The sequence below is a fragment of the Doryrhamphus excisus genome, linkage group LG17 (genome assembly GCF_037039965.1).
Source record: "Doryrhamphus excisus strain RoL-2023G ecotype Guam linkage group LG17, RoL_Dexc_Guam_v1.1, whole genome shotgun sequence".
Lineage (NCBI taxonomy): Eukaryota > Metazoa > Chordata > Actinopteri > Syngnathiformes > Syngnathidae > Doryrhamphus > Doryrhamphus excisus.
The window spans coordinates 1,417,131-1,621,699 of record NC_136373.1 but is presented as its reverse complement, the minus strand read 5'-3'; the positions used below and the strand labels follow the sequence as shown (position 1 = coordinate 1,621,699).

The 204,569-nt window shown below is 40.1% G+C and overlaps 13 protein-coding genes and 1 long non-coding RNA gene across 28 annotated transcripts; 7 read left to right on the top strand and 7 right to left on the bottom strand.

The window, feature by feature from the left end:
• The first annotated feature begins 16,735 nt into the window (after window positions 1–16,735).
• Window positions 16,736–22,282, top strand: LOC131136639 (potassium voltage-gated channel subfamily A member 3). 2 transcript variants are annotated; one of them, XM_058083737.2, is made up of 3 exons: window positions 16,736–19,405; window positions 21,394–21,466; window positions 21,550–22,282. In XM_058083737.2, exon 1 carries the CDS (start codon window positions 16,995–16,997, stop codon window positions 18,576–18,578), a length of 1,584 nt encoding a protein of 527 aa, XP_057939720.2. In that variant the 5' UTR covers window positions 16,736–16,994; the 3' UTR covers window positions 18,579–19,405; window positions 21,394–21,466; window positions 21,550–22,282. The 2 variants fall into 2 exon arrangements, with proteins under 2 accessions (XP_057939720.2, XP_057939721.2); XM_058083738.2 differs by having other exon boundaries at window positions 21,394–21,470.
• A 12,072-nt stretch (window positions 22,283–34,354) lies between these two features.
• On the top strand, window positions 34,355–36,158 carry kcna2b (potassium voltage-gated channel, shaker-related subfamily, member 2b). Its single transcript, XM_078797977.1, has one exon. It carries the CDS (start codon window positions 34,429–34,431, stop codon window positions 35,929–35,931), a length of 1,503 nt encoding a protein of 500 aa, XP_078654103.1. The 5' UTR covers window positions 34,355–34,428; the 3' UTR covers window positions 35,932–36,158.
• Window positions 36,159–46,050: 9,892 nt separating this feature from the next.
• On the top strand, window positions 46,051–58,933 carry kcna10a (potassium voltage-gated channel, shaker-related subfamily, member 10a). The gene is made up of 3 exons (XM_058083734.2): window positions 46,051–46,287; window positions 51,070–51,130; window positions 54,479–58,933. Exon 3 carries the CDS (start codon window positions 54,595–54,597, stop codon window positions 56,320–56,322), a length of 1,728 nt encoding a protein of 575 aa, XP_057939717.1. The 5' UTR covers window positions 46,051–46,287; window positions 51,070–51,130; window positions 54,479–54,594; the 3' UTR covers window positions 56,323–58,933.
• A 4,889-nt stretch (window positions 58,934–63,822) lies between these two features.
• On the bottom strand, window positions 63,823–67,996 carry pnpla1 (patatin-like phospholipase domain containing 1). Its single transcript, XM_058083746.2, has 9 exons — window positions 67,332–67,996; window positions 67,018–67,250; window positions 66,871–66,936; window positions 66,569–66,778; window positions 66,389–66,449; window positions 66,128–66,301; window positions 64,810–64,927; window positions 64,589–64,711; window positions 63,823–64,510 (listed from the first exon to the last, which is right to left on the bottom strand). Exons 1-9 carry the CDS (start codon window positions 67,537–67,539, stop codon window positions 64,342–64,344), a joined length of 1,362 nt encoding a protein of 453 aa, XP_057939729.2. The 5' UTR covers window positions 67,540–67,996; the 3' UTR covers window positions 63,823–64,341.
• Window positions 67,997–68,289: 293 nt separating this feature from the next.
• Window positions 68,290–74,058, bottom strand: etv7 (ETS variant transcription factor 7). Its single transcript, XM_078798267.1, has 8 exons — window positions 73,776–74,058; window positions 73,572–73,699; window positions 73,300–73,464; window positions 73,060–73,218; window positions 71,420–71,527; window positions 69,880–70,022; window positions 69,394–69,494; window positions 68,290–69,322 (listed from the first exon to the last, which is right to left on the bottom strand). Exons 2-8 carry the CDS (start codon window positions 73,675–73,677, stop codon window positions 69,160–69,162), a joined length of 945 nt encoding a protein of 314 aa, XP_078654393.1. The 5' UTR covers window positions 73,678–73,699; window positions 73,776–74,058; the 3' UTR covers window positions 68,290–69,159.
• A 419-nt stretch (window positions 74,059–74,477) lies between these two features.
• On the top strand, window positions 74,478–136,597 carry ube2t (ubiquitin-conjugating enzyme E2T (putative)). 2 transcript variants are annotated; one of them, XM_078798271.1, is made up of 8 exons: window positions 74,478–74,628; window positions 74,845–74,954; window positions 75,503–75,572; window positions 75,652–75,757; window positions 75,857–75,955; window positions 76,671–76,754; window positions 132,917–133,010; window positions 136,451–136,597. In XM_078798271.1, exons 2-8 carry the CDS (start codon window positions 74,846–74,848, stop codon window positions 136,510–136,512), a joined length of 624 nt encoding a protein of 207 aa, XP_078654397.1. In that variant the 5' UTR covers window positions 74,478–74,628; window position 74,845; the 3' UTR covers window positions 136,513–136,597. The 2 variants fall into 2 exon arrangements, with proteins under 2 accessions (XP_078654397.1, XP_078654398.1); XM_078798272.1 differs by lacking the exons at window positions 132,917–133,010; window positions 136,451–136,597 and adding an exon at window positions 77,616–78,763.
• lgr6 (leucine-rich repeat containing G protein-coupled receptor 6) lies at window positions 77,373–121,849 on the bottom strand. The gene is made up of 19 exons (XM_058083716.2): window positions 121,642–121,849; window positions 121,282–121,565; window positions 102,501–102,572; window positions 95,888–95,959; window positions 94,997–95,068; window positions 90,196–90,411; window positions 89,984–90,055; window positions 87,167–87,235; window positions 86,228–86,299; window positions 86,072–86,143; window positions 85,712–85,780; window positions 84,331–84,402; window positions 84,195–84,260; window positions 84,035–84,106; window positions 83,760–83,831; window positions 82,338–82,463; window positions 81,933–82,087; window positions 80,687–80,767; window positions 77,373–80,592 (listed from the first exon to the last, which is right to left on the bottom strand). The coding sequence occupies exons 2-19, from the start codon at window positions 121,521–121,523 to the stop codon at window positions 79,373–79,375; spliced, it is 2,892 nt and encodes a 963-aa protein (XP_057939699.2). The 5' UTR covers window positions 121,524–121,565; window positions 121,642–121,849; the 3' UTR covers window positions 77,373–79,372.
• Window positions 136,468–139,573, top strand: LOC131136654 (uncharacterized). Of its 2 annotated transcripts, none has more exons than XM_078798270.1 (5): window positions 136,468–136,605; window positions 136,752–136,789; window positions 138,310–138,618; window positions 138,728–138,854; window positions 138,921–139,573. In XM_078798270.1, the coding sequence occupies exons 2-5, from the start codon at window positions 136,769–136,771 to the stop codon at window positions 139,226–139,228; spliced, it is 765 nt and encodes a 254-aa protein (XP_078654396.1). In that variant the 5' UTR covers window positions 136,468–136,605; window positions 136,752–136,768; the 3' UTR covers window positions 139,229–139,573. The 2 variants fall into 2 exon arrangements, with proteins under 2 accessions (XP_078654396.1, XP_078654395.1); XM_078798269.1 differs by having other exon boundaries at window positions 136,546–136,681; window positions 136,755–136,789.
• A 347-nt stretch (window positions 139,574–139,920) lies between these two features.
• On the top strand, window positions 139,921–164,374 carry tead3a (TEA domain family member 3 a). 8 transcript variants are annotated; one of them, XM_078797955.1, is made up of 15 exons: window positions 139,921–140,017; window positions 140,242–140,368; window positions 153,604–153,858; window positions 155,515–155,579; window positions 155,728–155,790; window positions 155,908–155,970; window positions 158,000–158,011; window positions 159,895–160,005; window positions 160,076–160,119; window positions 160,207–160,268; window positions 161,545–161,678; window positions 161,762–161,932; window positions 162,013–162,153; window positions 162,235–162,387; window positions 162,480–164,374. In XM_078797955.1, exons 3-15 carry the CDS (start codon window positions 153,852–153,854, stop codon window positions 162,591–162,593), a joined length of 1,140 nt encoding a protein of 379 aa, XP_078654081.1. In that variant the 5' UTR covers window positions 139,921–140,017; window positions 140,242–140,368; window positions 153,604–153,851; the 3' UTR covers window positions 162,594–164,374. The 8 variants fall into 8 exon arrangements, 7 of the variants coding, with proteins under 7 accessions (XP_078654081.1, XP_078654080.1, XP_078654084.1 ...); XR_013630151.1 differs by lacking the exons at window positions 139,921–140,017; window positions 140,242–140,368 and adding an exon at window positions 149,788–149,971 and having other exon boundaries at window positions 162,480–162,656; window positions 162,967–164,374; XM_078797954.1 differs by lacking the exons at window positions 139,921–140,017; window positions 140,242–140,368 and adding an exon at window positions 149,789–149,971.
• LOC131136668 (uncharacterized) lies at window positions 140,344–145,232 on the bottom strand. Its single transcript, XR_009131775.2, has 3 exons — window positions 145,093–145,232; window positions 140,770–140,830; window positions 140,344–140,694 (listed from the first exon to the last, which is right to left on the bottom strand). It is a non-coding gene; the product is annotated as an uncharacterized LOC131136668 (long non-coding RNA).
• A 5,793-nt stretch (window positions 164,375–170,167) lies between the features above and the next one.
• On the top strand, window positions 170,168–184,601 carry pkp1a (plakophilin 1a). Its single transcript, XM_078798084.1, has 15 exons — window positions 170,168–170,441; window positions 172,002–172,123; window positions 175,282–175,449; window positions 175,531–175,685; window positions 175,757–175,898; window positions 176,362–176,569; window positions 176,644–176,812; window positions 177,836–177,953; window positions 178,447–178,611; window positions 178,685–178,861; window positions 179,830–179,983; window positions 180,075–180,261; window positions 180,404–180,488; window positions 183,665–183,778; window positions 183,875–184,601. The coding sequence occupies exons 1-14, from the start codon at window positions 170,270–170,272 to the stop codon at window positions 183,737–183,739; spliced, it is 2,097 nt and encodes a 698-aa protein (XP_078654210.1). The 5' UTR covers window positions 170,168–170,269; the 3' UTR covers window positions 183,740–183,778; window positions 183,875–184,601.
• A 466-nt stretch (window positions 184,602–185,067) lies between these two features.
• tnnt2a (troponin T type 2a (cardiac)) lies at window positions 185,068–191,035 on the bottom strand. 5 transcript variants are annotated; one of them, XM_078797904.1, is made up of 12 exons: window positions 190,977–191,017; window positions 190,681–190,755; window positions 189,166–189,195; window positions 188,960–188,981; window positions 188,588–188,654; window positions 188,095–188,211; window positions 187,947–188,024; window positions 187,764–187,874; window positions 187,588–187,697; window positions 187,411–187,501; window positions 185,562–185,602; window positions 185,068–185,214 (listed from the first exon to the last, which is right to left on the bottom strand). In XM_078797904.1, exons 5-12 carry the CDS (start codon window positions 188,639–188,641, stop codon window positions 185,181–185,183), a joined length of 636 nt encoding a protein of 211 aa, XP_078654030.1. In that variant the 5' UTR covers window positions 188,642–188,654; window positions 188,960–188,981; window positions 189,166–189,195; window positions 190,681–190,755; window positions 190,977–191,017; the 3' UTR covers window positions 185,068–185,180. The 5 variants fall into 5 exon arrangements, with proteins under 5 accessions (XP_078654030.1, XP_057939759.2, XP_057939764.2 ...); XM_058083776.2 differs by lacking the exon at window positions 190,977–191,017 and having other exon boundaries at window positions 188,588–188,651; window positions 190,681–190,752; XM_058083781.2 differs by lacking the exons at window positions 188,588–188,654; window positions 188,960–188,981 and having other exon boundaries at window positions 190,977–191,035.
• Window positions 191,036–191,977: 942 nt separating this feature from the next.
• On the bottom strand, window positions 191,978–197,759 carry lad1 (ladinin). Its single transcript, XM_078797992.1, has 14 exons — window positions 197,689–197,759; window positions 197,187–197,372; window positions 196,878–197,072; window positions 195,413–195,431; window positions 195,275–195,348; window positions 195,043–195,178; window positions 194,834–194,923; window positions 194,695–194,738; window positions 194,575–194,617; window positions 193,469–193,509; window positions 193,317–193,383; window positions 193,109–193,237; window positions 192,940–193,032; window positions 191,978–192,395 (listed from the first exon to the last, which is right to left on the bottom strand). The coding sequence occupies exons 1-14, from the start codon at window positions 197,724–197,726 to the stop codon at window positions 192,300–192,302; spliced, it is 1,251 nt and encodes a 416-aa protein (XP_078654118.1). The 5' UTR covers window positions 197,727–197,759; the 3' UTR covers window positions 191,978–192,299.
• Window positions 197,760–199,982: 2,223 nt separating this feature from the next.
• On the bottom strand, window positions 199,983–201,388 carry tnni1a (troponin I type 1a (skeletal, slow)). Its single transcript, XM_078797735.1, has 6 exons — window positions 201,293–201,388; window positions 201,166–201,207; window positions 200,935–201,066; window positions 200,625–200,714; window positions 200,362–200,538; window positions 199,983–200,267 (listed from the first exon to the last, which is right to left on the bottom strand). Exons 1-6 carry the CDS (start codon window positions 201,371–201,373, stop codon window positions 200,163–200,165), a joined length of 627 nt encoding a protein of 208 aa, XP_078653861.1. The 5' UTR covers window positions 201,374–201,388; the 3' UTR covers window positions 199,983–200,162.
• Between the last annotated feature and the right edge of the window lie 3,181 nt (window positions 201,389–204,569).

Below are 204,569 nucleotides of genomic sequence, written 5' to 3'. Positions count from 1 at the left end.
TGTCACAATTTTTTTTTTATTTTTAAAACAGTTTTTTGTGTGTTTAGTCACACACACACACACACACACACACATATATATTCAATTCAATTCACAATTCAATTTGTCCAGTAACTTTTCTGCAATATTGTTTTATGCTTCCCTCTAGTGGACAATAGCAACACTACATTCAATGATTGATTAAACCATTGTTTTGGACATTCTATGATATGGCCGATTAAACCCAAATATGTGTAATGTCATACTCATTGCACCCCCCCCCCCCCCCCATTTTGGTGACTGAAGATTGCCCAAGTGGTTTTCCTTCTATGTCCCTGCTGTCCCCTGGTTCTCCCGCACTTGGACTGGTCCACATTGGAAACCCAAACCCTCATTACCTCCATCATTACTAAATGCCACACAATGGGGACCTGTTTCCTGGCACTCACTGTGTCCCCAGATAAAACCCCCAGACACACATGTATCGTGCACTTAATGCCCCCGTGGTACTCTCCGGGCCGAGGCCCTGCTGATCAGGTGTCTGGGGCGCTTTGTATTGGCTTTTGTACTGTAACACAAAGACAAGCTCTTTTACTTTGGCCCTTTTATTTTATTTTTACATTATCCGCTCATCTTACCGAGCCCCTCTCCCTTTTAAACTCTACCTTTACTATTTTCTTCCCTTGTCCTCATATGAAGTATGCAGCACTCAGCTCTTTATAGAATTCTGCTCGGGTCCCTTTAAGGACCATCGGGGAGCACCGGGGGCTGCCTGGCTGGCAAACCTGAATGGAAAATGGACGCTGCAATAAAATTAGACAACAGCGTCTGACTTAGCCTTTGTGAGTGTCTGCTTCTAAATGATTCATAATTACGATTTCCAGACTGACTGGGTTATGTTTTATTTTGAAATGATCTATAGAATGTAAAATGACATTTGGTTTTACTTGTTACATCAGGAAATAAATAAAAAAAACAATAGAATTGTGACAGTAAAAATGGGTAAATGTCATATTATATAATGATATGGGTAGGATTTAATAAGCTTTGCTTCTTCCTACTCCTTTTGGATATGTGGAACTGGGAACTGATTATGGGATGCACTCAATTGGAATCTGATCCATACCAAAAAAAAAAATAAAAAAAAATTAAATTATATTAGGAAAGCAGGAGGTGAACAAATGTAACAGTTACTGATTGTAAAAGTATCAGATGGAGGGGTAGGATTTAATAAGCTTTGCTTCTTCCTACTCCTTTCGGACACGTGGAACTGGGAACTGATTATGGGATGCACTCAATTGGAATCTGATGCATGTTCAAATGAAATAAAACCATTACCATTATTACCATAATGCATGAAAAAGATGCATTAAAAATGTATGAAAAATTTTGGGCACCCCCGATACTTCTCAAGACTTTCCTTTATAAATGACTGGTTGTTGGGATCGGCCATTCCGGTTCAATATATCCCAACACAGGGATGAATGACAAGCGAAATTAAGTTTATCCGATTTACAAAAAGTGTACAATAATTATTTAAACAATAATTTTGCCAAAATTTGGGCACCCTTGTTTTTTTTGGGGGGGGGGGTAAGCTCACTGACCCTTGACCTGCATACACAAATCAAGCCAATCATGAGAAAAAGTATTTAAGGTGGCCATTTGCAATTTACATCTTCTCTGAAAACCCTCAAAACAACCGTCAACAAAGATTGTTCAACATCATGGTTTAGGGGTAGGATACAAAAGTTAGCTCAGCGATTTCAGCTGCCAGTTTCCGCTCTGAGGAACATAGTTAGGAAATGGAAGACCACAGGCATAGTTCTGGTTAAGGCCCGGATTTTAAAAAAAAATTCCCAAATTAAGATAAGCAGATGCCAAGGATGGTGAGAAGAGTCAAAGTCGACCCACAGACCAGTTCCAAAGACCTTCAACATGATCTTGGTGCAGATGGAGGTATACTAAAGCCAGACCTAGAACACTGGGAATGCCGAGGTGTTGCCTAGAAGCTGGAGAGGAGTTGGCCGTTGACTGGGAAGTCTGCGACCCAGACCTGGATAAGTGGAAGAAAATGGATGGATAAACAATATCCCTGTAAAGATGACTTTAATTGTTTTGCTCTCAGGGATTCTCCATCTGGTTTTCCGAGATGTTATTTCACAATGTGTAATCATGGAGTCTTACCGTCTAACACACACACACACACACACACACACGATGATCCACACGTGGAAATAGGATGTGTGATCCAGCGCTCCATCACAGAGACTTTGCCTCAATCCTGGAAGTAAAAAAAAAACAAACTAAAATGAGTCATGTCGGAAAAATTCCAAAGTTGGTTTGTGGGATGCTCCCATGCTTCGATGCTACAATGCACACACTGATGGAATATTTATATACAGAAAGATTTTTACATTTCAGACAATATTGGCTTGTTTTAAACTGCAAGAAACGATTCATTCCTCGCTGATGAATGGAAAAACATTCCTGACTCTTGCAGTGGAAAACCGGCATATGTGCACCCGATCTGCGTATCGTGTATTTACAAGTGTGGATCGTTATGTGGCTTCTAATTAGCTGCTTTTTTTTTTCCATCCCTGCAGTGCATTTGCAGGCATGAAGCAAGCATATAAAGGCAAAATTTACACACAAGTTCTGTTTTGAAGTTGTTTACCGGATCTTAATGACCCAAGTGCTGGGAAGCGTTTTCTGTGTTCATGGAAAAGGCAGGAAGTGACGGCATTGGGTTTTACTGAGGAGATGAGTGGATACGTTAACCCTATCATAAGCCAGTTGGGAACGACCCAAATATCCTCATATTCCGGTTTTTAAAAACCTGGATATCACTCCTGGGTTAGTCCTTTTCTAGCCTGAATATCGGGTCATGTATACGCCGATGGGATCGCGTCATGACGTAATATCGCGATTTATTACATTCATTCATTTTCTACTGCTTTTCCTCATGAGGGTCGCGGGCGGTGCTGGAGCCTATCCCAGCTCTTTTCGGGCAAGAGGCTGGGTACACCCTGGAATGGTGCCCAGCCAATCACAGGGCACATATAGACATATAGAACATGCAAATTCCACACAGAAATGGCCGAGAGTGGAATCGAACTTGGGTCTCCTAGCTGTGTAGCCTGCGTGTTAACCACTCGGGTTAACCATATAAATATATATATTTTTATATATTAAGGCTGTCAATCGATTAAAATATTTGATTGTGATTAATCACACTTTGTCCAAGTTAACTCACAATTAATCACATTTAATCATGGATAGATTTTTTTTAAATCCATAATAAAAAAGAGAAAAAGATCTTTGGTATAATACGATAATTACATTAAATTTTATGTAAAAGAATATCGATTTTGGAAAAATGGGCACATATAGAACATGCAAACTCCACACAGAAATGGCCGAGGGTGGAATCGAACATGGGTCTCCTAGCTGTGAGGTCTGCATGCTAACTACTTGGGTTAACCATATAAAATATATATGTATATATATTTATATATTAAGGCTGTCAATCGATTAAAATATTTGATCATGATTAATCACACTTTGTCCAAGTTAACTCACAATTAATCACATGTAATCGTGGATAGAATTTTTTTTATACATAATAAATCTGGGAAAATTACATCAAATTTTATGTGAAAGAATATCGATTTTGGAAAAACAGGCTCATATAGAACATGCAAACTCCACACAGAAATGGCCGAGGGTGGAATCGAACTTGGGTCTCCTAGCTGTGAGGTCTGCATGCTAACTACTTGGGTTAACCATATATTTATATATGTATATATATTTATATATTAAGGCTGTCAATCCATTAAAATATTTGATCATGATTAATCACACTTTGTCCAAGTTAACTCACAATTAATCACATGTAATCGTGGATAGATTTTTTTTTATACATAATAAATCTGGGAAAATGACATCAAATTTTATGTGAAAGAATATCGATTTTGGAAAAACGGGCTCATATAGAACATGCAAACTCCACACAGAAATGGCCGAGGGTGGAATCGAACTTGGGTCTCCTAGCTGTGAGGTCTGCATGCTAACTACTTGGGTTAACCATATATTTATATATGTATATATATTTATATATTAAGGCTGTCAATCCATTAAAATATTTGATCATGATTAATCACACTTTGTCCAAGTTAACTCACAATTAATCACATGTAATCGTGGATAGATTTTTTTTTATACATAATAAATCTGGGAAAATTACATCAAATTTTATGTGAAAGAATATCGATTTTGGAAAAACGGGCTCATATAGAACATGCAAACTCCACACAGAAATGGTTGAGGGTGGAATCGAACCCTGGTCTCCTAGCTGTGAGGTCTGCGCGCTAACCTTGATGACATGTATACAGGAATAATCCTGTTTGCTCAGGCATTTAAACGGGTTATTCCCAATGTTTCAGAACCCGGAATATTAACCTTAACTGAACTATTGCAGTGAAATACTGACCTCCTTTCACTTTCATTTTGTCGTGAGCGTTTGGCAACCCACAGCTCCCTCCTTTCATACTTGGGAGTTACATAACAAGCTAATACCTTTCTTTCCTCCTGTCATTTTTTTCTATCTGCCCCCCCCCTCGACCTCCTTTGTCACGCTCCTTCAACGACTTTGTCCTTTTTTTCCTCCCCCCTTTTTACCTTCCTTGTTCTAATCAGTGCCTTTGGTGAATAATTCAGTCGGCGCCTCGGTGACCGAGCACTTTGATTGACAGCTTTATTGTCTTGTCTGTTTCATTATTAATGCGCGCCTATCAGGCCTTATTTCTACACTGAAAGCAATTTTAGGCAAGCGGACAGTGGACTGTGAAACAGACCAATCCCGACTACCTCTAATCACATTTTGTCCTCTGGTTGGTTTCCGGTCTGTTCACTTGAGTCCGTGCGTGGTGCGTTTAGGTGTCCTGAAGGTCAGAGTGGGGGAGATGATTCAGTCAGGTGGGCTTTTTATATGTTGGATTTTTTTGTAGTTTTATTTGGGCAAATATATGAAACATTACAGTGCCACAGTCTTGTTTTCCCCTTGTTTTCCCCTGTTATTATTATCATTGTAATATTATTTTTGTTATTATCATTATTGTTATAATCTTTATCATTATTACATTATTATTTTATTATTATCACCAATATCATAACCATCATTAATATTACCATTTTTGTCATTATAGCTGTAACTATTTTTTTAATTTTTAATTTTTAATTTTTAATTTTTAATTTTTAATTTTTAATTTTTAATTTTTAATTTTTAATTTTTAATTTTTAATTTTTAAATAATTTAAATAACTTAAACAATTTAAATAACTTAGACAATTTAAATAATTTTAATAATTGTAATAATTTTCATAACTGTAATAATTTTCATAACTAATAATTTTCATAATTTTCATAATTTTCATAACTTTCATAACTTTCATAACTTTCATAGCTTTCATAACTTTCATAACTTTCATAACTTTCATAACTTTCATAACTTTCATAATTTTTGTTTTAATTTTTAATAATTTTAATGATTTAATTTTACTGGCTTCATTGCTTCTTGTAGAGTGCTGTATCATTCCATCTGTTGTTTTCTGAAATCCGCAGTATTTGTGCTTTTATTGTCAATTTATTGACTGGGATAGGCTCCAGCAACCCTTGCGACCCTCGTGAGGAGAAGCGGTAGAAAATAAATGAATGAATAATCAAATTAATAAACGTAATAAACACGGCATAGTGAGCTAATGCTTAGTTTGTCTGCCTCTGAGTAAAGAGATCGAGAGTTCGGATACCCCGAGCATCTATGGGTGGAGTTTGCATGAACCACCCACATCCCTAATTGGGTTAATTAATGTTATTTTAATTATAAATTATCCATAGTGTGAATGATGTGTCTATATGTGATATAAACGACTGGCAACCAGTCCATGATGGAAGGACTATTTCTATTTTATAACTAGTGCACCTTAGAAGATAATTTACCGATTTATCAATTTTTCCTCTGCAATCATTCAAGAAAAAAATTATTATTATATTATTATGTAATATAATAATTATTATAAAATATTATAATATTATATAATATATAATTATTATTATATTATTATTATATTTACTGTGCTGTTTCCATTAACTTCTATTTTTGTTAGTCCTCTGCATGGCTAGCAAGGACAAAAATAAATAAGTCAAATTGGCTGCAGAACATAATGCAGCATTTGGCAGCTAACGTGCTAAATATTTTCCTCAGCAGCTGTTTGAGGCGTGTTATGGAAGATGTGTTATTTCTGCTACTGTGATTTTTTTTTTAAAAATGTCATAAATCTTTCTCCCCGTAAAAAAAAAAAAATGATGGAACAAATAATGGAATGATAACCGTGTTATTGAATTACGATGTCTATCGTTTCCACAGAAGCTGTCAGGCGTCATATTTCGCCAAGTGTATTTATACCTCACCAATGCTATGTGCTAACATACTAGCCTTCTGGTTGCTGTGCGAGGGAAAGATATGACACCATGATTAATTTCAATAAATTAGTAATTTAATAATTCATTTAATGTGGCTGCATGGCGGACGAGTGGTTAGCGCGCAGACCTCACAGCTAGGAATTCAATTCCAACTCATGGATTGGAGCTTGAGGACAAGATATGACAAACTATGTAACTATGATATTAATTCACTTTAGCATTTATCTGTATTTTTTTTATGGTAATAGTTTTATTTCATTTAAACATGCATCAGATTACAATTGAATGCATCCCATAATCAGTTCCCAGTTCCACATGTCCAAAAGGAGTAGGAAGAAGCAAAGCTTATTAAATCCTACCCCTCCATCTGGTACTTTTACAATCACTAACTGTTACATTTGTTCACTTCCTGCTTTCCTAATATAATTTTTAAATTTTTTAAAAACTTTTTACATTTTATTTTATTAATTTAATTTTTTAAATATTTTTATTTTATTTTATTTTATTTTATTTTATTTTATTTTATTTTATTTTATTTTATTTTATTTTATTTTATTTTATTTTATTTTATTTTATTTTATTTTATGTCAGCATTTATCTGTATTAATACACTTCTACTGCTATGAAACACTATTATATCACATCCTAATTATGTAGAAATATTCTCTTTGAATCTCACACTAATATTATTATAATGTTATGCTCTATAACTCTATTGATGAGTCCATTGATGTCCCTCTGCTGTCTGGTTTGGTTTTCCAGTTTCTCCTTCCTGATTGGCTGTGACACAAGCATGGGGGCGGGCCCATGTGAGTGCAGGCCAGGTGCATGTCATCACCCTGATTGGCGTTTCTCCCAAGTTTCGCCAGGAGTGGGGGGGGTTAACTGTAGTGTTTTCTTTGTAAAGTAGTTAAATATAATATAAAGGTTAACATATACGGACATTAAAACCTAAATGAAGTAACGTTGAAATGCTTTTGTCACATAAAGGAAGGGTTTTGAAAATGTAAATATGGTACCTTTTATAGAAACCGCCTCACCCTCTCATTGAGGAATTATGGTTGGGCCCTTACTACTAAAGAGGTCTGGGTGGATTGTTGGGGGGGTGTGGGGGCTTTGTTGTGTGTGCTGGGGGAAATGCTGTTGGACTGTCTTGTAGAATAAATATGAAGCGCTCTCAGCTCCAGCGTCTGGTGGATATTTCAGATGCTGTGGCTATCCGGGATTACTAAAAGGCCATTTTTAACTAAAATTAAAAATATATATATAAATATTTATATATGTATTCATTCATTCATTTTCTACCGCTTGTTGCCAGCCAATCACAGGGACATATAGACATATAGAGCATGCAAATTCCACACAGAGATGGCCGAGAGTGGAATCAAACTCGGGTCTCCTAGCTGTGTGGCCTGCGTGTTAACCACTCGTGCTAACCATATATATATATATATATATATATATATATATATATATATATTAGGGCTGTCAATCGATTAAAATGTTTGACTGTGATTAATCTCACTTTGTGCAAGTTAACTCACAATTAATCACATTTAATCATGGAATTTTGGAAATACGGGCACATATAGAACATAGAAATTCCACACAGAGATGGCCGAGGGTGGAATCAAACTGGTGTCTCCTAGCTGTGTGGCCTGCGTGTTAACCACTCTTGCTAACCATATATATATATATATATATATATATATATTATGGCTGTCAATCGATTAAAATGTTTGACTGTGATTAATCTCACTTTGTGCAAGTTAACTCACAATTAATCACATTTAATCATGGAATTTTGGAAATACGGGCACATATAGAACATAGAAATTCCACACAGAGATGGCCGAGGGTGGAATCAAACTTGGGTCTCCTAGCTGTGTGGCCTGTGTGCTAACCCTTTGTGCTAACATATATATATATATGTATACAAATATAATATATTAGGGCTGTCGAATCGATTCAAATCTTTGATTGAGATTAATCTCACTTTGTCCAAGTTAACTCACAATTAATCATGTTTAATCGTACATAGATGTGCTTTTATCCATAATAAATAAGGGAAAAATATCTGTGGTATAATTCGATAATTACATCAAATTTTATATAAAATGATATCAGTTTTGGAAATACAGGCCATTATTTCAAACAATACAGTCAGCAAGCATATTTTTGTATTACTTTTTTTCTTTATTATTAGCATAATAGCTCAGCAACGTTCAGCAAATAGAAAATCGATCGAGTGAGACCTCTCACACTGTTTTTTATTTCAATGTCAGCTCAAAATAAGATTTGTTTATTTACGATACTCGTCTTAAATTCTAAATGTTTGTGAGTAAAACAAGCTAATGTGCATCATTGTGGTAGTTCCATGCTAAATGGCTAATGCTAGCACAACACTGGACTTCAGTCACAGTCGCTTCAATGCAAAAACCAACAACTCATGCCATGGTAGCATTGTATATGACAATAAAAATAATTATTAATACGGGGTGAAAAGCTTTGTAATTTTTGATTTTTAGAATTCCCGACTCATGCTCTTAGATAGTTTGCAAAGTTGAATTATTATAGAAGTGTCCACCTCTCTAATGATTCCAGCTATCAAACCTATTAAAGAAGCCAGATAAATCCTTACATTGTGTGTGTGTGTGTGTGTGTGTGTGTGTGTGTTGATGGCACTTTGCTAATTGTCTTCTAATACAGGGATCATAAAGTTAATTAAGAAGCGGAAAATCACAGCTGATCCAAAAGAAGACGGTATGTAGTCTGATTAAGTTTTCATTTTTTGGAATCATCAGGGAACGCCATGTGTCTTAAAGGTATGATGCAACATGTTAGCATGTAGCATTTGCACACATTTTAACATCATTTTATCAAGAGCTTATCATGAGCGAACAAAACCGACATCATGGACAAAATGACCATCAACGTGTGACGGATTTGTGCCCACATTTAGCGATATCCCGTGAGAACACGGCGCTGCTTCTTACGAGCGACGTGTTGTCGTACGTGACAAAGGTTTGCTAGAGCACGCCTGAGCTCGTGTTGTTGTATCGGGTTTCCATGGATGAAGGTTGGAGATATAATACTGTACGAGGAATCCCGACCCACAGGTGTTTAGTTTAGGCTTTGCACCCGTCGTGGTTCAATCCGGTCACAACGTCTGTTACCTCCGCCGAAGATTGACGTTCTATTTTCGTCCATGTTTGTTGGTCATCAGCATAACCGTACAACCACCCTGTTGAGTGTGTGTGAGGTTTCCCCTGTTTTTTTTTCACCAGAAAAGTGCATTAGAAGCAAGTTGAAAAAAACTGGAAAAAAACAAAAAAAAACCTTACGTTTTTTGTCAAAAATTTACGCCCTAAAAATTTTTGCATTTTATGCTATTTTTGGGTGCTCCTGGGGCCCCTGTTGAGTGTGTGTGAGGTTTCCCTTGTTTTTTTTCACCAGAAAAGTGCATTAGAAGCAAGTTGAAAAAAAAGAAAAAAAAACGACATACCTTACGTTTTTTGTCAAAAATTGACGCCCTAAAATTTTGGCATTTTATGCCATTTTTGGGTGCTCCTGGGGCCCCTGTTGAGTGTGTGTGAGGTTTCCCCTGTTTTTTTCACCAGAAAAGTGCATTAGCAGCAAGTTCAAAAAAATGAAAAAAACGACATACTAACCCCTTACGTTTTTTTCAAAAATTGACGCCCTAAAATTTTGGCATTTTATGCCATTTTTGGGTGCTCCTGGGGCCCCTGTTGAGTGTGTGTGAGGTTTCCCCTGTTTTTTTTTTTACCAGAAAAGTGCATTAGAAGCAAGTTGAAAAAAAATGAAAAAAAAAACGACATACCTTACGTTTTTTTGTCAAAAATTGACGCCCTGAAATTTTGGCAATTTATGCAATTTTTGGGTGCTCCTGGGGCCCCTGTTGAGTGTGTGTGAGGTTTCCCCTGTTTTTTTTTTTTTGTTTTTTTTTTTACCAGAAAAGTGCATTAGAAGCAAGTTGAAAAAAACTGAAAAAAAAAACGACATACCTTACGTTTTTTGTCAAAAATTGACATCCTAAAATTTTGGCATCTTATGCCATTTTTGGGTGCTCCTGGGGCCCCTGTTGAGTGTGTGTGAGGTTTCCAATGTTTTTTTTTAGCAGAAAAGTGCATTAGAATCAAGTTGAAAAAAACAACAAAAAAACCCCGACATACTAACCCCTTACGTTTTTTGTCAAAAATTGACATCCTAAAATGTTGGCATCTTATGCCATTTTTGGGTGCTCCTGGGGCCCCTGTTGAGTGTGTGTGAGGTTTCCAATGTTTTTTTTCACCAGAAAAGTGCATTAGAAGCAAGTTGAAAAAAACAACATACTAACCCTTTACGTTTTTGTCAAAAATTGACACCCTAGAATAAAAAAAAAAAAACAGGGGACACCTCACACACACTCAACAGGGGCCACAGGAGCACCCAAAAATGGCATAAAATGCCAAAATTTTAGGGCATCTATTATAAAAAAAAAACGTAAGGGGTTAGTATGTGTGGTTTTTTTCAGGTTTTTTTCATTTTTTTAACTTGCTTTTAATTCACTTTTCTGGTGACAAAAACTGGGGAAACCTCACACACATTCAACAGGGGCCCCAGGAGCACCAAAAATGGCATAAAATGCCAAAATTTTAGGGCATCTATTATAAAAAAAAAAACGTAAGGGGTTAGTATGTGTTTTTTTCAGTTTTTTTCAACTTGCTTCTAATGCACTTTTCTGCTAAAAAAAAACAAACAGGGGAAACCTCACACACACTCAACAGGGGCCCCAGGAGCACCCAAAAATGGCATAAAATGCCAAAATTTTAGGGCCTCAATTTTTGACAAAAAACGTAAGGGGTTAGTATGTCGTTTTTTTCATTTTTTGACTTGCTTTTAATGCTCTTTTCTGGTGAAAAAAAAGCAGAATCCGATTCAGGTTCAGCGCATGCTAACAGGCTGCTAACAGGGACGTTTTGTGATTAAAAAAACGTATGGAAATTAAGGAGAATTTTCAACATAAACCTGAAAATATGTTCGAGTCTGAGACTGCGAACCTGCTCCAGACATATAGTAGTGTGGTATTTGTGGGTGAACATGTGTTTGTGTGGGTGTGTGTGTGTGTGTGTGAGTGTGAGTGTATGTTCTATTAATGACTTACTGCCCCTGCCTCTCTGAAGTCCAGGCAGGCTTTGAAAAGGCACAGACCTCCCATGAACACAACACACACACAGACCTTCCTTTTCCTTTTTTTTTTTTATCCACCCGTAAAACACACAGCAGGACAACACCACAGAAGAAAGAAACGGAAATTGTGCTGATGGGTGGCCGGGGACAGCAATCCTTCTCCGCCCTCCCCCATCATATATTTATAATGCAGCATGAATGTCAACATTATTGCATCATGTGACCCTTTAAAGCAGGGGTCTCAAACTCAATTTTTTCTGCACAAAATAAGATGAAAAATAAATAAACAAATAAAGAAAATCAATCAATCAGTAATAAATAAATAAATATAATAATAAAAACTTAAGAAAGCACATATAGTTGGTGTGTAGACAAATGATTTTTTTCAGATTAAAATGAACAAAGCATTATTAGAGCCCTGTAGACATGACAAAACACGACTATAGTCACATTTATACTCTTTTTATTTACAACATATTGCGCAACTGCAGGGTCTTGAGACACATGCTAACTCGCAAACTAGAGAGCTAGCGACCTAAACGGTAGCCTTCAAGTTATTTCCTTTCAACTTAAATAGCCAAAAACTTACCACTTCCACACGGATAGGGAGGATAACTATTAACAGTTATTTAACCTTTAACATGAACATGAATCAAACGTAATAATTGTTTTCTGGGTACATGATACCATACAGCATCCATATCAATCCATATCATTGTCTTGAACCATTTGATTTTTTTATTCCTGCTCTCATTTAAGTGTATAAATAGAAACGGCAGTGTGAAATAGAAATCGGGACATCCCTATCTCTCTCTCATCCTGCTTGGACTGATATGCCCCGGTGGGATTTCATCTATTATGCATTCACATCAACTGCCACCACATCTTCCTATTTATGACACTGACAGAGTCAGAGTGGAACACACAGACCACTTTGCACGCGATAATGCACAATCTTTGTTTACGTCTTTGACAGCAGAGCTCGAACAATAACAATAACCATAACATCCCAGTCCAAACCGTCTTCGGCCATGTTTTTCTCCCTCCTCACTGACATCTACATCCCTCTTTCCGTTGCCGGGGTTACAGCAGCTCCTGTCCGGTTAGACTTTGTTCCACGGATGCCCCCCCCCCCGTCTGTGTCTGTGTCATGTACAGCTGTACACCAGTCCAGTCTATGATCATGCTAATATTAGCAGCTTATTAATTAGTTGACAAACACAGGTGTTATTTACTGAGACTGCTGCTCCTAAGTGAAAAAAAATGGATGAATGTTTGTCCGAGTCAGTTCCAAGCTCTCATCTTAAAGAGGACCTATATGCTTTTTCCACTTTTATGACCTATAAATGTAGTAAGAATGTTGTATTCTTGTGTTAAACTATGCCAAAGTTTCAGATAATTTGGTTTTGAAAGAATTTTGTGATGGCTCAAAACGCTCGGTTTCAGAAGGTGTGGTTAAACTGCCACGTTGTGATGTCACAGAGGAGCTTACTTCCTTATATGGTCGTGACTGTAGGCTCTCTGCTTCCCCCGATCTTCCCAAATCTTTTTTTCTCTGTTTATATTTCTGGCAAAGGCTCGTACGGGAAAGTCACATTTGTTTACAATTCCTAAAAACGCCAAGTGGTTGGAGTTCCGGATTTCGTACCAAAAAAAAACAACATTTTATTCTGTCAACGGCATTTCACACAGGACTGTTTTGTAAACATGGACCACTATGCGGCTGGACTAGCCGGCAAACTTGCTTGCCTTTAGTTGTGCCAGTTCACAGTATCAGTGTCCTAACTGTGTTTATTTTGTGTAAGTCAAAAACGCTTTTCTGTGTAGCAGTATAGAGTGTGCATACAGGAAGTGAGGTTGCTAATAGCCTTTTCCCACCAAAAATTAGTGGTTCTATCCAAGTTTTTTAAACCAGAAAAACACATTAGACATGACCAATGCTGTAAAAATGCTAAAGCTACTTACTTACCTTACTCTTGAAGTAACCTCTTTTCTTGAGAAACTTCCAGATCGGATTCGGAATCCAACACATACGGCTGTATGTTAAAAGCGGACATTTTAAAAAGATAATAAAGATATTATCAACTCCTGTAAAGCTAGCAACACAAACCAGAAGCCCTTCTAAGCACTTAGCAATGTGACCAACCACAGCAGAGTGGGCGTGCCTGGAGGCGGGGCATCGGTGGACTACGTTAAAACAGACCATTTTCTCGGGAAACACAAAATCCAAAAAAATACAGCTGAATAGGTGCAGATTCTGGAAGAACCAGAAAGCTTTCTGTGCTGGTTATTGTGTGTAGCTTGCTCTATAGGAGTCCACGACTCAATACAAAGGTCCAAAAAAATTAGCATAATAGGTTCAAGGTTCAAGACAAAAAGTGGAGAGGATTTGAGCTTCAGACTTTTCTACTAAATATCAAAAGATTGTCTTGACAATAAACTTTATTTATAACTGTAAAGGACGATACCGAGACAGGTTGTTATCCAAATTATTAGCATGCTGTAAAAAAAAAAAAAAATCCTGGAACTCATCGAGTGAACTTAGCTATCGCTTGCAGAAGCTCCAAACAAGCCCATTTTCTCAAGTGCTACCAGATGTCCAGGACTTCAGCTGTCTGGGTTGTCCTTCCTGCGAAATGACCTACTTCCACCCGCCTCCCTCGACATGTTTCCGAGCTACTTTCAATGCCTCTGTGGCGTTCAAGTGCAAGCAAGGGTATAGCACAGTTTTGTAGGTTAATTTGGGAGTTTGGGTCGTTCTATAATTAGTTTGAAGTGTAGAAGCCTGTTAAGAGGCCCTTTAGTTCTGTCCCCGTAAAGCGACTGACCCTTTTTTTGAACTTGAATGTGGCCTCAATACGCAAGCAGGCTAAGTGAACGTTTTGGTTAGAGGTAACATGATTGTAAATGCCTTCGTTTGATATTTATTGATAAAGGTAATATTGATAAATAAATGGGTATTTTAAGGGTCGTTCACAAAAATGAACTAGTTCTTTTGACCCGTTCGTTCATGACTGACACACCAGTAGAGCTAACCATCGTTTTATTTATTTACCTTTGTGACTACAGCGGCTTTTTGCTGCTTTTGTTGCTTTGAATTCATCAGTTTTGCTTTGTTTTTTAAGAATGTAGCAAACATTTTTATTTTCATACATTTGAATTTTGTTGCCCTCGTTCACTTTCATTGTTTTTCTTGTTTTATTTAATCATAAAAATGATTATTCCTAAACTAACTATATACAGTATGTGTGCATGTATTTATTATGACCAGTTTCAGTTCCACTTATTTGCATTCTACTGTTGGAATAGTTGAATAAAATGTTTAGTTTCAAATATGTAATGTTCATATTTTTGTATTACACTACATCTTGATATATTTGATGATGTCATGTGACTTCCCCTGTTAATCTAGAAAACCGTCAAAGACATACAACATGGTGTGTTCATGAAGGTTTTATGACAGATATTAAAATCAGTTATATTGGTAATAATGGTGTTGGTTACCAACTAGGTAATATGAAAAAAATATGAAATTAATAATTCTACTCGGTTAGTCGGTCTTTTTCATTGTTGGGCGATTAACGAGTCAAGTTTTAGTCATTTTTATTTTATTTTCATCGCACAAATCCACAACCGTTCACCTTCTTACACCCACACAGGGGTGCACACTCAAGTTCTCGGCATACTTGTACCGATACTTCATGTACTAGAACTTGTATTAGTATAATGAGATACTGTATTATTGAGTACAGTGGTAACATGGCAGACTTTTTAAAGACGGTCCCTCAGCATTCATTCATTCATTCATTCATTTTCTACCTCTTTTCCCAGCTGTCTTCGGGCGAGAGGCGGGGTACACCCAATCACAGGGCACATATAGACAAACAACCATTCACACTCACATTCATACCTATGGACAATTTGGAGTCGCTAATTAACCTAGCATGTTTTTTTGGAAATGTGGGAGGAAACCGGAGTACCCGGGGAAAACCCACGCATGCACGGGGAGAACATGCAAACTCCACACAGAGATGGCCGAGGGTGGGGAATGACAAAATAAGAAGCTAAAAAGTTACCACTTCCACACAAAATAGGAGGAGAAGTCATTCATTCATTTTCTACCGCTTATCCTCACGAGGGATGGCAGAAGGTGCTGGAGCCTATCTCAGCAGTCTTCGGACAAGAGGCGGGGTACACCCTGGACTGGTGGCCAGCCAGCCAATCACAGGGCACATATATAGACAAACAACCATTCACACTCACATTCATACCTATGGACAATTTGGAGTCGCTAATTAACCTAGCATGTTTTTTTGAGAATGTGGGAGGAAACCGGAGTACCCGGAGAAAACCCACGCATGCACGGGGAGAACATGCAAACTCCAACACAGAGATGGCCGAGGGTGGAATTGAACCCTGGTCTCCTAACTACTCGACCGCCGTGCAGCCGTCATCAAAGTCAGCAGATACAAGCAATTAGATTTTTAGCTGCCGTGAACTGAGAATGAATAAAAATGACCAAATTGAGTAATAATGTTTATTATTTAGTTGCAGTCACTTTTGTGTTTGTTTTTTTGTTTCAGCACCTTGGACAGCAGTACCCAAAGGTTCAGGAAACCTCTGCAGTTTTGATTGGAAATGTGCAGATGTGAAAGATGTGAATTAAAAGTACTGTTTTCTATATGTTTATTCATCATATATGATCAGATATTGGTGATATTGTGTCGCAGGGGGAGATAGTTATAGATTCAACATGGAGGGACAAAGGAGGGGGGGTTGCATAGCTGTTTTTTTTTCTTTAATTGTGCCTTCAATGCAGAGTTGTTGTAAAAAAAAAAAATAGTTTTTTGTCCAAGTAAACCGTGAATGCATCACTCATACACGGGTTTGTGTTCACGAAAATCAAGCCCAAATCCACGGCGTCACGCGTGATCGTGTAATAAGTCAGAGATGAGTGACGTCCCGTGTGTAATATCTATAAGCAGCGACCTTGTTTTAAAGGAGAGGCGGGAGACGAGCGCGCGCAACAGACGAGGGCGCGACGGGGCGGCGGACACGCCCCAAATATCACGGAGGAAGTTGAATTCACGGGAGACTGTTGCTTTCCGTTCGGCTATTGGCCGAGAACCGGGGACACGCACCCGGCAGCGGTTTGTTTATAACCGTCACGTCTCCCGTGGTGGGCGGGAACAACAACAAGAGGGAGTGAGAAAGGAGAGGAGGAGAGGAGGAGGAGGAAAAAGGAGACACCAGGCTGTGGCGGCGGCGGCGGCGGCTACGGCGGCTGCGGAGCGGGGGTCCACGTCGGGGGCGAGGCGGCCGCCCTGTGTACGCGTCGTGAGCCGCGCATGGACGACCACCTGAGCCTCCTGCAATCCCCGCCGCCGAGCGCGACCAAAACACGGGGCGACAACCTCGTCAACCACGGATACACGGACGCGGACTCGGACTCGGACGTCATGACCGTCGTGGCGTGCGACAACATGCTGGAGGAGTCGGCAGCCCTCCCGGGCCACCATTCCCTGGACCGCTACGAACCCGACCACGAGTGCTGCGAAAGGGTCGTCATTAACATTTCCGGGTTGCGATTCGAGACCCAGCTCAAGACTCTGTCCCAGTTCCCGGAGACCCTTCTCGGGGACCCTAAGAAACGAATGAGGTATTTCGACCCTCTCAGGAACGAGTACTTCTTTGACCGGAACCGACCCAGCTTTGACGCCATTCTGTACTACTACCAGTCAGGGGGGCGAATCCGGAGACCCGTGAACGTCCCCATTGATATCTTCTCCGAGGAAATCCGCTTTTACGAACTCGGCGAGGAGGCCATGGAGAAGTTCCGTGAGGACGAGGGCTTCATCAAGGAAGAGGAGCGTCCGTTGCCGGAGAACGAGTTCCAGAGACAAGTATGGCTGCTTTTCGAGTACCCGGAGAGCTCGGGACCGGCTCGCGGCATCGCGATCGTATCCGTCCTGGTCATTCTCATTTCGATTGTAATCTTCTGCTTGGAGACGCTACCTGAATTCAGGGACGAGAACCGGGATCCGATCGCTATGGCGCCGGTGATTAACGGCACAATCCCGTATTTTGTGAGCCCCTTCTCGGACCCCTTCTTTGTGGTGGAGACTTTGTGTATTATTTGGTTCTCGTTTGAGCTCCTGGTGCGGTTCTTCGCCTGCCCTAGCAAAGCAACGTTCTCCAAGAACATCATGAACATTATCGATATCGTCGCTATCATTCCGTACTTCATCACCTTGGGTACGGAGCTAGCGGAGAGGCAAGGTAACGGACAGCAGGCCATGTCCTTGGCAATCCTGCGCGTTATCCGCCTGGTTCGAGTGTTCCGCATCTTCAAACTCTCACGTCACTCCAAAGGGTTGCAGATCCTGGGTCAGACCCTCAAAGCCAGCATGCGAGAACTGGGTCTGCTTATCTTCTTCCTGTTTATCGGCGTCATTCTCTTCTCCAGCGCCGTCTACTTCGCAGAGGCCGACGACCCCGACTCGGGATTCAACAGCATCCCGGACGCGTTCTGGTGGGCGGTGGTCACCATGACGACGGTGGGCTACGGCGACATGCACCCGGTCACCATCGGGGGCAAGATCGTTGGCTCTTTGTGCGCCATCGCCGGCGTTCTCACCATCGCTTTGCCGGTTCCTGTCATCGTGTCCAATTTCAACTACTTCTACCACCGAGAAACCGAAGGCGAGGAGCAGGCTCAGTATCTCCACGTCGGGAGTTGCCAACCTCTGGCCGAGTCCGAGGAGCTCAGGAAGACGCGTTCGTCTTCGTCGCTCAGCAAGAGCGAGTACATGGTCATCGAGGAGCACGGCGTCAACTGCGCTTTTAAGTCGCAGCCGAACCACTCGCCCGCCGCGCAGAACAGCTCTCAGAACTGCGTCAACATCAACAAGAAGATCTTCACCGATGTATAAACGACATTGTGATGGGACGTTACAAAAAAAGGAGACAAGGTCCGGTTTGTTGGGCTTCAGAGAATTAGAATCCACGTGCGCTCTTAGCGGGCGTATTTATCGCAACAGGTAGAAACGGACGCTAATGACTGCTAATGTACGACCTTCACGTTGTAGTAACAAGCGTTGTGATTCGTCCGTCGTAGCCAATGTACAATATTCACAATCGGTGTGCTCAATGTGTCTTTAAACACACGTAACGTCTGTAAAAAAAAAAAAAAAATCAATTAGACCGTTCTGTACTATGCCTTTATCGTGCGTTAAAGTCTAGTCAAAAGTGTCATCGAAATCAAACCCCGCCCCCTTTCCCCCCACCTCCGTCGCCGCCATATTTAATCTACAAAGCGCTCATCATTCACTCAAGACGGGTGAGGGGAAAAAGATAGAGCCCCCTTCTCTTTGGATGTCTCAAATATAGCCCGCTGTGATGCAATCTCCATGGCGACGCCGGTTTCCGAGGTAACCCCAACCACCGTTGCCATGGCGCTCCTGTTTCCACAGAAACCTCCCAGATGGCATTGGAAGCTATAGCCGAGATTATCGCCAAAATAGCGAAATAGTCTTCAAGGACGCTAACAAGCTCATCGAAATTGAATGTGACGATCAAATCCCTGCCGGCCTTAACCCAGAGAGTACGCCCCCCCCCCACCCCCCCGCTATTCCGATCCGAGGGATGGCAATGAAAAAAAATTCAAGGATTATGAATGGGAAACGTGTTGTGTCTGGCTGCTGGTCTGCACTACCGATGGCGACCAGCAGAGGCTGCTCTTCTCCCACCAATGGCACCGGTGAGTTCCATTGACTTGTTGTTATCCTTTCACAACCACAAATATATACACACTGACTTTATAGAGCTGTCAAACATGTTTTTTATTATTAATATAGAAAAGCTAGGTTAGTTTTTGTTTTTGTGAGGCTCATTTGATGTCTTTCACCTTGAGCTGACTTTGTGTACGAACAACACAGCCCACCTTGCACGTCTCATCGCTGCCCCCTGGTGGTCATTTTTAGTCTGCCAGCAAGAACAGGTGGCTCATGTCTCCTCTGTGACCTCAACATGAAATGTCCTTGACATGTTTAGATGCAAAGAGATAGCTTTGTGTTTCTACATAATAATCTTTCTTAAAACAACAACGTCTAATTTGCATCCTTAGTTGGAGCTCATAACATAATAAGTATGCGTACTGAAAAGGAAGTATTAGTGAGAAGGAACAACATGTAAAATATAATATAAATAATAATAATATTATATAAAATTTGTAAAATATGGTCAGACAATATTGTGTTCAAACTTGCAAAACTAACCTTAGTCATGTTTATATTATTATGAATTATTTTTTTTATTTCCTGCCTTGGAACAGTAAACAGAGGCTGTGTCTCACATTGAATACCGCCGTTAGGAAACCTATTTAATTCTTATAATAATAATCATTTTTATAAATTACTATAATTTATTATAAATTACTAATATTTATTATTAATTATTGGCAATTATTATCAACTGTTATTAATTGTTAATGATAATAATGATTATATTATTAATTATTATCAATCATTATAAGTTATTATAAATTACTATAATTTATTATAAATTAATATTTATAATAAATTATTGTTAATTATGATCAACTACATCTATATTATTAATTATTATTAATTATTGTTAATTATTATTATTATTAATTGTTATTAATTATTATTAGTTGTTATTAATTGTTATTAATTATTATTAATTGTTATTAATTATTATTAATTATTATTAATTATTATTAATTATTAATTATTATTAATTATTATTAATTATTATTAATTATTATTAATTATTATTAATTATTATTATAAACATGATTAATATTTCGACACGCCACATGCATCAAGCAATCAGCGCCAAGTGTCCACCAAGTGGAACCAAATGTCGCAAACAATCCGCCTATTGGAATCCACTGGAAAGTAATGGCGCGAGCCAAGTGATGCCAATGATGCTAGGAGTGATGCCAGTTGGTGCCAGTTCGCGCCAAAGATTATGTGATAGCCACGTAGTAACTGGCTGTGGTGCCGAATTAACGGCAACTTGGCAACATGCCGAGCGAACATTAATTTGGCACGCCGAAGCATGAATAATGTTTATTAATAATAATTAATAATAATTAATAATAATTAATAATAATTTATAATAATTTATAATAATTTATAATAATTTATAATAATTTATAATAATTTATAATAATTTATAATAATTTATAATAATTTATAATAATGATTATTATTATAAATAAATGAAATAGGTTTACTGCTAGTGGTATTCAATGTGAGACACAGCCTCTGTTTACTGTTTCAAGGCAGGAAATAAAAAAAATATATAATTATAATAATTTCTCAGGTGACATAAAATCCCCACGAGAGTCGACTGTACCTGTCGTCCGTCCACTGTGATCGGTCATTAGTAAACGACAACAGGCTGGGATGGTCTGACGAGGATACAAAGTAGCGACTTTGTAGCGACTGCGTGGCTCAAAGGCAGCGTGGCAGGACGCACTTCCTGTCGTCTCGTCTCTTGACACATTTTGACGAGACAGTTTGGCGTCTGTGTGTTTTTTTTTGTCTTAGTTTTTTTGTCAGACTGGCACCACTCAAGTGGGTCTCGCTGTTACGTGCTGGGCTTGTTAATATACTAGATATACTAGAAATACTACACTATTCAGATAATAAAACTATGGACTGTATAATAATAATAATAATAATAATAAGAAAGTATGTCAACTTCCCAACTTCCCAGCCACTCTTCCAGGTGGGAGCTGCTATCCAGGTGGTCTGGAACTCTTGACTCTCCCTAGTAGACTGTCTCTTTTGTAGGTAACATCACTCTGAGTCATACACCGAAAATATATCAAAATTAATATTTTCTAATATTCTTTGTGTTGTGTCTCTGCAGGGGTACAGTAACAGTATTCCTTTGGACCTTAAGAACTGACATAATTCCTCCAGAGATCAACATATCCGATTCCCTCAGCAGCTCCAACCCTGCCAGTCCATCGTCTTGTAGACCAAAAATAAAAATGCCGGATGAAACATATACAAATATTGTATATCTATATCATATCTAGCATCATATCTCTGTTTTAGAACTGCGTTCTGTTTTGCTCCGGTTGAGCATCGACGATTATGCAGTAAAAAAATCCATATCCCTTTATGCTTTATGAATCCCACCAATGAATCTCACATGCATATCTATATACGATATTCATATTTGTGGGAACCGAGCAATGACTGATCAAATAAATCTACTGATAAAAACTGTGATACAAAAATACAAAAAGACTGTTAGCCATATGCCTTTGTTAGCTGAGTGTGCTCCGTATTGCTAACGTACAAAAACACAGACATGTATGTTACATGTTACATGTATGTGACGGTCGCTGCTGTTCCCCTGATCTACACTGGAAGCTGGATGGTAAAAACATGCTAAAAGTGGTGCAAAAGTCAGGGGAAGGTAGTATTTGTATTTGTCAGTATTTGTTCTGTCTTACTGTGTACTGTCTTAAACATGACCAATATGACAACATATATAGTAGCAATGTCTTTCTTTGCCACAAGCTGTGCCTGCTGTCAATCATTTATTAAGAATTTGAACTGGACTTTTTTTTTGCTTTGCCAGATTGCTGCGGCGAAAGGTCTTTGTTTTTGGTTTTTATTCAAAAGGATTTGATTAAAGGACTATTATTATTACTCATTATTTGGTTTTCCTATGAATTACCCTTTGTATGGAATCATGCACAGCTAGACCCGAGACCCGAGTTCAATTCCACCCTCGACCATGTGGAATGTGCATGTTCTCCCTGTGTATGCATGGGTTTTCTCCGGGTACTCCGGTTTCCTCCCACATTCCAAAAACATGCTAGGTTAATTAGCGACTCCAAATTGTCCATAGGTATGAATGTGAGTGTGAATGGTTGTTTGTCTATATGTGCCCTGTGATTGGCTGGCCACCAGTCCAGGGTGTACCCCGTCTCTCGGCCGAAGACAGCTAAGATAGGCTCTGCAACCCCCCAAGACAGCTGGGATAGGCTCTGCAACCCCCCAAGACAGCTGGGATAGGCTTCAGCAACCCCAAAGACAGCTGGGATAGGCTCCAGCAACCCCCAAAGACAACTGAGACAGGCTTCAGCAACACCAAAGACAGCTGGGATAGGCTCCAGCAACCCCCAGACAGCTGGGATAGGCTCCAGCAACCCCCGAAGACAGCTGAGATAGGCTCCAGCAACACCAAAGACAGCTGGGATAGGCTCCTACAACCCGCCAAGACAGCTGGGATAGGTTCCAGCAACTCCAGAAGACAGCTGGGATAGGCTGCAGCAACCCCCCAAGACAGCTGGGATAGGCTCCAGCAACCCTTGAAGACAGCTGGGATAAGCTCCAGCAACCCAAAGACAGCTGGGATAGGCTCCAGCAACCCTTGAAGACAGCTGGGATAAGCTCCAGCAACCCAAAGACAGCTGGGATAGGCTCCAGCAACCCTTGAAGACAGCTGGGATAAGCTCCAGCAACCCAAAGACAGCTGGGATAGGCTCCAGCAACCCCCGAAGACAGCTGGGATAGGCTCCAGCAACCCCCGAAGACAGCTGGGATACTCTCCAGCAACCCAAAGACAGCTGGGTTAGGCTCCAGCAACCCCCGAAGACAGCTGGGATAGGCTTCAGCAACCCTAAAGACAGCTGGGATCGGCTCCTGCAACCCGCCAAGACAGCTGGGATAGGCTCCAGCAACCCCAGACAGCTAAGATAGGCTCCAACAACCCCCAAAGACAACTGGGATAGGCTCCAGCAACCCAAAGACAGCTGGGTTAGGCTCCAGCAACCCCCGAAGACAGCTGGGATAGGCTTCAGCAACCCTAAAGACAGCTGGGATCGGCTCCTGCAACCCGCCAAGACAGCTGGGATAGGCTCCAGCAACCCCAGACAGCTAAGATAGGCTCCAACAACCCCCAAAGACAACTGGGATAGGCTCCAGCAACCCAAAGACAGCTGGGTTAGGCTCCAGCAACCCCCGAAGACAGCTGGGATAGGCTCCAGCAACCCAAAGACAGCTGGGTTAAGCTCCAGCAACCCCCGAAGACAGCTGGGATAGGCTCCAGCAACCCCAGAAGACAGCTGAGATAGGCTTCAGCAACACCAAAGACAGCTGGGATAGGCTCCAGCAACCCCCAAAGACAGCTGGGTTAAATTAAAATCCCAAATGTCCATGTATGTTCTTATTCAATCATTCAACTATATCCAAATATGCTAACATATCTTCAGGTGTGTGAGACATCTGACCAGACGTAGATTGTTCCCTATTTGCAACAACGGAGCGATGCTGGTGTCAGAGCAGAGATTTATGGTTGCGAGGTTCTGATGATGCTGTTGCTAGTGCCTCCACATAAACGAGCCTGCTGATTGGCTGGTCTCCCGTAGTATTCAGCCACAGGCAAAGGAGACCTGGCAGAACTCCCACTTCAGACATACGCCTGCAAATGCAGAGCGGAACGTCTTGCATCTTCATGTTCAAGGGCAGAGCTTACTAAAGTACGTACATTATATTATACACAGTATACACGGTATTTGGGTTCTACCAGCAGTCATCTCAGTTTCTTATGTCAAAACCAAACAGACACACGACAAGGAGGGTGAGAATGTGAAATGAACTGAGACGGTGCTACACGCCCTTCGGGATGACACATGACTTTGCGTGACCTTTAAGTCTATACCGCTATCATTCCATTTCAAAGGTTTCATCTTTTTTTATTCACCGCTAAATCAACGTATTTCAAGCTTTGGTTTGTTTCACAATAGATGAAAATATGAGCTGGAAACCTCATATTACAAATATATTACAAAACATAAGGTGGCCGGAAATATTTCAGTATTGAACAAAGCAAAAATTTGTTCTCAATCAGAAATCACTCCACACTCTTTATTGCTCTCTGCTTCTACCATATCTTACTTATTGTGTGGAAATATGGGCTAATAACTATAAAAACAATCTTCACTCGCTAAATGTACTGCAAAAAAGGTCAGTAAGGATAATTCATAATGCCGCCTACAGAGAACATACTAACTCCTTGAGCTTGAACTCCAGCAAAGGGTTTTGCACAGCACACCCTGCATTACCAGGCAGCATTAATATTGCATTTTAAGTTTCTTCTCTGACCTCTAAAGCGGTTGATGCATTGACTGTCTGAGTCCAGGACTAACAAACTGAAAGTGAAACCACAGCCGTAATCAATAGTCTGCTTCGGTGCTAAGGACACATCTCACCATGACTTGCTGGCTATTCTCAACAGGTTAGTAGAACAGCGACTTCCGAGGACAATATCTATATCGATTACCGTGAAAGGACGACATATTTGAATAATACACAGAAATGTACAGTATTGCTACTAGTGAAAGGAAAGTAATACAACTAATGTGTGCACTGATGCTGAGAGTGTGATGCTCGTCCGTGAGTTCTCACCTGCTGTAGCAGCAGTAGAGGTCATGGAGGACGTGGCTCCTCCCCTGCGGTGCGCAGGAGTTGGATCTGCGCCCTCGTCTTTGTGTGTCTCCTACATGTACCCCTCCTCCAACTGCCCTCATTGTATAGATAATGATGAACGTTTCATGGGTTTCATGCACAATGATAATCAGAAATATACAGCATGTAAATGTGCACACATATATATATAGAAATTATCATATAAATTGGCTGTAGTCAACAGTATATACATCACATTATATCTCATTTGTCCTCTTGATAACGTACTATGGTTCCGTCTGGTCTCGGTGACAGAACACAAAACCGAATCAGTGGATCCCATGATGATGTTTGGCATAATCTGAAGGTGAAAATATGCTGGAAACAGAAAAAATACTCTACTTTCCCTCAAAATGTGTTTTTGTATTATTCCATGCTACCTATAGTATAAGAATTGTGTTCAATTTCAGTTAGCAGTACACAGACAGTGGTAACGGTAACCTGCAATGACTGGCAAAGACATTAGGTAGACTTGCACAGGAGCACAAGAGCGGCATCAAGCAATCCTGCATGTATGGCGGACATGAGTCGTACATAAAATATTACTCCCCTTTTGTTATGTTGCAGTATGCACCTCGCAATTTTAAACTTGTTTCATTTTTTTTGGTTCAAGACAGCGGGCACCATTGTGCATCAGTCACTGTTTTGGGTGGTTTGGCTGGTGAAATAAAGTCAGTTGGAAAACGGCTTGTAGTACTTTTTGAGAAAAATTGATAGAATGTGGCCATCCATGTGCTTGTAGCAATATTTTGTCATTAGTACATCTTTGGAAATAGTTTTTTAAAAATACTGTAAAATGGGGTAATAAGGCACAATTTTAGGGAAAAAATTTTTTTTAACGATTTGTTCAAGAAAAAACAATTTTTTGGAATTTGGCCCATCATTTCCAGTCTTTATATGAAACATGAACACATGTTTCTTTCCCTTTTCTGTGCATTTTGCCGCTGACAACGAGTTAATATGAGCTAGCTAGCAACGGATGTCATAGAAAATATTTTGATGCTAAAAACCGTACATAAAATATTACTTCCCTTTCGTTATGTTGCAGTATGCACCTTGCAATTTTAAACTTGTTTCATAACAACAAAGTATTTTTTTTTCCAAGACAGCGGGCACCATTGTGCATCAGTCACTGTTTTGGGTGGTTTGGCTGGTGAAATAAAGTGAGTTGGAAAACTGCTTGTAGTACTTGTTGAGAAAAATTGATAGAATGTGGTTGTAGCAATATTTTGTCATTAGTACGTCTTAGGAAATAGTTTTTTTTTAAATACTGTAAAACGGGTCTTTGGGGTACTAAGGGACAATTTTCGGGAAAATTTTTTTTGAACGATTTGTTCAAGAATATATGCTTCTTTGAAAAAAAAACACTTTTTTGGAATTTGGCCCATCATTCCCAGTCGTTATATGAAACATGAACACATATTTCTTTCCCTTTTCTGTGCATTCTGGCGCTGACAACGAGTTAATATGAGCTAGCTAGCAACGGATGTCATAGAAAATATTTTGATGCTAAAGCCCTCACAAAAAAACCTTTCTCAGCATCATTCACAGATGGAAGAGTGGATACCTAGCTAACTATTTTGCTACAAAGACTCAAAAAGATGCTAGTTTGCCGTCAGGACTGGGGCACACGTCTTGTGCTGGAAGACACAGCCATCCCAATAAGAACGGAGATCGTAGTTGCTGTTGCCAGAACTAGCAATGTGTATCAATGTGCCGAGAAAAGATGTTTGGATAGTTTTTTTGGATGAACATTCAGATTATTTATGGCACAAAAACAACACAGTGGTCCTGTGATCCATATTGCAATCAAACCCCGTAATGATGAATTATAATTGCCAAAAATGATATACACGACTGGAACCAATCAGAATGACTGTTGCTACCAGAGGTAAATCATAGCTTGTGGCTTCGGATGGACGTTCCACTCGGTATGAATTCCTTCCAAATGTCCATTCTCTAAATGCCCTTCACCCCAGCACTCGCGGAGCGTACCATATACTGTAGATCATCCGTAGGATGATGAAATCGAGCGCAGGTTCCCACCGGTCGGCCATTTAAAAATTAGCCTTTCTTCATTGATATTCAAGGAGCACGTCGGTTTAAGAGTTTCCGGCCATCAATCTTCCCGATTATGTAAAGAGTCACTTGCTCTCAACAGACACCTTCAGTCCGAGTGTAAAATCATTATTAGCGGCTCTTTTCTCGGTGAGCTAATGTTGCATTCCCCGTGGTCCTATGTCATCATCTTCATCAGTATGGTGACACTTTGATTGGAGTAGGATTGGGTATCATGGAGAACCTGTCCTTGGATTGTACAGAACAACGGCACAAGGAGGATCTATATGGGGGTTTGGAAATGAGGTATACATCTCTGCGGGATCTTTATCGTTCATGTTTGATTCCCCTTTACTTGGAGACGTATCTGGGTTTCCACCTGTCCTATTTCCAAGCAGCGGAGGGAAGATTTAATCGCTGTAAACTCTTGTATAAATTCCATCAACTGTACTTCGTGATTGCATTACCGTCCTATGAGCGCATGCCCTCATGTTCCTAATAGGTCTGGGCGGTAATTAGTGGGCTGTGATACAGTAAACAGGTCTGTAAATAATCACAGCATTGTCAGCAGCTCTGCTAATTCGATTTTGTACTGTAGGCTACAGCCTCCGGATTGTACACAAAGAGGCCTTTTTAAGGTACAATTTGATTTTTTTCACTTCAAAAAATGTCAAAAAAGAGTCAATTTCTGCGTCTAAATGTCAAAATTACGAAAATGAACCAACCCCAATACCCTAATACTCGGGATGTTCCGATCCCTGCTGATATCGATCCCCATAATCCATGAGTGAAATCATCCGATACCGATCACATACATGCAGTAAAAAGTTGAAATGTACTACAGGCTATATTAGACGTCACCAAGGTTTTTTCTTGTGAGAGATAAAGAGATAGAGTTAGTTTTAGCCACCTCTGCTGGGTCCCTCCAGTTGCATCCGCTGCCTTCTGAACGGCAGTTGAAGCCGACTCCGTCTTCTGTGGCCGGAGAGGAGATACAATATCAACGTGATATCAAGCGCAGCGTTCCTCCTCTAGTCTTCTCACATTATTAACTGAAAACCGGAATAAAAAGCAGTTTTAGCCACCTCTGCTGGGTCCCTCCAGTTGCATCCGCTGCCTTCTGAACGGCAGTTGAAGCCGACTCCGTCTTCTGTGGCCGGAGAGGAGATACAATATCAACGTGATATCAAGCGCAGCGTTCCTCCTCTAGTCTTCTCACATTATTAACTGAAAACCGGAATGAAAAGCAGTTTTAGCCACCTCTGCTGGGTCCCTCCAGTTGCATCCGCTGCCTTCTGAACGGCAGTTGAAGCCGACTCTGTTTTCCTTGGCCGGAGAGGAGATACAATATCAGCGTGATATCAAGCGCAGTACAAAAGTTCACTCGTCACACAACCAAAGTTCCTCCTGCACGAAAAATGCTACATAGTATCTGCATGCTAATCCATGACTGAAATCGCCCGATACCGATCACATACATACATGCAGTAAAAAGTTGAAATGTACTACTGGATATGTTAGACGTCACCAAGGTTTTTTCTTGTCAGAGATACTTTACAAAATTAAAATGGCCGTTTATTTTCCTCGCTTATTTCAAGCCAACCAAAACCAAAATATTTGTTTTACCAGAACTGCTGGTATCCACAACTCACCTTCGGTATTCCACAAAGCATCCATGTCTAGTCTTCTCATGTTATTAACTGAAAACCGGAATAAAAAGCAGTTTTAGCCACCTCTGCTGGGTCCCTCTACCCGCATCCGCTGCCTTCTGAACGGCAGTTGAAGTCGACTCTGTTTTCCTTGGCCGGAGAGGAGATATCAGCGTGATATCAAACGCAGTGCAAACGCTCACTCGTCACACAACCAAAGTTCCTCCTGCACGAAAAGTGCTAGCGGTACTCAATCCAAAAAATTTTGTCCACTCTTGCAAGTACAGCAGGTTGGGATCGGGGATTTATAGCCACTGATTGGTAAGTATCGGCCGATACCATACTTTTGCACCGATATCGCCCGATCAATCGTAGCTGATGTTCGGACTTACTACTTTCGCAATAAATGAGTTTTTTCTTTTTACTCTAATTATTTTTGAGTCCCTGAAGAACACATCCTGAAGCTAATTATTAATTAATTTGGATAAATACTAATTTGGAAAATAAATACTACCTCGCATCCTTTTCACATCAATTGCAGTACATGTACTCACTTCCTGTATTCCGTAAGGTAATACAACAGTTAAGCTAGTTTATAAGTTCATCTTGAAGCCGTTTGTTTTGCTGGGTCTGCTCACACAAACACGGTGCATAAGTACAAGTACATTAGTAAAATAATTATCCCCGGGTAATAAATTACAAAGGGATTACGTTTTGACTGCGCATTAGGTGATGATTCCCCTTTAACGCACTGGAGCGTCGGGAAAGAAAGGAGGGAGAGCAGCAGTGCGGGGCGAGGCGCGCCATGCAGAAGCTTAGTATGCGCCGCGATGCCCAACCGCACACCCACGCATCTCCACAACGGTGGATGGAAGTGACAGATGAGAGACGGGGGGGTGGGAATAGCAGGCTGCTGCTCCACATGGAGTCAAGTAAAAGGCAAAGAAGGATAAATACGAAGGCTCGCCACCGCCGATGCGATGGACCGCTTTAAGAGGAACCAAACCGGATAACATTTCATGCATCAAGAGGGTGAATTCCTGCATGTCGTTAGCTCCAATAATAACACATAACGCTGTAATGTGGATTGGTTAGTGCATGAAGATACTGTAACTGACGGCTAAGCATGTTTAGCACCCGTCACTTCCAACTAACTCACCGGCGTCTGCCAGTCAACATCAACAAATGACACAGTGCATGAGCTTTAGCTGATGTGCCCGCAATGCCTGACTCGGGTTGGTGGGTAATTGGTTATGAACACTTCCATGATGTGCATTATTATCTGTGTGGTCATGGATATTCCCTACGGGGGGAAAGTACTTCATGTATACCAGGGGTCTCAAACTCAATTTACTTGGGGGCCACTGGAGCTAGGGTCTGGGCAAGACTGGGCCGCATCAGGTTTTCCAAAAATGTATTTATTAAAAACAGAAAAATATGCAAACTTTTTCAGTGCTTTGGTTCCGATTTTCTACAATAAAAGCTCTGATAAAACATTCCACTGTTCTCAAATATCTTCATTTTTATTTTTCTGCACAAAATAAGATGAAAATAAATAAACAAATCCAGAAAAAAGAAAATCAATCAATCAGTAATAAATAAATATAATAATAATAATAATAATAATAAAACACGAAATAATAAAAACTTAATAAACCACATATAGTTGGTGGGTAGACACATGCTAACTCGCAAACTAGAGAGCTAGCCACCTAAACGGTAGCCTTCAAGTTATTTCCTTTCAACTTAAATAGCCAAAAAACTTACCACTTCCACACGGATAGGGAGGACAACTATTAACAGTTATTTAACCTTTAACATGAACATGAATCAAACGTAAAAACAGAAAAATATACAAACTTTTTCAAGCTCTGATAAAACATTCCACTGTTCTCAAATATTTTCATTTTTATATTTCTGCACAAAATAAGATGAAAAATAAATAAATCAAGAATAAAGAAAATCAATAATAATAATAAAAATAATAATAATAACAAAACGGCAAATAATAAAAACTTAAGAAAGCACATATAGTTGGTGGGTAGACAAATGATTTTTTTCAGATTAAAATGAACAAAGCATTATTAGAGCCCTGTAGACATGACAAAACACGACTATAGTCACATTTATACTCTTTTTATTTACAACATATTGCGCAACTGCAGGGTCTTGAGACACATGCTAACTCGCAAACTAGACAGCTAGCCACCTAAACGGTAGCCTCCAAGTTTATTTCCTTTCAACTTAAATAGCCAAAAAACTTACCACTTCCACACGGATAGGGAGGATAACTATTAACAGTTATTTAACCTTTAACATGAACATGAATCAAACGTAACAATTTTTTCTGGGCGGGCCGCACTAACATTAAACTTTCATATCAAGGCGGGGGCCTCAAACTAGTGTCCTGCGTGCCACATTTGGCCCGCGGGCTGCATGTTTTTTTTGTTGTTTTTTTTTTTGTTTGTTTGTTTTTTGAGACCCCTGATGTATACGAATGTCTATCATTCTGTGAATGATGTGAATCTGCTTTTCGTCCTTGATTGGAATCTAAAGTATACACCATGACATCAGCATCCCACCGACAGCCTTCCTTATTCCAGTCTGCTGACATAAGACTAGAAGATATGTGGTGCTCCATCTGCGCTCGCTGTTGCTAAATAAAAACATTTCAAAAAGTTGCTCATGCTTGTAGTTTCATTCAACCCATGCAACAGCACGACTCCAACCTGGAGCTTTTTTTTTACGGCTGCATCAGAAGGACGTAACTCCTGCATCCTCATCCCTTGTGCTCTCTCCCGCTCCCCCCCCCCTATGCTGCCTTGCTGCAGAGACAGAGTTTTCGGTGATGTATGGCTGGAAGTAAAGGGAAGAAACCGCTTGGACGGGAAGGGATGACTTTGATACGTGTGCCGGGCGTGTTGTGCATCACTACTGTGCAGATCAACCAAGCCAAATAACACAGGTAGGTCGTTGTAGTATTAATTACTGCAAAATGCATATTTGTCACAATTAGAAATCATTTTACAACCTTACTTCTTATCACTCCTTATACTTCAACTTGCTGATATAGTTCATCTTCAAACAGCTAAAATAATGCATAAGGCTAAAAGTAAAGAAACGACACTGAAAGGACTTTGCAACTTAGCAAAAAATTATACTCTTTGATATAGTTGAACCATATGAATTGCTTGTGAGAAAATAAATGTCACAAACAGCAATTCTATAACATAACAGTGAAAGATGACCTATTAAAGGAAATATCATTATCCACCTGGTACTTTTACAATCAGTAACTGTTACATTTGTTCACTTCCTGCTTTCCATAATACAGTTTAAGGTTTTATTTGTTTTTTTGTTTTTTTATTAAAACATGGCTAAATGTACTGCAAAAAAAGGCCAGTAAGGATAATTCATAATGCCGCCTACACTGAACATACTAACTCCTTATTTCTAAAATCACAAATACTTCAACTTGCTGATATAGTTCATCTTCAAACAGCTAAAATAATACATAAGGCTAAAAATAAGCGATTAGCTAAAAATGTTATCCAATACTTCTCTACAAGAGAGGAGAAATATGATCTCAGGGAAGAAGTACATTTGAAACACTTATATGCTAGGACTACATTAAAAAGCCATAGGATTTCAGTACTTCTCGTACTTTGGTACGTGACAAAAATTTAAAAAAATTTTTTATATAAATTTTTGTGATTTTTTAGAAATTTTTAGAAGTTTTAGTACAATTTTAGTGATATTAGATAGAAAATAAAAATAAAAAATATATATTATGAAAGCAGGAAGTGAACAAATGTAACAGTTACTGATTGTAAAAGTACCAGATGGAGGGGTAGGATTTAATAAGCTTTGCTTCTTCCTACTCCTTTTGGACATGTGGAACTGGGAACTGATTATGGGATGCACTCAATTGTAATCTGATGCATGTTCAAATGAAATAAAACCATTACCATGTATATTAAACAACGTCACTAATCAGTAGTTTATTGGGCGTAAAGTCTGTGGTATCGCCTCATATGGTACAGTGATAGGAAAGTCATCTCAGTCGTTGTACGGAGCACTCAGCATATAATCAGATATGCTGGTTGTAATTGCAGCCCGCGAGAGCTTATACGGTATTACTGGATGGCGTATTGATCCGACAGCATGCTCCAATGAGAGGGAACTCATAACCTAATACTCAGACAAAGTGGAGCCAAAGTGTTCAAATGGTTCGGCCCCTCCTTGCTTCTGTTTTTCAAGTGTCCAGGCCTTGATTGTCTGCAGGAGCGTTTTAGGGGACACTATTAGTCTCAGAATTTTTGTCTTATTCTATGAAGTCATCATAAAACAAGCGTGCTACCAATACAATGTTCAATTTCAGTTAGCAATATACACAGACAGTGGTAACGGTAACCTGCAAGGACTGGCTACAATATTAGGTACACTTGCACAGGAGCACAAGAGCGGCATCAAACAATACCTGCATGTATGGCGGACATGAAATATTACTCCCGTTTTGTTATGTTGCTGTGCGCACCTTGCAATTTTAAAGCAAAGTTTTTTGTTTTTTTTTTTCAAGACAGCAGGCACCATTGTGCATCAGTCACTGTTTTGGGTGGTTTGGCTGGTGAAATGAAGTCAGTTGGAAAACTGCTTGTAGTACTTTTTGACAAAAATTGATAGAATGTGGCCATCCATGTGCTTGTCGCAATATTTTGTCATTAGTACGTCTTAGAAAATAGTTAAAACGGGGTTATAAGGGCCTTCGGGGTAACAAGGGACAATTTTCGATTTGTTCAAAAATATATGCTTCTTTGAAAATAACACTTTTTTGTAATTTGGCCCATCATTCCTAGTCCTTATATGAAACATGAACACATGTTTCTTTCCCTTTTCTGTGCATTTTGCTGCTGACAACGAGTTAATATGAGCTAGCTAGCAACGGATGTCATAGAAAATATTTTGATGCTAAAGCCCTCACAAAAACAAACTGTCTCGGCATCATTCACAGATGTCATCATAAAACAAGCGTGCTACCAACACTATCGGAATTGTGTTCAATTTCAGTTAGCAGGACACAAACAGTGGTAACGGTAACCTGCAATGACTGGCCACAACATTAGGTACACTTGCACAGGAGCACAAGAGCGGCATCAAGCAATCCTAAAAATATGACTCCCGTTTCGTTATGTTGCTGTGCGCACCTTGCAATTTTAAACTTGTTTCATAATGGCAAAGTATATATTTTTTTTCAAGACAGCGGGCACCATTGTGCATCAGTCACTGTTTCAGGTGGTTTGGCTGGTGAAATAAAGTCAGTTGGAAAACTGCTTGTAGTACTTTTTGACAAAAATTGATAGAATGCTTGTAGCAATATTTTGTCATTAGTACGTCTTAGGAAATAGTTTTTAAAAAAATACTGTAAAACGACAAAATATGATATTTATATTCAAATGAGCCTTTGTTGTACCCTTTAGGTCTCCTTAAGCGTATCTTCCGTGGCCAAACTCGGCCCCGACCTCACCTGAAAGCTGCAGGCCCCGTCACCTTCCGCCATGACGGTTGCTACCAACGACCCGACAGACGAAGCGGCAGCGCATCCGGGTCAGCCTCATGACCACTACGACCCAGAACCGGATCACGAGTGCTGCGAGAGGGTCGTCATCAACATCTCAGGCTTACGCTTTGAGACGCAGCTCAAGACTTTGTCCCAGTTTCCGGAGACGCTTCTCGGTGACCCCAAAAAACGAATGAGATACTTTGATCCTCTTCGGAATGAATATTTTTTCGACCGTAATCGACCGAGTTTTGACGCGATTCTTTATTACTACCAATCAGGAGGGCGGCTGCGGCGGCCTGTTAATGTCACGCTAGATATTTTTTCCGAAGAGATACGTTTCTATGAGCTGGGCGAGGAAGCTATGGAAATCTTCCGGGAGGATGAAGGATTCATCAAGGAAGAGGAGCGGCCATTGCCGGAAAATGAGTTCCAAAGACAAGTCTGGCTGCTTTTTGAGTACCCAGAAAGCTCAGGTCCAGCTCGCATCATTGCTATCATCTCCGTCATGGTGATCCTTATCTCCATCGTTAGCTTCTGTCTGGAGACACTGCCGATTTTCCGAAACGAAGACGAGGAAATGTACAATTATCCCTTCCAAAGCATTTCCAATGTCACCGCGACTTACGACACGTCGTCATACTTCACCGACCCTTTCTTCATCGTGGAGACGCTTTGTATCATCTGGTTCTCCTTTGAGTTCCTCGTCAGGTTTTTCGCATGTCCGAGTAAAGCTGGATTTTTTGGTAACATCATGAACATCATCGATATCGTGGCAATCATTCCTTACTTCATCACACTCGGAACAGAGTTAGCAGAGCGTCCGGAGGACAGAGAGGCGGGACAGCAGGCGATGTCCTTAGCGATTCTCCGCGTCATTCGTCTCGTTAGAGTGTTCCGCATTTTCAAACTCTCCCGTCACTCCAAAGGACTTCAGATCTTGGGTCAGACTCTGAAGGCCAGCATGCGAGAACTCGGACTCCTTATTTTTTTTCTTTTTATCGGCGTCATTCTCTTTTCCAGCGCTGTTTACTTTGCTGAGGCGGATGAGCCCGAATCCCAGTTCAGCAGCATCCCGGAGGCATTTTGGTGGGCGGTGGTTTCTATGACAACCGTCGGATACGGCGACATGGTACCGACGACCATCGGAGGGAAGATCGTGGGGTCTCTTTGCGCCATCGCCGGCGTGTTGACCATAGCGCTACCGGTTCCGGTCATCGTGTCCAATTTCAACTACTTCTACCACAGAGAGACGGAGGGCGAAGAACAGGCGCAGTATTTAAATATCCCCAGCGTGCCTAAGGCCAGCTCTGCTGACGACCTGAAGAAGAGCGGCCGCAGTGGCAGCGGCTCCACTCTCAGTAAGTCGGATTACGTGGAGATTCAGGAGGCTGCCAACCACAGCACTGAGGACTTCAGACCGGAGGGCATGAAAACAGGAAACTGTACTCTAGCCAACACCAACTACGTAAACATCACTAAGATGCGTACGGACGTATAACGTGAGATCCGATGATTCCGGCGTCTGCAGAGACTGGAACGGGAAAATCAAAGCTTGGCCTGTGATGGCCGATATTTTGGGTCCGGTGTGGGAGTCCAGAGTCGGGGAAAGTCTGAGAGAACTGGACATCATACAACTGCAACCTGTCATATTTGGGACATTAGTAGCTTCTGCATGGAGTTAGTCTTATATGACGGTAGTGGTCCAGCCAAATAGTAGCCTAAGAAGTAATACTCGTTAATGGGACCACTTGTTGCTACCTTATAGTACCGACTGCGACCCAAAGACCACGCACAATACAACAATATTTTGACGGTAAAATGTGTTGCTCTAACTGCCAAGGCCCAGGCCGTCCTGTCCACAGCAAAAGACACTAGCCACGTATACACGGACCCAAATAGTCCAATTGGAATCGGTTTATTTGCTCAAACGGAAAGAATTTAACTTTTATATACACCTCATTCCAGGCGGTACGGCGGTCGAGTGGTTAGCGTGCAGACCACACAGCTAGGAGACCAGGGTTCGATTCCACCCTCGGCCATATCTCTGTGTGGAGTTTGCATGTTCTCCCCTGAGACAGGATTTCATGATCGGTCAAACCTGAAACACAAACACACCATCTTTGACTGCTGATGATTATATTGGTTAAAAAATTAATTCCAAATAGCGAGATCCTAAATCGGGGTATCAAACTCGTGCCATGGAGGGCCGAGACACTAAAGCAGATCGATGATCAACTCCAATTGATATAAGAAGCTCATGAATTAAATCATTGGTTGGAGAGAAAACTCAATTTTCTATACCGCTTACCCTTACTAGGTTTGTGGGTGTGCTGGAGCCTATCCCACATTCATCCCTATGGACAATTTAGAGTCATCAATGGACCTAACATGTGCATGTTTTTGGAATGTCGGAGGAAAGCGGAGAAAACCCACGCACAGAACATGCAAAGAATCGAACCTAGATCTCCAAACTGTTTAGCCTACATGCTAACCACTCTTCACTACACCGTGCGGCCCAATGATATGTGTCTTGATTATTAAGATCGAGATTATTGAGCATGGGCTGCACGGCTCACAACTAGGACACCCGAGTTCGATTCCACCCTCGGCCATCTCTGTTTGTGGGTTTTCTCCGGTTACTCCGGTTTCCTACCACATTCCAAAAACATGCTAGGTTAATTAGCGACTCCAAATTATCCATAGGTATGAATGTGAGTGTGAATGGTTGTTTGTCTATACTATGTGCCCTGTGATTGGCTGGCCACCAGTCCAGGGTGTTACCCCGCCTCTCGCCCAAAGACAGCTGGGATAGGCTCCAGCCCCCCCACCCCCCGCGACCCTTGTGAGGAAAAAGCGGTAGAAAATGAATGAATGAATGAATGCACCTCATTCCCAAAGAAAAGTGCCAATCCGAAGTTTGTTTTTGATCCAAATTAAATTTCAAGACTCGACAAACAATAAAAGTCGCAATACGGATTTATTCCAACAAGTCATAGAAAAACTCCGGGAAGTCGGTATCACGTGATGTTGATGTTTACGTTTTACTGCGTATGTCCCATTGACTATTCCGTTTGATTATATCACCGCAAGTAGACAAGCGATTGGAATATTCCTTTCCATGTATACCGTGTTTTCGGAAAGGTCATTCGGAAAGATTCCATTCGGAAACAGGAAACGTGTAAACGTGGTTAGTGATGCTAATACCCATCTGCTAAGATGGTCATTTAATGCTCCCTCTGTAAAAACAATAGGTCCCTTAGGAACCTAAGTGCACTAGCATCTTCGTTGGTATCCGTAGAGAACATCACACGAACCACGATAAAGTGCTTTATCGTATGCGGACCACAAAAAATGCACTACTTTGTAATCCATCTAATACCGAACTTTTATTTCCTCGAGAAGCATTTGTGGATATACACGAGGTACACGCCGTCAAGTGTTTTCAGAGAGCGAATGTCTCATTTTCTAGTGTCAATCGCAGCTTCATTTAGTCGTCGGCGAATAAAGAAGATACTAAGTAATCAAGGTCGTGTTCTACGTTAGTGCCTACAGCATTTGTTTGTAATTTTATTTAGCGCTGCCTTCAAGTGTCTCTTTAACTGCCAGCCGGCCTAACTGGAAGTGGAGTACTATTTAGTTCGACGCCACTGCCCGACATAAACAATACTGTCCTCAACTTCATAGCATTCCATCTTTGTAGCCAGGGACGACACGTGACGTGTGATATTCCATCATTTGTATGTAACACGTATGACAGCAAGTGTGACTTATTTACTTAAAATGTACAGCTAATTAAGGCTTTTAGTGTATTAACCCTACCGACCCAAGAAAGCATGAGAAATATATAAATCATAGCTTTGTCGTGGTGCGCTTTGGCATTAAATCTTTGCTGTTATTCATAAAAACATGATCGCAAAAAAACCAAAGAAAAACACTTAATTAGCATTTTGGGTCGTTAAAAAATAATTAAAAAAACAGGCATGCTTAGCCTTTATAAGTAAATTTATGAACTTCGAACAATCATTCCAATTGTACCCAAAAGGTACTGCGGACCTTTTGGGTTATATTCTTCATCAGCATTTATCAAACTATGCTATCCTGCTCTTGTCGTCCTGCATGTATTTGGAAGTAATCATTGTAGCATGCAGTAGTATGAATAATACTAGCAAAACTGACTCAAATACTGTATACTCCATGGTATTTATATTTGCACTGCAGGTATTATAACAATATGCAGGAAACGGAAAAACATTGGGTGTGATGCTTTGTATTCGGTTGCTACGTCAAGATGGTTTCTTACTTTGTCAATGACGCTTTGTCTTCAGCCAAGTGTATGTCAATCAACTCCGAGAGCTCAAATTCAACGGATTAGAAGCACACGGGTTGTTGTTGAATCTCCAGTTTCTGTGCTTTCCGTGTTTCCAATACACTGTTTACTTATCTCGAGTGTGTATTCACATCTTAGCGTGTATACGAGCGCAATAAAATGAAGGGGATTCTAACATGAGGTCAGATGTGTTGTACATGCATATTCTGAAAGCTAAGCCGCATCACCAGTCGAGGCCAGGAATTAAACCAATGAAAAGTTCCATAAACACTGCCGATATACTTCCTGATGTGTATTTTCTATGTGTACTTGTGTGTACTGAAATTATTACATATATAGTCGCTGTGTTTGAATTCGGGATCTGTATCCTAAAAGTCCTTATCGACAAGGCTGGTGTTCTGTCAGCACGTCAGGGTAAACATAAGACCATGTGACACAACCAGGAAGTGTGAGGAAAACTAGACTAGATCGGAATTCACCAGGCTGATTCCTACAAACGTCCGGCCTTCGTAGACCGTGTAGGCTACTGGCCTCGTAGGATGCAGAACCCGAATTCAAACAGAGCCAGTATGAACCCAGATCAGGTTCATCAGGACATCAGTCAAGACCATCAGCGAACATAAAGTAGCCAAGTACACATTGTATCTTCCTAGCATCTCCGTTTTACATGCAAGGGGTACCTATTATGCTAATTTTTTTTTACCCTTTGTATTGAGTTGTGGACTCCTATAGAGTAGCTACACACAATAACCCGCACAGAAAAATTTGTAGATCTTCCAGAATATGCACCTATTCCAGCTTTATTTCCTTGGATTGGTGCTTCACGCTAAAATGGCCCGCCTCCGAGCACGCCCACTCCGCTGTGATTGGTCGCACGCCCTAACTATGAACAAGTAATAAATGAATAAAGTCTTTGGGGAGCTAATTGAAATTTTTTTAGGATAAAATGGCAGCTCTGTGGCAACCTTGTCTGCCCGAGGAAGAGCACTCATTGTCGGACACACTTTGTCAGTGGCGTAATCGGTGTGGTGGATGCGAGGGCGTCGCATCGATGCACAGGATGTCCGAAATTTATGCACCTTTCCCGGTAGGAGCGCGCTGCTTCTGGCTCCAGCAACAATTTGGCGGATATTTTCCGTTCGTGTTCAGAAAAACAGTTCGGTGTGAAATGCCCTTGACAGATGAAAATATGTTTCTCTTGCCGGGAATCACCAAATACAATAACATCTAACTGAATTTGTTTCGGAAACAGAGGAGAGAGAGCTTATCTGGCTTACAGCCACGCCCGTATAAGGAAATCGGCTCCTCTGTGATGTCACAAAGGGGCAGTTTTACCACGCCTTCTGAAAACGAGCTTTTTGATCCATCCCAATCTTCACTTTTAAATGCACAAACCTCATTATCTGAAACTTTGTCATCGTTTAACACGAAAATACAACATTTTAACAACATTTATTAGTCATAAAAGTGGAAAAAAGCACAATAGGTCCCCTTTAAATGGCAGATGCTTGTGTGGTACGGAATCTAACGACTTGCCCCACCGCTCATTGACGTATATTTGATTCCGCTTTGTTTTGTATGTAAGTGTCAGCTTTTTTTGCGTGGTTGTGTGTTTGCGTACCGGCTGTCCATTGTCATGACCTTCACAAGGACTTTCAATGAGTACATTTTTTAAAAAAGTTAATGTGCATCGAGAATATTTAGTCAATCTAAATAAATTGTACATTTAAACCGAAGGTGAATTATACGGATCATGAGGATAAAACAATAAAATTCATATGAGTTGCCGTGTCTTTTTTTTCAATGTGCTGCTTCCTAATTGATGTGTTTGACTTTAATTAGGGACTTGATTTTGTGTAAAGAAACCATACATCTCATATGAATAAGAAGAACACATTTAAACAGCAAAGCATCAACATGGAACTTAAGTTCCGTATTACAGTACAGTATTGATAAAAGCACCACAAGGGGCCCGTGCACATTACAGGAAGAGCATTTGAGTGGACTGTAGACCTGCGCCTTTGTGATCCTCTTCTCCTAAGTGAATCTTGATGCTGCTTGTCTGGGCTACACAGTGAAAGCAAAGTGCTCTATTTATATATGACCAAGGTTTGGTTTAGTCGAATATCGAACAAGTGCAAATACAGTAAAGTCTCGTTATATCGATATCGGTTAAAACGAATTACTACTTATTACGATACTATTTTCATTTCCCGGCAAATTTTTAGTCTTTTATGATATAATTAGCTCCGTTAGTACGATACACGGTTATTATGATAATCCGGTTACTATGATGCCCTTTTCATCTCCCGCCAGCCAATTTGGTCTGCTTATATCGATACAAAAGCAGCTTAAATCAATCTTTGCTTAAGGATTTCAATACCAAAAAAGAACACGGCGAACGGCTGCTTCCAGTCAACTTTATTTTTCACACTTCCACCACCAGAGTGCAGCACACACAGCGGAAAACACCCGTCCCTCGCGCCTACCCCTCCGGGTGGCAACACCTTCCCTATCGATAGTTCCGGGGTGAATTATGTCCCGGTAACCGGTAATCACTACAGCGTAAGTTTATTTTTATTTATATATTTATATTTTTATTTATATATTTTATTTATTTTATTTTATTTATATTATTATTATTTAAAATTATTTATTTATGTATATCAAGAAATACAACTCGAATAGGTGCAGATTCTGGAAGATCTACAAAGTGCTGGTTATTGTGTGTAGCTGCTCTATAGGAGTCCACAACTCAATACAGAAAAAAACAGAACAATAGGTTTCTTCTATTGACTTGGATTCCTTCAAAATTCTCTTCATTTACAATTTCATAAAAATTAATTATTAAATTATTAAAACTATAAAACTTATTAAAACTAATTTTAAATTTCCTAGCCAACGTAAACCGATGCCAAAATTAAACATCTCTCTCATAACTGTAGAATCATGTTCCCTCCGGTGTCCAGTCATTTTAATAGACACAAACATTCTCATGTTCGCATGTTGTACCATGCAATTCCCCTTTGGGTTCCATGAACGCCTCACGTGCCTCCATTAGCTCAGTGCAGTAAACGCTGATTTATAACCGAACACATTAGCCTTCTTTTTTTAGCAGACTTAATTCCATACAAGAAACCCCGCACCAATCGTTTGTAAGTGTTTTACAAGGAGGTGGGGGGCGTGTTTGTCATCATTCCTGTCGCAACAGTGGAAGCCCCCCCCCCCCCGCCTTTGCAGTTGTCTTCTCTACTAGCACATCCTGCTAATTCCCTCTTGTTGACAGGGGATGCCTCCTCCGTGTTTAAAATAGCTACAGGACTCTGTGGAATCGTTACTTTGCGGTGTCTCTCAGCACAGGAGACAGAAATAGACGCCACGGTTTATTCAACTAGTGTGCACAGCAATAGAATAGAATTGAAATAATAAGATGGAAAAAATAGATAAAGGATCGAAAAGAAGCATACGAGAAAAGAAGGCTACAAGGCGGCGTCAACCTGACAGTTTGTTTAATGAGCACAATGGATTTGTGGCTTTGACCTACATTCTCACGACTGCTTCCCATCATTCAGGTTTACTTACAGCTGAACGCAGGATTTGGCCTGGCTAGCATATGAATGATTTTATTATTATTATGATTGTGTATTTAGTATATTTATTTATTATCAATGCATGAATTCTTCTTCTTCTGAGATATAACAGGCTAGCAAATTGTATGTGGATCAATCATGTACTGTATATAATTGATGGAGCTTGCTGCTGTGGTGCCCTTGAGCAAGGTACTGATACTCTTATGTTGCTAAGTGAATTATGCAAATACACAGTTCACACAAAGCTTAGCCGTATAAATAATTCATGAGCTCTAAAACTGTGGAGCACGAGCCCCCCCCCCTCAGGTCTCCGGTGCTCTTTGTCCAAGGGGGTGTTGGTGTGTTTACATTGTGTTCAGATGCGCTCTTTCCCTTTTAATATCTCCGAGTGTATTTATCAGAAGTGGATCTCATAATGGAGAGATGATTGCAGAGTCGATAGTTTATCTTTAGTAATTATATGTCATACTCAAGAGTACATTGACTCTCAGTCCATTAGCCTCCTACAATCACCTAAGCGGCATTCAAAATAAAAACCAGGATCATGTGACTGGACTTCAACTCGAAAAAATGATATAATGATGTCTTGGGTATATTGTTTATATTTGATTCTGTTTTAGGTTTTTTTTCTTACATGTTATTGGAGCTCTTAAAAGTGTACTGTACACCAGGGGTCTCAAACACGCGGCCCGCGGGCCAAATGTGGCCCGCAGGACACTAGTTTGAGGCCCCCGCCTTGATATGAAAGTTTAATGTTTGATATGGATGCTGTATGGTATCATGTACCCAGAAAAAAATTATTACGTTTGATTCATGTTCATGTTAAAGGTTAAATAACTGTTAATAGTTATCCTCCCTATCCGTGTGGAAGTGGTAATTTTTTTGGCTATTTAAGTTGAAAGGAAATAATTCGAAGGCTACCGTTTTGGTGGCTAGCTCTCTAGTTTGCGAGTTAGCATGTGTCTCAAGACCCTGCAGTTGCGTAATATGTTGTAAATAAAAAGAGTATAAATGTGACTATAGTCGTGTTTTGTCATGTCTACAGGGCTCTAATAATGCTTTGTTCATTTTAATCTGAAAAAAATCATTTGTCTACCCACCAACTATATGTGCTTTCTTAAGTTTTTATTATTATTATTATATTTATTTATTACTGATTGATTGATTTTCTTTATTCTTGATTTGTTTATTTATTTTTCATCTTATTTTGTGTAGAAAAATAAAAAATAAGATATTTGAGAACAGTGGAATGTTTTATCAGAAGTTTTATTATAGAAAATTGGAACCAAAGTAAAGTTTATTCATTTTTCTGTTTTTAATAAATGCGTTTTTTGGGGTTTTTTTTTGGGGGGGGGAACCTGATTCGGCCCAGTCTCGCCCAGACCCAAGCTCCAGTGGCCCCCAAGTAAATTGAGTTTGAGACCCCTGCTGTACACACTGGGTAATGGGTTTGCTTGTTGACTAAAATCCATTTTAATGGGTGCAGAGCTAAAGAAGGCCAATAGAGGGCAGCCTCTCCCTATTCTACTGTTAAGGTCTGTCACCGTCTGCTTTCCCTCCCCAGGCTGATCAAGGCTCATCTGTGCTGCTGGACTCATCCATTGAAACAATGGGATGCGATGATATGATCAGGTCTTAAAGGGGAACTGCACTTTTTTTTATATGTTGCCCATCATTCACAATCCTTAAGGAATCGGCTCCAAAGTCCAGAAAACTAACCACTACGACCTCACAGACCAACTCATGCATTCATCCCTCAGACCTTTTCCGGATGCCTTCCTGACGAATACCAATGATGCTTAAAAGTGGAGATTCAAACCTAAGGAATCCATTCCAAAGTCCAGAACACTAACCACTACGACCTCACAGACCAACTTATGACTTTGTCTTTTTTCCTGATTATGGAATCTTTTTAATCCGCATAGTAATTTTTGAGCTTGAGCTCTTTATATTCCGGATGCCTTCCTGACGAATACCAATGATGCTTAAAAGCGGAGATTCGAACCTAAGGAATCGGCTCCAAAGTCCAGAACACTAACCACTACGACCTCACAGACCATCTTATGCGTTTGTCTTTTTTCCTGATTACAGAATTTTATGATCCGCATAGTAATTTTTTCGGCTTGAGCTCTTTATATTCCGGATGACTTCTTGATGAATACCAATAATGCTTAAAAGCGGAGATTAAAACCTAAGGAATCGGCTCCAAAGTCCGGAACACTAACCACTACGACCTCACAGACCAACTTATGACTTTGTCTTTTTTCCTGATTACGGAATCTTTTTGATCCGCATAGTAATTTTTGGGCTTGAGCTCTTTATATTCCGGAATACCTTCCTGACGAATACCAATGATGCTTAAAAGCGGAGATTAAAACCTAAGGAATCGGCTCCAAAGTCCGGAACACTAACCACTACGACCTTACAGACCAACTTATGACTTTGTCTTTTTTCCTGATTATGGAATCTTTTTGATCCGCATAGTAATTTTTGGGCTTGAGCTCTTTATATTCCGGAATGCCTTCCTCACGAATAGCAATGATGCTTAAAAGCGGAGATTCAAACCTAAGGAATCGGCTCCAAAGTCCAGAACACTAACCACTACGACCTCACAGACCAACTTATGCGTTCGTCTTTTTTCCTGATTACGGAATCTTTTTGCTCTGCATAGTCATTTTTGGGCTTGAGCTCTTGATATTCCGGAATGCCTTCCTCACGAATACCAATGATGCTTAAAAGCGGAGATTCGAACCTAAGGAATCAGCTCCAAAGTCCAGAACACTAACCACTACGACCTTACAGACCAACTTATGTGTTCGTCTTTTTTCCTGATTCCGGAATCTTTTTGCTCCGCATAGTCATTTTTGGGCTTGAGCTCTTGATATTCCGGAATGCCTTCCTCACGAATAGCAATGATGCTTAAAAGCGGAGATTCGAACCTAAGGAATCGTCTCCAAAGTCCAGAACACTAACCACTACGACCTTACAGACCAACTTATGACTTTGTCTTTTTTCCTGATTATGGAATCTTTTTGATCCGCATAGTAATTTTTGAGCTTGAGCTCTTTATATTCCGGATGCCTTCCTGACGAATACCAATGATGCTTAAAAGCGGAGATTCGAACCTAAGGAATCGTCTCCAAAGTCCAGAACACTAATCATTACGACCTTACAGACCAACTTATGTGTTCGTCTTTTTTCCTGATTACGGAATCTTTTTGCTCCGCATAGTCATTTTTGGGCTTGAGCTCTTGATATTCCGGAATGCCTTCCTCACGAATACCAATGATGCTTAAAAGCGGAGATTCGAACCTAAGGAATCGTCTCCAAAGTCCAGAACACTAACCACTAAGACCTTACAGACCAACTTACTGGTGCATTCAATGTAAACATCCAACGGAATCCAACTTTATTTTCCTCGTATTTCTCCCCAATATCTGGTGTCCTCATTTAAGAATAGAAATAAATAGGATTTATTCCGGCATTAATCAGAGATGAGAAAGTGATGATGATGGAGTGCAGCCAAGAGAGCATGAGGCAGCCTACACCAGAGGTTAGAAACACAACCTTTTTTTAAATCTCCTTAGTCTCTCTCTCCCTTTCTAGAACCCCATTCCATCCCACCCCCACCCACTCTCTCTCTCTCTCTCTCTCTCTCTCTCTCTCTCTCTCTCTCGATGTGCAGACCAATGTTATCCAGGGCGAAGTCAAGCAGGGAATTGGCCAAATAAAACGTAATCATGTTCATGTTATATCACTACCACATCTGGCCCCGGGGTGACCTCCACTTGTCCCCAGGGAGGGGTGTATGGGGAAAAAGGTGGAGGGGCGGCAGTCAACGGATGTGGCGTCTCGATCCGGTGTGCACCCGTGAATACAGGAAGCTTTGCTAGGATAGTCGGGAAGTTTGGAAGGTCTCGGAAGCAAATGAGTTGAGGTAAGTGACTTCCATCCTTGCGTGTTGCAACAAGTGCAGTAGCTAGCGTTAGCGTGGGATTTTGTGTACTTGTTGAGGGTGGCATCATTTGAATATATATATATATATATATTATTTGAATATTATAAGAAAAACTCACAATAAAGCAAACAATCATCACAATCTTCTAATATTTGGACTACTTGTTGTATGTTCTTAAATTGGTATTATAAGTTACAAAAAGCCTTACATTGTTGTACTTTATGACTGTTATTAATTCATATACCAACTTACAGTTACAGAAAGTAACAACATCATATTATATAGAACATTTGATTACATTTTGTTCCTTTTTTTACCGATTCGTTCAGAGAAATCGCGCTGACTATTTTGTAGCATGCTGTTTTTTTAATTTCATTTTTAAATACAAAATTTGTTTAGGTTACTTTGAATAAGTTCTTCTCGAATTCTCATGAGCAAATACAACACTATTAAATTAAATATAATTTTTTATAATAATTTAATGAATATTTAAAATTAATTAATTATTTTTTAAATTAAAATATTCAACTGTAAATGCCACAGTCGGGCACACTGCAAACCCTTGACAAAACGTGACAGACAATGCTCATATTGTGGTGTGTTTGAACCTTATTGTATTGACGGCACCTCTATTTCTGACTATGTAATATCTTTCAGAATATGTTTTAATTAAAATTTAGCCAAAAGATACAATCTTTACTAACGTACCTGATGAGGCCAATCCATGGAAAACAAAGGTAACTTTTTCCAGGGTCAAAAATGCAACAGGATATTTCGGAATTATAAAGGTCAAGTGTGAAGCTATAGTTTTCAAATGACCTACCGGTGTCAAGTTGCACTTTGAAAAGGATTGTTGTGGATAGCTTGTTGTATAGCATTAGCGTTGCATTATTATTATTGTTATTATTATGATTAAAAGTTAGACAGTAGTTATAGAAAAAAACAAATTGCAAAAGTGTGACAATGTTGTTGCGTCCAAATGACACCCCTCTCAATATGTTGTAGTACGCACATTGTAAATCTTAAACTTGTTTCATAAAATACACAGCGTTTTTTTAAACAGTGAACATTGGGCACGATCGTGCATCAGTCACTGACAAAGTTGTTATGTTCATTGCGATAATAAATAATTATAGGATATACAAATAATTAAAAAATAAAACAAATTTCATCATAATTGCCAAGTATGAGGTTGATTTGAGTGTTTCGATAAGAAACTTCCACCCATGCATTTTCTATGCCGCTTATCCTCATTAGGGTCGCGTATCGAGTATCGTGTTGTGTCCTCTTATGATTGTTGTGTTTGTGTGTGCGAGTGCTTTATATGTTTCATAAACTTGTTTCATAAAATACACAGCGTTTTTTTTTTAACAGTTAACAGTGGGCACGATCGTGCATCAGTCACTGACAAAAATTTTTTTTGTCTGCTTGATATAAAGTCAGTTGGAAAACTGCTTGTATTACTGAACGCGGTGCTTTTTGAGAAAATTTACAAGTGTCAGTCAGACGGACACGTTATTGTTATGTTCATTGCTATAATGAATAATTATAGGATATACAAATAATTAAAGAATCAAATTTTTTTCATCATAATTGCCAAGTATGAGGTTGATTTGAGTCTTTCGATAAGAAACTTCCACCCATCCATTTTCTATGCCGCTTATCCTCATTAGGGTCGCGTATCGAGTATCGTGTTGTGTCCTCTTATGATTGTTGTGTTTGTGTGTGCGAGTGCTTTATATGTTTCATAAACTTGTTTCATAAAATACACAGCGTTTTTTTTTAACAGTTAACAGTGGGCACGATCGTGCATCAGTCACTGACAAAAAATTTTTTTGTCTGCTTGATATAAAGTCAGTTGGAAAACTGCTTGTAGTACTGAACGCGGTGCTTTTTGAGAAAATTTACAAGTGTCAGTCAGACGGACACGTTATTGTTATGTTCATTGCTATAATAAATAATTATAGGATATACAAATAATTAAAGAATCAAATTTTTTTCATCATAATTGCCAATTATGAGGTTGATTTGAGTCTTTCGATAAGAAACTTCCACCCATCCATTTTCTATGCCGCTTATCCTCATTAGGGTCGCGTATCGAGTATCGTGTTGTGTCCTCTTATGATTGTTGTGTTTGTGTGTGCGAGTGCTTTATATGTTTCATAAACTTGTTTCATAAAATACACAGCGTTTTTTTTTTAACAGTTAACAGTGGGCACGATCGTGCATCAGTCACTGACAAAAATTTTTTTTGTCTGCTTGATATAAAGTCAGTTGGAAAACTGCTCGTAGTACTGAACGCGGTGCTTTTTGAGAAAATTTACAAGTGTCAGTCAGACGGACACGTTATTGTTATGTTCATTGCTATAATAAATAATTATAGGATATACAAATAATTAAAGAATTAAATTTTTTTCATCATAATTGCCAAGTATGAGGTTGATTTGAGTCTTTCGATAAGAAACTTCCACCCATGCATTTTCTATGCCGCTTATCCTCATTAGGGTCGCGTATCGAGTATCGTGTTGTGTCCTCTTATGATTGTTGTGTTTGTGTGTGCGAGTGCTTTATATGTTTCATAAACTTGTTTCATAAAATACACAGCGTTTTTTTTTAACAGTTAACAGTGGGCACGATCGTGCATCAGTCACTGACAAAAAAATTTTTTGTCTGCTTGATATAAAGTCAGCTGGAAAACTGCTTGTAGTACTGACGCAGTGTCAGTCAGACGGACACGTTATTGTTATGTTCATTGCTATAATAAATAATTATAGGATATACAAATAATTAAAGAATTAAATTTTTTTCATCATAATTGCCAATTATGAGGTTGATTTGAGTCTTTCGATAAGAAACTTCCATCCATCTATTTTCTATGCTTATCCTCATTAGGGTCACGTATCGTGTTGTGTCCTCTTATGATTGTTGTGTTTGTGTGTGCGTGTGCGAGTGCTTTATATGTTTGTGTGGCACCTGAGCTTAGCGTTATACTCGGTCCAGATGGCCGTACTTTCACTGTCTGACACACAAAAAAAAGGGCTTCTGGAAATTAATGTAACATTTGTGTAAATGAGACATGCTTAATCTCCTCCGAAGGGGGGAGGGGGGGAGGGGGCACGGTCGGGAAAAGGGATTGTGTGTTTCACAGTCAGTCGGTGAAGTGGGTTAAAAGAAGATGTTTGTCCTTTTAGCTTGCGAGCAAATGTTCCCTCTCTAAAAATTATTGTCTGCGGGAATTATAAAAGTAAATCCAAGTACATCCATTAGAAAAACATCACTTTCATTTTTTTTTTTTTGGGTTATTTTGATTGCATAAAATTGTGTGTTTTTTTTAGTGGGTGTTTATTTTTACTGCTTCATAGCTATGGCTGACAAAGGAGTCATTTGGGCACGAGTAAATCTGCCACACTGTGTGGGTTTAAACTTACTTATTGGAACGATACAGCTGGGTACGTCTAATCTGTTGATTAGATCATATCATTGAATGAATAACTCTTTCTAAGCCGATATAACAGTTTGCCAGCATCATAAAACTGGATTTTTATATTGGCATTTAGATATTTATACAGGAAGTTTTTAATTTATTAGGAAAGGATTTAGTTGTGTTCTGTTCATTTTTGCAGTGTGTATGTCTGTGTGTGTGTGTGTGTGTGTGTTTGTACGCGACTGTATGTTTGTGTTGTTGTCAAAAGGCCAAAGACGGATTTTGGTCCCAGCTGTTGTGCGCGGGAACTTGGCCCGAAGCCTGCTGAAACACCCCCCCCCCCTCTGTCAGCTCGCATCTTGTAAATGCCTTGTGGAGACGGCACATAAACGTCACATCTGCTCCAGACATGTGGATGAAGAAGGGATGGGAGATGAAGCATCAGGATGTCTCACGGGTTTTCTTTCATTCGATCTGATCGCAACGTTTTGCACATTTTTTTTTCGATATCCTCAAAAATCTACACGTATTAAACTTAATCATAGGAGGACACAACATGATTACTTGATAAGCGGCATAGAAAATAGATGAATGGAAGTTTCTTATTTAAAGACTCAGACTCAACACATCTCAAAGCAGTAATAAATCAACCTCATACTTGGCAAATATGATGAAAAAAATTGTATATCCTAGAATTATTTCATACTTTGATTTATGTAAACATGGCAATGAACATAAAAAAATAATGTGTCCGCCTGACTGACTGACTGACTGACTAATTTTCTCAAAAAGCACCGCGCTCAGTACTACAAGCAGTTTTCCAACTGACTTTATATCAAACAGACAAAAAAAAACTTTGTCAGTGACTGATGCACGATCGTGCCCACTGTTCTGTTAAAAAAAAAACGTTGTGTATTTTATGAAACAAGTTTAAGATTGCAATGTGATGATTTTTTTTCATATTTTTTCCACAATTTTATTTATTTTTTTTGAGAGAGAGAGAGAAAAAAAATATGAAAAAATCTAATAATAATAATAATAATAATAATAATAATAATAATAATAATAATAATAATAATAATAATAATAATAATAATATAAATATAAATAATAATAATAAATAAAGTGGTAGGTGCTGTTCAGAATAAGTGTAATTATATGTACATCAAAAACAATAACCTATACAGTAACAAAATGTAGAATTGTTCTATTTTTGCAGAGAAATAATACAAGATTTACTTGTTAAATCAGATCTGTTTGCTGAATGTGCGTGCAGATAACAAGAATCTTAATAAATATAACATTTCATACTTATCAAAACATGCTTTGCATTTCAGAACACCCATCGGTTGAATCCTCCAGGAACTGTGATGGCTGCTCAGTCAAGACAGTGACTTGGTAAGTAATGGAGTATGAGGTGATGTTCTGTTCTATCTTATCAGAATGGGATCCACCTGGAGATGTTTTATGTAAAGTTACCTTGCTATGTTTTTAGGACTGAATCTAATGCATTGTGTATGGAATTGACTGTTTTTGTACAACTTAGTGGTTTTATAAATGTATTTTTTGTCTCTAAATAAACAAACCTGTTGTAAACAGTACGTTGCAGCAGTCTTTTTGTCATAGAATGCTACATTTGAAATATTTTAAATTAAAAATTTAACATGTACTATATCCCTGTGTGTGTGTGTGCATGGTGGGCCGACAAGGAGATGGCTATTTTTTGTGCTTGTCTGCATATCTGTGATGGCTGGCTGACATCTGTGTTGATCTGACAAAGGAGATCCCTCGGCTTATGGCGCTGCGCTGCCCGGCCTGCATTAATCCCAAAAACCATATCCAAAAATATCAACTCCACCGGGGACTGCAGCCCAAAAGCAACTCCCAACTCATCAATCTCAATTTCTTTTTTCCAAAATTACAAACTTTGAAAAGAAAATAAAACACGACACAGCTTATAAACTTTGAAAAATTGTAAGCTTTTTAAAATGTTAACAGTTACAACAATATTCAACAAAAAGTGCATGTGCAGGCCTTGAAAAATAAGAAAGCTTTGTAGATCTTCCAGAATCTGCACCTATTCCAGTGGTATTTCTTGGATTCTGTGTTGTTTTAAGTTATTCTACTCGCGGCCAGGAACGCTCACTTCGCTGGGGTTGGTCAAACTCCCAAGTGCTCACGAGGACTTCCGAATAGCTGCCGAACTCAACTTTATTGGTGCTGATAAACGATATAGGAGTTGATAAACGGTTTAAACATAAAAAACATAAAAACATTTATGTTGGATCCCAAGTTCAAATCCGGAAGTGGAGACTGGACAGTCTGAAGTTTCTCAAGAAAATACGTTCCTGCAAAACGTATTTGAATGGTGACTAGCTTTAGCATTTTTGCATTAGGTTTTCTATAGCATCGGTAACGTTCCACATGTATTATGGTCATTAACCATTTTTTTCAGGACTACTCGTGTTTAAAAAACTCTGGTATACTCATTGATTGTGGTGGGAAATGGCTATTAGCAACTTTGCAATTTTGCTATTAGCAATTTGCACCCTGCTCTCTGTATGCACACTCTATAATGCTACACGGTCAACCACTTTTGTTCCATTACTTACACAAAATAAACACAGTTCGGACATTGAGAAATTGTAGTCCTGTCCAGTCTCTACTTCCGAATCGGATTCGGGATCCAACACATATGGCTGTATGTTAAAAGCATCGATTTTAAAAAGATAAATCGCCTTTTATGATCAACTCCGATAAAGTTGGGGTCAGCAGAGTGGGGGTGCCTGCAGGCCTGGAATAAACTAAAACAGATCGTGATATAAATACAGCTGGAATAGGTGCAGATTCTGGAAGATCTTTTCTGTTCTGGTTATTATGTGTAGCTGCTCTATAGGAGTCCACAACTCAATACAAAGGGACGGAAAATTAGCATAATAGGTCCCGTTAATGCCAGTTAGTACCTGAGTAAATGTGTTATTAGCTGTACCAATGATGACTACTTAGGTCATTCATATCCGATAATTCATATTTATGCAATATGCTGAATCCTGTAGTTGCATTTTGGACATATAAGCGCATCTGCTACGGAAAATTTGATTGGTGGCTAAGCTAGAACATCTGTTCATATCTATGCACATCTGGTGAAGTCAAAAAGGTTGGTTCACCAAAATGTGATCCATCCCGGCGCAGAGTTCAATACCCGTATTCCTGGAACGGATTCCACTGCTTTCTTATGTTTTTGTATATGATAGCATCCCATGTAAGTGGACTTGTTATTTCATGGTTTTGTCCTTCATGGACTTGCTGTTTATTAATAGAATGGCCGAAATAGAACGAGTGCCAGGCGTTCACATGAGACCCCATGTGACACCTCCGCTTTAAGCTGTACAACCACAAGTCAAGGTGACACCCTTCTTGGTTCCAACAAAAGTGACAAACTCTAATTTGACACATGTATGTATGGTATGTTTTTGTAATGTTGTTGCAAATATTTGAATATCAGTTGACAACAAAGACATTAAACACAGTTGACATGAAGTCTGTCAGGGGCTTAGTTCTAGTTCTTAGTTTGTTTGCCAGAAATATTTCAGTATTGAACAAAGCAAAACTTGTTCTCAATCAGAAATCACTCCACACTCTTTATTGCTCTCTGGTTCATATCTTACTTATTGTGTGGAAAAATGGGATAAAAACTATAAAAAACAATCTTCACTCGCTAAATGTACTGCAAAAAAGGCCAGTAAGGATAATTCATAATGCCGCCTACAGAGAACATACTAACTCCTTATTTCTAAAATCACAAATACTTCAACTTGCTGATATAGTTCATCTTCAAACAGCTAAAATAATGCATAAGGCTAAAAATTATACCAATTAGCTGAAAAATGTTATCCAATACTTCTCTACAAGAGAGGAGAAATATGATCTCAGGGAAGAACTACATTTGAAACACTTCTATGCTAGGACTACGTTAGCGTTAGCATAGCATTTCAGTATGTGGAATCAAACTACGGAATGGATTGAGTAAGGGAATCAAACAATGCACAACGATGAGCCAATTCAAGAAACAATACAAGCAGTTGATGTTTGCTAAATACAAGGATGAAGAGTCTTGAACCAGTCATGATGTGCTATATATATCACTATATTGACACTTACTATGGTACCCATTATGGCATTGGATGCTCATATCACCTTGTACTTACTTCAGTACGTGACAAAAAATAAGAAATTTAAAAAATTTTAAAAAACTAAAAAATTTTTTTACAAAAATTTATAAAATAAATTTCTGAATGAATAAATAAAATAAATTTGCTAAATACAAGGATGAAGAGTCTTGAACCAGTCATGATGTGCTATATATATCACTATATTGACACTTACTATGGTACCCATTATGTCATTGGATGCTCATATCACCTTGTACTTCGGTACGAGGTGCATTATTAAAACAAAACAAAACAAAACAAAAAAAAACCCTAAACTGTATTATGGAAAGCAGGAAGTGAACAAATGTAACAGTTACTGATTGTAAAAGTACCAGATGGAGGGGTAGGATTTAATAAGCTTTGCTTCTTCCTACTTTTTTTGGACATGTGGAACTGGGAACTGATTATGGGATGCACTCAATTGTAATCTGATGCATGTTCAAATGAAAAACCATTACCATTACCATTACCATTACCATTACCATTACCATTACCATTGGAAACCAACAGTCTTCTCATGCCTCTCCATCTGCAGGTGTCGGGGGTGAACCGAAAACAGTCCCACCTCGACTCGATGCTTTGGTGCCAAGTAGTTTCTATCTGCTGACTGAGCTTCTCGACTACTTCGATACTGTTTTTGTTATCCCGGATATGGCCATGGATATGGCCCTGGTAGACTTTGGGAGCCTAGATGACCTCAACGTTGGTCTTGAGGATGAGGAGGACACCTTTGCTGATGAGACGACGGCTCTTGCTGTGGACATTCCATCAGAGCACAACATCCCAAGTGGGAATTATCTTCTGCGTACACAGGAATTTTCCACTATACCATCCCACCCCAGTCCTGTTCCCTCGTGTATGTGGGACTCCACCTCATCCACGCCGGTCCCGTTTATACAGACACTGGAAGTACCGCATTCCCCGATGTTAACCCCAAACATCGAGGACAGAAGTAGTCATTCCAGTATGATCTCCAATTGGAAGTTGTTGTTGAGCAGTGAAGGCACCAAAGAAAGCGAAGCCATCTTTAGCCAACTTGCTAAGGAGTGCTGTGAGGATTTTTTCGTCGATAAAAGAGGCCTGGATGATGGAGACCAAAAAGTCATTATTAACATAGCCGGTCTTCGCTTCGAGACTCAGCTCAAAACATTAGACCAGTTTCCTGATACGCTCCTTGGGGACCCTCAGAAGAGAATGGACTACTTTGATCCAATGAGGAACGAGTACTTTTTTGATCGGAACAGACCCAGCTTTGACGGGATTTTGTATTACTACCAATCCGGGGGTAAGGTACGACGTCCGGCAAACGTTCCTCTGGATGTATTTGCAGATGAAATCATATTTTATGAGCTCGGGAATGAAGCCATGGAGCAGTTTCGAGAAGAAGAAGGATTTCTTAAGGATGTCGACATCCCGCTTCCAAATACCGACATTTATCGACAATTCTGGCTGTTATTTGAATATCCGGAAAGCTCCAATGCCGCCCGGGGCGTCGCGTTGGTGTCTGTTCTTGTTATAGTTATTTCCATTATTATTTTCTGCTTGGAAACATTACCGGAATTCAGAGATGACACCGATGTCGTGGTGCCCACGGCTATGAAAGCTGTCAACTTATCCGGAGTTCACGCTTCCGTGACTCCGACTACCGTATTGCCGACTGTGTTCTCCGATCCGTTCTTCATTATCGAAACGGCGTGCATTGGTTGGTTCTTTTTTGAGTTATGTATACGATTTTTGGTGTGCCCAAGCAAACGAGATTTTTTCCACAATCTCATGAACATTATTGATATCATATCCATTATTCCGTATTTTGTCACCGTGGTGACAGAACTCGTCACAAAAGCTGAAGAGAGCTCCGGACAAAATATGTCTTTGGCTATTCTTCGGATTATCCGTCTGGTGAGAGTTTTCCGTATTTTTAAACTCTCACGTCACTCCAAGGGGTTGCAGATCCTGGGACAAACGCTCAAGGCCAGTATGCGAGAACTTGGCTTGCTTATCTTTTTCCTGTTTATTGGCGTCATCCTTTTCTCCAGCGCTATCTACTTTGCTGAGGTCGATGAACCGAACACGCAGTTTGTCAGCATACCCGATGGCTTTTGGTGGGCGGTGGTAACCATGACTACCGTCGGCTACGGGGACATGTGTCCGATCACCCTCGGGGGTAAAATGGTCGGAACCTTGTGCGCCATTGCTGGCGTACTGACCATTGCGCTACCCGTTCCCGTCATTGTCTCCAATTTCAACTACTTCTATCACAGAGAGACTGAAGCAGAGGACAAGTTGTCTTTGACAGACGCCTTTGAGCAATCGATGAGGGCGGAAAATGGTACGAAACCAGGAAGCAACACTTCACTCAATAAGGCCAACGGTATCTGACAGAACAGAACAAGGGAGAAAATGAACTTTTATGTTGAAATGTTTTGTTTTGAGAGATTTGACTGAGTGTAAGAATCATAAAAAATATCAATTAAATTATATGAATGATATGATTCCTTATTTTTAAGAGAGGAAATTTTAAGATGTACCAACATGAGTGATGTAAAATGTTTGATGTAAAACCAATTTCTCCACATCTGGCTGTTGGACCGTCTGTTCTCCACTAATGGAGTCATGGCCCGACTAGCTAATCGACCATACCCAATTCCTACGGCAAGCAGAGATGGAAAATTATTTCCATTTTTCACCAAATTCTGCAGAAAACACCAGGACGTAAATCTAATAAATTATGTTCTTAGTATCGGCTGCACGGTGGTCGAGTGGTTAGCGCACAGGCCACACAGCTAGAAGACCCAAGTTCGATTCCACCCTCAGCCATCTCTGTGTGGAGTTTCCATGTTCTTCCCATGCATGCGTGGGTTTTCTCCAGGTAGGTTAATTAGCCACTCCAAATTGTCCATAGGTATGAATGTGAGTGTGAATGGTTGTTTGTCTATATGTGCCCTGTGATTGGCTGGCCACCAGTCCAGGGTGTACCTCTTGCCCAAAGACAGTTGGGATAGGCTCCAGCACCCCTGTGACCCTTGTGAGGAAATGCGGTAGAAAATGAATAAATTAATAAATCCTACTTGGTTGCACAGCGGTCGAGTGGTTAGCGCACAGACCTCACAGCTAGGAGGCCTGAGTTCAATCCCACCCTCGGGCATCTCTGTGTGGAGCTTCCATGTTCTCCCCGTGGGTTTTCTCCGGGTACTCCGGTTTCCTCCCACATTCCAAAAACATGCTAGGTTAATTAGCGACTCCAAATTGTCCATAGGTATGAATATGAGTGTGAATGGTTGTTTGTCTAAATGTGCCCTGTGATTTCCCTGTGAATGAATGAATGAATGAATGTTCTCGGTGATGTTCTACGCTCAGTACATTTAGCTGAGTGAACATCCAGCAGCAACACGCTTTTCCCATGACTACTAGTTTACTAGCACCCTCGGCTATCTCTGTGTGGAGTTTGCATTTGTGGGTTTTCTCCGGTTTCCTCCCACATTCCAAAAACATGCTAGGTTAATTAGCGACTCCAAATTGTCCATAGGTATGAATGTGAGTGTGAATGGTTGTTTGTCTATATGTGCCCTGCGATTGGCTGGCCACCAGTCCAGAATGTACCCCGCCTGTAGACAGCTGGGATAGGCTCCAGCATCCCCCGCCACCCTCATGACGATACGTGGTAGAAAATGAATGAATGTTCTTAGAATCACACTATTCCTCAAAAACATGCTATTTTCAGTTATACAACGAAAGTGTTGAATTGGGGCCTTACACGCTGAACATCGTCTATGACCTGATCAGCCACCCTGAGGTCATTCATCTGATAAAGTAGAGTTGGAAAATCCTGTGACCAGCTATTTTACCATCTTCTCCCAGAAATGTCCTTTTTGGTATACCGGTCAGGCGGCACCCTCGATTCGTTTGTGTTCAAAACACAGTGACATTGCGGTCAGAGTCGGTGTGTTTAGACCACAATGTACCGGTATGTCCTTGGAAAATCGAGGCCCTGAGGTGGTCTCCATGCTTGCCGGAGGGAGAGTGGATTAAGGTGAAGGTAACAGGATGAAGGTTTGATGACTGACTTTGAACAGTTAAACAGCTACTGACTGATCTTTCTGATCTGATAAAGTTGGGTGTAGAAAAACTACTAGGGAGGGATGATACACGCCCCGGGCGAGATCCCATCGAGAAACACCATGCAAAATTCAAAGAACAAAATTAATTTACTAATTTTCACAGAAAAATTTCAGCTAAGTAGTACACTGCCCTTCATCGTTTTTATGCCAATTAATTCCAGCCAAATTGTATATACGGTATTTACATAGTTTAGTTAAGTATGCATTCTTACTGGAAATGTTTAGGAATATGTCAAAAAGTAGTAATGGGTAGTTTTTGGAGGCTGGTTTCGGGAATCCTCAGTATTAAGGAAGTGGAGAAACTGGCCAAAAATAAATTGACTTTGTAAATCAATCAATCAGGGGTGTGTTGACGTTCTCAGGGAGTTGTACTTGAAGGATTTGTGCGCCGCAAAAAAAAAATTTTCCGTTCAATTTGTGTTGTATTCATTTTTTCTTTGTTTTTCTATTGTTATATTATATTTTATAACTTCAAATTTAATATCAATTAGAGATACTCCGACTATATTTTTAAACTGTAGATTGCCACCCCATAAGACTACTCACATAATTAGCATATGGCGGTAATTGCTTCATTACTTAATAATTAATTATAAATTTTAAATTTATTAGCCATTTATAAAGCATAAAAGTCAGAACAATGTCAAGGTAGTAAGTAGTTACTCATAAAATTAGTAATAAATACAAGAATAGATTAAAAAAATAATAATAATAATGAAAAATTTGCAGCACTAATGTGATATGAAAAACGACAAAATCACCTTAATTTAGACAAACACATATTTTACATACATTTTCAAAAGAAGATATATTGTTTGTGCAGTAGTTAAAGTAAGGACACTGTTCAGTGCAAAATAGCGTATCGCATAGTGCGTTTTTTATGTAGGAACACCGCACATAGAAATCTATTAGTAATGAAAGATAATCAACCACATGACTCATAATACGACTACAGACGCAATTAGCACTGCAAAACAGCAAGTATACTCAATTGGAAAATTCTATTAACCCAACACTATGAAATATATAAGCACGACCCAACATCAGTCACGGAGCATCAAGCACACAAACGGATATAAAGTGAAACTTACTGGTGGCGTCTCCTTCTGCGTATTTTATTGGTCCACACTTTAATCAGGTAAGTGAACCTCCCGCTTATTCACCGGTGGAAACAGACTCTACACGATGCCAGCGTCTTTGTTTACAAATTTTTGTTAGTTCTCACTGCCTCTGTGGCGGCAGTTAGCTAGCTTGTTTTTGTCCTACTGCCGAACTCCAAGAGTTTACCACGTTAATTGCAGTCATGCTAACTTACTTTTTTAACGTGTCACTTATTACTTATCATTATAAAACTTATAGGTGGACTTCGAAACGCTAGTTGTGTGTCTAACTTGTGTAACTTGTCGCTATCACAGGGGGGTAGCTCGTAAGCTAGCAGTAGCTCACTAGCTGATGTTGAGTACGTAGTTCAACAAAGAATATTTGCTTCGAGGCCAACTGAAAATTAGGCTCCAGGACCTGAGTCCGGTACTTTTTTAAAATGTTAGCTACTGTTCTATGTTCTGAAATAGCGGAGGGCAAAAACGTTCGTTTCAGATTATTCCGATTGATTCAGTAAAAAGATCCGTTCATTGGTCGTTAGACTGTGATCTCATTCTGTGCATAGACCCGGTCAACTGTGTCGAGTCAGTCCGTTTATGTTCACGTTCGTTCCGACTCAACAGCGCAACAACACGTAGTGTGTCGGTCATGAACGAACGGGTCAAAAGAACTATTTTTTTTTTTAACGGAATGAACGAAATCACCGACAGTTTCGGTCAATCTCTCGGTTACGGTCTTTTTCGGTCAGCTAACCCCACCCACCCACAGAACGAGTTTCGACGATAGGATAAGACAAGCAAACACGGAACGGTGAACTGACTCTCCAACCAATTCAAAACGGACTGAATTCGTTCACTCCGTTCACAAAAAAGAACCACTTCGTTCACGACCGACACATCACTATTCCGAAAGACTTTAAAACAAAGCACTATTTACTAAAAAAATGTAAAGTCATATTTGTTCGTAAATGATCTCCATTCCATCGCTCATTACCGGTACAGATGTGTCCTGAAGCAAATCCTTAACCCCCAAGCAGCTGAGGCCAGCGGATCCATTTGTGGTTATGGGTACATCGTGTATGAATGTGCCCATCTGTATCTCTATGACGTTCGATTACCACATCACTATCAAAGAAGCCAGGTCATTGAAAAAAAAAGCAACGGCTGTGATACAATCGGCTCAACTGTGCAACGAGAATTTGTAAACAGCAAAACAAGTTCATCGCAAAACTGATATTCATTTCATGTGGTCACGGGATGTAAACACGGAATGTAACAGTTGGCGCAGATCATCTGAAGCAGTGATTCCCAAACTTTTATATTTTTATACAAGTACTCCCTACTCCTGCACACTAAAAAACATATACTTTTTAATCTTAATTAACTTGAATTATTGAGTTAATCTGTATCAACATGCAATTACAGTGTAGCCAAAATGCGATTGCCAGTATTGTTAAGTTAATACAACTAATTTTAAATAAGGGCGGCACGGCGGTCGAGTGGTTAGCGCGCAGACCTCACAGCTAGGAGACCAGGGTTCAATTCCACCCTCGGCCATCTCTGTGTGGAGTTTACATGTTCTCCCCGTGCATGGTACTCCGGTTTCCTCCCACATTCCAAAAACATGCTAGGTTAATTAGCGACTCCAAATTGTCCATAGGTATGAATGTGAGTGTGAATGGTTGTTTGTCTATACGTGCCCTGTGATTGGCTGGCCAATCAGTCCAGGGTGAACCTCTTGCCCAAAGACAGTTGGGATAGGCTCCAGCACCCCCCGTGACCCTCGTGAGGAAAAGCGGTAGAAAATGAATAAATTAATGAATCCTACTTGGTTGCACAATGGTCGAGTGGTTAGCGCACAGACCTCACAGCTAGGAGACCCGAGTTCAATCCCACCCTCGGCCATCTCTGTGTGGAGTTTCCATGTTCTCCCCGGGCATGGGTTTTCTCCGGGTACTCCGGTTTCCTCCCACATTCCAAAAAAACATGCTAGCTTAATTAGCGACTCCAAATTGTCCATAGGTATGAATGTGAGTGTGAATGGTTGTTTGTCTATATGTGCCCTGTGATTGGCTGGCCACCAGTCCAGGGTGTACCTCTTGCCCAAAGACAGTTGGGATAAGATCCAGCAGGAAAGGAAAAGCGGTAGAAAATGAATAAATGAATGAATCCTACTTGGTTGCACAGCGGTCGAGTGGTTAGCGCACAGGCCTCACAGCCTGAAATGTGACGGGACACAAAAATACAAAAATGTACACATTGGTTCAGACGCTTACATTAAATAGTTGGCATATATTTTCCCAGACAATTTCGATTGTTTTCCGAGTTGTACAAGCGACAAGGACTTTAAAATAATGCGATCGGGAAGAGTTGACCATTTCTACGTTTTATTTCCAAGACCTTACTAAGCACCTTGAGTCTGATCATCCAATCAAATGGAGTCTAAATTGAAGAACCAAGATTACGATGATCTGGAGAATAGGATTAGAAACAGTAAAATTATCAAACTCTTTATTATGGATTACAGGATACCGAGTAAACAGTCTCACATACATGTTTTTTTTTTATAAAAACAAACATTCATTCATTAAAATAGAAACTGTGATCCTCAGTAAAACCTGACATCTGTTTCACTCTGTTGATTGCGTGAACAGGATTAATGAGAATTATCCCCCTACGGATCTCACAGATTACCCAACTTCAAGACAGATAAACAGTCATGGCAGGTCACATGTTTCCTGTGCCTCCGAAACGGACACATTTTTCTGGAACTTGATATTTCTCGTCACTGTTTGACTCATGCCTAACTGGGAATTGGTTACATATGTTGATTCACAATGACGCTCTTTGAATATTCAAGCGCATCTCAAAGTCACGTTGGTTCGAGTAATGAACCTCTCTTTTTTTTTTTTTGACAATTTCGGATTCTCAAACTACAAAAACATCTTCTCTGACCAGATCAACCACAAACTTCAAATTAGCTCTGCAACAGAGACGACATTATTATTATTTCGTATTCTCAGCAAAGACCCAAAACACCATTCAAAGCTACTTAGTTTACCATTAATGTAGTCAAAACCAGACAGGTTTCCATTTAAATATTCCTCAGAACATGTCGCCAAAGCAAAAATTTTGGGTGGAATAATAAATAAAAGCAATAGCTGCACACAGACATGACCATACAAATCCTCACGTGCATACAGTTCAAGCACTTACTTTAAATGTACTACGGCATATCTATCTACACAGCATAAGTAAAGGCTTTGCACACCATCAAGCACATGACCCTAATGCCTTCACCCTCTCTCTAAAGTGTAATCAGAAGATAAAGTATGCACAAGCACCAGATCCATGTAGTCATTCCAAATGAGAGTAAAAATGTACTTTTAGGTGAAAAGGATGACAAGTTAGTGGATTGATATAAATCAGGGGTTTTTACATGAGGGCCACTGGAGCTAGGGTCTGGGCGAGGCTGGGTCGCATCAGGTTTTCAAAAAAATTTATTAAAAACAGAAAAATATACAAACTTTTTCAGTGCTTTGGTTCCGATTTTCTACAAGAAAAGCTCTGATAAAACATTCCACTGTTCTCAAATATCTTCATTTTTATTTTTCTGCACAAAATAAGATGAAAAATAAATCAATCAAGAATAAAGAAAATCAATAATAATAAAAATAATAATAATAACAAAACGGCAAATAATAAAAACTTAATAAACCACATATAGTTGGTGGGTAGACAAATGATTTTTTTCAGATTAAAATGAACAAAGCATTATTAGAGCCCTGTAGACATGACAAAACACGACTATAGTCACATTTATACTCTTTTTATTTACAACATATTGCGCAACTGCATGCTCTTGAGACACATGCTAACTCGCAAACTAGAGCGCTAGCCACCTAAACGGTAGCCTTCAAGTTATTTCCTTTCAACTTAAATAGCCAAAAAACTTACCACTTCCACACGGATAGGGAGGACAACTATTAACAGTTAATTTAACCTTTAACATGAACATGAATCAAACGTAATCATTTTTTTCTGGGTACATGATACCATACAGCATCCATATCAAACTTGCATATCAAACTTTCATATCAAGGCGGGGGGGCCTCAAACTAGTGTCCTGCGGGCCACATTTGGCCCGCGGGCTGCGTGTTTGAGACCCCTGACATAAATGTTATTGTCATTACACCAATTTACCTGATCTCTGGCACGAATTGGCTTACAATGAAATAGTTTTACTCTATAATTAACCAACCATTACTACATATGAACATGTCATAAATTAGGCGATTGAACATATACATATATATATATACTTAAAAAAACCGTTACAAGTAATGGGGGAGGTTTGTTGTTTTGATAATCTGTAATTTTCCTCCATATTGAGTACATACTGTACTGTAATTAGACTGCTATATGATTCAGCTGTGCTATATCTCTCCCTCGCGCTCCCTCATCCCGGAATTTACAAGAGCAGCTGGTTTCTGGCTGACTGGCCGGATCAATGGTACGTTCAGAAGAGCAGCAGATGCGTGTTATCCGTATGATCCTTCAACATTCATTATGAATCTACTGAGTGAAATAAAAAAAATAGCATTATTTCAGTCAGCTATATAAGTATAAGATGAATACATTACAATACATATAATTAGGCAAGGGCAAGTTTATTCATAGAACACAATTCATACACAAAGTAATTCAAAGTGTTTACAGAAAAAGGTAAAATAACTTCGGAAAATCATTCCAAAATAATTCCATAAATTGTTCCATAAAATTCAAAATGAAGTGTTTCCAGCTTGGATTTGAACATTGCCAAAGTTGAGGATTGTCACACATCTTCTGGAAGACCGTTCCAAATTTTGGCAGCGTAAAACTGAAAACCAACCTCACCTCGGTATGTTCCTCAGAGTGGAACCTGAGGTGGCGTTTTGTATCCTTCCCCTACACCATGATGTTGAACAATCTTTGCTTTGACAGTTGTTTTGAGGCTACCATGTTGCTACACTTCCGAGAAGATACATAATAATAGATAGATACTCAACTTTTAAACTCGATCAGTGAGAAAATACACACCTTGAAAAAAAAAAAAAAATGAGACCAAACAAGCACACACCTAGTCACGAGTATGCCTTCTTGCTACGTTTTAGTCTTACCGCTTTTTTATTTCTGGTACTTCATAAACCTCGTAAAGGTGTATGGGAACGAAGACTCCCACACTTGACACCGTCGGAGTGAACTCGGCAAGACAGTTCTTTGTAAGCGGTCTGGTCAACCTGCTTATGCGGAACCTGGTCTTCTGATTGTTGCCTGACCAACTGCAAAACCAGCATGAAGGGCAAAACCCTGGATGGCAAAAAAACACAGAATAGGAAATGTATCAGTGTTCACTCTAATGTCGATAATGTGTCAGCTGTGCCTTACGTGTCCTTTACGTTCTTCTTGAAGGTACCAAACAGTATGCCAAAAAAGAAGACTCCAAATTGTCTCAAGCTATACCAAGTCCATAACACCAAGTCTGGAATCTGCCGGAACAGCAACTGTACTCTGCGAGGGAAAGAATCCATGTTAGACTTTTTAAAACCAAAACCATTGGTGGTTTTCTTCTTCTTGTTTTTTAGCATTTTCTTAGAATTTTCTTGAACCTTTTTTGAGTGGCTATCAGAGCCTGTGAGACCAGCATGATAGTTAGCAAGAAGTAGGTCAAGTAACCAGCAGGGAGTTCCAGCATGCTCCTGTAACTCATCACATCGCCAAGTAGACCTGGAAGATAAATAATCATAATTCACATTAATGTTCACGACATAGTGTTGTTATTTGGAATAATGGTAATGGTAATGGTAATGGTTTTATTTCATTTGAACATGCATCAGATTACAATTGAGTGCATCCCATAATCAGTTCCCAGTTCCACATGTCCGAAAGGAGTAGGAAGAAGCAAAGCTTATTAAATCCTACCCCTCCATCTGGTACTTTTACAATCAGTAACTGTTACATTTGTTCACTTCCTGCTTTCCTAATATATTTTTTTTAAATATTTTTTTACATTTTTATTATTTTTGTTTTATTTAATTTTTTATGTTTATTTAGGTATGGATCACATTACAATTGATCAGTTCCCAGTTCCACATGTCCAAAAGGAGTAGGAAGAAGCAAAGCTTATTAAATCCTACCCCTCCATCTGGTACTTTTACAACCAGTAACTTTTACATAACAGTAACAGTTACATTTGTTCACTTCCTGCTTTCCTAATATAATTTAAGTTTTTTTATTATTTTTTTTAATTATTTTTCATTTTTATTATTATTTTTTAATTTTATTCTTTGTTTTTATTTTGGTATGGATCAGATTCCATTTGAGTGCATCCCATAATCAGTTCCCAGTTCCACATGTCCAAAAGGAGTAGGAAGAAGCAAAGCTTATTAAATCCTACCCCTCCATCTGGTACTTTTACAATCAGTAACTGTTACATTTGTTCACCTCCTGCTTTCCTAATATAATTTAATTTTTTTTAATTTTCTTTTAATTTTCATTATTTTTGTTTTATTTTATTTTGGTATGGATCAGATTACAATTGAGTGCATCCCATAATCAGTTCCCAGTTCCACATGTCCAAAAGGAGTAGGAAGATCTGGTACTTTTACAATCAGTAACTGTTACATTTGTTCACCTCCTGCTTTCCTAATATAATTTAATTTTTTTTTATTTTCTTTTAATTTTCATTATTTTTGTTTTATTTTATTTTGGTATGGATCAGACTACAATTGAGTGCATCCCATAATCAGTTCCCAGTTCCAAAAGGAGTCGGAAGAAGCAAAGCTTATTAAATCCTACCCCTCCATCTGGTACTTTTACAATCAGTAACTGTTACATTTGTTCACTTCCTGCTTTCTATAATACAGTTTAAGGTTTTTTTTTTGGTAAATAAAAAAAAAGGTAAATATGTACTGGTGCAAAGCAAACCGTTCTTTAATGTGTCAAAAGTGAGAGAAGGTTCTGTCAAAGTCATCTTTGTTGTCGTCTCCACTTCCTCATCCACATCCTCCTCTTCCTCTTCCGGTAAAGCTGACGTTTCAGTGCGGCTGTAATTTCCAAACTCCTGGGAAATCCTTTTCATTGTATTGTTGGAGACAAACTCTGCAAGTTGAAAATGAGATAGTGTTTTTCATTTTGTTACATAAATAATATGTATATTTAGTATATTTCCCCCTTAAGCTGACTTACGGTTGCTCAGAAGAAAATGAATGGCATCTTTGTAGCCGCTGTGATAGGCTTGCTCCACAGTCTAAAGACAGAACACACTCCTGGCATTCCTTATCAATGACTTCTTTGTGTGTTTACTCAAAGATTTACTTTGTTATATATAATATACAGTATTTTTTCCAAAATAATCAACTGACTTACCGCCACTTTTAAAGGGTAGAGCGCATTAAAGAACCTGAGCCCGTTGGCGACGTTGCCCTTTAGAGTGAGTCCGGTCACCACCATGTCCCACATGCAGGGTGTGTCTGCGGGACAGATGTCCGTCTCGCCCGAGAATGGAGAAACCGTTAACGTGCGGTCGGGTAATGACAGCACGGGCTGCATTCCGCTGAAGCCTCCATCCATATAATACTGTAAGACACGATAACGTGGAATTATTCGAGTCAAGGTGCGCTTGGTGCGCTTGGTGCGCTTCACGGTGCGCTTTAAAAAAAAATACTCACAACTCCATTAAATGAGGGAGGGAGCATGCCACAATATCCAGGAACAAAACAGCTACAAAGCAGAGCCTGAAGGTTGGAATTTTTAAGGAGAAAAATTAATGACAAAATATTTGGTTAAGAATCACCAAAAAATGAAAATACTCCTACTTGTATGACATCATCTTTGGAGTGGTACTCTGTTATGATCGTGTGTTCGCCGTTATCCAAACGGGTCAGAGCCACAGCGAGACGTCCACTTGCGAGGAGATGTGCATCAGATGGAAGATGTTTATTTAAGACGTATCTTAACCAGTGCAGAAGATTAACTGAAGGGCTGAACGGTCCAAGTGCGAAACCTTTCATTTTTTTGGCAAAGTAAAGCATCTCGTCTCGCATTGTAACTAGAAAGAAGAATTTTCAATTAGAAATTATAAATAATTTCATTCTATAAACTCGGATATTCACAAGAACTGACAACTTACCCAGGTTCAATTGGCAGGCAACGCAAGCGGCTACCAAAGACCCGGCTGACGCTCCGAGTATAGATGGTGCTGTCTGCACCAACCAAGGTGCGTTACGGAGAAAGCATTGCGCAACCCCCAACTGGTAGGTCGCCAAGAAGCCAGACCCAGAGAAAGATAAGGATGAAGGTCGTTGAGGAAAATTAACGCTGGACACTTCTAAGACCATTTTCCAGGTTGCCAGTCGGGAGTTCCAATTGTAGCGATTGGAATTTCAGCTCAACAAAAAGCATGAACGGTCTTGGTCTGAAGTGGCCAAAAAAACATCTGCCAAGCTCAGAGAAGATATCCGGTGAAAAATGAGACAAGGTTTTTTATCAGGATGCCTTTTCAAAAGAGGTCAATTAGCCATAGCATGTTGGTCACGCACATGTGACACTTCCTGGTTTACAACACTCTTACTGTCTATGCGTTGGTTCCTGTCTAATTTGTTTTCCTGAAACTGGCTACCATGTGACACCATCAGATGAGGACTGTTAATTGAATGCTGGTTAAACAGAAGGATTTGTCGTTTCGATAATTGTGAGAGACATACTGGGTCAAGGTTACAAAACCCTCACTAACACCAAGCGCATTGTAATGGTAATGGTAATGGTAATGGTAATGGTAATGGTAATGGTAATGGTAATGGTAATGGTAATGGTAATGGTAAAGGTAATGGTAATGGTTTTATTTCATTTGAACATGCATCAGATTCCAATTGAGTGCATCCCATAATCAGTTCCCAGTTCCACATGTCCAAAAGGAGTAGGAAGAAGCAAAGCTTATTCAATCCTACCCCTCCATCTGGTACTTTTACAATCACTAACTGTTACATTTGTTCACTTCCTGCTTTCCTAATATAGTTTAAGTTTTTTAATAATTTTTTATTATTATTATTTTTATTTTATTTTTTATTTTATTTTGGGATGGATCAGATTACAATCGAGTGCATCCCATAATCAGTTCCCAGTTCCACATGTCCAAAAGGAGTAGGAAGAAGCAAAGCTTATTAAATCCTACCCCTCCATCTGGTACTTTTACAATCAGTAACTGTTACATTTGTTCACTTCCTGCTTTCCTAATATAATTTAAGTTTTTTTTAGAATTTTTTTTATACTTTTATTCTATTTGTTTTATTGTATTTTTATTTTTCATTTGAACATGCATCAAATTAGATCAGTAACTACAGTTCCTGTTACATTTGTTCACTTCCTGCTTTCCTAATATAATTTCAGTTTTTTTTTTACTTTATTTTATTAGTTTTTTATTATTTTTTTCCTAATATAGTTTAAGATTTTATTTTTTGATGTTTTTCGTATTTTTTGTAATTTTTTTGTATTTTTTATTTTTTTGTCATGTACCAAAGTAGGAGGTGATATGAGCATCCAATGCCATAATGGGTACCATAGTAAGTGTCAATATAGTGATATATATAGCACATCATGACTGGTTCAAGACTCTTCATCCTTGTATTTAGCAAACATCAACTGCTTGTATTGTTTCTTGAATCGTGTTTTTAATGGATGCAAAAAAAAAAAACAGTGTATGACTTCACATTTTATTCCAACAATATTGATGGCGGATTCAAACACGACTAGTGGCCAACATACTGTAAGTTACCGTGTAGACGTAGAGGAAGGAGTCGTTAAAGAAAAGTCATAAAAATTATCAGTATACATTATGACTGTCAAAATTAATTACGGTATTTTTTTTTTTTAGCTTACTGAATACATAAGCTGCATTGATCATTCAGGCTACACCGCATTCTATTTATAGTGATTTGTGTTGCATAACTTTTTTCATCATGTCACCGAGTTGGAGAGCACTGCGGCGAGACGCGATCCGGTGAAACCTCAAATTTCTCTTTGCTTAATTTATATGTCGGAGTGTTGTCGGAAAAGTCAGAGTCATGTAGAGAAGAGTGATCCAGGGACTGGTTTTTCCTGATGTCCTGTGGTGTTTTCAAAAACCTAAGAAGTGATAAAAATAACATGTTCACACTGAAGACGATAAAGAGTTCAAAAAATAGTACGGAAGAGACCTGAAGAGCAGTTTTTGTCCTCGCTCCTTTTTGATGATATTCAGTTTGTAATAGTGCCTCAGAGCACGGGACATTTTTTCATACGTCATATTTTCTCGGTTCTATAAAACATAGAAAGTCATTATTATGTGACATCATTGGTGCTGCAAGATACCAACAGTGGCGGAGTTAGACTTTTTTTCATTGGGGTGGCCATTGGGGTGGCCATTGGTTGAGACCAGTGGCAATAAGTTGATACCTGAGATGTCTAACTGACGTTCAAAATTATTTACTAACGCTTACAATGTTATTTATTGTTATAATAGTTCTGATAAGTACACAAAATATGTCGTTCTCTACTTCTTCCTCACTTAAAATTGTGTGCGGCAGTGAAACGACGATTAGGTTGAAGTAGTGTTCAAGGAGTGGGGTGGGGGGCCAGTGGGTCCCCCCCCCAGCCACCCCGTAGCTCCGCCACCGAATACAATACACGCACTTGGCGCTCACCTTGTGGCATCCCCAGAGACGTGCCAGGCCGTTGGGGTCGACCACCCTGAACACCAGGCTGCTTTGGTCCTCCCAGCGGATATATTCTTGGTAGTGGTCATCACACAACAGTTTATAGACGTAATCCCACAGTAACCTGCACTCTGATCCGAGAAATAAAAAAACAAAAGGAAGAATGATCATCAGTTTTGCAGTCGTTACAAAATAGTGTTGAAGGGGACCGAAATGCCGTTGATACATAACCGCCATGATAAGTGAGGGAACATTTTATATGTATGGCTTCAAGCAACAATGGTAATGGTAATGGTAATGGTAATGGTAATGGTAATGGTAATAATGGTAATGGTTTTATTTCATTTGAACATGCATCAGATTCCAATTGAGTGCATCCCATAATCAGTTCCCAGTTCCACATGTCCAAAAGGAGTAGGAAGAAGCAAAGCTTATTAAATCCTACTCCTCCATCTGGTACTTTTACAATCAGTAACTGTTACATTTGTTCACTTCCTGCTTTCCATAATACAGTTTAAGGTTGGGGTTTTTTTTATTTTTTAAATTTTGTAATTTTTTGTCCCATACTGAAGTACGAGGTAATATTACATATTTTCTATATTGGTACTTTTACAATCAGTAACTGTTACATTTGTTCACTTCCTGCTTTCCATAATACAGTTTAAGTTTTTATTTTTATTTTTTTTTTTTTTGTCCCGTACTGAAGTACGAGGTATATTACATATTTTCTATATTGGTACTTTTACAATCAGTAACTGTTACATTTGTTCACTTCCTGCTTTCCATAATACAGGTTAAGTTTTTTTTGTTTTTTTTTAATTTTGTAATTTTTTGTCCCGTACTGAAGTATGAGGTAATATTACATATTTTCTATATTGGTACTTTTACTATCAACTGTTACATTTGTTCACTTCCTGCTTTCCATAATACAGTTTAGGGTTTTTATTTTTTTTATTTTTAAATTTTGTAATTTTTTGTCTCGTACTGAAGTACGAGGTAATATTACATATTTTCTATATTGGTACTTTTACAATCAGTAACTGTTACATTTGTTCACTTCCTGCTTTCCATAATACAGTTTAAGTTTTTTTTTTTTTTTTTTAATTTTGTAATTTTTTGTCCCATACTGAAGTATGAGGTAATATTACATATTTTCTATATTGGTACTTTTACTATCAACTGTTACATTTGTTCACTTCCTGCTTTCCATAATACAGTTTAAGGTTTTTATTTTTTTTATTTTTAAATTTTGTAATTTTTTGTCTCGTACTGAAGTACCAGGTAATATTACATATTTTCTATATTGGTACTTTTACAATCAGTAACTGTTACATTTGTTCACTTCCTGCTTTCCATAATACAGTTTAAGATTTTCTTTTTTTTTTTTTAATAATGTACCTCGTACCGAAGTACAAGGTGATATGACCAACAATTGTAGTACTTAATACTTTCCGGTTATTTTTGAGAAAATTAAAGTCTTTTGAGAGCGCCTTACATTGCCGAAAATACATTATTTTTTCAGCATTACCTGGCAAACGGCCATCGGGTCTGTGCATCGTTGTTGTAGGTTCCTTTTGGCAAGACAAATTAAGAGCTTCCTGGGTGTTGCTTTCTGTTTCAGGGCAGAACTGTGCAACTGTGGAGAGACACACAAGTGGGAAACACAACTGAGAAAGGAACAACAGTCTCAAAGAAATCACAGAAGCTACTGAAGCTGAAGCATGCAGGGAAAGTGTGGGGTGTGTCACTAAACTGAAAGCAAAAGTCTTTAAAGGGGATCTATTATGCTATTTTCGGCCCTTTGTATTGAGTTGTGGACTCCTACAGAGCAGCTACGCACAATAACCAGCACAGAAAGCGTTCTAGTTCTTCCAGAATCTGCACCTATTCAGCTGTATTTTTTTGGATTTCATGGTTCCCGCGAAAACGGTCTGTTTTAATGTACTCCACCCACAGCCCGCCTCCGGGCACGCCCACTCTGCTGTGATTGGTCACACTTCCGGTTTGTGCCACTAACTATTTTGGCAATAATAAACTAAATAAGAGCAGATAATAAATGGCGATTTCGCCCACTATACAAAGACTTGCGGTTTTTGTCGCCAACTTTATAAGAGTTGATAAACGGCCATTTATCTTCTTAAAATGTGTTGGATCCCAAATCCGATCAGGAATTGAAGACTGGACAGTCCAAAGTTTCTCAAGAAAAGAGGTTACTTCAAGACATCAATGGTAAGTAGCGTTAGCATTTTAGCATCCCCGCTTCCTCTATGCTATTATGCTACACAGACTAGCACTTTTGATCCATGACTTACACAAAATAAACGCAATTAGGAACTGTTGGAAAACCGTACGGCTTCAGCAAGTGTCGGCTAGTCCAGCTGCATAGTGGCCCATGTTCACAAAACAGTCCAGTATAAAATTCATTTTTTGGCCTTTTGTATTGAGTGTTGTGGGCTCCTATAGAGCAGCTACACCCAATAACCAGTTCAGAAAGTGTTCTAGTTCTTCCAGAATCTGCACCTATTCAGCTGTATTCCTTTGGTCTGTTTTAATGTGTGGTTGGTCACACTGCCAGTGCAGAGAAAGGGTTCCGGTTTGTGCCGCTAACTGTATAGCATTTGCGAAATGGTATAGAGTTGATAATAAACAGTGAAAAAAAAAAACGAATCCGATCCGGAAGTAGAGACTGGACAGTCCAACGTTTTGAAGATTACTTCAAGACGTCGCTAAATGGTAAGTAGCTTTAGCATTTTAGCGCTAGGATTAAAATGCATTTCTTTTGCTGGTAGGGAATCAGGACTCGAACCACTTGTGCCTCATGGTGGCGTCTTTAGGAATTGGAAACAAATGCCCTTTTGAGGCATTGCTAGCAAGTAAACAGCATAGCAGTTTCTATATAAGGAAGTCCGCCCCTCTGTGACATCACAAAGGAACAATTATACCACGCCTATTCAAACCGAGCATTTTGAGCCATCACAAACCTCTGAAACTTTGGCATGGTTTTAACATAAGAATACAACATTTTACTACATATAAATATTTTGGAGGAATTAATGACAGAGAGAGAGTAATATTTAATATTTATTAACTTTATTTTAATGGTGCTTCTGTCTGACTATAGCAATACAGTCTAGTCTTATTACATATCTTCCAAAGCATATGGCTGACCTTGCGTGTTATCTAGATTAGGTGACAGTTGCTCTTCAACGTTTGAGTCCGGCATCCTGGTCTTGTCTGCGTTTTGGATGTGAGACCCGTTCGGAGGCTGGCATACAACGCCCGTTGGTCGCTTTTTCACACATTGAAGGATCTCATAGAGAACATCGCCTGCAGACAAAAAACGTTGTGAAACACACAAGTATATATATATTTATGCATATTGGATGCTAACTTCGGGTGGAGTCGTACCTGAGCTTGGGCAACGATGTCGGAAATCTTCCTTAGTGAGCAGACACAGTGCTCGGCCGTTCATCTCAAAGCGTTCATTCTCAGGCCGCCGTAGTGAGTACTCCTTCTCAGCCCAGTGGAGCCAGTGGGCGACATCTTCTTTATTCCACAGAGATGGATTTATTCCTTAAGATATTAAGTATACTTAAGAGTACTGTAGTACAATTTTGGAATACTTTGAGAAGAAGGTGGTGTATACATACTACATGCAAAAAGAAGGGAAAATGACTTACTTAGCTGTCCAGGAAGATGCCAAAGGTCCTCCTGTGTGGGTGGACTGTCTTTGTCGAGGGGATAGTGGTGCCCACTGTGGGAGCCACTGACCTGCCTTCCATGCATTACAGTAGTTTCTGTTGTCGTACTAAAATAAAACAACAAATAACCTCATAGTTAATCTCACCAAACCAGTACAATGTGGCGCCTCAGATCTGATTTACCTGGACCAAAGGTGACTTGGAAAATAGTCTGGATGGACCCACTAAATAAAAATAATGTCCTGGAAAAAGTACACAACAACACAACAATTACGTCCCCAAACAATCTTTTAAAAGAATAAATGTCGTTCCCACCCAAAAAACACAACTTCACTATTTCCTTATTCGATCTTTCCCGGAAATGAAAACGAAAGAAAAAATAATCCCGACTGCGGATTGTCCGCAAAATGTTCTGATTGGATGAGGCAAAGGACAGCGGTTATTTCCAACTGCAACTTCACTTTCGTCTCAGCGTCTCGCCTTTTATATATTATCATATACTGCACACTAAGATATGACAAATGTTGTTATTACCATTGTTAAAAACCGTGTGGACACTTGGAATTCAGTAAAAAAAAAAAAGTATCTGTGTTGTTTTTAACGACAACAAATGTAGTACATTAAAGATAACACGAGATGGCGCTAGTGGTCGGTCAACTGAGAGAATGTTCATATTCATGCACACGAAGAAGAACTTCGGCTGATATAGATTAGTAAAACAAATATTACAATTATCAGGATTATATAATATTAGAATATTTATTAACATTATTATTAGTAGTAATACTATATGATATCTCTACTATTCAAGTAAGTAAAACGCCCATAGATATATATTCTGGTACAGTAGGTGGCGGAATGCACTTTTTAAAGTCATGGATGCAACCCGCCATTAAACCAAAAGAAGAAGAAGAAGAACTTCGGCTGATGACGTCACACCAGAGGGAAACACAAACCGACATATTTTTAGCTCCTCGACGTTGTGTCACTGAAGTCGAAAAGAAAACGAAACAGAGGAGAAATAAAACAACATAAAGTAAGTTGGGTGTAATTTGAACAACAGTGATTATTTGTAGCGAAATGGCTACATTGGTAACGCCGGTAAGCTAAGCAAAACATAGCTAGCATAACTAGCTAGCAACTTCAGGTTTGAATCTGTTGCGATAGTGTGGACGGGAGAACACTTAATATGGTGGTATCGTGGAAAGGTAATTCAAATATTCATTTGGTACTCTTTTTTTTTTGTCTACAGAATGCAGAGAGCTTCACGTTTGAAGAGAGAGCTCCAGATGTTGAGCACCGAACCGCCTCCGGGTATCACTTGTTGGCAGACCGAAGAACGCATCGATGACCTGCGTGCTCGTAAGTCTTAGCAGTGACGTTTGTAATAAAAAAAAATAAATTTAATGAATAAATAAATAAAATAATTCCTACCCGACATCACCAATTCGTGATTGACTTGGCTCTTTGCAATATGGCAATAGGGCGGAACCAACAAAAATAGCTAACTTTATATTTTGACACTGTTTTAGTGCAACATAACAGTTTGTTTTTTTCGGTGTCTGTCCTCGTAGTACTAGTAGTGATACTAATCAAATATCACAGCATCTTAAATCTAAAATAAAGCGCTATTAAACACTAAAAACGCCACAGTAGACATCTGCCATAACTAGCTTGCACTCTGGCGGCGCCATCTTGAAATATGAGACCTCCTAATTAAATCCAATCCATATCGATATGAACAATATGCTTGTTTTTGATATAGTGACACTGAATTGATGAAAGGCTGCAGCAGGCATCTATTTACACCATTATGCTGCATTCATTAACAAATACAGAAACTAGCATGATTTTTTAAATGCTAAGACACTTAAATTTCATCTTCATTGTTACTTTCTTGTTATTTACAGAGATCGTTGGCGGAGCAGGAACTCCGTATGAAGGTGGAATCTTTTCCCTGGAGGTCAAAGTCCCAGAGAGGTAACATTTGTGAAATATATGCTTTTCAAACGATGCACACTTTTACCAATGGCACTTAGCAGCAATGTGCTTTTTGAAGATACCCATTTGAGCCTCCCAAAATGCGATTTACGACCCCCATCTACCACCCAAACATTGACACTTCAGGACGTATCTGTCATGATGCTCTCAAACCCCCACCAAAGGTAGTAAAAAAGTCAATTGAACAAATTTTTTTATGTGAAATGTAGTTTTCGTCTTGCTTCTTAAGTGTTGTGTAATATTGATGCTGTTATATTTAACAGGGAGCCTGGAAGCCTTCCTTAAACATCTCAACAGTCCTTACCTCTATCCAGCTTTTGATGGCTGAACCGAATCCGGATGACCCTCTCATGGCTGATATAGTGAGTTTTTCCTCAAATTTATTGTTTAACTTCAACTGTAATTATGTTTTTGGTTGCTTATTTTGCCTATCTTCCTCACTCGGTTTCAAACACATTCTTACATTTATAATAAACAAATTGGAGGCTAGCTAGTTAGCTCAGTAGACTTAAAGAACTGCCTTTTGTGTCACTTTGGACACAAGAAAATAAACTGTATCCTGTAATTATTGCACAATGTAATGTAAACAAAGCTAGCATTAGTGTCTGAGTGTTTGTCTATGGATGGCATATTCATATCAGAGTGACATGAATATATCAATCAAGTGACACACCTCATAGAGCGTATCAATGGTAGGCTAACGTTGATCATTTTTTTAATGGCATTCACAATCGGCCACAATAAAATATTTCATATCACGGCGTATATCAATGAACTATTCAGTAATGCAAACTATTATTGATTAATAAAGGAGGCCATAACCACGTTTTCTATGCACCAACTATAGTAACTCACTTGAGGTCTGGAACCAAATAACCACAATAAACCCTCGACAACTTTATTTGTATGTTCTCTCGCAAGACCTAAGAACCCTTGGTCTGTTGGTCTGCTATCTGTTTTGCTATTTCTTTTGAGCCCACAGTTTGATTGCAGAAGCGTTGCTCTGTTGGTTATGTATTAGGTATTATCAGGTATTACTCGGTCTGAAACAACCTTGGGACATTTTTTGTATTGTAGGCATCAGAGTTCAGATACGACAAGCAACTTTTCATGCAGAAGGCCAGGAAATGCACAGAAGAACATGCTGTTCAAAAGACCACGGTAAGACCTTTATTTGGTTAAAAATTCAATATGATTCTTGTCCTGCCAAATCACAACAACAAACAGAGACTACTTACGAATAACAATCAGATCAGGAGGCAGAAGGGGAGTGGGAAGAAATAATTACCTGTAATAACAGCAGGTATGATACAGAAAGGCCCCACTGTGGGCTAGTGGTAAGCATGTCAGCCTCACCATCAGGGGATCAGCCGTGTTAAGTGCGCGCTCTCATGATAGGGGGCGTTTCATGTCATATTATTCTGAAACTCAATAAACTTATTATTATTACTAATTATTATTACTAGAAGCAACACTGTTGCCGCCAATAGAGCGAGGGAGGGAAGACTTATTTTATTATTCTAAGATTTATTATCTTATTAACTATACCCTACTAGTCTTTTTTCAACTCACTTTTATCAACACTCAACATTGCACTTTGACATATTAACACGTATCCATTTCCAAAAATAAAGACATTTGGAGCAAGGACTTAATTATTTCATGTTATTTTCATGAAATATTTTCAAGTGCCATGTCTTGTTATGACCACTAGATGGCAGTGTTTATGTGTGCTGCGTTGTGTGGCTGAAAACTTAATTTTTTTTCCACAATGTTTCCTTGTTATAGTAAACACATCACAAACGCTAACCAGGTACACAGGTGTATGGCAATAAATTTGAATCTTGTGCAAAAAAATATGAGATGCACCTGGATACAGAGATCCATATTGACTGAAATGAATCAAAACTTTGCTGTTGGTATTGATATAATGTCAGATAATTAATAATAATTAAAATATTTTATTTTGTTTATCGTTGTACTTGGAAGCCACAATACCAAGTAATGCCCCCGTCTGTTTAGACAATCTCGGAGAGCAGCCAAAACAATGTACCAGAGAATTCATCGTCACGCAAAAGAGAAGTCCCTGGTGCCATGCAGGAGAGAGGCAAGCTAGCAAAGAGGACATGTGTGTAATAACAACCACTTTGCTTCTGAGAAACATACATTTAGCGCTTTATTTGCATTATTTTAATTTCATATCCATTTTGTCATACTGCATGCACCCTGTGATATAGCTACATATGTACAGTATATGCACATTTGTTTTAATAAAAGTTTTTTTTTTTAGGGCTGTCAATGTTAACGTATGAATGGATGTTTCTTTTAACAGTGGTCGTTTTTTTGGCATACAATTAACACGCGTGCCTCCTGTTTGACCCTGATCGGAGATTGATTGACGCACGGGAAAAGTTAGCTTTGGCAGATGGCTCTTGTAGCAAGACCAAAGTTATTTGTATCTACTGTCGCTGCGTTGGACTTGTCACGGACGACATCGCCCGGAGCAGTGCAGGTATTGTTTTTATTGTCATATACAGCGGTACCTTGGCATGAGCTAAAATTTGAGTTACAGCTGCTATTGACGGGCTGTCAATGTGATGGCCGTAGCATTAGCATTAGCATCAAACTATTGGTGGACTTTGTTTTTGTGAGAGGTTGTGTAAAAAAGGTATTAAATACACCCATCTGTGCATGGGAGTACAATAGATGCTGCGTTCAAGGACCGTCAAACAAAGTCGGTCAAATCACCACTTGTATTAAACATTCAAAAATATAATAATTCCCCCCGGAACTATTAAATTTGAGGGTGTTTCCACCCAAACGGTATCTAGTACAGAAAATATGAGTAATTAATTATGATTAATTAAGAGTTAACCTTGGACAAAATGCAATTAATTGCAATGAAATATTTGAATCGATTGACAGTGGTAATTGCGATTAGAAAAACAGCTGTACAAGTGTCGTTACTTTTTATTCAAACATAAGCTCCACTTGTATACACAGTAGTATGTACAGCCTAAATAGCAACATATGATTGTATATTTTGTTAAAGGAATTGCATTCATATTGTAATATATATAAAACACCATTTTTAAAAAGCTGTAGCACGTCAATATTGTCCTTGTTTAGAGGTAGTTGTATTATACATTGTATTTACACACGGCTGATGGATAGAATAGCTACATCCCCTGTCGGTCTATTTTGTATTATGTGTAGTTGTTTATATGAAACAATCCAATCTACTATAACTTTGTTGAACATATTTAAAAAAAAAAAAAATTACTGACATGTGAAATGTTAGCTTAGCTCTGGTTAATTACCTGAAGAGACAATAAATTCTTTATTATCCAGTAAGAAAATAAGAATAGAAAGTCAATTTGTATTTATCAGAGACGTCTAAACCCCAGAATCAATACCTCAATATAAAGATTTATACATAGAATTTTTTTTCACCCCACTTTAGTTCTTCAAAGATGCATTTTCCTTTGAATACAATTTCAATTTTGACTTGACTTTTGTGGTAGATATACATACAAGTCTGAATAGGTTCTAAAATGTCATTGTTTATAACAAAGCACGATCCCATGTTTGATTCCTTATTGCGGAGGAAACGTCTTGTTGTCCCGCCCCTTTTTTTAAAAGGCACTCCGGCGCTCATTGGCTTGTCATGACTTCCATCCTCGCAAAGGTCTCTGAGGCCCAGAACCGGTCTTCCCGTACACGAAGACCCACGAGTGCCTGCAATGCGCCAACTTTTCTGCAAAAGTTAACTTAGTAGTTCATGGATTTGGGGCAACGGAGTGAGTCGTGGTTAAGCGATGCATCGGGCAGTTGTTGTGAATATCTCGATTCTTTAGAAGTCCCTTTTCGTCGAGGTTCCCTTGTTGTTCTTCTCTGGCGCCGCTTGTCTGACAAGTGATCAGAGGAACCGAGGAAGTGGAGGAGCAGTGGGAAAATCTAATAGCGTCCGTTTGAGTGTGGAGACTCGAGACCCTACAGCAGAGGGTATCCACATCAGCGAGCGACGCCGGTGTTGAAGAATCGGAGCAGGAGCTCTTCTCCGTCTCCACCGAAACCAGCGAGTCTAAGGTGCGTTCCCTGCGAAGCTGAAGAGGAGTTTTCGGGCGGGACCAGAAGAAATACGGGAAGTGTTGTGTAAAAAGGAGGAAAATAAAGGGATTCAAGCAGGCGGGAAGAGGCTGCAGAAGCAAAAGTACTGATTTCAAAACCTCCTCGTCGAGAGAGAGGAGACCCAGGAGGAAGCAGATGGAGAGGAAAGCCACCGGTACGTAGATGAGTCCGTTTGTGATGATCAGCCAGGCAACATGTTTGATCATAGCGCAATCCCACATTCCTTCACATTCCCCTCGAAGTAATTCCCAGTACAATCGGATGTATGAACATGTTACTATGAGCAAGCACAAGATGTTCATCATGATGAGCATCAAAGGAAAGATCAAGGCAGATGGCGGCTGAGAAGTCAAAGGAGGGAAAGGCGTCGGTAAGCAGAAAGGCGAGGATCCATACTCTCCGATTCCGAGCATCGGAAAACAAGCTAAGCCGAAAGAAAGACCGACGCAGAAAGCGGCGGATGCGCGTACACACCTGAGCGAGGGTGATTTTGCATAACCGCATGTCACGCTCACTCCGCACTGCACCGCCGCGAGCGTCAGCAGCAGAACGCTTGCCTCGGAAGCAAACACCCACAGCCATCCCGTCACCTGACACCCAGGACCTCCTTGCCAGCGGGCGCCATAGTGGCTAAACTCCCCCGATGTTAGAACGTCTATCAGGGCCAGGGTGCTCGTGCAGAAGCCAGTCAGCAGATTAGAGGCGCCCATGCAGGCCACGGTGAATCTCAGTGGCGACATGGAGCAGGGCGAGCTGAATAACGAGAGGAGTAGTACGGAGTTCCCCAGTAGAGCCGCGACAGAGATGGTCCATAACCCAACACGAACCAACCAGCTTCCCAAGAGAGTGTCACATGGACGGAAAGGACCTGCAACACCAAAACGGGTACAAGTCATTCTCACTAAAACTTAATTATGTCATCTCGTGACAAAATACAACGATTTTGATGAATATTCACGGACCTGGTGTGGGTGTGCATTGGACGCTGGCCTGGAGTTTGGACTCTTCTATTTCTAGCTGGAATTCTTCCAGATCAGGATCATCTGGAATCAACATTCATAACTTCCAAATCCGTACATACATACAGCCCAGTTTTAAAATGTCAGTAATTTAAATTCTGCATTGTTGGATCTTAAAGTTCTAAGTAGAGCCTCAGAATGCAAAAAGAATAAATAGGAGAGAAACAAAAAAATTAATTAAGCAATTTATTCCAAACAATCATTAAAATAAAATCAGAGGTTTAAGCTCCCGTAAAATCGACCAAAAACTGTTCAAAAAGGACTCAGTACTAGCACGGCGGTCGAGTGGTTAGCGCACAGACCTCACGGCTAGGAGACCAGGGTTCAATTCCACCCTCGGCCATCTCTGTGTGGAGTTTGCATGTTCTCCCCGTGCATGCGTGGGTTTTCTCCGGGTACTCCGGTTTCTCCCACATTCCAAAAAACATGCTAGGTTAATTAGCGACTCCAAATTGTCCATAGGTATGAATGAGAGTGTGAATGGTTGTTTGTCTATATGTGCCCTGTGATTGGCTGGCAACCAGTCCAGGGTGTACCCCGAAAATGAATGAATGAATGAATGCTTGATGCCAGTGCTTCCAGGAGACTAGTGGGAATGGTGACGATCCACTACCTGGAACTGATGTCCAATTTTCCAAATTTCCCTTTTGCCATCCAACCCATATGTTCTCAACTGTATTTAGATCAGGGGAACAAACAGGACGGTCCGAAAATAGCGACTTTATTCTTCTAGAACAAGTCCTTTGGGAATTGTGAACCGCAGTTTTGTCCTGTTGGAAAAAGCCAGTAACACAAACGAGGGCCTTCAGTCATGATGGATCCCGACATAGCCAACTGCCGTTTGACGCCCCTGCACAATTGAAAGAAAAAGCACTCCAGATCACAGTGGCGCCCCCCTCCACTGTGCCGGGTGGGGAAACTTCTCAGGTGTTGCCAGTCACATTAGAAGCCATGTTTTTTTTTCTCATCCACTTTAGAGTGTCCCATGTTTGGTGCTTCCGTGCTAATTCAACGATCAATTTCGTGGTGCGGAAAGTAGTTTTCCTTTTTGGATTTTGAAGTTCTAATTAGAACCTCTTTAAGATCCAACAGTCCAAAATGTAAATTCTTGGTTTTAATATTTTGATCAGGATTATACACAATTTTTGGTACTTGCTAATTTTATTGAACATGTTTCCATCTTTCTTACATCGCGTGTCACCAGGAATTGGGTAACTGGCCACAGTTCTCTTGTGAAGATCTTGATCGCTGTTGCTTTGCTCGGCGTCCCACTGGTTGGCTGACTTGTAGCTATCACAGGAACCATACACACAGCACTGGTAGGCGTAAGGCATCTCGATCACCCTGTCCAAACACAGACGGAGGTTGTAATTAACATGAACATGACATTAGCATGGCAATTACCTGACCCTAATTCCTTAGCATGGCAAACATTCATACATCACGGCTAACATGGATGCTGAGGTCTTATCTACCACAAGGAAGTCAACCACCACCTTAAGGATCTTTAACAAAAAATGACCTGCTGCTTTAAACCGGTCAGAATTAGCTTGCAGTTCCAGTCTATGCAGTAGAGCATGTTTATGTGTTTTACCTCATATGGGGGAAGCGATCAGGGATGAAGGTGTCGTACAACGCAGGGTTGCCTCTGAGTTTGAGATGAGTGAGACTCCCCAATCCCACAGATGGCACTGAGCTAAGCCTGTTTTCAGTCAGGTCCCTGGGATGAGTAAAGAAGCCAAAATAACAACAAAAGGGGGGCCTGGATGTCAATTCTGGTCAAGCATTAAGAAATGTATTTTACAACAACATGAGGCATTTTTATTAAAGAGGACCTATTATGCTTTTTTCTGACCTATAAATGTCGTTAGAATGTTGTATTCCCGTGTTAAACGATGCCAAAGTTTTGGATAATGAGGTTGGCGCATTTGGAAGTGAGCCCTGAAATAATTTCAGGATGGGTTAAGACACTTTGTTTCAAAAGGCGTGGTAAATCTGGCCCTTTGTGATGTCACAGACAGCTCTGTTCCGCTGTTTACTTGCTAGCAATGCCACAAAAGGGAAAGCCACATTTCTTTCCAATTCCTAAAGACGGCACCATCAGGCACAAGCGGTTGGAGTTCCAGATTCCCTACCAGCAAAAGAAATGCATTTTAATCCTAGCACTAAAATGCTAAAGCTACTTACCATTTAGAGACTTCTTGAAATAAACCTCGAAACTTTAGACTCGCCAGTCTCTACTTCCGGATCGGAATTGTTTTTTTTCCGCTGTTTATTATCAACTATATACCGTTTCACAAAACCTACACAGTTAGCGGCTCAAACCGGAACCTTCTCTGCACCGGTAGTGTGACCAACCACAGTAGAGTGGTTCTGCCTGGAGGCAGGCCAACACATTAAAACAGACCAAAGGAATACAGCTGAATAGGTGCAGATTCTGGAAGAACTAGAACACTTTTTGTGCTGGTTATTGGGTGTCGCTGCTCTATAGGAGCCCACAACTCAATACAAAAGGCCGAAAAATGAGAATAATAGGTCCCCTTTAAAAGACGTTTTGATTCTACTTGGATAACACACTATCAAACAGCGAGTACATGTACTTCAAGGAGAGTTTGCGCAATGTGGTACTCTGTAGTATAGTGCGATACGGTTCATATTAACTTTTTTTTTTGTGAATGCATTTAATTTCTCGAAAAAAAAAGTCAGAATGGCCTTTCTTTGCCACATTGTAGATTGAACCAAAAACAATATCAGACAAATCACATTCCGTAGGTTCAATTTTACCGCTGTTAGCTAACTGAAAATTATTGTTGTTAGAATGGTTGAATGAACCTGCCTAACAATTTTGCATATGTCAATATGGGTGTTAATCAAATTAGGCATTCAGATCCCCTTTAAACAAAGACAGATTTATTAGTTGTGCTTAATTTAAAATAAATGTGTACAATTAACAACAAAACAATGATTTGCCAAAAGACAAAAGAACATTATGAAAGAAATATCATGTGTAACTCACAGTTTGACCAAGGAATGCAACGAGGCAAAGGCATCCGCATGGATCCACTCTATCTTGTTCCAACTCAAATCACTGACAAAAAAAAACAAAAAAAATGAAAAATATCTGTGACCAGTAGATGTCAGTAAAGCTTCAATGTGCAAAGCTGCAGTCATCACATTAGCATAGCAACACTTCTTTTTTTCCTATCATCATTCCTTGTTATTCTGTTTTGCATGATGCGGTTCTAACCCAAACACATGTGGCATGAAAAACCAAAATAGAGGTTTACTTACAGCGTTCTCAAAGAGGTGAGCTGCTGGAAAGTGCTGGACTCCAGCATTGTTATTTCGTTATGCTGAAGACCTCTGTTAGGACAAATAAATGCAAGCTGTTTTGGTGAAGTGTGATTTGGTTGTGTTGGGTTGGCGGATCGACTCGGTAGTTATCACTCACATTTCTTGGAGTTCTGAGCAGTGATAAAAGCTTGGCAGATGTCGTATCAGGTTGTAAGACAGTTCCCTGTTTGTCACGTATAATAACCGCATTATTTCACCTCGGTCGCTTTGTCTTTCTGTATTTGCATACTTACATTACTCTGAGGCGAGGAAGCTGCTCGCATAGACCCACAGGCAGAGCTGAGAGACCGGCCTGAGTCAGAGTCCTGTAGTCAGAAGGAGAATCCTTTCATTGTTGGATTCCAAGCAAGTGAAAGCCCTTTCCATCGAGACCGACAACATTAGACAGGCAGCTGTGTAGGTTCTCTTAGGAAGTACTAAGGAAGTACTTTGGTCAGTCAACTCAACTATGGCAAGGTTTTGCACTGTAATGGTAATGGTTTTATTTCATTTGAACATGCATCAGATTCCAATTGAGTGCATCCCATAATCAGTTCCCAGTTCCACATGTCCAAAAGTAGTAGGAAGAAGCAAAGCTTATTAAATCCTACCCCTCCATCTGGTACTTTTACAATCAGTAACTCTTACATTTATTCACTTCCTGCTTTCCATAATACAGTTTAAGGTTGGGGGTTTTTTTATTTTTTACATTTTGTAATTTTTTGTCCCGTACTGAAGTACGAGGTAATATTACATATTTTCTATATTGGTACTTTTACAATCAGTAACTGTTACATTTGTTCACTTCCTGCTTTCCATAATACAGTTTGTTTTTATTATTATTATTTTTTTTTTTTTTTTGTCCCGTACTGAAGTACGAGGTAATATTACATATTTTCTATATTGGTACTTTTACAATCAGTAACTGTTACATTTGTTCACTTCCTGCTTTCCATAATATAATTTTTTGTCTCGTACTGAAGTACGAGGTAATATTACAGTTTTTTTTTTTTCGTTTTTTTTTTGTTTTGTTTTTTTTTTTAATAATGTACCGAAGTACGAGGTGATATGAGCGTCCGATGACATAATGGGTACAATTAGTGTCAATATAGTGATATATATAGCACATCATGACTGGTTCAAGACTCTTCATCCTTGTATTTAGCAAATTTATTTTATTTATTAATTTATAAATTTATTTTATAATTTTTTGTAAAAAAAAAAATTTATTTTAATTTTTTTTTTTTAATTTCTTATTTTTTCACGTACCGAAGTAAGTACAAGGTGATATGAGCATCCAATGCCATAATGGGTACCATAGTAAGTGTCAATATAGTGATATATATAGCACATCATGACTGGTTCAAGACTCTTCATCCTTGTATTTAGCAAACATCAACTGCTTGTATTGTTTCCTGAATTGGCTCATCGTTGTGCATTGTTTGATTTCCTTACTCAATCCATTCCATAGTTTGATTCCACATACTGTACTGAGTGCCTTTGTAGTTGTTAGACATGTCGAAACATTGACTGATAAACATTATGAGTAATTGTGAGGGGCCGTTCAAAGAAAATTACACTTGTTTTGGAATTTTGCCCATCATTGCCCAACTTTTTTTTTTTTGAGACACTCACAAAACTTCCAGGCTTGTGGTTCCTTTCAGGTCAGGAAACTCTTGAATTAGGGTCGCTCTGTTAAGAGAACTACAAAAAAAAGGGTGTTAAGTGTGAGGAAAGTTGGTCAGTCCCCCCAGTCACACACAAATACTGTACGTTTGTCCTTACAAAGCCTACCTAACAGCTCATTTCATCCATCACACTTTGTATCCAACATCAATACAAGCTGTTATGGCTGTCTCACTAGACATCATAAGTCAAAAGTGTTCTTAAAACACACTCTGGTACCGCGTCAGTACACGGCACAGCATCATTCAGTCGGTCATTTCACACGTCCGCTCTCGAATGATTGGCAAAGTCACCAGACTGCATACTTACAGTGTGTGCAACTTCGGTAAGAACTGGAAAGCTGATTTTCCCACAAACTGGATAGGATTCTCATAAAAATGGCTGCAAAAAGGTTTATGTATTATTCATATGAATATTTTTTTTCACACTTTTAGTCTTGAACGTAACTAAGAAAAAGCATCTTACATGGTTTGGAGCTGAGGATTCCCAACAAAGGCTCTCTCTGGGATGGCTTTGATGTTATTGTTATGGAAACCCCTGGAAATGGAAAATATGCAAAACGTTAATAATGTCGGATAGTCAAGTCATAATTCTGTCATGCAGTGATTATTAGTGAATTATAAAATATTAGCAAGATTGAATTTGATCATTTCCTGGTTAAATTTATCATATCGCATGCTCAGATATGACGTAACACGCAGATCCAGACGTTCTTCAGTCTTAAAAATGGAGGCCAGCAATCGGCATTGGACTGCTAAGCAAAGTTTGTTTTTGATTCAAACTAAATTTCAAGACTGGACAAACGAAAAACCGGCAATACGGAGTTATTCCGACAAGTGAAAAAACAACTCGGGGAAGTCGGTATCACGTGATGTTGATGTTTACGTTTTACTGGGCATGCCCCATTGACTATTCTGGTTGATTATAGCGACGCATGTGGACAAGAGATTGGAATATTCCTTTCCATGTATACCATTGTTTCCGGAGAAGAGAAAAACTCCTCATGTAAAAACATGGTTACTGTCGAGTGTAAAAAAAATGGATGTAGCGTGTGTTGCGGGTTCGAGGCAAGTCATTCGACACCTGCCGTCGCACAGCTGAAAAACATTTTTGGATGCGAGAGATTTGAGCACAAACATGCTGTATCTGTGACACGTGTGCCCTGTGGAACATCTGCTGAACTGGAGTGAAGACAAAGTTTGTGTGGGTGGGGGTTGGAGGGGGGGGGGGGCGGGTTGTTGCACCTGCTTTGGGTGAGAGAGATTGTATCCGAGTGCCACATTAAAATCACTTAATGGGATTAGTGGGGATAACTCAGTCATGACAGTCATGTTGGGCAGGTGTTATTTAGTGTGTGTGTGTGTGTGTGTGTGTGTGTGTGTGTGTGTGTGTGCGCGTACTCACAGTTCCTGGAGCTTACTCAGTGTCTTGATCGCCACGGGGAACTCCTGGAGATCATTGTAATTTAAATCCCTGCGAGAGACATGAAGTTATCATGGTCTATTTAAAGTCCATTGCCGTGTTTTTTTTTTTTTTGCTATAAGACCGTTAGCATTATAATTAAAAACAATGCATCCGATTATGTATAGTATGACATAGTATGGCATACGCATTACACAGTCGATGGCATTTGCTCAAACAGGTTGACAGCTGTAACGGATGAAATTTCGTTTTGACTCCCAACCTTTACTGCGCTGACCTCGTTATTTGTGTCTCCCATTGGTTTGTTATTAGGAAACACTTCATCATAACTTATTATATTGATGTGGAACACTTACAGCAGGGGTCTCAAACTCGCGGCCCGCGGGCCAAATGCGGCCCGCGAGATGCTACTTTGAGGCCCCCCACCTTGATACCAAAGTTTAATGTTGAAATGACAGCTTAAAGCATGATTTTGCCCCCGCCCGTACTGTTACCCTATACCCTGTTACCCGCCCTGTTTTTGCTTTGGATTAGCAATGAAGCTAAAGGCTTATATGACGCCGGGTACAAATAAATGCAGGAAATGATTTGGAATAAAAACGGAAAAATACACGTCGAGATAAAGCATCTCATTAAAACATGTTGTTAAAGCTACGACGCCGCTCCCAGACGGAACCGAGTACGATGCTAACTTGCTAATTGGGTCAAATTATTAAGTTTCATTGATGTTCATGTTAAAGGTTAAATAACTGTTAATACATTTGAATCTGAAAAATAATAATTTTTCTACCAACGTTTTTCTCATTTGCTGTTTTATTATTATTTTACTAATTTATTACTGATTGATTTATTGTCTTTATTCTTAATTTGTTTATTTTTTTATCTTATTTTGTGTATAAAAAAAATAAAAATTAGGATATTTGAGAACAGTGGAATGTTTTATCAGATATTTTGGTGTGGAAAACCGGAACCAAAGTACTGAAAAAGTGTAGGGTATAGCAAAAGCAAAAGCATTGATAGATTTTTTTATTTATTTAATTTTTTTTTTTTTAAAACCTGATGCGGCCCGGCTTCACCCAGAACCTAGCTCCGGTGTCCCCCAGGTAAATTGAGTTTGAGACCCCTGACTTACAGCGTATGTGATATTGTCTAGCAGTGTCCTGATTGACTCATTCCAATAATGGTTTTATAATCCATGTTGGCGTTGGCGATGGTTTCGGATGGCTCCGATTTCGCTGTATCGCTGTGTGAGATTAGCCCTTCATACCGTCGCAATCCTCGCATAAACGACACATCGTCAGTCTTTAGCGCAGTCAATTTTCCTCCATCTTGTTCTGATTGTTTACCTCCACGCTCTTAACCATCCGAGCGTATAAATATAAAGCGTATAAAGGTGAGACTCGGTAACATGCACACATCTGCGTGCCCGCAAGCTCATAAAAAAGGAGCACATTTCCTTGCACTTCAACAGGTTGTTAACCACCATGCCAGGAACTTTGCTTTAATCAGACCACCGTGACTTTTGCTGGATTCATGGTTCCTTGCTTTCACTTCTACTTCATGTATTTTATCCGTCTTTTAAGGTAATAGTTCGGAGTTGTCTGGAGCTTCTATTCATTCCAAAAGTCTGGTTTGCACTACAACTCTACAGTATTGACTTCTGTATCATGACCTCCATAAGAAAACTTTTACTTTGACCGTTTCTGGTATTAATTTAGTTGTGGATTTAAAACAGCAATTTCTTAGATTACCGGTATTGTTTGATTTAGCATTTCTTTCTTTTGGCATTCTTAGTTCTTGGATTGTTGAAGATCATTAATATCTGGTTAAGGACCACTAAACACACACTAGCATAAATGGCATTCCTGTCAGACACTTAATGAAAGTAAATTGAGGGCTCCTGCGTATATTGTTTTTTCTGAGGTTATATTTCAGTGAGTTCCTCATTAATCCTGGGGTTATTGTAAGGTAATGTGATTGTTGTAAATACTACCATACGGTTTGGATGTTGATACTTGCGGATACCGTCATCAGTATTTGGGCCAAGGTATCTCATCTGACCCTCTAAATTAACATTGTACTACTATATGTCGGCATGGGCTTTTTAGCGGTCTCAAGGTACGCCGTGGTATGAAAAAGTCACAGATTCAAAACCACAAACATTTTCCGTCATACTTTGGTATCATAATAATAGAAGTATTTTTTCCATTCTTTTCAATAGAAATATTTCAAAATAACGCACGGAATTATGATACCAAACAGTGACATTTATAATGCTAAGAGTCCACTGGGCCGGCGCCAGTTTGTGCCAGTTCACGCCAATGCAATTTGCTGTGACGCCTAGTGTCGCCAATAAGGTGCCGAGTGGCGTGCAGTGGCTCAAACTGCCTCCCAACTGGCTTGTTTGGCGGCAAGAAATTTTCAAAATGTTTAAAATCTTTGTTTAAAAGATTTGTGAAGAACCAAATGTTGCAAACAATCCGCCTATTGGAATCCACTGGAATATAATGGCACGAGCCAAGTTGCGCCAATGATGCTAATAGTCCACTGGGCTGGCGCCAGTTTGCACCAAATATCATGTGATTGGCGCCTAGTGGCTCGCTGTGGCGCCGAAATAACGGCAACATGGCAAAGATGCCGAGCGAGCATTAATTCGGAACTGAATTGGCACCAACTGGCGCCGGCCCAGTGGACTCCTAGCATAAGGTTGTCATACCGTCAGAATCTCGTACCGTCCAATACTTAATTTTATCTAATATTGTAGGATATTTCACCAAATTGATCATTTTTTATACTTACAGAGTTTCCAGACTTTGTAAACCTTCAAAGCATCTCCCACCCATCATCTGGATCTGGTTGTTATGGAGATGTCTAGGAAAAGGACACAAATGTTGTTTTTAGTGAATGTCAAGTTCTGTTCTAACAAAAAAAAAAACTGAATTCACTATCACCCAGCTCATATATAAATACTTTCTCCGGTGTGTTGAAACTACAAACTCTGTGTCACTTACAGTACAACGAGTGCAGAGAGGTTGGAAAACGCATAATCTGGGATATGCGTGATCTGGTTGAGGGCCAGGGTCATGGCCTGTAGGGAGGGCAGCGAATCCAGGGCAGTCACTGGGATCTCTGTCAAGGAGTTGTCATCCAGCCACAGGTGCCTTAGAGACCGCATTCCTCTGAAGGCACCAGCAGGAACTTCAGACAGTAGGTTTGCATCCAGACGCCTGTGGGATGAGAAGAACTCGAGTATGATTTCGAGTACGTGTGTATCCATGCACCTTCGGTTAGGCGCAGTAGGATTCAAACTGGGGTTATGAACAATAAACCGATGCAATAAACCGGACATCCGGTTTGATGAGCAAATGAATCTGCTGCGCTGACATCAGCCTCCTATACCCTAATGTATACACACTGTCAAATAATCTTTTTTTTTCAAGAACTTACAACAAAATAAACATTTCACAGATTGGCTTACTCGTCTTCTAAACATTGTCGTTTCTGCCCACCAAAATCTTCATCGGTTCAAAGCTTCACCAAACAAACAGCATCATCAAAGTCAAATTTTCAACTTGGCATTCCGAACTTGTGGGAATTTTCCCACCAGGAGAGGCAACAAGTTCAAAACAACTGAAATTTTTTGAACAATGTCGAACTGAACGCAACGTATTTGTAAATAAACAACTTGAACATTAAGTTAAGATTATTTGAGAATCAGCGCCCCCTTTAGGTCCAGTTATTACCTGTCGGAAGATATTTGTTTATATCGCATTCGACCAACAGGCGGCGCTACATATGAAACGCTTGCTAACATAAGAACGCAGCAAGTCGAGTCAAATGGCGAAGCGAAGATGAACACGCTTGCCGGCACAGCTGCCTCCACTTAGGATTATTTACGGAATTTTTATGTATTGTCTCCCATAGATTCTGACAGTAAAAATGTAACCCGTCAGTGCAAATCATGTCCACCTGCGCTACAAAACAGATCCGCACATCGCCCTCGTCAACTTCAAATTTGAAAGGGCATTTGGAGTTGAAGCATCCGTCCAGTGTGAGAACATTTCTGTAAATCCTTGACGATCATAAAACGTCATCAGGAAAGACGTCAAAAAGGCAAAGAATACCGCCTGTCAGTTCCAAACGATACAACTTCATGGTCTCAAACACGTGGCCCGAAGCCCCCGCCTTGATATGAACGTTTAATGTTAGTGCGGCCCGCGCAAGTTTGATATGGATGCTGTATGGTATCATGTACCCAGAAAAAATTATTACATTTGATTCATGTTCATGTTAAAGGTTAAATAACTGTTAATAGTTATCCTCCCTATCCGTGTGGAAGTGGTAAGTTTTTGACTATATAAGTTTAAAGGAAATAACTTGAAGGCTACCGTTTAGGTCGCTAGCTCTCTAGTTTGCGAGTTAGCATGTGTCTCAAGACCCTGCAGTTGCGCAATATGTTGTAAATAAAAAGAGTATAAATGTGACTATAGTCGTGTTTTGTCATGTCTACAGGGCTCTAATAATGCTTTGTTCATTTTAATCTGAAAAAAAATAATTTGTCTACCCACCAACTATATGTGGTTTCTTAAGTTTTTATTATTATTATTATATTTATTTATTACTGATTGATTGATTTTCTTTATTCTTGATTTGTTTATTTATTTTATTTCTTATTTTGTGTAGAAAAATAAAAATGAAGATATTTGAGAACAGTGGAATTTTTTATCAGAGATTTTATTGTAGAAAATCGGAACCAAAGCAAAGTTTATTAATTTTTCTGTTTTTAATAAATGCGTTTTTTTTTTTTTTTGGAAAACCTGATGCGGCCCAGTCTCGCCCAGACCCTAGCTCCAGTGGCCCCCAGGTAAATTGAGTTTGAGACCCCTGCTTTAAGAAATGTCTATTTGGTCTACTTCCTGAACCGTTTCTTTCAGCGCTTTACATCGTTTTTATGCACCCTATTTGACATTGTTTGCCCTTGACCCGAATCACCAGATAAAAGCTGCGGAACAGCCTTCAATTTTGTGCACTGCTCTCCGGGGCCAAATAATAACTGTCCCTCCGGGTGGACCTGCCAGGTCTCCGCAAGGTCCAAGTCAGAACCGGGAATGTTTCACAGAAGCCAATAAAGCAGCAGCCATTTCCTGTCCATCACATCAAAGTCTGAAGTATGATTATTATGAGAAAAGAGAGGGACAAAGTTCTCTTAAATGATGGAGGGAAATGTGCAGACTCGGTGCTCTCGATTCTCCAGATGGTCCGAGTGTATTCACTTGGGGGCCTTCCGATGGTGTCGATTTTCCTTTCCGTGTCAAACGTCTTTACTGACCTTTTTAATGAACAGTAATAGTACCGTGCAAACAAGATAATTCTTGTTTGAGATTATGTGGTCATGTATTTTGGATGAAAGCATTCTTTATGACAATTTAGTGCTGACTCAGATGCCGTGTTTTTTTTTTCTTTTTACCTACAGTAATTATGTGTTTCATGTCAGTGAGAGGTGCTTCAGACAAGATTTGTATTACAAAGCCTTTATACTAGTCTATCTATACTGCTCTTATGCAGTATTACTGCATTGGAAAGGTGCTGTTGTTCTCTATACAGAGAGAGGTGTGTTTTCCTCTGATTTGAAGTCATCTCTATGACAGGGGTCTCAAACATGCGTCCCGCGGGCCAAATGTGGCCCGCAGGACACCAGTTTGAGGACCCCGCCTTGATATGAAAGTTTAATGTTAGTGCGGCCCGCGCAAGTTTGATATGGATGCTGTATGGTATCATGTACCCAGAAAAAATTATTACGTTTGATTCATGTTCATGTTAAAGGTTAAATAACTGTTAATAGTTGTCCTCCCTATCCGTGTGGAAGTGGTAAGTTTTTGGCTATTTAAGTTTAAAGGAAATAACTCGAAGGCTACCGTTTAGGTCGCTAGCTCTCTAGTTTGCGAGTTAGCATGTGTCTCAAGACCCTGCAGTTGCGCAATATGTTGTAAATAAAAAGAGTATAAATGTGACTATAGTCGTGTTTTGTCATGTCTACAGGGCTCTAATAATGCTTTGTTCATTTTAATCTGAAAAAAATCATTTGTCTACCCACCAACTATATGTGGTTTCTTAAGTTTTTATTATTATTATTATATTTATTTATTACTGATTGATTTTTTTAATTCTTGATTTGTTTATTTATTTTTCATCTTATTTTGTGTAGAAAAATAAAAATTAAGATATTTGAGAACAGCGGAATGTTTTAGCAGAGCTTTTATTGTAGAAAATCGGAACCAAAGCACTGAAAAAGTTTGTATATTTTTCTGTTTTTAATAAATGCGTTTGTTTTTTTTTGGGAAAACCTGATGCGGAGGATTACACAGTGTGACATGATATGATGGGCATCGGGAATTGATGGGAATTTGGAGCAAAGATATAACTAAACTAAAAAATACATATTTTAGCAAATGGTTGGGACAGCATTGACGTCTTTCCTGCAACGATCTGGTATAATGTCTCCATCTGACAACATAGGCTCCACAAGGGACTGCTTGCCTGCACACAGCGAAAGTTCCTCCTTCACTAAAAGTGCGACCTTGTGTCTGCGTGCTCTCAAATCCGCACTGAGGCTGTACTCACCACGTACGAATCCCCAAATTTTGCACATGTTTTTGCAAGTAGACGGCATGCACTTGAAGTACCCACAAGCACAATTCATACTCGTAATTTCCAAAAATGCATTATCTCTAACATATACTCGTTTATACAGATGAGGTCCACATGCACACACCCCAACATGTCCGCTGACACACATGCACTGACCCCACAGATGAAACAATTTAGCCACCAAACTCTCATTAGCAAGTGGATAGCAGTGTGGGTGGTGGGAGAAGAATGAGAAGAATGGAAAAGGAAGAGAAGCAGAATTAATGGAAAATGGGGTTGTTTCACAGCTCATTGGAGATGTTCTCTCTGGCCTGCAGTGTCTGCTGTTTCCCCTCATGGCTTCCAGATGCTACACAGACTGTGACTCCTCTAGCCAGGACTCGGACTAGCCCGAGAAAACTTGCTGAAGCCCGATACCCTTGCAACGTTACTTGGTTGTGTCGAAGAGTCAGAGTAGCAAGCAGTAAAGAAAGTAACAATTTATCAGTATCCTAACTTTATTTTGTGTAAGTAATGGAACCAAAGCTTTTGTCTGTGTAGCATTATAGAGTGTGCATAAAGAGAGTGGGATGCAAAAGTCTGGGATTACTAATAGCCATTTCCCAACACAATTAACTGAGTTTAACCAAGTTTTTTAAACACTGGTAGTCCCGCAAAAAATGTGTAATGACCACATTACTGGAAAAAAAACCTAAGCTAAAATGCTAAAGCTACTTACCATACAGAGACATCTTGAAGTAACCTTTTTTCTTGAGAAACTTCAGACTGTCCCGGGCTCTACTTCCAACCTTTTGGCTTTTAAGCTCGACTTAAAAGTTTATTATCGACTCCTATACCGTTGGGTTCGGCAGCTTAGCACCTGGGAGTGTGACCAACCACAGCGAAGCGGGTGTGCCCGGAGGCGGGCCGTGAGTGGAATAAATCAAAACATCGGGAAGCACGGAGAGGCTGGAATAGGTGCGGATTTTGGAAGATCCAGAAAGCTTTCTGCGCTGGTTGTTGTGTGAAGCTGCTCTATAGGAGTCCACAAGTCCATACAAAGGGCTGAAAAATGACCATAATAGGTCTCCTTTAAACCGTAGTTAGATTACGATATATTCCTACATGTGTGGATGGTCATGGAATGAGATGATGTCGGTGAATGGGTGCGTTTGTTTAACTCACAGGGACAGCAGGTTGGGTAAGTCCCACGCAGCCTCACCAGGAAGCCTTTCAAGCTGATTGTTTTGCAGCATCCTGAAAGGAACAGAGTACGTTTATTAAATTTTCACAAAAGAAAAAAAAAATTAACAGTGCATCTCCGGCCACAGTAGTAAATTTGGGAATTCCACAATGATTTGAAAGGAAATAGAGGTCTTTTGTTGTGTGCAAGTGCGTGAGTTTCTACTGCTGATGTGCGATGAATCGAGCGCATCATCAACCTTGCAGTTTTTTTCACAAGGCCAGCCGCGCTGTTGCTTTAACTTGTATATCGAGGAAGGAAACCAACAGCTGAACTCCTCTGAAGTCGAGGAGAGCATCCAAAGTTGGCTTTCAGACAATGGATCCATATTTACTTTTGCTCCGTTGTTAATGGATTCTCTGCCTAGTTCGGCTCAGTCTGTGTCGGCGAGTTTTATAACGCAAGGTGAAAATAGATCAAGCAGTCTGTCTGCGTATTTTTCCCTCAACGTTCAAACCCCATTACTCCTGCCAATTTTACATTCAACGGTAGGTCTTGTCAGTCATTTTCAACCAGAGTATGAAATAACTGAACTGGTTGCCAGAGCTCGCCCTTGTGCAGCTCTCATTTATTTTGAAAAGGAATACATAGAAATACTTCAAATCAAGACTTATCTGTCACTTGTACTTGTCAAGGTGAGTAATGCGGCTGCGTTAGAAAAAGTGTACGAAATAAGGGAGTTTCAGTCAGGGTCGGTATCCCCGGAACATAAATCGTATCCACGGTTAATGACGCATGACCTGTGTGAACTATTCAGATTCCCTCCACCCAAAAATTTGGGAAGAAGACTGAACGCATGGATTTGGCTTGGAAAAGAGGAGTAAATTACTCACAAAACTTTAAGGTTGTGGAGACCCTGGAGAGAATGGCCTGAGATATATTTCAGCTGATTCCCAGAGATTCGCCTAGGAGGCAAAACAGAGATTGAAATGCAAAAAAAATTTTTTTTAAATGACAATGAACTACAAGCACTCACACAGATTCATTGTATACATTGTATATTACGTACGGAGTTCCCCAGGGGTCAATACTGGGGCCAAAACTGTTCAACTTGTACATCAATGATATCTCCAAAGTTACGAAAGACTTAAAGCTGGTATTATTTGCAGATGATACCACTGCTTTTTGTTCTGGAGGGAGTACACACCAAATTATTAGAAAGGTCAGAGAAGAAATGGTCACACTAAAAAGATGCTTTGATGATAATAGATTGGCCTTGAACCTAAATAAAACTAAAATCATGCTGTTTGCTAACAGCAGAACGGACACGCACCAGCAAATACAAATAGACGGTGTGGACATTGAAAGGGTGAACCCAAAATACATTTCTGGGGATCACAATATATGAAAATATGAGCTGGAAACCTCATATTACAAATATACAACATAAGGTGGCCGGAAATATTTCAGTATTGAACAAAGCAAAATTTGTTCTCAATCAGAAATCACTCCACACTCTTTATTGCTCTCTGGTTCTACAATATCTTACTTATTGTGTGGAAATATGGGCTAATAACTATAAAAACAATCTTCACTCGCTAAATGTACTGCAAAAAAGGCCAGTAAGGATAATTCATAATGCCGCCTACAGAGAACATACTAACTCCTTATTTCTAAAATCACAAATACCTCAACTTGCTGATATAGTTCATCTTCAAACAGCTAAAATAATACATAAAGCTAAAAATAACCAATTAGCTAAAAATGTCATCCAATACTTCTCTACAAGAGAGGAGAAATATGATCTCAGGGAAGAACGACATTTGAAACACTTCTATGCTAGGACTACGTTATGCTAGCCACAGCATTTCAGTATGTGGAATCAAACTATGGAATGGATTGAGTAAGGAAATCAAACAATGCACAACGATGAGCCAATTCAAGAAACAATACAAGCAGTTGATGTTTGCTAAATACAAGGATGAAGAGTCTTGAACCAGTCATGATGTGCTATATATATCACTATATTGACACTTACTATGGTACCCATTATGGCATTGGATGCTCATATCACCTCGTACTTCGGTACGAGGTACATTATTTAAAAAAAAAACTTAAACTGTATTATGGAAAGCAGGAAGTGAACAAATGTAACAGTTACTGATTGTAAAAGTACCAGATGGAGGGGTAGGATTTAATAAGTTTTGCTTCTTCTTACTCCTTTTGGACATGTGGAACTGGGAACTGATTATGGGATGCACTCAATTGTAATCTGATGCATGTTCAAATGAAATAAAACCATTACCATTACTTTCAGATAAAGGACTCTCGTTCCCTCGTTGTGGTTGCTGTTGGCCCCAAGTCCACCTTTAAGCCAAACATGGGACTTTATGAGTGAGTAAAGATGTAATAGAATAAAACCTTCATATTATGAAACTAAATGAGACGTGCTTACCTTCCTGTGTCAATGTTTACATATGTATACTTGTGTGAATGCGTTCTTTTATGTGCACGTGTGTGAAGTGTGACAGCTCATGCTATTTTCCATGCCCTTGAGTTCAATTGCACTCGTTCTAAGGAGCCTTGAGCCCGGAGGACAGAAAGCGAGAAAGCCACACACGTTCGTACAAGCAATCCAATCAGGCTTGTTTATCAAACGCGGCACCTAATGGTCATTTGTGAGTGTGTATAAGATGTCCAAATAAATAGCATTGAGTCCAGCAATGTTACTCTCAAGGTCAGAAGTCTGGAAGCGCGGTTTAAACAGGCGATTTTTGGTCTTCACAGCTTGAGACCACCCACTTTTGTTAAACACACACCCACATGTTACATGCTACATACACATTGGCATCCTCTTCCTCGCGTCCTCGCTCTTCTGTCTGACAGCCGTATGTTAAGCAGCTAGCTTAGTGCAAATAAGAGTCCGATACTGACTTTGCAAACCGCTCTGGCCACTATCACCCAGATGCTAACAGACAAGGCCTGCAAAGCAAATGAAACCCATGTCAGGCTGCTCAACCACACAGCCCTCGCAGGAACCTGAAAATTCTCACACCCATTAAAAAACGCTCACAAAGTACCAAATACCAAATTGCAAAACCATCTTTTCCACGCACGCCTCTAGAACTGCAGTAAAAATGCCAGACTTGACATGGTCGTGGTTTAATTTTATTTGAACATGCATCGGGTTACGACGGAATAATCACATAATTACAGTACCACGTATCCAAAAGGAGTAGGAAGAAGCAAAGTTGATAAATCCTACCCCTCCATCTGCAACTTTTACAATGTTACATTAGGATTCCTTTCTATTGTTTCATTCCTTTCCTTCTTTGTCCTTCATTTTGGAATTCCTTTTTCCAGTTGTTGTTGTTGAACTTTTCAACTAATTTCCTATATAGTGTGTTCTTGTTCTTGCAAGCATTGTTAAGTCCTTTTGTCATCCATGTTTGCTTCTCCGACATTTCTTATCATAGCGTTTGATATACATAAGTATGTAGAAAGCGTAGACTGTCCTCTGACTGTAGTCTTAGGAGAGTCTTTGTAGGAAGATGATCGCTGATGTCATTAATTAGCAGGCCGCTAGTGGTATTGTTATCGATGTCATTGGTGAATATTTTGGTGCACCGAATTATGTCGACATAGCATTTTTGGAAACAATGGAAAAACGTTAAAGTGTAAACTAGGGATGACCACAGTACACCACTATCTGTATCTCTACCTGTTCACCCATCAAAATGATCTGTATCCGTATCTGGACTCGGAATGGATGGGGGATAAACAGGAAGTGGGTGTAATTTTCTCAAAAAGTGGGCGTGGTCAGTCGGAAATAGGCATGGCTTAAGTCTGAAATGAACATGAATTGATGAAAAGTTGCTATGTTTTTAGTAGGAATGAACCAGGTACTCGTTATAAACTGGGTTGGGGATCCACTTCGGACTGGCCAATCACAGAGTGTGAAGAGTGTTTACATTACCCAATGAGTTTTTATTTTCAATAAACTTTATTCCTAACAACTACAGAACAGTATGCGAACCGTACGGATACGGGTAATTGACAACTGTACTTATTTCATAATCGTAATCAGCAAAAACGCATTATTTGTAACGGATACTCGGTTATAATGAGTATCCGATTTATCCCTAGTGGAAATTCTTAAAAAATAGATCTAATCCTCCAAGCCTACAAAGACCATCAAGCGTCTTTTGCTTAAAAGGTGATGGATATGAATGAATAATTTAGAGCTTTAGAAAACATTCGGCCATTGTAGGTATGATGTGTAATTATCTCAGCCAGACAAAAAAACTGGGGCCAAAACCCTGCATTCATTGCAGACCATATTTGTCAAACGATGATGATTTCATCAAAAGTTATGGCAGCTACTGAAAAGATGTTCTGGTGGTCTTGATTGATGTGAACAATACACCCCTGGCTCTGCGGAGACGGAGTTTCCATGACATCAGTCTGTTTATTTTTGTGTATGTGTATAAATGATTATACATATGGCTGAATGTTCCACACTTTGTCTTTCATAGTTGCTCCGAATCAAAGTCATTCTAATGAAATGTGTCTTGCTCTTGTCAAAGCGTTTGCCCCAGCTGGGTTTTTTTTTTTCTTTTAATTTAATTTCAGGATGGTTTGTTTTTTTTTTCTTGGCTCGAGCTGCCAAGATTAAAAACTCCACCACAGAATATTTCACTCCATGAAGATGTATAAATAAAGTCTCAAAAAAAGACCGCTGACATTGTAATATACGGGGAAACTAGTACTAGTGGATTACTAATGGATTAATTGCGATTAATTAATTACATATTTAGTCACACCAAGAAGTCTCAAGGGGACATTGATAAATGTAAAGTTACGTTTTTGTAAGAAAGAGCTTACTTACCACCGAAGCAGCTTAAGCTTAGCCTTAGTCGCGAGTGCGGCCACGGCTAACATTAGCAACAAAGACATTAGCAATTTAGCGAGCTAAACTAAGCCCCGAGAACCAGTTTGTCCTGGTGTATGTCGCATGTCTTGTCATGTTATTAATATATTGTACATGAGTCATCTGTAATCATTTTTTAATCAGCAAATGGCCATCTTTGTTAGCATGCTATTAGCTAATGAACAAAACGACAACTGGAACTGAAAGTTACTTTTCCCGTAAATTATGTTGGTTGACTCTCAAACAGATTTTTGTCGTGTTATAATTCCAGTTTTATGACGCTAAGCTAGTTTTTACTATATATCGATATTTTGATGTGCCGCTAATGTAATGACTTTAAATGAAAATACCCCAAGGCGAGTGCCTTTGTCAGCAATTTTTAGGTGACATTGAATAGTAGATTAATTAGATCAATTAATTACAGATATAAATAATGAATTAATCTCCTTTTTTTTTGCATTTCTTCACAGCACTAAACATAAGACCACCTTTACGGTAATGCTAAACTAAGTAAACAAGAATTACGAGCACAATACAAGTACAAGGAAAGATAGCATGAAATATTTTGGAATGAAATGAAAAGTCATTATTATGAATAATTGAAATCAAACTGACCATCTGGATGATTGCGGTTGTCGTGTCTGCGCTGACAAGTGCGCAACCGAGCAAGACCTTTCACGCCCTTAATCCATCAACGGAAATGTGATCTCCTCGCTGTTTAGAGGTCCGGCCTTAGGGGTCAACCACTTAGCCTGGTGTTGACCTCTGAAATTATTGCGCGAAAATGAACATGTTGAAAGCTTTCAGTGTGAAGTTTACGGGATAACAAATGGATTAATTGGCAACGGTTGCACAGAAAGTAGAAACTGATCTTGATAGCTGAGCACCTGGCGTAGCAAGATGGCCGACATTATCATCTACAAACTTTCCTGTTGTCCTAGCAGAGAGTAGTCTACAGTATCACTGCATGCTATCGAAGGGAGCCTATTATGCTCATTTTTCAGCCCTTTGTATTGAGTTGTGGACTCCTATAGAGCAGCTACACACAATAACCCAGTTGTATTTCCTTTGATTTGTGCTTCCTGCCAAAAGAGCTGTCTATTTGATTTGTTCTCAGAGGCGGGGCATGCTAACAAGTAAACCAACCATTTGCCTGGGGCCCCGGATTTTAGGGGGCCCTGAGAGACCAGGTGCCCCAAGTGCTAATACATGTACTGCACAGAAACAGCAACAATGGGCATTTATGATGAAACCCCTTTTGGGGGTCCCCCGCACGGCGTTCAGCACTGTCTGCGTTAATCAGCGCTAGTCGCAAGGTTTGTTTGTTTGTCGGCCACAGGGGGCCCCATCAATTTCTTGCTTTGAACCCCCAAGGACCCTTGCCCCGCCATTGCCTGTTCTTTAGATATATTTACAACACACAGAAAAAAAGATGTGTATTTGCGCACGTAAAATTTGTGCATTAGACAGTTATCAATTTGTAGTACTCTCTAGGCAAAAGTATGCAATTAAATGCATTATACTGTGATTCCTAGTTTTTTTGTTACAGTCAGTATAACCGAACATGAAACAATTAATCAGTTTACCAGTCTCAGCATGCCTGGTCCTGTCCTCTGCTAACGCTACTAGCAAATACCGCAGACGCACATCAAACAATCTCTCTCTCTCTCTTTCGCTCGCTCGCTCTCTCCCATCCTGTCCAGGTTTGTGTTTGGTTTTCAACTAATTTGTGTGTAAAAATATGACAACGTATGCAGCAGCTCCTACCTGTGTTTATTATGTGTAAGTAAACGGTTGTGGCCGCGCGGTGTACAAGTGGAATTTGAGTGTGATTATTTATTATTTGGCTATATTTGTGCTCTGCGTTTCGACCAAAGTCAGCTGGGATAGACTCCAGCATACCCTAGCGACCCTAATGAGGATAAGCGGCACAGAAAATGGATGCATGGAAGTAAGCGGTGGTCTGTGTAGCATTATAGAGTGCGCATACAGGCATGCAAGAAAATTAGACGCTGGAGTTACTGATTGCATTTTCCACCTTAACCAGTAAAAAAAAAAATTTAACACAAAAAAAATGTATTGCCAAAATGTTTAGTACCGATGTTGTATCAAGATTGTCAAGGTTTTTCCAGCCTATAGCGCCTTACCACTTATGAAGTAGCTCTCCAAAGTTTTTTTTCATTTATTATCAAAAATTAGAAAGTGGGGTTCAGCAGTTGTCTGGAAGTCCTCCGAAGTGTGACTAATAACAATGGAGTGGGCGTGCCCGGATGGAGGCCGTGGTTGGAATAGGTTAAATAAATTTCTTAGAAGGCTTGTGTAGCTATTAGCATTTGTGTGTGTTGCGGGTGGGGGGGGGCAAGACAGACAAGGAATGAGATTTTTTTGCGGAGCCGTCATTCCAGGGTTCCTTACGTTTTTTGCTTCAGGCAGTTTCTCAGCAAAAGAGATAAGAGGGCAGGCCGGAGTCATCAATCAGACATGGCAGCCACTCGGGCTACGACTTCCTTGTCACGTATGAGTTGTGACTATAGAAGGTTATTAACCGAACATGAGCGGAAGGATTCCATACTCACAGTTCTGTTAGCAGGTGCAGTCCATGGAAGGCTCTGGGCTGGATCTCGCTGATGTTATTCATGCTGAGATCCCTGAAACGAGGACGGGGAGAAACAACAAAAAAAGTATCAATCTGTGCTTTTTCTGGTCTTTGAAGATTTTCAGGCAATATAAATTCGAACGGTTTTGAAAGCATATTTCATGTGTTGATCAATCATTCGGTGTAGGGAGTTAGTTAGATGCAAAGAGAGGTTGAAAAGGTTAAGGGAGGAGATTGACTCACACGCTGAATCATTGCAGGGCAGCTGTAATTTCCTCCTTTCTCTTTTCCATGCATCACTCTAATTTTCCTCAGATCTGACCCCTCCGTTTCCTTTCATACATACGTATCTCCCCACGGCACATTGGGAGACCCCCACCCCCTCCACTTTTTCTTGCCCCCCCCCCCCCCCCCCCCCCCATCGCTGTTATGTAGACACACTGAATTTCTCTGATCCTCTGACACACTCGAACTACACACTCTAACTGAAGAGAGTTTATTGGAGGTGAATGTTGACCCAGCTGTGGTCCTCAGTAGGAATGACTTATTTTTACACTGGAGCATTTAGTTCATTAGTATTCCGAGCATGTTTGAGTACCCCCACCCTCGACCCTCTTGTTGGACTGGGGGGGGTCAGTACACCTTGCCGCAGTTTGGAACTTGCCCTGACAGAATCGGACAGGACTAGATCTGAGGTGGTCCGCTTCTTAGAGGCACTGCAACGGAGGTTTCCCGCTTTTGGGTTTTTATGCTATTGGGTTTTATATTGTGCCATATGTTGCACGGTGTTCTGAGTGGTTAGCGTGCCGGCCTCACAGCTACGAGACCCGAGTTCAAGTCCACCCTGTGGAGTTTGTATGTTCTCCCCGTGCATGCGTGGGGTTTTTTTCCGGGTACTCCGGTTTCCGCCGACATTCCAAAAACATGCTAGGTTAATTAGCGACTCCAAATTGTCCATAGGTATGAATGTGAGTGTGAATGGTTGTTTGTCTATATGTGCCCTGTGATTGGCTGGCCACCAGTCCAGGGTGTACCTCATCTCTCGCCTGAAGACAGCTGGGATAGGCTTCAGCAAACCCCGAAGACAGCTGGGATAGGCTCCAGCAACCTCGAAGACAGCTGGGATAGGTTCCAGCAACCCCCAAAGACAGCTGGGATAGGCTCCAGCAAACCCCAAAGACAGCTGGAATATGCTCCAGCAAATCCCAAAGACAGCTGGGATAGGCTCCAGCAACCCCGAAGACAGCTGGGATAGGCTTCAGCAACCCCGAAGACAGCTGGGATAGGCTCCAGCAAACCCCCAAAGACAGCTGGGATAGGCTCCAGCAAACCCCCAAAGACAGCTGGGATAGGCTCCAGCAAACCCCCAAAGACAGCTGGGATAGGCTCCAGCAAACCCCCAAAACAGCACGGGATAGGCTCCAGCAAACCCCCAAAACAGCTGGGATAGGCTCCAGCAAACCCCCAAAACAGCTGGGATAGGCTCCAGCAAACCCCGAAGACAGCTGGGATAGGCTCCAGCAACCCCAAAGACAGCTGGGATAGGCTCCAGCAACCCCGAAGACAGCTGGGATAGGCTCCAGCAACCCCCAGGGGGGACTGCTCAGAAATGAAGTGAATTGTGTCAGTTCAAGGATAAATTCCGATGAAAAACAATCTTCGGCTTCGTCTTCGGAGGTGCATCCTTGCCACGTGACCAGCTTGCAACATTCTGCATCTCCATTTGCCGCGGGATGTTGGCTTTGTAAATTTAAGCAGCCTTTTTATAGCTCAACTGACATTTAATATATTCCTTATGCACCCGGGAGGTCGAAGTGCAGAACGGAGCTGAGAGAGGTTCCAAGTGTCAGTGAAGGACACCTATATTGGGGGGGGGGGGGTGCCTTCAGTTTCTGTTGGTGGAAAAACTACCTGTTTCCTATGAGTCCTCCCTTTTGGCTAATGACCTTACCATTGCTGCGTTCCATTCGTATTTTAAAAATGAACTCTGAATTGTTTTTATATCGTCTCTGGAGCGGCGTCGTACACGTTTGCATAGACAACTCCGACTGCAAATGCATATTGACAGTCGCGGGTGTTGTGTGCCGTAAAGGCGGCAAAGGGCCAATAAAAGGAAGCGGAAGACTGCGAACCGATGTACACGATGCAGAGTTCCAAGAAGATATGAAGGGTGGAGAAAGTTCACCATTCCTACGGAATCGTGATCGTTTCTAAGAACGCCACACGTTGTATTGACAGGAAACCTCAAGTGACGTAACCGTCGTGATATGTTTGTTATCTGGTGTTTTTTTTTTCCTGTCGGTGACTGGACAAAGTAAACGGTGATAACATTCCGAATGTAGCAGTAACATGTGACCTCATCAAAACCGTATGACATCAAATAAGAACAAACCTTCATCCCGACATCTGATTGTAAAAGTATTTGCTCAATGGTTGAAAAAAGCCTTTAGGGATGCAGCAATAGACGTAGACAACTCTCTATTGTCTGCTCCTGATTAAAGAAGCCATAAACAAACGTCCGAGCTCTGAGAGCAGAATAAACACGCGGCGATGGGGGGAAATGTTTTAAGATAAAGACGCAACGGTGAGTCATGGGGAAAGGTTGACGGCGGCTCTGCTCTCCAAGCGGCTCGCTGTTGAAGCCGGGGAGAGACACGGAGACATTTCTCCTCTGCAGGCCAAGGCCTTTGCTGACAACTTGACGTATCGTTGGAAGGCGCTGCGCTATGGCTTGTTTTTAAAATCAAATAACAGCTGTGGCTTTTTTAAACCATGATAATTATGATTGATGACTACCACATGTGCATTGTGTCGGCTGGTGCCGTAACGTGCAGATAAACGGCCGCAAAAGTCAAAGAGAAAGATTTTGCAGCCTCACTTGTTTTTTTTCATAATTTCATTATTTTTCCACTGAGCCTGCAGATGCTAATTGATTTTCACCACATCATTCATGGAAAAATTGTAAATATTAAAAATAAAATATTGTCTTCCTCAATCAGCCATGTGTGCAAGTGCATGCCTGTGTAGATATATTTGACGACTTTATGAAATGATTTATTATTATTATTATTATAGCAGGCTTTTTTTGTCTTAAAGGAGAGGACATTTGTAAAATTAGCATTTCAAAAAAGCTCGGACAACACAAATGATAAAAGTAAAGTTACGTCCCTTTTTTGTACGAAAGAGCTCAAGCTTAGCAAGTGCAGCCACGGCTAGCATTAGCATTAGCAATTTAGCGAGCTAAACTAAGCCCCAAGAACCATTTTGTCCCGGTATATGTCGCATGTCTTGTCGTGTTATTAATATATCGTACATCTGTAATCTTAATCATTTTTTATCAACAAATGTCCATCTTTGTTAGCATCCTACTAGCTAATGAACAAGATGTCAACTGGAACCGAATCGATTCATGCATTCAGAATTCATTTTCGTCTTAAAGGAGAAGACATTTGTAAAATTAGCATTTCAAAAAAGCTCGGACAACACAAATGATAAAAGTAAAGTTACGTCCCTTTTTTGTACGAAAGAGCTCAAGCTTAGCAAGTGCAGCCACGGCTAGCATTAGCATTAGCAATTTAGCGAGCTAAACTAAGCCCCAAGAACCATTTTGTCCCGGTATATGGCGCATGTCTTGTCGTGTTATTAATATATCGTACATCTGTAATCTTAATCATTTTTTATCAACAAATGTCCATCTTTGTTAGCATCCTACTAGCTAATGAACAAGATGTCAACTGGAACCGAATCGATTCATGCATTCAGAATTCATTTTCGTCTTAAAGGAGAAGACATTTGTAAAATTAGCATTTCAAAAAAGCTCGGACAACACAAATGATAAAAGTAAAGTTACGTCCCTTTTTTGTAAGAAAGAGCTCAAGCTTAGCAAGTGCAGCCACGGCTAGCATTAGCATTAGCAATTTAGCGAGCTAAACTAAGCCCCAAGAACCATTTTGTCCCGGTATATGTCGCATGTCTTGTCCTGTTATGAATATATCGTATATATGTAATCTTAATCCTTTTTTTATGAACAAATGTCCATCTTTGTTAGCATCCTATTAGCTAATGAACAAAATGTCAACTGGAACCGAAAGTTACTTTGCCCGTGAATTATGTTGGTTGACTCTCAAACAGATTTTTGTTGTGTTACGATGCTAAGCTAGTTTTTACTGTATATCGATTCATGCATTCAGAATTAATTTTCGTCTTAAAGGAGAAGACATTTGTAAAATTAGCATTTCAAAAAAGCTCGGACAACACAAATGATAAAAGTAAAGTTACATCCATTTTTTGTAAAAAGTAGCTTACTTACCATCCAAGCAGCTCAAGCTTAGCAAGTGCGGTCACGGCTAACATTAGCATTAGCAATTTAGCGAGCTAAACTAAGCTCCAAGAACCATTTTGTCCTGGTGTATGGCGCATGTCTTGTCGTGTTATTAATATATCGTACATGAGTCCATCTGTAATCTTAATCATTTTTTTATTTTTTATCAACAAATGTCCATCTTTGTTAGCATCATATTAGCTAATGATCAAAATGTCAACTGGAACCGACAGTTACTGTTGGTTGACTCTCAAACAAATTTTTGTCATGTTATAATTCTAGTTTTATGACGCTAAGCTAGTTTTTACTGTATATCGATTCATGCATTCAGAATTCATGGAAAATAGTAAGTAAGTTACGTACTTTTTTTATAAGAAAGAGCTTACTCACCATCAAGGCAGCTCAAGCTTAGCAAGTGCGGCCATGGCTAACGTTAGCAACAAAGACATTAGCAATTTAGCGAGCTAAACTAATCCCCAAGAACTATTTTTCCTGTTGTATGGCGCATGTCTTGCCGTGTTATTAATATATCGTACATGAGTGCATCTGTAATCTTAATCATTTTTTAGTTTTTTTATCAGCAAATGTCCATCTTTGTTAGCATCCTGTTAGCTAATGAACAAAATGTCAACTGGAACTAAAAGTTACTGTTGGTTGACTCTCAAACAGATTTTTGTTATAAATCTAGTTTTATGACGCTAAGCTAGTTTTTACTGTATATTCAGCATTCATGAAAAATAGTAAATATTAAAAATAACTAAAAAATATTCTGTGCAAGTGCATGCTTGTGTAGACGAGAATGAAAGCATATTTTATGAAGTGATTTATTAGCAGGCTTTTTTGTCTTAAAGGGGTTATAGAAACCTGGAGGTGTAGAGGTACAATCCCCCCCCCCCCCCCCCCCCCCCGGGGTTGTTTCTGTCCCTTCATCTTCCATCAGTCTCCTTTCCCCATCACTGTCAAGAGCATGATGTCACATCGTCTACTTGATACTTTTTGTCGTCAACAGAACCACCGAGGTATGTGATCAAAGACGTTTCTCTGCGTGGGTATGAATAGGGGCCCGTACGCCAGCGCTCCAATCGGGGGCCTTTTTGCAGGGTGCATAACAGACCACCCTGATGGGTGAATAATACTCCGATGGGATCAGCCGGCAGGTGTTTGTGTGTAGCTTTGCTTGTTTCATTTGTCAGATTCATAAAGCTGATGAAGAGAAAGATTGCCTGTAATATGAAATATTGGTACGTTCAAGCGTAAAACTGCAAGCGCTACACCAACAGCAACTTGCAATTCCCCAGGGAATCGTGTATGCAAGTTAAGAGATGGCAAACAAAGACATTGTGGTCTATGTGATGCATCTTTGTGGCTGCGAGCAACCTCAGGCTGCTCTGAATCATAAAAAATCTGAACATAAAAAAAAAAACCCTTGGACGTCTGCGTTCTGCCTGTGCCCTTGAGCAAACCTCCAAATTAGTTCCCTGCACGTGAAACCAAAGCATACATTGAAGTATAGTAATAAATATTATATTGATTTATTACATTTTTAGAAAGAATTTAGTAATTTAGCGCACAGGCCACACAGTTAGGAAACCCGAGTTCGATTCCACCCTCTACAATCTCTGTGTGGAGTTTGCACGCCGACTCCAAATTGTCCATAGGTATGAATGTGAGTGTGAATGGTTGTTTGTCTATATGTGCCCTGTGATTGGCCGGCCACCAGTCCAGGGTGTAATGGTAATAATGGTAATGGTTTTATTTCATTTGAACATGCATCAGATTACAATTGAGTGCATCCCATAATCAGTTCCCAGTTCCACATGTCCAAAAGGAGTAGGAAGAAGCAAAGCTTATTAAATCCTACCCCTCCATCTGGTACTTTTACAATCAGTAACTGTTACATTTGTTCACTTCCTGCTTTCCTAATATAATTTAATTTTTTATTATTTTTTATTTATTTTTAGAATTTTTATTTAAACATTTTTTTATTTTATGCATCAGATTAGATCAGTAACTACAGTTACTGTTACATTTGTTCACTTCCTGCTTTCCTAATATAGTTTAAGTTTTTTTTTTTTTTTTATTATTTTTATTAAAAAAATATTTAATTTGAACATGCATCAGATTAGGTCAGGAACTACAGTTACTGTTACATTTGTTCACTTCCTGCTTTCCTAATATAATTTCAGTTTTTTTTTTATTTTATTAGTTTTTTTAGTAATTTTTTCCTAATATAGATTAAGCTTTTATTTTTTCATGTTTTTTGTATTTTTTTGTGTTTTTTGTAATTTTTTTGTGTTTTTTTGTAATTTTTTGTATTTTTTGTATTTTTTATTTTTTTGTCACGTACCGAAATACTAGGTGATATGAGCATCCAATGCCATAATGGGTACCATAGTAACTGTCAATATAGTGATATATATAGCACATCAAGCCCGCCTCTTGTTCAAAGACAGCTGGGATAGGCTCCAGCACCCCCCCCCCCCCCTCCCCCCCGCGACCCTAGTGAGGATAAGCGGTACACAATGAATGACAGGATTCAGGAATTTGACTCCCTCAAATATTGCCCTTGGGAAGGATATTTCTACATGAGTCACACGGAATGCATTGACAAAGAACCATGGCCCCCGGGGTCCCGCAGTCGATGCCCCCGCCCCCTTGTTCAATTCATCAAACGGCCAATAATGGTAGCACGATTTAAGGCAGCTTATCCGTCATGAAAGTAAAAAATAATGAAAGTCTGTCGGATAGCGATGTTGTCGGTCGAGTCTGATCCTCTCCGCTTAGTTCCTTGACAAGGGTGGAAGCTACGATGAAAGAGGACCTTTTTATCTCCCACAATGCAGCTGGCAGTCAGCGACAGAGCCGAGATTACTTCGATGTGTGTGTTTGCTTTTTACGGTTTTTAAACGGTCCGACTATTTTGGCAAGTTTCTCTTGTGGTTAAACAAGACTTTGCACGCACACGTTGTACACGCGCTGTCATTCACAAAGAATCAGGAAAGGGGGACCACAATGGCGTCTGTGCAGTCTAAAGACGGCTTTTCTTGTTCCCGCTTTTCTCTACTTCCTGGGAGGGGTCGCTGGCCCTTTTGTGTCAGAAGGAAATCTCTTTATCTGCCCCTCTTTTATTCTCCACTGTGTCTCATTCACGGGGCCACAAAGAGCAAGACTGCAAGGAAGCCTTTCACCTGGATGAGTCGGCCCCGTGGGGACCACGGGGCTACAAAAGACGAGAGGAAATGGAGAGAGGAAGGACGAGAAAGATAAGAAGATAACAAAGCAGAAAGGGGAGATCTTTTCCGCCGGTTGTGGTTCCGGTGTGAGTGAGTGAGTGAGAGGCGGATGTCTCGGCGGAGAAAGCCGCTGTTTAGTCTGAGGTCATGTCATTGGAAACACTCGTGCCCCTGTGGGACGTCTTCATCGGCGGCACATATACTGCACACGCACACACACAACGAAGAGGCGCATACGCCTTTTTACGGCCGCTGCTCGTCCTCCCACACACACACACACACCCTGTCTTGAGACGGAGGGGAGAGGGGTGAAAGGTCAAGCACTTCAGTAATGGAAGAGGAAGTGTTGGAACACTGTGAGCTACACAACATGCTCCTGCAAGTGTCTCCAACATGTGGATGAGGCTGACAGGCAGCTGTTGTGGGTCGGACATAGCTTTGGGGCTAAAGTAGCATTCATACTTCATTAATGGTAATGGTAATGGTAATGGTAATGGTAATGGTTTTATTTCATTTGAACATGCATCAGATTACAATTGAGTGCATCCCATAATCAGTTCCCAGTTCCACATGTCCAAAAGGAGTAGGAAGAAGCAAAGCTTATTAAATCTTACCCCTCCATCTGGTACTTTTACAATCAGTAACTGTCACATTTGTTCACTTCCTGCTTTCCTAATATAATTTAAGATTTTTAATTTTTATTTTTTTTATTTTTATTTTTTTTATTTTGGTATGGATCAGATTACAATTGAGTGCATCAAATAATCAGTTCCCAGTTCTGGTACATCTGGTACTTTTACAATCAGTAACTGTTACATTTGTTCACCTCCTGCTTTCCTAATATAATTTAAGGTTTTTTTGGTTTTGTTTTTAAATTTTTATTTATTTTTTTTATTTTGGTATGGATCAGATTACAATTTAAGTTTTTTTTCTTTTTTATTGTAATTTTTTTATTTTTTTATTTATTTTTAAAAAATATATTAATAATAATATTTTTAATAATAATAATATTATTTTTTTGAATAATATTTTTAATTGAGTGCATCCCATAATCAGTTCCCAGTTCCACATGTCCAAAAGGAGTAGGAAGAAGCAAAGCTTATTAAATCCTACCCCTCCATCTGGTACTAACAGTTACAATCAGTAACTGTTACATTTGTTCACTTCCTGCTTTCCATAATACAGTTTAAGGTTTTTTTTGTTGTTTTTTTTAAATAATGTACCGAAGTACGATGTTGGATGATTTTGGGGAATTGGTTATTTTTAGCCTTTTGCATTATTTTAGCTGTTTGAAGATGAACTATATCAGCAAGTTTAACTATTTGTGATTTTAGAAATAAGGCGGTAGTATGTTCTCTGTCGGCAAATATGGTCTTTATATGACATATTTAAGTCAAATTTAAATCCCTTTAACAAACTGCTCCCATAAGGAAAGTTTTAAAATCTCACCATTTATCCAAACATCCTGAAAGGCTTCTCTGACACTTGACACAGATTCCCAGGGGCTCCCCTTTGAGTGAAATCTGATGAGTGTTGGTGTAGGGCTCTATTATGACTTCATTTGGCTGAATGGCAGAAACAGGAGGACACCGGATCCAGGATCCAAATCTGCTTCTGGCTCCCTCCTCTAATGTTGCCCTCGCAGATGTAGCATCATCTGCTGGATACTGTATAGTCCAGCGTATATTCCAGTCATCCGCAGATAACATCTCGAGGTGAACGTCGAGCAGCACTTGAGGAAACCTTACCCCATACCGACCAAGACATGTGACTGCTGTCACTTTAAAGAGATTTTGTTTGGCTAAGAGCCACGCATAAAAAAAAAATCCATTTTTTTTCTCCTTCTCTGACGTGTAACGGAGATAAGAGTCAATCTCGTCACAGTGTGGCAATTCCCAGCAGATGGAAAACACACCTGTGGATTTGCACTCGCGCTGTGACCTCACCAGTGTTTACCGGTTTTACTCTTGAAATTGGTTTTACCGTTTTCAATGCATTTTCAATGTGTGTCTTTGTGTACTATTTTTTCCATAGACTCCAATGTAAAGCAACAATTTCTTGGTCACGATAGTGAAAACCTTGATCGGTACATGTGTGGTGTGCGGTTTGTGGGAGCCATATTACATAAATCTTGCCTTTCGTGAATGGTGGTTAAAATTATGGTCTTTGTTCACGAGGAAGCTAAACAATTTAGAGATTTGCAGGAGCGTAAGATTCTGGTTATGCTTTGCCGTTTGTGTCTTTTTCGGGAAAAGGCCTTCAATGCGTCAATTTCCAAGCATAAAACTGGCTAAATTAACAAAAATAATCCTAACAATCATAACAATAACATAGACTACTGTTGCGACTATAAACCATGCTAAGCCAAAACTCAACTCTGACCCCTGATCTTACTTGATATATTTTCGAAAAACCCGTTTGGTGCCTGAATAGTATTAGTTTGACATATTTTTTGTCTAAATTAAGCATTTCCGACCATAAAACTGGCTAAATTAACTAAAAAAACATAATAATCAATAAATAACATAGACTACTGTTGCGACTGTAACCCATGCCAAGCCAAAACTCAACTCTGAACCCTGACCTTACTTGATATATTTTCGAAAAACCCGTTTGGTGCCTGAATAGGGCTTAGTTTAACATATTTTTTGTCTAAATTAAGCATTTCTGAGCATAAAACTGGCTAAATTAACTAAAATAATCATAACAATAACATAGGCTACTGTTGCGACTGTAACCTATGCCAACCTAAAACTCAACTCTAATCCCTGATCTTACTTGATATATTTTTGAAATATATTTTCCCGTTTTGTGCCTGAATAGGGCTTAGTTTGATGTACTTTTTTTGTCTAAATTAAGCATTTCCAAGCATAAAACTGGCTAAATTAACAAAAATAAGCATAATAACGATAATAACAACTTAGGCTACTGCTGCGACTGTAACCCATGCTAACCCAAAACTCAACTCTGACCCCTGATCTTACTTGATATATTTTCGAAAAACCCGTTTGGTGCCTGAATAGGGCTTAGTTTGACATATTTTTTTGGCTAAATTGAGTATTTCTGAGCATAAAACTGGCTAAATTAACTAAAATAACCCCAATAATCATAACAATAACGTAGGCGACTGTAACCCATGCCAAGCCAAAACTCAACTCTGAACCCTGATCTTACTTCCTGTCCTCCACTCAGCCAGAACGCACTTATTGCAACACACACAAACACTGGTTTTATTTGTCTTAAATATCTTATTATATCTGGAATATGGAATACTGGAAGTGAATGAATGTATGTTCAAATAGAATACAACCATTACCACAATATTAAGTATTACAAGTGTAAAGTTGTGTGCATGTTATTTCATGTCTGGAGGCTTTTAATAATGTTAAAAAAAACTACATTTTTGCTCTCTGTATGAAAATATTTCATTTATAGATAACAAGCCCTACTTCGCAGACATTCAGTTATCATGGTCGGGTTTCGTACCAATTAACATGATAAACGAGGGTTGCATGACTGCCGAAGACAATGCCATCTCTGTGGTGAAAAAGTGAAAAGTACAGCTCCGTGAGAGCGCTCGCACGTGCAAACATTCCCATGGATTCCCAAGCTTGGCAAGGGGCAGAAGTAATGGAATGTGGGCCATGTCGGATTTCTGAATTCTCTCAGTCAGAGGCACCCCTCGTCCTCCTCACGTTACAGGGAGCGCATTCCAAGCCCCCGTGTCACTGGTACATGTCACTGGTCCGTGCCCAGTATTACCATAACTGGTTGGACAAAAGCGAAGAAAATGATTCAACATTGTTTTCAAAAAAACATTAGGGAAAAAAATTATATTAGGAAAGCAGGAAGTGAACAAATGTAACAGTTACTGATCTAATCTGATGCATGTTCAAATGAAATAAAAAAAATAAATAAAAAATTAAATGATAAATAATAAAAATAAACAATAAAAATAATAAAAATAAATAATAAAAATAATAAAAATAAACAATAAAAATAATAAAAATAAATAATAAAAATAATAAAAATAATAAAAATTAAAATGAAAAAATTTAGGACAACAATCCAAAACACGGCACCAAGTCCACCTCTCAATTCTTGTCGAAGAAAAACAAAATGAAGACTTTGGAGTGACCTCGTCAAAGTCCTGACCTGAATCCTATTAAATAGTGGTTGCTGTGATTGTTCATTCCACTGAATTCCATTCACAACTGCTCAGGGTGCGCTTCGCCTGCGCCAAAAATAGACCAGGATGAATCTGGCAAGCTTTCAGCGCACACCTTTGGCACTCTGTAAATTGTCACCACGCGATCATCCTGTCATTTTGGCGCAGTCCGGTCTTCCACTACTTCTACCACTGTGCGGGGTGCGCCGCCAAAATTAGAGCCCACTATGTTCCGATTATTATTCTGTGGTTGCCACTAACTGGGAAACTGTCATTGTGTCTATCTGCCGTCTGGCCCTCAGAGACATTTAAGAGCTTCTCAGATTGATGCTTGGAAACCACAAAGAAGAACACTACCCCCCCCCCCCCCCCAAATATCACTTTTCTTTCACACGGAAGTGACTTTGAGTTGCGAAATTAACACCTCAGGCAAATGTGTCTGCTTTACAGGAAGGAGGAAGCAAAGGAAATAATAGCGAAAGATGACATCCTGTATCATCTGTTTGTCCTTTCTTATAAGCAGATAGTCCTTATTCTTTACTATCTATACTATATTGACACTTACTATGGTACCCATTATGTCATTGGATGGTCATATCATCTCGTACTTCGGTACGTGACTAAAAAAACAATAAAGTTAATAAAATAAAGTAAAAAAAAACAAACTTGTTATTAGGAAAAAAAATACATTAGGAAAGCAGGAAGTGAACAAATGTAACAGTTACTGATCTAATCTGATGCATGTTCAAATGAAAAAATAAATAAAAATAAAAATAATTAAAAAATGAATAAATAAAAAAATAAAAACTAATAAAAATAATTAAAATTTAAATTAAAAAAATTAAATTATGTTATAGCACATCTTGAACCAGTCTTGAACCAGTCATGATGTGCTATATATATCACTATATTGACACTTACTATGGTACCCATGATGGCATTGGATGCTCTTATCACCTCCTACTTCGGTACTTGACTGAAAAAACAAAAAAATTAATAAAATAAAGAAAAAAAAATTATTAGGGAAAAAAATTATATTAGGAAAGCAGGAAGTGAACAAATGTAACAGTTACTGATCTAATCTGATGCATGTTCAAATGAAATAAAAAAATCAAAAATAATGAAAATATTAAAAATAATAAAAATAATAAAAATTAAAAAAATTAAAAAAAATAAAATAATAAAAAAAAATTAAAATTAAAATAAAAAAAATTAAAAAAAAATTAAATTATGTTATAGCACATCCTAGCTGTCTTTGGGCGAGAGGCGGGGTTGATGTTTGCTAAATACAAGGATGAAGAGTCTTGAACCAGTCATGATGTGCTATATATATCACTATATTGACACTTACTATGGTACCCATTATGGCATTGGATGCTCATATCACCTCCTACTTCGGTACGTGACAAAAATAAAAAAAATAAAAGCTTAAACTATATTAGGAAAGCAGGAAGTGAACAAATGCAACAGTTACTGATTGTAAAAGTACCAGATGGAGGGGTAGGATTTAATAAGCTTTGCTTCTTCCTACTCCTTTTGGACATGCGGAACTAGGAACTGATTATGTGATGCATTCAATTGTAATCTGATGCATGTTCAAATGAAATAAAACCATTACCATTATTACCATTACCATTAAGTTGGTAGTTTGTCCATCCATTCGAATTCACATTCACAGTCCTAAGGCAATAATCATGCTTTTTTTTTAACATCAAACATCAGTGATCTTTGACATGATGGCACCTGTTCCCTGCAGCACTTTGGCAAGGCATACTTCTTATGAAGTAAATAAGGAAAGAACAGTATTTAACCCATGAAGGATCGGCATAGAGAGCAAGGGAGGATTGTGTACGAGAAAGGAGACGTCTGGAGCCAAGGACGCTGATGTTGGGGCTGATAGCTGCCAGCCACCAGACAAAGAAGGACCCACCGTTGACAGTCACACAAAAAAACACACATACTTTCTTCGTTTTTGGTACTATTCTCTTCATCCCCCCAATCTGTCTGTCTCAGACATGATGTTTACAGTGTGACCCCGGTCACTCATGATAGGAATCCTTCCATCAAGATAATAGCTAAATGACACTTTAATTTATAGGAGGTGGTCTACTCCGTGTGTGTCCTCTTGTGAGTCTTTGGAACTTTTCAATGATTATTTCTTGTCGTGTAATCAGGCTCCAATTTTCACCTCTGCTGCTCTGCTTTTTCCCTTTTCATTTTCCTCCCTGCTCATTTTATATTCCTGCTTCATTTCAACTGGCTGGAAAAAATAATTTCCTCAGCGGCCTGGGTGGTCTTCACGTATGCACGCACACACACACGCATGCACACGCATGCACACGCACACACACACACACACACTCCATGGGTTTCCTCCGTCTGTTACTGTACGAGCCGCAGTTTCCGCTCCCTAAAAGAATCACCTAATCACTGCTCAATTGTGGTTGGACTAGCTTATTCTAGCTAGCTAACTACCGAGCTAACTAGCTAGCTAACTTTCATCTGGTGGCTAGGGTAACCCTTTTCTTTTCACCCAGGCATAAAGCAAACATCTAACATGTGTGCTTATTCGTGCTAGCTAACTAGCTAGCTAACTAGCTAGCTAACAATAGCGAGCTAACTAGGTAGCTAACGTTCATCTGGTGGCTAGGGTAACCCTTTTCTTTTCACCCAGGCATAAAGCAAACATCTAACATGTGTGCTTATTCGTGCTAGCTAACTAGCTAGCTAACTAGCTAGCTAACAATAGCGAGCTAACTAGGTAGCTAACGTTCATCTGGTGGCTAGGGTAACCCTTTTCTTTTCACCTAGGCATAAAGCAGACATCTAACATGTGTGCTTATTCGTGCTAGCTAACTTGCTAGCTAACAATAGCGAGCTAACTTGGTAGCTAACGTTCATCTGGTGGCTAGGGTAACCCTTTTCTTTTCACCCAGGCATAAAGCAAACATCTAAGGTGTGTGCTTGTTCTAGCTAGCTAACTAGCTAGCTAGCTAACTAGCTTCCATCTGGTAGCTAGGGTAACCCTTTTCTTTTCACCTAGGCATAAAGCAGACATCTAACGTGCGTGCTTATTCTAGCTAGCTAACTAGCTAGCTAACTAGCTAGCTAACAATAGCGAGCTAACTAGGTAGCTAACGTTCATCTGGTGGCTAGGGTAACCCTTTTCTTTTCACCCAGGCATAAAGCAAACATCTAACATGTGTGCTTATTCGTGCTAGCTAACTAGCTAGCTAACAATAGCGAGCTAACTAGGTAGCTAACGTTCATCTGGTGGCTAGGGTAACCCTTTTCTTTTCACCCAGGCATAAAGCAGACATCTAACGTGCGTGCTTATTCATGCTAGCTAACTAGCTAGCTAACTAGCTAGCTAACTTTCATCTGGTGGCTAGGGTAACCCTCTTCTTTCCACCCAGGCATAAAGCAAACATCTAACGTGCGTGCTTATTCTAGCTAGCTAACTAGCTAGCTAACAATAGCGAGCTAACTAGCTAGCTAACTTTCATCTGGTGGCTAGGGTAACCCTTTTCTTTTCACCTAGGCATAAAGCAGACATCTAACGTGTGTGCTTATTCGAACTAGCTAACAAGCTAGCTAACTAGCTAGCTAAGTAGCCAGCTAACTTTCATCTTGTTGCTAGGGTAACCCTTTTTTTCACCCAGGCATAAAGCAGACATCTAACGTGAGTGCTTATTCTAGCTAGCTAACTAGCTAGCTAACTTTCACCTGGTGGCTAGGGTAACCCTTTTCTTTTCACCCAGGCATAAAGCAGACATCTAACGTGCGTGTTTATTCTAGCTAGCTAACTAGCTGGCTAACTAGCTAGCTAATTAGCTAGATAACTTTCATCTGGTGGCTAGGGTAACCCTTTTCTTTTCACCTAGGCATAAAGCAGACATCTAATATGCGTGTTTATTCTAGCTAGCTAGCTAGCTAACTAGCTGGCTAACTTATTCTAGCTAGCTAACTAGCTGGCTAACTTATTCTAGCTGGCTAACTTATTTTAGCTAGCTAACTAGCTGGCTAACTAGCTAACATGCATGCTTATTTTAGCTAGCTAGTTTGCCAGCTAGGTAGCTAGGTAGAATAAGTTAGCCAGCTAGTTAGTTAGCTAGCTGGCTAACTAGCTAACATGCATGCTTATTTTAGCTAGCTAGTTAGCTAGCTAGTTAGCTAGCTAACTTATTTTAGCTAGCTAGTTAGCTAGCTAAAGCCAGCTAGTTTAACATGCATGCTTATTTTAGCTAGCTAGTTAGCTAGCTAGTTAGCCAGCTAGTTAGCTAGCTAACTGGTGGCTAGGGTAACCCTTTTCTTTTCACCCAGGCATAAAGCAGACATCTAATGTGCGTGCTTATTCTAACTAGCTTGCTAGCTAACTAGCTAGCTAACTAGCCAGCTAACTTTCATCTGGCGGCTAGGGTAACCCTTTTCTTTCCACCCAGGCATAAAGCAGACATCTAACGTGCGTGCTTTATGCAATGTGCCCTAACCCAACACACGTTAGAGCCCAAGCAGGGAGGCTAACACCCCCCCCCCCCCCGATTACAGTTACCTGTTTACCAAGAACTCCGCCAAGTGTGCAGATGAACACCAGAAGATAGGATGATCCATTCCTAGCTTGATTGGCCTCTCGCTTGCAACAGCGTATTGTTCAGCCTTTGAAGGCTTCTCTGATGACATGGCAGGGTGATGTCATACCGTTTCAAAACCTCATGCGGATCAGGTTTGTAATGTGGACCGGTCCCAAGAAAACCCCCCTGTGACCCCGCGGACCCCCCTCAGACAGTTCGAGCTCGATGGGGACTGATGTCACTCGTCGCTGTTGTAATCTTTCATAGAGTGAAACCTGAAACTGTACTTTTCTGTCTTTTGTCCCGAGTTAAGGTTGGGGGAGTTTGTCAGCGTTTGAGTCCCCGGTTCCCACATGCGTCCCGCATTGGCACGGTCATCATTTACGGTGCTTCCTGCAGTCAGCATGTGTGTTTGGGTGACTGTGTGTGGGCGTGTGCGGTTGGTCGCGGAGTTTATTTTTCTTATTCTAAATCACCCCTCAAACTCACTAATTGGTTCGGTTCCAGTGTTAGGTAATGAAGGGAAATGAACAATTACTCTTGCGTTTGTAGTCAGGGGGTGTGCGTTCATGAGTGTATCTGTGTGTCCTTGTGTGTGGTCACGGTCAAAGTCGAGTCTCAGGTCGGTTTCGCCATCGCTTGTGTTTGTACTGACTTTGTGTGCCCATTGTTGGGCCCGGATCCCCAACACCAGAACACCAGGAAATCTGGAAATCGGATGCCTCCATCAAAGATGTGGACAAAGGCATTGTATTCCTGCTTTTTTCCGACATCATCAACTTTCCTTAAATTGCCCCCCCCCCCCAACTCTGTAATACTTGTCACTGTTTCCTTGATTTGACTTCAATCACCTCAATATCGGTTATCACGGAGTACTTCTAATCTGTCCTTAGAGCCTTGTGTACAAGAAGGTTCTGGCAGCGTTCACATTCCGTATGCTCTCATTGCTGTCGAACGCTCCTGCCAAGTGGCGAGGTGAGAAAATAGCTGATAGTCATTATCGGAATAACTTGAGATCTAATGCTAATAGTCATGTTTAATAGTATTTACAGTACTTGTACCACAACCCGTGCTAATTCGCATTGAATCCCTGATCTGTCGTCAGGGAAAACCCAACGGCGTTTACACTCCAATTGTTGTATTGTCCTAGACAGACTGATATCTCATTTAAAAAAAAATCCTTATCGGGAGTGACCAGGATGGATAGGATCAGGAACGGGTACATCAGTAGATGGATGCTGCCAGATAGGAGGCGTAGAGGAAGACCAAAGAGGAGGTTTGAAGCCAAAGTTGACTTTTCCACAACCGATGCTAATTCAAATTGAATCCCTGATCTGTTGTGAAGCAAAACCCAACGGCGTTTACATTCCAAATGTTGTATTGGCTTCATACAACATAAAAACTGGTCCTAGACAAGCTGGTATCTCGTAAAAAAATATATTTTTCCACAATTTGTCCTATATTCCACACGAGCAGAACTGGAGGTAGCAGAAATGACGCTGCAGTACTTATTGGGAGTGACCAGGATGGATAGGATCAGGAACGGGTACATCAGTAGAAGGATGCTGCCAGGTCGTAGGCGTAGAAGAAGACCAAAGAGGAGGTTTGAAGCCAAAGTTGACTTTTCCACAATCAATGCTAATTCGAATTGAATCCCTGATCTGTCGTCAGGCAAAACCCAACGCCGTTTACACTCCAAATGTTGTATTGGCTTCATACAACATAAAAACTGGTCCTAGACAGGCTGGTATCTCATAAAAATTTTTTCCCACGATTTGGCCTATAATCCACACGAGCAGAACTGGAAGTAGCAGAAATGACGCTGAAGTTCTTATTGGGAGTGACCAGGATGGATAGGATCAGGAGATAGTGATTGAGATAGTGAATATATTGGTAGACGGATGCTGCGTTCAGAGCTGCCAGGTAGGAGGTGTATAGAAGAAGACCAAAGAGGAGGTTTGAAGCTAAAGTTGACTTTTCCACAACCCATGCTAATTCTAATTGAATCCCTGATCTGTCAACAGGGAAAACCCAATGGCGTTTACACTCCAAATGTTGTATTGGCTTCCAAAACTGGTCTTAGACAGACTGGTATGTCATAAAAAAAAATATTTTTCCACAATTTGGCCTATAATCCACACAACAGAACTGGAGGAAACACAGATGAGGGCACTGAAGTTCTTATTGGGAGTGACCAGGATGGATAGGATCAGGAGATAATGCTGATTCTAATTGAATCGCTGATCTGTCGTCAGGCAAAACCCAACAACGTTTACACTCCAAATGTTGTATTTCTATATAATAGTACTACCACAGACACTTTTGACTCTCAGTATTTTAACATTTCAAGTCACTCGTGCAATCAGCTGTTGCCATGTGCTACTGTTACCGGGCGGATTTCAAGAAAGCCACCAATAACAATATAAATAAAGAAACCGCTGCATTATTTCCAAGCTGATATTACTCACAGATAAGTGGTGAGAGGGCTGATGTCGCTCGGCACCGACGACAGTCCCAGTTCCGAGCAGTCCACCACGACCAAGATCCCGTTTTGTTCACAGTGGCACAGCGCCGGACACGGCATTCCCGCTCCTTGCCTGTTCTGCATCCGACCATAAGTCCAGACTCCGGGGGTGGACGCCGTAACTCCGTTAGCCACGCAGAGAATCAGAAGCACATGCAGCATGTCGGACCGTCCACCTGTCTGCATCCGCACCTGTACCGACTACCGGAAGGTCAGGATCTGATATTCCTTGTGTCAAATGAGGGGGGACAGTCTGGTTTTCCTCAGTTTTTTTTTTTTTATTAGTGCTGTAACTCTAACAAACCTGTTTCTTCAGGAAGATGTCTACACTTGCTACTTCCACAACTTCTTCTCATCTCTTTCTTCCTTGGGTCTGTTCGCCACCTTTTGTATTCCCGTTAGCTTGTCATCATTTCCTTCGCCAAAACAAGTGCACTCTGTCCGCCTATTTGGCTCTTGTTCGTATATCTTTCTCCTTCTGCCTCCCTCTCTTTACCTATTGTAGAAGGAGCGCACGAGTGGCGAATGAGGTCCTCTCATTGGTCCATAATTTAGGGATGGGCTGGAGCATCTCTAGAAGGTGGGAGGGGCCCACAATTCCTGAAACTCTTCCCTCTCTTTCCCCTGTTTTATTTTGCTTAGACCTCAATGTGAAGAGAATGACTGTTTGAGTAAAAAAGGACATAGGGAGGGGGGCTGGGTTTGGGGGGGCCGTACAGTTTAGTGTGAGAAAATGAGGAGACCTTATGAATGAAGTGAGAGAACATTTACAGCTGAAAAAGGAGCATTAAAGTCCGGAAGACGAGATGGTTGTGTAATAGCTACATGAAAAGGTTTGGAGTGTGACTGTTTGGAGGAAATTGGAATTCTGACACTTGAGCACCCCTACTTCGCTAGAATGATCAGAATGCGGCGTCTCGTAAGTCACACCTTCTTGGGTTTCTGCTGCTGCATTGTTGGGGACTCACAGAAAGTCCACTCGCATGATGATAGTCGTGATCGCGTTCACGCAAACACGGAATGAAATCTTCAGGGAATCTTGCTGGAAAAATGTCGTTGTTTAAACTATAAACCGATAATTTTGCTAAATTATATTCTCCCTCGGGGCCGAACAGTGGAGGAGTGGTTTGCATGTTGGCCACACAGTCAGGAGATCGGGAAGACCTGGGTTCGATTCCCCGCTTGGCACCTCTGTGTGCAGTTTGTATTTGGTTCCCTCCCCCATTCCAAAAACATGTTAGGTTCATCGGAAACCTCAAATTATCCATAGGTATGAATGTCAATGATGCCATAATAATAATAATAATAATAATAATAATAATACAGTTTCCTCCCACATTCCAAAAACATGCTAGGTTAATTGGCCACTCCAAAGACAGCTGGGATAGGCTCCAGCTTATCATGAGGATAAGCGCCATAGAAAATGGATGGATGGATATTTTCCAGGAATAGTGACCAGGATGGATAAGATCAGGAACGAGTACATCAGAGGGACATTACATGTTAGAGGTCTTGGAGATCAAGTCAGAGAGGCCGGACTGACATGGTTGGGAAGTGGAGGTAGCAGAGACGAGGATACTAAGGTTCTCGTTGGGAGTGACCAGGATGGATAGGATCAGGAACGAGTACATCAGAGGGACATTACATGTTAGAAGTCTTGGAGATCAAGTCAGAGAGGCCAGACTGACATGGTTGGGAAGTAGAGGTAGCAGAGATGAGGATACTAAGGTTCTCGTCGGGAGTGACCAGGATGGATAGGATCAGGAACGAGTACATCAGAGAGACATTACATGTTAGAGGCCTTGGAAATCAAGTCAGAGAGGCCGGACTGACATGGTTCGGAAGTGGAGGTAGCAGAGATGAGGATACTAAGGTTCTCGTTGGGAGTGACCAGGATGGATAGGATCAGGAACGGGTACATCAGAGGGACATTACATGTTAGAAGTCTTGGAGATCAAGTCAGAGAGGCCGGACTGACATGGTTGGGAAGTGGAGGTAGCAGAGACGAGGATACTAAGGTTCTCGTTGGGAGTGACCAGGATGGATAGGATCAGGAACGAGTACATCAGAGGGACATTACATGTTAGAGGTCTTGGAGATCAAGTCAGAGAGGCCGGACTGACATGGTTCGGAAGTGGAGGTAGCAGAGACGAGGATACTAAGGTTCTCGTTGGGAGTGACCAGGATGGATAGGATCAGGAACGAGTACATCAGAGAGACATTACATGTTAGAGGCCTTGGAAATCAAGTCAGAGAGGCCGGACTGACATGGTTCGGAAGTGGAGGTAGCAGAGATGAGGATACTAAGATTCTCGTTGGGAGTGACCAGGATGGATAGGATCAGGAACGAGTACATCAGAGGAACATTAGATGTTAGAGGTCTTGGAGATCAAGTCAGAGAGGCCGGACTGACATGGTTGGGAAGTGGAGGTAGCAGAGACGAGGATACTAAGGTTCTCGTTGGGAGTGACCAGGATGGATAGGATCAGGAACGAGTACATCAGAGGAACATTAGATGTTAGAGGTCTTGGAGATCAAGTCAGAGAGGTCAGACTGACATGGTTGGGAAGTGGAGGTAGCAGAGATGAGGATGCTGAAGTTCTTATGGGAGTGACCAGGATGGATAGGATCATTATAGGGTTGGATGGAGGTGATTGCTTTGCTGGGTGTTTGTGTATGGTCGCTAATAACCAGATTTTTACGTTTCCTAGCATCACTAAAAAACAACGTAATTCCCTCAGAAGCTATTTTTCAAGTGTTTTTTTTCTTGTATTTCCAAAAACTACATATTGAAATAACTTTTCCCCCTTTGAAAGTTCTTCTTTATCACCGACCTGTCTCCCTGCCACTCCATCTTTCCGTCTTTCTTTCGCCACCGTTCTCTGTGGGCTCAATAGTTTCTCATTAATTAATTAACATTCCTATGTCACTGTGTTTTCTGAGGGGCCTTTGTTATGGTCCTACAAAACCTCTTTCAGAGCCGTTCTTCACATAGTCTCTCTCATGCTCTCTCTCTCTCCCACTCCCTCGCTCTCTCTCTCTTTTCTTCTGCTTTGTAATGGAATGTCTGTTTTTGCTAACCTCTGTCCATTGTCATTTTAAATATGTTGTGCGCGGCGGTATCAAGTGGTGCTTTATGTGTGCTGTTTTCCTGCAAAACCCTTTGAACGTATATACTGACAGTTCAAAGGAGAACCTTTGCATACACATGCACGATCCTTTTGCAATGGCTCTCACACACACACACACACATTCGAACTTCATCCACCTTCAAACTCGCCCACTCCCTGCACTCGCCGCCTTTCTCCTTCCTGTTCGCAGAGCTCTGTCATCTTTTAAACGTTCTTTAATTGTCTGGCCCCCGGGGGCGAGCTCTTTTATGAACACACACACACACACACAACATACACTGTAAAAGCTACATGTCTGGTCTTCTGCCTGCCTCACAGTCTTGTTTCTGTCTTCCTCGTTCTGATTGTTGCCGCTTTTCCTTCTAGTAGGCTTGTTTTTCCAACATATAGATTTATAGAACTTTTTGTAGTCAATGAACTAATCATGTTGTTTAGTATGGTGCATTTGAGGTACATGCGAAAATAATGCTTGTTTGTCTATATGTGCCCTGTGATTGGCTGGCCACTAGTCCAGGGTGTACCCCGCCTCTCTTACCCGAAGACAACTGGGATAGGCTCCAGTACCCCCCCCCCATGACCCTCGTGAGGATAAGCAGTAGAAAATTAATGAATAAATGTATGAGGGCCGACCTTGACCTTGACCTTGACCTAGTCGGTGTGTCGGCGGCAGGTCCGCTGGGCTTCACGGCATCACATGGTGAAGTCTCCTCCTTCCCGGTTTCCACACCAAGCCGAGGTGCAACCCCCCACACACTGGGCACGGTTGTGCATCAGTCACAGATTTGGTTTGGCGTCAGTTTGAGATCTGTTTATTGTACCGAACGCAGTGCTTTTGAGAAAAATACAGTCAACAAGACAAGATAATCCCACAGATTATTTCTCTGTTTGCATGAATCACCAACTTCACACAGCTTATTAAAAATAATAAAAGAATAAATTATCAAGGGTCACATACACAGTACACATATAGCGGCTGCGATGGGCTTCTTGTCCCGGCCTCTAAACGTTTTGAGAGGGGCATATGCATATTGCAATTCTGTTTCATAAAATACACACCAGTGGGCACGATCGTGCATCAGTCACTGACGGTCTGCTTGCTTGGGCTGGTTTGGCATCAGTTAGAGATCTGTTTATTGACCGAACGCAGTGCTTTTGAGAAAAATTCTGTCAACAAGACAAGAGAATCCTACAGATTATTTCTCTGTTTGCATTAATCACCAACTTCACGCAGCTTATTAAATATTATAAAAGAATAAAGTCTCAAGGATCACTTACACACATACAAAGTACACATATAGCGGCTGTGCTGGGCTTCTTGTCCCGGCCTCTAAACGTTTTGAGAGGGGCATATGCAGCTTGCAATTCTGTTTCATAAAATACACACCAGTGGGCACGATCGTGCATCAGTCACAGACAGTCTGCTTGCTTGGGCTGGTTTGGCATCAGTTGGAAGTTTGTTTATTTTACCGAACGCAGTAATTTTGAGAAAAATACAATCAACAAGACAAGATAATCCCACAAATAATTTCTCTGTTTGCATGAATCACCAACTTCACGCAGTTTGTTAAAAATAATAAAAGAATAAAGTCACCAGTGGGCACGATCGTGCATCAGTCACTGACGGTCTGCTTGCTTGGGCTGGTTTGGCATCAGTTGGAGATCTGTTTATTGTGCCGAACGCAGTGCTTTTGACAAAAATACAGTCAACAAGACAAGATAATCCCACAAATTTTTTCTGTGTTTGCATGAATCACCAACTTCACGCAGTTTATTAAAAATAATTAAAGAATAAAGTCACCAGTGGGCACGATCGTGCATCAGTCACTGAGTCACACATACACAGTTACACATATAGCTGAATTATAAACAATACATTTAGCGACTTCAATTTCGGACTTAAAATAATGTTCAGATTTAAGCCCCGCCTATTATGATTAAGACACGCCCATTTCTGGTTTATGTCTGATGTACTGATGTACTGATGTACTGATGCCATTGTTTCATGAATAAAATCTTCCTGACATTTAGTGACCTATTTGGGTCAATAATGCGTACAATTTGCTTATATATGCATATGTTTTTATTTTTTTTTTTTTTAATTGCCAGTCACAAAAAAAAGTTTGGTTTACGCCAAAACAAATTCCTTTGAATGCATGCAGACTTTAAAAAGCACCATTGTCAACAACGCACAGTGCTGTCATTTTCTACTCGTCTCTTTCACATCGTCTCTCACGCACATCAAATAGTCTCCATCAGATCAAAGCGCTCGGCCCCGCCCTCTCCTCGCGTCCTCCTCATCTGCGCTACGCTAACTGTAAACATTATCCGAGCAACGGCAGCCTGGAAGCCGCGAAGACAAGTAGCTACCTGACATCTGACACTAACCGGAGAACACTCGCCGCCGTCTTGCTTGGAATAACACACACCGAGAGCTAGCTACCTGAGCTCCTGGCAGCCGCCCATTCAGCGGGGTCACCGCTCAATCACCCCCCCCCCTCCTCACCCGTGTCGTCTGCTCCACCTCATCGTCCATTTCATTTGTCCCGCCCATCCATACGCTAATGTTGATGCATGTCAGATGCCTTGTTTCTGTATTTGTGCATGGCAGGGCTCTGGTGGCGCACCTGAAGGGCCACCTTGTGTGTGTGTGTGTGTGTGTGTGTGTGTGTGTGTGTGTGTTCAGCGGAAGAAAGCGAGACGCTGCTTTTCTGGTGGCGGCAGGTGTGTTCTCCGGCTTTTCATGGGAAACCACCTGAAAGGCAACAAAAGATTCTTCTCCTTCCAACCCCCCCCCCCTGTCACTCTCTTCCTCTCTGCATCTCACAGTACAAAGGAAAAAAAAAAAAAAAAAAGGTGGGGTCAAGGGGGATGAGGTAAGGGGATGGACGAGGGGTTTGCTGGTGAGTGGGATTGCAACAATAGCGGGGGCCCCCCAGAGATGTGATTAGTCATGGAGTTCAGTAAGGCGCTCCACTCCGTCCCGGGCCAAAGTGTTGAAATCATCACCTCAACTGGGGGCCCGTCGGGTCCACCATGTCAAATTCCAGAATTGTTCTTTTGGATTCGGACAACGAGACGGTTATTCCGTGAAGTACTGTCCAGTCAAGTTGCACACAGATGCCGTCCAGTGGGCCGGTGCCGGTTGGTGCCAGTTGGTGTCAGTTCATGCCAATTCGCGCCAATGCAATTTGCGGTGGCGCCTAGTGTCACCAATAAGGTGCCTAGTGGCGTGCAGTGGCCCTTAACGGCGGCAAAAAATTTGTCTACCGCTTATCCTCACGAGGGTCTTGGAGGTGCTGGAGCCTATCCCAGCTGTCTTCGGGATAGAGGCGGGGTACACCCTGGACTGGTGGCCAGCCAATCACAGGGCACATATAGACAAACAACCATTCACACTCTCATTCATACCTATGGACAATTTGGAGTCGCTAATTAACCTAGCATGTTTTTTTGGAATGTGGGAGGAAACCGGAGTACCTGGAGAAAACCCACGCATGCACGGGGAGAACATGCGAACTCCACACAGAGATGGCCGAGGGTGGAATTGAACTCGGGTCTTGTAGCTGTGAGGTCTGCGCATTAACCAATACGTCCACCGTACAGCCCAAGAAAATTTCAAAATGTTTAAAAATCTTGAAACATTTCGAAATTTTCAGAAATTTAATGTTCATAAATTTAAATAAAATTTAACATTTTGAAATTAAATAAATAAAATCTTTTTGTCACCAAGTGGAACCAAATGTCGCAAACAAGCCGCCTATTGGAATCCACTGGAATGCGCCAATGATGCTAGGAGTGCACTGGGCCGGTGCCAGTTGGTGCCAGTTCACGCCAATGCAATTTGCTGTGGCGCCTAGTGTCGCCAATAAGTCGCCTAGTGGCATGCAGTGGCTCAAACTGGCTCGTGGTGGCCCGTAACGGCGGCAAAAATTGAGTTTGGCGGCGAGAAAATGTTGTTCAAAATGTTTAAAATCTTTGTGTCACCAAGCGGAACCAATTGGAATCCACTGGAATGTAATGGCGGGAGCCAAGTTGCGCCAATGATGCTAAGAGTCCACTGAGCCGGCGCCAGTTGGTGCCAGTTCACGCCAATGCAATTTGCTGTGGCGCCTAGTGTCGCCAATAAGTCGCCTAGTGGCGTGCAGTGGCTCAAACTGGCTCGTAGTGGCCCGTCACGGCGGCAAAAATTTAGTTTGGCGGCGAGAAAATGTTGTTCAAAATGTTTAAAATCTTTGTGTCACCAAGCGGAACCAATTGGAATCCACTGGAATGTAATGGCGAGAGCCAAGTTGCGCCATTGATGCTAAGCGTCCACTGGGCCGGTTCCAGTTTGCGCCAATGCAAATTGCTGTGGCGTGCAGTGGCTCAAACTGGCTCGTGGTGGCCCGTAACGGCGACAAAAATTGGCGGCAAGAAAATGTCAAAATGTTTAAAATCTTGGTGCCCACCAAGTGGAATCCACTGGAATGTAATGGCGCGAGCCAAGTTGCGCCAATGATGCTAAGAGTCCACCAGTTGGTGACAGTTGGCGCCAAAGATTATGTGATTGGCGTGTAGTGGCAATTCGGCAAACACACCAATCACGTAATCTTTGGCGTGAACTGGCACCAACTGGCACCAACTGGCGCCGACCCAGTGGACTCCTAGCTTCATGTACTATTGACCAAACATGGTATATCCAAATCTGATGTTCTAAGATCTGATGTCCGACTGTTTTTCTTTGCTTCTTTACTTGCGGCCAGAGTAGCTTAGTGTTTTGATCCTCGATGCATTTGATGTCTCTTTGGTAATGTCGTGATTTGAGGTTTAATATGATTAAGTACTTTAACAAAGTCGACAGGTCTCCGCTTGCACATCACCCAGGACAGACGCTTCACTCTGTTTGATGCTATTCTCAGACGCCACTGGCGCTGTAGGCGTGTGTGTGTGTGTGTGTGTGTGTGGTTTTGTGTGACTTTATAGGTGTCGGTATGTGTTTGCACTTGTGAACGTCAAAGTCGGAGGATCTGCAACAAGTTCATCGAGCAGACTCAGTTGCACGGATGCCATATGATGCACGCTGCGACTTCTTATCATGAATAGCGTGTGTGTTCGTGCAAGCTTGTGACAAAAACGTGCGCTGCTTTTGTTAGCGTACCCACTTTCAGCGTGATAGCATCGGCCATGTCGGAATGGATGGAGACAGATGAGGAATGTTAACATTGACTCAAAGTACTGGATTGTCTCCATTGAGATCGGTCCATGCAGGATACAGACAGAAGAAGAAGCAGAAAAAAGCTTCATATTAGCTACAAAATTGGCATCTTCACATCTTGACAAATGCCCAACTAACGTGTAAATTTGGGTGCACAAAAACACCGGAAAATGTAGTTCCAGGTTTCTGGATTTTAACATCAGAAGTACACTAAGTGGCGAAATGTCGCCATCTTCTGGTGAAAAACAGAACAGCATCAACATTGATTCCTCCTTCTTGTAGATGTAATAATGGGTCCTTGTAGTCTGTTCCTGTCCTGATCTGGAGAAACAGAGATTCAAACCCAGCTCTTCCAGATCTCATAACTGTGTGGCAAAACATTCTAACCACTTTTCCACCGTGCAGCCTTGCTGATGGTTCCTTCTATTAAAATCGTGACAATTGTCATTAACCCTTTAGATGCATAAGTGGGTCAAAAATAACCCGGTCAGGTTGTTTTCTTGAAATATCTTCGTAATGAAAAATTGTTATCATTTCATATTCCAGGTATTCCTCAAAAAACATGTTTTTGATATCATGCCATTCACATTTTAAGAAATTTTTGTTTTTGTGTTACTACCCCAACTTTCCATAAGTGGGTCAAAAATGACCCGGTCAGGTTGTTTTCTTGAAATATCTTCATAATGAACATTTTTTTATCATTTCATATTCCAGATATTCCTAAAAAAACATGTTTTTGATATCATGCCATTCACATTTTTAACTTACCTTTTATACATTTTAAGAAATTTTTGTTTTGTGTTACTACCCCAACCTTCCATAAGTGGGTCAAAAATGACCCGGTCAGGTTGTTTTCTTGAAATATTTTCGTAATGAAAAATTGTTATCATTTCATATTCCAGGTATTCCTCAAAAAACAGGATTTTGATATCATGCCATTCACATTTTAAGAAATTTTTGTTTTTGTGTTACTACCCCAACTTTCCATAAGTGGGTCAAAAATGACCCGGTCAGGTTGTTTTCTTGAAATATCTTTGTAATGAAAATTTTTTTATCATTTCATATTCCAGGTATTCCTAAAAAAACATGTTTTTGCTATCATATCAAACTTTTAACTTACCTTTTATACATTTTAAGAAATTTTTGTTGTTGTGTTACTACCCCAACCTTCCATAAGTGGGTCAAAAATGACCCGTTTTCTTGAAATATCTTCATAATGAAAAATTGTTATCATTTCATATGAGTAGTAACGGGGTTGGACTCTGAGTCATTTCTGAAAAAGAACACAAATAAATTATTTTCCCTTCCAGTCTTACAAAAAAAAACCAAATGTGAATTTCATATAGCACTACAGAAGACAATAATTTCTAATATTCATTCAAAAATTCCACAAATCTTTTTCAAAAGAGGAAGCCACGTTATTGCGTGTCCTACATTGTTGTTCTTTGTGACAATATATGAAGTACAAATTCAACCTGTCACCACTGGAAACTCCTTAAATTGCACAAATTGCAGCCTAAAAGCCCCAAAAATATCGAGTTGTTCCACATAACGCTTGACACTTCACTCCCTCGCAATGACTGACTGTCCTTTCTCTTATCTCGCTGCAAAAGCGATGATTTATGTGCTAGCTTTGCTCCAGTTTGTGTGTTATTCCGATAAGGTGTGCGTACGGGCCTGTGTGGCGGTCCGTGTGGTTTATGAGTGTTTATTGAGACCACAGATTATAAGGCTGCCTACCGAAGGACCCTAATAACGTTCCGTGGGAATGCACGGTCCCACCAGTTCCCAATCCCATTTCTTATCTTCGGCATTCCCATATGAATTATGTAGGCTGTACTGGAGATCATTTTACCACTCCTCTGCTGGTCTTACACACAAGCAGCTGAAATAATCGCAGTAAATTGTAACCGATATCAGTCTCACCATGCGTGTACAGTATATGCCTGAGAATGTGCAGTTTTGTCAGAACGTTATTACTCATTGTGACTGTAATTTGACTGTAAATATTGTAGTTCTTATTGACTGGTCATAACATTAGGTACACTTGATGCATCAGATTCCAATTGAGTGCATCCCATAATCAGTTCCCAGTTCCACATGTCCAAAAGGAGTAGGAAGAAGCAAAGCTTATTAAATCCTACCCCTCCATCTGGTACTTTTACAATCAGTAACTGTTACATTTGTTCACTTCCTGCTTTCCATAATACAGTTTAAGGTTTTTTTTTTGTTTTTTTTATAATTAAAAAAAAAGTATTTATTTTTTTTTTATTTTGGTATGGATCAGATTACAATTGAGTGCATTAAATAATCAGTTCCCAGTTCTTCCACATGTCCAAAAATGTCCATCTGGTACTTTTACAATCAGTAACTGTTACGTTTGTTCACTTCCTGCTTTCCGAAAATAATTTGTTTTGTTTTTTAACTTTATTATTTTTTTAATTTATTTTTATTTTTATTTTTATTTTTATTTTTATTTTTATTTTTATCATCATTTTGATTTTTTTATCATCATTTTGACTTCTTACCTCATAAATATGACATTCTTTTTGATAATTATGACTTAATTATTTTAATTTTAATTTTAATTTTAATTTTAATTTTAATTTTAATTTTAATTTTAATTTTAATTTTAATTTTAATTTTAATTTTAATTTTTTCTCATCATTTTGACTTCTTACCTCATAAATATGACATTCTTTTTGATAATTATGACATTTAATTATTTTATTTTTAATTTTAATTTTAATTTTAATTTTAATTTTAATTTTAATTTTAATTTTAATTTTAATTTTAATTTTAATTTTAATTTTTTCTCATCATTTTGACTTCTTACCTCATAAATATGACATTCTTTTTGATAATTATGACTTTTAATCATTTTTATTTTTATTTTTTTATTTTATTTTATTTTTTTCACATCATTTTGAATTTTTTCTCATAATTTTGACTTCTTACCTCATAAATATGACATTTTTTATAATTATGACATTTAATCATTTTTATTTTTATTTAATTTTTGTCACGTACCAAATATGACCTTACTCAATCCAGCCCATAGTTTGATTCCATAGTTATGTTCATTGCCATGTTTGCAACTTCTAACAGCTCATATCTATGAAATAATTACAATACAGTATAGTACAGAGTCAGGCAAAATGATCTGATACATTTGTAGGTTAAATAAAACGCAAATAAAGTAAAGAAACTTTATAAATCTTGATAATGCCATTGTTTTTTCTTTTCTTTTTCAGTTGCTGTTTCTTATAATTTGGGGCCAGCCAGTGACTTCCCAACAGGAACAACGATGGCAGTCGAGAGGCGCTGATATTTGGAGACCAACCACAGGTTTTGCATACGCACCCGCGTCTCTGCTCTATGGCGATGTTGTATTACCGACACGGCAACATGGCCAACTGTCATGAGCGCTGGTCCGCTGGACTCTGCTGGCCTCTATTCGGTTCTTTCTCCAAGTCAGGGGGGGTGGCGCTTTTTTTTTTTTTTGCCAATTTACACACACAAACGCACGCTATAAATTTGCACACTGCCTGTTTTTTTTTTGTTTTTTTTTTGTCTTAGCTGGTGGGGAATTCCCAGTAAGCTGCACACATACAGGTGATTTGCGTATGCTCGCTAATCTCGGGAGTTTGGCTATAACTGATAACCCACCACACCTGGACACACACACACACACACACACACACACACACACACCGACACTTGATCAAGTCCACTCGGAGGCTTTTCAAGTACCTGATGGTCGTAGGTGGGCGTGGGCGCCAAACGCCATAGCCGTGAGTCCGTTAAAGGACTGCCCATCAAATCTCTTATGTTCACTCTCACACAAAAACATGGAAGACACACAAACTGGAAGATCTAGAAAGCTTTCTGCAGCGGTTATTGTGTGTAGCTGCTCTATAGGAGTCGACAACTTAATATAAAGGGCCGAAAAATGGGAATATTAGATCCCTTTTGATAGCGAGAATAGGTGTGTCCCATTATGTGCATTAATTAGCTGTCTCTTTTTAGCTGATTTTATATCTTTAGAATGCACAGAAAGAGAGATGTGTGTTCATGGATTCAAAGATTGTGGATGATGGCCTAAATTAAATTAAATTAAGTTAAGTTAAATTAAATTAAATTAAATTAAATTAAATTAAACTAAATTAAATTAAATTAAATTAAATTAAATTAAATTAAATTAAATTAAATTAAATTAAATTAAATTAAATTAAATTAAATTAAATTAAATTAAATTAAATTAAATTAAATTAAATTAAATTAAATTAAATTAAATTAAATTAAATTAAATTAAATTAAATTAAATTAAATTAAATTAAATTAAATTAAATTAAATTAAATTAAATTAAATTAAATTAAATTAAATTAAATTAAATTAAATTAAATTATTACCACAGATCCGACACTTAGTGGATGTGGACATTAGGTATACAATCGACAAAGACCCAAATGTTCTATAATTAACTCCCAAGCAGTCCTGAGGACTTCCAGACTACTGCCGAAACCCACGTTCTAATCTCCGTCAGAGTGACTCATATTTTAGGGGCGTGCAAAGCAGTGTATTTGTTGGAAAAGTATTTGTATTTGTATCTGAGTAAAATTAAATTAAATTTTAAATTTAATTTTAAATTAAATTAAATTAAATTAAATTAAATTAAATTAAATTAAATTAAATTAAATTAAATTAAATTAAATTAAATTAAATTAAATTAAATTAAATTAAATTAAATTAAATTAAATTAAATTAAATTAAATTAAATTAAATTAAATTAAATTAAATTAAATTAAATTAAATTATTACCACAGATCCGACACTTAGTGGACGTGGACATTAGGTATACATGCCATTGTCACCAATCGACAAAGACCCATATGTTCTATAATTAACTCCCAAGCGGTCCTGAGGACTTCCAGACTACTGCCGAAACACACGTTCTAATCTCCGTCAGAGTGACTCATATTTTAGGGGCGTGCAAAGCAGTGTATTTGTTGGAAAAGTATTTGTATTTGTATCTGAGTAAAATTTAAAATAAAATAAAATAAATTTGTGTTCCAAGCTGCTGTTTCATGTGTGAGCTCTAGAGGGCAGTCAGGTTCAGCATGCTGGTTAGCAAGGCAGTAAGTGCTGTATGCTGCTGTTAATAAATGTCCAAATGAATACAGCCATCTCAGCCGCCATTACAGTATCCTTGTGAACATGAACATGTGACACAGACTGTTTGGCTCTGTCCCCGAATTTTCCGTTACATGAATAAACTACTTGACTGACAAGCGCTAAAACTGCAGCGACGCCACACGGCTTCTTTTATCGCTCAAACCCTGGATTGTATTCTATACGTTTTATGCTACTGCAGGAAATCAAGGTTGTTTACTGGAAATCTTTGGAAGCTTGCAAAACATGTTTGGAAAAACCCCGAGTGCTGCAGTGAACTGAGTGACGGTTAAAGTTGGTATAACTTATTTGCACCTGGAGCAGTCAAACAAGGTGATAAAGCCAAAGTGACATTCGACCCTTGTCATCAGAAACACACAAAGAGGCACGGACAAGCGGATACTTCTCTATTCTTGCCAAAAGTTCTTCATCCAGCGAATGGAATTAATATTGGTTGATTGAGTTTCCACTGGGTATAGTGGAAGAAATATTTGATATTTTCTCAACAAAGCTACATCAAAGATTGAGAGGCTGAACAGAAACAGAAGTCCAGAAAGTGTGGTCGACTTTCCAGCCGCCCACTCGCTCAGTGCTTTTAGTTTTGTCACGTTTTCTCAAAGATAGTGTTTTATTGATTTTACTTTTTGCTGTCAATTTTATTTTATTTTATTTTTTTTTAGTCCTCAGGACTGCTTGGGATTAGATTTTGGTTCGGCCATCAATGATTGGTAGACTCATGAAAAAAAAAACATTTTATTTTATTTTATTTTATTTTATTTTATTTTATTTTATTTTATTTTATTTTATTTTATTTTATTTTATTTTATTTTATTTTATTTCTTTTCCAACATCAACAAATACACTGGTTTGCACACCCCTAAAATATGAGTCACTTTGACCGAAATTAGAACGCGGGTTTCGGCAGTAGTCTGGAAGTCCTCAGGACTGCTTGGGATTAGATTTTGGTTCAGCCATCAATGAGGCTGTGGCTATTTTTTTTTTCCCTCACCGGTTCATTGGTGGATTCATGAAAAAAAAACATTGGTCAATTTTTATTTTATTTTATTTTATTTTATTTTATTTTATTTTATTTTATTTTATTTTATTTTATTTTATTTTATTTTATTTTATTTTATTTTATTTTATTATGGGGGAGGGTCTATTTTAAATTTTACTCAAATACAAATACAAATACTTTTCCAACATCAACAAATCAACACTGCTTTGATTAGAACGTGTGTTTCGGCAGTAGTCTGGAAGTCCTCAGGACTGCTTGGGAGTTAATTATAGAACAATTGGGTCTTTTGGTGACAATGGCATGTATACCTAATGTTATGGCACAAGTGCACAGACCTCCCACGTCCACTCAGCATCGGATCTGTGGTAATAATTCAATGTGATGAATTTGTGCAGTAAACCGAGACAACTTCAAGTTGTAAAGTCAGTGACGTCATTGAGTTTTTTATCATGTGGGTGTAAAAAAAACCCTTCATAGATACGACCCCGCCTTACCCGTCCTAGCAGATGATCAACAAAACTAAAAAAAAACAAACCCACTCCAAACGTCTTTGCATTAGTTTTTTTTCTTTTAGTAGAAGCTGTGGTTGATTTGCAGGGTCGCCTTCGCTGAATGGAGAAAGTGCAGGAATCCACAGCGCTTCTCCTGATCAAACCTGAATCAAGTCATCAGTCAAACCACACCCACTTCATGTACACTTTCATCCGAATGGGCTCGGACGCGTCTGCCAAGGCTATAAAAGAGTCGACACAGGTGAGGCAGAGCATCGCTCAGGTGGGCTTTTTGATGCCTCAGGCGCTGACAAGACGGCGACGGATATTTCATAAGGTACGGACGTTCTCTTCTATCGCTGTCAATCAGTCACAGACTTAATTTGATGTCTTTTTTTTTTTTTTCCCAGGTTTACCTTATATTATGTTGGCAGACATGGAAACGGTGAGTTATGATTTCAGATGTTTTTAGGTTTGGTTTTTTTATTACTGTGCAGTAGTTTGATATTTTTTGTATGAAACGTCATTATTCAGACTTTTATTATTTTATTATTGGCATACATTTGATAGTCAAATTGCAACACACATAGTTCCAGTGTTTATGGCTGGCATATGTCCACTCCGAAAACAAACCAGGTTGACTTGATGCAAATTGTGAATGTAACAGAATATATTCAAATGATGCTAACATGGATGAATATGTAATCAATGATGCTTATGATTTTTATTTTCTTTAAACTCAATAAAGACATAGACATAGACAGCAGTGAAATTGCCAACGAAATGTCGTTGCCTGGCTCCTGTGTAATAATAAATAAAAATTAAAATTAAAATTAAAACAAAAACAAAAACAAAAACAAAAATTAAAATTAAAATTAAAATTAAAATTAAAATTAAAAAAAAAATTAAAAATTAAAAATTAAAAATTAAAAATTAAAAACTAAAACTAAAACTAAAACTAAAACTAAAAAACTAAAAACTAAAAAACTAAAACTAAAACTAAAACTAAAACTAAAACTAAAACTAAATTAAATCTTTATTATCTTTGCCACACTTTGAGCAAGTCGATGCACTTTAGTCTGGAATTAGCCAAAAGTCTCTCTTACAGTTAGTCCAGAACTCTAAGGAACCAAAAAGGGGGAGCACATCACCCCAATTCTGGCCTCCCTGCATCAGTTGCCTGTTCGCTTTTAGGATTGATTTTAAGATTTTATTGTTTATTTTAAGGCGTTAAATGGGCTGGTCCCCAAATACATCTCTGGGACCTCATCCAAATTTTGTCTCCAGCGTGGTCACTTTGGTCCACTGAGGGCCACCTCCAACTTGGGGTGCCCAAGACGAGACTTAAGACCAGGGGGGACCAAGCCTCGAAAGCTTTAAGTCTCGTCTTAAAACCCACTTTTATTATTTATTACACTTATTATTATTTCTTTTTATTTTAATTGGTTTTATTTTGTATATTTTTATTGATTTGCTTCTGGTTTTTAATATTTTAATATCTATTTTACTATTTTTCTTAAATGATCTTTTAGTTTTGGATGGATTTTTACTTTTTATTTTACTAGTTTGTGCAGCACTTTGGAAACTTTGTTTATAAAATTCATTCATTCATTTTCTACCGCTTTTCCTCACGAGGGGTGCTGGAGCCTACCCCAGCTGTCTTTGGGGCAAGAGACTGGTGGCCAGCCAATCACAGGGCAAATATAGACAAACAACCATTCACACTCACATTCATACCTATGGACAATTTGGAGTGGCTAATTAACCTAGCATGTTTTTTTGGAATGTGGGAGGAAAACCCACGCATGCACGGGGAGAACATGCAAACTCAGAGATAACCGAGGGTGGAATTGAACCCTGGTCTCCTAGCTGTGAGGTCTGCGCGCTAACCACTTAACCACCGTGCCGCCTGTTTATAAAAATGTGCTATATAAATAAAGTGGATTGGATTGGATTATGATGCAGATGACTTATGTGACGGAAGTCCGGCTCGCTGGCGGACGTGGATTCTGGGGCGTAGCGGCACCCTCTTCCTGCCCCGAGGTGGACCTGGAGGTAATTGAGGAATACCTGCAGGAACATTCGCTGGAGGTCCAGCCTGCACACGGATGCACGTCACTTCTAACCAACGAGATGCAACATGCCGACTCCCATCACGGCACCAGGATTCCAGGACTAGACAATAACTGGTGTGGTCCGTATGCCGAGGAATGGCACTGCGGAGGGAATAAGGAATACGACCCAACCTGGCTGTGTTCCCATCAGAACCAGTGGGTAAGTCCCATTTTCCACTGACATTGGATTTTTCTGTCCAGTTCCAATGTCGACCCAACCAAAACGGAACCTTTTATCCAGTATCGATGCTTATGTACGTTTATTCCAGAATAACGGCACATATTCCAAATGCATTGACTTGGACTCCCAGTGCCAGGAATACCACGATGCCGCTTCTCCATCCTCTTCTTGTGAAAACCGACCCAACAAGGACTTACTTCTTGCGCCGATGTCAGGTACGATTTACGATCACTTTGCAGGAAATCACCGTAATTCATTCATCGTTATTTCCTCTTTCGCAGGAAAGCGTAAGGAGCGTTTGTTCCAGTTCCTGTTTGAGATGCTCCAAACCCCGTTGATGCGAAGCTGCATCTGGTGGGTCCAGTCCTCCTCGGGCACCTTTCAGTTCTCCTCCCAAAACAAAGAGCACCTGGCGGAGATATGGGGGCGCCGTAAGGGGAACCGTAAGACGATGACGTATCAGAAAATGGCGCGGGCGCTGAGGAATTACTCCCGCACGGGCGAGATCCAGAAGGTGAAAAGGAAACTGACATATCGTTTTGATGAGAAGACGCTAAGAGGCTTACAAGGAGACTCAAACGCAATGTAGGAAGCAGGATGGAGTCACGTGACTGGAAATGACCTTTCAAAATAAACTTGTAAAGTTTATTTTATAGCAATTAGTTGCCATTAGCTGCAAAGATGTTTTAGTGGATGGCAGACATGTTTTTTAACCAATTATGTTCAAATACTGAGTATTTTAGAGACAAATAAAGTCAGGTACCAGTGTAAATCTGATAGGTTGTTGCCAGATCTACTTTATAAGTGGAAACTTCTTTTAATCTGATATATTTTGTGTTAGCGTGTGCAGCTTTTGACACAATTTTTGTATTTAAAATGTTGTCACAAGATCTATGTGTGTAAGCATTTATTTGTGCCTTTTTGTAATAAGAATCAGAATATTAAATATTTTCAAACTTTTCATTTTTCATGTTTTATTTCCTGTCTCTTGAACTTAAACTTTGGTGTGGTGGTCATGGTTTGCTACTAGCATGCAGGCTAATGCTAAGAGCACAGCTGCCGCCAGGGGGCACCATAATATTGAGAAAAAAAAATCACCTACCTAATTATATACGCCAATGCAAAATTGTTGATTTTAACATCATAATCATAGTTAATACTTTAAACCAGAAGATAGCGGACATCTATAACTTTCCATATCAATTTCAGACTTAATAATGTTACGAATCAAAAACCGTTTCCGGTTAATACAGACCCACTTCCTGTTTATGTCCCGCCCACTCCCAAGTACTAGCTAGGGATACAGATTAACATTGGTGATGAAATGCAGATACAGATATCGGTGTACTCGCTCATCCCGTCTTTCTAAGAAGATAATGTAAGAACAACTTTAAATGTCCACAGGCTATTATGAAATACAGTTAATTTTTACATTTTTACATGTTTACACACATAAACAAACATTGCTTGTTGGGCTACGCTAAACACGACGACAGCTGTATGTTGTAGTCTACTTTATTTTTTATTTATTATTATTATTATTTATTATTGTTATTTATTTTTAAATTAAAACTGCCCTAAACACATTTTATTTCAATACAGGACGACGACACACAAGAGTGGAGTGACCGGAATTTGCAGTACTAGACTTCATCCACTGGAGGGCGCAAAAGACTGACCATTGGACGTATGGACCCACATTACAACAAGAAGTCCACCCACTTGTAAAGTATGACTTTATTCACATTTATAAACATAAAAGGCTTGTCACGTGACTTATACAAACAATTACATACACTTAGTTGTTTATGGGCTTCTCAAGGAAGGCAATAGACTGTATAGTTATCACCTGAGCTGGGTGCAGACCCACCCACCAAACTATACAACCTACTACCTCACCCTGACAAAGCCCGGTTTAAACACATATTCACCTGTCAGGTAACATAATACACCACAGAAATAGTCACAGCAATATATGTTACACGACTCGCTACGTTCCACGTGCTGTGATTGGACAGGATTGGGGCGAGGATGTGTTGCTGATCAAGCTGTCTCCTTGGGAAAGACAGTAGATTGTATAGTTATCTCAACAAGAGGCTACACAACCCCCACAACTATTCAATCTACTACCTCAGGCCCAAGGGCAGCATTCGTGTTGCCTCGTTATGGTGCCGACGTCAAGGTCACGCTCCTGTAAAGGTACGGAAAAACACACAAAAAGGTTTTTAGTGTTAAATGTATTTAATGAAACTAAATCATACATTTATTATTATCATTGCTAATAATACTAGGGAAAAGTTTTTTTGCTTCCTGGAAGGGTTAAAAATCCTGACTCATCAGTGCTAAGAACTCGTTTATCACTCCTTCTTCCTCTGTAATTAGTCAAGCTTTTTCACTGCATCTGAATTATCCGTGTGATGAAAAGATACCAAAACGATATGAAAAGAAGGAGCACACATCGGAAATATAAAAAGCCAAATAAGCTACACACCCACAATGGCTTCCTGAGAGTCTGGCATGTGATCGCAAGAGAAAGAAACAAAAAAAAAAAAACAAGTCATCACTGTGCCAGGAATTCATTTCCGTTTTAGCCAAAAACTGAGCTTATTCCAGGAGAGGCTATCCCTGCTGCTGCTGCTTAGATAAAGTACACACACACACACACACACACACATACACACACGTCTGTAAACATGGCTGCCACCAGCTGCCTCGGATCGAACACAAGGCTGGGATCCTGCCCCCCAAAACAAAAACAGGAAAACACAAAATGGCGACTTGAGCGCCGGCCATTTTAGGTGTTCATTAAAACATTGTTGTCAAATATTTCTTGCCGTTGTGTTTTGTGTCACGGAGACTCGATCCGGCGCCAAAACGGTGACACAAAGCCAACGTACTCAGGCGACACCGTCACCGCCACGGCAACCGAACGCTGTAAACGTAACGGCGTATTTATTCCTCTGTGGTTGTGTAACATTAAGCGTCCGCCGAATAAAGCTCGGGCGCCAAACTGGACGGCTAACGAGTGTCTGAGCCGGGCTTAATGGTCAGAAACATCTGGTAGCTCCGTGACACATAAAACGCCATATTCTGTACCGTAGCCAAACTCCAGAGACTCGGTCCAGACTCGGTCCAGACTAGCCCATGATTAACATGCACAGACTCTTTCAGTCTGTTTGGAGGACCAGACAGGCAGAGGGTGCGCTGGCATGGCGCCCATACCTGCCACCGTGCCAGTGGCGTATCCACACTCACTCTACGACAGGGGTCTCAAACTCAATTTACTTGGGGGCCACTGGAGCTAGGGTCTGGGTGAGACTGGGCCACATCAGGTTTTCCAAAAAAAAACAAAAAACTAAAAACAGAAAAATATACAAACTTTTTCAGTGCTTTGGTACAATTTGCTGTGGCACCAATAAGGTGCCTAGTGGCGTGCAGTGGCTCAAACTGGCTCCTGGTGTCCCGTAATGGCGGTAAAAATTGAATTTGGCGGCAAGAAAATGTCAAAATTTTTAAAATCTTCATCGCGCCACTTGAATCAAACAATCGACGCAAAGTGTCCACCAAGTGGAACCAAATGTCACCAACAATCCGCCTATTGGAATCCACTGGAATGTAATGGAGCGAGCCAAGTTGCGCCAATGATGCTAGGAGTCCACTGGGCCGGCGCTAGTTGGTGCCAGTTGGTGCCAGTTGGTGCCAATTGGTGCTTTGCTATAAGGTGCCTAGTGGCTCAAACTGCCCCCCAACTGGCTCCTGGTGTCCCGTAATGGCGGTAAAAATTGAATTTGGCGGCAAGAAAATTTCAACATCTTTTAAATCTTCATCGCACCACTTGAATCAAACAATCGACGCAAAGTGTCCACCAAGTGGAACCAAATGTCACCAACAATCCACCTATTGGAATCCACTGGAATGTAATGGAGCGAGCCAAGTTGCGCCAATGATGCTAGGAGTCCACTGGGCCGGCGCTAGTTGGTGCCAGTTGGTGCCAGTTGGTGCCAGTTGGTGCCAGTTGGTGCCAATTGGTGCTTTGCTATAAGGTGCCTAGTGGCTCAAACTGCCCCCCAACTGGCTCCTGGTGTCCCGTAACGGCGGTAAAAATTGAATTTGGCGGCAAGAAAATTTCAAAATCTTTTAAATCTTCATCGCACCACTTGAATCAAACAATCGACGCAAAGTGTCCACCAAGTGGAACCAAATGTCACCAACAATCCGCCTATTGGAATCCACTGGAATGTAATGGAGCGAGCCAGTTTGTGCCAAAGATTATGTGATTGGCGCGTAGTGGCTCGCTGCGGAGTCGAATTAACGGCAACATTGCAACATGCCGAGCGAACATTAATTCGGCGCCACAGCGAGCCAATACGCGCCAATCACACAATTTTTGGCGCCAACTGGCACCAACTGGCGCCAACCCAGTGGACTCCTAGCATTAGATTCCTTCCATCAGTTACCATCTTTGCTGTGTCCAAATGTCCCTGCGTTAATATAACGTATGTTTCACTTATAATTTAATTTGCCACGCTTCCTTGAGGATTTCCAAAGACAAATACCTCTGAAAAAATTATGAGTTTATATATTTTCTATATATTTATTTTATGATATCCTAATAAAAATGTGCAGTTACCATGGTTTCAGTGTTTCTGACGGCACGGCTTCCCGGCCCGACGGCATGTTGCTACACGCCCGTATGTTTCTGCTGTGAGCACTCGTGCGCGTACAGTATTTACAGCAATGTACTGCATGATTATCACCGCGCAGCTGCAGCTTCCTGCGTCGGGCCCAAAAACTTCCTGTCGCTTTTGCTGCAAACAGTGACACGCCAGCCGAGATATCAACCAATCGGCTTCAAAGCAGGAAGTTAGCCTGACTGCCTCGAGGAGAAACATAATAAGGAAACGCTCTTAAGTTCATCTAAGGATACGAGAGGGGGCGGGGATGGAGCGCTAGCACTCCCATCCCTCTTCCTATCTCTTGTCTCTCTTTTTCTTCAGCTTCTCACTCAGCTTTTTCTATATTTCTATATTTCCATATACAGTATAAATATATACACTGTTATTTTATATCTCATTGGTTAAGTTAAGACTTTACTGTGTCAGCTACTGTATGTTTAACCAGTCTTTGTGTATAGCCAGTGAATGCATCAATGACCCCCCTGTGTTTAGGACAAACATGACACCCACCTTTGCCCACCTTCCCAAAAACCAGTCACTCCTCTAGACCGCACAAAACCCGATGCACATTCGGTTTAAAGCAGGGGTCTCAAACTCAATTTACTTGGGAGCTACTGGAGCTCGGGTCTGGGTGAGACTGGGCCGCATCAGGTTTTCCCCCCCAAAAAAACGCATTTATTAAAAACAAAAAATTTAAAAAAATAAATAAACAAATCAAGAATAAAGAAAATCAATCAATCAGTAATAAATATAATAATAATAATAATAAAACGGCAAATAATAAAAACTTAATAAACCACATATAGTTGGTGGGTAGACAAATGATTTTTTTCAGATTAAAATGAACAAAGCATTATTAGAGCCCTGTAGACATGACAAAACACGACTATAGTCACATTTATACTCTTTTTATTTACAACATATTGCGCAACTGCAGGGTCTTGAGACACATGCTAACTCGCAAACTAGAGAGCTAGCCACCTAAACGGTAGCCTTCAAGTTGTTTCCTTTCAACTTAAATAGCCAAAAACTTACCACTTCCACACGGATAGGGAGGATAACTATTAACAGTTATTTAACCTTTAACATGAACATGAATCAAACGTAATAATTTTTTCTGGGTACATGATACCATACAGCATCCATATCAAACTTACGCGGGCCGCACTGACATTAAACTTTCATATCAATGGCGGGGGCCTCAAATTAGTGTCCTGCGGGCCACATTTGGCCCGCGGGCCGCGTGTTTGAGACCCCTGGTTTAAAGAAAGGCCCGATTGCCGAGTCAAAGACTAAAGTGCAAACAGTGAAGCGAATGAGAAACTTTGTGTTACTTATCACGGCCGCACAAAGTGATAAGAGACCCTCCGAACGCCCGACTTGCCCTATTTTAGCGGTCCTTCCACATACGCCAACCCGGACTGACCTGAACATGACAGGAACTCCGTGTTTTAGCCATGTCTTTGAAGTTAAAGTACTGTACTTGCACCGACATATGCACGGTGTCACCTGTTCATAACAGATAAGCCCCAGAAAGGTTATCCAACACCTGGTCGGAGCCCCCAAAAAAGCGAGAAGATGGCCACTAGTCAATGAGTCTCTCTGACGGCGAGAAAAGTTTCTCCGACTATACCCATGGAGTCAAAATGGCGGCGTGCGGCGTGGCAGCTCACGATGCCAGACGTGTTTATCGTACGAAGATTGTAATGAAGGACAGAAGAAGAAGAAGAAGAAGAAGAGACAGCAAGAGGTGTTTCAGGATAAAAAGGAAAAATACCTGCAGCCTGTATCTGAGCGGCGGCTTGGGCCCGAGGACTGGAAGAGAAGAAGGCCCGTGATGGCGGGAAGAAGGAAAAAGAGAGTAGAGCACACCCTCTGAGAGCGACACCCCTTTTTTTTTTCCCACAATCCCCTCCTCTTGGCGTGAGTGCGTCTGTTCAGAGTTTTACGTGTGCTCTCTCATATTGCCTTACAAACACAAATCCGAAACATTGTGCACATTGTGTGCAACGAACGCACCAGCTCGGAACGCCACATGGAAAAAAGAAGTCAAAATAACAACGGACACTTCCAAACATCCGCATTATCAACTCGCCAGCCTGTTGGATCGCCCTCTGCTCTGGCCTGTGCTGTGTTTGCCTCCGTGAGCCTGCCCACTTTGGCACCGCTGCCAAGAGGCAAGGCGAGCAAAGGGAGGGTGGAGAGACAGAAAAAAGGAAGGGAGGGACATAGTGTTGTGAGAGAGTGCGAACAGAAAGAGAATGATTCCGAGAAGGTGGGAAAAGTCAAAGGAATTGTCACATGAATTGATGTGAGCGGATACAGCGGGACGGCAGCTGCCAGCATTTGTATGTTAATCATCCGAGACACACCTCGCCTTGTTCTGCCTGTGGACAACGCCATCCGCAGCCAGATGGCGAGAGAGAAACGGGGTCCGGTGCCACATTGTTCACCTTCGACATCATATTCGCCGTGACCAACAGGCCGGCGATGCCCATGATGCCTTTTTTTTTTGTATGACAGACTTTTACTCATCTGTAAAACCCATTCATCACTGCGCTAAAATTAATAAATCTGCAATATGTCTGCTCCTGTATATGCTCCTGTGCAATACTTTGGATATATTTTTCTTTTTTTAATGTACTTTTTTAACTGGCACTGAAAGGAGAAGCTCTCCAATCTAATTGTACATCTTGTATAATGACAATAAAGACCATTCCATTGCTAGGCCCAAAGTCAACATTATTCCTTTTATCCACCCGCACAACATATTACGGAATTCCGATCTATAAGCAACGCTTCTGAACGACCTCAATCATTAACGGAAACATAAATACACACCTTATCTGCAGACCAATCACCGACCATGAAGCTTGAACGACCAATCTGAGCTCACGTTCATTGTTTTTTAAAAATTCCGAAAACAGGAAATAATAGTTTTTCCCTCTCTTTTTAACAACCGACAAACAAAAATTCACTTAAAAGACATTGTACTGAAAAAATACATGCAGGGTTCTCCCCGTTTTAAAGCACTCACCTAGGAGATAAGACAGAAAACCGGTCAATTTTTCTCTGCTTCAACTCCATGTGAGTCGTTTCTCAGAGATAGAACACACACACACACACACACTCGCACACACACACACTCAGCTGTACCGTAGTCAAAGACACACACATAACAAACAATCCAGTTCTTCCATGCTCACATTCAGCCAGCAGCTCGGACAGCCCCTCCAACCTGACGTCACGTCTCCTTTGTTGTTTATGAATTTATTTCTCTCTTCAGCTGAACTCTCTGAACCCAAAGTACCCACCCAGCTTCTCTCCTCCCCTTCCTAAACCTCCGGTCCTACAATTACCCCCCCTGCCAAAGAAGGCGGGCACATACAGTACGGCTGTAACGAGGACTAAGTGCTGAGGCAGGCAAACTCAAGATGGGGAAGGAGGAAAGAAATGTGACTTTTTCTTTTGCAGTTTCTTTCTTCTTTCTTCCGGATCGCTCTGTAAAAGTTTCAGCTGCATGGCGAGACAGCCTCTTTGGGCGCTTGGCCAACTCCTTACTCTTCCGTCCCTTTAGAAAAAAGAAAAGAAATGAAGGACGAGTCTCTACCCAATGAGAACTTTTACATCATGTAGTAGAGGGTGGAATTGAACCCTGGTCTCCTAGCTGTGAGATCTGCGCGCTAACCACTTGATTATGTCTCACATAATGATTGTTGGTTATGTGGATGCAAAATTCCAAATTAAGTTTTCCTTTCAGGAAATGTATCCGATAACAGAGGCCATTGTTGTTCATAACCAGGTCAGACAAGGACACGCCCACTTTATTACCTCCGCCAAGCCGGCGTTTATCTTTGTTTCTTTGTTTGTGTTCTAATAACTTGAGAAGTTCGGAATGGATTTATTGAAATTGAAATTTCCGGGAATTGTCGGAAATGGGATATGAAAGAACTGATTAAATATTGAGGGTTATTCGGATCGCTATCTGGATCCAGGAGTTTTTTTTTTTTAAAGGATTATTTAACATGTTTGGCATTTGTGCATATAACTCCACAAACTGGTCAGAGCACTTAAAAAAAATACAGGATGAGTTTCCAACAAATTCAACCACCACTGCGCTTCGCCTGCGCCAAGAATAAACCAGGTCAGTGCTGGCGAGCTTTCAGCGCACTTTTGGAACGCTGTTTTATCACGAAATCGCCACTGCGCCAAGCTGAAAATGTGGACACCGTCCCTGGCGCACCGGCAACCTCAACTCGGCGCAGTCCAGTCTACCAAATTACCAAATTGGCTGCACACAATGATACACTGCACCAAATTACAATTTTGGTGGGCTGCGCCCTGCTCTGCCAGCCTGCAGATTGCTCGAACTGGAACAGTTTGCTCATGAGGAGAGGCTCAAAATACTTGTCAGCAGGTGCAGTAAGGGTACCAAGAATTTCGACCACATGTTTTTATTAAAAAAAAAACAACAGTTTATGATTTTTGTATTAATTTATTAGTTAAGCAGAGACTTACAATGATAATAAGAACCTTTCCTACCACTAATAGATAAGATGGAGATATAAAGTAATACCCCGCATCACTTCATACTTACTCAGTATGAACTCAGTACTCAATATTTAATCTGCATCAAAGAGAAAAAGTTGATTTTACATGTACTTTATGTTCTCTGTCCATAGGCTTGACAGTTCAAGGCAACACTGACCTCTAGTGGCTAAATGGAAGGCCAACTGCTCCACAAAAGACCTTCTACAGCTTGACCCTTGACTCTGAGCGACCCACTTTTGTCTTCATGGTACTATCGTGTTTTTATACCTAATACCAACAGCATCCAATCAGATAAAAATCCCAAGACACGGCCAGCAGGGCAAGTTTGTTTTAAAAATAGTGCCAGAAAATAGGCCAACATGTAACTACAACTGCAGTGGGACCATTAGGATCAAATGTCAGGCTTTGCTGAGCTTATTGGGGGGGGGCATGTTTTGCCTAATGTTGAACATTTCAAATCAATGTCAAGTGAGTCTTGGGACAATTCACAAGAGAAGCGGTTACACCTTTGTTTACAGTGGAATCAGCGCCTGCTTCGGAGGCGTGGCCTTTTCCTTTTGTTATCCTCACCTTCTAATAGGAGGGTATTACTTCAGATGATGTAAATCATTAAACAAGGCTGGCGCAGACACGTTTAAAGACCCCTACGATACGTTTGGCACGGTGAGCATTCAAAAGTTGGCACCTCTTATCATATTGGATTTGCCTCATTACCCAGTGAAAATGACACAAGTGACTCTTTATTTTATTTTATTTTATTTTCATTTTATTTTATTTTATTTTATTTTATTTTATTTTATTTTATTTTATTTTATTTTATTTTATTTTATTTTATTTTATTTTATTTTATTTTATTTTATTTTATTTTATTTTATTTTATTTTATTTACTTTAGGCTCCAGCATACCTTATAACCGTACTGAGGATAAGCAGCAATGAAAATAGATGGATGGATATTACTTTGCATTGATGATATCGCATTATGTAATATGCAGTACATATGAACAGTATATATTTCTGTAAAGAGTACCGTTTTCCACTTTTCACCGTGTTAGCATCGTGTTTACTACTAATTTTGTGGAAGTGTTGCATTATATAGTGTGCATCCAGGGAGTTTCTTACCTGCAAGCATGCAAATTACAAGCTCACCGATATGTGGAGTAGCTAACAGTAGCAAAACACGCGTAATGACCACATTTTCACTACCGATGTTGTGCCAAAATTGCAAGGTGTCTCCGACAACGAGTGCTCCCCCTCGGGCAGATCGTGGTGGACGCAGCGTCCTCATGTCCCGGTTCTCTGAACTCCACAGCACTAGCGGTGCCTATGTTACCATTCTTTTCAAGTAGCTCTCCAAATGTTTAATTCCTTTATTATCAACTCCTACACCAACAAAATTAGAAAGTGGAATTCGGCAGTAGTCTGGAAGTCCTCCGTAGCGCTTGGGAGTGTGACCAAGTACGGCGTAGTGGGCGTGCCGGGAGGAATAAATTAAAACAGACCATCTTGGCACAGAAATTGGTGCAGATTCTGGAAGATCTAGAAAGCTCTCTGTGCTGGTTATTGTGTGTAGCTGCTCTATAGAACATATCTCAATACAAAGGGCGGGAAATTAGCATAATAGGTCCCCTTTATGCATGAGCATTAAACTCATACTTGGTATTAATTTGGATTTATGTCAACATGGAAATAAATATATGTTATTTTAATACAGGCATGTATTTTTGTAAAATGATATATTGTTGATGGTGATTTATTAGCTCCATTACTGACTGTTTATGATAAATAATCATAGAAATACATAGAAAGATGAGACCAATCCAGTAGCCGATGTGCTGGGCGGAGTCAGCCTACGCTTAATGTGCTGGGACCCACTGAACTTTTGCGTGTGCGCGTGTCCGCCACGCCACGCCTCTTGTGCGTACGTGCACGCGCGTCGTCCTGCGCGCGCTCATTTCATAGCAAACTCCAATTTGGCATTCCGCCGTTTGAAGTCAAATACATTGTAGTAGTTTTTTGGTTTACGGCCACCGGGCCACCAAAAGTCGACGTTTCCGCGGCCGAGTCCGAGCACAGCGGCGGCAGAACAGCAGAGCCTTCAACAAGGTGAGTGCTTCTTCCCGAGAAACTTTCTTTGTTGTGCGCTTTGCCGTGCAACTTTCACGCCGCCTACCGAAGCCGCGTCGTGAGTGCGCCTGAAGTTTTGGGATATTTGGCATATTTGGCATTTTTTCTCACCGCTGCTTTGCTGATTCACGGCGTCTTTTTTTGCGTCGTTCCGCACTTCTCAACCTTCCTCCAGCTTTGTGATACGGATGACTTTTTGTTTTTTTTAAAAGCAACTTGAGTTGCTCGCTTAGTATTATTAGCACGCCAGTTAGCCACCTAGCATGTCCGCGCAAGCACACTACTTGTTTAGGACGTGTTTGATTAAATGGAGCTTTAATCACACACTTCTCGACATCCCGACTTTATTGGCATTGCTGTGATTTGTCGTCTTTTGTGATGTTATTCGGAACAATTCTACAAAACAAAGTTACACCAATATTGTACGTTCGTTTTTATGCTAGGTCTCATCTTTGCTAGTGAACTTTTCACTCCCGTGTAAAAGTCACATAACAAACAGCAATTTAGTTTAAGATTGTTAACCCAAAGAATGAATTTGGTGACAGAGAAACCCCCCCCAGTGGATCATCCACAGTGCCAGTGTTCCTATTCGAGCAGAAGGTGGTTGTCACAGTAGTGTGCGTGTCTTGTCAGCGTTTGCTGAGCTCATTGCTTTATTTAGTTTGGGAGCTCTAGCCTAGCTCCCATACTGCACCCCTACTGCACCCTAATGCACCCTAATGCACCCTACGGCATACTGCACCTGACCTTTTTGACATGGAGAACTATATAATATGCGCCAGAGACATGTATATTTGCATGCATCACCTATTAAATAATCAAATTCCTTAGACTTTGTTCACCACAAATACAGTAAACCTCGGATATATCGGATTCAATTGTTCCCACTGGTTTTGTCCGATATAAGCGAAATCCGTTATATGCGTATGCCGGAAAATGGCCGTTTTACGCATATATCGGATTTATATCCATTATAAAAAGGCACTTCCTTGACTATGTTTCCAATGTACCTGGACTGGGCAATGAAAAGAGACGTAAGGTAATGAGAATTGAACTTTATTGGACTCTGAGCATAACAAATTGTTAATTAAGCTAAGTCAGGCCTACGTTATTTCCAATCGTGAGGTTAAGATCTCATTCACTGCTGTGCTAGTATTATTGACGTCACTCACTTTTATATTTGTCCGAAATCTGGAGCCAGGAGAAAGACACGATGCGGTCATCCGATATATGCGAGGGAAATTGGAACGGGACTGGAGATTTTGTCCGAAATAGGCGAAATCCGTTATAAAAAATCCGATATATGCATTGAATATTTATTGGAAATGCATTGCAGAAAAATCGGTTCTTTTTTATCTGTCCGTTGTGAGCGAATTTCCGATATATCCGAGTCCGATATATCCGAGGGTTACTGTACAGCATTTGTAGAGCTGATATCACTATAACAAATGTCAATCAAAACGTAGTACGAGTCGATTTGACATACAATTACTGGAGCTTTGCAGTGGCCTAGTGGTTAAATTTCGGCCTCACACACTACGAAGGTTTGAATTAATAATACACACAGACCGGGATTGGAATCCAGATTCATCTTTAGAGAAGGGAGGAGGATGTTTATGTTACGCGCTAACAATGGATCTGCACAATCTGCGCCCGAGATGGATCCATCGATCGATTTGTGCGCTCACGATCCATCGGTATATTACTGTGCCCGGAAAGATGGATGTGTGTAGTTTGTTTAGATGCCAACAGATGACAGCGCTGAGCGTTGTTACTTACAAGAATCAACAAGAAGTCGATACGTGCAAATTTCAATGTCAAGCAGTTCACTTTGTTGCCGTTCTCGGCAGGGTGTGAACCCTAACTCTATGCCCTCTGCAATTAGCAGATCAACGATTGTCGTTATATCGTCGGCGCAGTGTCAAAGCATCGGTCTCCAGCGTAAGGCAGTTATATCCATCGTGAGCGCAGAAATCGATCGATTTGTGCGCTAACGATGGACCCATCTCGGGGGCAGCGCTATCGATTGATCGATCGCGCAGATCCATCGTTAGCGTGTAATATTTATACCAACAAGGAGACAAATTAAAGCCACAGAAGCTGTCTTAAAGGGGACCTATTATGGTCATTCTTCGACCCTTTGTATTTAGTTGCGGTCTCCTATAGAGCAGCTACACACAATAACCCACACCGAAAACTTAAGATTTTGCAGCTGTATTTTTTTTTTTATTTGTCCATCTTGCCAAATTGGTCTGTTTTAAATGATTCCACCCACAGCCCGCCCCATCCACTGTGATTGGTCACACGCCCAATGTGATTCCTAACTGAGTAACAGTTTTACCACACCTTTTTGAAACGAACTTCTTTCAGGGCTCACTTCCAAATGCGCAAACCTAATTATCTGAAACTTTGGTGTCATTTAACATGACAATACAACATTTAAACTCATTTATGGGTCAGAAAAGTGGAAAAACGTGACAGCTTAATAGGCTGAAATAACCACAATCGCATCTCAAGTGTATCGGAAGAAGAAGATCTGGTTCTTTTGGTTCCCAGAGAGACCCTTTAATTTAGGAGGTATCTCCATGGAAATGTTGTCAGGTAAAAACGGCAAAGCATTTTATCATTTCAGCGTTTCACTCATGAAACGGTATTTTTTAAAATAATTCCAGATTGAGAAAATCTGAAAAACCCATCTTGTTGTTTCCATAAGCAAAACATATTTTTGCTTGTTTAAAGAGAAATTGATTAAAAAAATTGTTTACCAATTTGGTCACAGACTATTATTACATCTGCAAGGGAGACCATACATTTCTGACCATTGTCTGATATTACACAAACATAAACTACTCAGGCGAGAAAACACGGTCATATTAACAAATCTATGTCTTATTTATAAAATCATTAACAGTTTGTCAACATCCAAACAGCTGTTAATTGCAGAACCAGAGGTGCGAAGAGGCGAGATTGCATTACTTCAGTAGGTTTTTTACCTTTTGGCTAATTCTGGCATATTGACAGATTAATATATATTACCCCTGTAAGAAAACACTGTTGGAATCCGCATCTTTCCACTTAAGACCCATTGCACAACAACTTTTAAGTCTCGTCTCATATCCCTCCCCCTGTACTGTATATCACAATGTTCTTTAAGACTTCGCTCCCGCCTCACCATGTCGCCCCGGTTCTGCCCCATCTCTATGGCAACAGCACAGTCCTGTCAGCGGCGATTGAAAATAGGAAAGCCCTGTGTCTGGCGTGTCCAAGAAGCCTGCCACCACAGCAGGGGAAGCTGGCTGACCACACTGATCCGCTGTAGCCCGACTGTGGTGGGGAACCATGTTAGCCGCGCTCTGGAACACATTACACCCCAGCCAGTGTTCATGTTGCAGATGTCTTGCTAACGTTTGAGGAGACTTGGAGCATCCTCAACAATAACAGAAGAATGTGTAATTTCCTCATGCGGCCCATGCAGACGAGGGGTCAGACTTTTTAATGCCAAGTAAATCCAGTATTGGCTTTGCTAGTTTCTCCAGGACTACGTGTGTCTTCAATATTAATATTAAGTAAGTGTTCTGACGTTTTCTGTATATCTGTCCCGTGTTTTCAAGGTGTGGCTGGAGCCGTCATCATTGCGTCGGAGTGGAGTTGCCGCGGCAGCCCCGACGGGGTGCAAGAGGAAAGTGATGGCGGCGGCGGTGCCGCCGAAGGAGATGGACTTGCTGACGGCGCAGACCGGGGATTGGATGGCGACCCAGAGGGGGTGTGGAGTCCAGACATTGAACAGAGCTTTCAAGAAGCTCTGGCCATCTACCCTCCCTGTGGCAGGAGGAAGATCATTCTGTCAGATGAGGGCAAGATGTACGGTGAGGATGAGCACGTTACTCTGGACTCTACGTTCTTCATCAAATTTTTTTTTTTTTTGCTCCCAGTCTACTTATGGTGTGATTTCAGGATAAGGGCGGGAGCACATTACACCAGTTTTAAAGTCGCTACATTGGCCCCCCCGTCCGCTTCAGGATCGATTTTAAGATTCTATTACTGGTTTTTAAACGTCTTAACGGCCTTGCATCTTCTTATTTATCTGATCTTCTTTTACCATATCAACCCCCGAGGACCCTGCGGTCCGACGGCACTGGCCTTTTAACGATACCAAAACCCAGAACAAAAACCCCAAGCATTTAGCCACTATGGCCCCCACCTGTGGAACAGCCATTTAAAAAAAAAAAAAAAAGATTAAAGACACACATTTTTAATCAGGCTTTTAACCAATATTTTTAAACTTTTCTTACGTTTTTATCTTTTTAGTCCTATTTTATGCTTTTAGTCTTTAGCTTTTAACTCCAGTATTTCCTCAGAGGGGGGTCCTCCACTCTGGAGGGCTGTGTCGGGGTCTGCTGAGGGGGCGCCAGTTCCTTTCTTTTGACGGGCGGTCTGTCGGAGTCGAGGGGCCCGGGTGCTGGTCCCCCGATGGCGCGGCCTGCGGCTCCTCCCAGTGTGGACGGCCTGTGTGTGATTGTGTGTGTGTGTGTGTGTGTGTGTACGGAGGGAGGGGTTATCTTAGTAATTGTTTTTCCTTTTAATTGTGGTAATTGTTTTTTAATTCTGTAAAGCACTTTGTGTTGCATGTCTTTGCAGGAAAAGTGCTCTACAAATAAAGTTGATTTGAATTTTGATTTGTAGAGATGCCATATTGTATTTTATAATAGTCATTTTGAAAGTACAACCTGTTTTCATTGAATACATTGAATTGTTTTTAATGGCTAGCGCAGTACCCATAGGTAAGAATATTTGAACCTAATATCCCAAAAGTATGTGTGCTGTTTTGGGAATTGGATAACACCGTAATGTGTGTGACTCAGCCTTCTTAGTCGAATTTGAGGGGGTTCCGGTAAACCGTCATAGTTAATATGACTCAGCAACACAGCACTTCCCAGAATGGGAATGATGTTGATGACATTAGCTAGCAGCGTGTGCGCGTTAGATCACCTTTGTCCGTATCCTCTCCAGACACTCGGCAGTGATGATTTGAGACAAACAGCTGTGTGGGTGTGGTTGGGATCAGGGTGGAAAGCTGTGAGCCAAATAGCTGACCGGGCAGTTTATCCCGAACCACATTTTGGAAGCCTATTAACTATGATGACCTCCACTGTGTTTTTCCCTCCATTTTTAACGTCATCGCATGTGGATCTCTGCCATCAACAAAGACCAACTTTGATTTAAATTTAAGGGAGTCTATAAAAGTGCTGCAGAAGTCTAAAGATAATCCTTATTTTTATTTATTCCTATCTGGTTAGTGCTTCATTTTTGTAGGTTGAGCCATTCTTAAATATTGATTTTTTTTCTTTTGAATCAATCATTTTATTGTGTTCCTGACTTATCTACTTCTTTTGTATTGTATTGTGACTACTGTGCTATATATGATTTGACGGTACAATGTATTTGTAACAAACAGAAGATGAATATAACTGCAAAATTATGAGTACACAGTATAAATTGTAATATGTGTCTCCCACTTCCAGGTCGAAATGAGCTGATAGCTCGTTATATTAAGTTACGGACAGGAAAGACACGCACACGCAAACAGGTACGCACACATCGTTACTGCATGCTGTCAGCTTTTTATTTTATTTCTTATATTGCAATTGTGTGTCCACCATAGCATTAAATCAAATGTAACGTCGTCCTCGTGAATATTTTGTCATGTCTTTCCGGATGTTAACTCTGGCCAATAGGTGTCTAGTCACATTCAGGTTCTGGCTCGCAAGAGGGTGCGAGAATACCAGGCGAGCATCAAGGTGGGTGCCCGTCAGACTAACTTCCCAACCCTCTCTGCTTATGCGCCGTCTTCTTTTTCCTTTTCTTCCCTTTTCTTCCTTTCCTTTCCTCCTCCCTACTTGTCTATCTTTCTTCAGGTCTCTAGTCACCTGCAGGTCTTGGCCAAGCGCAAGTCTCGTGAGATTCAGTCTAAGCTGAAGGTACACTTGCTTCACCCGCTGCTGCCATGTTTCCAGCTTTGCTCTGCATGCCAACCCGATCCGCATTAACCCTCTGAATGAGCTGAAGCTGTACTTTGTTTTAGTCTAGCTGGTTTTATTCATAACGGATGACAAGGAAACATGTAAATAAAAATAATTGTTCGGTGTCAGCTGCAGGTGATCCTCAGGTGATTACGGCGTTCCACAGCATTTCATTCGTTATGAATCCGCTCACATAAATTTGATTTTGGTCCCGTAAACAGTCGACTTGCTATAAATATGCGCTACACCAGGGGTCTCAAACTCACGCTAGTTTGAGGCCCCCGCCTTGATATGGAAGTTTAATTTGTTGTTTGATTTGCTTATTTATTTTTCCATCTTATTTTGTGTTGAAAAATAAAAATGAACATTAAATATTTATTTAATAATTTTATAATAAATAAAAATGAATTTGTTTTTTGATTTGCTTATTTATTTTTCATTCTTATTTTGTTATTAAACAAATTAAAATTAACAAACGTTATTTAATAATTTAATAATAAAGAAAAATTATATTATCTTATAATTAATTTATAATAATTTAATGTTTTATCAGAGCTTTTCCAAAAAACCAAAGCACTGAAAAAGTGGAGGGTATAGCAGAAGCATTGAAGACTATTATATATATATATAATTAATATTTTTATTTTTTTCTGTTTTTAACCACCATTAAATTGAGTTTGAGACCCCTGCGCTACACACTACAGCGATTGAAACTACAGCACGGATTCCGTCGCTCTTTGTATTAGTAACCATCCACTCGGTGGTCACACTTTGTTTTTAAACAAATATATTGTTAATTGGCGGCATTTGCAAAGCATATCAAGCTAACTGCTAATTTAGCAGAGCTACAAACACAATCGCCGTGATCCATTTAATGTCTGTATTCTTAAAACAGTCCTATCATAGTAGACGTGTACATTATATTACAGACAAACTTAAAGGCGAACTGCACTTTTTTTTTTTATTAATTTTGTTTATCATGAGCACATGAACACACATTTATTTCCACTTTCTGTGCGTTCTAGTGCAAGAAAACAACTTTATATGAGATTGCTAGCTTGCAACAGATATCATGGGAAATGACTTGTATATTAACCAAGCTACAGCGATTTATTATTATTATTATAACATGAAAAACTATTTTTATGCCGCGGACTAACACGAAGCGTCGCTAGTCTTAGCTTCATTCGTAGACGGAAAAGTGGATACCTGGCGCTCAATTTCGTGACAAAGACTTAACACGATGCTGGTGGAACTCGTTTAAATATTCCCAACCCATTTCAAATATCAATCTCTAATTCCCAACTGGCTGAACTATGTTTTGCGTATGGATACTACAAGTCGGTGCGTCTTTCTGGTCCAAAAAAAAACCCAAAGTCGCAACTTCTCTACTTTTAACGGTCTCATGCTTGTTTGCTTTCTATTCTCTCAGGACATCACTCTGTATAAATCTTCATGTTTGGAAGTCTATGTGGGAAAAGTTGTTTTTTTTTTTTTTGCAATGCACGGCAGTAATGTTGGAGTTCCGTTTTGCATGACACTCGGTTGCTGGCTTGGTCCGCCAAAATGTCACATGGCATTGGGATGCATGCTTTGACACAAATGTGCGGGGGAGTTTGGATGAGTACTCGTCTATGAACTACTTGGAAGATTTCTGCTTCAATGCATTTCTTCATGTTCACACTCTTGGTTTAGAGCTTTTCTGGTTTTTTTTGTGGTTTTAACATGTCCTGTCATCAAAATTCTTTTGTCAAGCAAAGATATTTAACCAGTTATTAGTTCTGTCTAATCTTAGACATTATAGTCTTAGCAGGGTGAAGGTTATGAGAATGTACTTTTCTATTATAGTAATGTTTGACTTTAAAGTGTGTTGGACTAAATTTAACACGTGTTGGTCGAAATAGTGTTGCCTTCATGACAAAGATTATGGATTTTTAAATGGGATAATGCTGGCGTTTTAATCATTGACATTTTTTCTTTGCCATAGGCCATGAACTTGGTAAGTTTTGGTCATACTTCTATTACTCTGCTTTTGTGCTTAACTGTTGGCCTCACAGTTAACACTAGCTCTTAATGCAGTGCAACTTCAGCATCCTATTTTGTTGTTTTTTTTTTAAGTGGCTTTAGTAAAATAATGGTGGCGGCTGCAATTTCCCTTGTACTAGCCCATACTGCTTTGGCATCGCCCTGTATCTGCTTCACACTCTGTTCTGGATTCCAGTAGTTATTGCATCATGTTGAATTATTAAAAATGATTGCATGTTTATTTTTATTTTTTTAAAGACTATAAGTTACCCTTAGGTGTGAATGTCAGTTCTGCACAAATGCCAGCCCCGTGACTAACTGGCAATCGATATCGGGCAACAAATACAGGACCTCACTCTTTTTTTACATTTCTGCAAATATTCAATCGTATCTTTTCATGACAACACTGACACCTTGGTATGATGTAAAGTAGTCAGTGTACAGCTGTACTGTCCTCTTAAAACAACACGCAGCTAGTGTCAAAACCGTGTCAATTTGCTAATGTACCCCTGGTTGGGAATTACTGATCTAAAGCTGGACAAAGACTATGCTAGTGGGACGCATGGCGAGGAGTACATACATAATATTTCACTTCGGGATATACTCACTGCCATTAACCGTCCTCTTATGTTAGGGTCGGCACCGACCCGTTTTACATTTTAATGCATAAAAAGAATCACATAACATTTATTTATTGCATTAAAGGCTTTTTGACTTTGTCAGGAAACTCTATTTCAACTAAATAAAACCAAAAAAAAATCATTTTGACTACATTTTAAAATGGTCTGGTTGGAATTATGACCACTGTATTGTTAGGCTATAAAGACTATAAAGCAATATTTTGAGCCAAAACTGAAATCATAAGTGTACAATTAACCAACACAATGACAACCAGCTCCTCTTCTCATCATGGAAGCTTCAGGGGATTCTCATTTTGACCGCTTTTCCAGTATACATGTGACATGAATTCACTCATTTGATTGGCTGATTTCACATTTACATTAATTTGGACCATGGAAAGAATGGCAAGAAGTACAGTGAACCAAGATCTGGACCTGTTTGATTTTGATTTCACTTTATACTAAAGTTCTGTTGCTGAAAACAATATTTTTTTCTACCTTTTCATGACATTAATATATATGGGTCAAAATTCACCCCAACACCATAGATGTTTCTTTAGTGATTAATACTAAAATGAGAAAATAAATAAAATTAATTAAGAGATATGTTCTATAGCTCCCAGTAATAGTCAAGTAACAAAATAATTATTAATATGATTTTTTGAGGTTAATTTGACCATTTTTGGAAATAGAAATGGAGGGGTATCGTGACAAAAAAAGTCATTCCCACACCAAAAGTATTAAAACCAACAGGAAGCCTAAGAAGGTAACCAAGACATGATAAGCAATTTTAATGGTAACTTATTGTTTTTACTGTATTTTATAGCTGATTTAATACATGGGTCAAAACCAACCTGTTAACATAAGAGATGATACCAGAAATCTAACACAAGAGGAAGGTTAAATGGATGGATGGATGGATGGAAGCTTATGCTGACTACTTTACTTTGCATCAAAGTGTCGTCTCTTCAGTGTCTGATAAAGATATGCATTTTATCAGAAATGTGAAGGGAGTAGTACTTTTTGTGAGGTACTGTATCATTTGAACATGCGCCACCTCTCCCCCACTCTTGACAGGGAAAACTAAAAAAAAAAAAAAAAAATGAATGAATGGAGAATAGAGTATTTTGAATGTTGGCTGGCTTGCTGTCAGACATGACAGTTATGAACATTCAGGCTTGGTCTTAATTCCTCCGAGCATGTCTAAATTTAAACCACGCTGTTTATTTCTCTTTAGGACCAGGTTTCCAAAGACAAAGCACTGCAGACTGTGGCCAACCTTTCATCAGCTCAGATCGTGTCTGCAAGTGTGATGAAGAACCAGGCTTCTTTCCCTCCACCAGTTAGGGTGAGACGTACCAGCGTACTTGGGCTCCTGGATAAAGTTAACACTAAGATGTATTCTTGTTTTCTTTCAGTTTTGGCCCGGCCATGTGACAGGACAACCTGGGCATTCTCAGGAGTAAGCATTATTTTTGGGGTTTTTGAAGTACATATACACTGAGGTTGGTAATTTTTTTTAATTTAATTTTTCATCTTTTTCTTCTAGCATCAAGCCCTTTGCACAGCCGCCATACACAACACTAGAAGCTCCTGTCCCTGCACCCATCAGTACGTATGACCAAGACTCCTGGGTAGCCATAGTATAGTGGGTCCCGTATTATGAAGAACAATTATTACAGCGGTCACAGATGCACTGTCCACGGGCACCGGGTAGCACCTCCATTGTGAGATGCCCTAAATACACAAAATGTAGATAGCCAACATTGTTTTAATATGAAATAAACAATCATCTTTATAGAAATAAATGTGACTCAAAGTAGCTCCTCTTGACTATTTTAATTTTGTAAAAATAGGTCTTACTTTTGTAGTGTGTAGATCTGTAGTAATCAACGACATTTTAGTAGAAGTAAAGGCATTAATCGTATGGAACCAGGGCTCGACAATAACGATGTACCGATGGCCCGGGGCAAGTTAAAACAAATTAGTTCCAGTAAATCCAATGCAGTTCATAAGTGTACTGCATTCTGTCATTTTAAGGCAGGGGTCTCAAACTCAATTTATTAAAAACAAAAAAAAATTTAAAACTTCGCTTTGGTTCCAATTTTCTACAAGAAAAGCTCTGATAAAACATTCCACCGTTCTCAAATATCTTACTTTTTATTTTTCTACACAAAATAAGATGAAAAATAAATAAACAAATCAAGAATAAAGAAAATCAATCAATCAGTAATAAATAAATATAATAATAATAATAAAAACTTAAGAAAGCACATATAGTTGGTGGGTAGACAAATGATTTTTTTCAGATTAAAATGAACAAAGCATTATTAGAGCCCTGTAGACATGACAAAACACGACTATAGTCACATTTATACTCTTTTTATTTACAACATATTGCGCAACTGCAGGGTCTTGAGACACATGCTAACTCGCAAACTAGAGAGCTAGCCACCTAAACGGTAGCCTTCAAGTTATTTCCTTTCAACTTAAATAGCCAAAAACTTACCACTTCCACACGGATAGGGAGGATAACTATTAACAGTTGTTTAACCTTTAGCATGAACATGAATCAAACGTAATAATTTTTTCCGGGTACATGATACCATACAGCAATCATATCAAACTTGCGCGGGCCGCACTGACATTAAACTTTCATATCAAGGCGGGGGCCTCAAACTAGTGTCCTGCGGACCACATTTGGTCCGCGGTCTGCGTGTTTGAGACCCCTGTTTTAAGGGGAAACGCATGTTTTACAAGCAGATTGTTTCAGTCGCCTTCATATTGGCAATGTTAGGTTATTCTTCATATCTCACTGTGTACTCTGGGTTTCGTTTTGTGATTGGAAATCTAATTTTAGCACGCCACGTTTTCATTTGTTTTGTAGGCTATGAGCCCCTGCCCCCTCCTCGCCCGACAGCTATAGCGATCCCCGTGTGGCAGGACAGAACCATCGCCTCAGCAAAACTACGGCTTCTGGAGTACTCTGCTTTTATGGAGACCCAGAAAGACAGAGAGATGGTACAGTGGGGTGTTTTCTTCCATGTTGGCAATGAGAAATCTGCTTATTTATTTTCTCTCCTTTGTACCCTCGTCCCTTTCAGTATAAGCACCTGTTTGTCCACATTGGTCCGTCAAACCCAGGCTACAGCGACCCTGTACTGGAGTCAATAGACGTCCGGCAGATTTACGATAAGTTCTCCGAGAAGAAAGGAGGCCTAAAGGAGCTGTATGAGAAAGGGCCTCACAATGCTTTCTTTCTTGTCAAGTTCTGGGTCAGTGATGGAAAATCGGCATGTTTCCATCGAAGTAAATTCCTGTGAAAAGGAGCTCATTTTGTTCATGACTTATTCAGGCGGATCTGAACAGTGATCTGGAGGAAGGTTCCAATGCCTTCTACGGCGTCAGTAGCCAGTACAGTGGAACGGAGAACATCACCATCAGCGTCTCAACCAAGGTCTGCTCCTTTGGCAAACAGGTGGTAGAGAAGGTCGAGGTAAGTAATTCGGTCCGAAGTTTAAATAAAAATGAATATTCAAACATGTTTTCAAAGTCTCCCTCGCTGTACACCATTCAGACCGAGTACGCACATTTGGAGGGGGGGAAGTATGTGTTCCGCATCCATCGTTCACCCATGTGTGAATACATGATCAACTTCATCCACAAACTCAAACATCTACCAGAGAAATATATGATGAACAGCGTTCTGGAGAACTTCACCATACTACAGGTTGGTAGAGTTTATGTAGATATGCCGCAAAAAGCTAAAGAAAAAGCCGAATGCATCCTGACGGTTTACCATGTTTACCCTTCTTTCAACAGGTTGTGTCCAACAGAGAAACTCAGGAGACTCTGTTGTGCATCGCTTTTGTGTTTGAAGTATCGACCAGCGAGCACGGAGCGCAATACCACGTTTATCGTCTGGTTAATGACTAGCGCAATGTATGTACATGCAAAGACTGTCAACCTCTTTCCGGTTCACACGTGTGGCACACTAATGTATGTATCACTATCACCATGATCTACACTCACCCACATAGTGTCCCACAAATGTAAACACTAAAGTCAAGCTATTTTTTTAAACAAATCTGTAGATAATGTTTTGCGATTTCACCAGGGGATTAAGTTTTAACTTTGAATTCACAGACAAATAACCTGCCTCAAAGTGCTTAAAAAATTGGCTCGCATCAAGAAAATCCATAATTGATATAATATCTCTTGGCGTGACCTGTAAGTTTGAAAATAGCTTGGCTGGAAAGCATCTTATATCAGTGTTATTGTCACTACCGCGATGACTTTGTCTTTCCAGTCACAAGGTGCAGGTGGACCTTCACAGCAATGGTGTCGACATGGGAATTAATCGTTGATGGCAGGTTTGAAAAAAATCTCTAAAGTGTTCAGTCCTAGCCAAAAGTGAATATATACGCAAATGCCTCAGCATTCTGAAGCAATTCTTTTGCCTTTGCTGCAGTATTTCTACCTCCGTGTGAGTTGAGATTCAAATGTGCTTTCATAAAGCCCTGACTTGAGGAGCACTGACAAATAGGAAGTGTACACTACATTTTAATGGTACTGTTTATAAGCCAAAATTAGTTAAAGGGGGACCTATTATGCTCAATTTTCCACCCTTTGTGTATTGAGTTGTGGGCTCCTATAGAGCAGCGACACGCAATAACCCGCACAGAAAACTTTTTACATCTGTATTTCCTGACAAAACAGTCACACGGCCAAAATGCGTCCTAACGATGAACCATATAAGGAATTCCACCCCTCTGTGACATCACAAAGGGGGCAGTTTTACCACGCCCTTTGAAACCGAGCGTTTTGAGCCATCCTAATCTTCTTTCAGGGCTCACTTCCAAATGCGCAAACGTCATTATTTGAAACTTTAACACCGGAATACAACATTCTAAAAGTGGAAAAGGCATAATAGGTGCCCTTTTTTTAAATATACTGCTTTTTTTTTTTGTAAAACTGAATCTTTTTACTAGCACAGTTAGAGTAATACTCTAAACGTTTTGGGTTTTGTTTTTTAATGTTTGCCAGACATTGCAACATTCCCCCTCAGTGAACTGGGGTGAAGTCCTATGAAGTGACACTTGCCTTGCTTTTTTTTTTTTGTTTTGCTTTGTTGAAATGTCTTTGACATGTCTTGGTACACACTTAACCATTTATTTAGCAAGCGACGTTATTTGACTATCATACATCTTCTTGTAGCAGGATAATCAATCATGGGTCTGGTGAAGAGTGGCTTTTTGCTTGTGCATCATTAAAGTTTGAGCGGACAGGTTGGTAAACTTTGGTAAATAAGCACATTTACTGCGTAGTTAGCCGTTGTCGTATTCACTTTGTGAACTCACATCTGCTCGGTCAATTTAAAATGTGCCTTTTTAAGCTATGGCTATGCCAATAAAATCACTCATGGTGTTTGCCGAACCCAATAGGTATTTTGTCAAATTCTTGGTAGACAAACCATGAATTAATTTTTTAATGCTTGCATGTGCAGGGAATTTAGGGAAGTTCTGCATGAATATGCACAACACATTGCATCAGCTAGGTGGCACTATTGCCTCACATTTAAATGCTCACCGCCTGATGAATAGTCATAGTGTTTCAATATAAAACCATTTGTGTTTGACAAGAATTTACCCTCCACATGGTTATGCTGTAAAAATGGATCATTATACCTGGGATTTGTGTTCATGGTTCAACTCAATAAAACCAAAATTCATCAAACACAAATAGTTAAACCGTACTGTGACGGTGTTTATCAACTCACTGTATGGTTCTCGGCTTTGTGATTAGTGAATTTCACTTCATCGCAAAAATTGATCAATCCCGGCCAGAGTATTATACATAAGAAGCAAACAATTATTATAAGAGTTCAATAAGATTATCAAACATTTTCGCCAAAGCCTACTTTAGGCTGCGGGGTGAACTAGACAGTACCCCCCCGACACGCACATGGACGTTTTTTGACATTGGTAAAAAGACATACAAATACAGATAGTGGTGTACTCGCTCATCCCGAGTGGATATCTATTAACATCACTTATGTCTCTTTTCCAATTTGTGGTGTGGGTGCGGCTGTCGGTAATGTAAACTCTAAGTAACGTATGTAAACATCTTGTATTGCACAAGTTTTTCTTTATTTTTTATTTTTTTAAATTTTATCAAATTTGTCTCACAGGCCTTTAAAACATAGCTTTAGAGATCACTTTACTACAGTAACCCTTCAAAAGCTCCGGATTGAAATCTTTATTATACATTTATATATATATATATATATATACTATAATATATATTATATATGATTTTTTTTTCTTCAAATCATCTTATTTCCGATGTAGTGCACGATAGCACCTCAAGCACTATTTTTTTCACCACATACTAATTACAGCCTACAACAAAAAAATTTAAAAATTCAATCAAATGAGGACGGAATTCTTGCTCATGCTCATAATTAAACAATTTGGCCATTTGTGTTCTCCATAATTAACTCCATCTATTCTCATTCCAAACGAGATGACTTGACCTTACAGTCATAACATATTTGACTTTGGAGAAGAGTGCAGGTGCCCAGGGTGTGGTGGGAAAATCCGACCGTCCTAAACGTAGCCAAAACCAATCCGGTTATGCAGCGAGTGTGTGCTCACGTTACTTCATTTTTATGCTCTCCTTCACGTTACTATGCATGGTTCATATTGTTCTACTTTACAAAGCCTGCTCGTGCTATATAACCCGTCTTGCGCTGACAAGTCTACTTCTATAAGAAAACGATAAAGCCATATCCCGTATTGTGTATTTGTCAGTGATACGAGTATAAAGGTGTGGAAGAACAGCATCTTTTATTTAGCATTTAGCTACAAACGTTCACTTGACTGCATTGTGTGTCACCCTTTGGGTGGAGAAGCCTCACAAGGCAGTGAGTCATGACGAGCCAATTAAAAATGTCAGCGTTGTCTGGTGGTTAATCCGCCACGTTGCTGACATATGAACTGATACCTAGAGTTGACTTGCCCAATGTGGCGACCGGGGCAACCATGACTGCTGAAAAAAACAGCAAAATAAAGTCTTATTTTGGGTTAGTGGTTGTCTGTGTAGCATTATAGAGTGTGCATACAGGGTGCAAATTATAAGCTCAATGATGTCTGGAGTTGCTAGCAACCTTTTTTCTATCGCAATTGTTGGGTTTACCTGAGTTTTTTTTAAACATAAGTAGTCCTGCAAAAAAACGTCCACATTTCCACTACTCAATGAATGCGGAGCTACGTGTAGGACACCTTGGACGTGGAATTATTTGAGCGAAGATGAACCAACCTCAAAGTAATTTTTCAGCTCTGCTCTTTAAAGTCAAGCAATATTTGGGCTTGCAAATAAAAGCAAGCAAAAAAAGTATGGAAAAATAGCTACAACCAACTCGGTTCTGAGGGCATCCATGTTGTTTCTGATATAAACACAGGTCATGTGTGACGTTGTGGTAGTGACGTTGGGAAACGTAAAACTTTTTCTCCAAAAGATTTTTCTCCAAATCCGCACTTTGAAGTCTTGAAAACGTTCGGTTTATATCTGCAGGCTCGTGTGCATGATCGGCCAATTCGTGGAAAAATAACTCTGTTTCATGATCCAAAAAATGGAATTATTTGAGCGAAGATGAACCAACCTCAAAGTAATTTTTCGGCTCTGCTCTTTAAAGTCAAGCAATATTTGGGCTTGCAAATTTAAAAAAATGACTACAACCGAGAAAGTTCTGAGGGCATCAATGTTGTTTCTGATATAAACTTAGGTCACATGTGTGGCATTGCGGTAGGGACATTGGGAAACGTAAAACTTTGGTTATTGCCGTCCAAACCCATCATCAGATTTTTCTCCAAATCTACACTTTGAAGTTTTGAAAACGTTCGGTTTTAGGGTTAAATATCCGCGGGCTTGTGTGGATGATCGGCCAAATCGTGGAAAAATAACTTTGTTTCATGATCCAAAAAAATTGAATTATTTGAGCGAAGATGAACCAACCTCAAAGTAATTTTTCGGCTCTGCTCTTTAAAGTCAAGCAATATTTGGGCTTGCAAATTAACCAAAAAAATAGCTACAACCGAGACAGTTCTGAGGGCATCCATGTTGTTTCTGATATAAACTTGGGTCACATGTGTGGCGTTGCGGTAGGGACATTGGGGAACGTAAAACTTCGGTTATTGGTGTCCATACCCAAACCCATTATCAGATTTTTCTCCGAATCCGCACTTTGGCCTGAAGTTTTGAAAACGTTCGGTTTTAGGGTCAAATATCCGCGGGCTCTTGTGAATGATCCGCCAAATCGTGGAAAAATAACTCTGTTTCATGATCCAAAAAAGATTGATCTGATTCTGTATGCCGTGTCATCACATACTTAGATTTACAAAAATGCACTTCAAGAATAAAACTATGGATTTTACTTTGCTAGAATGACACAAAAACAAGCTTCTAAACCAAAGACAACTCATATCTTTGTACAAGAGTTTTCCAGGCACAAAAAATGACTTTACAAGTATGGACAAGCAAGTTTGAGGAAAAACGACCTTTAGGCAAAACGATGACATCTGAACACCGCAGGACTTGTATGTAGAAAACCTGTCGGACGAGGACGGCGAGAGAATTTGACACTTTGTACCCCAACATTACCAATACCTGACAGCCAACAGAATGTCAGCATCAGTGTCCGAAGGGTGGAAAAATGCATCCTATAATCGTACATCCTAAGAATGGACGTTTATGCCAACAGGCACCGCCCACCTGTGGCTCCTGACAACATTCCTACAGCCCAATTCTGCATTTATAAGAAAATACAAGGGCCGGAATCACCTACTACTAAGTGGTAAACAATGGAAGACATCCATTAAGGTAGGCAGCCTTTAACAACTCTTAACATCCACTCAGAATGTTGTCATTTCACCCCTCGCAGGCACTTTAAAGTACATTTAAGTATATTTATGGCCCTCTAAAAACCCTAATGACTTGAACTGGAAAAGCGTTTTAAGTGGTTTAACAACAAGTTTGTTTGCAAAACTCCACTCCACTCGCCACTCACTCGTTCCTACAGCCTGGCTGCCCTGAAGAGGCTTTATTTGGAAGTACAGTACTTTTGATACAGTCATATTATTATACAGACGTTCAGTTTTTCCACAATGATATGGAGTCAATAAGTTTAACGATAATTTCTGTGACTTGCAAAATTCTCTGTTTTAATGTATTCCTCCAGGTACGCCCACTCTGTTGTGGTTGGTCACACTGCATAGAAAGCCTTGCGGTCTGTGCCGCTAACGGCATCGGAGTTGATAATAAACGGCGATGTATCTTGTTAAAATGTTTGCTTTTAACATACAGCCGTATGTGTTGGATACCGAATCCGATATCCGGAAGTAGAGACTGGACAGAAGTTTCTCAAGAAAAGAGGTTACTTCAAGACGTCGGTCAATGGTAAGTAGCTTTAGCATTTTAGCATTAGGTTTCCTACAGCATCGGTAACATGTAATGTTTTGCGGGACTACCCGCTATTAGCAACTCCGCTTCCTGTATGCTATTATGCTACATAGACAAGCGCTTTTGCTCCATGACTGCTTAGCCTTCTGACTCTTCCACACGACCAGGTAACGTTGGAAAGGCCGCCCCTCTGTGACATCACAAAGGAAAAGTTTTACCACGCCTTTTCAAACCGAGCCTTTTCAGCCATCCCAAACTTCTTTCACGGCTCACTTCCAAATGCGCAAACCTTCATTATCTGAAACTTCATTTTAATGCAGACCTTCCAACATGTTGGTAGCAATTTTAGTCTTGAATATGCTTGTATGCAAATAAATATTAAAATCGGGGGGGCAAAAAAATTATTTCTTTGTCTGGGGGACAGAAAATAATCGAGAAGCACTGCCTTATACAGTACAGTCCTTTTTAGAGGTCACACATTTGGATAATAAACCAATGATTAAATTATTTAATTGCAATAATATGTACATAGTTAACTCAAAATTAATCACAGTTGGAAACTCTGTTTACGCTGCGCCACTGTTTATATGTGATCCATGACTGCGTCTACACAAGGATTCTGTGTCCAGCTTTCCCTGTCAGGACTGTCGATCGATTAAATTATTTAATCGCAATAATGTGTACATAGTTAACTCAGAATGAATCACAGTTGAAAACACTGTTTACGCTGCGCCATTGTTTATATGTGATCCATGACTGCGTCTACACAAGGATTCTGTGTCCAGCTTTACCTGTCAGGGCTGTCAATCGATTAAATTATTTAATCGCAATAATGTGTACATAGTTAACTCAGAATTAATCACAGTTGGAAACACTGTTTACGCTGCGCCATTGTTTATTTGTGATCCATGATTGCACCTACACAAGGATTCTGTGTCCAGCTTTCCCTGTCAGGGCTGTCAATCGATTAAATTATTTAATCGCAATAATGTGTACATAGTTAACTCAGAATGAATCACAGTTGAAAACACTGTTTACGCTTCGCCATTGTTTATATGTGATCCATGACTGCGTCTACACAAGGATTCAGTGTCCAGCTTTACCTGTCAGGACTGTCGATCGATTAAATTATTTAATCGCAATAATTTGTTTACAGTTAACTCAAAATTAATCACAGTTGGAAACACTGTTTACGCTGCACCACTGTTTATATGTGATCCATGATTGCGTCTACACAAGGATTCTGTGTCCAGCTTTCCCTGTCAATTAAATTATTTAATCGCAATAATTTGTTTATAGTTATGCCCTGTGATTGGCTGGCGACCAGTCCAGGGTGTACCCCGCCTCTCGCCCGAAGACAGCTGGGATAGGGCACCCCCCGCGACCCTCGTGAGGAAAAAGCGGTGGAAAATGAATGAATGAATGTTTATAGTTAACTCAGAATTAATCACAGTTGGAAACACTGTTTACGCTGCGCCACTGTTTATATGTGATCCATGATTGCGTCTACACAAGGATTCTGTGTCCAGCTTTTTGATTAAATTATTTAATCGCAATAATTTGTTCATAGTTAACTCAGAATTAATCACATTTAATCGCAGCTGGAAATTAGTTTTTATCTATAATAAGTCGGGGAAATGTCTTTGTAGTAAATGATTTGATGCAAAACTACAACAAAAATATGAATATACACTCAGGAAGCATATTTTATTTATTACTATTTGTCTTTGCAAAGAGTTTTTGTGTCCAATTACAGGCTTAGTATGTCATTACAGTACACCTCCAATACAGTAATGCATTAATTTGACAGTAAAATACACATCATTAGGTACACTTGCACCAAATTAGATCCATTATAAGAGCCTTTAAAAAAAGTAATAAAGTATGAATTTAACAATAAGGTAGGCGGGGCAGTTTATTACACTAAAATATTTGCAGTTAATCTGCACCTGCTTGAGAACAGTCCGCCCCCCCTGCCCCCCCCCCCCTTCCACTGCGGGCGGGGCTCCGGGTGGAGCGCCCAGCCCAACCTCCCACTGATGTCTTCCTGACTTTCTGTGCAAGTCTGTCCCAGTCGAAGCGCGTTTCTTCGGGCTGAAGGCAGCTACTCTTGGACGGTCCGGTCCTGGTCGAACTCCAACAGCAACAACAAGATGATCGCTGCGGAGCCGCTGCGTTCGGCCACGGCGGTGGGCAGAGTGGAGGACACCTCCCTGGCCGTGCCCTCCGACGCCAGGCTGCACACAGGGGCGCACCGGGTGCTGGATCAAGTGCAAACCATCAAGAGGAGCAAGTCTAAACACGGCAAGAACGGCACTCCTACAAGTACGCAACAACTTTATTGTCACACATAACAACCCTGCATGCTTATTAGTGTATCTGTGATGTTTATTAAGCTGTTGCTCCGGTTGATCTTGTGTATTTATCCATGCACTGCGCAACAGAAACGCTTTTTACGCTGCGCCATTGTTTATATGTGATCCATGATTGCGTCCACGCAAGGATTCTGTGTTCAACTTTCCCTGTCAGGGCTGTTTTGCACCCTCCAGAGAGGAATGTAGCCCCCCTGTACATGTACACACCCACCCACAAATATTTTTCTTTTCTTTTTTTATTGGGTGTGAAAAGTCTTGTGCACATGATAAGATTTTTTTGGAAGATGCCCATCCTTGGATGGTTGGAATTTTTGGCATAGATAAATTGGTAACCCGAGTAGATAACAACATGATGTAAGTGTGTGTGTGTGTGGGGGGGGTACAGTAATTATGTGTCTACTGTCTGTAGAACAGGTACTTGAATGCACCGTGTTACAAACATCTTTGCCATCATTGTGACAAGCACAATCCTTTAATGATGCAGCCGGTCTCGATACGTAGCGATTCTTACCAATTCGTTTATGAATCACGCATGACGAATAAATGTGCTCAAACACGTTCATGCTCAATAGACTCAAAAAGACATAATGTCATGTCTGTCTCACACCCATACACTAAGGCAATGGTTCTCAAACCGTTTAGACCAGGGGTCTCAAACACGCGGCCCGCGGGCTGGATGCTACATGGTATCATGTACCCAGAAAAAAATATTACGTTTGATTCATGTTCATGTTAAAGGTTAAATAACTGTTAATAGTTATCCTCCCTATCCATGTGGAAGTGGTAAGTTTTTGGCTATTTAAGTTTAAAGGAAATAACTTGCAGGCTACCGTTTAGGTGGCTAGCTCTCTAGTTTGCAAGTTAGCATGTGTCTCAAGACCCTGCAGTTGCGCAATATGTTGTAAATAAAAAGAGTATAAATGTGACTATAGTCGTGTTTTGTCATGTCTACAGGGCTCTAATAATCTGAAAAAAATCATTTGTCTACCCACCAATTATATGTGGTTTCTTAAGTTTTTATTATTTGCCGTTTTATTATTATTATTATTATTATATTTATTTATTACTGATTGATTTTCTTTATTCTTGATTTGTTTATTTTTTTTCATCTTATTTTGTGCAGAAAAATAAAAATTAAGATATTTGAGAACAGTGGAATATTTTATCAGAGCTTTTATTGTAGAAAATCGGAACACATATTTTTCTGTTTTTAATAAATTTTTTTTTTTTTTTTTTGGAAAACCTGATGCGGCCCAGTCTCACCCAGACCCTAGCTCCAGTGGCCCCCCAAGTAAATTGAATTTGAGACCCCTGGTTTAGACAAACAAAGCACACTAATCCAAGGAAATAGGTGCAGATTCTGGAAGATCTACAAAGTTTACATGTGGATTATTGTGTGTAACTGCTCTATAGGAGTCCTTAACTCAACACAAATGGTCATAATGAGCTTAATAGACATTAAAAAATGTTTGATTCTGTTTCTACTCTCATAAGTCAACTCTTTCCACAGGTCCCACTTTGCCGTCTTTGACTCCACTGGGCGAGTTCTCAACGTTCCAGTTCCTACCCCCCAAAGTCAATGGTACATTCGGTCGCAGCCAGTCTACCAAGTCGGCAGGCTACAACAAAGCGGTAATTGTTTCTCTTGTTGAAGACTCTCAATGCTTTCTGCAGCTATTCATTCCAAAAGTCCGACTTCGATGTAAAAGGAGGTTTCATGTGTTGCTGGGCCATCAGTTGACCACTCTGCGGATGAGTTAATCATTGATTAATTCAGTACTTGGCTGTAACCGTGATTTTTAAATCGGTGACTGTAATGGAAACCCTGATTTGTGGTACTGGTACTGGTGTATAAGGCAAATCACCCGCAGGCCACAGGTTTGAGACCACTGCTTGCAAGCGCATGTATTTGTAATGCATTAGGCAGAGATCAGTCGAGCCAATTCCCTATTTAATATCTGCACAATTGAATGCAATCCTTCCATTGAAAGGTGGCTTTCTTATGAAAAATGAAAATAAAAGGCAGTGACAGGTCGCCTCTGCAACAATCTGTGCATCGTTTCTGTTAGCATACTCAATCTTTAATGCTGTCTTTTAATGTTTCATAACCAATCATTAATCACCTCAGGTCAGCGTGAGGTCAACTCGGGATTTAACCTGAAATGCGACTTAGTCAGAAGTGTAAATACGGTATATTATTTGACTTGCTGACAACGAGTTGAGGCGATTGAAGGGAGTGCGGTTACGGTTTTTCTCATCACGCCCTTTTAATATCTGTCATGACTTGCTTGGTGGTTGCGTTTCTTAACTTATCTGTATTTCAGTTTTTTGTAATGCTACGAGTTTGCGTGGTTTATGATGATATGATTATTACATTTGCTTTATTTTGTCTCTTTATATTTTGTCTTCATCTTTATATTTGAACATCTTCGACCAAAAAGTTCACATTTTTGTTTTTTTTTCCTGAAAAATCTGCAATTTTTTGTGAAGAAAACACATCTCATTCACCCAAATATAGTGGATTTTGCATTCTTGTAGTTCAGGATTCGTGACCCCCCCCCCCCACTCTAAAGTCGCGTTTTTTTGGTTTATGCCGTTGCACTTTGTCAGTCCTTGAACGCATCATACTTGTGTGCTGCAGAGCAAAAGTGAAACATCTATAACATCAATCCATCATCTTTTATTGTCATATGCATCTGGAGCTGAATCTAATCTCATAATTACAACATTTACTTTTATTGCAAATGGTGATCTGAAATCGAGGTAGGATGTCAACATCGAGGTGGAGCGAGCCGGCACATTGATGAGACCTACTGTCCCGTACGGAAACACCCTACCCCCCCCCCCCCCGTCCAATTTTTTGCACGCCGCACTTTGAAAGTAAACACTCTGTCAGCGCTTATCAGTTGGCTTGTTGAGCGATCCTCCCACTCGTCGTATTTGAAGAGCTCGCTGACGCTGTTGACACATCTGGAAGCTGAGCAACTCGTTTGGTCGAAGCAGGGAGGAGAGTCATTTCTGTGAAACCGATAAATGACGTTTTGACAAATTACAAAATCAGTCAGACAAAATAAACCACGGAATGATGTAATAAATGATGTAATAATGACCGGAGACTAGTTCCTTAGTTCTTAGTGTTTAGTCGTGTTTAGGGGGACGGAATGTACAGGTTGAGCTGGTGTGGTGCCGCCACCGTGCAGACAATGCTCCTCTGTGAGAAAGTGCTACTGCTGTGAGTCTCCAGTTCCAAGGGTATCATGTTACCTCCTGGTGTGTGTGACTGTTTGGTTCGTTCTGCTGCTCTCAACATAAACTCAAACAGGAAGGAAAGCGAAGGCGGGTAATGGTAATGGTAATGGTAATGGTAATGGTAATGGTTTTATTTCATTTGAACATGCATCAGATTACAATTGAGTGCATCCCATAATCAGTTCCCAGTTCTGGTACATCTGGTACTTTTACAATCAGTAACTGTTACATTTGTTCACCTCCTGCTTTCCTAATATAATTATTTTTTATTATTATTTTTTGTTTTATTTTTTTTTATTTTTTATTTTATTTTTTTATTTTATTTTGGTATGGATCAGATTACAATTGAGTGCATCCCATAATCAGTTCCCAGTTCCACATGTCCAAAAGGAGTAGGAAGAAGCAAAGCTTATTAAATCCTACCCCTCCATCTGGTACTTTTACAATCACTAACTGTTACATTTGTTCACCTCCTGCTTTCCTAATATAATTATTTTTTATTATTATTTTTTGTTTTATTTTTTTTTATTTTTTATTTTATTTTTTTATTTTATTTTGGTATGGATCAGATTACAATTGAGTGCATCCCATAATCAGTTCCCAGTTCCACATGTCCAAAAGGAGTAGGAAGAAGCAAAGCTTATTAAATAATACCCCTCCATCTGGTACTTTTACAATCAGTAACGGTTACATTTGTTCACCTCCTGCTTTCCTAATATAATTTAATTTTTTTTTTTTTTATGATTTTTTTAATTTTATTTTGGTATGGATCAGATTCCAATTGAGTGCATCCCATAATCAGTTCCCAGTTCCACATGTCCAAAAGGAGTAGGAAGAAGCAAAGCTTATTAAATCCTACCCCTCCATCTGGTACTTTTACAATCACTAACTGTTACATTTGTTCACTTCCTGCTTTCCTAATATAATTTTAAAACATTAAAAAAAAATTTTGATTAATTTTATTTTATTTTAATTTCTTTACAATGCCATAATGGGTACCATAGTGCGTGTCAATATAGTGATATATATAGCACATCATGACTGGTTCAAGACTCTTCATCCTTGTATTTAGCAAACATCAACTGCTTGTATTGTTTCTTGAATTGGCTCATCGTTGTGCATTGTTTGATTCCCTTACTCAATCCATTCCATAGTTTGATTCCACATACTGAAATGCTATGCTAACGTAGTCCTAGCATAGAAGTGTTTCAAATGTACTTCTTCCCTGAGATCATATTTCTCCTCTCTTGTAGAGAAGTATTGGATGACATTTTTAGGTAATTGGTTATTTTTAGCCTTATGTATTATTATTTTAGCTGTTTGAAGATGAACTATATCAGCAAGTTGAAGTATTTGTGATTTTAGAAATAAGGAGTTAGTATGTTCTCTGTAGGCGGCATTATGAATTATCCTTACTGGCCTTTTTTGCAGTACATTATAGCGAGTGAAGATTGCTTTTTATAGTTATTATCCCATATTTCCACACAATAAGTAAGATATGGTAGACTAATTGAAATGAAATCTTTGTTTTCATTGAATAGCTGTACGCCCAAAAGACCCGATCTCTGTCCTCCAAAAGCTTGGGAAGAAGACATTTCAGCTCCTCGGGTGCATGGGAGCAACAAATCAACGCTTCCAATTGGCCTCAAGGTCCCGCTGAGCTGAAACCCAGTCGCAGCGATCCTGCTCTGGCTCCAGGAGTCATCATGGTGATCAACTTTTTTCTGATGTGTGACATGTTCCTGCAAGCACTTCTATGTTTTTGTCATATTTAATTGTGTTTTATTTAGAGAACCAAAGGTCAGACTGTCCAGAATCAGGTGAAGAGACACAGCACTTATTCTATTAACAATGGCTTCCAAACGGCTACCGGCCAACAACGGATTATAGGACAACCTTCCCAGTCGCAGACAATCAAAATGTCCAAGGTGGAGCAGAAATCAGCGTGAGTTTGTTTCATTACTCTTCAAGGTTTTATGAAAAGACGTCGTTTTCACCTTCATGTGTTGTCGCTAGTGCCAACATTGCACCAGGCGTATCCGATCTGACCATTAAGGAAGCTGTGGAGTTCCTGTCTCACCCTGAGGAGAAGTTCCAGCTGTGTGGTGCCACCATCATCCAGCATAACACCTTTAAAGAAGATCGTGCTAAGCAAGAGGTCAGAATGTTGTTCGTTTAGTCAAAGAAGACAAAATTAATCTCCTCAATCTTCTACATCTGTCTCTCTCACACCAACTACCCTCATGTCCTCCTTCGCTACATCTTCTTCTTCTTCTTCTTCTACGCCTCCTACCTAGCAGTTCCTCTGGACATGTCCCCACCATCTCAGTCTGGCCTCTCGGACTTTATCTCCAAGGCCTATAACATGTAATGTTCCTATGATGTACTCCTTCCCGATCCTATCCATCCTGGTCACTCCCATTGAGAACCTCAGCATCCGCTTCTCTGCTACTTCCAGTTCTGCTTCCTGTCTTTTCCTCAGTGGAATGTGAAAATTATGATTTTATCATTATTATTAATAATAATTGTGATAATAAACTGTCGTCCAATCATCACGTAGTATATTTAAGTGTTGACCATATCTCTGAATTTGTAGTCCAACTCATGTGTTTGTATATCAGGTTTTGCAACTCGGAGGCATCCCCAATCTGGTGACTCTTCTGCGTAGCCCCAACCCGGCTGTGAGTCAGGCCGCCGCCGGGGCTTTAAGGAACCTGGTGTTCAAAAACCAGAGCAATAAGCTGCAGGTTCAACACTGCGGCGGCATCGCCAAAGCCCTGCAGTTACTAAAGGAGACGGATTGCTCCGAGACACAGAAACAAATCACAGGTAGACCATCTGAAAAACTGTAAAAAAACCGCATCACTGAGCGAAACTTTCATGGTCGTCGTCGTTTTCGACAGGCCTGCTCTGGAACCTTTCTTCTGCCGACGAACTGAAGGGAGAACTTATCGCCACGGCGTTGCCCGCATTGACGGAGAATGTGGTGGTGCCGTTCACCTGCTGGTCAGATGACAGCGCCACCAACAACATTCACCCCGAGGTCTTCTACAACACCACAGGGTGCCTGCGGTAAGACCGCTTCAGGGATCCAGTCTCACGGAACGGAATAACACGGATACTTCATTCAATTCAGTGAATAACGATGTTGGGGAATCGGTACACACTCAGTACTTTTAAAAAGTCCTTACGGCACACAGCCTCCATTTGGTAATGGTAATGGTAATGGTAATGGTTTTATTTCATTTGAACATGCATCAGATTACAATTGAGTGCCTCCCATAATCAGTTCCCAGTTCCACATGTCCAAAAGGAGTAGGAAGAAGCAAAGCTTATTAAATCCTACCCCTCCATCTGGTTACATTTGTTCACTTCCTGCTTTCCTAATATAGTTTAAATTTTTTTTATTTTATTTTTATTTTATTTTTATTAAAAAAAAATAATTTCATTTGAACATGCATCAGATTAGATCTGTAACTACAGTTACTGTTACATTTGTTCACTTCCTGCTTTCCTAATATAATAAAAAAATTTGATTTTTTTTTTTAACTTTTTAAAAACATTTTATTAAAAAAATATTTCATTTGAACATGCATCAGATTAGATCAGTAACTACAGTCACTGTTACATTTGTTCACTTCCTGCTTTCCTAATATAATAAAAAAATTAGAATTTATTTTTTATTAAAAAAATATTTCATTTGAACATGCATCAGATTAGATCAGTAACTACAGTTACTGTTACATTTGTTCACTTCCTGCTTTCCTAATATAATTTCATTTTGTTTTTTTTATTTTTATTATTTATTTATTTATTTTATAGATCAGATTACAATTGAGTGCATCCCATAATCAGTTCCCAGTTCCACAAAAAGGAGTAGGAAGAAGCAAAGCTTATTAAATCCTACCCCTCCATCTGGTACTTTTACAGTCACTAACTGTTACATTTGTTCACTTCCTGCTTTCCATAATACAGTTTAAGGTTTTTTTTTTTGTTTTTGTTTTTTAAATAATGTACCTCGTACCGAAGTACCGGCTTTTCAAATCTGACATTGTGATCCGTGATCGGGAACCACTTCCGTTCAAATTTGCGCAGGAACCTGAGCTGTGCCCAGCTGAGAGAGAGGACGGCCATGAGAGACTGTCGTGGTCTTATCGACTCCCTGATGTCGTATCTGCAGACCTGCGTGACGGAGGACAATCCCGATGATAAGGTAACACAGATTTAGTCCTGCGTTGAGTTTTCACTGAATCCGTGAATCCATAATTAGCCATGTTTACATGAGATTTTCCTCTTTCCGAATGACGTACCAGAAAACAATGGTATACATGGAAAAAGGAATATTCCAATCTCCTGTTTTACATGCACGGCTATAATCAAACGGAATAGTCAATTGGGCATGCGCAGTAAAACGTAAACAACATCATGTGATTCATCAAAGATGGCGGACGAGAGTGTGATTACCACAGTTGCTACTAATAAATAGTTTTTCGGATTGGCACTTTTTTTTCGGAATGAGGTGTATACAAAGGTTAGATTCTTTCCGTTTGACCAAATAACCCAAATGGAATCGGAATATTTGGGTCCATGTAAACGTGGCTATTGTTGGTTTCTGCCAATCTTGAATCTGGTCGATCTGGTTTTGTCGCCAGTACATCGCTAATGAATACGCTAACGGCTACAGTTGCTGTATTTTTCTCTCCTAGTCAGTGGAGAACTGCGCATGTGTCCTCCATAATTTGACCTACCAGCTGGAGACGGAGTCGCCCAAATGCTTTGCCAACTTCATCCCTTCGACAGAGAGCCAATCTGGCAGGAAAAGCCCTACAGTCGGGTGTTTCAGTCCCAAAAGCAATAAGGTTCAAAAGCAGGTAAATGTGCTAAATCCTACATCCCTTGTTGTTCTTCCGACTTTCCCGCTGACTTCTTCCTCCTCCTCTTCAGTTTTCATTCGACGCCGTTCGAGGAATGCTTGAAAACGATGACCCAAAAGGCGCCAAGTGGTTGTGCCATCCCAAAGCCATGCAGACCTACTTGTCTCTGCTCAACCTGTCCCAGAAAGATGGCACCTTGGAGGCGTGCTGTGGCGCCCTGCAGAACCTGACTGCCAGCAAAGAACTAGTGAGTGATGGGGATCGGTGTCGATGTATAGAATCAGTTTAAGAGATCAAGACATAGACATGGACTTTCTTTATTGTCATTGCACAATAAGAGCGCTAAAATCCTCACACAGCAACTTAACACAAAATGTAGCTAAGAAATATACAATACCAGGCTGCATGGGGGGGGGGGCAGAGATTCCCCCTGGTGGAAAGAGGCCCCGGTACTTGTCTTGTATATTTCTTAGCTGCCTTTTGAGTGTTAAGTTGCAGTATGATGATTTTAGCTTTCTCTGTAAAATGACACCGCGAGTCAAACTGTTATGAGTAATGAACTCCTACCATTTCCGGTGGGTTGACGAGCTTGTCTTGAGTTAATGTCCAGGTCTTGATGATTAAACGATTAGTTGCAGTTCTGAAGTAAAGTAAACCATTTCTTGGGGTTTTCCTATAAGCCTGTTTTGCGGTTTTAAAACTAGTGAGTGATGGGGATCAATGTCAATGTGTAGAATCAGTTTTAAAAATAACGTCAATCAAATTACTGGTGTTTCCAGTGTTTTTTATTTGACAGGAACCAATCCTCAAGCCAATCAAGAGCGCTAAAATCATCACACAGCAACTTAACACTCGGAAAATGTAGCTAAGAAATATACAGTAACAGGCTGCATGGGGGGGGACAGAGACTCCCCTTGTTGGAAAGAGGCAGCTGATGACCCATTGCAGGGCCCCGGTACTTGTGTTGTATATTTCTTAGCTGGCTTTTGAGTGTTAAGTTGCAGTGTGATGATTTTAGCGCTCTTTCAAATTGTTATGAGTAAGGAACTCCGACGATTTCCGGTGGGTTGACGAGCTTGTCTTGAGTTCACGTTTTCCTATAAGCCTGTTTTGCAGTTTTGAACTAGTGAGTGACGGGGATCAATGTCCAGTAGGAACTATTCAACTGATTCTCGATGTGGATGCACGTCTAAAAACGTGGCTCCCGTGTTCCAGGGATCCGGTGCCATCAGTCAGATCCTGGTCCAGAAGTTGGATGCTCTGTCATACATCACCCCTCTGTTAAAGTCACCTAACCAGAGCCTGCAGAAGGCCGCCGTGTCCCTGCTGGGTAACATGTGTCGGGGCGCCAACGTGAACGCCTCCATGGGTGAGACGCATCACATCTGCAGTCCAATCTTCACACGGTTCTTCTCATCTCCATGCAGCGGTTGTAAGCGCATCCTGTGCATTTTCTGCAGCAAAGCAGGTTCTGCCAGAACTCACCGGCATCCTCGCTGCCGGGCCCCGGGAGTTGGGGAACTCAGATGAAACTGTCGCGACGGCATGCAACACGGTGCGGAATCTGGTGTTGGCCGACCCCGAGGGCGGCAAGAAGTTTATGGATAGCAGTTTGGTGACATCGGTGGCGGACATTAGCGAGAATGCGTGAGTTATTAATATGCTCATTCAAATCATAACTGGAGTTTACTCAACTGAGACGGTATTGAACGATATGAAGCATTTTTTGTACTAAATTTAAAAAAATATAATGTATATTTTTACATATTTTTTTTCTCTTCTGTCACAGGTCTCTCCCCAAAGCCAGCAAAGCAGCCTCCGTCTTTTTGTACCATCTATGGAATGACAAAAACTTGCAAAACATTTTGAAAAAGGTAATCATAAAAACAACATAGTACTACAGTAAAGTCTCGTTATATCGATATTCTCGGGAGTCGGAAAAAATACCGATATAACCGGACTATCCATATATCCGATCCTGCGCCGAACTGCATTAAAAGTGGGCGGCATGTAATTTTCTCCTTGAGTTCATGGATTGCGTATCTAGCATGCTTTTGTACTACAATACATTTTGTACTACAGTAAATAAAAATAAACTTACGCTGTAGTGATTACCGGTTACCGGGACATAATTCACCCCGGAACTATCGATAGGGAAGGTGTTGCCACCCGGAGGGGTAGGCGCGAGGGACGGGGGTTTTCCGCTGTGTGTGCTGCACTCTGGTGGTGGAAGTGTGAAAAATAAAGTTGACTGGAAGCAGCCGTTCGCCGTGTTCTTTTTTGGTATTGAAATCCTTAAGCAAAGATTGATTTAAGCTGCTTTTGTATCGATATAAGCAGACCAAATTGGCTGGCGGGAGATGAAAAGGGCATCATAGTAACCGGATTATCATAATAACCGAGTATCGTACTAACGGAACTAATTATATCATAAAAGACTAGAAATTTGCCGGGAAATGAAAATAGTATCGTAATAAGTAGTAATTCGTTTTAACCGATATCGATATAACGAGACTTTACTGTACTTGCATGTTTAATACTTCACAAAAAAATTTTTTTTTTGCACGTGTCCTTCCACAAGCAAGCGAAACACGGACGGGCGTGTGTGTGTTTGTGTGCATTATTATTCAGGCAGCGCTGTCACTTTCCCTGTCAAGCCCCACCCGAGCCGTTCAGGGAATACAAAAACAGTCTCGCTGGAATCCCGGCAGACTGGTTCTCTCGGCGCTCGCCGTCTCTTGTGGCGGGGAGTGCAAAATGTGAGACTTTTAATAAGGTTCAGGATGCTTTTGACGCTGGCGTTCTGCAGTAGCTGTCAAGAAGACGCACTTAGCGTAGCCGCTTGGCTATTACGTAAAGAGGGGAGGGTGACATATGGAATGGACGGGATGTTCCAGCAACACGTTTGCATTTTTTTTTTTTTTTTACAGTTTCACAGTCCCGTCCAGTCAAGTCACATGGGACTTCGGGTTACTTTGTGTTGCTTCATGGTCCATAAGGATTCTTGGCAAAACGCTTTCATAGCATTTGTCCACTTTTATATATTTAACAACACAATGGAAGCTTGGATTTTGTCATTAATATGTCATTTTTAATCTTCCATAATGACTGTAGTTTCCAGTCCTCTTTATTTAACAGGAACCAATCCTCAAGCCAATCAAGAGTGCTAAAATCATCACACAGCGACTTAACACTCAACAAACAGGCTTATAGTGTTAAGTTGCAGTGTGATGATTTTAGCTTTCTCTGTAAGATGATACCGTGAGTCAAACTGTTATTAGTAATGAACTCCTACGATTCCCGGTGAGTTGACGAGCTCGTCTCGGGTTCAAGTCCAGCTCATGATTGGCTCCTATATTTTCTTCAGTAAACAATTCCTTGATGGGGTTTTCTTATTCGGTTTTGCTGTTTTGTAGCGCACAAATAGCTGGACTTAAAGACATTCTGAAAGAACCACCAAGGTTTTTTTTTAATTCATTTTGGGACTTGTCTTGTATATTTCTTAGCTGACTTTTGAGCGTTAAGTTGCTGTGTGATGATTTTAGCTTTCTCTGTAAGATGACACCGTGAGTCAAACTGTTGTGAGTACTTTATTCTTTATTTGACAGGAACCAATCCTCAAGCCAATCAAGAGCGCTAAAATCATCACACAGCGACTTAACACTCAGAAAATGTAGCTAAGAAATATACAATACCAGGCTGCTGGGGGGGGACAGCGACTCACCCTGGTGGAAAGAGGCAGCCGATGACCCATTGCAGGGCCCCGGTACTTGTCTTGTATATTTCTTAGCTGCCTTTTGAGTGTTAAGTTGCAGTGTGATGATTTTAGCTTTCTCTGTAAGATGACACCGTGAGTCAAACTGTTGTGAGTACTTTATTCTTTATTTGACAGGAACCAATCCTCAAGCCAATCAAGAGCGCTAAAATCATCACACGGCGACTTAACACTCAGAAAATGTAGCTAAGAAATATACAATACCAGGCTGCTGGGGGGGGACAGCGACTCACCCTGGTGGAAAGAGGCAGCCGATGACCCATTGCAGGGCCCCGGTACTTGTCTTGTATATTTCTTAGCTGCCTTTTGAGTGTTAAGTTGCAGTGTGATGATTTTAGCTTTCTCTGTAAGATGACACCGTGAGTCAAACTGTTGTGAGTACTTTATTCTTTATTTGACAGGAACCAATCCTCAAGCCAATCAAGAGCGCTAAAATCATCACACAGCGACTTAACACTCAGAAAATGTAGCTAAGAAATATACAATACCAGGCTGCTGGGGGGGGGGGCAGCGACTCACCCTGGTGGAAAGAGGCAGCCGATGACCCATTGCAGGGCCCCGGTACTTGTCTTGTATATTTCTTAGCTGCCTTTTGAGTGTTAAGTTGCTGTGTGATGATTTTAGCTTTCTTTAATATGACACAGTGAGTCAAACTGTTATGAGTAATGAACGCCTACGATTCCCGGCGGGTTGAGGAACTCGTCTCGAGTTCAAGTCCAGGTCGGGATTGGCTCCTACCATTTTCTACATTTTCCGTTTTCCTATAAGCCTGTTTTGCAGTTTTGTAGCGCACAAGTAGCTGGACTTAAAGACATGCTGAAAGAACCACCAAGGTTTTTTTTTTTAAATTCATTTTGGGACTTGTCTTGTATATTTCTTAGCTGCCTTTTGAGTGTTAAGTTGCTGTGTGATGATTTTAGCTTTCTCTGTAAGATGATACAGTGAGTCAAACTGTTATGAGTCATGAACTCCTACGATTCCCGGTGGGTTGAGGAACTCGTCTCGAGTTCAAGTCCGGGTCGGGATTGGCTCCGACTGTTTCCTACATTTTCCGTTTTCCTGTAAGCCTGTTTTGCAGTTTTGTAGCGCACAAGTAGCTGGACTTAAAGACATGCTGAAAGAACCACCAAGGTTTTTTTTTTAATTCATTTTGGGACTTGTCTTATATATTTCTTAGCTGCCTTTTGAGTGTTAAGTTGCTGTGTGATGATTTTAGCTTTCTCTGTAAGATGACACCGTGAGTCGGTTCTGACTCTAACTTCTTTCTATCCACAGTTGGGAATGAGCAAATCATTATTCATTAACGACAACACCACAGCGGCATACAGGTCGGTGCAGATTATCGAGTGATGAGTGAGGGAGGAGCGGTGCAACGTTTTCCCCCCGCAGGTATGATGTGTCGGAATGCTAGTGTGTCTGTCTTCACAATGGCAACTTTGGTACGAAAACTCAACCCTTTGTGTCTTCCTCCTATGCATCGTTTAGATGGAAATCGGCATGTCGAGGCCACGCCCTTGCAACAACACGGGAGGGTAAAATAAACACCTTCACGTTCCACTTGCTTGAAAAAGCTTTAGCGATTATAAATTTATGTCTGCGGTACATATGTCGAAGAAAAAAAAAAGCATAAATAATCCTGCAGTGTATGTGTATTATTTGGATTTGAGTGTGTGTTTTTTTTTTTTTTTTTGCTTTGTTTACTTGAGTCTTGAGTAGTAAATAAATGCAGTAACAGAGTTTGTCTGCTCATCACTCCATTTTTAGAAGATATTTGAGGATTCGTGGTAAGGAAAGTTGCTGGAAAATGAAACATCAATAAAGACGTTTATTGATATTACTAAACATAACATTGATTGCTTTACATCACTGTCAATTATATATGAAATAATCCCATATAAGACAGCCTAGCTTAGTTTATAGCATGAGACTTAATATTGGCAGCAAAATTTAACTAAGTCAAGTGAGGCCCGCAGTTCTTGCGGGGGTCTTTTGCGACCTCTTGAATCATGAGTTATTGTTGTGTTTTCGGGGTAATTTTGTTTGGCCGGATACTCCCTTAGAAGGTTCATCAATGTTTTTGTCATTTGTGGAAAATGGCTCTCACTGTGGTTTGCTGGAGTCCCGAAGGTTTATAAGATCTCAATGTCAGTAATGTTATATATAATTTTTTTTTTTTATTCTTTAATAATAAAAGTTTCATTTAACAACTGCATTTTTTGTTCAGTTGTGTTGTCCATGACGGAAATGTACATTTGTTAGCATGTCGGCCACACATCGGGAAGACCTGGGTTCGATTCTCTGCTTGGCAGCGGCATAGAAAATAGATAAATGGATGATGATCTGAAACATTTAAGTGAGACAAGCATGCATAAAAAAAATTCCCACCATGGTAGATATTAGTTTTAACTCTTTATACAGTTTTTACATCTCTTTTCTGCAGGTATGGACAGGAAGTAGTTATTGAAACCCAAATTCCTAAATTCCTTCATTCCTAAATTCAGTCGTAAATTGAGGAGGTGCTAGAAAGAGGAGTAACTTGACAGTCATGTCAGAGCTTGTCTCTCATTAAGAAGATGTTTCCTCCTTTTTTTTCGCTGGAAGCCTGAATGTGCTTCTGTGTCATTTTCCCGCTTTGTTGTTCAAAGTGTATCAGGAATCAAACAAGCACAGTCTTGAAATGGTCTGAAAGGGTTTTATTTATGTTCATGAATGCAGCAAAGATCCATGACGCACATACAGTATAGAAACAGCTGGAACTGCGGTTTCGGTGCGGAACGGCTAAATTGTTCATCTATTTCCTCAGACCCCTTTTGGTCCTCTTGGATCTGTTTTTAAAAGAACAAACGGCGTTAAGGAGCAGCCAATTGTTGCGAGACGCGATCGTCATCGCGCCTCCTGGTCCAAAAATAACAAGTCAGTTAAGCACACTGTGTGAAACATTCTGTGCTTGGAGGTGTGTCTCTTTGACAGATGCGCCACACCCGGCCTTGCAGGCAGTTCGCCCGGGCGGAGAGTAACAGCAGTGTGATGCATTCGTGTGCAACTTTACAGTCGTATTGCAGATTAGAAATGTGTTTCTTGACTTTCCCGTGCGGGACTTTTGTAAGACTTATTTTCTAATGTCTAACTAAGAAGACACTTGATCACACACAAAAAAAATGTGTTTACTTACGTTTTCTGATGGTCACTTACGCGGTTCCTCAGTACATTAATCTGTAATACAGAAAAAATTAATTAGCTGCATACATCATTCTTTGAAATCCAATACAAATTTTAAAGGGGACCAATTACCACTTTTTTAACCTTAACATGTAGTTAAACGATGCCCAAGGTTCAGATAATGACTTTTCCACATTTTGGAAGTAATCCCTAAAAGAAGTTGGGATGGCGCTAAACGCTCGGTTTCATAGTTTTTTTTTCTAACACTGGCTCTCTGTGACATCACAGAGTGCCTGGCTTCCTTATATGGGCGTGTGCTGTCTGTTTCTCTGTTTACGATGTTTTATTTTACAGCATTTTATTTGGGTTTTACGGAAAGCTACATTTGTTTACAATTCCGAACCAGGCAAACATCAGGCAGAGGTGGTTGGCGTTCCTGATTCCCTACCAGAAAAATAAAAATATTCTAATCTGTCAGCGGTATTTCAAACTGGATGCTGTAGCTGCTCTACAAGAGTCCACAACTCAAAACAAAGGGCTAAAAAATTAGCATCATCGATCCCCTTTAACATTCATAATATTCATTACATGCTAACAGTTTGTATTTTTCACAGCATATGAATGCACAATGTTGTGCGTCCTGATTGGTTGGAGTCCACTGTCGATCAATCTCCTTTGTGCATCACTGTCGCGTCTCATGTTGTGCGATCGCTAGCAAACAGTGAACTGTGAACTTTAAACTCGGCATGCAACTCTGCAAAACGTCGACCAAATTCATGCTTTGCTGGGACGAAATGCATGATGGGAAGCCGTTTTTTTTTTAATTCATTTTGGGACTTGTCTTGTATATTTCTTAGCTACCTTTTGTGTGTTAAGTTGCAGTGTGATGAGTTTAGCTTTCTCCGTAAGATGACAACGTGAGTCAAACTGTTGAACGATTTCCGGGTGGCTTGACGAGCTCGTTGTATATTTCTTAGCTACCTTTTGAGTGTTAAGTTGCAGTGTGATGATTTTAGCTTTCTCCGTAAGATGACAACATGAGTCAAACTGTTGAACGATTTCCGGATGGGTGGACGAGCTTGTTGTATATTTCTTAGCTACCTTTTGAGTGTTAAGTTGCAGTGTGATGAGTTTAGCTTTCTCTGTAAGATGACAACGTGAGTCAAACTGTGGAACGATTTCCGGGTGGGTTGACGAGCTCGTCTTGAGTTCACGTCCAGCTCGTGATTGGCTCCTACCGTGTTTCCTCAGTAAACAATTCCTTGATGGGGTTTTCTTATAAGCCTGTTTTGCTGTTTTGTAGCGCACAAATAGCTGGACTTAAAGACACGCTAAAAGAACCACCAAGGAGCAAATATTACATATGTACATTTGTTATAAAATTGCGAGCATAGATAACTGCAACAATATACTTCAGAGATCCCGAAAAATGGGATAAAAAATGGCCGAAATTGTTAATGCCCGCTTGAGAAGAGTGCATAAAGTGTATGCTAACAGGTTTTGCGGCCTTTAAACTTTTATAATAATTATAAATAAATTATGCTGGCTAGTTTGCGGAACCTAAACTCTTGATAAACGAGGGAACACTGAATAAAAAATCCTTATATTCGAGAAAGTGATGCATGGGAAATACAAAGACCCTTCCGGGGAAAAAAGTGGCTCAAATGAACAAAAAATCGGGAGATGTTATGCTAATTTTCACGCATGTTGAAAACAAAAAATTTTAAATAAAACAAAAAAGTAGATAAAATAATAAACATAATTTTTCGGCAATGTTGCAAAAGCAAAATTATTGTACTGACGTCATTAATTGGTGCAGCCATATTCTGTTTATATGCAAATTAAATAAGTCAAAAACACACCTCATATTTTTGGCTGCTGATCTGGTGCAGCAATTCAAACTTCTCTGCCTCCAACTGGTGCATCCACTCCCACAACTCCTTCGCTTTCGCTCTGGGAGCCACAAATAAAGACCTTTTTTTTTTTTTTTACGATTTTCTGAAAACCTGCAAATACTACAATAATATTTATCCGCATACTTGAGCTGCTCCTGGTTGGAGTTTTCAATATCGAGAGATTTCCGTCTTTCACTCAGGATCTTCTTCTTCTTCTCTCTTTCGGTCTGCTTCTTGCCGCTACGCTTCTCCGTCTGTGTGAAGAAGGAAAGTACACTCGTTCCTGGCTCGCCTTTGACCTGGACCACGGATCTCCTCACCAGTTTCTGCATGTAACCCCCAAAGTGCAGACTAGTCAGTGTTTTCTTCTTCTTGGCGTCGTCCTCCGCTCGTTTTTTGGCTTCTTCCTCCTCTTTACGAGCTCGCTCGTCCTGCACAAACATGGACAAGAGACGTCGGGAGTTAGTTAGTTGGAGAAGCCATAGAAGATATCAGAGCTGTACCTCCACACGCTTTTGCCGCTCCTTCTCGCGTTCGCTGCGGATTCTGTGCTGCTCCGCTCGCTCAGAGCGGCGGCTCTCCTGTACGCAAATGTAGAACAAAATCAAAAATCAAGCATCCTAAATAGATCATATGTTTTAGGACGCTTACTATTCGGTCTTTGAGCTGTATGAGCTCGTCTTCTTCCTTCTTTCGGCTTTCAAAATGAACCTCGATCAACATTTGAAGCTCCATCAGGTCCTTCTCCATTCGTTTGCGATGTATGTCCTACACAAGGGACGACGCTCGTTATAGCAATGGACGTTAAACACTCATGACAGTTAAGCTAACGAGATTGCCAAAGTCGAAAAGAAAGTGTTCACCCCTGTGGACATACTAGCCAATCAACGACTTGATTACAAAATAATAAATAATAATTATTACAGGTCACTGACACATATACACGGTACACGTTTAGCAGCATGATAACAAATCATAGCAACTTCGGATTAATCCATGTCAATTTCAGACTTAAAGTAAAGTACAGATGGAAGCCCCACACATTTCTGGTGAAACGACGCCCACTTCCGGTTTATACCCCGCCCACTCCGAGTACAGATACAGATAAGGGATACCCTCCGGCGGTGCCTGTCCCATAACTCACATCAAAATCCACTTTCTCTCCATCTGGAATCTTGGGCGGGATGAGGTTGGGCATGATAAATGGCCTGCAGGGGGAGGATAAACATTCCCGATGTTGAAAGAGAACGAGACTTGAACTTTGGTCTTGTGGTGTTTGGGTAATTCTATATTAAAGGGGACCTATTATGCTTACCCTCCCGTCCGGCTTCTTAGCTACTCTGACAAAGACAAAGTGTGTCCGACAAAGAGCGCAATGACGAAATACAGCTGGGATAGGTGCATATTCTGGAAGATCTACTATTTTCTGTGTGGGTTATTGTGTGTAGCTTGCTCTATAGGAGTCCACGACTCGGAAAATTAGCATAATAGGTCCCCTTTTAAGGATCGTACTTACTTGAATTTTGGTTTTGTTTCCTCTTTGTTGTGAAGCGCATTGAAACAAGAGAAGACATTAATTTATTTATTCAAGACCGTGCAGACTCGGAAATGACTCAAAAATTAGCATGCTATGACTATGGACTACATTATGTAAGCAATGGTAAAATGTATTTCGTAGAAAGAGCGCACACATGACGTCATTGATGGCGTTGTCAGGGTTACCTTCTCCGTCTTCCGCTTCTGCGTCGCCATCTGAAAGCATAGCACAATGTTTGTCAGGCTAGCATTACCGAATGACAGGAAATGGCGAGACAAGTAACAAATTCGCTTGTTGGGGTTTTGATGAGTGGTTTTAAACGAGACCTATTGTGCTCATTTTCCGGCCCTTTGTAGTGCATTGTGGACTCCTACAGAGCAGCTACACACAATAACCAGCTCACAAAGCTTTTTAGTTCTTCCAGAATCTGTACCTATTCGGCTATATTCTCTAACCACTTGTGCCTGATGGTGGTATTGTTAGGTATTGCAACCAAGTACACAGCAGCGCAGTGCTTTGGGGAGGGCAAAGTGTTTATATACAAGTCCCTCTGTGATGTCACAAAGGAACTGTTTTACCACGCCTTTTCAAACCAGAGCGTTTTGAGCCATCCTCAAAACAAAAAAAAGTTGCCACAATGCGCCTTTCCTTTATGAAATAGTAGTGATAGTAATAGGGCAATAGTCATAAAATATTCATTAAAAAATGCAAACTCAATCTAATTTCACATTAAAGTACACAAAAATTAATAATATTACAGTGAATGTTATTTTATTACTGTAACTATTAATAAGAAATGACATTTTTTGAATGTTTCAGTGAGCTGCGATTTGTCCTACTTTTTTGACGGTCATTGAACGCACCATCAAACGTTCTCCATACACAGAGGTATGTATGGATGTATTTGGATATATTTGGATGTATTTCCCTCTCTTTTTCCTTCAACTTATACTTGCCCCCAAATGCTGATACAATGTGGGAACCCGTAAAGGTAAGATTTGATGACTTTGAGTGATAATGTGCATCATTGTGGTAGTTCGATGCTAAACGGCTAATGCTAGCACAACACGGTGGTCACATTGATAGCCCGTCAATAGCAGCCGGAATTCCCAATTTTAGATGACAGGATTAGGAATTATGGGCAAAATTCGTCCCCCAAAAAAGTGCAGTTCCCCTTTAAGTCCCCCCCCACACAGACATCTCACCCACGCAATCCACTATTTCAGAAGTACTGGAAGAGGCTATCATTATCTGTAATTACAACATAAGTATGGAATCTGTGACCGCTGGATGACACCCGGGCCTCCTTAGATCACAATATAGAATAACTGGACTTTCAACATTCATATTTTATCATTGTGGAGATTCCAAATGGAACTTGTTATATAACTTGAAGCCTGAAACAATCAAGTACTAGCGTGCTACAAGCTAGCTCATGTTAATCCTGAATGATGAGCTCGTGCTAGCTAGCTAGCTAGCTAGCTAAATCTAGCTAGCTAAATCTAGCTAGCTAGCTTTAGCCTCGGGCTGACGTTCCGTCATGTTACGGTAAGAACACAACATATCTCGGCAAGTAGCTGCAGTCCGTCACATACCAAAGTGAAGTGTGACTCAAGATAAACTTCCCAAGTAGTGTCTGACCCACGAAAACAAGACACATTCGTCATCGTTTGTGTTCTGTCGGTCTTTGACTTGCATACCTTCTTCCTTGTCATTTTCACCGGCTTCTTCCTCCACCTCCTCATCTTCTTCCTCTTCTGCTGTGACTTTATCTTCTTAACAGAATTTTGCACAAGACAAAGTCACAATGAGGAATTAAAACTGAAATTTTACAGTGTTTAGTGTATATAGAGTGTTTACAGTATATGTATCTGTATATATGTGTGCGCGTATATATTTATATCCGCCCATATCAGTGAAAAAGCACGCATTATCGGGATAGTATAAAATGTGTATGTTTATAGAATATATACAGTATATATATATCAGACTGTACCTTCCTCTTCCTCCTCCTCCTCCTCCTGCACCTCCTCTACCTCCTCTGCAGAAATAGGAACAGTTTATATAAGTAACAAAAGCTACCATCTGCAAATTTGGACTCATCAATAAGTCTTATTTACTGCTACATTAGTGTACTGTTCAAAGTTGGTACAGTGAGACCCCCCCCAAAAAAAATCAAATTTTAAACATTATGTGGCTCAAAAATCAACATTCAATTAATTTTCAATGGTTGCTATGAAGTTCATTTCAAGTCCTCTGGCGCCACCAAGCGGTTAAAAGACTGTATGTGTATACTTGGCCCTCAAAATCTGGGTTCACTTTCATAATGAGAAGGATTTGATCATACCCGGCACCCGGAAGTGGTTAATGAAAGAGCAACTGGGAAAGTAGCACCAATAGGGGAAGATCACATATACTGGAAATGTGCAATAACAGAATGACAGCTCCGAAATCTACGATGCAGTCAAAAGCGTCAGCAATGGGTGCTTGTCATGTATCGCCTCACATAGCAACAAGGAAAATGAAGAGATGACTTACCTTCCGCCTCCCTGTGAAAACCAAAACAAATACATAACTTATGATGTGCATCACATAGCCTAGCATGCTATTTTACGCAGTATATCAGTAAACTAAATATTCTTACTCTTCATACTCCACCTCCTCGTTGTCCGACATGACCTTTAACACGAATAAACTCCATCAGTTCTTACAGAAAAACACATTTTCCCACATTACCCAGTCCAACTTCTGCAAGTTTACTCTTCATGCAAACCCTACCTGTGGATCAGTCTTGGAACCAAACAAGGGAATCAAGAGAAGTCCGAGTGGTAGCCTGAAAGGCTGCACGCCGTTTTGTTGTGTTATTAATAACTTTTAAGATAGCTGCCACTTCTATTATCAGCATTCCTAAATAACGCAGTCCTTCTACGGCAATACAAGCCGACCTGTAATCTGCATGTTGAGATAACAGATAAAGCATGGTGAGGTTTTGTAATAAATGTTTTATTCCACAAGCAGCAACCGAATAAAGTAGACAATCAAGAACAAAATAACTCTTATTTTAAAGTGCTTACCAGTGAACTTTCTATTACGGCAAGCATATTACATTTAAAGTAATATTTTTCATGGAGTGATTGAAACGTTACATGTTTAAGTTTTAGTTCCAAATCTTTCAGTAGTTGGTTACACTGGCAGAGAAGATGGAAAAAAGGGTCCAAGAATGAAATGTTTCTGACAAATAAAGCAGAGAAAGCGATGCAATTAACCATATTTCCAAAACCGACAAACCGAACAGATACAAAATGAGGAATTCTTTCACTTAGATTTTTCCAGGTGGTTTGGACTTTGCGGGACTGTTGTGACTTCTGTTCTCAAATAAACTTCGCTTGCTGGTGATGTCCACATGTTTTAAGTCCTGAAGACAGAACATTAAAAAATTAGCATTGTTATTCCCACATGCAAATCATAAATTGAAAAGTCAAAGGCATTTTAATTTAGCAAAATTCAAATAAAAATGGCTGTCAAATAAAAATGTCAACATCACAATATCAATATCTGTCAACAATTCAACTGTGACGTTGATGGTTTATCTCGACAAAGGAGAAATCCTCACTAACACAAATTTGTGAACAATATTTGACATCTGACGCACATGGACATTTTTGTTCTTGTTCGGAATTTCCCAGCATGCTTTGCTGTCGTTAAAGGAGACCATCACAATGCCACAGATGTCACAAATGTTGAGTACTGACTGCAGGAATGTCCAGGAAGTGCACATTTAGGAGAGGCCTTTTATTGTGGCCAACCTCAGGCACACCACCATCTTTATATGCCTCACCTGTGACGTTGATGGTTTATACTATTACGATATTTGACATCTGATCTTTGTGATCTGTATTTTGTTTCAGTTTCGGTATCCCGGATATTAACGAGTAAAATGCTAAAATGGCTGATCTTACCGTGGAGGAACTGGAGGAACATCCACTTTGGTTGGTCTTGTCAAGCCAGCGGTTGATCCTGTCTGAGACTCCTGATGAAGACCCTCGAAATTCCTGTTCCAGTCCGAGGATTAAGGTACATGAATATACAGTCGCTTTGTTTGTCAATAACTTAAAGCTTTGGCCTTACATGTTGGGAAGAGCTTGTTTGCTTTACTGTTTGCTGCTCATTCTCAAAGAGGCCTCTCTTCCTGGACACCTCGTCCAGCAGGTACAAGGTCCGCTGGCTCACATCTGGAGATCGAGGTGTTTCTGATTTCTGTGCATGTGTCAGGAATGGAAAAATATTTAGACATTATATATTTCAGATGATATCCCTGTACACCGCAAGATCAGACCTGTGCAGCCTCGGCTAGTCTTTCCATCTTCTCCTGGATGGACCTGGATGAGATTCTTTGCACAGAACTGCGCACGTTGGACGAAACAAACATATTCAGGTGAGTCGACTGTAGCGCTACAAGATGTTAATGGTGTAATAATATAAACTTACTTCCTCTGGAAAGATGATTTTTGCTCGTTGGCGGCTTGATCCTGATCCGAATCAAAAGAGTAAACACTATTAGTAAACACAGTTAACCGCCGAGTCTCCTATAGTCGACGGATGCGTGGTCCACAAAAGCAAATAACATGTTACGCTAACATACTTAGATCAGGTCAAAACCAATTATCAGCTGTGGCTAAAGACAACCTGATGTGTGTTTTTTTTTTAACTCCACAAGATGCTAGTCGTCATCTGGTTTAGTGTTGGCTGGACAATTTGGTTCTGCCTGTACAGCAGAAGCCCCAGACTCAATTAACCTGGGGGGGGCATCAAGCATTCGGCGTGATGTCTGCTCCCAGCATGCTGTGCTGTCATTTTTGTGTTGTCATAGCAATAATTATGTTGACTCTAGTTTGTGGCAAGCTCACTCTGACTTCAGTGTTGACTTTTGTTGGCCCTCGGAATGCCTGATAACTTTCTCAGGATCCGTGGGCTGCACTTACAGTAATCTCTGATGTTAAGTGAGGGGGGGGGGCGCAAAATATTTCCTCGGTGTAATGCAAATTATCTTGTGGGCTGCGAGTTTCAGACTCTTGCTGTACGGTTTTCAAGTTAACCAAATAATGGTAGACACTATGGATCTGTATCTGTTCACCCATCTAAATTATCTGTATCTGTACTTTGAGTGGGCGGGGCATAATCCGGAAAGGGGTGTGGTTTAACCGGAAATGTGCGGAGCTTACATCTGTACATGATTTTAGACATGGATTGATCAGAAGTTCCTATATTTATTATTATGCTGCTATACGTGTACTTTGTATGTGTGTAAGTGATCTGTAATACATATTTAATTATGTTTGAATGATCTGTGTGAAGTTGGTGATAACTTTCGTTGATAAAAACGAGTATCAGAACTGTAGTACTGAATTTTCTTTTGGATAATATATAGTATACATGTACTGTGTATGTGTGTTAGTGATCCGTAAGACGTATTATTTAATTATGTTTGAATGATCTGTGTGAAGTTGGTGATAACTTTCGTTGATAAAAACGAGTATCAGAACTGTGGTACTGAATTTTCCAAACGACTGTACAACAATTGGAGTGCATTTTACCGTAGTGGTCTCAAACTTTTTCGATGCCATCCTGACACTTGAACTGAAACAGAATACAAACCGTGTAAATCCATGTTTCACATCCAGATAATTAGGGAGGCGAATTCCAGTCATACCGACCTCCTCTGCAGTGGAAAATTCTCCTCTTCTTTCTTCTTCATCATCTGTAGAGAACAAGCATACAGTCCTAATATCGCATTTTGGTAATACTTTAGGATCTTAAGGTAATGAAAACACTACTGTGGTTGCTTGTCTTTACCCGGAATGATAGAGTCCTGGAGCTCTTCCTGATGAACACAGGTTTGGGAGTTTGTTCGGGGTTATTGTTGGTTGAAGAGCTGTTTACATTCTGAGATCAAGTAAAATCAGAATATGTCAAAGTATGTCTTAACTGAGCACTTTTACTCACCAGTCAGCAATGATTACATTAGACACCAGATAGTAGTACTACTTGTGTACATGAAGTACCTCCTCAAAAACATCTGCATGTCCATTGGAAATGGGACTCTGGCAGGGTGAGTGTTCTCCGTGGGGTCTGGGGTTTGTCAGGGACTGGGTGCGATTCGGAGAATAGGCGCTGTTGTCGATTGAGATTGAGACAGAACTGCAACATCAAAAACACAAACAGTAAACATAATGAAGTAATACCAACCCAAGTACTTGTGAGTCTCAGGCAATGCAAAGGGAATGCTTGTTTAACCTGATAAACTTCCGAGGCGGTGTGGAATGATGCCTGGAAACCGACTCTTTCTCCGGCGGTTCTCCGTTTTCTTGCTAAGAGACACGAACAGAAGACCGTGACCTAACACCGTAGGGGCGTGGCTACAGTTGCAGATACGTTGAAATAAAAGTGGAATCTGAGGGTAATAAAAGTTTCTGATATGGTTTTATCAGTTTTATAGGAGATGGTCACTTATATAGACAGACAGATCTTACATAAGATGCAATATAATAAGTGTATCATACAATATGTGTAAAACTGCACAAAATGGTTGGGATTTATTATTTATTTTTTTGTTTTCTTCCAACTTGAGAGCCCTGACCTCAACCTAGAACAGAGCCAAATCAATCTTGTAGAAAGCCTTTGAATGCGTACAGCAGGGGTCTCAAACTCAATTTACCTGGAGGCCACTGGGACTAGAGTCTGGGCAGGGCTGGGCCACATCAGGTTTTCCAAAAAAAAACCCAAAAAACGCATTTATTAAAAACAGAAAAATATACAAACTTTTTCAATGCTTTGGTTCCGATTTTCTACAATAAAAGCTCTGATAAAACATTCCACTGTTCACAAATATCTTAATTTTTATTTTTCTGCACAAAATAAGATGAAAAATAAACAAATCAAGAATAAAGAAAATCAATCAATCAGTAATAAATAAATATAGCAATAATAATAAAACGGCAAATAATAAAAACTTAAGAAAGCACATATAGTTGGCGGGTAGACAAATGATTTTTTTCAGATTAAAATGAACAAAGCATTATTAGAGCCCTGTAGACATGACAAAACACGACTACAGTCACATTTATACTCTTTTTATTTACAACATATTGTGCAACTGCAGGGTCTTGAGACACATGCTAACTCGCAAACTAGAGAGCTAGCGACCTAAACGGTAGCCTTCAAGCAATTCCTTTCAACTTAAATAGAACTCAAAAACTTACCACTTCCACACGGATAGGGAGGATAACTATTAAGTTATTTAACCTTTAACATGAACATTAATCAAACGTAATAATTTTTTCTGGGTACATGATACCATACAGCATCCATATCAAACTTGCGCGGGCCGCACTGACATTAAACTTTCATATCAAGGCAGGGGCCTCAAACGCGTGTTTGAGACCCCTGGCGTACAGTATATGATGTCCAAATTTCCCAATACTTTTGCTCATAAGGTATTATTATGTTTTTTTGTGACACTTCTTAATGTATGTGACATTAAAACGTTCCCATCAATGCAAAAAAAAAAGCAGCTCTCATGCCAGACTTGTTGTGTAGATGATTGACACGACTGCGGGGGGTAACGGTAGACTGTGGTTAACGCACTGCAGGGTGGCATTGCTGGAACTTTGCTTGCATTGTGTTTAACAAAATACATAATTGAATCCATAGGGGTACAAATTCTTTTTTAACGAATTTTTCTTCTATCTTGCGTTATTTGTTGTGATTAAAAAGTTTATTATGACATTTCTGCAGAGCTGCTGCAAATGGGAATTTCTCTTGGGGATTAAAAACTTTGCCTTTTAAAAGGCATTAGACCTTATTTCCACCCAAATGTCATCTTAAAGGGATGAAGAGCCTTACCTCTATGTCTGTGTTTTCAGCATGATTGGATCTGACATCTTTAGGAATGTAAAGCGTCGCCTTCTCTGACTCGTCCGCATCATCCTCCCGTACACCCTTCTGACGCCTCAACGTCTCCACATGCCTCATCCTGCGCTTTTCATCCCGGATACGCAGCATCTCCATAAAGTCCAGCTGCATATTCTCAATACTGGAAAATAACAATTATTGACCTTTATAATGGATTACAGTCAAAAAGCCTCAGGTTCCTCCCGGGTTCTCCCGCTCGCAACAATGTTCGACAACAAAAATATTTTAATCACACCTGCTGGCGCTCTGAGATGTTTCAGGTGGGGAGTCCACAACATGGCTGGTGGTGGTGGCATAGTCGATAGGCGCCGCCGCACTGGCGTTCAACTCCAGGTCACAGGTGCTGCTGGAGCTCTTCACCCTCCTCCTCCTCTCCCTCTCTGCCTCCTCCTCATCCTCCATTGTCCATTGGCGCGCCAAGCTGAGGACAAATGGAAAAAAGGCAAAATGACATGATGGCGGCTACTAGAAGCGTCGTTGTTGACATAGGATATTTGACCAAACTAATCTTATGGATCAAAGTGTAAGCAGCTTTATATCTAATGTTAGTGTGGAGAGCATACGCCTGCAGGTTCTTAGCGTGGCAGCGGTGTAACGTTCCTGCCATATGCTCTTCTTACAGAAGAAAACACCTATTAATCATCTCATAAAAGCACAGTTTTAGGCTGAAGTAGTCCTGTATAAAAAAGCTTCTAAATTACCTGAGTCAAATCAAAAGAATCCCAGTAAAGTCTTACCTGGACAATGCCGACCAGTTTGTCCGATTGTTGGACATGTTGGATGAAAAACGAATCCCTCACAAAAATACTTGACTCAATACACAAAAGACGACTGCCGGCAACCCAAAAGGGCAGTTGTCAGATGGCAGCACAAAACAGTCCACCTTTACCCCGTTCACCGAGGAGTCACATGAAGAGCCACAAAGGTGAGCTACTCACCTGAAAAAGAGAGCGAGAGAGAGAGAGAGGAAGTGAGAGACTATGAGCATATTCGTTTAGCCCTTTCGCTTTCAAACGGATGTTAAACAATAACTGAATGATAAAAGACGGCAGTAGTTCTACTACTTCAGAGCTAGTATGAGGTTCTAATATTTAGCATGATTATACGTCCCGTCAGGGCGTGGTCAGCTGATTTAGGCTGACTATAAAGGGACAACAGGTAGGAATGAAACCCTCGCAAGCTTTACAAAAGTCAGCAAGAGAAAACTATATTATTGAATCAAAAACAAACCAATGTTAACATACGGTATGTATTAATTCTACTTAAGAAATCCTCAAGAATCTTAAGAATCCTGTCTCCGTGACAAACCAAACTATGTATGTACAAGTCCTTTATTTAACCAGCGTGTCATACTAGTATCAAGGTTCTAACGATGCGTGTCACATCATATCAGCAATTAAAGCTTTGTGACACCATCGGTTAAGTAAAGCCATTGAATTTCCATAGACAAATTCTTAGGATTTTAGTGACCAATTACACATCCGATATAGTACCGTTTTGGAAATTCTTGTAATTGCTCGCAGTTAGACACAAGTCTATCATGTGTGTCCAGTCGGGTGTGTGTAGTCCTGTTGTTTGCTTTTCTGTGCGAGGCCACGCCTCTCACTGTAACCCTGTCAGTTCGGACTCTGCCCCAGGCTTAGTCTACTTACCTCATACACACAGCCTCACCTCTCCCTGTTTATATGATCCGCTGCTTTGCAGGACAGCTATTATAACGAGAAGTATTCAGAAAGATTTATTTTGACAAAAATTGTGACAATCGGTATCAAAAACCAGTACAAAGTATGGGCCACGGTAGGGTTTCCAACCATGGTCGCAACAGCCTCGCTCGCAACGCACCATACAAGTGTTGCCCCAACTAGAACATTTTACCAAATAAATCTTATCTTCAGATACATAGTCACCAATACATCTTACTTAGTGACGGATACTGGTTGACTGGGTTAATCCAATAGGTAGTTGTACCTGAGTCAGGGTGTAGGTGCATCACTACCCAAAAAAAAGTTAGCAAATCTCATATGTTCGTACGAACCTTGAACAAATTTTACAATGCATTTTTTATATGTTTCCAACGTAGTTTATTATCTAGTGTCTTAAGTGTTTAGGAAATGTGACCACAGGAGGGGAGTTTCTTGGGGCAATTTCCTTTGTTTTGTGTTGTGCTAGAATGTCGCTAAAGGGTTAACTGCCATCCAGAGTGAAGGTAGTGTTACAGGCCAGACCACTGGACAGGGGAAGAAAGTAAACACAGTCTTATAGACAACTTCACCAGGCGGTGACATCATTAAAATAATATCAGCGCTATGTTATTTTTACATTACTGGAACTTCTTTCCTCCTTACGATTCTTCCATCAACAACAGCAGCATAGAAATGACAATGACACAATGTCCGCTCTCATTGGGATGGCTGCGTCTTCCAGCACATGACTTGTGCTCCAGTCCTCGGGTAAATGCCGACAGCAAATTAAGCATCTTGTTGAGTTTTTGTCGTGAAATTGAGAGCCAGTAGCAGTGTTGAGTCCGCCAGATAAATACTGAACAGTTTTTCATGTTAGCTGCTAAAATAACAATATCGTTTTAACTTGATTAATATACGACCAATTATGTACATGAGTCACTGTTGGTGTTTTTTTTTGTTTTTTTGTTGGGGTTTTTACACCAAAATAGGTAGGTCTCGTAGATAGATAGATAGACTTTCTTTATTGTCATTGCACAATAACACCGCAGTGAAATTGCCAACGAAATGTCATTGCCTGGCTCCCGTAATAATAAATAATATGTGGAGAATAAATAGATGACATGAAATGTGAACAATGTACAGCGTAATCGGAAATTTGTACAAATAATTTAGAATAAATAATAATAATTATTATTGACATGCATTTTTAGCAAGCTCGTATTAACGTGCTTTGTTTTGGTAGAATGCACAGAAAAAAGTTTCATATAAGATGATGTGAATGATTGGGAAATTTTCTTAAAAAGTGCAGTTTTTCTTCAAATTAACGCACGAAACATCTCAAAGAAACCTGGTTGACTTTATTAGGATGCAGATTTAATTACCGGTCACAACTCCGAGTGTGGAGAAATACACAGTAAACAGTTAAAGCCCGTCGATGTAGCCATGAGTGATAAGGACATTTGCTCAGGATGATAGGAAAGGATGGTGGGAAAGCGGATTCAGGTGCAAGTGGAACTCGTATTCTGCGTTCACTGGGCCGAACCCTTGGCGGCATCAAACATCTTCTTTCTTCCCTCCATTCCTGACATGGCTTCCACATTTTTCCTCCAGTCACTGTCCTCGACTGGTCTCTTCTGCAGGTAAAAAAGATGATTGTATCGTCATTGACTTCGTGCAATGAGTAAGTCCAAAAACATCTTCTTTTTTTTTTTTGAACTCTGCACACACCTTCTCAGTGTCCTCCTTTTTAACAGACTTGAGGTTAGCTCGGAGGTCCATAGAGACTTTGTGCTTTGAGCCCAGCAGCGAACGGAGGATAGCATCAGCAGACACACGAACGCGACGCAGTGGAGGCCTCTTGAATTTCCCCCTGAGGTCCAACACCTTTATGTTCAGGTCTTTAATCTGGGCAACGGGAAAGGAATTTAAAGGGTAACGTATCCTTTATGTAATTAGTAAAACAATACTACGGAAATGGTTTTGAGGTTTACCTCACGTGTGTTGAGCATCACTTTGGCCTCAATGTCGTATCGCTCCTCATCCACCACATCAATTTTAGCATGAAGCTCTCTGCACATATCCTGCATGTATTAAAAACAGTGAAATACTGTACATTATACGCATGATGGATCTCAAAGGAGGTGTCAGTGGTGAACAAAGTAACACAGCACAGACAGAAAATGGATGCCTTCGGCTTGCTAACAATAGAATGCCATTGAATAATGAGACTTCTTTCACAGTTTTTTTTTTGTGGTTTTCGGTTACAGGTGGGCGATTGGAAGGAACACTAGCATACTCTACCTGTAACTGTGCCAGACTCATGTAGCCGGTGTTGAGGGGAGGAGCTCTCTCCGCCAGGTACCTCTGTTTTTCATCCTCTTTGTCCAGGATCTCTTGCTCTAGTTCCTCCTTTGCCTTTGCCACCATCAGACTCTGCAACGTCATAATGCATATCATCTGCTGCCCTCTTGCAGACAAAAGTAGAAACTACAGGATTTTTTTGCATAATATCTGACCATGAATGTTACCAACCTTGAGCATGAGCTTCCTCGAAGCTGATATCTTTGGTTTTCTCTAAATGGAGAATGAATAATTACATCAATATCAGTACGTATTATTCATTATTTCATTGGTAGTGTTTGTGTCAGTCACATCTTACCTCTGCTCTGTAATAGATGGGGGTTAAGAAGAAAAAAATAGCACAGATTAGCCCAAAACTAATTTTAGTTGTACCAGGCATTAAAATGTACAAGAAATTTCCATGACTATATAATGATAACAATATTCCCATAACAATGAATAGGATTTATTTATTATTATTATTATTTTTTAGACATAGACTTTCTTTATTGCCATTGCACAATAACACAGCAGTGAAACTGCCAACGAAATGTCGTTGCTTGGCTCCCGTGTAATAATAAATATGAACAATGTACAGCATAAACAGTAATTTGTACAAATAATTTAAATAATTTACATGCAATCACATACATGCAGTGTAAATTTTTAAATATACTACTGGCTATATTAGGGGTCACCAAGTTTTATTTTTCTTTTCAGAGATACTTTTACAAAAATCAAAATAGCCAAGAGATACAAATTTTTTGTAAGATTTTTTTTTTCTTTTTCTTTTTTTTTTTTTTTTTAGGTTTAGGTTGAATAGGATTTATATCATCCTTTTCTGGTTGATTAGAATGGAGTCATTCCATAGAATGGAGTCATGCAGTTACCAGCATCCTAAAAACTGGTACATCGGCTCAAAAATATGGAGTACTTACAATCATAAATCTTGAATCTCAACAGAAACTTACTGTCTATAATAACATCAAATTCTCATCACTTACAAATGCTCAGGCATCCTGGTGATGGGATCTTTCTGTGGTGGACAGACAGGAGAGATTTGATGCTCAGTAAACAGTTGTCAGTGTTTGTTCATCAGCAGTTGGTGCACCAGATCACGTTTCCGTGCATCCCTCAAAAGGCATCAGGGAAATTGCGCCGATTATGTCACCTTCCCGCTGGTTAACATTCTTTTTGAACATTCCTCTTTGCACTTCAGCGCCATTGTTTTCACTCTCTTCTTCTTTTGCCATCTCTCAAATCGTCAAGTTATCTCACAGGATTTCAGCTCTTCTGTCTCTCGCATCACTGATGTGACATCCGATGTGCCCCGCCCCGCATGCAGTGTGATGAACAGCTCTAGTGGATTAGGAAGATTCCAAACAGATAGCCGTCCCTCATCTATTTCTCCTGGACCCTGTCTCTGTCTTTCTCCATAGGATTATCTTGCACAGAGGAATCTGAATGGCCTGTCTCCCCAAATAGATGCGGGGACATCTGATAGACAGCTGTGGAGGACGAATTGGCTATGAAGCCAGTCAGCCTAGTGCAAGGATTTACCGTCAGTATGATTTACTGATGCTGAAAACCTCTTTGGCGGAGCCATCTTGGCAAAAACAACCAGACTAAAGTACAATGGAAAGATTGAGTCAACCTGCAGATTTTGCATTGATGGGTTATGCATTATGTGATTTCAGGATTTTTCCATATTTTGGGCTTTATTTTTGTAGCGCAGCGCAAGGTGGCGCAGGTTGGTGGAGCGTGGCGCACCCGGTGCATTGGTAATTTCGTCTGCTGGCGCACCGAGGGTAGTGTCTACATTTCAGGCTTGGCATTGTGAAACATTTTGTGACAAAGCATTGCGCTGAAGGTGCGCTGAAAGCTTGCCAGCTCCAACCTGGTCTATAGTGTCAGGCACATTTCAATGCAATAAACAATCACACAATTAATGTAACCGTCTGAACCAGCATTTATATTTCTGTATTAATTGTCCCAGCTTATCTGATGTCAGATCCGAGCTGGGAACTGACGGCAGCTGAAAGTATGATTTACCTTTGAATGCCCATATTACTGTGTTTTAATCTTTATTTATTAACGTGAACTGAAAAGATGGAAGTACACAAAATTAGGAGGAGATACCGGTAGAGAATATACCATTAAAGGTTCTCCTATTTAGCGATGACAGAGAAGGATGCAGGCTTCCATGATAGCTGGATTAGCCTGCTGCTGTGTTTAATTTAATTGTCACTTAATTTTGCACTCCTAATTATGACACGGAAATAGATTACATGTGTCCCTTGAGGTGGTCCATCCATGTGGTGATTTTTTGCTGCTCGGGTGGTGGGAGGGACGGAGGTGTGGGTGCGCCACGCTGCGCCAGACTGCGCCGTTCATGAAAAATGCAAAGTACGTGCGGTGTAGACGCGGTGCAGTGCAGGTACGAAACGAGAGCCTTTATTTTTGAATAAATATAAAATATCTAACAGCTTCCATCCATCTTCACTAGGGTTGCAGGGTTATGCTGGAGCCAATCCTAGCTGACTTCGGGCAAGGGTCGCCAATTAACCTAGCATGCATGTTTCTGGAATGTGGAAGGAAACCGGAGTCCCCGGAGAAAACCTACGCATGCTCGGGGAGAACATGCAAACTCCACACAGAGATGCCCAAGTGAGAATCAAACCCATGTTTGCCCGATCTCCTGATTGTGTAGCCAACATGTTAACCATCTAACAGCATTTAATGCAATTAGTTAATCCTCACAAATTTACACTAACAACCTTTTAAAACCACCCAGAGGAAAGATCTTACCAGCAACAGCAGCACGATGGACCAAATCAAGAGATGAGCAAAGTGATTTGGTGCTCCTCTATTTAACCGCACCTCCCATAAGCTCACTTCTCTCTTTCTCTTTTGTTAGTGGAGGCTATTATTGGTCCCCCCCCTCCATTTCTCTCACTGCCTAATCTTCCCCTGTGCCCCCACTTGTCTCCTACAGATCCATCACAAACTAAGACCTACCAGTTTGGGCTCTTGGACAACCCACGGCGATGCAGCCTACGTTTTGCTGAAGAGGTATTTTCAAAGATGGCATTTAAACATTGGGTGAAAATGTAAAAATGGCTGGAATAGTTGCCCAACTGTTTTCAGAAATCAGTCCAAAAAGAGAACAAGAGTCCAAAACCTGAACTAAAATCTCAGTCATTTTGGTTTCTGGCCTTTTTTAGTGCACCCATTAAGTGGTCGGTAAATGCTAATAACGTCAACAACAGTAGCACTACAAAATGGAACTCAACTGTAGAAAGCAGCTGTTTTATCTCTTTGACCACTATGGGGGTCAAAAGGGGTCAAAACCAGATCCTTTTTTTTAGCATGTTAGCCACACAGTCAGGAGATCTGTGTGGAGTTTGCATGTTCTCTCTGTTCTCCCCCAACATTCCAAAAACATGTTAGATTAGGTTAATCGGCGAGTCCAACCTTTGACCCATAGTATCAGGAATCAGATATCAGTCACAATCTGAAGTAGTTCCTGACCAGGTCCAGATCCTACCAAGTCCTGTCGCTTTGTGGGAACTTAAAATATAAAACACACAGCTGTA

Bases quoted from the DNA above. Each gene is read 5' to 3' on its own strand.
- LOC131136639 (XM_058083737.2), top strand. From the start codon at position 16,995: ATGGACGACCACCTGAGCCTCCTGCAATCCCCGCCGCCGAGCGCGACC.
- kcna2b (XM_078797977.1), top strand. From the start codon at position 34,429: ATGACGGTTGCTACCAACGACCCGACAGACGAAGCGGCAGCGCATCCG.
- kcna10a (XM_058083734.2), top strand. From the start codon at position 54,595: ATGGCCATGGATATGGCCCTGGTAGACTTTGGGAGCCTAGATGACCTC.
- pnpla1 (XM_058083746.2), bottom strand. From the start codon at position 67,539: ATGGTCTTAGAAGTGTCCAGCGTTAATTTTCCTCAACGACCTTCATCC. The intron at 66,450-66,568 runs GTAAGTCAGTTG...TTCTGTCTTTAG, and splicing joins TCTACCCTTTAAAAGTGGCG to ACTGTGGAGCAAGCCTATCA. The intron at 64,511-64,588 runs GTAAGGCACAGC...TTTGCCATCCAG, and splicing joins AAGAAGAACGTAAAGGACAC to GGTTTTGCCCTTCATGCTGG.
- etv7 (XM_078798267.1), bottom strand. From the start codon at position 73,677: ATGCATGGAAGGCAGGTCAGTGGCTCCCACAGTGGGCACCACTATCCC. The intron at 73,219-73,299 runs GTACGACTCCAC...TTTTGTCTGCAG, and splicing joins ACATCGTTGCCCAAGCTCAG to GCGATGTTCTCTATGAGATC. The intron at 69,495-69,879 runs GTGAGCGCCAAG...TATGTTTTATAG, and splicing joins GTCTCTGGGGATGCCACAAG to AACCGAGAAAATATGACGTA.
- ube2t (XM_078798271.1), top strand. From the start codon at position 74,846: ATGCAGAGAGCTTCACGTTTGAAGAGAGAGCTCCAGATGTTGAGCACC. The intron at 74,955-75,502 runs GTAAGTCTTAGC...TGTTATTTACAG, and splicing joins CATCGATGACCTGCGTGCTC to AGATCGTTGGCGGAGCAGGA. The intron at 75,758-75,856 runs GTAGTAAAAAAG...TATATTTAACAG, and splicing joins CTCTCAAACCCCCACCAAAG to GGAGCCTGGAAGCCTTCCTT.
- lgr6 (XM_058083716.2), bottom strand. From the start codon at position 121,523: ATGCAGACAGGTGGACGGTCCGACATGCTGCATGTGCTTCTGATTCTC. The intron at 90,056-90,195 runs GTAAGTGACACA...TCCTTTTCCTAG, and splicing joins CTCTCTGCACTCGTTGTACT to ACATCTCCATAACAACCAGA. The intron at 82,088-82,337 runs GTAAAACACATA...GTGTTTGGACAG, and splicing joins GATCGCTTCCCCCATATGAG to GGTGATCGAGATGCCTTACG.
- LOC131136654 (XM_078798270.1), top strand. From the start codon at position 136,769: ATGTTGGCAGACATGGAAACG. The intron at 136,790-138,309 runs GTGAGTTATGAT...ATTATGATGCAG, and splicing joins TGTTGGCAGACATGGAAACG to ATGACTTATGTGACGGAAGT. The intron at 138,619-138,727 runs GTAAGTCCCATT...CGTTTATTCCAG, and splicing joins GTTCCCATCAGAACCAGTGG to AATAACGGCACATATTCCAA.
- tead3a (XM_078797955.1), top strand. The intron at 161,679-161,761 runs GTACAGTGGGGT...CGTCCCTTTCAG, and splicing joins CCCAGAAAGACAGAGAGATG to TATAAGCACCTGTTTGTCCA. The intron at 162,388-162,479 runs GTTGGTAGAGTT...TTCTTTCAACAG, and splicing joins AGAACTTCACCATACTACAG to GTTGTGTCCAACAGAGAAAC.
- pkp1a (XM_078798084.1), top strand. From the start codon at position 170,270: ATGATCGCTGCGGAGCCGCTGCGTTCGGCCACGGCGGTGGGCAGAGTG. The intron at 175,686-175,756 runs GTGAGTTTGTTT...TGTTGTCGCTAG, and splicing joins AAGGTGGAGCAGAAATCAGC to TGCCAACATTGCACCAGGCG. The intron at 180,262-180,403 runs GTGAGTTATTAA...CTTCTGTCACAG, and splicing joins GCGGACATTAGCGAGAATGC to GTCTCTCCCCAAAGCCAGCA.
- tnnt2a (XM_058083775.2), bottom strand. From the start codon at position 190,647: ATGACGAATGTGTCTTGTTTTCGTGGGTCAGACACTACTTGGGAAGTT. The intron at 189,196-190,575 runs GTATGTGACGGA...CTATGCTTTCAG, and splicing joins TTGAGTCACACTTCACTTTG to ATGGCGACGCAGAAGCGGAA. The intron at 188,025-188,094 runs GTAAGCGTCCTA...ATTTGCGTACAG, and splicing joins TACAGCTCAAAGACCGAATA to GAGAGCCGCCGCTCTGAGCG.
- lad1 (XM_078797992.1), bottom strand. From the start codon at position 197,726: ATGTCCAACAATCGGACAAACTGGTCGGCATTGTCCAG. The intron at 193,384-193,468 runs GTAAGTTTATAT...CAACGTGCGCAG, and splicing joins AAATCATCTTTCCAGAGGAA to TTCTGTGCAAAGAATCTCAT. The intron at 193,033-193,108 runs GTAAGGCCAAAG...GGACTGGAACAG, and splicing joins AAACAAGCTCTTCCCAACAT to GAATTTCGAGGGTCTTCATC.
- tnni1a (XM_078797735.1), bottom strand. From the start codon at position 201,373: ATGCCTGGTACAACTAAAATTAGTTTTGGGCTAATCTGTGCTATTTTT. The intron at 200,539-200,624 runs GTAAACCTCAAA...CCCGTTGCCCAG, and splicing joins TGATGCTCAACACACGTGAG to ATTAAAGACCTGAACATAAA. The intron at 200,268-200,361 runs GTGTGTGCAGAG...TTTTACCTGCAG, and splicing joins AAAAGGAGGACACTGAGAAG to AAGAGACCAGTCGAGGACAG.